The sequence below is a fragment of the Malaclemys terrapin genome, chromosome 4, assembly GCF_027887155.1.
Source record: "Malaclemys terrapin pileata isolate rMalTer1 chromosome 4, rMalTer1.hap1, whole genome shotgun sequence".
Taxonomy (NCBI): domain Eukaryota; kingdom Metazoa; phylum Chordata; order Testudines; family Emydidae; genus Malaclemys; species Malaclemys terrapin.
This window is the reverse complement of record NC_071508.1, coordinates 142265305-142553662: the sequence shown is the minus strand read 5'-3', so window position 1 is coordinate 142553662 and position 288358 is coordinate 142265305. Positions and strand designations below refer to the sequence as shown.

The window sequence follows — 288358 nt, the reverse complement described above, 5'->3', positions numbered from 1 at the left end:
CTGGATAAAACAGCTCTTACTGTAATGCCTTATGTTTCTCAGGGCCTGAGCTGCGATATACAAAACTTGCCTTGAGCTGAAACTTGGCATACTAGGTCTTAGTGTTGATGAGGTGTTTTTTCTTTTAAAGAAATGGAAAGAAATCAACTTGATTTGCCTGTTTAAATTATGAAATGCAAAGCAAAACAACTTGTAGGGTGTGCTATATCTCAAAAGTGTCCTCTTCTTCCCCCTTCCCCCTGTTTTTTAAACTGATCTTTTTAAAGCTATTTGTCTAAATTGTAGACAAGTTCTTCTGGGTACATTAAGAAAAAAATTATTCTTGCTAAGTTTACTTTAGAAACTTCTTTCAGTGCTTGATGCACTTTGGGCCCAAACAGTCTGCACACACAGTCTGAATAAAGTGTTGTAGTCAAGGGAATAAAATCTTTCCCCCCATGTCATGGAGCTAATCTGAAACAACTGCTAATTTCTCAGTTGCTGCACCTCTCCCTCAATGGGGGCTCGTGGCAAGTGGATTTGTACACACAATAATAACCCACCACTCATGAGCAGGACCATTAAAAGGACTAAAGGAAAATAGGAGTACTTGTGGCACCTTAGAGACTAACAAATTTATTAGAGCATAAGCTTTCGTGGGCTACAACCCACTTCTTCGGATGCATATTTTTTCCTGAAGGAAAACTTTGGTCCTCATCCTGCAACAGGAGCCATTGGATGGATCCTTGTACTTATACACAGCCTCATTGAGGAGTTCTGTGGCTCCAAGAGTAAGGTTGAGACCTAAAAATGCATTTATATATATATATATATATATATATATATATAAAAATAAATGGAAAAAAGGACTTTTTCTGCTTAGACATTATCCTACTATATTTGTGACATCACCCCCATCCTTGCTGCAGGCTGTAATGTCATAAATAAAGGATTGTGATTTCTCCCCCCTGCCTAATTCTTCAATGAACCACATTATTTTTTTGTTCCTTTCTTCTCTGGCCCAATATATTTCATGTAAAATCTGTGTGAATGCAGTTAGCAATTATAATCACTCTGTCTATTTAATATACATTTAAAATTTCATAACATGAAGTATTTCAGAGTGACTAAGTCATCATGACCATGCCTCTCATGACAAGTGTCACTGGGACTAACTGTCAATGAGGAATTCTTAAGTAAATGAGAACTCTGAATTAAAGGTATTTGAAATGCATGAAATTACTGGTAAAAATACTTTTGTCTGAATAGTTACTTTTCATTCCAGTAACAAGGAAGAGAAACACTTGTTAAAGATAAAACATAAGGGGTTTCATAAGAGCCATTATGTTATTGGGGTTAAAAAATTGCTAACAGAAACTTAAAACAAGTATAGTCTTTCATAGCTTTTGTAAGCAAACATGGAAATTGCATGCAAAAATAAATTCAGTTTGTAGTTTATATACTTACTCTTGACAGAATTCAATTGGATTTTTTATAATTTTGATGGATAATATCAATGTTTATTTTTAAACTTTTTTTATTTTTGTTTACTTTAAATTTTCACAGATGCAAAGAATTATGGGGCGGGGAATGTCAGACTATTAAGTTTCAGAGTAGCAGCCGTGTTAGTCTGTATCCGCAAAAAGAACAGGAGTACTTGTGTCACCTTAGAGACTAACAAATTTATTAGAGCATAAGCTTTCGTGGACTACGTGGGCTGTAGTCCACGAAAGCTTATGCTCTAATAAATTTGTTAGTCTCGAAGGTGACACAAGTACTCCTGTTCTTTTTGCAGACTATTAAGTGACAGACTCTGAGGCTGTTAAAATATAGATTGTCAACTTAACGTGTCAAAATATACAAAGGAAATATCCATAAATCAGAGTTCTGAAGCAGTGTTTTTTGATTATTATTTTTTTTGCTTTGCCTATCTGTACATTTAGATTGTCATTGAGGGAAATATTTTTGTCGGCTTCCATGTGTACAGCGAAATTGTTGATAAAAATCTAATCCTTCTAAGCCTATTTATACTCTTACCTTTACTCAGGCTGCCATGACTTTATTTTTAAATGTGAGTAAATAAGGATAGATCGAAGGACCTATTTCTAGAGTCTTGTCTTGTATACGAATTCCGCTCCCATTGGAGTTCTGTGTGGAATGACTGTAAACTCTGGTTCTTATGTCACTTTGAGAAATACTATAAAGAGTGGTGTTGATAAAGTTTCCCATCTGTACTTTAGATATATGTTTGAACTGTATAGACAATTTTATAGTGCAAGCTATTATTTGTTACTTTTGTGCACGTAAGATTGTAATTTAAAAGGCAAACAAATTCACTTTTTTGTTGTTGGCATTCATTGTATTTCACATACTTAGAATGTACATAGATATTTGTTTGTCTTTAAGGCCATGGTAGGTGAGGAGTGTGTAGGTGCCATCGTCTGCAAGTTGGATATGCACAAAAAGATGTTCCGCAGAGGTTATATAGCCATGTTAGCAGTGGATTCCAAATACAGAAGAAAAGGCATTGGTAAGAATAGCCTCTCCATGTTCTTATTCAAACTCTAATAACCCTGTTGGGATGGTTGTAACTTTTGGAATAGAAGATTGCCACAAAAATAACAGGCTTCTGCAGAGGTAAAAGATTGTTTTCCTAGAAAGCTTTTTTTCTTTAATTCAGAATAACTTGAAGTCGTTTGGAGATTGTCTACACTTACTATTGTGTCTCATATTGTATTTTACAACTTTGGTGTTGCAATAACTAATTCTAGTTCTTTTCCAATGAAAAATGAAGAACAATTTTATTTCATTTTTTACTTGAAACCCCCCCCCCCCCTTTTTTTTTTTTTTTTTTTTACACTAGGAGGCTGTTTACCCAAGAAAAGTCCTATTTTCTGGTAGTAGCAGTCTCCCCAAAACCAAGTCTGGACAAGCAACACTTACTTGCTACCTTCCTGGAGAGTTCTTGATGTGCACTTAAATTCCTGGGTGTATTGAATAATTAGTAAATTTGGCATAAGTCTGAAATGAAAGATACCCTGCCACCTCAGTTTCTCTTGTAAAATATCCGTGCCAAATAGCAAAAGAAATGGATAACTTGTGTACCCACGTTTGCACATAAACCCATTCCCAACTTCCTACTCACTATCCTGGTGAGCTGCTTTAGTAAATTCTTCCTCTGGGTCCTCTTGATCAAATGTGCCACACACTGCCCTTTGGGGAGCCATACATATAGCTAATCACAGCATATATACTTAAAAAAATCTCTTCTTATGAGGCAACCAAATTTGAGATAGTTTGTTGGACAGTTTCCTTAACGTTCATGCCAGGAATTTCTTCCTTGGTATCTTCACTTACCAAATCAACGTTGAACTGCTTTTTTAAATAGGGCATCCTGAAACATTGTCCTCTATTTTGCAGTACTTTTGAAACTCAAAATGTATATGTCAGCATTTCAGGCCAAGGATATGCTTTGCTACTAATTTGTTATGGAGCAAACTCTTGCTTCCTATATGTTTGAAGCCTGTTTTGGTTATGGAGGACAGAGAGCATGACTTGGAACAGAGAAATATAGGACAGTATTGTAAAATATTTCTTTTGTGCTTCTCCCCTTTCTCTTCCTGCAGCTCCTCCAAATATGACACAGCATCAAAACAAGTTTCACCCCGAGGGCACAAACAATCTTGAATGTAGTCTTAGTTTTTTATAAAAGCAAAATTTTGGCAATGTCTAACCTACATAGACTTTCAAGTTTGGGGCCAATAATGACGGCCCTAATATAGTCACAGTAGTATGTAGGGGAAAGGATACAGGGAGATCACGCTCCCTCCTTTCCCTCAAGCACTGTCGTGCAGGAGGCACCCATAATTTAGCTGCAGACGCTTGGGAGCACAAGGGGATGCCAACTAGTGCTACATTTATGTCCACAATGCGTGCAGTCTCTGCATGATTTCTCCCTTTCTCTGCCCCTCCTGTATCCTGTTCATGCAACATCAAGGTAGCACTGGCTTCACTTCTTTTTAAAGTGAAGCAAATCCAAAGTACCTTCCCTCAGTACCTCTCAAGATGTTTTTTTTCCCCACAAAGAGTACCACCACTCAGGAGATTTACCTTTGCCTGTCCCTAGCATATATCAAACTTTGTAAGAGGTTTCATCCTCTATATCTATTTAGTTGGTATTTTAAATGTAAAATCTATAGATCGTTTCGGGGGGGGAGGGGGTTGTTGTTGTTTTTTAAAGAGCAATCCTTTTGCAAGAGAAATGTTCCTCAGATATGCTCAAAGTGGGATTCCAATCATAAGTGCAACAAAAGGGAATCAAACAAGTCTTGACATTCATCTTTATTATGTAAAATATGAGGATATTTTTAAACCTGAGAAGCCTGTTTATAACACCATCCTGACAAAGAAAAGACCTTCAGATTCCAAGGAGAAGCCTGTATATGTTATATAATACCTGTAGACCTATTATATTGTTATGGGCGCCATGTAGAAGTCTTTGCCAATACAGAATAGTTAGTATATGTTTAAAGGCAATTTTAATGCCAAAACCTTGAAAGCAAACAGTGAATCTGCAGTCTAGTTTCAGGTATTTTGAATGCCTATTATATGCCAGTGTGCTGTGTATTGAAATGGAATATGTGGATGTAATTAATATATATATATTATAAAATTAGTCATCTGTAAACGGTGATTCTCTGAATTTAGATCTCTTTTAAAAATCTATACCTGTATTTTACTTTAATGCTATTAAAATCTATTTTCCAGGTACAAATTTGGTTAAGAAAGCTATTTATGCCATGGTTGAAGGAGATTGTGATGAGGTAAGTTTTTATAGGTGCTCAAAAATTTTGAGGGAGTACTCTATGCAGTGTTTGTGTTCTTCTCCATATCCATGCATTTATTTTATAGGCATTCTTGGTTTTCTTGTAAGCAACTCTTCCATTTATTGTAGGAGATGGGATACCTTCAAAAAGGCAAACTGAGGAGTATTTTTGAAACTTAAGTTTAGTTAACTATAACATAATGTACAAATAATAAGAGTTAATACTTTTGATATTTATTACACTAAACAGTTAGATACATCTACTGAAATTTGATTCATGTGCTCCGGGCTCCCAAACATTCTAAGAATAAAGGCCGCTGTTGAACAGAGAGAGCTTGTTTTGGAATTTGAGTTGTTGTTATCCTGAATCCTGAAGAGTTAGTACATGTGAAGTTAAACACTGAAACCGTATCAACTGTAATACTGTAAAACATGGTCTTATCAGAGTATCATCAAATTATCCAAAAGAAATCCATACAGAGTACTTCCCAATAACATAGAATTATCACAAAATCATAGAAGTGATTTAGTGTGTATTCTCTTCAAAGAATTTAGTAAAACTATTGCAGTATCATAAAATCAAACTTTACTTTCTGTATCCCAAATTTTGTTAATATCCCTTTTTATCTTTTTTGCAAAATTTTTCCAACTAGATGAAAACTTATGAGTTCTATTATAAGAAGTAACTAATGTAGTCTTAATATTACTGGGTGAAGAGGAAAAATAAGAGAGGGAGAGAATAAGGTTCTTCACAGGCTGCTCTGTTTACCCCAGCTATCTATTCCTTAACACACTTTCCTCCACCCTGTAGTATAGAACCATGAACCTGTTGTCCTTAATGTAAGTGATTTAAAACAGTAAATCATCTTCATAGTTCCTCAGGGAGGTTAGCCAGTCCTTTGATCTTTCTTGGATATCCTGATTAGCTGTGCACCCTGCTATTGCAGTATTTAGGTATATTGTGAAAATTTGAACTAAAAATTGCAGGTTTTCTTTAAAAAACAAAACAAAAAAATCCCTTCTAGAATGTACTATATTTTGTATCTCTCTCCAAATCAAGGCTACTGATAAAACTCTGCCACTTTTTCTATAATCTCTTCGGAATCTTGTTCCTTGTTATCCTCCTTATTGCCAATATCTTAGACTATGCCATGGTTAACGCTCATCTCAATTACTGCATCCTCTTCCTCTGGCCCTCTCATTTCTGGGATTGGGGCTCTCACTTATAACTTATGTGCTTCTGCTAAAATAGTTGTCCTCCCCCACAGCTCTTACCTCTACCTTCTCCTTGAGTTGTCTTCAGATTTTGTTCGATAGCTCATTCAAACCCTCCTTCTCCCCAGGGCCCTTCAGAGCTCTGCTCTAACTGCATGTCCTTTTCTACCACTTGTCTGCTTATGACTTATGCTTTGGCAACTTAATGAAGCTTGATAACTCTCCATTTCCTTTTCCCATAAGCAGCTCCATGTCTTGACCCATGTCGTCCTCTATTCTTGAAATATACTTCCTGATCCTGTCACTATACATCCCTTTCCTTGTTCAAATACCTCTTCAGTACTTCCTCATTTTTATCAGTCTTCCGTTGCTGATCTCCAGTATGGCCTTGAATTTGATCGCTATTTACAGATAGATAGCAATATTTCCCCCATTACCATAGTATCTAAGCATCTCTCAATCTTTAATGTATTTGTCACAACAGCTTTGTGATATAGGGAAGTGTAATTATCACCATTTTCTAGATGGGGAACTGAGACCCAGATAGGTGAAGCAGCTTGCCCAAGGTCACACAGGAAATTTGTAGCACAGCAGGGAGTTGTAACATGATCTCCTGAGTCAGAGGCTAGTGCCCTAGTCATCCTTCTTCACTAATAAATGGTTATTTTTTTAAAAATGAGAGGAACTAACAAGACACACACATAATATTAAGTACATCTCATGAGTTTTTCCTATTGTAATCTTTGTGTTCCTTGTCCCATACCCCTTATTGTTTGTATTTCTCACTGTGTAAAATTTAATGTCGACTACAAGATCCTCAACACATGGACCCTGCCATTCCATTTTTGTTAAATGCTATGCCCCTCTGCTGTATAAATAATTTTCCATGTTAGGTCGATTATATAATTTTCAAACTGTCCCATTAAATGTGCTACATTCTAGGTTTCATTGTGATTCATTATTATGAGATATTAATATATATAAATGATCTACAGTAATATAGCAAATATGTCTTGATATTTTTTCTCTTCCTTGGCACTAAGTCTGGGCGTAGGAGACTTCCTCCAGATGCTTGTGATGCAACAGTAACAACTTTGGCTACTTGAACCTCCTAATATATTTCAGAAAAGTTTTCGCTCATGACCAGGATTGGAAAAATCCACAGACCTACTCATCACTGGAGAGTGGGAAGCTTCCCCTGATGAGCGAGGAAGCCCATATCACCCATTTCTGCAAAATTTAAGTTTTTTTTAATTCTTATTTAAGTTTCTAGTCCTTATGATTGGTACATAGCCAGGCAACTATGAAATGATGCAGCATTACAGCTTGTCTTCCTGAGCCTATAGATTGCTGCAGTACCTCTACTGCTGTTAGGTTTTTTTCCCAATCAGTGGCAGAGAGAATGGAACAAGATATTGTTCAGTTTCACTGCTGCAACTCAGAATACAATGAACAGTAAAGGAGGAAAAATGTAAAAAATCTTATTTTTGTTCAAAAGTGTGCTTGAAAAATGAGCATGTTGTCCCATGTGCAAACATCAGTTTTTCCCAAGTGCCTGTTTGTTCACCCACTTAAATATGTTTAGATGCATCTTTGAAACTTTATCCGTAAATCTTACCTTGGAACAAAGGTGAGAAAAGTACCATGTTCCCAGTAATACTTGGGCAAGTAATCTGACAAGTTTGTACAATACTTTTCAAAGTATTGAAGAGCAAGGGGTAGATCTTAGGAAACAGTAGGTGAACTGTGATGTACATTTAGTACCTAAAGTATATGGTGCTGCCCATTTGTGGTGCTTGAAAGTTTGCCGCAACAGCATAATGGTAGCTGTCAAAAGTTTCATCTCTGTTTTGTTTGCTGGTGGTAACAAACTAGGCAAACATACAAAGTCCCAAGGTAGAATAGGATATCTGATGCCTTGTCTACACTACCGCGGTAAGTCGACCTAAGTTATGCTACTCCAGCTACGTGAATAACGTAACTGGAGTCGACGTAGCTTAGGTCGACTTATCACGGTGTCTACACTGTGCTGCGTCAACGGGAGACACGCTCCCGTGGACTTACCTTACTCATCTCATTCCGATAGAGTAGACTGGAGAGCGCGCTGCCGTTGATTTAGTGGGTCTTCATCAGACCTGCTAAATTGACTCCCACTGCATTGATCACAGCTGCGTCGATTTCCGGTATGTGTAGACGTAGCCATTTTGAGCTAGAGGTAAAATTTAAGTCTGAAGAATGTACCGTTAGCAAAAGATTACTTTAAATTAGTGTTGAGGTGTGTAAATTTAACATTCTGGCAAGTCCCTACATTTCACTAACGTAATCTTTGACATTATGGTTTCCTGAGATACTTAATGATAGTGAATTTTGATGATGATAATTCAAGATTGTGGACTAAAGTTTTTGGGGAACTAAATGAGCCAAGTTTATAGTAGATTATGGTAATAAGCATAATTGACTGGCATGATCTGAGAGCAATATGTAGAAAATGTGGTCTACCTGAAACAATTTTAAAAGCTATGCCTCTGAAATACATAATTACATGAATTCCTGTGACTGTATTTGCATAGCCCCAAACTGTGCTAAAAGTGAAAACTCAGTGGTTTGATAAAAAGCCAAATATGTCTGTCTCTTTGATTTCATGACTACTCAATTGCTTAGGTGCTATAAGCATTTCATTAGTAAAAATATCTTAGGAGGATATTTTCAATGACGTTCAATTGGAGTTGGCCACTTAACCACTCTGGGTTTGAAAATTCCCCTTAATGCAGATCTGGCTGAAAAATTGTAGCATTTAGGGCCATCCTGTAGATTTGCTTTCCCTTCTTGAGGGAATTTGATTCTTTAAAGGAAAAAAATGGATTGTTCGTTAATATCTAATCTTTCATAGTAATCTAAGTATAACGTTTAGTACTTGCACAGTGTCTCACATCTTCATAGCACTGTATAACTGCTGACTAATCAAAATAAACTGGCAGTACATGCTAAAAATACTTAACATTCTCACAATTTTTCTGAAAGTTAGGAAAGAAAATGGCTTATACAAAATGTGAAAAGGAATTGCAGCTTTTCACAAGCAGCCTCACTGAAATAGATAACATGCCACAGCTGAAAGTCACCATGAATGCTATTACCAGCTAGGTTGGTCTTTAGCGTCATAAATACACCTACTAAACAATAAAGTGTGACACTTTACTTCTCACTGGAATCACAACTTTAAGTCAGCAAAACTTGAGAGTCCAGGAATCTAGTTGCATGAAATGTTGCATCATAATGTGGCTTTTTTTTATTGTATATGTTGTAAAGGATGATGTATGATGTCATGAAATATTTCAGATTATTCATAGGAAATATGATCTTTCTTCAGAAAATTTATGCGTCTATAGAAAATACTATTCTGTTGATTGAGATGGTCAAGACTCATGCAGTTGGACAGAGGAATGATGATTCTAGGTTATTAAAAGAATTAACAGGCATACTTGTACATCGAAAGCATATTGGTTGTAGGAGATGCTCTAGGACAGAAGTGAGCGGGAACACTGATCACACAGTCTTGCATTTGAAACTGAATACAGATGCCCCCGACTTACGCAATCGTTCCGTTCCGGAAAGCCTTGCGTAACTCAATTTTTGCATAAGTCGAAAACTTATACCCATACATTACGCAAAAATTTCCGCAACTCAAAAATCCAATTTCTGGATTATGGAACTTTTTCCATAAGTGCGAACTTGCGTAAGTCGGGGAATGCCTGTACAGGAATGGGACAAGTCTTTGCACAGCCACACGCCTCCAAACCAAATGAAACATGAACAAAAACAACCAAGAGAATGTAATTGGGCTTCTTGACTATGTACAGAGATACATTTCAGTATCACTTGCTTATTGTTTATTCAAGCAGGGTGACTTAGATCCTCTTTGTCTGCAAGGTACATATATCTTGTCTGTTCAGTGTTTAATATTAAACTTTTTTCAGCAGTATATTTGATCAATTTTATACTTAATTGAAGGTTAAAATTACACTAGATTACACTAGCCTTCTAAACTGGAAGTATCAATAGTAATGAGATGGCATGGTCCAGTGGCCAAGGCACTGGCTAGGAGTAACGAGGCCAGGGTTCTATTCTTGGATGAACCAGTAATTTGCTGTACTCTAATTATTTAATCTATCTCCTTCAGTTTTCCCATCTGTAAAATGGGGACAAAAATACTTAAACCCTCAGGTTCCATGGTAATGGGTGTTATAAAAGAACCTAGATAGAGCTGCTGTTGCTTTGTAGAGCATCAGAAGTCAGCCTTTTTGTTTTTCTTCTCCACCCTAAAATGCTGGCATTCTTAAAATCAGAGCTCACTGCCTTATTTAATTTTTCAGTAATTTTTCACTTTGTCTGACGCTATCTATCCCTTCTTATGGTCTGATGTAAACAAGTGTACTTCAATATTGTCTGTTTCATTGTGTCTTGGAGAATGGAGAACTGAAGTATTGGGATTCCAGCAAACCTGAATTTCAACATTTAACCACTCTTAAATAAGTGCCTTGCAGGTGTGGTTGGCAGCCCTTTGGCGTTGCTTGCAAGTCATCATGAATATGCAAAGTTGAAACTGGACACAGTGATGTTATATTACTCCACCAAGCTGCTAAACTTCAGTGAGAACAAATGCTGTTTGTAGACAAAGTGCAAATGACAAGGAACTTCCTACTCTGTTACTTCTGTGGGTCATATTTCCTGACCTCTACAATGCTTTGTTTTAATCCTGAGCTCAGAAGCAATTTAAAGCTTTTAATTGTAATTAAATAGAAAATAAGCATTGATTCTTTAGTTCTAAGTTACTACTATTTCAATAAGTGATTGAGTCAATGTTTATTTAATCAATTCAGATTAATATGGTAGTACTAATGAGCCCAGTCAGAAGTCCCGATAATATGATTCCAGTGAAGTAACAAGGTGTATTAAAAACCAGAAACTCAATGTCTAATTCTTCCCAGGAGGCTTAGAATTGAATTAACATGTCTCACAAATACAGATACAGCAAACTGACCACCATGTTTTAATCACCCTGGATATTATTTTTTTTATTTTACGTCACTTTGTCTTTGCTTATTTAAAAAAATGAATTATTTTAGCCTTCTCTTCCTTTTAATTTTCCTGCTGTGCCTATCCCAGGACGTGGTTTATTTGTGGGGGGATTAAGGTGGGGATGAATGGCTGGAATATGTGGTCAGAGATGTTTTAGATTTGGCCATTAGTCAAACTTGTAAATTTAATGGATAAGTATTACGTTTTAGTATATGCATTCAGAGTTCATGGTGAGCACATTTTAAGTAAATGAAAGTGGCTGCTCTTACATTTGGGCCCTGTCTTTTCCATTGTCTTGTATTTTGTGTAGCCATTTCTACCTGTGCAAAGTGGATGTGAAATGCTACAGTTTGACAGCACTAGAAGCTCTTTCTTGAGCTTCAACAAGAGAGGTGATTCATAGTTTATTGCAAATATTATGCAAAATGTTGCTTTAATTCCGTGGTCTCTATACCATGCGCATCATTATAGTATTAAATGCTTTTTATATTTAATATGTAAATTCACTTGATCATGGATTAATCTGTAGTCTGAAGAGCTTATCATTTTCATTTTGGTGAGCAAGTATTGTGTGTTCTTGTGCATACACAGGCCATTTTTAGTGTTAAATAAGATCCACTTGAGTTTTGGTTGAATATTGTGAAATGTGTGTGTATTTTACAAATTTAGATGAGAGGGCTAGATTCTTTGCTGTGCCAGCGCTCTGCTGAGTGCAGCAGAAAAAAGGGGAAGAAGAGTGGAACCAACGCTGATTTTATGACACCTTTGTACTCCTCCATGCCTGGGACCAATTTGGCTCTCAGTGTAACTTGGGCCAGGCTCAGGTTTGCTGTAAATTATACATGGCTGCCATACTTTCCAGGGGACATTTCCACATCCAGCAATCGCCAGAGCACAAGGGAATAGAAAAAAACAGCTTTCCATGCTCAACCTATGCCAGGACTAACTGGGAGTGGTGTAGGGCAAACTGTGTGACACTCAGGAATTTCCCTATATAGAATCACAGGACTGGAAGGGACCTTGAGAGGTCATCTAATCCAGTCCCCTGCACTCATGGAGGACTAAGTATTATCTAGGCCATCCCTGACGGGTGTTCGTCTAACCTGCTCTTAAAAATCTCCAATGATGGAGATTCCACAACCTCTCTCAGCAATTTATTCCAGTGCTTAACCCCCCTGACAGTTAGGAAGTTTTTCCTAATGTCCAATCTAAACCTCTCTTGCTTCAATTTAAGCCCATTGCTTCTTATCCTATCTTCAGAGGTTAAGAACAATAAATTTTTCCCTCCTCCTTGTAACAACCTTTTATGTACTTGAAAATTGTTATCATGACTCCTCTCAGTCTTCTCTTTTCCAGACTGAACAAACCTAACTTTTTCAATCTTCCCTCATAGGTCATGTTTTTTAGCCCTTTAATCATTTTTGTTGCTCTTCTCTGGACTTTCTCCAATTTCTCAACATCTTTCCTGAAATGTGGTGCCCCAAACTGGCCATAATACTCCAGCTGAGGCCTAATGTTTGCATTATGCATCAATTAGTGTAGACAGGCAACCTGTGAGCCTGACTCTGCAAGGTGCCAAAGGCATCCCGTGCTTACAATACTCCTGGTAATACATCCCAGAATGGTGTTCACTTTTTTTTGCAACAGTGTTATACTGTTGACTCTCATTATGCTTGTGGTCCACTATGACCCCCAGATCCCTTTCTGCAGTACTCCTTCCTAGACAGTCATTTCCTATTTTGTACGTGTGCAACTGATTGTTCCTTCCTAAGTGGAGTACTTTGCATTTGTAAGTAGGATGAAATTCAATAAGGACTTCAGACCATTTCTCCAGTTTGTCCAGATCATTTTGAATTATAATCCTATCCTCCAAAGCACTTGCAACTCCTCCCAGCTTGATATCGTTTGCAAACTTTATAAGTGTACTCTCTATGCCGTTCTCTAAATCATTGATGAAGATATTGAACAGAACCGGACCTAAAACTGATCCCAGCGGGACCCCACTTGTTATGCCCTTCCAGCATGACTGTGAACCACTGATAACTGGTTTTCCAACCAGTTATGCACCCACCTTAGGATAGCTCCATCTAGGTTGCATTTCCCTAGTTTGTTTATGAGAAGGTCATGTGAGACAGTATCCAAAGCTGTAGTAAAGTCAAGATATACCACATCTACCACTTCCCCCATCCACAAGGCTTGTTACCCTGTCAAAGAAAGCTACCAGGTCAGTTTGACACTATTTGTTCTTGACAAATCCATGCTGACTGTTATTTATCACCTTATTATCTTCTAGGTGTTTGCTAATTGCTTAATTATTTGCCCCATTATTTTTCCGTGTACAGAAATTAAGTTGACTGGTCTGTAATTCCCCAAGTTGCCCTTATTTCCCTTTTTATAGATGGGCACTATAATTGCCCTTTTCCAGTCTTCTGGAATCTCTTCCGTCTTCCATGACTTTTCAAAGATAATCGCTAATGGCTCAGATATCTCCTCAGTCAGCTCCTTGAGTTTTCGAGGATGCATTTCATCAGGCCCTGGTGACTTGAAGACATCTAACTTGTCTAAGTAATTTTTAACTTGTTCTTTCCCTATTTTAGCCTCTGTTCCTACCTCATTTTCACTGGCATTCACTATGTTAGACATCCAATCGTCCCCAACCTTCTTGATGAAAACCGAAACAAAGAAGTCATTAAGCACAGCACCTCCGCCATTTCCACATTTTCTGTTATTGTCCATCTCTCCCCTTCTCCCTCCCTCCCCCCCCTCCGCCCCCCGGTCATTGACCTGTCCTTGGTCTTCCTCTTGCTTCTAATGTATTTGTAGAATGTTTTCTTGTTTGTAGAATGTTGCCTTGGCCTTTGTAATTTTGTCCCAACATACTTGTGTTATTTGTTTATATTCATCCTTTGTAATTTGACCTAGTTTCCACTTTTTGTGGGACTCTCTTTTGATTTTTAAATCACTAAAGATTTCTCCTGGTTAAGCCGGGATGGTCTCTTGCCATACCTCCTATCTTTCCTACGCAGTGGGATAGTTTGCTCTTGTGCCCATAATAATGTTCTTTGAAGAACTGCCAACTATCTTCAATTGTTTTTCCCGTTAGACTTGCTTCCCATGGGATCTTACCTACCAAGTCCTTGAGTTTGCTAAAGTGCATTCTTGAAATCCATTTTCTTTATTTTGCTGTTCTCCCTCCTACCATTCCTTAGAATCATGAACTCTACCATTTCACGATCACTTTCACCCAGGCTGCCTTCCACTTTCAAATTCTCAATAGAGCAGAAAGCAGCCATTTTAGGGGTCCTGGATCTGCCTAGAATTTTGTTTTGATTTGAGTTTGTACTTCTTTTTCTGTACATAAAAAATGTTCATGTAAATACTTGTTTTAACAAATGTTCATGAAAAGCTAAACTTGGATCTGTTGCCAAATCTGTTTAATCATGTTTTGGGCAAAGTGTAATTAGTTTACAAAGGTTAGAGCATTCATTGAAAGAACTGGTACCATGTGACTTAGGTCCCTAGCCATTCAATTTGAATAATAAATTCCAAATATCAAATACTTGATTGAAACAATACAGCAAACAGATGAAATTTGATTACACAAAACTTTAATTGATGTTGAATAACTGCAACATTTTTTAAAATTGGGTTCTATTTGGACAATTAATGAACAGAAAAATTAAGTTCTATCAACAAATTGTTTATGGGTAAATTGCCCTCCCCCCCCCCCCCATTAGTCGATTAATCTAGAAGAGTTTTAAAACCGAACAGATAGCTGTGTAAATAATTTTTCTGAAACAATGCAACTCTTCTCAGAATTGACTTATTTTTTTCATTGTCTTTAAAGGTTGTCTTGGAAACAGAGATCACAAACAAGTCTGCTTTGAAACTTTATGAAAATCTTGGTTTTGTGCGAGATAAGAGGCTGTTCAGATACTATTTAAATGGAGTTGATGCACTGCGTCTTAAACTGTGGCTGCGTTAAAAGAAACCATCACATCAATCAACTGACTTCCCAACAACACAGAGTTGTCCTTTGCATGCAATGCAATTTGTACAGAATTGCTTTGCAGGTGGACTTAGTAATTTCCATGCAGCTCTTATTTGTCAGTGTCTCATTGAGTGTCGCACATATTTGTTGCACTTTGGCATGGCGCATTTGTTCTGAATTAAAACAGATTGTTTCAAACTTCGAGTTCTTTTGGTACCAGCAAGATGTGCCAGTTGATAGCCAAGATATGTTCATTCATTTGCAAGTCTACTGACTGTATTACATACATAGTGAACACTTGATCAAAGAAACTGTATGTGGAACGCAACGCTTGGTTCCAGAAAAAAGCCAATGTAGATTGTAAAATTCTATAAGTATACTAACATTTCATACAAAACTTGCCATAGTTTTCTGGAAAAAGGCTTCAATTTTAGGTTTTATTTTCAATATTGAATTTTCCATTCTTAAATATTGGTACCTCAGTGATTAGTGAATGAAAAAATGTATTGTAGGGTGGGGTGTGTGTTACAATGAGTAACAGTAACAATTAAATTGCGTCTGCCAGTGCCTGTATAGATAAGTATATTTGTCTTCACCTCTAATTTTTGAGTGCATGCTTTTTTTCTTTTACTTTTTTCAATTGTCTTTGCAAGCAAACTTCTGCTTTTATTTAAATTCTGAATTTGGTAATAAATTATTTCAGATTTTTATAATTTGGATACTTCTCCCAGAAAAGGGTTTGGAAAGCCCATCTTTTCTTATAGCAAGAAGTGTTAAGCTATTTTGAAAAACCTTGAGTAGCTGCTAAAAAGAGAACCTGATGTCACCAGTAAATCTCTGCTGGTTTTGGATGCACTTTTTCTTTAAAAGAGGGATTTTAAAAAATATATAGAAAATTAATGTAAATTGGTATGATTTTATTTAATCAAAATTATCGCTAGAAGCTCTGAAGAACAGCTATTTTAAAATAGAACAATTTTTTCACTTTGATTTGGTTTCAGACTGCTTTGCTTCAGTGTTCTAAAATGCTTCAATCTTCGGTTCTAGATCTTTGAAATAAATGTCAAGGTGTATTGTATCCATTTTTAGCTGCTCTCACCTTCTCAAAACTTATTTGAGCTAAGTTATTGTGGGGGGGTTCTTTTTTTTTTTTTTTTTTTTTTCCCCCGCCCTGCCCCTTTAAAATAAATGTAGCAGGGAAGGGACTTCCCTTTTTTAAATGGGATACATAGGTCTTCCTAAAAGCTGTCAACTTGTTCAGCAGTAATGCTGTGTGTATGTTCTCCGGATTGACCAATGTGATATATGACCAATTTTATAAATGGATTGTATTTCATCCTGAAAAAAGATGACATTGGTTTATTTATATAAGTGGAAGAACCTAGGCAGCCCATGAAAAAAGGATGAACTCTCAATGAGTCTGCTCTTCTGTACTGAGTGTAATCTTCAGATTTGCCTTATTACACTGTGTTTTTAGGGTTTGGTTAGAGTCATGTTTTTTAATTGTTATAATTACTGTACATTTAAAAACCCTACCTCCTGTAATGTTTGGAAAACATCCCCTTGCAGGAAAACTGGATTTAAAGGAAAGCCAGCCTTATTTTGCACAGACAAACGTTCACATGGTGACAGGCATTTCTCACCATGTACAAATTGTGAATTGTATTTGAAAATAAAGATTTTTTTAAAATTAAAATTGGCACGTGGAAGTTCTCTGCTTGTGGACACCATTTGTGCTTTTCACTTTTTCCATTTCTAAAATGAAATGAATCCTCTAAAATGGTGCCAGAATCAATGTAAACTGAAGACTCTTATTTACAGAACAGGTATGTTATGGTCAGTGGCAGTGCATGTTTCCACCATACTGCCCTGTAATGTAATTCATGCTTGTTCTGATTCAAAAACTTCTAGGGATAAGAATATTGTTGACTCTGCTTAATCAATCATTGCTTGGCCTCTTGTGAATATACTGTCAATAGGTGCCAATTGTAGTTAAGATTTCAGTAATATGGACTTCAGTCCACTAGAAACTGAACCTTCACCACAAACTTAATTTCCCATAGGTGTTTTAGTGTCCTATCAAATGGTAACTGCTTTGGTTCATTTGGCACTAATGATCCAGAGAGGAGATGCTTCATGTCCTGTTACCAACTGTTGGAGACTATGGTAGGGGGTCCAGTGTTGGAAATTGCAAACCAGTCTGTCTTGTTTCATTGTTTAAAAAACGGCAGAAGAGAAGTCCTTTGCTGGTCAAATCTGAAAACACCTACTGTTTAAATATTAAAAGCATATTAAAACCTAGCTTACAATAGCTCATACAGGCTGTTGCACAAATAACACTTTTGAGCAAAATTCAAATACAATTCCGTCTAGCTGTGGCAAGAAGTGGTTCTCACCATGCAAACTTTCAGAATGCTGAGCAAAATGGGGGTAACTTTCTTTTAAGAGTGCTGTCTACAATAGTCTAATATTGCTACTGTATATCACAGAGTTCACTACAGAAGATACTGAAGCTGTACACATTGGTATTCAAAAAACTGGTATAGTCTCACTTTGTTGCCTGGGGGGGATGTCATGAATTTGCAACAAGATGAGAATGTCATTAACATGAAAACAGTTCAAATAGTACTTCAAATAGAGTCTAGCAAAAAAAGGCATAATCAGGGTTTCTTGGGGTTCTTTGTCTTTGTTGCCAAGACATGCTCCCTGCCCCTTTTTTGCATTGACAAATCTAAACTAAGGAGTTGGTATTAAGTCACTTTTATGTTTAACTTTATATTGCCTGAAATACTGCTATTGGCTGACATGTCAGAGATGTGTGCATTACAATGCTTAAAAAAGAAAAAAAGTTACGACTATCAGGTTCACCACTAATCTAATTGGCATTGCATAGCGCATCACAGTTTCAGTGCACCACAAGACATCGCTAAAACTGAGTGCTAAGTTACCAGGTTTTCAGGTTTTGTAGAAATGCGACCATAAATTATATTGGAGTTCAGGGCTCAGGTGGGTAGCTAAAAAATATCAAGTGTATCTCAAAATATTGGACTGCTGTTTTGAGTGGATTATGTTCTTCTGTCCTTTATCCTTTGGCGAGAACAAGAACCAGTGGGGTTATGGAATGTGCAAGCTGTCTAAATAAGATGCAGTCAAATAAAATATGGTTAAGTTGTTTATGCATTTCCTTTTAAATGCACGTTTTAATGTTCTAGTTGGATTATTTTTTATTGCCAGTAAAAACATACATAATTGTGTGTGTGTTTTTACTATCTCACAGAGGATGAATGGAGAAATATCAGTAAGTGAAAATTGTACTCTTGACCCTTTCATACAGCTATATGTTTTTGATTTCCAAATCTAGTTCAGAAGCATGTTGAATATTATTTATATGAGCTTCATTTCTATGGCTGGACTAAAATATGTGATTGTTTGCATTATGCATCAGTTAGAGTAGACAGGCAACCTGTGAGCTTGACCCTGCAAGGTGTCAAAGGCATCCCGTGAGGTAATATGGGCAGTTGGCTCCTATTGAAATAAACAGGAGTTCAGGGCCATCAATAGCCTGATGTTCAAGGGCACTAAGGGCTGGATTGTTAAAGGTATTTAAGTGCCTAAACTCAAAGATTAGCACCTTGTGGTATTTTCAGAAGTGCCAAGGCACCAAACTCCCACTAGGTGCCTTTTCAAAAGGGCCTAACTCCCATTGACTTCAGTGGAAATTAGGCATTTAAGCACTTTTGAAAATAGCACTAGGCATCAAAGTATGTAAATACCTTTTTAAAATCTGGCCATATAAGTAACGTGCAGGATTTGGCCTTACGGTTGTAAGAGGGGTACAACACAACTGAGATTAACTTGTTTATATCTTGACTTACCGATCAGCTGACATCGGCTCTCATTACTCCAAGCTGTCTTCCAGCTAGATTCAGCCCTGGTGTGTTGTGAGGACATCAGTCACCAAAACAAAATGGAGCAGGACAAAGCAGTTTTGAAGAACATTGCACACACAATGTTTTTGTGGTCCTAATGGTGGTAATCTTTCTCTAGGAGTATTCTGCTCCTAGAAAATATTGTGTGTAAATGGAAAACTTTTTCCAGCACAAGGAACACCAGTGTGCACTGAATTTTTCAGCTCTTTTGGTATATCACGTGGTAAAGCAGTGTGGCAGAAACTGGCCTAGAGCATTGCTACTGCCTGTGTTCCTCAGCAACCTCTTCAGTTCTGGGCAAGATGTGGGTTTAAATGTTTTCTTGTTTTGTGCTGCAATGTATTCCTGCTGTGAATACATCAGTTAATATATGTAGGCTAAACTAGGTTTGGAGAGCTCCAATAGCATTGGATTTTCAACCTATGACATTGGGAAACGAATCTTTCAGGGCTGTAGCTGAAGACCGCGTTCAGTACTCTGGCAAATATTTTTATGAATGGAATGCTTTTAAGAAATATACACCTCTACCCTGATATAACGTTGTCCTCGGAACCAAATAATCTCACCGCGTTATAGGTCAAACCATGTTCCATCGAACTTGCTTTGACTGACCGGAGTGTGTGTGTGTGTACCCCCGGAGCACTGCTTTACCGCGTTCTAGCCGAATTCGTGTTCTATCGGGTCGCGTTTTATCGGGGTAGAGGTGTATTGTGTTAACCTACGTAAATCTAACACAGATGATCTTGATTGGGAGCCTTTAGTTTCCCTAAACTTATAGAGTTGTAGTAGCTGAGCTATAAATAACGAAGGAAATACCTCCCTACCTGTCCAAAGACTCTGGGTGAGGAAGTAGAAATCCTTTCTCCCTATGAGCATGCAGATCTCTGAATTTCTGAAGGGAAGATAAGGAATTGTCAGCTTTGTGGCACAGTTTTTTCCCTTGCCTGCTCTGTGTGGTTGGGCTCAGGGTAGGTGTAACTGGGTGAAAGTATCTGGCCTGTGTTTAAACAGGAACCCAGATTAGACCAAATCTGAGTATGTGGGTATCTTAGGCAGTGGCCCTACCTGGATGGAGCTCTGGCGGGCTGGAGAATCAGATAATGGAGTAAGAGGAGATAGTGGTCTCTGGGGTAGCACCATTCCATGCTATGCAACAATATTTCCACAATGAAGTGGGCAAGGAAGAAGAGCAGAGGTCTCAGATTGGAGAGAAACACTTGGAGCCCTAGAAACTGCATGAAGATCCAGCTAATGGCAATGTAGCATGGAGCTATGCCACGGAGAGGGGATTCAATAGAGCTGCAGCTGTTCCTTCAGGATGGCTTTCCTCTCTCTGTAGGGGTTGGGGTGTGATGGGGTTCCTCCGAGACCTGGGAGCTTGGAAAGGAGTTTGCCTCCAAATTCAGTAGTGCCCCCTTCCCCTGTGGTGTGGTTCCAGGAAATTCAGGGATAGTCATGCGATCTTCTTCCCTTTGAGTCCTTCCTGTGGCTCTTTTCTCGAGGGAGCAACTCCATGTCTAATCGATGTCACAGGTAAGATGTGATGGTTGTTTCTACTGTTATTGAACCCTGGTGCAGCCAATCCAAGACATAAGTATTCTGTACTGTTAGGAATTAATAAGTTGTCTCTGATGTGTTCCTTAAACCTGTATCGCTGAATGCTGATCAGCAATCCATCATCCTACCTGGCTAAGATACCATTTGGTATAGTAGAATCGTAGAAATGTGGGGCCAGATCCTTGCACTGATGCAGGACCAACTAAACCTAAACCATCCCTGACTGGTGTTTGTCCAACCTGCTTTTCAAAACCTCCAGCAATAGGGATTCCACATCCTCCCTTGGAAGTCTGTCCCAGAGCATAACTACTATTGGAGTTTAGATTTTCTTTCATGTACAAGTAAAAAATATGTTCATTTAATTCACTGAGTCTGCAGGAATTGTGAAGGCATAACTAATAACAGATTCTGCTTCTTTTTCTTTACAGTTCAACTCAACAGTAAGCTTTAACAAATTTCTGCTGGCTTGATTGTCAGCAGTCTAAGATTTCTCCACCTGCTGGTTCTGCTACAGGTGCCTAAATGTGGTAGAAAAAAGCTATATGTATGATATGCTTAGAAACTCATGGGGGGTTGATAGTAGCCTTTTACCTCACGAGAACTGGGAGGTTATATCGGTGAATAATTTAGAAAGTGGCCTTATCCTAGTTCCCAGAAAACCCTTATCATAGCTTGTGTGGGGTTACTCATCTGAATAAGGGTTAGCAGGATCACACCCCTAGTTTTCATTTGCCCACACCATACAGTTACCTCATAATTGTGCCAAATACAGTATTACCATACTACAGTCTCTTGAGGCGGCCATAAGTTATACAAGTAGTTTTTACTACTTCAAAAATGTCCGAATGGTTTGCCTTTACTCTTCCAGAGGAGAACTTAGTACTCACTCTAGTCTACCAAAAATTGGAATGGCTTCAAAGTTTTGTATTCCTGTGGACGTCCTACGGGGAATGTATGTAAACCGTAAAACCACTCTTACAGATCACCTTGTGAAGTGCATTGCATCCCATTCCCCAGTTGTCTAAGCCAGGGGTAGGCAACCTATGGCATACGTGCCAAAGGCAGCATGTGAGCTGATTTTCAGTGGCACTCACACTGCCCGGGTCCTGATCACCGGTCCAGGGGGCTCTGCATTTTAACTTAATTTTAAATGAAGCTTCTTAAACATTTTAAAAACTTTATTTACTTTACATACAACAATAGTTTAGTTATATATTATAGACTTATAGAAAGAGACCTTCTAAAAACATTAAAATGTATTACTGGCACGCTAAACCTTAAATCAGAGTGAATAAACAAAGACTCGGCGCCCCACTTCTGAAAGGTTGCCGACCCCTGGTCTAAGCTTTTATTGTAGGTGGTTTCTCCGTCACCCCTCTATTCCTCCCTAGATATGGCTATTCGCCATCCTACTGTCACACAATCACAGGAAAAATAATAACTCTTGTTACTCCTACCCTCTTCCCACCATCCCCACTAATGGGGTTTGTCTCACAGATGCTGCTTAGATGATCTCCAATCTCCAGCAGGTGGAGACCGGTCCCTTACTGCTCAACTAGACTGGATTTTACGAGTCTTGTAGTTTATATCGCTGTAGTGTCCAGGGGCCCCACGTTTGAAGTGCTTTACAAGCATCAAAGAAAGACGGCTCTTGCTTCAAAGAGTTTTACAACTAGAGCTGGTTTAAAAAATTGAAATTTTGATAGGACTTTTTGTCAAAAAATTCAAATTTTGGCTGGGAAAAAGGGTCAAAATATTAGTAAAAACTTGATCCCAGCTGTAGACCTGGTGGAAAAAGTTTGACACCTAAAAAGGACAACATTTTGTGACACATTTGGATCCATTTTTTAAACAATTTAAATTTTAAAGAGGGACAAGATGTAACAGGTTGGTACAGCACACAAGCAGAGGAGGGGATGGTGATAGGAATACAAAATTGTATATATTTGCTAAATGTACAACTTGGCATCTTCAAAGTAACTTTTTTCCACTTTTTCCCTACATTGACACAAATGACCAAGAGATAATGAGTCAACTTCATAGCTATTATCATTTGGTAGTCTGCCATGGCCATCCTAGTAGAAGTGAAGCTTGAGAAGGAATTTCAAGAACACAGTAATGGCTTTGCCAAGGTAAGATTATTTTATGCAAAGCTAAGGTGGTGGTTATCAACATTGCCAAAGAAGGTATGATTTGAGTGACCAGTGTTGTATGTTAACTTGATGATAAAATGCTCTCGCTCTTGAAAACACAAGCCACGTGATTTCATTTCAAATATAACTACGCGGAGAGTTGCCAGATCTGCACCCAGGTCCACATTCTGTCCATGTACAAGCAATTTTTTTCACGCTATTTCTAACAGGAAGCTAATCATATGCTCTCTATGGCCAGTTCATGTGGCTCTCCAGGAGGATAGGAACAGAGTAAAGGGCCTTTAGTGAAAATAAGAATCAGGCCCTCAGTGTTCAAAAGACTCCATGAGCTTGGTGTATGTGATGGGAATAGTCTGTATCATTTCAGAATGTGGGTAAATACTACTTGAAGCACATTGGTTTGAATGATAGCAGTTTGAATTGTAAGAGCTAATATTTATATTAAAAGAAAGTTATGCACCCTTAGGACAAATTAAGGACCCCATCCTGCAAGCTGCTCTCTGTGCCCGCACAGATCTCCACTGAAATCAGTGGGGCTCGAGACAGACATAGTACTCCAACCTGCACAGAGTAGCTTCCCAGATCAGGGCCTAAAGCTTCCATTTATTATACAGTGTTGCAGCAAATGTGGTTTTAAATTTAACTGTAGAAGTTAGTGTTTTGTAAATCTTAATATATAGCATATTTTTTGTAGGATGGAATTGGACTCATTTGGAGCCTCTGGGCTGGCTGCTAAGTGTCATAGCCGTGTCAGTAACACCTAGGATATGTGAGAGTCTGAATTTTGATGAATAAATTGCATTTTATAGATGGAAGTAAGACACTTAATTTCTTGGTGGCAGGTCCCCTTGCTAGATAGTTAAATTCACTCTGCAGCCATGTCTTATTGCTTCAGCTTCCATCAGTTAAATGTGTTGTGATAAATTCAGAATTGGATCTGAAATCCCTGGTTGGCCCAGAGTGCATCTTTGCAGCTGTGAAGCTAGCCAGTTAACTGGACTAGCATCACTTGAGACAGCGAGACAAGCTACAAACAGCAGTCAAAGAATTTTTCTGCAAGTGTGCACAGCCCTCTTATTTGGTTATATGAAGCCAGCATTCCCTTGGAGAGGGAAAAGTGCCATGTTATATTAAGTAGTCTGGACAGGGAAGTGCTAAAAAGGGAAGCTCTTCCCCTTATGCCTTCTGCTTGATTGCCAAATCTTCCATTTTCATTTCAATCTCTGGACAATCATGAAGCAGAAAACAATTGGACAGTTTCATATATAAGACAATAAATGGGGTATGTATAATGCATTGCATATAAATATGCCTCTGCATTATACTCCATACTAAGACCAAGCTTAAAGCCCACTGTATATTCTCAGTGAAACAAATCTTCTCTTAAACTGAAATGTTGAAATGTTCTGATGTTTATTGGAATGTAAAACTTCAACATCTGGATTGTTATGATCAAGTAGAGGAGAGCTTTTTTATTTTTTGGTAAGATGCTGCTGTTCTCCATTAAATTCAGATCCCTGCTGTGGGGTATGCAGAAAAATGTTTATTTTTGCAAATGTTTTCCATTTCTCAGACACTAAAGAGCTGGTAAGTTTTCCAAGTCAGACATTTAGAAATAAAGTAAAAAAAATGGGGAACACATTTTTAATATTTTTGTCAATTTCAGTCACTTCCCTTCTCACACCCTGCTCCCCATCTACCCCCCATTTTCCAACCAGCTGTGATATTTGGAGAACAAGTTACTGGATTGTAGGCTTCCTTTGTCTAGATAAAAATATTATTTTCAAAAATGTGGGGATTTCATTCAGCAGCAAATTTCTTAGATTTGAAATCAAAATGCACATCTTAAGGTTCTTCCTTGTCTAGGAAAAGCTCCGTGCCCAAAGCTAACCTCTTTTTCTGTGAGCATGGAATCTAGTTGAATTGCCCTGCAGGAATTATAAAGTGCCAGCTCTGTGATATATTCCCACTTCTCCTTTATCTCTTTGAAAGTCCTTCTGTGATTGCTCTGCAGGGTTTGGGCACGGCAAGGAGTAGATGTGGGGCTGGAAGAGACAGATCCTGTCCATGCCACCTTGAACTTATGGAAAATCCTGACCAGTCAGCATAAACTTGAATTTAACCAAATCAGCATCAACTTGATAAGAGCAAATATTTAAAACTTCCATTCTTCTTCGAGTGATTGCTCATGTATATTCCACAGTAGGTGTGCATGCTTGCCATGTGCACTGGTGCCGGAAGTTTTTCCCCTAGCAGTACCCGTAGGGGAGCACCTCTAGTGACCCCTGGAGTGGTGTCTCTATGGCGTGGCATAAGGGGAGCCGCGCGCTCCCCCCACCCTCAGTTCCTTCTTGCAGCCAGTGAAGGTGCATTGGAACTGCTCTGCTCCAGCTTGTCTGCAACTTTCCTCTAGAACTCTTGTTCGTTTATAGTAGTTTAGATTAGTGTTAGTTTAGTTTAGTGTGCCTGGGTCAGGGCATGCCCCGTGCACTGGGCTTTGTCGTGTGACACTTGCAGGCGGCCGATGCCAGTGAGTGACCCACAGATGGACTGTTTACACTGCCTGGGGGAAACGCATCTCAGCGATCGCTGCAAGATTTGCAGCTCTTTCAAGCCTCCGACCAAGAAAGAAAGAGACATTCGGCTCCAAGCCATTCTGATGGAGTTGGCATTGACCCCGAATCTGGTGTGCCGCTCCAAGTCGGCACCAAGTACCGCGGCATCGGTGCGTGGTGACCCTTCGGTTCCTTCCACCAGTTGGCACTGCTCCCTGTCCGCGGGGCACACCAAGAAGGCTAAGAATAGGTCTTTGCCGCCGACACACCAGAGCAAGACCGGGGGAGACTAGACCCATGTTGGGCAGTTCTCAGTCCCCATCGGCCTCCAGGCTTCTGACTCAAGTTGAGCAGAGTAGCCCGGCCCAGTGGGCGTAGGCTTCCCCGGATGTCCGGGAGCCCTCTGCACCAGAGGCTCTGCAAGCGGCCCGGGATGTTATGTCCCTGCCGGTACCAGGGGCACCGCCACCATTGGCTCCCCGGTCCAGAGGCAAGCCACCACTTGGATCACCGCAGTCGCCTCCTGGTCGGTACCGTTCGAGATCGAGGGAAAGTTCCCGACGCTGTTCGCTGCTCAGCGACGGTCCTGTGCATAGTCCATGCCGGTCACCATTGACCCCCACCAGGCTGTCTTGCTGGGTTCCAACTGACAAGGGTTCCAGGCACCACTCTGCCTCGATTGACTATAGACCTCACGAAGGGAGCGAGCCCCATCGAGACCGAGACAGACTGCACTGGAGCTCCTCGTCTCTGAGAGGCCACCGTAGCCCATCATGATACGGGCGTCGACGCCATTCCCGTTCGTCGTCTCGCTCCAGCACCTTGCCGCGGCACCGCTCCCGCAGTCCTGGGCGTCCATCGTTAGCGCCTTGCTGTCATGGATCTGCCCGCCGGAGCTGATCACAGAGTAGCTGCTACCAGCGGTACCGTTCTTCCATGCCGGGATCATGGTCTCATGGTCAGCACCATTCCCGACGCCACCGTTCCTCCCGGTCCAGAGACAGCGGTAGCTCCTACACCAGCCCGGCCTGCTTTCGTAGTCGTCAGTCGCTGGGACAGGCTAGTCAGGCTGAACAGCGTGCTCTGCCAATGCCACAGCAGGTGCAGTGGCCCCGGGCTCCTTGGCCGGCACCGTGGTGCCAGTGGGGACTCTACCCATAAGTGCCTGTTCTGTGCACAAATGTACCAGCATCAATGCTTATGGGTGTTCCATTAGAAGATTATGGACTGATCTTGCTTACTCTGACGGCACATAACACTCTCAGAGCTCATATGAAAACGTCAGGATTGGGCCCCATATAGGATGGGGACCTAATCAGTGAAGTATTTCCCTTAGTGTCTATGCAGTACATTCAAAAAGCCACAGCGTTTGGACAGCCTTGAGATCTGAACACTTTGAAGACCGGTATCCTGAGCTGCCATGAACAGACTCCAATGGAGCTCGGCCAGTTTACACCTGCTGAAGATCTGGCCCCTTGAAATAATCTTTCTCACTCCATCTTCGGATAGACATACCCAGCACATGCCCTGTAGCTATGGGCTCTATATGCAGAATCCAGTCCCTAGACTGCAGCAATCTCCATTTGCAGGGCACCATACTCAGATTCATAAATGGTTTTGTGTTTTTCATGCAGAAGAGATGCAATTGAATTAAATTAATAGAGATATCCTATCTCCTGGAAGGGACCTTGAAAGGTCATCGAGTCCAGCCCCCTTCCTTCACTAGCAGGACCAAGTACTGATTTTGCCCCAGATCCCTAAGTGGCCCCCTCAAGGATTGAGCTCACAACCCTGGGTTTAGCAGGCCAATGCTCAAACCACTGAGCTATCCCTCCCCTCCTAAAATTACACCCTGCTGGCTATTCGAGCCCCATCCCAAAATCACTCACTGTCTCTAGTTCTCCAGGTTCTATTGGCCTGATTTGCAAAGGCCCTGAGTATCCACAACTCCTATTGAACGCGATGGGATATGTGAGTGGTCACCACCTCTAAAAGTTAGCTCGTGCGCGGATGAGGAGAGGAGAATGGACATGAGGCATATTAGGCATGACTTGGCTCAACAACCACAAGTGAGCCTAACTCATTTTTGAGCATAACTAATAAAATGAGAGTTTTTAGGCTAACCAGGGGCAGTACTAGCTTGCACTTTGCCCTCTTGCCATACCTGTTCCCCAACAAGCCCCCAAATCTTCCATCCTCTCATCACTCATATAAGCAAACAGAATTGATGTAAGAATAAACAGTCTTAGTATGTTTTAAAAAAAAAAAAGGCTTCTACTGTGGATATTTCATTCATAGATTCTGAGGCCAGAAGGGACTCCTGTGATCATCTACTCTGATCTCCTGTATAACACAGGCCAGAGAACTTTCCCAAAATAATTCCTCTTTGAACTATCTCTTCAAAGAACACCCAGTCTTGATTTTAAAACTGAGAGTGGTGGAGAAACCAGCGTAACTCTTGGTAAATTGTTCCAATGAGTAACCGCTCTCACTGTTAAAAATTCAGCGCTAATTTCCAGCCAGGGGATCATGTTATACTTTTGTCTGCTAGACTTGAAGAGCCCATTTTTAAATATTTGTTTCCCAGGTAGGTACTTAATAATAATAATAATAATTAATGGAGATATCCCATCTCCTAGAACTGGAAGGGACCCTGAAAGGTCATCGAGTCCAGCCCCCTGCCTTCACTAGCAGGACCAAGTACTGATTTTGCCCCAGTTTCCCAAGTGGCCCCCTCAAGGATTGAACTCACAACCCTGGGTTTAGCAGGCCAATGCTCAAACCACTGAGCTATCCCTCCCTTAAAGATGTGATTAAGTCACCCCTAAACCTTCTCTGTGTTTAACTACCTTGAGCTCCCTGGATGTGATTCATGAAGATATTTAGATGCCTAGGTCCTCTTTTGAGGTACCACCGTAGTCCACAAAATGCCCATTCAGCTGCCACCTGAACCTGTCAGCATCCAACCTCTCTCAGTACCTATGTTTTTGCCCCTGGGCATGTGCACTGCAGCCTTGCTGTAAGTACCTGGGCACCTATCTCCTGCCTGAGCCCCAGAACAATTCACAAACTGGGGGAAATAGGCATTGGGGTGCCTAAACTGCATGCAGGAGCCCAATGCGGTAGGTGTGCTCACAGGTCACCTACCCCACCGCCCCTTTAGGTGAGTTCACACACAACACATGGGGGAGGAGGATCTCGCTTACAACCTGTAACCCAATGGGTGGGAGACTCTCTGTTGTCCCTCCTCCTGAGGGGGAAAAGGGATTTGAACCAAGATCTGTCATCTCTCAGGTGAGGATCCTAACCTATTGATGAGTCTTCCTCAGTTTCGGCTACTGAAGTTGTTCCCCTTTAATGAAATATTAATTGGGTCAATGAAAAAGTTAGACTCTATAGAGTAATCACGGCAGCCACCAGGTGGCAGATCCCTGTTCAAATCTCTTCTCCCCTTCAAGAGGAGGGGGACTTGACAAATAGGTCTCCCACCTCCTGGATGAGTACCCTATGCACTAGGCTAAAGTTTATAAAGGCGGTGGTCGCCCTTCTCCCTGTGGTTGTTTTGCTTCAGGCCTCACATGTGACCTAGGTGACCAAATGCCTTATCTGCCACTGGTTCATGGATCTCAAGCAGAGATAGGTGCCTCCCTGCAGCCTGGACTTCAGCGCCAAACTCTGACAGAGCAGGGCTTAGCCCACATCCCTCTTATCGGTATCTCCCATGGACTAACCTCGGCAACTCCCTGCCTAGCATGCTGGCTTTTGTGCATTGCAGTCTAAGGCACCTATCTCTCCCCATTTATTCTACTGAGAGCCTAGACACCTAACTCAGTCTCAGTGGATCGCAGTAGTGATTCTGTGACTTTGAGGCACCCTTCGAGCACCCCATCCCTTGAATCTCTTACTGTAAGACATGTTTTCCAATTCATATGCTTACTACGCTTCTGAAGATTGAGGAAAATTATCCAGGTAAATGAGCAGTGGCAAAATCAAAGGTGCAGAATGTTAATTCAAATGCATTGTCTCAAAGAATTATTCAGCCTCTTAAATGAAGCAAATCATCATGTAGCTAAATACTTTCTGATTAAAGAGCAATGGAAGTAAGCACACCAACTAAATTCTTGTTGGTAAATATGAATACATTTTACCAAGGAAACCTTAAATTCTTCTTCGAGATAGGTGCTCCACTTCCGGTGTTGGTGTGTCCTTGCACCTTTGATCGGATAATTTCAGGAGCAGTGCCCATCCGGGTCGCACATGTGCCGTCCCCATCTTGTGGCATCGTTGGTGCCTCATCTAGAGCAGGTGACCCGATCCCCTCAGTTCCTTCTCAAGCGTCCGTGCCCTGAGATGGAGCTCCCAGCAGTGTCATGAAGATAGCTCGTTTAGCGTTAGAATAGTTTACTTAACATAGTTTTAGCTTAGCGATTTGGTTACTTACCCTTTTCCCTGTTTTTCTTCATTAAAAAAAAAAATTCCTTTTTCATAGACTGGTTAAGTTCACCTCTGGATTGAACCACCATTTTTCCGTTATGCCCGGTTCTCCAGGCTTTAAGCACTGCCTGTCATGGTGAGACGCCATGCTGGTGTCGGATGGATATGGCATAGGCTGAGTAACCTCTTATGTGCCCTACTTTTTCATTTGAAAACCCATCGGTTTCATTTGAATATTAATCTGTTCTTTTTCAAACCTCTTCCCTTTGTGTGGGCATGGGTGTACAGGTGTGGACATTTATACATAGGAAAAGTATTGACTGAATGAATTGGGAAAAGGCCACCAAATTCACTTGTCAAATGTGCACAAAGCCGCTTTCTCATGGAAGTATGGCAATACCTTTTAAAAACAATGGCCTACGTTTCCAAAATCCAATCCAATACGTTTCCAAAAGTGACTAGTGACATTTGTAAAAAGCAACAGAGTCCCGTGGCACCTTATAGACTAACAGACGTATTGAAGCATAAGCTTTCGTGGGTGAATACCCACTTCGTCTGACCCACATGCGTCAGACCCATCCACAAAACCTTATGCTCCAATACGTCTGTTAGTCTATAAGGTGCCACAGGACTCTGTTGCTTTTACAGATCCAGACTAACACGGTTGCCCCTCTGATAGTGACATTTGGGTGCCCAACCTGAAACACCTGAAAGGGGCCAGATTTTCAGACGGTGGGTGCTCAGCCCTTTCTGAAAATCAGAGGTCATTAAAGTGTCTAAAGTTGGGTTCCCTAACAGTGATGCACTGTAATTCATTAATCCTATCAGAAAATTGAAGCCAATGCGTGTACATTTAACTTTATACCACCATGAAATACATAGATTTAGTGCTTGTGAAAACATATTGGGTATCAAGAACAGAGTAGCTATGCTTGTAAAATCCTCACGATACTTATCACTGCAATAATAATAATAATAAAAAGGCAGGTGACTTTGTAAGTGAGGATACCATAGGCTAATGTCAATTACAGGATGACAACCTGTAGAAGATTGTAAAGTGACTGCACAAGGTCACCCTTTCAAAGCATTCAGGCAAAATTAGCGATCTCTGCTGTGATGGTCATCCAAAACATTTAGCTCAAGATCTCTTATCGGAAGAAAAAAGGCCAGGTTTCTTGCTCAAGAGCTCTAATTGTCTTGGTAATGTATTTGCTCTACCAGGTGTTGGGTTACCGATGTTCCTTTGAAGGTGAAGACATTGTTCCTCAAGGTTAGAAGCCTGATATTTATTTATTCGTTCACTGAAACAAAATATTTCCTTTTTTTAAAAAAAAATTCAGTATTCTGGGGTGTTCTCTTCATCAGAAAAGGGAGATGTCATTGTTTTTTTTCAATTTCTGTTTCTTTTATAAAGCATAAAATTCTGTTTTCATAGGTCAGGTCTTAGTTCTTCAAAATGTATTAAATGGATGATTAAGCACAGGAAGTATCCAGCATTCAAATCTGATTTTATGTTAGTCAATGAAACTAGCATCACTGAATCATGTTACTCTTTAGCATCGGTGCAGACCATTAGGAAACAGCTAGAAAATCTAATTATAGCAATAGTGCTAGAGAACTGAATATGCTTAGTGGCGACAATAGCACAGGAATTAAAGTTCTGATCACATACATTGTTAAGCTTGTAACATATAAAACTGAATCATGTCATTGTCTAATAGAAGAATCTGCATATGTTTCATATAATCTGCCATTTAAAGGGAACTTACTTTAGGAAAAATATTGACCTAAAAGTATTTCATTGTTTTTTCTGTTATAGCAGCTTTTTTGAATAGGAGCAATTTTGTTACTAGTTCAAATTTTTTTAAATCCAATCAATTTCTTAAAGCTTCATTACAAAAGCTCTATAATTCAATATGTCTGGTTGTAAAACACCGCTTAAGGACCAACCTTCACATTAATTCCAAAGCCAAGCTACTTCATTTATAAAGCCAGTTACAATTGGTATGTGACAACAGTGTACTTACCTAGCACATCATTTACAAAAAGCAAGGAGATGAATAGTTAAGACCACCATAAAATGTTAATACTTTCCACACAGTAAACAAACACATTTTTATTAAACATAAATGAATGCCCCTTTCACCACAATGTGATAACCTTAACTCTGACCCAAAATAAATACTTAATAATCTTACTGGGTTTTTATTCCAAAGGGTGTTTTGTTTGGTTGGGTTTGAAATTTGACTGTTTTATGCTTTGTTTTTGTTTTTCTTTTATGAAGGCAAATGAAGATACAGCTCTTAAAATACAAACACATGGGGGCAGAGAGGTCACTAGTTTATTAAATTAAAGGAAGGAATGTGGCTGACTAAGCTCATAGTATCTGGAAATCAATATCCAGTTTGCCCTAGTAACTTGAGACTGTTGTCGAAAGAGAAGACGCACTGTTTCCAAACACCCCATATGTTCCTGATCCTGCAAGCACTTAGGTATGTCAATGGGGCTATTCACATGAGTAAAATATTCACAGCGTGGTAGCCTGTGTTTACAAGGGTTCCTGGGTGACCAGAACCTTCACAGAATATCTTCTGTAGAAGTTTTTGCTTGTCTTTGCCAGCATCACTGATGGGAAGTCATGTCTAATTCCTTTTTTGGAGGGGGGGGATAAGTGGGCAAAAAGAACTATTAAGATGCTTTGCGGAATCATTTTTAAAAGGCACCATTTTAAGTTTCAGACTCAAAATTTAGATTCCTTCAGCATATCTAGAGTACATTCAAATTGTCAGTGGGACATGACCAGAAAAGAAAGTATCTTTTCTAGGGCAGAGGGAATGAAAAAGTGGATCACCATCAGCCTTTTTGTGGAGATATCAACGTTCCTTAATAAACCACACCCCTCCTGAGAGGAGACTAAATACCTGATCCTACAGCTGCAAAACCCTAGGCCCTTCCACTTGAGAGCTCCGTCAGCCTTGACCTCTACAAGGATCCATTTGTTCTTTCGGAGCTGCAGTCAGTCAGCAGAGGGTGACACGTTCACACAAATGTATAGTTCCAGTTGCTGCTTCCACTGGAGTCGGTGACAAAAACCTCCCATAGATATTAAAAAACGGACACACACAAGTCCAAGGAGATTTTGCTTTTTGGAAAGTTTGAAGGTGCAGAAGGGGGGGGTCGGAGAGGCGGGGCAAGCCACCTTTGAGCTACAGAAAGATGAAGAAACATTAAATAAAAGTCAGAATTTCAAAATCAGGTTTGAACAACATGTAACTCAAAATGCCTTTGAGCAATTTTCTTTATACATTACCGAAACATTCTCCTTTGCCTTCAGCCTAACCTTTGCAATTTTCAGGCCAAACCAATTTTACCAGACCCAGTTAATTAGGGCTTTGTAATGGAAGCTTGTTCCTGGACTAGGGGAAGGTTGCATTGTTTAATATTTGTATTACAGAAGCACCTAGAGCCCTCAACTCTAGACAGCCTGACCCTGGGCTAGATGCTACACAGATATGCGGTAAGAGACAGTCCCTGCCCTGAGGAATTTACAATATAAATCTAAGGCCGGATGGAGCAAGTGGGTGTAACAAACAGCAGGGAAGGGAGGAGCCTCTCAGTAACAATTAGGAATAATACAAAGCTTTCTTCCTACAAGTCGCTTCTCAGACATGAAGTGAGCTGCCCATCATCCTGTGGAGACGACAAATTAATTATCTACACTTCAAAGATGAAAAACAAACAGAGGATAGCATTTGCTCAAATCAACAGTGTCAGAATTGGGACTATAAATCAGCAGTTCCTGTCTCCTAGTCCTGTTTTCAGACCATTGGCTTTCAGAAATAAAAATAATCCCTCTGAACATAATGTTTGGGTCCTGAAAAGCAGTTTAGGCTTTAGTCGAATACTAATGTTGTTTTCATAGACTATCAGAGTTGGAAGGGACCTCAGGAGGTCATCTAGTCCAACCCCCTGCTCAAAGCAGGACCAATATTCAGGGTTTGAAATGGACCCTTATGCCCTTTTTTCATTACATTTACCACAATACTTGGGGTTTTTTGGGGTGTTGGTTTTTGTTTTTTGTTTTTTGGCAGACGGTTTGTAACTTAACTAAATCATTATTGAAATTTTTCATTTCCTGAAACCAGTTCAATAAATAAAATATTTCAGAATAGTTGCCAAAAGCAAATGAAAATGTTTATCTATTTAGATAATCATTTTAATTTTTTTTAACTGAAAAATTTCAGGAACAATGTAAACTTTTGATAATTTTTTGTAAAATTTCATTTTTAATGAAAAAAATATGTTGCTCAGCAATTTTCTAGCTCCTAAATGAATAAGGTATCAGGTTTGCAAATACACGTTAGAACTCGTCAGCACCACATACTGATTCCACTTTTTAAGCAATGCAGCACAGGTGTGCTTGCAATGGCAGAGTGAGGTTCTATTATTTCAGGTCATCTTGTGCAATATAACTAAAGCTACCGCGAGATATTTGTCTAAGTTACAAGTTCCAACTGGCTGGCATGAAAAATATGAGCGATATTTACTTGGCTCATAATGCCTATTGAAGGGGGTAGTAGGTGAAATGATTTGTTCAGCAGGTGTCTCTCTTATGGTTCTACTGGGATCCTCGTCTAACAAAACACAGTACATTGCAGCGGTGTGTAAAATGCACTGCCCTCCCAGACTGTTCCTTAGACATAGTTTGTGAGTGGATCACGGTAGCTATGTGTGAAAAGCAGACATTTATCACCCATGTTTTATAGACAGAAGCAGTTAGCAAGGATTGACTTTGTATGAGTAACAAAGGTGATCAAAAAAAGGATGGGTTTGAAACACACAGACTATAAAATGTTAGTGGCCTAAAGTCAGTTTGGAGGTAATAGTCATGTGGTGTGTAAAACCCAATTTGATAAAATAGGCATTTCAAACCTGTCTGGGCTACCAGCTAAATATCAGGCTGTGTTTATGCACTGTGGCAGAAAGGGACCTCCTATAAATATGGAATTTCTGAGTTGGACAATCAGACTTTCTGTGTATCTAGGTTCTTGTACTTCACCTATCTGAATGCCAGCAAACCACTCAGCTCCTACAGGCATTATGTGCGATGTATGCATGTAACGGTATGCCCTCTCCACAACTGAAAGTGAAAGATTCTATGCAGAAGCAAGGTTTCCCAGGTTTATTAAGAGCTACTGTATCTACATATTTATCCATAACACACTCTTCATATTAAGGATGCTTATGGTACCAGAACATGTCATAGATGTGTTGTATCTGGATTAATAATAACTATTAGGTGGCCAGGGATGATTTTGCTTATTGAGAGTAGTAAGAGCTTAATTCAACTGAGTTTAACTGAAAGTGCATGAGCAGTCATAATAATTCTAGCTCTTTCTGGTTCTACTTCAACTACATCCCATTCAAAGTCTCTGGCAGGATCTTGAACCATACTCTCATTGGCTGATTGCAGAGGGGTGAATTTCACCCCAAACAGAGTTACTACAAGGGCTATTCACTACTCAAGCTAGTTAAGTAGCACACCGGGCCTTGTGCAGGCCCTATGCAAGGGATAGGCCTTAGGACAACCAATGAAGATCATCTGTAAGAGCAACATTACCTTTGTGAGATGCATCCTTCAGCTCCCTTGAACTTCTCCAGGTCCTGGTGGTTAATCAGTCAATACGTTTTCCAAACTGTTTTTATGCAATGTGGTGGGAGGTTTTAATAAAGAACTTAAGTTTGAATAAAGTTTTAGTTTGTTCACTAGAGATGGTTAGAAGCCTGTACAGTCTTTAGACTGTCGAGACAGGCATCTTGTGACATAGCTGCCTGCAGGTTAGATCTGCAATGGTTGCGCAGCAAAAACTGTTGCAGAGACTTGCAAAAGGAAGCTCTATGTAAAACAGAGCATGCAGGTTCTCTAGACTCCACAGAACTAATTCTGCTAAATGTTCACAGAAGGTTTGGGGGGGAAAGGAGCCACCAGAACCCTATACAAAGCAAATGAAAATACTGATCTTCCTTGAAGCAAAATATAATGGTCACACACATGTTTGTGCTGTTAACATTTCAAAACACATTGGCACCAGAGCTGGGCCTGACCTAATACATTCAGATCTTGACGGGGATTTTGAAGATGCTCAAAACTTGCAAGGAAGATTGGGGCTTTGGTCTGGCCTGTCCTAGGGGTACCAGCCAGCTGCAAAATTCTGATCAAGAGTTCAGTTGTAATCTTTCTGAAACCCAGAAATTTTAGGCGTTTTGGATCTGGGGTTTGGCTGTGCGGTGCGTTCCTCTCTCAGGGGCACTGCTTTTAGTAAACACCCTGATATCCTACACTAAGCACTGGCTGAAATAGCATCTGAAAGGTGAAGTAATAGTCAGCAGCTAGCTTTGCTCAAAGGAAAATGAGAACAGCAGGGAGAAAGAGAGGAGAATGTTCTAGACAGGACACAGGCAAATGAGGAAAGGGCAGAGGAGCTGGGGTCTTCTTCCTTTGCCCATGCCTTTCAAAAAGCTCTCCAATGAGTAGGCTTATGCCTCTGGGCTTGGAAAGTTGTGAAAAGCTCCTGTGGACACCTTGTCCTGCCTGCCTCCCTCCACCCTACCTGCCTGTCCCACAGCCATGGCTGTTACCCCACTACTGGGACAAGACAGCAGAAGGCAATTGGAAGAAGCAGCCACCACCACGTCCCAGTCTTTGTGCCCTGTTGCCTCCGGGTGAAGCATTCAGCTGAACCATATTGCACGGGGCCCCTGGCACCACACGCTGCTGGAATAAGACACCGCTCTTTCGTGAAAGGCTCCTGGCAATTACTAGGTCAGGGAGACACGTCAGAAGGAACTAGGGGAAAGAAGGGTGATTCAGGGAAAGGGGAGAAGGGTCAAAAAACAGGGGAGAGTAAGGGAAAAGGAGAAGCAAAATTTGCCACAATACTGACAAAATAAATGTCTGCCCCACCTCCCAAATCTTATCTTCAGCAGCAGCTTGGGGGAAGCATAGGGTAGGCAGCAGGTGTTAGAGATGGAAAGATGGAGGACCCAGAGTCAGATTGAGTAAACAGACTTCTTTATTGTAGTACCTGTTCCCCTCCACCCAGTTGTCGAGTAAGTCCCAAGTTAATCACCTCACCCTCTTTTATCTAAGTCAATATGTAAATACCCATGTTTACTACAACGCCCCAAAACCCTTATTTGATCATATGAACGCCCATTTAATGAATATTAATAGCTATATACTGAATATAATTATATCCACCTCAGTTTACTGTTTACAGCATTAAGCATATTATACAGACATTTTACCTTGAAGATACACTTATTTGCAGTAATTGTAGCCACAAGTTCCCTTAATCAGCAGTTCACAGGGGTGGGAGGAAGGGGCCATGACCCCAAACTCGTTTATGTAGCTGGGAGAGGAAGGGAGGGGGGAGATAACATTTTTTCACACAAAGGGGATCCTTCAGACAACCATATTCCTTGTGCAGCTACAACGCTTATCTATCCTTAACAAGCAGAAGGGAAGGGAAGGGAAGGGAAGGGAAGGGAAGGGAAAAGGATGGCAACTTTATCTATCAAGCAAAGAAATAGTGCTTGTCTATGCCTCACTCCCTATTACCATGCTAGCGGTTACCCAGGTCTTTACTTAATCCTTACATACCCCAACGCTCCCCTACTCTCTTCAAAGAAGGGCCCATGCACCCCTCCTTCCCGCAAACTGAATGGCGGGACACTCGAGCTAGAGGCCCTGGCTTCGGTTAGCCACCAGTCCACCAGTCATGCTACAAGGAGAGAGAGATAGCGGGTCATAAAAGGGGTAAGCTGCTGAATTTACAAGTATGGCTTTCGGGGAGAAGCTAAGGCAGCACATAACCTTAAGCCCCCCATGAATATAGTCAATAGTACAGTTAATATGAATAACAACCCTATAACATGAGTAATACGACCAAGAAGCAAATGAGTGTCTGTTAGGCCTGTCTGAAGGGCACAGGCTACATCAGTCCAAGTACAACCAGCAGACAGTTCAGTCGCTAGTTGGAAGGCATTCATCCCTCGAAGGGCCTGGGCTTCCAAGACTGGCGTTTGGCGTTGTGTTGTATCAAGCAGGCAAGGTATTAACAAGCTTCAACAGGACTTTATTTTTACAGTGGAAACCCCTTTACCAAGCTGCTGCTGCACCCTCTGTAACTCTCATTCTGCCTCCTCAACTCGTCCCCCCTCCTTCCTGTTTCCTGTCCTTTCAGACTCCCAACAGCCAGTGCTCCCAGTTCTAATAATCACAAGCAACATCTAAACACCACACGTTGCTTGGCCTGGAGCTGCCTGAGCAACTGTGTCAAAAGACCCCAGTTCATCCAGGTGGGTTCCGGTACTATCATAGTCCAATCAATGGGTATTGTTGGGCGTCCGATTACATTAAGCTGTCGCATGGCTGGTATACGAATTTGATAAGTAGAGTTTCTCAGCTGCAAGGAGAAGTTTCCTGGTCCAAATCCCACCCGCTCCACACACCTTCCACCCTCCTGAACCTGGCCATCAAGCATGTCTGATACCTCCAAGCAAATTTTATTTCCCTGTTCCACCCAGTGCTGAGGGGGTACGGTTTCTATGCACTGCAGGGGCAGTGGTTCCTGCGGCCACCCCTCCCATGTATTTCTCTGTTTTACCCACTCTAAGGTCTGGTCTACACTGGAGGGGGGGGATCGATTTAAGTTACACAACTTCAGCTATGTGAAGAACGTAGCTGAAGTCGATGTACTTAGATCTACTTACCGCGGTGTCTTCACTGTGGTGAGTCGACTGCTGACATTCCCCCATCGACTCCGCTTGCGCCTCTCACTCCGATGGAGTACCGGAATCGACGGGAGAGCGCTCAGCAGTCGATTTATCGCATCTAGCCTAGATGCGATAAATCGACCCCCACTGGATCGATCGCTGTCCGTTGATCCAGCGGGTAATGTAGACAAGCCCTAAGCCTATGCTTGGCTAGGACACCTCAGATCCCATTAGAAACCGTGTGTCATTATTTTCTATTCGCACTTGCCACATGGGTTCTTGGGACCATCTCCATTTGCACCCACCCCCAAACCCTGGCTGTAAAAGGGAGGCCGAGGTCCATTTTCCTCCAGCCACTCGCCCGACAGTAAGGGTACATCGGCCCAGTGTGCGTCCCCCAAGGTTGTCTGCCAGGTGGCTTTAAAGGGCCAATGCACCTTTAATTGATTTGCTACATTGGTTCCCTCCAATCCAGACGGCCATAAACCCCGGCAGGCATCCTGCAAGAGGTTTACAAGATGATTGATGAGGGTTTGTTGAACCTGGCCACATGATTGTCCCTACAAAATAGTTTTTACACTGATTACTCATTCACTCATAAGGGATTCTGTGATATTTTCGAGGATTAGAATGACATTTCCCAACAATTGGTCAGTTGAGCTAAGTACAGACCCCTGCAGTAGTCCCCCGCCCTCCTATCCAGTAGCCCCAGGGATGTTCCAGGCATTGAATTCGAGCCGCTGAGTCAGCGGTGAGTTCCAACCTTCTCACAGGTAGTTGGTGAGAGCTCGCTGTTTTCGGGTGTTCCTTTCTACCGAGTTCGTAATTGCCCATAGCAGCATTCTTTCACCTACTTTGGTAAACCGAGAACAGTTAGCAAATGTATTTCTGAGGTACCAGTCAGTGGGGAACAGCGTGAGAGATATTTGTAAACCTGATGCATTAAGAACCACAGGTCTTTGGATGGGGGTAGACCACCATGGGGATAGGTGTGTTGCAGACAATTTGGAGGGAGGTGGAGGGGTAGGGAAGGGTAATTTCACTTTGTGCTTCAAAAATGTTATGTTCATCCTTTCATTTTCACCAACAGATAAACTTTGTGTCTCATGCATATTTTGCCTTTAAATGTGCCTTTATCACCTGAGGATGTTTCCCTGTTACCAGACTGGCGTTCCTTGACCTCCACCCTTCTGCAACATTGGTTTCTGTAAATACAGTTTAAATGATTCTTCATTCTTTTCTGCCTAATGCAGTATTTTTTGGAACACAATACACAACAGTGCTAGCAACAAGACAAACAACACAAGACAAAACACAAAACAATTTTTGTTGCGACAGTAGATTCATGGTATTTTGGGTTTCTCTTCAGCTGGTAGCAGCTTTTCCTGATTTTCTGAAAGACCAAAAGAACATGTTTCTACCCCTTTTCGGGTGACAGATTGTTGCTTAAAATATCCCTTTCTTTTACAAATACCCTTGCTGATTGCAGGCAAAACAGAGGCATTACCCCCATACTTTCCTGTGCTTTTGTTCTCTAGGCAGGCTAGGTTTCAATGGCTTCTACCTTTTAACGGTTGAGGTTGAATTATCCCACTGTTAAGTTATTAAATTCATGAGGTGGTGTACCTCAGTTTCCCTTTTTATACAGCAGACCAGGTTTGTAACGTTTTTTCTGCTGTGCTAAGTTTTAAGTTTATTTACAGGTAACAGCTGAGAAGCATCACCATCTGACCTTAAAGGATTTTTAAAAAAATTATACACACTGTACATTGTTACAGGGGTACTTGTTAACATTAAGTTTACCCAATGTTTAATATTAACATTAAATTTATTAAAAGTATTTTGTTATACCAGGCCTTTTATTCAGACAATTTGTTTTTGGGGCCAGTGTGTTCAATGTCGTTTTGAAATTTTTGCATAAGCTTTTTAATTTAATTATATTCTTGGGTTTTTGGTGATTTAAAAGATAGGGGTGCCATGCATATAAACAGATCCCTTTTGTACATGTCTTCAGATTTCAGCACTGCATACACACACAAAAGTATATTTTTTTCTACTTAGGGTTAACTTGTTCCTCTCTTATTCTTAGGTTTGACTCCTTTTTCCACCTTCCTCTGGAGGGTCATAATTTGAGCCTTTTGGTTTCAGGTAGTTTGTTTGCTGACCAGGTCTGTCCTTTATCTGCAGCTCCTTTGTGCTGGCATTTATGGGCAGTTCTCTCCTTCCTCTATCAATTAGGTAATTTGCATTAACACGGATGCTTTCTGGCTTGCTTTTGAATCCAAAGGCATCAGCAGCTCAGAGACTCTGTCTTAAAAGAGACACAATTAACTTCCACCAAAGTTCTGATTTCTTTCCACTTTCAACTCCTGCTTCCAAAAGACCCAGTGATCTGAAAAAGAAAACACAACCTATTGTAAAAAGCAACAGAGGGTCCTGTGGCACCTTTAAGACTAACAGAAGTATTGGGAGCATAAACTTGCATCTGAAGAAGTGAGGTTCTTACCCACGAAAGCTTATGCTCCAATACTTCTGTTAGTCTTAAAGGTGCCACAGGACCCTCTTTCAGAGTAGCAGCCGTGTTAGTCTGTATCCTCAAAAAGAACAGGAGTACTTGTGGGACCTTAGAGACTAACAAATTTATTAGAGCATAAGCTTTCGTGGGCTACAACCCACGAAGAAGTGGGTTGTAGCCCACGAAAGCTTATGCTCTAATAAATTTGTTAGTCTCTAAGGTCCCACAAGTACTCCTGTTCTTTTTACAGGACCCTCTGCTGCTTTTTACAGATTCAGACTAACACGGCTACCCCTCTGATACTTGACAACCTATTGTGGCTCCCTTTGGAGCCCTAATAGGATTTTAATTAAGTAGCATGTATTGTTTTCGCATTTCTTGTACCCCCTTCTACAATATACACTTCACATGTCCTGGGGAAAATGCACATTCCTTCTATAGTTTAACTTCTATAACATTAGCCATATCCATTTTTACGTAAGGTGTAACTGTTTATTTTGTGCTCACAGAGTTTTCATGTACCCTTATCAAAGTGACGGTCTGATTACTCAGAGCCACCTTAAGGCTCAGTGTTTCTAACATTGCTTTTGTTTGTGCACCTCAACCCTGCTGTTGCTCCAGAGGGTCACTGTCTTTTTTTTTTTTTTTTACTACAGCTCTTAACTGCTATTTTGTTACCAAAAAATAAAAATAAAAATAAGGATCCAGAATCTCTCCCCATTTTCCTGGGTTTGACGGCCCTGCTGCAGCCACGACTTTGGTCTTTAAAAAGATACTGAACTGTATAAAGCATCGAGGTACCGTACAGGTTAAAGGCTAAATACAAAAGCCAAACAACACCAGTTACCTGTGTCTGGCAAAAAGTGTCGGTCAGTTTTGCAACTTTGAAAGATTCAAATGGATTTTTAGTGGTATTATTTAAAAACAAAACAAAAACCAATTTATTTGACACCTACAAAACAGAGTTTTACAAACCAGGAGTGTTGGTTTAGGTCCTAAACACTCACATATTTCCATATATTTATACACACACACAGATACATAGATACTCTTTTGCTTAACATCCCTCACACTGCTTTAATTTTTTACACAGCTGTATGTAGATTACATTTGTATACATTTGGGGGCAGTTAAGTTCCAATAGAACCCCCTTCTGTTCTTTTAGCGAATTTGACTAAATTGTTCATAGTCAAATGATTTATGGCTTATTTACAGACATTCCTTTGGAAAAGGGCCCATTTTCCCTTCAGAATGGCTGCAAAGAAACCAAGAATTCTTTTCCTATAACACTTTTCCTTTTTAACATTTTCACAACCGCTTAATTCCCTCCAGCCTCTGCAGCGTTCACTTCTCACTCTCTTTCCTTAAATCACTTGCTTATTTCCCAAAATGACACCTTCCTCAGCTCAGATCTATCACCATTCCCAGTATTGTCCCAGGGATCTGAATTCCCCCTGCCAGTACTTACTCCTTTCCTTATTCCTGTCACTCTGTCCCTGAGGGCTCCCAACCTGTTTTCCAATCTCTTTATCTGTTGCCTGCCTGCTTGTCTGGGCCTGATCCTGCTTTCCCCGCTGAACCGCCCCTTCCCATGGGCCCAGGCTTTGTCCCACTAACCATTTAGCAAGGAGGGTGGGCTCCTCAACTAGCCCCCACCCGTCCTGGTCCCCTTTCTTCGTTCCCTTTCTTTCTTGTTGCTCTGTGGGGGTCATTCTGCCAGATCGGTAGCATCCCTTTCTGACAGAAGGCCCAGGTACTTTGCTATTGTTTACTGTGTTAGCACAAAATTCTCTTTTAAGGCATCTACTTGACCCTTCAGGGTCAGGTTCTCTGACTGAAGATGATTAAAATCGTCCATACAATTTCCAGCTGTTCTGACTGCCAGCACAATGTGATGATTTACCCTGCGCTGTTCCTCAGCAAAGACTGGTAACCTCCTCCCATAAACCCGACAGACCCTCACCCAGAGCCTGCAACGAAACAGCCTTTTTCTTATCCTGGGAGCACTTGGATGCCAGGGAAGCTTCCACCCACCCCTGGATGGCCTGCCCGTCCTGACGATCCGCGGGGGCGGGGGGGGACATAAAGACCCCCTCCCATTTCCCCAACAGTTTATTAATAAACTCCTTAACCGGGGTTGCAGTAAAGGGCCCGTTCAACTTACTCCACACAGCCATGGCAAGATGTGGTGATCAGGCGCGACTCTCCCCTGGGATCCTGCTCGTGACGCCAGATGTTAGAGATGGAAAGAAGGAGCTGGAGGACCCAGAGGCGGATTGAGTAAACGGGCTTCTTTATTGCGGTACCTGTTCCCCTCCACCCAATTGTCGCATAAGCCCCGAGTTAATCACCTCACCCTCTTTTATCTAAGTTCATATGCAAATACCCACGTTTACTACAACGCCCCCCAAATCCTTATTTGATCATATGAACGCCCATCTAATGAATATTAATAGCTATATACTGAATATAATTATACCCACCCCTGCTTACTGTTTACAGCATTAAGCATATTATATAGACATTTTTACCTTGAAGGTACATTTCTTTGCAGTAATTGTAGCCACGAGTTCCCTTAATCAGCAGTTCACAGGGGTGGGAGAAAGGGGCCATGACTCCGAGGCTCGTTTATGTAGCTGGGAGAGGAAGGGAGGAGGAGATAACACTTTTTCACACAAAGTGGATCCTTCAGACAACCACGTTCCTTATGCAGCTGCAACGCTTATCTATCCTTAACAAGCAGAAGGGAAGGGGAAACGATGGCAACTTTAGCTATCAAGCGAATTACCTATTACCATGATAGCAGTTACCCAGGTCTTTACTTAACCCTTACATACCCCAACAGCATGATGAACTGAGATCCATTGCCCTTTATGAGAAAGGTTAGGTCTGGACACTTTCTCCCCTTTAGGCCTGGCTTTCCGAGTAAAACTCACCTGAATTATTTTGTTTCAACTTGTGTATTTTGAAACTGAATTTGCTGTTTCCCCCCTCATCCCTGCCCCTTCCCCCCACCCACACATACCAACCACCGGCCTCCATCCTTGGCTCGTCTCTCTCACCCACAGAAGTTGGTCCAATAGACGATTTTCCCGCACCCACCTTGTCAGAATAGCGCAAGCAGCTCAGCGGGACGTGTGCCAACGATTTCTTGGGAGCAGAGTGGAGGGCGGGGATGTGACACTAAGGCCTGGTCTACACTACAGATTTAGGCCAACGCAGGGCAGCTTATGTATATGTCGACCTAACTCTGTAAGCGTCTAGACTGAAATGTCACTCCCATTGATGTAGTGCTCCACCTCCGCGAGAGGCGTAGTGCTTAGGTCGACATAGTTAGGTTGACCCAGTGTCAGTGCAGACACTGCGTTGCTGACATTGACTGTCGCTGGCTTTCAGAAGCCGTCCCACAATGCCCCACACTGACCGTGAAATCGGTGTCAGCGCTCCTGGTGAGGGTGTGCACTACTGACACAAAGAGCATAGTGTGGACATGCAAAAGCGATGTAATTAATGCGGTGGCATTATGTCGGCATAACTTGGGTCAGCTTAATGTTGTAGTGTAGGCTTGCCCTGAGAGGAAGGAAAGAGACTCCCTGTGTCACAAACAGAACAGTTCCCAACTCTGGAGCTGCTGCTGTTCCTCAGAACTAGGTGCTGAGGGTGAAATGAAAAGACCGAGTTCCCTGTAGAATAAGGATTATTTCCAAGAACCATTGCCAAGCTGCCATGCAGTGATTACAGAGCCTGGTGATTATAGAGCCAGATTCGCTGTTGGTGTCAAAGAAGCGACACCAATTTACACCAGCTGAGGCTCTGTCTGGCTCTGTACCAGGGGTGAGCAAACTTTTTGGCCCAAGGGCCATATCTGGGTATGGACATTGTATGGCAGGCCATGAATGCTCATGAAATTGGGGGTGTGGGAGGGGGTGAGGGCTCTGGCTGGGGGTGTGGGCTCTGGGGTGGGGCCAGAAATGAGTTCAGGGTGTGTGAGGGAGCTCTGGGCTGGGGCAGGGGGCTGGGGGGTTTGGGGGGGATGAGGGCTCGGCTGGATACTGGCTCTGCAGGGGATGGGGATGGGGATGAGGGGTTGGGGGTGCTGGAGGGTGCTCCGGGCTGGGACCAAGGAGTTTGGAGGATGGGAGTGGGATCAGGGCTGGGGCAGGGGCTTGGGGCACAAGAGGGGTCAGGGGTGCAGGCTCTGGGTGGCACTTACCTCAAGAAGCTCCTGGAAGCAGTGGCACGTCCCCCCTCTGGCTCCTACATGGAGGCGCAGCCAGGTGGCTCTGCACGCTGCCCTGTCTGCAGGCACCACCCCCGCAGCTCCCATTGGCCGCGATTCCCAGCCAATAGGAGCTGTGGGGGTGGTGCTTGGGGTGGGGGAAGTGTGCAAAGCCCCCTGGCTGCCCCTACGTGTAGGAGCCGGAGTGGGGACATGCTGTTGCTTCTGGGAGCCACGGCACTCGTGGAGCGGGGCAAGCCCCCAACCCCGCTCCCCAGCGGGAGCTCGAGGGCCGGATTAAAATGCCTGAAGAGCCAGATGCGGCCCCTGGGGCTGTAGTTTGCCCACCTGTGCTCTGTAGACTTACACACTAGCTAACCCTGCGGCATAGCCAGTGGCATTCTAGAGGGGTGGGGAGTTCACTGAGTTCACGAGCAATTTGTCCATTGACACCCTTGCTGTGTGGGACAGGTGTGTGTGGAGGGAGTTGTTTGAAAGGGCCACTGAACAGGCCATGGTTTGTGCTGTCAAAACGGACCAACTGCAGCCTCTCTGCAGGAACTTGCATGAGGTGACATTCCAACAACACGTCAGTAGGTGGCAAAATCCTACAACCATTGTGCTAAGCGAGAAGTAAATGTTTTCAGCTCTGGAAAGGAGATGTGTCTGCAGGTACGTCCCAAATGTCCGTGGGGCTAAAATACAAGGCTCTCTTTCTGCACACCCTCAGACTATAATACTCCCAAGCGGGAAGAAGGGGTCCTTCTTTGGCTAAGGGGATTCACTACAGTTGTGGGGCCCCTTTGGATGGGCAGAGGAGGAGTCCCCTCAACATTGCCCTGAAGGATGCTGGGAGATACTGCCCCTCCAATGGACAGCTGAAGAATTTTTTTGAGGTGCTGATAGTGAGAACTGCCCCGCCCTCCCTTGCCCTCTTTTTTTGCTAGCACCACTTAATAATAATTCGTATCGAGCCCTCGTAGAGCGATTTTCACCAGTAAATCTCAAAGTGCTTAAGAAGGTTACTACAGTGGCGTATATTGTAACTCCAGGGCCCAGTATGACTCCAGCAGAGGGGAGAGAGCGGCACCCCAAGCAGGGAGTGTTGCGTTTGCTTGATCTCCCTGCCTCCCCGAATAGCTCTGCTGCTCCTGCCCATGCATCGGCCTTCTCTGGTGGGTTTCTATATTCCTAGTACACTGACCTGATCTTCCTTGGGATAGCTCAGCCTACTGAAACAGGTTTGGGGGATGGCTTGCCCCAAAAGGAACATAGGGCTGGAAGGGCTACCTCCTGGGTCATTAAGTCCAGACCCCAGCATCACAGGCAACCCTGCCTCATGGCAGGGTCCTAAGTAGCTAATACAAGGGATTTGTGGTTTGGTTTGTTTTTAACCGGCTAACTACAGATTTTGGCGGTTTGGTGCAGAAAAGCATTAGGAGTCTCAGATACTCATCCATTTCTTTAGAGTCTGGAAAACTGGGCTGGGAATTCCGGAGAACAGGCTCTGTCTGGAGATTTCTGGTATTTCCTGCTTCCTGCCAGGATGGAAATACCCAAGGTAGACTATCTGAGGTATCTGTAGACTTTCTCAGAGCATCTTAACCATCTGCTTCTAGGCCCAGCTGGAACTAGGAAATCCAGAAAAGCAGAAAGTCTCAATTAGAATCAAAACTGAGATGGGACAAAACTATTTATCTAAATCCCCTGAACTTTGGAACTCAGACTTTAGCCATCCCTCATTTGGTTTTTGGTTTTGCAAAATCAAACTCCAGCCTATGAGGTTTGGCCAAACCAAACCCACCCCAGTGATGGCCATCTCTAGGAAAAAATATAGCTTCCCATACCTTCACTCTGAGTTATGAGCGAAGATCGGGGTCATCTGCTACTTTATATAAACAGGTTCCTTCTTGCCTAATATAAAGAGGTAACTATATTAAACAAAGGAGAAGTTGAGAAATTAGAAAATGAATGCAGTCTCTCCCCTAGCAAACATCAGCATAGACTCCTTTTTTTAAGGACCAGCCTGAAACACATGCTTTAAAGCGGGGGATGGGGTGGGGGTTTCATCTAGCAGCATCATAAAACTGGCCATGTTTTATTGTGAAAGAAATCAGGGTGATATTTTGAAAGCGAAGGGGAACTTCCTGAATACTTTGGCTATCCTGGTTCTAAGGAATGTTTAGCAGCTTCCTTTGACTTCCTTGATAGCGTGCTGTTGATTTCCCCAAAGCCCGCTCCCTCATTCATCATGGGAAAGCAAACACAATTAGCTCCAAGCACTGGGGTTATTTTAAGGAAGTTGAAAACCCAGAGGGCTGAGTCAGTGTCTGTCCAATGCCAGATGCTGACATATATAGGTCTGTGGTATCAGTGAACAATCTGAGATTACATAGTTAGGCAAATGTAAACTTGCCAAGGCCAATATCTTTCAAAGGGATGATACTACTTTAATCTCCATTTGCAGCCTGAGACACAGCAGCTCCAGTCAGCATTCTTGAATTCTTTTCTTTCACATCTTTGATATAAGCAGATTGTAGCAAGCTCAATTGCTTTCCCATCCCACACCTTCCAATGGCCCAACTGAGATAAAACGCTTACTAAAGCTTGTGAATATTTTATAGTTGCATTGCAAGTTCTGTGATGACGGTGGTTACACCCATTTTCTAATATGGGCTCTGATCCTGCATGGTGCTGAACCCTTGCAGCTCCCACGGAGGGCGGGGCAGTCAGCACTTTGCAGGATAGATCCCATGAAGTTTAAGGAAGTATGTCAGTCCAAACTATTTGGTGAGATCCAAAGACAACATGGTTTTGGATTCATTAAACATTGTTTATTTAAATCTTCCCCTAAGCCAGCATGTTTAAACCATTTTTCATGTCATGTGAACAATAACAGTACTATACACACACTATGCCTATATTTAAGGTTGATGGACATTTCCCATTATAAAGCCCTGTTTTTAATTGCTTATAACTTTACCAGACTTTAACCATTTAGGCTGAAATTTCATAGGCCAAGTATCTGCCTCAGGCTGAATTAAAAAAAAATTAGCTAGAATGGTTCTGCTATTTCTGAGAATGAGGTCAGGAAAAAAATACCTCTTTTTGCCCATACTAAAAAATTCTTACAACTGTTTCATTGAGCAGCTTTAGCGACTCTGTGCTTTGGAGCAGGGACTTGAAATTTGGCAAAGGCATCACCCTAGTTTCAGTGATGTGCCTTTTGCCATCCCTGGAAAACTCCACCCAAACTTGGCCAAGCTATAAGCCTCTGAAAATTGTAGTTCTCACCTGCTCCATAGAGGTTGGTTAGAAGCTGGCAATTTTAGTCTACAAAGATGCTGTACTGAGCATGCTCCTTCCCCCCACACCTCCTATGCAGAATTACATTTTAACCAGTTAAACACTTATTTTACACGATGTGAAATCTTCCTCACAGTACTTCCTGGCTTGCTAGCTACATTCTACCCAGCAGGCATAGTTCTGTGACATCAAATAACACAAGTGTCATTGCAACCCATGGTATCTATGGTTACCATTTAGAAAATCAACATATGCCAACATTTACCACACAATATAAGTGAACATACCATTGCCATTTCCCATATGCTTAGAACTGGAAATAACTCTAGTATTTTAGATTTTACATGTCGACTAAAGGTACACATTGACTTTAGAATGGTGACCACTGTAGCTAGTAAATCAGGTGTTGCCGGAAGGATGTCGCAGAGCCTAAATATACTAATGAGATACATTTATTACTTATTTCTATGCTAAATGATGTCCTCATGCACACTGGTTAGCAAGGACATTTGGAATATTATAGTGGTAAGGGAGCAACGCTGTAGTTAAAGTTGCATCGTGATATCTATTTAAGGTCAGCCTTTCTAAGTCCTCTAAAATCGACGTGTTTCGTTGTGTTTATCTGAGATTTGGTGTTCTTCTGGAGGGTGCAGGGTAGGGTTAATAACCTAAATTTGTAGTCATTAGAGCCAGGGGTTCTGGAGATATAAGCCCTGAAAAAATAGCTATTTTTAACGACGTTTCTAGGGGGGGTTGTATGGTTTTGGTTTTGGGGGGATTTTTTGCCCAGAATTGATCAAACCGTTGATGAGCTTTGGGTCAAAATGGTCTCAGTCTATTGAATATTACCCAAGGTAGTGCATGGCACTCCCTAAATCTTTGGAGGACCCAGCTTGAGAACGATATTTAAGACAATGTATATTTTTGCACTGTGCACATGCCAATGCAGAAAAACAGCTCGAGGGGTTCCATCTCTGCCATTTTCTAAGCTTTAAAGCTCGACTGCGGTAAATGCTCTAAAATCCAAAAGGTTAGTTGGATTCCTTTGAAATGTGGTGTGCCTTGTGGGGATGTGGGACAGCTTTAGTGACTCAAATTTGGGGTCACTTGACCAAGGGGTTCCCAAGATTTTGTCCCTCCAAGCACAGTTTATTTCTGATGCCTTGTACTGTTAAACTGAAAGGTTCTAATGACTGGATGACTCTCAGACTTCTTGATAGCTGATGTGAGCTCACCCTTCAATCAACATATCGAAGGGTAAGTTAATCACAAGCCCCCACCGAAGACAAAAAGAGTTTTGGACAGAGTGCTTGGAAGTTGCTGCAATTGTGAGTCAAGGGTGACAATTTTATTTTGGGGAGAATATAATTGAAGTCTTTGGAGGGAAAAAATTAGACAAGTGAATTTATCCTGCGAAGGAATGTGTATTAGGTGGCAGTGGAGTAGGTGTGTAGAAAGGGGAAAGGATTATGGGGAGGAGTAGATGGAGATAGATGATAGGGGAGGTGAAAGAGGTTGTGGGCTCTGGTGAGGGAGACACAGCACCCCCCAATTCTGCCAGTGGAGCCCAACCCCTTGCATCCCTAGTTCTACCAGTGCACCCCAACCTTCCAGGACCCTAGAACTTTTCCACTGTCACATAGTTGTCCTTCACTCCAGGCTCTGGATGTGAGTCAGGTTATAATAGGAGAGAAGTAACAGCAATAGAAACATTGATATGTGTGGTTAGATGTTGATAGATGTTTGGCTGCGTGTGTGTGTTCCCTCTGTGTGCTACCCCAGCCCTGTGCAGACAGCTGGCACGGCAGACCTTGAGCAAACCGCCCAATGACCACAAGATTCAGTAAGGGACAAAGGCTCCCAGCCAAGTTTATTGTTGACAAAGCATGGTACTAGCATCCTGCAGACTCTACCAGTCCACTAATACATGTATGCCCATAACAATGGACCAGCTCAGTGAACAGCGGGACTTTCCATTCCTCCCTAGGCTAGACAAAGATACTCCCTCTGAGATACACCTTTATACCCCAATACAAACAAGTTAGTACTGCCCCTCTGACATAGTTAGTTACTGCCCTCTAACATAGCTAGTTATCACCCATCACCTTGTACCTGTTGATTTGATTAAAACATTTTTATTATGTACTGTCATCCTGACCTTATCTTTAAGGAGGGGTTAGTGTGTTCCTGTTATCCTTGGGAAATGTTTTTGTACCATCCTTGAGATCAGGATGTTCTGTTATCACTTGATATCGGGATGTGTTTGCGTGAGTACTTTGTGACTAGCACTTCTTAGGAATGTGTATTTCTGCAATATTCACCCTGTTCTTGGCAGATTCTGTGAGCAGGTCCTGCCTCATACCAGGCCTCTGATACAAGGGCTTATGTCTCAGGCTCTGTTCCTACTACAGTATGCCAGGGAGTCAAGGCTTTAGGGAGATACATTCCTTGCTTGTGTTGAGGAGACCTGGGTACAGTAGTGGGGAGGGTGCCAGGTTTTAGGGGGGAACATTTTAAATGGGTCGGGGGCATGGCTTGGGAGGTATTCTGGAGCAGGCCTGGTGGGGCACAGTGAGTGTGTGCACATGGGGGCTGGAGAGGTGACTGGCTCAGTGCACTAATTGTGAGACATGATATGTACAACTGCCTAAATGACTAACTCCTACCAACAACATATCCGTTCATCTTCAAAAAAAAACCTAGGAAATTCAATGGCAAAAACTCCATTAACATAGCGTTAAGGTTGCTTGGTGATATGTCATTCTCTTGCAGAATGCTGAGTTGAGCAAAACTAAAGATCCAGGAAATGCAGAGTTAAGGTTGCCCATACTGTGAAATGGTTCTTAGATTGTACACATGTGGTATTCTTTCTAGGGAGTTGACTGAGTGTGTGAGTGTGCACCAGAATCTGGAACCTCCTGAAGCTTATAGTACCAAGGACCAACGTGAGTACATGCTACATGTATATTGAGGCATTGTTCAAAGAGGATAAAGGGAAGGTGGCATAGACAATTTTTTTTAAATGTTTCCTTTTTGTCCTTTAATAGCGTTATATGGGATTTTGTGTGTAAAAGTGAATGGGGCTGGCAGTGTAAAGATAGGTGTGGTCACAGGGCGTATTGGGGCATGGCTGAACAAGGGCAGAATTCAGGTTGCATGGGCAACCTTAATTCTCCATTTCCTGGTTTTCAGAAGTTTGAGTTTTGCTCAACTCAGTGTTGTGCAAAGGGACGACATACCACCAAGCAATCTTAATTCTACATTAACGCCGCTTTTTACCATTGAATAAACCTGTGCTTACATCAGATTTTCATGTTAGGATTGCACTTGACCTTTAACATTCTTAAGAACTGGTTGAAAATGTCCTACAGAATCGAAATCTAGTTCCACTTTTAAAAATACCCTGGTATTGCACTGTGAGATTGATAAACACATAAGTGACAGAGCACTGAGCAACAGATGAGCTCATACTAGTCACTAAACTACAGACAGCTCCCAAAGTTCTGCATGCTCCTGATGACACTTGTTCCGTTATGTTAAGGCTTGAGCCGAGTTATGTCTCCAAAAGCAGATATGAGGGTTTCTGTTGCATTAGAATTATAATGAATCAGGGTTTGCCAAATAGAAGGCAAAATTGGCCAGCGTTATGTACTGGTATTGTGTGTGGATGTTCTTACTAGGAGAAATTTACCCCTCTCTATGGGGTGAATTTCACCCAGTATAAATAAAAAGAACAGGAGTACTTGTGGCACCTTAGAGACTAACAAATTTATTAGAGCATAAGCTTTCGTGGACTACAGCCCACTTCTTCGGCTGTAGTCCACGAAAGCTTATGCTCTAATAAATGTGTTAGTCTCTAAGGTGCCACAAGTACTCCTGTTCTTTTTGCGGATACAGACTAACACGGCTGCTACTCTGAAACCAGTATAAATAGCCAATCATAATGAGATATCTTTAAAATTATAGGAAGGTAGCAATCATCTGAAATCTGTGGCTCTCCACAAAAGAATTTTGATTGTAGTGGTTATCTTTGGAGATACAGCTGGTGTGTGTGTGTGTGGGGGGGGGGGAGACTCTAAATTCCAGGCTTAACAGAAAGGAAAGCATTTTAATTTCCAGTGTTAGAAAGTATCAGAGTAAAAATGAGTTGCAGTCTGCCTCTGTAAAGGTTACCATTATTTAGAATAAATCAATACATTTGAAAATTGTCATGATTGGCATCAAAGAACTCTGACCTGCAAGAAAAACAGCAAACATTTTTTCCATAGCTAAGTGTATGTTATACGTAATAATTTTGATTCATTAACGTTACATATCTTTTCCTCCCAAAAAACACGTGAAAAGGGCTGATTATTCCACATATTCTTATCCGTGTGCAGTGTTTCCATACACTTGCAACCCAACTATCGCTAAACTAATCAGCACTTGTCTAGGATAAATTCCATTTCCACCAATTATAGCTTAATTGTTGACAGATGGGAACACAAGAGGGAAATATGTGGAATCATTTAGAGGACAGATGTATAGTCTAGTGCCAGGTGAATTGTTCCATCCCATTAAACCGCTGACTTTTTTCTCTACCCAATAAAGCTTTCACAATACTTTCCTATCCATGGTTGTTAAGTGAGATCTGGAAAGCGTTCACAGAGATATTTTTTTTTAAAACATAGAATCCAAGTAAAACAGTCATTAGTCATTAGCTACCTTTACTGTTTACATTGTCGTCTTCTCAAAATTAATCTCTTTTTTGTTTTATTTTAACAAAATAAAATTTTGTTTTATTCCGTTTGCTTTGTAGGGGTTTTGTCATGCAATCACTGTACCTAGTCTGAACTTTTGGGACCATGTCAGTTATTTTCTCATGGTTGAAGCAGGCAGAGATGCAAAAATTCATAGATTATAAGGCCAGAAGGGACCATTGTGACAATCTAGTCCGACTCATTACATGGCAGGTACATGCATGGATAGAGGGGATAAGGAAGTACAAGCCTGCAGTTGAGACTCTGAACTGGATATCTGGATTCAAATCTAGTCTCCGCTACAGACTTTCTGATCCTGGGCAAGCCACTTAGGCTGGGAGTTTGAAAAGGGCCTAAGGGAGTTAAAGACCCAAATGCCAATGAAATACAGTTGGCGGTGGGTATCTAACTCCCCTAGGCTCCTATGAAAATCCCAACCACAATATTTCTATATCTGAGTCCGCATCTGTAAAATGGGAATTGTAATACTGAGCTCCTAACATTGTAATACTGAGCTAAATTAATTGTTTGTGAGTTCTCAGCATTACAATGATGGGGCCGTCTAAGTATATAGACAATAAATGTCCTAATTTGAAGGATAAAAGAGGTCAAAAATTGAGGGAAGGGAATGTGGGTTTAAAATCGATTATCTTTATTTACTATTTGTTGCTAGGTTCTTTATAGACAGATGGTGGCAACCGGCCCAACTGTGCTCTGATATCTTTATAAATCAGGAGTAGTTCTAGTGAAGTCAACTAAGTTATGCTGAAGTCAACTAAGTGCAGTCAGAATCCAGCCAAAGGTCACTTGCAGATCTTGAGCTAATTAGATGACATACCGACAAGAGGACGGGGAGGTCAAAGTGTGACTGAATGGCAAGGTAAGGCATGTGTTTTGTTAGTTCCATAATTCCTCTTGTGAGTGTGCTTAGGTACTCGTAAATGTCAATAGGACAAAAGGGTGAGGATGTGCCAGGCTAGGCCCTATGAGCTACCTTGAAGGTGTTTCTCCCCCAAAGAGGGTCTTAAAAGAGAAGAGGGCAGAGCAAAGGTAATAAGGTGAGCAGGGGGCTGAGACAAGAGGAGGGAGTAATTCTCCTGAGAGTCGGGTCATCTGATCCTACAATCCAAACTCACACAAAACTCCTGCCAAAATCAATGGGCATTTTGCGTGTCTCAGAGCTGTAGGACGAGTCTTACCCTTTATTTCTTGTTCAGTGGCATCCCCCTATGTGCCCCATCTTAGCTGCATTAAAACAGCTGCATTATAAATAATGTCAGTTCCAATATATTGTTGTATATACCCCTGAATTTCTCATTATATTTTTCCGCAAAGCAGATGCACCTTCACAATAGTGGCCCTTCAAGACCTGCAAAGATAAATGGGTTTGGTTATATCCGTATCTGCAGTGTTCCTTTGTATTTCTTCATACTTGCACAAACTCTATTTACTTCACAAGAGAAGTAATTCTTAACAGCGTCAGTCTATCCATCCAGTGGGTTTAAAGCATAATCCGAGAACTGAGTTTTTTCAGTGCATGACTCCAGTCCCACCCGGATCGTTTGCCGTTAGAATTCCTTATCAAAGAACTCATCAAACAGAGGGATTCTCTCCGTCTTGGTTCGCACTAGTGCAGGTCTGCGACCCAGCTTTCTCTCTTCTCTTTTCCAGTCATCCGAGTCAGTGCTAGAGCTGTCCCAAAATAGATCTTGTGGCTCCTGATGCTTTACGAACCACATTTCCACTTTACTGCTCTGGCTGGGATAGGATTCAGCCATCTCATGTCGCTCCAAGAATTCTCCATCCCATGTATTTCCTAAAAACAAGAAAACCATCTTCTTAATTATTCTGGGTTGCACACCCAATTGCAGAGGATTTATCAAGGGTTTACTGTGGAATCGCATCAGAGGAACCCAGGGCCCAAGTCCAAAATTTGTGCTAAGCAAACTATTGTTTTTCTTTTCTCTCCTTATGTAAAAAAAATTCTCAGACTGTAAGTGTTAGATGCTGTAGCATATAGGAAAAGGATAATGTCCCTTTCATAGATTCACAGATTCTAGGACTGGAAGGGACCTCGAGAGGTCATCGAGTCCAGTCCCCTGCCCTCATGGCAGGACCAAATACTGTCTAGACCATCCCTGATAGACATTTATCTAACCTACTCTTAAATATCTCCAGAGATGGAGATTCCACAACCTCCCTAGGCAATTTGTTCCAGTGTTTAACCACCCTGACAGTTAGGAACTTTTTCCTAATGTCCAACCTAGACCTCCCTTGCTGCAGTTTAAACCCATTGCTTCTGGTTCTATCCTTAGAGGCTAAGGTGAACAAGTTTTCTCCCTCCTCCTTATGACACCCTTTTAGATACCTGAAAACTGCTATCATGTCCCCTCTCAGTCTTCTCTTTTCCAAACTAAACAAACCCAATTCTTTCAGCCTTCCTTCATAGGTCATGTTCTCAAGACCTTTAATCATTCTTGTTGCTCTTCTCTGGACCCTTTCCAATTTCTCCACATCTTTTTTAAAATGCGGTGCCCAGAACTGGACACAACACTCCAGCTGAGGCCTAACCAGAGCAGAGTAGAGCGGAAGAATGACTTCTCGTGTCTTGCTCACAACACACCTGTTAATACATCCCAGAATCATGTTTGCTTTTTTTGCAACAGCATCACACTGTTGACTCACATTTAGCTTGTGGTCCACTATAACCCCTAGATCCCTTTCTGCCGTACTCCTTCCTAGACAGTCTCTTCCCATTCTGTATGTGTGAAATTGATTTTTCCTTCCTAAGTGGAGCACTTTGCATTTGTCTTTGTTAAACTTCATCCTGTTTAACTCAGACCATTTCTCCAATTTGTCTTTAAATAGTTTCTGAGCCTTCTAATGGTGCTCACCATGTTTATGTTCAAGAAGCCATCAGAAACCAGCTAATGTAGCCATCTGTATGTAATTAGGTTCTGAATGTTCATAAATATTTAGTAAAAATGATTATTTGAATCCAAATGTGCCCATTGTGCTTTCTTTATATTGTTGTTGTGTAAAGCAGTGGTTCTCAAACTAGGGCCGCCACTTGTTCAGGGAAAGCCCCTGGTGGCCCGGGCCGGTTTGTTTACCTGCCACGTCCGCAGGTTCGGCCAATCCCTCGGCCCGCATCACTTCCCACAGCCCCCATTGCTCTGGAGCAGCGAACCGCAGCCAGTGGGATTGGCTGAACCTCAGACACGGCAGGTAAACAAACTGGCCCGGCCCACCAGGGGCTTTCCCTGAACAAGCGGCGGCCCTAGTTTGAGAACCACTGGTGTAAAGAGCACGAGGCACAACAGATACATTCTGGAATAACTCCAGTACTAGAATGCCATGTTTATTATTAGACCTGGTTGAATAATAGATTTTTTTGGTTCATTGGCAATTTTGAAAAAATTTAACAAAATGTTTCAGGTCAGACTGAAAACAAAATTAAAAAAAAAAAATGTTGGTGAATGAAAACGTTGCATTTTTTTTTATTCCAGACACATGAAACCTTTTGTCTCAACAAAATCAAAACATTTCATTTTGATTTCAACCATTTTAAATTGTTTTTTGGATTTTTAAAAAAATCAAATTAAAGGAAAATTTGAAATGAACAGTCCTTTTGAACCGAAAACTCAAAAAGTTGAAAATGACCAAATGAAATGGTCTGATGTTTTCAGAATATTTTAAATGAACGATTCAGCAAATCGACATGAATTTACAAAATGTTTCAATGTGGCCGAATCTGCATTTTTCTTGGAAAAGTTTTGACCAAAAAATGTCACCCACCTCTATTTATTCTGCTGTTTCCAAATTTTAAACCAAATATTGTTTTTATGTTTAGTCATAAAGGGGGGAGATTTTATACTTTTATGTACAACGTTTGTTCATTCCCCAACCCCCTTTTTTATAAGTGGTGTGAATAGGTCCCAAAAGCTGTGGAGCACGCGACCCTGATCCAGCAAAAGAGATACGTACGTGCTTAACTTCATGCACATGACTGGCTGCAATGAAGTCAAGCCCAAGTTCTTATGTACTTTGCAGGGTCAGGCCAGAGTGCTGAACACCAGGCAGGGTTGAGCTCTATATTTGTAGGTGCATAATGATTAAATCTATGGTGTGATAAGAGGCAGCATAGTTTAGTAGTTGGAGCATAAGGCTGGGAGTCAGGACTCCTGGGTTCTACTGCCAGCAATCATGTCTGCCTATCAAAGGTATTTATATGCCCCCCCTCATTATGATAGTGTCTGAGCACCTCACAATCTTTAATGTGTTTATCCTCACAACGCCCTTGTGAGGTTGTGAAGTGTTTCCCCCCATTTTACAGATGGGGAACTGAGGCACAGAGACTAAGTGGCATACCCAAGGGCACACAGGAAGTCTGTCACAGAGCAGGGAATTGACACTAGGTGTCCCAAGTGCTAGACAAATGTCCTAACTGCAGGCCCGTCTGCCCGTTCTTGTAAGGTATCTCAGATGGAAATCACTGTCTAAGTGGTAAAAGAAGTAATAACATCCCTGGAATGTCTCTCTGTGTCTCCCTCTGAAGTCTACAATATCTATTGAGTCAGTGTGAAGCGATGGACACAGCCGTAGGCATGGCTGAGAGCTCTTTTTGTTCAGGGGATCACCAAGTTCAATCATTATTGGGATTCGCCGTCCGTTACCATCCAATATTTAAGTTTTCAACCATTTGGACTTTATGAATTACACCCGTACTGTGTACAGCTACAGCAAGGCATGTACCTACACTACGTCAAGCATCCTAGACCATTGTGATATCAGAGGTAATGCAACCAATCATCACCCTGACTCTACAGCTAATTTGCATGGAACAATTTCATTGGTTGTATGAGGGAGCCTGCACAGAGGAGAGAGTATTTGGCCCAGCTGCGCACCTGTGGACCCAACTGCCACCTGCGTTAAAGAACACAAATTTCCCAGCACAACCTCCCAAACATAAATCAGCACAACCACCCACACGACAACACAACTAGGACACACAATAACCCGAAGCACACACAGCCCTTCCCTGCAGCACATCCCCCTCACTCTCCACCTGTAGAAATAAACACAAATCTCCCAGCACAACTTGCTCAACACAACAGCCCACCCAACAGCCCACCCAGCATACCCAATAACCCCAAACATCAATCTGAAGCCTAGAATGTCTGTTGAGTCAGTGTGAAGCGAGAAAAACAGCTACAGGCATGGCTGAGAGCTCTTTTGGTTCAGAATATCAGCAGGTTCAATTGTCACTGGCAGATGCAGTCTGTAACTGCCCATTTTTTAATATCTGAGACATTTTCAGCTTTTTTGCAGCCTTGACTTTACAGCTGTGAGACGGCACGGGCCTGCAGCCGCTACTTATTATTATACAGCATAAGCAAAAGATACTTGATGTGATTATGACAATAGTGCTTTTGCAATGATCTATACTGTGCTGGGTCTTCATAAATCAAGAAAAGGAAACCCCAAAGTGTAAAGTGGAAGGGAAATTGTGCTAGGAAAGACGAAGGTGCAGACAAAGCAACCAGATTCTGATGCCAGCTACATCACTGGAAAGCTCCATTTGTTTTAATGGCATTATTACTGCAGAGATCAGAATCTTGCCCAAATTCAAACCACTCAGAGCCCGGGGAACCCACACACCTCCTGGGTGTGGTGCTCTGTCCCCTCTAGTGGCACCGAGACCATTTATAGAGATTAATGAGTCTGCTACAGATTTAGCTAAGGGCCCTGGGGCTTTTAGCTCATGCAGTAGAGGCTCACGCATTTAGCTCCCGAGATCCCAGGTTCGCTCCTGTCCGCTGCCGACCACAGTCTCTCGGCGTAACACTTGATTCACATCTCACACTTGTATATCTACCTTAACTTCATTGAAGTGACTCTGGATTTATGCCATTGACAGTGAGATCTGAATCAGGCCCTTGAGTAGTGTGAAAAAAAATGTGAACAGAGTTAAAGGGTTCAGAGAAGCAGTTCCGAATGAGTTCTTCATCAAATGAATTAGAGGGGACAGGAGCCCGCTCCACCGTGAATTTGTATTAATTGCTAGGGCTGTACCATATGTGTAGTGTAATCAACGGCTGACTACAGTGCATCCCGACAGGTAGGCTATGGCGGAGTCACTGCTCTATTGAGTACTACGCACATGGACTGAGCAGAGCCGTCCGTATAAACTCTTCATCAAAAGGAGTCAGACGCTCCTCAGTCTCAAAGGCCTCTCTGTGGAACAGCATCACTTCAGGGTTAGCCGGATTTTGTTTTGCTGTCCTTGGCTGACTCCAGACCCTTCAGTCGCAAGGGCCCAGTTCAAGGTATTCCATCAGGAGGCAGGTTGCACTCTCCTAGCTATCCGAATGGCAGCTTGTGTTATTTTCAGCATACTCCCTGAGCAATGTGGTCCTGGCATGACCTGTGAATGCAGTGATCTCTGTTCCCCATAAATATGCCTATGCAGTAAAATGTGCCTTGCGTGGCCATCCAACCAATCAGTAAAAACTGGGCATCTAGTAAAGATAACCTGTAATTAAAGGTTTAACCAAAGTGTACCAGAAACCACGGGGTGCACTTTAAAGGGTTTCTTTAGGACAATAGGTTGCCTTTTGAAGGTGGCTTTAGTGCAGCTATCTAATTAAAATATCTTTTGCCAGCTGTATTCAGCTATGATTCCCCTTCCTCTCTGGTCCAGCAACACTCCTGAGTCTTTGGGGTTCTTCACCATCTTCCCCTAGAGCTAGTGGGCCTGAATCTGATCTCAGATTCACACTCACTTTCATCCAGGGCATGAGGCTAAAGGTGAAATTCAGCCCTCTGCCCCTGAATTCAGCCTTCAGGCCAGCAGAAGCCTGTGTTGAGGGCTCACGTAGGATGAAAGTGGAGCCTGGGCCTTGGCACCCCAATGCTACAGACAGATAAATTTCATCCACAGAGACCCTCACGCACCTACACACCAAAAGCTATACCCATCTGTGATGGGGTGCCTACCCCACACAGGCATAGCAGGGGTTTCTCATGCCCTGTCCCAGAAGAAGCAATGGAGGTGAGTCCTCCAAGGGATCCAGAGAGGCTGTGTGAAACACAGCCAATTCGGGGGGGGGGGGGGGGGGAGGAATTTCAGGGAGCAACCAATCCAGGCCCGGCAGGCTCAGATAAAAAGGAGCTGCAGAGCAAAGTAGGATCAGTTGCTGCTAGGAGCCCAGGGAGTAAGGCCTGCGTCCCTGGAGGACTGAGAGAACTAGAAGCATCTTGGACAGAGCAGTGACTGCCTCCTAGGACTGAGCTGCTGAGTGCCCTGAGGTGAGGGCAAAGAAGGTGCTGGGGCCATGGGGAAGTGGCCCGGGGAAACAGAGCCGCATTGACAGAGGTTACAGAGGAGCCGCAGGAGGTTGCTATTTACAAAGTCCCTGGGTTGGGGCCCAGAGTAGTAGGTGGGCAAGCCCAGGTTTTCGACACACCCCCCCAGCTCTCACCACTGAGAAAGTGGCTGGGCAATAGGACAGTGATATGCACATTGCCCCCTCCCTTTCTCCCCCCAAGAAGGCAGAAACAGAGATGATGACCTAACTGGAGGGCTGAGTTGCAAAGAGGTTGCTACGGTTCTGGGAGCTGAGAGAGGAGCCGTAGGCGGGAGCAGAGACAGAGTGCCGATGTGAGTGTTGGCCTTGAGCTAATCCCCAGCATGACCAGGAGGAGGCGCCAGTCTAGCGATGAGGACTGCGCCCCGTGACACCATCCCATTGCTAAGGAGACGTGAGTGCAAACTGGACAGACTTTTTTGAAATTTGGACAACTATGGCATTGAAAATCTAAGCAGAATTTCTGGAAGACCCATTTTTTTGTTATGCCCATAATGTTTTCCTAGAAGTCTAACTTATCACTGCTTTTGCTCCGTTCTCTTCCCCAGCGAGGCTAAGGAAGCAAAAGCATTACATGTTACACATACCATTCTGGCCATGAGCTTTCTGTTCCCTGCTTCAATCTGTGTGTATCTTGGATTCTCTCTTCACATGGGCCCAGCCTGCTGGTCTTTACAAAGACCAGAGTTATGCTGCGGTGTGCCATCCAGAGCCCCAGCCACGTGGTTCAGCCACGTTCACCAATGGAGCCAGGGAAAGAAGGCAGCTGCTGAAGAAACTACTCTGGGAGAGGTGAGATGAGTCAGCGAGAAGGGGTTGTAGCTGGCAAGGGTGGCCAACTATCCATGTACCTGGGCCAGAGGCAACCAATCACTGGTAATCCACTGGGTGCTGGCAGCTTTCCAAACACCTCTTGCGCAAATTGAAGTCTTTGCCAAGAGAGCTGTGTGGCTCAGGCTCAGACTGGGAGCAAGAGAAGGCCAGTGTTGATGTACAAGGTAATGTCACCGGCTGGCTGGCCCCTTAAGGAGACTCCGACTCACCCTTGTCTGCGATGGTCAATGATTGGCTACCGTTCCGGCTAATCCTAACTGGCTGGCGATCAGGTAGCCTTGGCTAATGATTGGACACCCGGTGAGAGGGTTTGCACAAATGACTGGGGGAGCTCAACTGGAGAGAAGAGCTTCAGGAGAGAGTTCACGCCTTGGAACTAGCCTTGAGGGGATTGAGCAGCAGAGGGGAAGGAGACTCCTGAGGTGGGGCTGAGCAAAAGCCAACCCACAGGTAGATGGCTTTTGCCTGCTGTCTACAGGGTCCCTGGACTGGAACCCAGAGGAGAGGGCAGGCCTGGGTTCCTCTACCAGCTACTGGAAAAGGTGGTGTGTAGACCCCTAGGCCAAGGGTGGAAGGACTGTTGAGTCGGGACTTGGACCCAAAGACTCAGCTTGAGGCCACAGGACTATTGTTTGTTGGCCTTTCTGTTACCCCAGAATGGGTGGAGTGACCCGGCCAAAGGGCTGAGTCAAAAAGAGGCAGGCCGCGAAGGGCTGTTAGCAAAGGGCGCTAGATGAGGGGAGCCTGCTACCAGACTGTGTGTGGGCTCGTGTGTCACTCTTCTACAGCAAAAACAGGAAAAATCCCCATCAGGGAGTCAATGGTCCCTGCCCAAAAGGACATCTGCATAGCAGGCAGCCAGCTGGGTTCTCTACACCTCACAAGTGGCTATGTGCTGGGTGGCAGGAGGCAACGAGAACACGGATAAGCTCCCAGGCAGGAACACAGCCCAAACTGGTCATGGGGGACTTCAGAAGAGTCTGAAGGAAAGGAGCATAAGATGCCCAGAGGCCAGCTCTCTTGCAGCCGTTCTCTCCGCTAACCCTTCACAGTTGTATTGTTAGACGGACAAGCGTTGGGTGTTCTGATTGCTTCACTGCACCATCGAGAGGATCCAGAGACCTAGTGTAACCCACACACGTCCTGGGTGTGGTGTTCTGTCCCACCTGAGGCCACTTAAAGAGAGATAAAATGAGTCTGCTCTAGAGCCTTAGCTAACAGCCCGTTGGCTTTTAGCTCATGCAGTAGAGGCTCATGCACTAAGCACCAGAGGTCCCCAGTTCAATCCTGCCCGCCGCCGACCGGGGTCTGTCAGTGTTACACTTGCAAAGAGCAACTGTTTGGTACTCGTCTTATCGCAGAGCCTAGGAGCCCTAGGCATGGACCCGGACCGCATTGTGCTAGGTGCTGCACAAAAACAACAAAGAGACAGCCACTGCCCCAAAGAGATTACCATATAGACAGCCAGAGGCTGGGGGAAGGAGTAGGACACATGAGTAGAGTGAACAATGTGATGGCAGAAAATGTCAAGTCAGTTCCATGGGGGGTTCTCTCATTTTGTTTGCTTTATGTGCATATATTTAGGAGAGGATCAGCTAAATGGACAGAAAAGGGAAGGGAGAGGAGACAGTGAGGGAAGTGGGTGAGGGGGGCAGGGGAGAGGAGGGTAAGAGGGGCAGACGTGGGGTGATACAGAGGAGGAGGGGGAAGGTTGAAGCAAACAGCCAGTCAGCCTGGGGCAGAGAAAGTCCAGAGAGCTGGAAAAGCCTGCCCCAAACAGGTACAGGATCACGCCCCATGTCTGTCTCGTTGCGTTTAATTTCTCAAAGGGCCCTGGGCTGGAGCTCAGGGAAGAGGGAGAACATAAGAACGGCCATACTGGGTCAGACCACAGGTCTATCTAGCCCAGTATCCTGTCTTCTGACAGTGGCCAATGCCAGATGCCCCAGAAGGAATGAACAGAACAGGTAATCATCAAGTGATCCATCCCCTGTCGCTCATTCCCAGCTTCCGGCAAATATATCCTCCATGAATTTATCTAGTTCTTTTTTGAACCCAAAAAAGTTGCTGGAGGACCTGGGCGCCCCACCAGCCACTGGAGAAGGGGATGCAAAGACCCCAGGGACCAGAGGTGAAACAAATACTGTTTCAGAACTCAGGCTGAAGAGATGGCTTGAGATTGTTTGTTGGACTTTTTGTTACCCCAAAGGGGCTACGGGGGGAGCTATAAGCGACCTGGCCGGAGAGAACCAGCAGAGCTGGAGCAGCTATCGATAGGGGGGAAAGTTAAGGAGAGCCTGCTATACCAAGTCCCACCACAAGAGAGTGAACCAGCCTTGAGTCCCCTCTTCTACAGTATGCTAATTATTGCAACCATATAGGAGTTTGACATTGTGCAGGTCCATGTACTGGCACCAGGGATGAACTCGGCCCAGTGCCATGCAGGGAAATCAGTCCTTTTCTATTATGGTGGGCAGGTATTTTGCTTTGTTTTTCCTGATATAAATGTCTGTGTGTTACAATGAAGAAACGGCCATAGTAACTCAATTTGGTGGCCAAATTAACTGGGCATGTCTTAATTAGTAATTGGTAACGCTCAGAAAATAAACACTCGAATACTTCCTTAGAGTCATGCCCTCTACAGGAATAGCCAACAATCCCACAGTGTCAGTGCAGAGAGATTGGGGACTGTCCTGCTTTGAGCAGGGGGTTGGACTAGATGACCTCCTGAGGTCCCTTCCATCCCTGATATTCTATGTAGGGCCCAGACCCTGGTTCTGGCCAAGCTGGAGTCAGTGGGGGACCCAAGAGGAGGGGGCAGAGCTGGCTGCATGCCATTTTTGCACTTTCTGAGCCCCTGGAGGTGCTGCTGACTGGGATTCCTCCTCCTGCTCGCAAGTTAGAGTAGTTCTAAGGCTCCTCTAAGACGTAGCAGCTTGTTACAGTTCCCAAGGGGCATTGCTGGTGACCACTGGAACACAGCTGGACTCCTGTGATTCCCCAGCGTACCAATATGGCAGAGGTTTGGGGTGCGGGGAACAGAATCTCAGCTGCCCAGTTAGAGTCACTTTGTGGCCCCTTCATATCACCAGAGTGGCAGAAAGAGGCAATGGAGTTGAAGATTTGCTCCAGAGTATTTTGGATCCTTACTATGGAACGTTTTTTTGCAAAGGGAGATGGATAGCGTGGGGTCACATTCAGGCTGCTTTTCCCCACGTATGTGAAAAGAGGAGGCCAGGCACAGAGAGCTAAACAGGTCCTAAATGTGGGCCATAGTTGTGGTTGCTTTAACATACTCAGAAGCCATTAACTAAGAAGGTACAGAGATTCCTCCCTATGAGGCTCCCCGACTTATTGCAATGCTGCCATATTTAATTCTGCTTCCTGGAAGCCATTCTGAACTCCATCTTTACAACATGTAGGATGCATTCCAGGAGACTGAACAGCTGCAGGGGTTTAGGGCAGGGGTGGGCAAACTACGGCCCATCGGGCTATTTAATCCGGCCCTCAGCTCCCGCCAGAGAGCGGGGTCAGGGGTTTGCCCTACTCCGGCACTCCAGACAAGGAGCGGGGTCGGGGGCTTGCCCCACTCTGTGCGGCTCCCAGGAAGCAGCCGGCATGACCCCCGTCCGGCTCCTATGTAGTACGCGGAGGCATGGCCAGGTGGCTCTGTGCGTTGCCCCGTCCGCAGGCGCCGCCCCCGCAGCTCCCATTGGCCACAGTTCCCAGGCAATGGGAGCTGCAGGGGTGGCGCCTGCGGATGGGGCAGTGCACAGAGCCGCCTGGCCGCCCCTCGGAGCCGGAGGGGGGACATGCTTCCGGGAGCTGCTTGTGGAAAGCGCTACCTGGAGCCTGCACCCCTGAGCCCACCCCATGCCCCAATCCCCTGCCACAGCCCTGATCCCCCTCTTACCCTCTGAACCCCTCGGTCCCAGCCCAGAGCCCCCTCTTGTACCCCAAGCCCCTCATCCCCAGCCCCACCCCCAGCCAGAGCCCTCACCCCCTCCATGCCCCAACAGCCTGCCCCATCCCTGATCCCCCTCTCGCCCTCCAAACCCATTGGTCCCAGCCCGGAGCACCCTCCTGCACCCTAAACCCCTCATCCCCAGCCCCACCCCAGGGCCCTCACCCCCCCACACACACTCCAACCTGGAGCCCCCCCACACACACTGAACTTCTCATTTCTGGCCCCACCCCAGAGCCCACACCCCCAGCCGGAGCTCTCACCCCCCTCCTGCACCCCTACCCCCAATTTTGTTAGCATTCATGGCCCGCCATACAATTTCCATACCGCGATGTGGCCCTCAGGCCAAAAAGTTTGCCCACCCCTGGTTTAGGGCCACCAGTCACTGGCTTGCTTAAAGTGAGAAACTTCCAAGCATCAAATAAGTTTTCATCTCATGGGAAAATGACTCTACGTACCCTGGTCTCCATTAAAAGTTTGATCATGCTCAATGGGGACAAGGTCTTCCCCTTCAGAGCAATTGTTTCTCTGAAGATTTTCGAGGACTTTCTTAGCCTTGAGCTCCCTTGTTTTTTGTTTGTTGATTTTTTCCTCCCTGTGGAGACTTCTCTTCAGTTCCTCCTGGCTTTGTAAATGATTCATCTGTATGAGCAACAGAGGAGTAAATAGGTAACTGTTTTCCAAGGGTTTAACATCTAAACTCAGCATAGCTTTAGGCTAACGATCTAATTCTGCAAACAAATAGGCACTTGAATAACTTTACGAGCTCAAATACAAGTTTGCAGAATTGGGCCCCCTCAGATCACAAATTTGCCTGAGTTCTCAGTGTGATGGGTTCCCCCCGGGGTACCACCTGGAACCGGGGTATCACTGAGCCCGCTGCCCCACCAGCTGGGCTCAGTGATACCCCAGTTCCAGGTGGCACCCCAGGGGGGGAACCCGTCATACTCAGGTCATCCACAGACAGTGGTCAAGCAAGGGCTAATATTTCAAATCAGGAATAATTGCTCAGTTTTTCCAGGAAATAACATATTAGATTCAACTGTTATCTGAGTCCAGTGACCATCTGAATAAAAATACTAAGATCTGTGCTTCTCCCCAACCCAATATTGATATTCTTGGCCTCATTCCCACCATGTAATTTAAGAAAAATACAGAATACCAAGCTCTTGTCTAGCACCTTTCTTCTGAAGGTCTTGAAATGCTTTACAAAGTCTCATTATCCCCATTTTACAGATGGGAAACTGAGAGCATGTGCCCAAGGTCATCCAGCAGAGCTAGGAATAAAACCCAGGTCTCCTCACTCTGTCCAGTGCTCTACCCACTGGGAAACACTGGCTCTCATAAGGCCTGACTCTGCCTTGAGGAGAGGGTGGAAAAGGGCATATAAAACAACATCCACCAGGCAGGACTGAACGTGAGATCTCCACCACTTCATATGCCGCTATCACTTGAGCCATTGGATAACTCTAGCAGCTGCTACCACAGCGGGCCCTTAACATTAAGGGGACAACTAGTGGGGGACACAATACACTTAAGCCAGCAGGCTCCCTACTGGCAGAGAGACACAGTTTAAGTTCTGAGATGAACACAAGGCTTTTGTTCTCTAAAGCATCAGCAGACACCACATACCAAAGGTCAAATAATTAGTTACATCAATCCAATCCCACTGGAGTCAATAACAGAGGAGAACGTGGCCCAGAGAACTGCTCTTCAGGCACCATGGATGGTTTCTGAGGCAAGGTGCCAGCTCCCATTGTCTCTGTGATTCAGTACATGGAGTGGATGTCATCAGAAAATCATTCATTTCCCTTTTCCAGTTGAGTACTGGGTGGCACAATGGCAACCACTGACGAGTGAGGAAATTCAAATACAAAGATGAGGACAAAGGGTAAGCCACAAGAGAGACAATGAAGACAAAGGCTGGTAATATAGACTCCAGCCAGGTGGAGAAATGAGTCTGAGCATCTCCCTTCCTGATCTGAATCCAGATGCAACAGCAGCTGAACCACAAGACCTACTGGCTGACTTCAGCCTCGCTGAACCCACGCATGGATTTTATCATTCCAGTTCCCTCTTTCAAACCGCTTCAAAACCCACCAAGATTGCAGCTTTACCTCTTCTCGCTTGCGGTTCATTTCTAACATCTGCAGCTTGTGTAAGTGCTGTCGTCTTCCAGACGTATATTTTGCAGTTTGCACTCGCTTCTCCAGCTCCTTGCACGGTATTAAAAAAAAAAAAATGCAATGTTTGAAACAAACTCACTAGCTCACAGCTTTAAAATCCAACCCCATTCCCTTCAATGCATGAAGAGGCCACTTACCAGATACAGAGGTCTGTTGCCAACTCTCTCAATTTTATTGCACGTCTCTCAATATTTGGTGTTTTTCTTAAAGCTCCAACTCTTGGGATCAGGTTATTACTTAAAAATCTCAGTTTAAATTAAAAAAAAAAATCCAACCCAAACAGTTTCTGGCCCTCCAAGTTGCAGAGAAGTTTAAAAATGTGACTCCCAAATTGGCCAACAGCTGGTGAAAAATTAGAAGAGCTCCCACATTACTGACTTTTAAATAATGAGATTTTTAAAATCTCATGGTTTTGGGGGGAGAGGGGGATGGCTCATCATTTTTGAGTGACTGGGGTTGACAATACTGCATTCTCACTGTCCTCCTCTTGCTCTGATAGATAAATACCACTATAGTTTGTGCTATAGCTCTGAGTTTTACGGAGCAGTATATTAAGTCACAAGCGGAAAGCTGCAATTCCTATGAGGCACATTTTTGGATGCTCACCTGGAGACAGCTGATATTTTTTCAAAGGTACTGAGCATCGGCTGCACTCATCAAAGTCAATGAGCAAAAAGCGGGTTCAGCGGTTAAAACCAAAGGAACGCTAACAGCTGTAAAATCCAGTGCAATGTCACCAACGCACCGTGAGGACAATTGCCGCGTACAGAGAATGTGGTTTGCCTGCTGCTGGAAGCCAATTGCTGGCAGCACCTCTGAAAATCAGGCCCCAACACCCAGACCACCTAAATACTTTTGGTGTCTAACTCCTGATGAAATCAATGAGAGAGAGCGGCACCTAGCTACCTCTGAGGATCTGAGCCGTAAATGTCTCACATTGAATATTCACAAACAGAGGGACTCAATATTAGTGAATGTTGTTTTGACCCCTTAGCTTACTGAGGCTAGACTGCAGTTGCTTTAGCTAGATCTAGGGTGACCAGATGTCCCGATTTTATAGGGATAGTCCCGATTTCTGGGTCTTGTTCTTATATAGGCTCCTATTACTCCCCCACCCCCTGTCCCGATTTTTCACATTTGCTGTCTGGTCACCCTAGATCCCATCTGCCAGGCTGCTCAAAATTAAAGATGAGGGAAGCCGCAATCTCTTATTTTGCACCTGTAAGAGGCCTAAAACTGCTCCCCCCAGTGTCCAAAGGAAGTTTACTTTTGACTTCGATTTAACCAGGATCCAGCCCTAAATGGAACACTCCAGCCCCAGGCAACTTCCCAAAAGAGCTGGTCAAACTTTTTTCCCCTCCCCTCCTCTATACACATTGTTGTAGCCAGCCTGCTCACCAGTGCAGCGCTCAGCTGGCCGAAGCTGAGAACGCCTGGGATAAACAACCACACGGTCTGTTCTCATTTGCACGGGTGCAACCACGTTGGCTTTGATGGGTCATGTGAGCGTAATAGAGAAGACTATTTGGTCTTAAAATAAGACCTCTCATCAGTGACTATGGAGAGAGACGGGCACAGCACACCTGGTGGGAAGTGGCTGACTATGGACTTGATCTAAAGCCCATTGAAGTCAGTGGAAGACTCGCACTGACTTCAGTGGGCGTTAGAGCAAGCTCTGTAAATGATCAAAGCACATGTCTGGAAAGCTGTGGGCTACTTGAATTTCCCAGCGTGCGGTGCAAGGTAAAGGTGCGACTGTGCCAGTTCTACCTGTATTGCGGGGACACCCACCTTTGCTTTTCGGGCTGCTGCCCCTTCCTGCTGGCTGAAGAGCTTTTCAGAAGTGATTACTTGCGGAAGGTCAGCGGGTTCCAGCTTCTGCAAGTCCAATATTTCTAACAGTCAGCGTTCCTCATGCCATGCGATCATAAAACACAAAAGCCAGACATTAAACGGTCTCGACATTTTTCCACAGCTCATAGGCCCAGAATAGGCACGAAAGAGCCGTATCCTTAATAAATACTCCAAGATCTCTTTGGATCTCAGCATCTGTTGGCATTTATTCACGGAGGGCCATAGTATGAGTTGCCAGAACTGAGGAGAAACACCTGAGTTAGCGTTTAACACAATCTAAACTTTAAAGATGCGTGCTTCTTTTCAGATTGATTGTTCTTATTACCATGTATTTGTATCACTGTAGCGCCTAGAGGCACCAGCCGACATTGGTGCCTTAATATGCTAGATGTTGTATGTACACATAGCAAGAGACAATCCCTGCCTCAAAGAGCTTACAGTTGAAATAGATGTAGGGCGTCAAGGGAAACTGAGGCATAGAGAGGTGACGTGACTTGCCCAAGGTGATGCAGCAGATCAGTGGCAGAGCCAAGAGTAGATGCCTACTCTCCTGAGTCCTAGTCTATGGCCCTATCTGCTAGATCATGCTGTCACAGTTCAGGGCTCCTCCACCTATATTCCCCTCCATGTTCCACTCTAGGCTCCCAGCTGTAACCTCTCTTGGGCACAGACCCACCCCCTCTCCCTGCTGAGCAGGGTTTTACCAGGCTCCAGGGTTCTCTGCCTACACTGTGATATCCCCAGCAAGCCAGATGGCTTAGACACTCTGTGTTGTGCTTTTCTTTTTCTTCAGAGGCGATGAACAGCGTAATTGCCCCCAGCTAGGAGTTTCCACACAGCTCTTTCTTGGCAAGCACATTTATTCTTAAGGGGTAAACACTACAGAGAAAACATTAAAAACAGAATTCCTATACAAATGCTAACATCTTACCTGAGGTCACCCATCAGTCTCATGGGGCTTCAGGAGGCTAAGGTCCTTCCAACCCCTCCTAGGAAGGATTGAGGCCCCTGCTGGACAGACATTCCTGTCCATTGAAACATGGCCATGAGTTCCTTTCAACTCAGGCTATTTATCCCAAAGTCCTTTCTTTGTCTGTTGGTCTCTGGAGAATCCAGATTGAACCAGTTTACATGAGCCTCTCCAGGTGGTAGCTCTCTGGAGGTGTCACACACTGAGTGAATTTGCCTAATTACCCCCAACATATTCTTAGCTCTAGGTGGGTTGTGGCAACGCTCCCCCATGGAATTAGACAATCCCTGGCCCACAATGACACACGGACTTAATACAGGAAGATCGCCCAATGATATGGTGGGAAATTACCATATCTGTCACACACGCTGCTTCTCTTCTAATGTTATGCCCAGTAGTACCTTATTCAGTGGGACTTCTCATGGTGTAAGGTATTATTCGAGGGGAGGGAAGGAGGGAAAATCAGGCCCTTCGTCAGGATCGTTTTATTCACATGAAAGCACACTTTTTATTTCTTAATAGCATTGACCAGAAAATTTCTCCAGGACGTCTTTTTCCCATCAAAATTTCTATTGATGGAAAGTTTCCAAGCAACTGTAGTCTCAGATCTTTTATTAAAGCTAAATGCCATACAGTTGTGTTTGAAATGATATCTGCCATCGAGGTTAAAAACTGCAGATCCCTTTACCGACAGCTGAGTATGGAGTTTCTTTTGAAGGAATTAAGAGACCTGCTTAAAATGGGCAAAACTGCAGAGGGGTAATAGAGGTCTTTATTGCTCTGGTACCTGTTTGTGGCATTGGGGTCCCAATCCTGCTCCCATAAAAGCCAGTAGGCATCTTGTCAATGACTTCAATGGGACAAAGACTCATGCCTAATGCTGGACATTAACTTCCAGGTGTATGAACATGCCCTAAATTGTGACTGTACTTTAGCCAGATACAATGAATCAGTGCAAGGACTTCTTGATTTGCAAAGAAATAAAGACAGTAACTTAATCATAAAAAGCAAACCAGAAAATTCAGAGTTGAGTCCATGATGCTTTTTCACTGGCATTGTAGCGGGTTGGGGCTTTTTGGCTCCGTCCAACCTAACAAAGACACTCAGGACCCAATTCCAAGCCCACAGCAGTCAATGGGAAAATCTCCATTGTTTTCAATGGGCTTCGGCTCAGCCCTGTAGACGTGATTGTAATGGTCATTTCTGCTTTCAAATAATATTCTTCCTACACTTGGTAGTTCATCCTAAAACCAGTGGCAGTGCCGCTATAAACCTCTGAGCCTCCTATGGTATATGGCAGAGGTCCCTTTCTGTGACTCTCATGCTGCTCCTGACATGCGTCAATGGGAACCTTTAAGGCTCTAGGCCAGAGAGATTAAGGCCACTATGTGTATTCAGGACAGTAATTATGCACGTGCTTAAATATTATCCAACACGAGGATGACCTGAAGCATGTGCTTAAGTGCATTTCTGAATTGGGGCCTAAGCCCAAGCTGTGAGTTAGGTACCTTGGAGGATCTGGGCCTACGATGACTTACCAATGATCACAAAAAGTCAGGAACCGAGCCCAGGTCTCCTAAATCTCAAGCCAGTGCCTCAACCAGAGGGCAATCCTGCCTCTCACAAACTTGTCCTAATAAAAAAGTTTCTTGTGTTTTGTTTCGTTTTTCTTCCCTACCCTTCGTGTCTCCATTGACGCTATTTTCTTTAGTGCCTGAAAAACTAATCTGAAGTTGTACTAATCTAAGAGATGACACTAGATGGCAGCAACTAACCCCACAAATTACAGTATACAGTGTAACTGCAGCTGTGTCGGTCCCCAGATATTACCTTGCACCCCTTGCCGCTCTAATATCTTTTATTGGACCAACTTCTGTTGGCGAGAGAGACACGCTTTTGAGCCACACAAAGAGCTTTTCTTCAGGTCAGACCTGAAGCTGAGCTCTATGTGGCTCGAAAGCCTGTCTCTCTCACCAACAGAAGTTGGTTCAATATAAGATATTACCTCGCCCACCTTGTATTACTACCAATTATAGTCCAGGCTGTAAAGCTTTCACTAGTGCCACCAAAACAGTGAATATAATGTTGCTAGCGGCAGGCAGATAAACTCACTAATCTATTAGCGGATCCTACTATGTCCCAGAGGAAGGAGAAGGTTCAGGCTTTAAAGTTCACTTTTGCTGAGTGGAAGGAAATCTGATCTCTTCTTGCACCTTTGTAAATTTCACAGATTGCTCCTCAGGACCCAGCCCATAGTTGGAATCTTCTAATACCTCTTGAAAAGGGAGAATCTTATTTGTTATGTATTACTGAAAATGTTTGACCCGGAAAGGACACTGCTGTTCTATTTTGATGGCAGTATCTAGTGGCATTAGAACAAGCATAGGAATAGAGGGGGGGAATAGTAAAATCTCTAAGTAATAAACACTATTGACAAAAGTCATATGCTAATCAACGGTCATATCGTTTTTACACTTACTGCATCAGACTCATGCTCCCAATATGGCCGCTACTTCTGAGGAAGGTGTTAAGAACCCTGCAGCAGGCAGAGGTAGCATAATCAGTGGTGCCGGAACGAGGGGGCCAGGGGGCCAGGGCCATCCCAATTTTGAAAGTGGATGGGCTTGACCCATCCACTTTTCTCCACAGCAGACCCCCACCCCCTTCTTCTTCTCTTCCCCCTAAGGACCCACCTCCCAGCCAGGCCAGCAGGCAGCTGGTGGAGTCTGGCCAGGGAGCCCGGGAAGTTGTGGGAGCCACGCGGACCCTCCACCGTTCCCGCCCCATCCCAACCCCCAGGCTCCCCGCCCAGCCCAGGGCTGGTGGAGGTGGAAGGTCCATGACTCCACACCGGCTCCCTACAGCTGCCTGTGCGGCTCTGTCCCTGACCCAGCTCCTGCCGGGGGCGGCTCACAGCCACATCCTGGCCATGGTAAGAGCAAAGCTGGCAGCTCTGGGGAGCTTGAGTCCCTCCACCTTGGGGGTGGGGACATGGGAGGGGGCTGCTTTCAGTGCCACCCCACCCCAGCTTGGCCAGGAGCAGGGCCTCCAGGGTAAGAGAGGGGCCTCTGGGGGTAGGGGACAGCCCCCCCCCCATTTTTGGGAAGGCTCTGATGCTCTTAAGCATAATCTATCCCTTACTTAAGTATCATTCTGATCTAATGGGGCAGGCTGTGCCACATCTGCCTTCTGTGGAGTTCTTGCACCTTCCACTGAAGCACCTGGTGCTGACCACTGTCAGAAACAGGGCACTGGACAAGATGGACCGGGGGTCTTATCCAGTCTGGCAGTGCCTATGTTCCTAATTGTTCAACTCTGTAAAACTCTCTGTTACCATTAGATGGTTGTTTAATAAGAGGCAGGATCTTGCACTCAGACTGGGTATTTTCCCTTCTCTATCTCCACTCTCCCTCCAGCTCACAGTCATGGCTCTAGACAGAGGACTGAAAGTCATCATCAGAGATATTGGCAGGGCTGGGTTTTTATGGCTAAACTTAGCTGCCACTAGGTACTCATTGAAGCCTATCATCATAGAATGTCAGGGTTGGAAGGGACCTCAGGAGGTCATCTAGTCCAACCCGCTGCTCAGAGCAGGACCAATCCCCAGACAGATTTTTGCCCCAGATCCCTAAGTGACCCCCTCAAGGATTGAACTCACAACCCTAGGTTTAGCAAACCAATGCTCAAAACCACTGAGCTATCCCAGCCTGGCCTACTAGATACTCCTCAAGTGAAGATTGGATTTTGTTAGGAAAATATTATACTTCTTTAAGTCAGGGCTGGCCTTATGCGTGGGTGACCATCCAAGGTGCTGTGGTCAGGGGGGTGCTGTGGTCAAGAGGCAAGAAGCAGGACAGGCCTGGGGTGTGAGGCTTCAGAAGGGAGCTTGGGGCAATGGGGGGAAGGCAGTGGGGCCTAGGAGCAATGGGGGGGATAGGTGAGGGGCCCAGGGAGACAGTTGGGGTCTGGGGGAATGGGTGGGGAGCCTAGGGGCCAGGGGTGCCAAAATACAAACTTTTGTATTTTGGGGGGAGGGATAGCTTAGTGGTTTGAGCATTGGTCTGCTAAACCCAGGATTGTGAGTTCAATCTTTGAGGGGGCCACTTAGGGATCTGGGGAAACATCAGTACATGGTCCTGCTAGTGAAGGCAGGGGGCTGGACTCAATAACCTTTCAAGGTCCCTTCCAGCTCTAGGAGATGGGATATCTCCATTAATTTTAAATTAGCCCAGGGCGCCATTTTCCCTAAGACTGATCCTATTCAAAGTCTGTCTTTCACAGGGCGAGGAGGGGAAGCTAAGGAGGGAAATTTATCAGGCACTTAAAGACTGAATGAATCAAATGCTCTTGGGCCATCCACAAAGCTATCTGTTTGTGGGTAGCCTGGCTCCAGAGTGTAGTAAGAGGAGGCCCTGAGATATAAACCTTGGTATCAGAGGCCTGGTATGAGCCCTAAGGCCTGAACTAAAGTAATGGTCAAGACTTTCCTAACATAAAGCAAAGTTAAGCTGTGAGCCAGAGGCAGGCCCTGCTCACAGAAGCTGGCAAGGAAAGGGCTGATGCCGCAAAAAGAGACATACCTAAAAGGTACTGGACACCAGATATCAGAACATTCGCACACTTGTACATTCCACACACAACAAGGAACAGGTTGACCCATCCCAATGACAGGGCCAAAAGGGGAATATGATGGATAGTGTTGTTTTGTTTGTACCAACATGTACAAGGTGAGAGGTGGCACCTTACTACGTAGGGGGGTTGTACCTTGCTGCGTAGAGGGGTTGCACCTCAATACGTCAGGAGTGATGTGTAACTTGTTTGTAGCTGTGTATAAGAATGCATCCCTGAGTGGATATCTTTGTCCGGCCGAGGGGGCAGTGGAAAGTCCCGCCACTGATTGAGCTGGGTCCATTGCCAAGAGGCACTTTCTCGTAGTATGCCCAGTAGACTAAGTAATCTACGGGGAACTGCAACTGTGTCCGAGGTCGCAATAAACCTGGTCGACGTGACTTTGCATCTTACTAGACTCTGTGGTCATTGGGGGTTCTCTTCGGGTCTGCTGGGTCAGCTATCTGTGCAGAGCTGGGGCAGCACACAGAGGGAACACACGCACGCAGCCGAGTGATATTAACATAGGAGAGAGCAGAGCACCACACTGGTAGCATCTGACAACACAGAGCATGACTGTTGTCACTTTAAGGGAAAGGTCCTTCACAGTTTACAAACATGCCAACCTTTGGCAGTGATGTTGCCCATAGCGTACGGGGTGGAGTCTGCATACAGAAGCTGACGTATACTCAGTGCAGGACTCGAGTGGGGCCTACTCCCTAACCTTGGGGGTGCCAGGGGCCAGTTGCCTGGTGCAACTTAGAGCCACCTCAGAGCTGCTCTAAATTGCACCCCACTGTCTATGAACCCAAGAGACCATTCTGGTACCTAGGGATTACCAGAGCACAGAGACACTGCAGCTACACCCACCTACTCCACTCTATCTACGGGAGGGGGTGATGTGGAGCAGTTACCCCAGTTCTCTGCCAGCTTGGGAGTCCCCCTAGCCAGCTCACAAAGGTGATATTGTGTCATAGCTGGCTCATAAACTCTGCTCTCTCCTGGGGATACAAAGTCAGTGGATCTCTAAAGAGCCGGATGAGCAGTGCTGCAGGTCGAATAGTTCTAGGTAAATGCTAATTGCATGGCCTGTTTCTAGATGCCTTTCTGGAAGATATGCTTTAGCCAAACCCAAATTATGGGCTCAATGCCGGGGTAGCTGGGTGAGATGTACAGGCCTGTGATACACAGGAGGTCAGACCAGATGATCTAATGGTCCCTTCTGGCCTTCAAATCTATGAATACCTTGACTTACACATGCTGTCCCATTGACTTGATAATATCACTGTAATGGGATGACTCACCTCAGTAAAGCTGCATGGTGGTTTGAGATTGAGGCCCATGTAATAAAAATAAATGTCTTGAGTATCTCACTGTTTATCATCAACTACCGAAACCAGCGTGCGCTTCAAAAGGCAAAATATTTTCCAATTTGATATAAAGATTTAATCAAGCTAGCAACCGAACAACACACGGAGTCGGTGCTCAGCTAGTCGATGGCAGAAATGCAGAATTTAACAGCTCTTCTTAGCTGTCTACATTGGAAGTTGCACTTGGCCTGGTATAAAACTGAATTTAACAGCAGCGCTGCACTTTCCTTACCCCCATCGAAAAGAACTTTTCGCCATTAAGAGCAGTTCTAGCATTTGCACGAATCTCTAGTTAGGCAACATGTGGAAAGCAGGAAGGCTGGACCTGTGGCTAAGGCACTAGTGTGGATCTGGGGAGAGCTGGTTACAATGCCCAGCTCTGGCACAGATTTCCTGTCTGGACATAGGCAAGCTGCCCAGTCTTTGGTGGCTCAGTTCCACAACTGTCAAATAGGGCTGCCTCACAGGGTGTTGTGAAGATAAAGTCCATTAATGACCGGACGGTGCCCAGATACTACAATGATGGAGGCCATTTCAGAAAAGAGCTAGAAAAAGGCACATAGTGGGTAGCATTGGGCTTCTATTCACTCTGGCTCCTCTACTAGGAGGAGACTTGATCTCTCACACTCTAGCAGCTCTGACGGCCCGTCCAATAGAGGGCCGCAGTGCGCAGACTTGCGGAAGGACAGGTAAACAGATAGACAGACAAAGGAAGCATCTTTTTATATAGTCAGGCTGTTTGGCATTCCCTTTGACTGCTTCCCTTTTACACGGTGTGAATCAGGATTAAGGCCACTGATGTAAATGGAGTGACACTAGTGTAAATCCAACCTACTCTCTTCACAAAATACCTTAATTTAAATAATTTTGAGTTAGAAATAATGACCAGCAGCGCTATAATTTCTTACCAATATAGTTCATTCTGATGGCTTTACTATAGCTGAGTACATACCCGGGCATGTTTACAATTAAAATGGGATGTTCCCATTAAATCCAAGTAACTCCTTAGGTAGCCTTTTAAATTCATCTTACTTGGAGTCTTCGAGGTGGATGCTGTTTAATAATACTTGTTTCTCCCGTTTCCATCATGATGTCAAAAGAAATGGGTCTGGGCACTTAAAGGAACAGAGAAGGAGAAGAAGCCAATAACAGTTTTAATACAATCGCAAATTGATCATTAACTATTAAGCTTTATTACGCAAAAGCTTCATGACCTTCTAGTTATACTGTAACATGACCTACTGTAGCCCATGCTCCCAAAATACAACAGCACATGGGGAAAAAATGCATCCACTGGACACCAGAGCTGAGTGACTATCAGCAAAAACTCTTCCCTGAATACTTGCTCAAAACTGTCAATGAATTCCCTTTATTCATGCTCACGTCCTTTGCTTTCCACAGACATTCCTGCTATCAGCTACACCTCTATCTCGATCTAACGCTGTCCTCGGGAGCCAAAAAATCTTACCGCGTTATAGGTGAAACCGTGTTATATCGAACTTGCTTTGATCTGCCAGAGTGCAGCCCTCCCCCCTCCCCCCCCGGAGCACTGTTTTACCACGTTAGATCCAAATTCGTGTTATATTGGGTCGTGTTATATCAAGGTAGAGGTGTATTACTGGCACGGATGAATATGGAAAATGCCAGAGAGGACTTTTGGTAAATGAACTTGCTAAATACCAAATGGTTAGCTCTTTGCTGAACGGAGTAATTATTTAAGTGCTGTTGCTGTCATAAAACACTCCAAATGTCATGCTGTATTCATTCCTAGACCCGTTCAGCTCCTGAAATGTGCCTGCTATCAGGGTAGTGGTACATTGCCTCTCATGCTCTTAGCGTAACTACCTGCATGTAACATGGAAGGGGGAAAATATCCAACCCCGCTAAGCCACATTACACCAGTGTCTTCCTGTTAGAAACACTAGGGCCTAATCCTGCATCCATTTACTCATCTGAATAATCCCACTGACGCCAAAGGAGACGTATCTATTTTAAAACGGTAGCGTGGTTCCCTTGGAGTTGTATTACTTGGTTATTCAAAGCAATGTTTCCAGTTCCACTCCGGTGTTGCGTTCTCTGGTCTCGGTCCTCAGCTGGTCTAAATCAGCTGAGCTCCATAATGATTCTCAGCTTCTTTGGTAACGTGCAGTGAGATCTACTGATGAAAAATGCTAGATAAGAGCTAGATATTATTATTGTTACTGCTCTGATTTACATCAGCTCAGCATCTTGTCCAAACTGTGAATAATTCTTTGGGTTTAACCCAGGGCGGTGTGTGGATCACATAACTATGTATACATAGTAGAGATGTATAGTAACATATTAAGGGGTTGCTCCAGAAGTACGCCTCAGGACCTGTCCTGTAACTCTTCCACATCTAGTCCCATTGAAGTCAAGATCAATGGGACTACTTTCATGTGTAAGGATAGGAGCCCTTGTGGCACCTTAGAGACTAACAAATTTATTTGAGCCTAAGCATGATGCATCCGATGAAGTGGGCTGTAGCCCACAGAAGCTTATGCTCAAATAAATTTGTTAGTCTCTAAGGTGCCACAAGTACTCCTGGTTTTTTTGCGGATACAGACTAACACGGCTGCTACTCTGAAACCTGTGTAAAGATGACTCTCACAATCAAGGATTGCATGATCTGGGCTGTTTGAGATTTAAATAAACAATTGAGACAGTTTTCTAAAACAAGCTGAAAAAAATGATTTTTCCCCCCAATGCTGTAATATGCAGGAAGTGTCAGAAACAGACACATGCCTAGAATAACACACACACACACACACACACACACACACACACACCTGCATTTGATAAACCTTCAGTTTTCTACCATTTGTCTTAGTTAAAATGCAATGATTTTCTGCTGAGCCATATATCTATTTGGCAACAGAGAACATGAAGAACAAATAATCAGCCAATCCAAGCACCCTAGAAAGGGCAGTCGCTTATCCATGGCCAGGTTACCTGTGGAGCATCTGCCATACAGAGTTTCTCTTAGGGGTGGAAGCTGCCTTTGAAACACTGGATTTCTCTCCTCCATGGCTGCAAAGGAGCATAAACGTCTCTCTTCCAGGGTACTGTGAAATCCACACACCGCAGCAGTGCAAGGAGAAGTAGGCACCTCCTCTTTGGTTTGCAGTGGTGCCACTTTTGTCACCTTATGATGAGCCCTGGAGTAGCTCAGACCCATTTTACCGAGTTACAACATTCAAAGAACAAAAAGTCTATGTGTAGTAGTTCCTGGACTTGACCATAGCACTGATCTGTGTCTTGGGCTCCCTTTGAAGGCAACGCCTGTTTGTAAAACTCCCAGGTTCCCTCCAGGGCAACTTTCACGGTCTGCCTGACCATACACACACACACAGCTGATTGGGTATCTGGGAAGCCAGTTTCCATGGCTATTCCTCCCCAAGCCTTTCCTTCCTAAATCCAGATTTGGTGAGCCCAGTTAAACATTGACCCGGGCTGGCCACTTCCTGGAGCAGATGAGAGGCTGGCTGCTATTGAATATTAAACTAATCCAGAGAAGTCTGAGGTAAATACCAAATATCATCTAATGGCCTCAGTGAGTCTTTCTCTCTCCCATAAATATTTGCATCTGTTGTGGAAAATCGACCACACGGTAGATTTTGGATCAGCCAGCCTGAGGCTCCTTTATTGATTAACCAAACGTGCATGCATGGGGGAGTCAGCGAAGGCAGCCGAACACCCGCCCGACAGATAAAATCCAGCAGCTTATATAGGACAAAACCACAATTATTAATACACACTTTCTTATCAGCATTATACGGTGGGGGCGAGGGACCTGTCTGGTTTTAAGATTAAATTAGATAAGTTTATGGAGGGAATGGTTTAATGGTAAAACACATTAGCTGAGGAATACCGAGCAATAGCAGGTAAATAGTATAATGGCTAACAAGGGTCAGGCTGGAGACTCTTTCCTACATGCTCGGGGTCTTACTGATCGCCATATTTGGGGTCGGGAAGGAATTTTCCTCCAGGGTAGATTGGCTGAGGCCCTGGAGGTTTTTCGCCTTCCTCCGCAGCATGGGGCAGGGATCGCTAGCAGGAGGGTTCTCTGCCAATTGAAGTCACCAAGACACAGGATTTGAGGACTTCAACAGCAGAGTCAAGGGAAGGGTGGGGACGGTTTTGTGGCCTGCGGCATGCAGGGGGTCAGACCAGATGATCATAATGGTCCCTTCTGACCTTAAAGTCTATGAGTCTATGAGCCATAAATGGAATACAATATCCTTAAAAGAGAATATGGCATAGCAAGCTTTCCTGTTTTTCTCAATTTGCCCATTGCGGTTACATGCTTCCCTACAGACTAACAGTGGGCAGTTATGAATCACCAGCCTTGTGACTACAGGTAGTTCCTCTTTTGTACTTTTCCTTTACCCTGTCTCCGAAAGTCCCTGTTTCTCCAAAAAACCCTTTCTTCAGTTCAACTTGACAAATGTTCAGGCCCAGGCCCAAAAGATAGGCCTACCTGGTTCAGTTAAGTTTAGGCCCAGAATTTTTCTACAACACATCTTAAAAACACTCTTACTAAAAGTTGCTCGTTTAATCAGTGCTTGACCTTGAGAAGTTTCCCTTTGCTTCTCTGACCAGCTGGTTTGTAAAAACGTTGATTTTACTCCGGAAATTTTGTCCCGGAAGTGCTAGCAGGCAGAGGAAAAGGACTCAGGCATTGCAGCCTGCAGCTGAAGAGGAAAAAGAAGGCCGGTGAAGGGCCACATTTGAAGAACCGCTTATTCTTTACTAGGGTGACCATCCGTCCGGGTTTCCCCGGACATGTCCGGCTTTTTCAGCTGTAAATAGCCGTCCGGGGGGGATTTCTAATAACGTAGAAATGTCCAGGATTTCCCACTTCCCCTCATGCAGAGTGCGGCGCGGCTGATTGGACGGCTGGGCCTGATTGAAAGCCGCTCGCAGCCACTGGGGCCTCTAGCAGCCAGAGTCCCTCCCCCTCCCCAGCTCCCTTCTCCCCCGCAGAGCAGCGCCCCAGTGTTTGGCTGCACGTGGAGCCCGCAGCTCTCCCTCGGCCTGGTGGGGGGGCGGGCAGGCAAGGGACAGGGAATGGGGGGGGTTAGATTGGTCGGGGGTTCTGGGGGGGGGGCTGTCGGGAGAAGGGGGTGTAGAGAGTGGTTGGGGCAGGCAAGGGACAGGGAACGGGGGGGTTAGATTGGTCAGAGGTTCTGGGGGGGCTGTCGGGAGAAGGGGGTGTAGAGAGCGGTTGGGGCAGGCAAGGGACAGGGAATGGGGGGGTTAGATTGGTCGGGGGTTCTGGGGGGGCTGTCAGGAGAAGGGGGTGTAGAGAGTGGTTGGGGCAGTCAGGGGACAGGGAGCAGGGAGACTTAGATAGGGGGTGGGGGTCTCAGGAGAGGGCAGTCAGGGGGTAGGGGGATTCTGAGGGGGACGGGAAGTGGGAGGGGGCAGGGCTGGGGCGGGGCTAGGGTGGCACCCCGTGTCCTCTTTTTTGATTGTTGAACTATGGTAACCCTATCTTTACTCTAGAGTTATACTGGTGTATCTGAGAGTGTATCTGGCCCAGTAACTTCCATCAACTTGCATGAGTGTAACCAAAAGTAGGATTTGGCTCAAAGGGGAGAAAAATAGAAGAGAATAATCCATCCTTTTGTGTCTGTGCTAAACAGCAGCCTACTTGGAACTTTCCACACCTTACAGTGCGAACCCACCTGGTGCCTAGAATAATAATCCATCATCCATATTAACTCTCAGTTTCAGAGAGCACAACTTATTTGGACAGCTGGGGATCAATTACATTATAAAGACAGAGCGTTGGATACCCAAGGAGGATTGTTTGTAGGGCTAGGGTAGTAGTATCAGCATTTTTGCATATGCCAGCATGGTGGGCTTAGTAAAACAGCAGCTATTGATTAAGCAGGAAAACACCTGGACAGCAGCCAACAATATATGTGTAAGGTTCCGAACTCCGTTTAATACTATACAGTGACTTACATTCATTTAGAAGAACAAAGTGTACCTGTCAATGCAGCAGGGCATATATGCTGATTTGAGACTAACGAAGCTCTTTCCTGACTCTTCTCTTGGGAGAGGAACATTAAAGGGACCAAGGGCAAGATGTGTTAAGGCATTTAGCTGCCTAAAGATGCAGCTAGGTGCCTAGTGGGATTTCCAAAGCACTTAGATATCTGACTCCCACTGAAGTCAATGGGAGTTAGGCACATCTGAAAATCCCACTAGGTGACCATCTGCATCCTTAGGCACCTGAATACGCTGACAAATCTGGCCCGAAGTGTGCAAGCGCTTTGCTGGATCAAGGTTTTATGCTGTTGCTTGGGAATGTCATACACACCATCCCAGAGAAGTGAAGCAAACTTCACCTGCTTGGGCTCTTAGTCAAAAGACCACAGACCAAGGAGGCCTCTCTTGTAAGGTGTAACACTTGCAGAGCTATAGTAAGCAGACCCAGGGCCGGCTCCAGTCACCAGCTTGGCAAGCAGGTGCTTGGGGCGGCCACTCCGGAGAGGGGTGGCAGGTCCAGCTATTTGGCGGCAATTCGGTGGATGGTCCCTCACTCCCGCTCGGAGCAAAGGACCTTCCGCCGAATTGCCGCCGAAGATCGCGATCGCAGGTTTGGTTTTTTTTGGCTGCTTGGGGCGGCCAAAACCCTGGAGCCGGCCCTGAGCAAACCTACAGAAAATGCCTAATGTCCCTGAATGCTGAGTGCTTAGTTTAAGGGCCTTAGAGTAACAACTCAGTAGCTGGACTACTCCTGGATCATGCACACTCCAGGGGCATGAATAGCAGGGAATCAAATTCAGCTTGAGATTGGAGTCAATATTTGTGAAAATGTTTTTTAAGAACAATGATGACAGCACCTAAAGACTCCAACCAAGATCATGGCCCCCTGGGTGCCAGGAACTGTACAAACACAGGGTAACAGAGAATCCCAGCCCAGAAGAATTGCCAGTGTAACTAAAGAATATTATCACCCCCAATTTACAGATGGGGAACTGAGGCGCAGAGAGATCCAGTGACCTACCCAAGGTCACACAGGAAGTCTGTGGCAGAGCCAAGCATCAGATTCAGCTCTGTTGAGTCCTGGCTGAAGTCCCCCATTCTATGGGGGGAAGTACACTGAAATCAATGAGAATTTTGCCAGGTATTTCAATAGTGGGTGAGGATTTTACCATGTATCACTGTTTTGAGTTCCTTGCCCAACTCTAGCTGTCATTCTGGCCTTTCCTCCTATCCCATTTTCATCATAAAGGATTGGCAGGTTTTTTTGGGGGGGCGGGGGACAGTTAATGAGCAGCCGACGTTGTGCAGTGGACCTGTGTAATGCGATCAGATAGGAATGACATTCCTTGGCAGAATTTACTCATCCACAAAACACTTTTACTGCTCCATCAAGTTAATGTTTATACTGCGAAGCATTTTTCACTGCTTATGACTTTCCTTCACAATCGAATGGAAATTGTTGATACAAAACGTGAGGTCTCTGGTGACATGCTGCCAGATGACAGGAGGAAACAGAAAACATAGAGCTTGATTTTTTTTTTTGACAGAGCTACACCACAATATGTGTTGTTTGGGTATGTGGATTTAGTGGGCTGTATGGAATTTGCAGCTGCAACACTCAAAAATGGGATTGGTATTTACAGCACCAAATATTTTTCACAGTTTGCTATATATTTATTAGGCTTGGTCAAAAATGCCAATTTTGCTCTGGATATTCAAAACAAAACTCTAAACTTCTTGAGCAAAAAACAAAAAATCCCACAAAAATGAAAGCAAAATATAAAATCCGATCAGTTATGGAAAATGGTTTCTAGTAAATTTGTTTTTACTGAGTTTGGTCATTTTTGTTTTTCATTTTGTTGGTGGAAAAACTGGAAAATGTTGACCAAAAATGAATTGTGTCAGACAGAGTGAGAGTGAGAGAGAGAATTAGTGTGCGTATAATATATAATTTTTAAATAGGTATTTCCTGGTGACACCTATAGTGAGTAAGCTTAATTCTGCAATTGAACCCCTTAATTATTTATTTCCCATATATTACCAACCACACTTATTGTGGTAGCCTATGTTATGTGCCATAACAATGGATGGGAAGCTTGTTTTAAGCTTCAACCCTGCAAAGACTTACACACTGTGAGTTGTCTCATTGACTTTAAGGGATCTACTCACAGTGTGTAAAGTTAAGCACATGTGCAAGTCTCTGCAGGATCAGGGCCCTTCTCTGCATAGATAGAACACGACACATAGTGAAGAAAAGTTTATAGAAAAATGCTAATCATTGTTAAAAACACAGACAATAGTTGATATAGCCCAGCAAGAGTCATGGATTCTGAGGCCAGAAGGGACCATCTACTCTGACCTCCTGCATGACACAGGCCATAGAACTTCCCCAGAATAATTCCTAGAGCAGATCTTTTAGAAAAACATCCAGTCTTGATTTGAAAATGGGCAGTGATGGCGAATCCACCACATCCCTTGGTAAATTGTTCCAATGGTTAATTACTCCCACTGTTAAAAATTTACACCTTACTTCCTGTCTGAATTTGTCTCACTGCAACTTCCAGCCATTGGATCGTGTTATACCTTTCTCTGCTAGATTGACGAGCCCATTTTAAAATATTTGTTCCCCATGTAGCACCCTGCAGGGAACTTAGAGGGAGGAGCACACGTTGCAGGAGGGAAGACTTTGGAGGAGGCACCAGGAGGGGAAATTTGCATTACAATTTGTATTAAGTATTGGCAGTCAGGGCTAAGCGGATGTTCAGTTTTACTTTTGTTTTCTAACATGTGTCGGGGCCCCCTAGAGCTCTGGAGTGGGCTCATTTTCTTAGGTAGAAATCTAAATGTTAGTTACAAGTACTGGTTAGTTACAAATTTATATTAAGGTTCCATTTTCAAAGGGTTAATACATGATTAATTGATGGTATAAGCGTGAGTAGGATATGTCAGAAGAAGAGGTTATAAATCATATTTAGCAGCTACCTATTGACCCATTGGATTCGATAACAGTTTGTAACAATTGATGAACCATTTAATAAAACCTCAATTAACCATTGATTAACCCTTTATGACTTATTTATACATAGAACCTTAATATAAATTGTGACCAGGTCATCACTGGTGTAAGTCCATTGACGCTATCACATAGGGCATCATGATGACTAGTCAATGGACTTTATACCCTCACTAACCTGGGGCTAGTTATTACACATTTAGGCATACCATTGTGTGAGTGGTGAAACATGATAACTAAATAAAATGGGGCACAAAAGCAATTCATGGCAGCACATTTGTTGCGTAGTTGTAATAATCTGCTTGCTTCCTCCCTGGCTCTGTCTCCAGCTTTCCCTTTCAAATTCACATTATTGTCAATGGAACAAAAACCCATGTGGTGGCCAAAGGCAATGGGGGGAGGGGGGGAGGGGAGGCGGGATGTCTCTCACTTTTTAAAGGGCACAGGTTCACTCCAGCAGAAGTGTACAAATTAACAAGTCAAAAACTGATGCCCTGACAGCCAAATGTTTTCATCATGCTTCATCACCGACGGCCATCATTGCTCAAAAGTGAGACATAAATAGGCATACAATAGCTGCATGCTTAATATGTTTCTGCAATCATATTGCTTTACTGTTACATATGGTACACTGGTCATTATGTGTACAAAATGGGTATATACTGGCATGTGCATTTTCGTAGGTGCATTTACAAACACTGTTGAAAATGTGTCCCTAAACCTATGTATTGTACTTGGACACCCTCAGCTTAGCTCATACTGTGTAGTGTTGACAAAATGATGAATTGCTCCTTAAGTTATTCAAGGATCAGATAGCAAGATGGCAATTAAATATGAGAATGATGGATGTCTCAGAAATATCCAAGATAAAAGAAGTAATGGAAAGAAATCATGCATACAGGGAATTCATGGAAGGCCAATCAAGCAGCATCTTAGAGGCCCATTTACCCTTTGACTTAAAGTGCATAACACTTATACTGTCCTAAATTCAGCCATAAATGCAAAACCGGAATGTTACAAAAATCAAACTGCCCCTGTGAAGTAAGATTAAATGAATTTAGAATTCAAGAGGGACATTTGACCTTCTCTAGATCTATGGAGTAGGTCTTTAAGATGGGCAATTGCTTGAATCTCATTTACAGCACCACAGCTAAATATAGTCTATTCACTAGGTGAGACTTAACGAAGAGAAATAATCACATCCAAAGCCCCTGTCTGAGAGCACAAGTATATGGTGCACATCTCCAGTTTCTATCCTGCAGGCATATTACCTCATTAGGGAATGTAATGAGGAAGGACAAAGTGTATTATACTAAATGAAGTTTTTGATAAGTATGATTCTGGTTTATGAGAGGAAGGATGGTCTGGTGGCTGGGGCACTGATCCAAGACATGGGAGACCTTGGCTCCAAGTCCTTGCTCTGCCACAGATGTCCTGTGTGATCTTGGGCAAGTCACTTAGCTTCTCTGTACCTCAATTCCACATCTGTAAAATAAGTCTAGGCTTGAGATGGCTGGCCATCTAGGGTACCAAAGCCAAGAAACTGACAGATGACCACCCTACTTAACCTTGGCATTGGAAACAGGAGAGGATGATGATATTTCTGCTTCATAGCGAATACTTTCCATTCCCTTGGTCGTACATATTACTTGTCTGAATATTAACACAGCAGAGACTGGTTGCGACAGTCCACTGTACTGCAAAAATGCTTGCATTTTTCCTTGAATCTTATGAATGGCTGTACATGAAATTCAGACAGACATACAGCTACACACACAAGGCTAGGCATATGTAATGAAATGGGACAGTGATGTAGTTAATGTTACAGACTTCACTGCCAAAATAACAGCTGGATAACAGCTAGACTTCAAACAAATCCCTAATAAAAAAGACGTACTGAGAATTATGCAAATTGGCTGATTGTTGCGGTTGTTAGTTTTGTTTACGGTGTGTATCTCCATGAAACTGATCAAGGAGTGAAGAAAAATATTCCAGTGTAATTTCATTGATTGGAATGTACAGTATAGTACCAGGGTTAAGAGATTTCATTATTACACATCTGGAATCTCAAGCTGTAGCAACATGAGGGTTACGCACACATTGGTTGTTGTTTCATATGTTTGCAAGGGAACTAGTTTTTATACCAGTAAAGGTTGCGTCTTCTCACTGTGCTGGGATAATATTGTTATTGTCACTTTCCTGAGCCCTCTCAAGTGCGATATTTTATGGCGTAGCACTCAAGATGATTTATTCAAAGCACGTTTTGTTTTCCTGCCAGGGAGCTTTGATGCAGCCCTCACATGAGGCCAAAACTTGATAATGCAGCAGCCAGTTCAGTACTTCCTTTCCATGGGGTACAAACCAAGTCATGTGACCACAATAAAATTATCACATTGCTTCACTCGAAGGCTGTAAACTTTATTGGAGTGATTGTAAAGGAGGCTAACAGTCACAGAAGGCACTAAAAATGATACAACCAGTTCATTTAAAACAAATCCATGTAAAGTAATAATCAAATGTTCTTAATTTACCTTTGATTTTATGGGCATTCCCTGGTTGAGCCACTAAGCTGTATTTTAGGAATGCTATTGCCTTCCTCTTAAAAAGGTCTAAGCTAAAAATCAGGACAATGGGCAATGTAGGGTCCTAAACAGCTGTGTGCAATGTAACCTACATTCAATGTATGTCCTCTTCTGCATCTGAGTCACAGAAGACTCAGGGGGGGAGGGATAGCTCAGTGGTTTGAGCATTGGTCTGCTAAACCCAGGGTTGTAAATTCAATCCTTAAGGGGGCTATTAAAGGATCTGGGGCAAAAATCTGTCTGGGGATTGGTCCTGCTTTGAGCAGGGGGTTGGACTAGATGACCTCCTGAGGTCCCTTCCAACCCTGACATTCTATGATTCTAAGACGTGTCTGCTACAGCTGCCAATTTATGGTCTGATCCAAAGCCCATGGAAAAACTCCGTTAGCTCAAGCTGCAGCTCAGGTGATGTCCTGGTGATGGCCAAGGTAATCATAGGACTGGAAGGGACCTTGAGAGGTCATCTAGTCCAGTCCCCTGCACTCATGGCAGGACTAAGTATTATCTAGACCATCCCTGACAGGTGTTTGTCTAACCTGCTCTTAAAAATCTCCAATGATGGAGATTCCACAACCTCCCTCAGCAATTTATTCCAGTGCTTAACCACCCTGACAGTTAGGAAGTTTTTCCTAATGTCCAACCTAAACCTCCCTTGCTGCAATTTAAGCTCATGGCTTCTTGTCCTATCTTCAGAGGTTAAGAAAAACAATTTTTCTCCCTCCTCCTTGTAACAACCTTTTATGTACTTGAAAACTGTTATCATGTCCTCTCTCACTCTTCTCTTTTCCAGACTAAACAAACCCAATTTTTTCAATCTTCCCTCATAGGTCATGTTTTCTAGACCTTCAATCATTTTTGTTGCTCTTCTCTGGACTTTCTCCAATTTGCCCACATCTTTCCTGAAATGTGGCGCCCAGAACTGGACACAATACTCCAGTTGAAGCCTAATCAGTGTGGAGTAGAGCGGAAGAATTACTTCTCGTGTCGTGCTTACAATACTCCTGCTAATACATTCCAGAATGAGGTTACCTTTTTTTGCAACAGTGTTATACTGTTGACTCATATTTAGCTTGTGGTCCACTATGACCCCCAGATCTCAATGGTTGTTCTCAACCACATACAATAGGTGTGGGGATCCAGGTGTGACAATGCACGATTCCTGCAGCTGCATTGCAGGGACAGGTTGGTCACATGACTGCATCTAGGGGAGTGAGGCAAGGTGGTGAAAATTTAGCTCCATAGTAACGTCTAATTTTTAAGACTGAAAATGGAATGGTGACCTTTCCTTACAGTTCACTGATAGTCTGTTTCGTGTGGCTTGATTTGAAACTGCTCTCACATGCTCAGAAGGCACCAGGGTGCTATTAAAGAGACTATTGCAGCTTCTGCTCCAATAGCCCTAGGCCTCAGCCATGATTTGAACGTTAAAGCCTACCATCACTGAAGGCTTGGACTTGCTCCATGTGGATTGATACTGTCCCTGACTCTCTCAAGCACCAAGGAAAAAAATGGACAGGATCAACAAGAGATCAGATGGCACAGAGGTCAGAGGCATCACGGGCCATCAGTTTCAGGGCAGGGGAGGTAAACTAATTGTTTCAAAAGGTGTGAAGATACTAAGTGCTCCTCAATGAATGCAAGAACCATTTCAAAGGAGGCCTGAAGTCTCCAAAGGCAGAGGAACGGCCACAGTTCTGTAGCACAGAGCTGGGCTAGGCTGGGGCATGGAGCATGGTTGCCCATACTATTACAGCAGATCCAGAGCATATAAAACTAGAGATGGATCCAAGCCAAAAATCCCAGGTCTGGATAGCCCCAAACGTTGAGAGAGTTTGGGTCATCATCATCATAAAACCTAGCTCTTATATAGCATTGGGGCTCTAAACCTCGTGTGAAAAACGTGTGTGATGGGCTTAGGGAAAATTTAATCTTGCGTTTTATTCGTGGTAGAAAGAACTCCCATGGATTGCAATGGGCTTTGACTCAGGCCCTGTAAGTCTGACTAGACACTATGCCTAACATGCAATACAATTTTTTTCAATGCAAAGATTCTTGCTTTTGCTAAGTAGCACGGGATTTGGACATGTTCACTGCTATGCACTGGGGCTTGGATATTTTACACCTAACTTAACCAAGTTCAAGCCCATTCTTCCAAACTTGACTGATCAGGACCCTCAGGCACTGTGCCTTCTGGCCGCACAACCATCTCATGAAATTGGAACACCAGAATAGGAAATTGTTTTTCCTAGTTTATTAAAGATGAAATTCCTCAAAGACCTGATTCTGTACCTGCCGAGGCTCCAGTGAGAAGTGGAGCTGTTCACACCGAGTGGCTGTGCTTTAGCATATTAACAAGAGGGTTTTTTTTTTCATTTTGGTATTTGCTTTTTCACTAAAAATATCCGTTGCATTAATGCAGAGCAGTAAATTGTCAGAAATCAAGTCAGGGTGGTCCAGGAGAATCCAGCTAACAGAAAGTTAGGTGATTTGCAATATTTGAGAACATGAGGATTTTGAGAGAACTAGACTTTTGGGTTAAATTTTCCATATGTAGAGAACCAGGAAATAGGACTCCAGGTGTAAACAGAAAGTGTGATCTTCAATAAAACTCCACCCATTGAAGTTAATGGCCCCAGTCCTACAACTGGCAATATTGCCAACCCTGGCGCTTTTATCACAAGTCTCATGATGTTCAGAGCTTTTCTTAAAGCCCCATATCCTAGAGTCATGAGATTATGAGTGAAACTGAGCTTTCATTGAAAAAAAAAAAAAAAAAGAGGCCAGTTTCAGGTCCTTGTTGTTCAGGAGGAAAGCTTAAAAATGTGACATCTTTCCCCCCCCCTTTCCCCCCCCGCAAAGGCTCAAATACCAGAAGAAGACTGAAAAGATGCAGCTTTTATTATTTTTTTAAATCTCATGATTTTTAAGCTAATCTCATGATACTGGGGGCCTGACACAATTTCTTAACACTAGGGTTTGTAGTTCATTTACTACACCATGACCATGGGTTTTATACAAACCGTGGGTCACAATAATCAATGCTTCCCAAATACACTATAAGCGACAAACTGATTGCAGTCCATGCTATAGGAATGCTATGTGACGGATAGGAAGTCAGTATACCCATTTTTCTTTCGATATGCACTACAGTAGCAGGCTGTGCATGGGTTTTTTTAAAGCCTTGGTATGTTTTAAACAGCCAACCTATTCAAAAGTGATTAATGATGTTGAGCCTTCTTAAAGTGATTTGGTTTTTCAGCTAGCTTCAGGCGCCTTGAAGGTGGCTCCGGCTGTGCGCCCCAGAAACCACCAGTGCCTTTTGAAAATCTTGGCCAACCGCTCTAGTAACTGTAGCTTTAACCCACATTAATATTTGTCTCACTCGCCACAATGAAAAATCCTTTAAAAGTCAAACACAGCTAATTCCTTTAAAATAGCAATCTATAATTTAAAATGTCATTGTTTGACTGTAATAACAGTCATAAAAATCAATCAGTCAAAGATGACTGTTATTTGGAAGCAATTTGGCTACAGATGGATTTTTTTTTTTTAACCAAGGTACCAAATGCCCTGCAGTATCACTCAAAATGCTATATTACTTTTATGAACATAGAGTGGAATTGTGATTACTATTTAGCGTTATTTATATTAGAAAGGAATTCAATCCATGGATTACTGAGAACAAGCACCCATAAAAAGGAAGTGTTTACATAAGCTAATCATGTCTGTATAATCACTGCATGACTAGAATTACAGAAAATGCATCACTAACAATGGTACGCTCTTGATATCTGGAAATCACAATGGTCCTTATTCTGGACTCACTTGCACCTGTTTTTGGGGGGGCAAAAATCCATTAATTTCAATACAATTACTTTTGATTTGCACCTATGTAAATGAGCTCAGAATGAGGCCCCAATATCTCATAGGTTTAAAAAAACCAAACCAAAAACATTTTAAATGATTGAGCCATCAAGTTCTGCATGTTGCTAACCTACATAAATGCATGGCGTATGTATCAAGAAGCTACCACAGACTGTGCATTAGTAGGCATTGGCGTGTCCCTGAGGTGTGCTGTGACGGATGCCTTTAGTAACCTATGAAGGGTACCAACAACTTCCTAGTGAACACTTCTGAAGAGGCTCAGTGACCACATCTTTCAACTCCCACCAAATTATGAATGGCTCCATCTCTTTCTATTTCACAAGGCCCTCCTCCCATTCCCCCCGCACGTCACAACCTAGGAATTGGTGCCATCGGGTCTGCTCATGAACTGGACCCAACCATAACCCTCGCCCACGAAATGGCCCATCCCTAGTCAAGACCTGGGCTCATAAACAGTCCCCAAATCTAACTTGGGCCCTAGGCCAAGACCTGTTCACAACTCTAAATACATGTAGAGCCCATGAGCTAACCCTAACCCCAGCCCTGGCCTATTAACCCTAACCCTATCCCAGGGCTAACAGCTGGCCAAAATCCTAATGGTCGCCTGCTCGATGTTAGTGAACTGAGTAGAGTTGGAGCAGCGTTCTGGTCCTTTGTGGGTATCAAAATCTGGCCCTTAATTTATACCAGATATAGGCCAGTTGTAAAACATAATGTATGGAGATACGCTCACACCATCACATTTAATTGTGAGCTAAGAAATGACACTAGTATTTCCAGGTTTTGCTCAGATAGCTTCCTCTGCGTATTTAGCAGCACTGCAATAAAATTCCATAGGTTAATTTATATCCTTGAGAATATATTTGTATGTTCTAATAAAAATTCCAAACTTTAATGGGAGACCTCAGTTCCCTTCATATTTTAGGGTTCCAAGATTCTTGATTGGGTGTTTTAAAATGAGTCCACTGCCTTTTTGATACCGCCTTGTAAAAATGTCAAATCATTACATTTGGAAAGAACACGAATGTTTAACTTTGAATATAGATGCCTGCTGGAACTAAACAAATATACAAATCAGGCCTTTGAAGACTTCGCCCCTCCCCTTTTTTGCGAACAGAAGCACAGCTGTCAAGTTGCACAGTGGATTTGATTTTTTTTTAAAAGGCAAGTAAACAGAATGCAGATTAACGTTTCATTACAAAAAAAATTTATTGTGGTTATTTACACCTGTTCCTTTGTAAGTGTATAAATGTAAACATTTATTATTGATGTGTTTATCATTTATTTTATAATTCATCCCCAGTTCAGAGTAATACTGTCATTTTAGCATACAAGTAGTGAGAAAATTAAATTATATTCACAGAATATACATTCACGTGCAGTTAAATGTTCGCCAGCTTTAAGCCAGTGGTATAGACACTGTCCCGTTGGCTCTGCTTCTGCTCCTTGTATGCACACTGGAGTCTGTGATATCTTCTACGTGGTCTTCACTTTTCTTTTCCTTTAAGCTGTTGATGAATCGCAGGGTAATTTCATCCCATTCTTCTGGCAGCAGCATTAGCAAAAATCCAGTGCAGATGATGATTGTGGCACCCAACCTTACTACACTGAAGATCACCTCGTGTTTTAGGAGATCCACAGCTACAATGGGGGAAAAGACAATGAAATCAAATACTATCATTCTGCGTGGTATGGCTTCGTCGAAACGAGCCTTATATGGTTCCTATAACTAACGGTGAGTTCTATTGGAAAGCCTTGCTTTTCCTCCGTGTTTTAACAGTAATGTGTACGGTAAGTCATTCAATATTAAGGCTAGATTGTAGAAGTCACACAAGCCTTGAGTAAAACTCAGAGTTACAATTTGGTCCTTGGTTACTTTCCCCATGGAGCAAAGAGGAAGTCATCTTTGCTAGTCCTATACTTGGCACAGATTACTCCTCCATTGGCACTGGCTCAGCTGTGCTGGGGAGGCAGAGTCAAAGCTCCACCCACCCCTACCTTGCCCCAGACCACGGCAACAGATAGCCCACACAGGTGCACAACCTAGCCCATAGGTTGTTAGGGGAGTTACATGTACTGGAAAATCATATATTGACTTTTAATTTCCCAGTGAAAAATTGCAATTGCAAAATTTAAACCTCTTGCACACCTCTAGTGTTGGCAGCTTCATGTTTATTTAAAATGTGAGTTAAGTTAGTGTAAGCAGGGTCTGAATGAATGCTTCCCTGACAGCTAGCTGGGAGGGGGAGAGATTTGGGTGTGTTTATGTAAATACAATTAGCTCCTATTTTGCTTACATATTTAGCAGATACAGCGGTGTCAAAGTGGTCAACTTTGGCTGGGATTGGGTACAAATCCCCTTAGTACGAAATGCAGGGGTAGTGAAATATGGTTACCAATGTTGTAATTATTGTGGGAATACAGAAAAGCAGGACTGTGCTTAACCTGTCCCAAAGGAGGGTGTCACCATCGGTTGAAAGAACCTTGGTAAGCCAAGGGCTCGAATGTCAGAGCCTTGTGAAAGTAAAGGGGTAGGTAGACTGTCTACCTGCCTGGGAGGCTGTACACCCTCAGCAAAGGTTCTCTTTAAGACTGGCTCAACCTGTTCCTTCCAACAGTTCAAAGAATAGAGCTAAATAGGCTTTATTAGGAGCCTCTTTTGTTGTTTTAAATTGCTCAATGAGAGCTGCAACCACTTGTGGCAGGACTTTGCACAGAGCTAAAATCACTAAGAAATTGATGTGCTGAGGTCACAGCAAGGGGCAGCAGAAGGTGACTGATAGTGAGCTGGTGAACAACTTAGCTGGAGAGGTGCAACAAACAGCCAGTAGGGTGGCAGTGGAGAAGCATGACAAGCGGCTAGCAGGGCGGCTGGTGGAGAGGCATGACGGGTGGCTAGCAGGGCGGCTGGTGGAGAGGCATGACAAGCGGCTAGCAGGGCAGCTGGTGGAGAGGCATGACGGGTGGCTAGCAGGGCGGCTGGTGTAGAGGCATGACGGGTGGCTAGCAGGGCGGCTGGTGTAGAGGCATGACGGGTGGCTAGCAGGGCAGCTGGTGGAGAGGCATGACGGGTGGCTAGCAGGGCGGCTGGTGGAGAGGCATGACGAGCGGCTAGCAGGGCGGCCGGTGTAGAGGCATGACGGGCGGCTAGCAGGGCGGCCGGTGTAGAGGCATGACGGGTGGCTAGCAGGGCGGCCGGTGGAGAGGCATGACGGGCGGCTAGCAGGGCGGCTGGTGGAGAGGCATGACGGGCGGCTAGCAGGGCGGCTGGTGGAGAGGCATGATGAGCGGCTAGCAGGGCGGCTGGTGGAGAGGCATGACGAGCGGCTAGCAGGGCGGCCGGTGGAGAGGCATGACGGGCGGCTAGCAGGGCGGCTGGTGGAGAGGCATGATGAGCGGCTAGCAGGGCGGCTGGTGGAGAGGCATGACGAGCGGCTAGCAGGGCGGCTGGTGGAGAGGCATGACGGGCGGCTAGCAGGGCGGCTGGTGGAGAGGCATGACAAGCGGCTAGCAGGGCAGCTGGTGGAGAGGCATGACGGGCGGCTAGCAGGGCAGCTGGTGGAGAGGCATGACGAGCGGCTAGCAGGGCGGCTGGTGAAGAGGCATGACGAGCGGCTAGCAGGGCAGCTGGTGGAGAGGCATGACGAGCGGCTAGCAGGGCGACTGGTGGAGAAGCATGACGAGCGGCTAGCAGGGCAGCTGGTGGAGAGGCGTGGTGTGAGCAGGTGACTGGCCTGGTGGCAGCAGAGAGGCACAGCCAGAGCAGGGATCAGGTGGCCAGCAGGAGCAGCCGGTGAGTGCCCGAGTAGTGGAATGAGTAAGGTGCCTCTTTACCCCCTCGCCCTCCAACCAGGGAGGGAGGTGAACTCTACAGATGCACCTCTGAACTCTGGGTCTGCACTGGCCAAGGACAGCAATTGTGAGTGGTGTGCAGAGACGGGTCCAGCATATGAAGGGGGCTTTTGGGTTGCTGGACTTAAGAACTTGAAGGGACAAGGACACTGCCCAACCTACTTGGGGGTGGGTCTCTTACTCATGGTTTAGGTTTATGAACCCTGTTTGCAGTGTTTTCCCAAATGAATGCCGAGTCACTTCCCTCCTTCTATTAAATGTTTATTTTCTACACTCAGACTCTGTGCTTGCGAGTGGAGAAGTACTGCCTCTCAGAGGCGCCCAGGGATGATGTGTCAATTTCCCAGGTTACTGGGTGGGGGCTCGAGCTGGTTCTGTGTTGTATCGATGGAAAGGAACCCCTAGATATTGAACCCGGCCCTGGTTGCTGCTGGCTCCACCTGGCAGACGGGTTACATTAGGAAACCTTTCTGAAGAAATATGGCAACATCACGTGCCCTTAAAAATTACTTCAAATGTTAGTACATTTGTCTATGAGTTTTATTCATTAATTGCATTATTTGTACCTGCATTTCCAGGAACACTGAGCACTGTCCCGATAGAAATTAGGATGGGGTAGGTCAGCACAACTCCAACATTTACCAATATGTTAAAAGCTGTAAAGACAGAGAATGATACATGAGACGCTGGAAGTAATAAAATAATAACAAACGGATTTTCTAAGCTTTTAAATTACATCAGGCATTCTAATAAGTTCTTGCCCGTCAGGGATCTGATCCTGCATGTGTCATGAGCAGAATGTGAATGTAAGTTTAGCATGGGGAAGGAGAGAAGGGTTGGCTGTAAGTTCATGTTAAAAAAAACCTGCTCATTCAAAATGGGCCACTTTCCTGTTTTGAAGCTTGAACCGAAGCTTTACACCCTTATCCACAAAAGAAACCAGGATTGTTCTCAGACTAGTCCCTCTTGGGTTAGGGTGGACTTCTGCTGTCTCAACAGGCCAGGAATGGAGTGGGGGGGTTACATTTCACCAGTTAAGGAGGTGCTGTCTCTGGCTACACAATACCTGAAAGGAACATGGCAGCAAGAAGCACATGCGCCTACCAGGACAGCCCTGTCCTTTTTGTTCAGCCACTGAAAAAAGAAGGGAGTCAACTACTCTGTATCAGAGGGGTAGCCGTGTTAGTCTGGATCTGTAAAAGCAGCAAAGAGTCCTGTGGCACCTTATAGACTAACAGATGTATTGGAGCATGAGCTTTCGTGGGTGAATACCCACTTCGTTGGATGCATGATGCATGCATGCATGTATCCGACGAAGTGGGTATTCACCCACGAAAGCTCATGCTCCAATACATCTGTTAGTCTATAAGATGCCACAAGACTCTTTGCTGCAACGACTCTGTAGTTCACGGGGAAGTGGCCAGTGGATGAGATGAGAGTGGCAGGTAACTGGAGAGGATTCTGAATTCCCTTTCACGGGCTTTAAAAAGTGCAGGTACCAGAGGGGAGGTGTTCTTTTTGGATGCACAATCCCTTACACGTAGGGCCATAGCTACTAAATGGATGTTGCAGCATGAGGAGGCCTAGCCAAGTGAAAGATTATAAGCTATTAGAGCGTCACTGAAATCCCCCATCTTTTTAAAGGGATTTTAAAGTGCAGGCAGTTGAAGGACAGGCTATACTGCACTATATTGTATGATACAGCACCCGTGGGGGTACTGGGTTGATTCAGACTCATCAGTTATTCGGTTTTCCCTTTCCTGCTTCCCCTGTTTTGCAACTTCTTGAGCCTCAATCCCCTTGGACTAGCATTATTTCTATTACGCATTGTTGTTACCACCACCACTCAGATATACATCACCTCTGAATGCAGCTAAGTTATATCCCCCTGAGCTCAGCTAGGCTTCTGGGGCTGAGCCCTCAGGTGCAGCCAAACTATGCCCCCACCCCCCAGTTCCGGAGCTGGGTAGTAGAGAGTTTGGCTGCAGTACAACTTAGAGCAGCCTCAGGGCTGCTGCTGCAAATTTTTTGCACTGGCTGGAAACAGCTCCCAAGGGCCGTTCTATCAGTGTGGGAATGTTGTTGTGCAGTAGCACCTTGCAACCCAGCCAGGCCCCTCTTCTCCATGGCCACACCTCCTGCTCCTATCCTGGTGTTATCAGGAAGAGGCATGGCACAGAGCTAGCAACACTGAGGATTTTATGCTGGCTTTCTGCCTGCTTTGTGCAGCAGCTGCTCTATCCTACTTTAAAGTCCGTATTCAACCAGCTCCCTGGATGATAAATTACACCTACCTTGATGCTCTTAGAGTGGATGTAATTAGGTCTAGGGCAGCAAGTGGAAGAGAGTCAAATCTCTCAACACCTCTGCCATCCCTTCTGATTCAGACTCTGAGAGGCTGGGAAGCCCATCTAGGCATGAACAATAGTTTTCCCCAAAGTGTTTCCATTTAGTGTATGACTGAGATAAAAAAAATCTGTTCGGTTCCAAACAGATGGACACTTTCATTATTAGCGAAGGAAACAGAGTGTAAAGCAGACCTGGGTCAATGTCAATGGTTCTCTTCGCAGACTCAGTAGCACTAGCAACAGTTCTTTGAAAGAGGAAACGTTGTAAATGGAGCAGGGGAGTTAAAGGAGTTAAAGGCCATGCAGCTTTTCATTTGCACCAAAGTGGAACACAAGCTATTGCACCATTTAGCATAAAGGAGCTCTGGTTGAGTCGGCCTCTAGTTGCTAGCACAAAAACAACAAAATGATTAACGGACAGTGCTCCAAGAACTAACATTTGGATGACTAACTAAATACAAGCAGCTACATCAAGTTTATTTTAAAATAAGCCAGTTGTATGTAAGACAGTGGGACAGCTGAAGCACCACTATAAAAATGTGAGTGTAAAAACTGACAGAATTACATGCGTCTGACGAAGTGGGCATTCACCCACGAAAGCTTATGCTCCAATACATCTGTTAGTCTGTAAGGTGCCACAGGACTCTTGGTTGCTTTTTACAGATCCAGACTAACACGGTTACCCCTCTGATAATAGAATTACTAGAGCGGCTCAGCATATTTTTTTAAATTTGGACTTTCCCCCGCCCCCAAGTTTTCCACGAGCTATGTTAACCATTTTCCAAGCAGGCCTAGTGGTGTCTCTTGGGATATGAGATGGCGATTTTAGCTACAAATGAATTCTGCCATTGAAACATTTAGAGAAAGGAGAATTTTCATGTGGGCAGCTGTTTCAAGGTGATCCTGCAGTAAACAAAATGAGGCATTAGAAAAATGAAAAAAATGTTCTGCAAATACCTAACCAGAGGCCGGCTACTCCGCACAGATAACCCCATGGCACGGCAGAGAAGGGAGACCAGTATTCCACTTTCGTAAAATACAGTATGATCGGGGTAAACGAGATGAAGATTAAATTGAAGAAACCCAGAGTGGAAACAAAATGAGCAGCTTCCCCAAAGTTTGCACTTCCAAGAAACATCTTGAACAAAACCTGTGGTGGAAAGGGAAGATTTTAAAACAGTTACATCCTGCTGCAAGTGAAGTTCTCCCATGTCTATAAAGCTCTGCAGGACCAACCTTTCCCCTTGATAATGGAAGAGCTCTGTAAGAGGGTCTTTGAGATCCCACCCTCCCGACCCTCTCCAGTGGGTATTACCACAGAAGAGACTGATCTGACCCTGTATTATTAAATCATTATAGGCCTTGCTCTCCTGGTGAGTACTTATAGAATCATAGGACTGGAAGGGACCTCGAGAGTCATCTAAGTCCAGTCCCCATAACTTGTGGCAGGACCAAGTATTATCCAGACCATTCCTGACAGGTGTTTGTCTAACCTGTTCTTAAAAATCTCCAATGATGGAGATTCCACAACCTCCCTTGGCAATTCATTCCAGTGCTTAACCACCCTGACAGTTAGGAACTTTTTCCTAATGTCCAACTTAAACTTCCTTTGCTGCAATTTAAGCCCATTGCTTCTTGTCCTATCCTCAGAGATTGAGAAAAACTATTTTTCTTCCTCCTCCTTGTAACAACTGTTATCATGTCCTCCCTCAGTCTTCTCTTTTCCAGACTAAACAAACCCAATTTATTCAATCTTCCCTCATAGGTCATGTTTTCTAGTCCTTTAATCATTTATGCATGTGAGGAGATCCTTTGGCTTGAATGGGACTGGTTGTGTGAGTACTCATGCACATGAGGAAGGGTTAAACAATCCACCCCTTGCTGTCAGGACACGACCCTTCTGGCTGGCTCCTTCATGTATATGATGTAACTTCTGTCCCACTACTCTCCATGGCTCTGTCTGGTCTGTCTCCCCAAGGCAGGCACTTCCTTTGTGCGTATCCAGCACCTAGCAATGTTTTTTTTCCAGAGGTGCAGAGCAGCTCCAACCACAGCTGAAGTTAGCCGATGCTGCAGGTGGGCACCCAAAATTGGAAGCCTTCATGAACATTTGGGCTCCCGGCCCCAATTCATTAGAGTACTTAAGCACATGCCTCATTTTAGACACCAGTAGTCCCACTGACTTCAATGGCGCCACTCATGTGCTTAAAGTTAGGCACAAGCTTAAGTACCTTGATGAATCAAGGCTTAAATCAGTGGTTCATGGCCTCAAAGAAAGAGTTTGAGAGAGAGAGAGAGAGCTGGGATTAAAACTCAGGTGATCCCCATTCTCAGTTTTGTGTCCACACAACTCAACCACGTCCTTCTCACAGTACAAATGGGGCCAGCTTTGAGCCAGCAACGGTAATGTTACCATATTAAAATATTTTGCAAGGAACAAATGTAAATAAAATACAACCCTGGAGCCAAGACAGGTTAAATATTTAGAGTGACAGGGCTCGACTCTCACCTCGCACGGATGTAAATGACGAATGACTCCTTCAAAAACCAAATCAGGCCCATAGGTTCTCTGATGTCGGGGGGTGGGGGGGATCACAAGCGGTGTAAATCACTGCAGAGTTCATCCCCATAGACCCAAATTCATACATTTTGAGTGACTAGTGACTATTCACGGTGAACCTGACACGTACAATTAAGGATGAAGCCGGAAGCTAACTTTAGATCCCTTCCACATCACCTATCCACCTTCTGCTTCACACTCCACCTCATTAATGTCAGGAAACCTGCGTGCATGTAGTGTCATTCTCACTAAGTGTCAATCAAGGTAAAAGGAGAGCACTCCTTCGAATAAAGTAGAAGTAGAACCTCTGGGGTAGAACTGTGCAATCTCATGCCCTGCGCGCCTCTAACCAAATGCTGTATGTACTACTTCCATTGTCCTGGATGGGAGTTCCCAACCTAGAACGAGCGCGGAATATGAAATAGAGATCTGCAGTGCAGAAGAGATGAGGATTTTGCCATCATCAAAGAAATAGGGTGTTTAACAGCATTCAATATTTTCTCATTGTTGCTCATAGCAAGCCCATTATAAATAGTGTCAATAAATTGCCATGGCAAAAAAACGATGAAATCATAGATGATAATCTTCCGGCAGTATAATAATAGAGATTTCATTAAAGGCTCATGAAGCAAAGCCCCTCTGAATACTTGGCAGTCACAAAATAATTATCTCTGTAGTAACTTTTCTGACACTTCCTGCTCAGAATATAAATTATGTAGCAAAGGTGAGCCTTATATATTTTTTAACCTGGCTTGCTTTCAACTTGTGCATTTTTTAACGCATGATGCAGGGAATAAGACTATTTCCCTGCTATTAACAAAACATTATGACCCACCTTATAGAGTGCAGAGGTGGATGCAGATCCAACAGCATATGCTACCCCGATAATTGAATCGCCATGGAAACCATCTGCATATGCCATCATAACAATTCCTGTGATTGCCATTATTGCTGCAACAATCTGTACAAGCAAAACAAAGAAATTTAAAGCTCAGAGGAACTTTATTGCTTGGAAAGAGATTAGATTATCTCTGAGTGGTTTTATGATAGTTACCAGCTACTTCTCTAACTTTAGTTCTTCTAGTTTCCTCTTAAATAGGTGATTATGTAACTATTGAGAAAGACGTCAGATAGTAATGTAGGTATATGCATCATGAACTATATGGGTCTATAACATCACACGGTCTCATGGCACCTATTGATAGAACTTTTATCGTACATTATTTTTAGATTAACATCCACTTTGGTGCAATGATTCCCAAGATTAAGACTGTTCTGGCACATTATCGTCTATACAACTTAATTTGCTGCTAGACAAAACAAGTCTTTAGTAAGGCTACAGATAGTGTCTTGGATTTTCAAAGGAACATAAGGGAGTTCGGTGCCCAACTTCCAATGGGATTTGTGATTAGAATTTCCAAAAGCACCTAGGTGATTTTGGCTCTTAAATCTCAGTGGGATTTAGGACCTGCAGGCCTTGTCTACAGAGGAGAAATGACCAGTATAGGACTGCAGAATAAGTTTTCCTGCCAAATCTCCCTGTGTGCACATTCTGTTCCGGAATAGAAGTCATTTTTATTGTGGAATGGTATCAAACCTGGAGTTATAGCTTGTGCAGAATAGTTTATCCCACAAAAGCTATGTCAGTCAATTACCCCATGTAGACAAGGCCTTAGGGTCATAGATCCAGTTGTGATTTTCCCAGGTAGTCAAGGCCTAAATCACTTAGGTGCTTTTGAAAATTTTACCCTGTGTGCCTAACTCCCATTGGCACCAAATCCCAGCTAGCGTTTCTCACTAAACTTAGAACGAGAGTACTGGAGAATATTGAATGTGGATTTTATCTCAACAAGTACAGCTAGATTGTGCACCTCTCCTCACGTGCGGGAGCACTTTATCCAGGGGGACTGCTTGTGTGGGCAACTGTTCACTAATGTGAACCAGGGCTTCACAAACTGACCCTTTGCTGTGTTCGGAAAGCCATCTTTTTTAATGATCTATTACATTTAAGGAGCCAAATTTTCAAACATAGTTGCTTGAAGTTAGGTACCTAAAGCTGGGGAGATTTTCAAAGACGCAGATGGCAGTTAAGTTTCCCTAGGAGTTGGACACCTCTCTGCCCTTGGTGCCTTTGAAAATCGTCCCCTCTGGATTTAGTCATCTTGACCAAAATTAGATAGGTAAACAAGTGGTCTGAATTTCAAAGGGGCTGAGTGTCCGCAGCTCCCATTGACTTCCGAGGGAGCTGTGGTAGCTCAGACCTTCTGAAGATCAGGCTACGGTGTTTGAAAATCGGGCTCCATATGTGTAATTTCATTACACTGTTAAACAACATGACACCAAAATATTCAGAATATAGTTGAAAAAGCCACATTTCACCAAAGATTTGATGGGTCAGTTTTAAAACCCGCATTTTGCTCCCATGACTCTAATCCTGACATAATCAACTACTTTTTATTTGTGCTCACAAAGTTGCAGGTTCAAAATAATCAGAGGATGGACTGAGGCTCCATTTCAAAATCACTTTGGATCTATTTGTCATAACATGAGGGGAGTCCCTTAACCCCAGTTCTGAGTTTTTCAACAGTGTATTACAAACAGCCTGGAAACTTTTCCGTATGTTTGAAACTGTTAATAATTAGCAAGAGAACATTGCTTTTTGAATAAGGCATGGAGGGAGAGTGAGGACTGTGGGGGTGGGGGCAGGAATGGTGTGGGGGAAAGGGTTAGGTGGAATGGACGTCTGGCATTCTTTGAGCCAGTTCAACATTTTTTATTCAAACATATCTAGAAATGGGGCCCACATTTCTTCAAATTCCTACAATTGCTCTCTATGGCACAAAGCTAGTCTTTCTTTGGCTGCCCAGCGAGACAGGTCCCAATAGCATTGCTCTAGTCTGGGCATAAGCCTACTCTTCCATTTTTGTAAAATCATATGCTTGGTGATCATGGAAGCCCTTAAGAACCAAAGTCTTTGTGGCAGAGGTAAACCCCCAGTCTAGTAGATAAATAACCGAGGATATGATTTTCGACTAGGGTTTGGCTGCGTAAGCCGAGACCCATTTCAACTCTGGCAACCATCTCTTTTCACAGCTACCTGACTGTTGGACAGTCCCACAGCATATACAGCAGAGTCCCCCTTTCTTTGTTACAGGGCCAACCCAGGCAAGCTGTAAGTCATTTACATTTTTGTACTTTTCATTGTCTGTTTCTTTATGAGAAAAAAAACACACACACACACACACACAAACAAGCAAAAAATCCTCCACTTTTTGTAACAATGATGTTTTTCCCATGAAAAAACTGTCTGATATTTTGATAGGTTTTTAATTTCCAGAAATTAAACAAAAACATATTTCAAAAAGGCCAATACTGTATACTCTCTTCTTGTCCTAACATCAATTATTATTTCAATTTAAATGCTACATTAGCATCCCAGCCCTCCTTATGGGAGTAAAAAACTAACTTCACCAGGTGCTTTTGTTTTCCTTTCAGGCATAACTTCACAACAGACTGGCAGAGAGCCAGGGTAAATATGGCCAAACAGATTCTATGTTTATGTCACAAAAAATGTGTGCAGAATTTGTTGTATAAAGCAGATGCACAAAACTGTATACAACTTGAACGAGAAACAACATGCTTACTTGGCAATGGACTTTTCATGGAGAATCATATATAATAGTGGCAAGTGGCAATTAATCTTTAAAGGACAGGTTGTTCAAAGCAAGCCAGTTTGTGCCAAGTAGAATTTACATTCTCTTTCAGTTCCATTTACCCTTATTATTAATAGTAATGCCTATTTCTTATATAGCACTTCATCAGGAGATCTCAAAGCACTTCACACCCTTGTATTTCTTCCTCACAACTCCCCTGTGAAGCAGGGAAGCATATTATCTGCATTTTACAAAGGGAAACTAAGGCAAAGAGAGGCTAAGTGACTTGCCCAAGGTTACAGAGGAAATCAATGGCAGAGCAGTGAATTAAACCTGGGTGAACTGTCTTAGGCCAGTGGATCATCCTTCCCTCTTACCTTCAATGGGAGGTGTCAATGGGAATTAGGCACCTAAATACCTTTGAGGATCTGGACCTAAGTCACTTTTGAAAAGAGGATTTGGGAGGGCCAGCTTTTCAAAGATATGAAGTGCCTAAAGCCACAAACAGATGCCTAATAAGATTTTCAAACGTGCTTAAATATGTTAGGTGCTTAACCTGCTTAGATCAATGGAAGTTAGGTCCCTAACCTGCTTGGGTCCTTTTGAAAATGTTACCTTATACCTCTTTTTACTAGACTATGCCTCTTCTTCAAATACTAGTAGTGTCCGCTACCAACCGTACAAATGTGCAACCACAGTCTATGGCATCACTTCATTTGATCCACGAGTTTATGGTCTGTTCTGGGACCTTTCGTGTAAAACAGCCACTACTACGGAAAAGTAAAGCCCAGAAAAATGCACCCTTGTATGAGCTCTCTGTGTTTGGATGGGGGTAGTGAGGCCAATCTGGATGGTCAGAATAGTACCTTTGGACCTTGGAACCTGTGAATCTATACATCCCACTGTTCATTCTATTCCTCCATAGGGGAACAGGCTTACTTGCATTGACCTCAACATGCTCATAACTCTTGTAGCAATTCATTAAGACAATGTCTATAATCCAGTCTTATGCTTCAGGGCTTCAGCCGTCTCCCTGAAGGGATCAGGAAGGAATTTTCCACAATGCACAAGAGAAGATGTATCCTGGGTTTTCTTTTTTCTTTCCCCACCTTCCTCTGAAGCATCAGAGACTGCCCACAGCAGGAGATGGGACACTGGGTGGGGCCGAGCAGTGCTCTGAGGTGGCATAGAGAATCTGCTTTCTAGATGTTTGGCTGCTGTGTCTTGCTCACATGTTCTGGGTCAAACTGATCGCTACATTTGGAGTTGGGAAGGATTTCCCCCCCAGATTGCCAGGGACCTTGGGTTTTTCTCGCCTTCCTGGGGCCTGGATCACCTGGGCATACCTCACCTAATCAATTCACTGATACTGCAGGGGCCTTGGGCATTGGTGGCATCTAGATCTTTCCTGTTCTCTGCGACATACAGTCTAGGTACGTCTTACACTTAAAACGCCACAGCGGTGCAGCTGCTGGGGTTCTCCCATCGCTGTAGTAAATCCACCTCCCTGCGAGGCAGTATCTAGGTCGACGGAAGAATTCTTCCATTGCTCTACATGGAGACTCAAGTCAGGGTAACAACGTTGCTCTGGGATGTGGATTTTTCACACCCCGAGCAATGTAGCTGGGTCACTCTCATTTTCTAGTGTAGACTAGCCCTCAGTCTCCTGAGGATTGGAATGCTTTGGTTTAACGGAAGTCATCGAGCTCAGTATAGAAGTATTTGGGTGAAATTTCATGGCCTGTGATAAACAGGAGTTCAGACCAATGGACTCTACTAGCCTTCGACTCTATAAAACTCGATCTTTTACCTTCATGTGGGATAAAGATGATTCTTATAACTTCATTTGACACAGTATGTCATACTGCTAGAATTGACAGTAATATTTCATAGCTAGATCTACATGTACATGGTATGTCGTCAGTAAGCAGGATGCAGAACTCAACTATAATCTTGAAACGCTAAATGGAATCCTTGCTTATCAGCCATCACCAACGCAGAAATTCTACGCATTAGCTTCCGTTTAGCTGAACAGTCCATTAGTTACTATGCATAGATACGTAATATTTCTGTTTTTCTTTTCAACTTCCCCCAGGATATGAATTAACAAGATAAAAAAAATCAGCTTTATAGCAATTCAGAATTATAACCAAACCCCCTCAGAGATCAGAACTACAACTCAGATTCAGAGGCTTAAAAAACTAAACAAACAGCTACACTGGTGTGTCTTTTTAAATCTTGGGTTGCATTGTAGATTGGTCATATTCTGTCACTGGTCACATGTAATATTGCAAACCTGCTTCCCAAAAGACATAACAAAAGGCCCTGAAGTAATCATCACCTACTGAAAATGTTAAAGACCTCCATGTTCATTTTTATGTTAAGATTCCAGGAGAATTATTTGTGAAAAGAAATCAGTAGAAACTGGTGACTTAGGTCTGGAAATATAAATGTGATAAATAAGGTAGCTCTGTTGTACTGGATTGATAATCAAACACCTCATAAAAACTATGGGTTGCATGAAAGTATAGAGAGAGGGCTGTTTTTTTTTTTGTTGTTTTTTTTTTTTACATATTTCTAATAGAGTTACCCCAGATTTGTAAGTGGGAGCAGAACTTGGCAGAATGTACCTGTTTCCTCAAAATCACATCAGTGCCACTCGTCTGATGCCAGTGTACTTTACAAAAGGTGGCACATAAGAAGGTATACGGTTTCCTGCTTCCTCCATACAGCTCTCATCTCATCAATGGAAAGCACTGTTGTTTCTAGTCTTAATGACTGGAGCAACAGGCGTCACAGAAAATGTTCTCGAGCCTCATTATTCAGATGTCTTTACTTCCCCTTTGTTGAACTTCTTCAGTCTTTGCTCAGGAAAAATTCTCACTGGGCGTCCAACCATTGTGCAAAACACCATTCCCAGCAGACTCCATGACCATTCCCACAGAACCTTCTCCCCACCTACCAGGCATAATTTAATATCCTTTCATTTGTGGTCCCTGTCGGAAAACCAACCCTGTTTTCCAGGTCCAGTCTTTTTTCTTACCTCCCTGTTATCTGAGGAGAGGTGCCTCTGTAGTTTTCTTTCCCCCTTCTGCTGTTTTCAGGGATGGTCACCTAGTTTACTTCTCTTTCCTACATCTTTGGAGAGCTGGCCTGGTAGACTTCCCTTAAATCCCAATGGAGCCATCTTCTGGGGACTGACAGTCAGCCTGTCACCCTCCACCATCCTACAGGAGGAGCCTCTCCTCTGCCAAAGCTATTACAGCTACTACTGACTGGGCGGGGGAAAGGGGAGATTCAGGTTCATGGAACTTCCAGTCTCACTACAAAAATAACTTATGTAGAGGATTGTTTGACCGCCAGTCTTTCAGTCAAGATGGTGATGGCACACATGGCTGTTGGCTATCATTTTAAACGTCTACATACTCCACCTGGATTGATAGGTCAGGAATTGTTTCCTAAAACTAATTTTGCACTAGGAAGACTTACCCACGGCATGTGACACCACTTCAGCGCTGCCCTGTCAGTTTAATATTACACCCTTGGCACGAAGAGTCATATGTATTTCTATGGGTGTGGATCGCCTGCCTGTTTTGTTGGCTAGATATGTGCCAGAAGCAATACCCTGGATCTGAGTTCTTACTCACGTGATGTTCTGACAACCCACAGGTTAACCGAATGCAGCTAACACATTTTTGCAACAGTAATACCTTTTCTGTGATCTTGGGGTCAAATGCCACTCCCTCTGAAGTCATCGGTAAAACTCTCACTGACTTCAATGGGATCGGGATTTGATTGTTAGTGAACAGCATCTCACTAAGAACCGTATTGTGGCCCTCTTCCTCACATTACTGAGCAGTTCCTCACATGAGTAAATCCACTGACTTCAATAGCACAACTCAGGTGAGTAACTGCTCACCAGTGGGGTGGGAGCAAGGGGCTCTCAGTCCAACCCTACAGTAATTTTAGGGCCAGTTTTACAGTTTGCCGGGATTTTAGAAAGCCAAGCCTTTCCCTCAGCAGCCGTTAGAAGACAATGAGCACAAAACGAGCATCATCTCCTCAGCCACAGGATGAATACGACCTGACAATGGAAAAAACGGTAAGAACATTATTTTAAATTTCATATTAGGAGTTACTTCTGCAGAGGATACATTAAAGCATTGGAGCGAATGACTGGTGAGCAGTAATTGTCTTATGCTTGCTTGAGAAGCCCAAGTGCGTATCCTTCAGGCTTGCTGTGCTGGCAAGTAGCAGCAGGGGTCGAAGGGAAGCTAAGTGGCCTGTTGTAGCGGACTGCTCTTTAAACAAGTCTTTCAATTAATGGAACAAGCTGGAAACCTTCTTAGGCCACCTAACAGACAATGACTAACACCAGTTTGCATTGTCTTTCTTGGAAGAAAGTTTAGCCAGGCAGCATTTCACCAAGGAACAGCTTTGTCCATGGGCGCGTACTACAGCCTTAGTCAGTGTAATATTAGGAAACCTGTCTCCTATCTACAACCAGCCTTCCTGAAAAGAAACTCAGACTCAGAGGTGGCAAGAGGTCCCCAAAGGATTTTCTTTTCAAATATGAACATTTAAATAGAGCTCATGGAGGAACATAACCAGGGCTCTGAACCTGCAGACACGTACGCACATCCTTCACTGTAAGCATCTGAAGTCAAGAGGCCACCTTACAGCTTAAAGTGTTTGCAGCATTTGGACCAGCTCCAACTGTAGTCAACTCCACTACAGGGAGGAGTAGAGCAATGTGGATACATGGGACGCCCAACTATGCCATGAGGAATTCAGAAGCTTCCAGGGAGACAAGGTAGGCCTACCGGTTATGGAATACTTCCCCATGGGGCACAGCGAGTGCCCTCTGCTTATCTCCCCATCCCACACTATTGCCCTCAGACCAAGTCACCTAAGGCCTGTCCTACGCTGGAAACTGTTAGGATATAAATATTCAGGCCTGTCCGCAAAGGCCTATACTTTAAGACTTTAGGTGTATTCTTATCACTTAGCTAGTTATAGAGGTATAAAAGAAAGAATCAAAATCACTGTCTGCCAATGTAAGGGCCTTCTCATACTGTGACAGTCTGAGGCCCTGTTCTTAGGCTAAGGCCTTCAGCTAAGCAGCAGAGGCCAGCCATAAACTGGGAAGTGAACGGTCACATCCTCACATTCCAAACTAGTCACATGGAAATAAAGCAATCTGGGGCTGTTAGAAAGGTGATCCGATCTACCACCTCCAGAGAAAGGGAAGAGCCTAAAAGATTTAAAGAAAACTTAGTTTGACAGCATCCTGTTTGGCAAGAAATCACTTATCAATAGCTGAGATCTCATTTCTGTATTGTTCTATCACTGTAGTCTCCACTTCCCTATTGTTTGTCTGTATAATCTCTGTCTGGTTCTGTGATTGTTTCTGTCTGCTGTATAATTAATTTTGTTGGGTGTAAACCAATTAAGGTGATGAGATATAATTGGTTAAATAACCATGTTACAGTATGTTAGGATTGGTTAGTTAAAGTTCAGTAAAATGATGGGTTAAGGTATAGCTAAGCAGAACTCAAGTTTTACTATATAGTCTGCAGTCAATCAGGAAGTAAGGGGGGGAATGGGAACAGGGGTGGGGGAATTGGAATCATGTTTCACTAAGCGGGGGGAATGGGAACAGGGACACAGGCAAGGCTCTGAGGCATAAGAGCTGGGAAGGGGGACACTGAGGAAGGAAACTGGAATCATGCTTGCTGGAAGTTCACGCCAATAAACATCGAATTGTTTGCACCTTCAGACTTCGGGTATTGTTGCTCTCTGTTCATGCGAGAAGGACCAGGGAAGTGAGAGGGTGAAGGAATAAGCCCTCTAACAGAAACGTTTACCAGTTGTACTGCTATAGTTGCACTGTTATGGTTCCACCAGTATATGCACCTCATGTGGACACTCTTATTTCAACATAAAAGTGTCTTTTTTTGGGTTAGCTTAAACCCATTCCCAAGCAAGGCCTAAGGCCTGACGTCATAATCTTTATCAGCTAGGTGGGTATCGGGTATTGCAAGCATAGCATGTCATCATCTTGTTTGCAAAACCTGTTAAACTTCCACACATCTCTTCCCCCAGATAATCATTATTCACTAAAGGTATCCTCAGAGCAAGACTTACTGTTAACCTTTACCAGAAAAATAGCACGTGGGTAAAAAGTCAACATTATACAAGAGAAGAAAAGAGTGACCTGAACTCTGGAGAGCTGGGTTTCATCCCAGGCTCTGCCACTCGCCAGCTGGGAGACCTTGGGCAAGTCCCTTTCCCTCCCCATGCCTCAGTTTTCCACTGTAAAATGGGGATAATAATACTGACTTCAAAGCACTTTACAAAGGAGATCTACTGACGAAACATTCTATTGCAGAGCTATGTATTATACCAGTGGTTGCCAAACTCTTCTGTACCGTGACCGCATGGTACAACAGAAAAAAGTTTCTAGCCCCCTCCGACATAAAGAACGGGAAAGTGACTGTGAACCCCTGGGCTTACTAGGATCTTGAGAACCCCATGATCTGTTAACTGATCCATGAAATGTTAAATTTGCTAGGCATTTACTGATCATTATAGTTTCATAATATATGTCTACAGGTTTTGCATCTGTTGTTCTGGCAGGGTATGGTGCCATACTGAGTGGATATGTCCTGGTCTATGAGGAGCTTGCTTCTGATGATGAGCATGGAGAGGCTGTGGGGTTGTTTGAAGGACAGAAGTGGGAGGTTCAGGAAATATTTCTTTCAGGATGTGATCCCCATTGAGTATGGGCTATAATTGTATGATGATACCCCGTGTGGGTTCACCAATCAAAGTGCCACACGGCCCTCTAGAACAACTGATAAAAACCTGTAAACATATCTCCACTGCTACAATGATCAGCACCCCCCCACAACACACCTTTCTAGATCCATGGGTCCTCCACATGCCTATCACACGTGGTATACCTCATCCAGTGCACTAAATGCCCCAGCAACAACTACTATGTGGGTGAAACCAATCACTATGCTCTCAAATGAACTCACACAGAAAAATGCTAAAAGGCAAAAACGTCTATCACCTGTGGGTGAACACATTTCACAAAGCGATCACTCTATATCTGACCTCTCAGTCTTCATCCTCAAAGGAAAACTGCACAATACCTTCAAAAGACAAGCCTGGGAGCTTTACTTCGCAACTTTGCTAGATACTAAAAATCATGGATTGAACAGACACACTGGATTTATGGTTTATGACAACAATCTATAACCCACTAAACCCCACCCTTCCAGCTTCCCTCCCTGCCATGAATGGGCCACTTTACCTTGGTCCCTTGAAATATCTGTTAACTACTTCTTCTCTAAACAATCTGTTCCACCTTGTCTTTAGCTGTGACACTCTGAGTACCTTTTCCAGACCTGAAGAAGAGCTCTGTGTAAGCTCAAAAACTTGTCTCTCTCACCAACAGAAGTTGGTCCAATAAAAAATATTACCTCATCCACTTTGTCTCTCTAATGTGATCCAGTAGCAGGCTTTCTTTCAAACCAAATGAAGCCAAATTTGAAAATTCAAGTGTAGCCCTAATGGCCCCTGTTGACAAAAGCACTTAAGCGGGTGTTTAATTTTAAACTCTGAAGTCAATGGAACTTAAACATGGGGCTTAAAGTTAAGTGTGCACTTAACTGCCATCTGGAATAGGAATGGTCTTTGGCACATGCTTAAGTGCTTTGCTGAATCCGGGCCCAAACTGCAAAGAATTACACACCTGCTGAACTTCATGCACTGTGAGTAGTTCCCTTGACTCCAATGGAATTACACAGGATGTGCTAAGTTAAGCACATGAGCACAGTTTTGAAGGATTGAGACCTGTGTGTGCAGTATTTAGAGGGAGTGTCCTTTATGATTAGTTATACAGATAAAGCTCACGCAGAGTAACTACACTATGAGGCCAGATTCTCCAGACAGCTCTTTCCTCAGCAGCACCCATTTAGGCCCTTGAGTAAGCCCAATAAGAGCGGAGTCCTTTTGAAAACCTGGCCCTGATTGTGGGTGCTGAGTACTTTGTAAAAAACAGCTCAGAGAATATTATTAGCCCTGTATTCTTCTGTTCCCTTATTTCTCAGATAACATAATTATTACACCTGTTTTCAGTGCATCTCAGGAGTGAAAGCAGCACAGATCTTGCCAAAATACACAAGGCTGGATGTTGATTGGAACTTCTCACACTCCTTTGTCACATTCCATTTCCCAAGCACTCGCCTGCCTGATTATTATACATACTGCTGGAAAATGTACACATATGCACACATACAAAATGGGAAATGACTGCCTAGGAAGGAGAACTGCGGAAAGGGATCTGGGGGTCATAGTGGACCACAAGCTAAATATGAGTCAACAGTGTAACGCTGTTGCAAAAAAAATGAACATTCTGGGAGGATGATTAGCAGGAGTGTTGTAAGCAAGACACGAGAAGTAATTCTTCCGCTCTACTCCGCGCTGATTAGGCCTCATCTGGAGTATTGTGTCCAGTTCTGGGTGCCACATTTCAGGAACGATGTGGACAAATTGGAGAGAGTCCAGAGAAGAACAACAAAAATGATTAAAGGTCTAGAAAACATGAGCTATGAGGGAAGATTGAAAAAATTGGGCTTGTTTAGTCTGGAAAAGAGAAGACTGAGAGGCAACATGATAACAGTTTTCAAGTACATAAAAGGTTGTAAAAATTGTTTTTCTTAGCCTCTTAGGCTAGGACAAGAAGCAATGGGCTTAAATTGCAGCAAGGGAGGTTTAGGTTGGACATTAGGAAAAACTTCCTAACTGTCAGGGTGGTTAAGCACTGGAATAAATTGCTGAGGGAGGTTGTGGAATCTCTATCATTGGAGATTTTTAAGAGCAGGTTAGACAAACACCTGTCAGGGATGGTCTGGATAATACTTAGTCCTGCCATGGGTGCAGGGGACTGGATTAGATGACCTCTCGAGGTCCCTTCCAGTCGTATGATTCTATGCCTAATATATTACACGTACAGCATTAATAATTACATGTACTTATAGCAAAAGCTGACACTTTTTCTCACTCAATACTGTGCTTTTTATGGTGCAAGTTAAAAAAAGTTGAAAACAACTTTAGTGCACTTTCACAGCTAGTTCCTTTATGACATCTTTTTAGCACAATTCATCAGTTGTGTTTGCCCTTTATGGAAATTTGTTACTTTGAAATGGAGATTACTAAAAAAGGTATATGATGTCTTACTTTTGACGGGCTAGATCATGTCATGGCCACAAGCCTGGAGTAAGTGGCAGCATGAGGCTTCAGTGTCCCAAGAGCAAACCAGTGACCTGGTGACTCAACTTATTTGTATCACTCAATGAGTGTTTCTTGAAGCTGCTACTCAATTATTCACAGTTCAGTCCTATTTCCTCTCACTCAAGAGGAAAAGTTAGATGTGCCAACTTTTACTTGATTCAGCTGACTTATCCCTCCATGGCAGCTCAGTTGCTGGCTGATGCAGTGGGGAGGGGTTGGAAGCCAAGGCTCTGCCTACCCCCCTGCCCACTCTCCTCCCAGCTTCCACACCCATTCTGCTTCCCCTGTAGCCAGTGCAGGTGTGAAAGGAGGCTCACAACTAAGCCTTATGTTAGAATCATAGAATATCAGGGATGGAAGGGACCTCAGGAGGTCATCTAGTCCAACCCCCTGCTCAAAGCAGGACCAATCCCCAACTATTTTTTGCCCCAGATCCCTAAATGGTCCCCTCAAGGATTGCATTAACAGGTGTGTTGTGAGCAAGACACGAGAAGTCATTCTTCCGCTCTACTCTGCTCTGGTTAGGCCTCAGCTGGAGTATTGTGTCCAGTTCTGGGCGCCGCATTTTAAAAAAGATGAGGAGAAATTGGAAAGGGTCCAAAGAAGAGCAACAAGAATGATTAAAGGTCTTGAGAACATGACCTATGAAGGAAGGCTGAAAGAACTGGGTTTGTTTAGTTTGGAAAAGAGAAGACTGAGAGGGGACATGATAGCAGTTTTCAGGTATCTAAAAGGGTGTCATAAGGAGGAGGGAGAGAACTTGTTCACCTTAGCCTCTAAGGATAGAACCAGAAACAATGGGTTTAAACTGCAGCAAGGGAGGTCTAGGTTGGACATTAGGAAAAAGTTCCTAACTGTCAGGGTGGTTAAACACTGGAACAAATTGCCTAGGGAGGTTGTGGAATCTCCGTCTCTGGAGATATTTAAGAGTAGGTTAGATAAATGTCTATCAGGGATGGTCTAGACAGTATTTGGTCCTGCCATGCAGGCAGGGGACTGGACTCGATGACCTCTCGAGGTCCCTTCCAGTCCTATAATCTATGAATCTATGAATCTATGAACTCACAACCCAGGGTTTAGCAGGCCAATGCTCAAACCACTGAGCTATCCCTCCCTCCTATCATTTTAGAACTCTTGAAACATGCCACAGTAACACCTCTGGAAAGCAAAGTCTTCTATCACTGCAATTGCTGCCCACTGTGCATGGAATACATTCCTTGATTTAGTCAGTTAGATGGGTTCATGTATTTGAAAGAATCCTTTTTTTATCTGCAATGCTGATACCCCTGGCTGGGGTGCTGGGAGTAGAAATTGAACCTGAGTCTTTTAGTGCTTCCTACAGGAGCTTCTACTGCCTGAGCTGAAAGAGCCCCTCTCTGATTTGCAAGGACACTATAGTCTCCTCTTTCAAATCCTTCCTCAAGGCATACTTCCTTCCATGATGCCTACAAGGAATTAGCCAAGGAACTACAGACAGCTCGAGGGGCAGCTGGTTACAGCTCATGTTTGTTGATTTAATATTTTTAAATGGGGTGTATAATAGATATGTGCATCATATATATTTCGGCCCTAACCCTGCCAACACTTACTATTCCCATCCTTCCCTTAATGGGACTGCTCACATACTTGAAGTTGAGCACCTGCAAGTCTTTGCTAAGCTTTCTGGGGACGGGACAATGGCTAGCACATTGTTAGCACTACCATTATGTACAATAATAACTGGCCATGAAAAGAGACAGTACAGACATTAGTTATAATACCACCTAGCTCTTATGGAGCTTTAGTAGATCTCAAAGGTCTTTACAACAGAGGTCAGTATTATTATCCCCATTTTACAGATGGAGAAATTGAGGCATAGTAGCAATACAGGCTTCCCCACAGTGCCCTGGTTCTAATGTGCCCCATCTCTATTCTCAAAGGGTAACCTCTGGAGGTTAGCGATTGATTACCTCTCAATGCAAACTTAATCCTAGGCATTTGCGCTTGGACTGCCAAAAATGATGCTGATTAGTGGTAACAGGGTTCTGACATATGGGTACCAGTCTGCTGGAAACTGGGCAGAGTCTGCCAAACTCATTTCATGAGTGCAACAGGACACCCACCAAAGAGCAAAAGGTTAAATTCATTACTGATCTAGTCTGAATTGGGACTGGTCGCCTGGACCTGAAGCTTCTCTATGGCCCTAATTTGGCAAAACATGTAAGCATGTGCTTTGCTGAATAGAGATGGCATTACTCATGCTTACAAACAAACACATGCTTAATGCTATACTGATCTGGAGTTTATATCCTCAGTACTAGTTTGGCAAGCCATCTAGCCCTCTCTAGGAAAAGGAAGTTTTCCCTCAGTCCCCAGAACCTAAGGGCAGATTTTTCACTCAGTGTACCTGCCCCCAATTCCAAAAGCCAGGTCAGATGTCTCAGTCCAGGGTTCTCCTGCTCCTTCATTCCAGGATCATTTTCCAACTTCAGCATCCTAAAAACAGTTGCGTCTATCATTTTATAAAATGGCTGGCAGGAGTCCCTCAGCGAATGCACAGCCTGCCATCACCCTCCCCCAGGAACTCAAATCCAACAGCTCTGGTGGCCCATTCCAGTTCTAGATGCCTGAGCTGGGCCCTGCCTTTGACATTAATGGCTAAACTCACCCTGACTGCAGTGGGACCAGATCAGATTGTTAGGGCCTGACCCAACTCCCATTAAAGTCAATGGGAATATTTTCATTGACTACAATGGTGCAGAATCTGGACATTTTTTAGCACAAATTCAGAGGCGGCTCCTAATCCGTTCTGCATACTCAGATGTGCATGTTATATACAAGAAATATGCTCAGTTTTCCCCAAGTCCACTTGGGGTAGACCTTTCTCTTGGTGGGGGGCTGGGGACAGAGGGATACAAAAAATATACATCCCACTTCTATTCCTATCCATACTGTTCTATCAGACTTATATACTCAATGTGAAACTTACCCCTGCATAACGGCCTGTGCCCATGTAATCCCTGTTTAGTGTGTGTGTGTCTCTATGTTGTCCTTAGAAAGACATAGTATATTGAAAAAGCATAGAACAATCTTTAAAATGATTAATTCAGTATCAGCCCAGAACGACAAACGAAATTGCTCTAGTAAGGGCCTAAGAGTTTATCACAAAGTTAAAAATAAACTTGTATAAAAGTGTTTTCCGCTTCACTAACGATATTTCAGAACTTTAAACCCAAGGTCATCAAAGGCCTTCTTAGTTCAATCAGCTAATTCACCATCTGAAATTCGGTGTCACAGTTCTGCTGGACTTCGCACTCGCACCCTATTCTCTTAAGAGACTGAGATCCCTAACTGGACTTCAGATTTAGATTTGCACCACAAAGTTAATGAGAAATGTTTCAAAATATACATCCATTATACTAAAAACAATGTATCTTTAAATCATGGATTTAAGATTGATAATGAAAGTCAAGATGGTTGAAAATCATATAAGTCATTACCCTTACGCCCATGAACCTGTCTTTCAGCACAATCCAAGAAAGCAAGAAGACAAATGCTTTGTTACAACAGAACAGGGCAGAGACGTCTGTGGCTGTCAGCTTCTTTAAAGCCAGTAAATACAGGTAATTAGTCAAAGTCCACAGAATAGAAAAGGGAGCAGTCCTTTTAAGAAAGAGTTTCAACGTCAGACCATCTTCACCAAAAATCCGACTGCATTCCCTAAGAAAAGAAAACAGTTTAATACTCAACTAGTAATTTGTTTAATGTTCACTTGAGCATGGAAAACACGTTCTAGACTTTTATTATGTTCTAGACATAGTCAAGCGGGCTTCCTGAATACTCGGTACACTCACAAGAAAGGGATATATTCAGTACTGATCATAACATAGCCTACTTTTCTCAGCCACTTAAAGCAGTGCAATATTGCAAATAGAATAGGAGCCACTTACCTGGAAGAACCAGCCTCTATGCAGGAACAATCAGTCATGGGTAATGTGTTCTCACATGCATAACTCAGGGGGGTCGACAGTACTCAGCGTTTTGAGCCCCTGCCTAATAAATCCATGGATTCGAGGCCTATAAATGCCTATAAATGCCATTCTTCTTAGTGGCTTGAAAATAGCCCCACTCCCGACGTGGAGGTTTCTCTTTTCTCTTTTAGAAGAGTATGGTCTAAAGAGGGACTGGGTAAGATACTAATAACCTTCAGTACTCGGAAATAGCCAGCTATCCCCTCTAACTCGAGTACTCTGGAGTCTTGAAACAGTTAACTTCTGAATGTAATACTTCCAGACAGCTCCTGTTAGGTATGTGGAAAAATTCCCACCATCAGCAAAATTGACCAAAAAAGACTGTTTTCCCACCAAAAAAACCCCCCAAAAAACCAACCCACATTTTTCCGCTCCACGTTACTACATTTTTGTCATACACACAGCGAAATGTGTTCGCTAGAAGAAATTGAGACATTTGTTTGCGGATAAAAATTGAGAACAAAATCTGAAGATTCACAAATACTCTCTTGTTGCTTCCCACAGCTCTGAATGAAGTTGTTTGGGCAGCCAGTATTGGGTGACGCAGGAATGTCAGTGTTAGATTGTCTCTAAAACGAGAATTTTTAAGTGACGCTATTCAAAATGGTGTCTCAGGTTAGAGGATAGATTGGGTAGTTTAGTGTCCAATCTGCTTAAAGGCAAATGACTGCACTCCTTTTGAAATTTCACTGTCTTTCTCAAACCAGGTCGGCCCGTCTTTAGTAACCTCTCTCTCTTCTTCATCAAAAGATTACATGAGACACTCAAAGTATGACTGAAGTCTTGACTCAGCAGGTAGCTTAACATTACCAATTCTTAGCACACATTACCTCACCAATGAATGCATCATAAAATTCAGACCCAAGTGGACTGAACCTAGAACCCATGAAACTGGATCATCATCAATACTTGGTATTATTAAGAAACCAGTCTAAATTCCTTGTAACCTTAAACCCAAGAGTGTTCCAAATGCCATGTGACAATGTTTAGAAGACTCCAAAGTATGTGGGACGACTCAGTATTCCTGAGAACGTGTTGTAGTTTAATTAAAGCGAGTCAAAAATGCCAATTATTTTTGGTGTGGAATTTTTTAAAAATTCTATTTTTCAAAATTTCTCACAAAACTGTTTGGTTTTTCAAAGGAAATTGCAATCCAAACTTTTTTTGGTTTTTATAAGCTGGTTTCAAGAAAATAAACAAACACATAAACAGTTTTCAGCAAAAAAAATTTAGTTTTCAAAAACCAAAAAACTACAATTTTTTCCTGAAAACTGGAAATGTTTTACTGAAAAATTTCTAGCAAAATGAAATTTTTCCATAAAAATTTCATTTGATTGAAAAGCCATCTTTCATCCATCCCCCCCCACAAAAAAAAAGTTGGAGAAAAAACGTTGACCAGCTGTAGTTGTAGCACAGTTAACCAGAAATATGAGGGATTTCTAATAGTCATCAAGTTCAAGAGATAAGGTATGGAGCTACCACAGCCCTCTGGAAGTAGACATTTGATGGAAAAGCCCTTACTGCCAAAAGAAATGGATACATATGAGAGGTCAACAGGCTCACAGCCTGGATTCTGAAATTGGACAAAGGATTTGTCATCACTGGTCAGACCACTGGTCCATCAAACCCAGTATCCTCCTTTCTTGCAGTGTCCAACGCTTGAATCCATAACATACCCAGCCAATTGTGCAATGCAATACATAGGAAATGATTTTCCTTCCTGACCCCGTTAGGCAGTTAGCTTGTGTCATAAAACACGATGTATCATTCTGCTTAGCTTAGATCACTAAAAATACTACTACTAGTTATCAGCGGTCATAACATTATTTTGATTATTCTCAGTAATTTGATGACTGATGATAACCAAAATAATAGGATAATTTGATTATCCTGCCATTTTATCAATCCAGCCATTTGAATCTACTTTTATTCTAGTATTTGGCTCTACTTCCTGCAACTGAGATCTGCATATTAACTGTCATATATACTGCATTCAGCAATTATTTCTTTATATGTGTTCTAAACATTGGCATTATCTTAATGGAGATGCCCTTTGTTCCTGAACTAAGGCACACAGTAACAAAAACAGACTCACCAGTAGAATTTACTGTGCTCTTTGGAATAACTCAGTCAAGTCCCTTTTAACTCATGTCTTGGATAAGTGCAGTATGGCTAGTTTTTTCAATCTCAAGACAAAATCCCATCATTCATCCAACCACCGGGCTTCTCATCATCTTTTCAATCTCACCTGTGAAAGTTGTTGCTTTCAGGCAGCTAATAAGCCATTATCCTCGTGATTTTTAAAATCTGCCCTTTAAAAGGTCATTGTCACTGTGATAGCACTCAAGGAGATACTATTAATTTTTTTCCAGGGGAGCACCTATATTCACCTCCTTTATTAATTCCCACTTACTACTTAAGAGTCATCTCTTCCTTTGCAGCCACTAAACCAAGGTTTCTATAAAGCAGTAAACTTCGGTAACAATAAATTGCGTCTCCAAACTGCGTCCTGATGTGTCATTCAACAAGTTAATGCTGGTATAGTGAGAGTCACGAATAACCTCAGTTACTCCTGCTGAACTAGCAGTTCTTACAACTTATTATATTTTGCAAAGATCAGGTCAGACATGCTGTCTGTAGAAAGAGAGAGCTTTGCATGTTCCAGAATTGTAAGATGATGTTTTGTGTCTTACATTTTTTTTATCTGTAAACATAATAAAATAATACCGGCCTTGATTCAGTGAAGCATGTAAGTACAAGCTTGACTATGGGGGAGGGATAGCTCAGTGGTTTGAGCATTGGCCTGCTTAAACCCAGGGTTGTGAGTTCAATCCTTGAAGGGGCCATTTAGGGATCTAGCGCAAAAATCTGTCTGGGGATTAGTCCTGCTTTGAGCAGGGGGTTAGACTAGATGACCTCCAGAGGTCCCTTCCAACCCTGATATTCTATGAGCATGTACAGACATCCCCTTGACTTCACTTGGAGTTAAACATGTGCTTAAATGCTTTGTTAAATAAGGATGGACCTGGCATGTGCTTAAAGATGAATACATGACTAAGTATCTTTCATTCCAAGGGATATAGGTCCTGATTCCAGTCTTGCTAATGGCCTGATCTTGATCTTGTACCATTGGAATCAATGGGAGTTATGACTTCAGTGGGAGCAAGACCGGTACGCTATTATAAATCCAAAATATCTCAACTGCAGTCAGTGGAGTTCGTTTGGATTTCTGCTGGTGTAAACCAAATCAGAATCTGTCTGACTGCCCATGAGTCCTTACTATATAAAATATGAAGGCGAGAGGTGGTATCAGCATGACTTAGGGTGGGAGATGACACACAGGACCAAAGCCACCAGTGTGTTATGCGGGTGGTACAAAGTGAGTGCTGGTGAAAGCTTCGCACCACATCACACCCTTGTGCATTCCATATAGCCACATCCGTTATGGGGAAATCTGGTTTAGAAATGTGCTGTGGGAGAGGTTCTCTCTGACATCCCCCATGGTCAGCGAGGCAGAGAGCTGGTCACTGGCAGACAATGGGAGCCAGCACTGGGAGCTGGAGAGAGATTGGATCACTCAAGGTGGTGATCTGCCATCAACGGTACTCTAGAAGGGGGCTCTGCAATCTGGCTGCCTCATCCTGTGGGCCCAAAGGCTATTCCTGCCTACGAGGTGGGGGGAGCGGGCAAGGAGAAGGCCCTGGAACCTGCCCCCTCCTCAAAAGCCGTGGATGGGGGAAGGAGAGAGGGCCCTGCAGGCTGCCCCTTCTCCAAATGCCCCAGCGGCTTCCCCTAACAGACAGGCTTAGAGGAAAACTGGAATCCAAAGTGCAGTAAAGCAAACAGCTCGTCTCCAAAGACAAGAGCGGTCTATTTAAAAACCTGCCCTCTGGCAAACTTCACTTTTTCTATTGTGCACACAGGCCTCGGCCTCAGCTTTGCGCCGCGTACCACATTCTCTAGAGCTATTGCACCTCCGGCAATTTTCTAGACCTTGCCCTTGGAGCGCGTAAAACAGAATGCACCTATCTGACTCCATCCTCGCCATATACCTGCAGAGAAGCCACTTCACCCACCACTGACATGTGCCAACCTCTGGAGTGTCATACAGCGGCTGTTTTTAACGGCACACAGCAGCACTCCACCACAGAAGCGAATACCAAATCCAGTGGAAACTGCCAGGGGGTAATGTAGATAGGTAGAATCTAAACAGAATCATGCGGATTAAAATTTGGCCAGGGCATCACTTATGTTACTCTTGCAAAAAAGTACCACGAGATATTTAATGGCCACGGGTTGCCACTACCTTGCTTTTATGTCTTAGCAGGGAGATGGCACTCCAGCAGCACAATGCCCTTGAACACCATTCTAGGCAGAGGTGGATTAGGGGTTTGTGGGGCCCTGGCTCAGAGCAAGTGGGGGCCCCTTTCCCCCTCAGTGCTCCTGCTGGGGAAATAGGGTTGGCAGGAGCACTGGGCGGGCGCAGCAGGTCAGGGCATTGGGGCCCCCAATTGGCTGGGGCCCCTAGGCACGGGTCCCACTGGCCAATCCACCACTGATTCTAGGGCACTGACACTGAGGGAAGAGTGACTCCTCCTGAATCACAAAAATCACTGACTGCAGGCTACATTTGTTTGCCCAAGAATTGGAGCACAGAGAAAGGGGAAAGGTCATTTGCTGCACAGCCTTCAGGCCGGATACACCCCAGCGGGTTCCACATAGGGAGGGCAGCTCCATAATAGCCTCTCCAGCAGAAGTTGCCCAGGAGAAGCACTGAATTAGTACCGCTCTTGGCTGGCTTGGTTCTGCCTTCTCTTGGGCCAGCCCCTGCCACTCTGGGGGCTGACTCTGGTCCCTTATCTTCAATGTCCTCTGAAGTAAGGATTTGTATTTAGCAGTGTAATTCCCAAGCAGGGCTGGCTCCAGGCACCAGCCTGGCAAGCAGGTGCTTGGGGCGGCCGCTCCGGAGAGGGGCGGCACGTCCAGGTATTCAGCGGCAATTCGGCGGACGATCCCTCACTCCCGCTCGGAGCGAAGGACCTCCCGCCGAATTGCCGTCGCAGATCGCGATCGCGGCTTTTTTTTTTTTTTTTGGCTGCTTGGGGCGGCCAAAACCCTGGAGCCGGCCCTGTTCCCAAGGGCACTGGGGAAATCTGGCTGAGCTGCTGTGGGGAGTGCAAGGGCAAGAGCGTGAGTGTGACAAACCACATGTACTTGGAGCTTTGCTTCTGCTTGGACTGATGCCTGTACAGTAACTCCTCACTTAACGTCCTCCCGCTTAGCGTTGTTTCCAAGTTACCTTGCTGCTCCATTAGGGAACATGCTCGTTTAAAGTTGTGCAATGCTCCCTTATAACGTCGTTTCGCTGACTTTACAAGGGAGCACTGCACAAGTTCCTCTTCTCCGCCTCCTCCCTCTCCCTTCCTCCCTCCCTCCCAGTGCTTCCCCCACCACCAAACAGCTGTTTGGTGGCGCTTAGGACTTTCTGGGAGGGAGGGAGGGAGCGGGGAAGCTGCCCCCCCCCAGGCACCCGGAATGCAGGGAGTTAGGGTGTGGGAGGGCACTCAGGGTGGGGGTGTGGGGTCTGGGAGGGAGTTAGGGTGCAGAAGGGCGCTCAGGGTGTGGGTGTGGGAGGAGGCTCAGGGCTGGGGCAGGCAGGAGGTGCAGGCTGCAAGGCCCTGCAGGGCCCTGGGCTAAGGGGGCCCCGGGGCCCTGGCCTGCAGCTCTAAAGCCCCTTTCAGAATGCAGCCCTGCGAGCACGCGCCAGAGGACTCAGGAGGAGCAGGGGCAGCCGCGCAGGCTTTGAAGGGGAAAGCGGCGCTTCTGGCTGGCCCTGCCTGCCGGTGGGGGGGGGGGGGGCAGGTCCCAGAATTGCGGCTCCCAGAATCGCGGCCATGGGGGCGGTGCCGTGCTGCGCAGAGCCACCTGCACACCCCCTGCACCAAACAGGAGCTGCCCCAGGTAAGTGCTCTGCACCTCCTGCCTGCCCTAGCCCTGAGCCTCCTCCCACACCCCACCCTGAGCGCCCTCCCTCACCCTAACTCCCTCCCAGACCCTGCACCCCCACTCTGAGCGCCCTTCCGCACCCTAACTCCCTCCCAGACCCCGCACCCCCACCCTGAGCGCCCTCCCGCACCCTAACTCCCTCCCAGACCCCGCACCCCCACCCTGAGCACCCTCCCACACCCTAACTCCCTCCCAGACCCCACACCCCACCCTGAGCGCCCTCCCGCACCCTAACTCCCTCCCAGACCCCGCACCCCCACCCTGAGCGCCCTCCCGCACCCTAACTCCCTCCCAGACCCCACACCCCACCCTGAGCGCCCTCCCTCACCCTAACTCCCTCCCAGACCCTGCACCCCCAGCCCTGAGCCCCAAGAGGAGAATGGAGAAAAAAAGAATGAAAACCGGGGGGGGGAGGGGGAATAAGAGAGAATGATCCCCCCACGAGGGGGCCCCAAAAATGAAGCTGAGCACAGGGCCCCACTAACTCTAAATCCGTCACTGGTGGGAAGGGGAGGAGTGGGGAAGCGCCGCGTCTCCGCTCCTCTCTCTCCCTCCCAGAAAGTCCTAAGTGCTGCCAAACAGCTGTTTGGTGGCAGGGAAGCGCTGGGAGGAAGGGGGAGGAGCGGGGACGCGGCATGCTCCAGGGAGGAGGTGGAGTGGGGGTGGAAAGAGGCTGGCCTGGAGTGGAGTGGGGACGGGAAGAGCAGGCCTGGAGCATCCCCTGGCAAAGTCAGCACCTGTTTTTCTGGGGGGGAAGCTGCTGCTGCACAAGGTGCTTCCTAGCGTCCTTGCCTGCCTCATTGTCTGAAGCGTGCTGTGCCTGTGTGGGGTAAGCCAGGGGCACCTCCCCATCACAGTACAGTACTGTACAGTATATAATGCCTTTTGTCTGCCCCCAAAAAATTTCCTTGGAACCTAACCCCCCACATTTACATTAAATCTTATGGGAAAATTGGATTCGTTTAACATCATTTCACTTAAAGTTGCATTTTTCAGGAACGTAACTACAACGTTAAGTGAGGAGTTACTGTATCTCATTATCCTGCGTTGTCCTTGTCACTAGAAATTTGATACTTCCCAGCGAAGTCATCTCTTGCTGGCACCCGCAGCCATAAACAATGTCTGTAATCAGGGCCTCAATGCTACTCAGCACCTGCTCGCTTTCCCTGGACTCCTAGGTGCAGTAGATATTCCGGATTGAGTGCTTGAAGGAATGCGCTCTAGAGCCTACAGTGCCCACCATTAGGGAACCAACATTTGGTACCAGCCCTTACTCAGTGGTATGTGAGATGCCATCCAGCTATTTCCAGGGAACAACTGCAGATATCACTGTGAGTAGACTAATGGCAAAGGCTGACTTTTAAATGGGGACCACTTTCCCTGTGAGCTCCACAACATTTCATTACTCGCCCTTCATAAAGAGTTCGGGCTTCATGCTTCCCTCACATTTCAGGCTCTCTGGCAGGTGCTTACGTTTAATCTACAACCAGTCGGAAAATGGCAGGAGCTGTTTTAAAATTAATATTCTACCTTGAGAAGGCTAAAATGGCAAATTGAAATTCAGGGGACAGGTTGCAACAGTGAGTCACTTTTAAGACTAAAAAACGGAATCTCAAGGGTAAGCGGTGAGAGTTTCAAAACAATTTCAAAGCCTTTAACCTTCATAATCCAGCAAACCCAAAGCTGAAAACCAAGACTTCTGTCCTGACTAACAGGACTTTTTTTTTAAATGCAAAGGCTTTGATAGGCTGGGGTGATATTTCAAAAGTAGATGACATTATTACTGCCATAGAGAAGATGTTATAGGCATAATTTGTTATGGTCTGTTGCGGAACCTATTGGACAAAATTTCATGCCTCTTTAAGCCACCAGTGAATCACTCTGTCCTACAGAAATAAAAAACACCACCACACACACACGACTAGCCTAAGGATAAGCATGGGCCAGATTTGATTGAAACAAATTATCTATTTCACAAAAATAAAGCCAGCAAAGGAAATAATAAATGGTAGAAAACGCAAGTGAGAACTCGTTAACGGGAATAACGCTTAGAGCACAAAAGTAATAACTATAAATACATTTTAAAAACAATAAATGATGTTTTAGGATGGTAATAATCAGAAAAACAAAAATCCTCAAGAGACCAGGAGAAGTCTGGATAGTATTATGGGATGATTTTTCACACCTGGACTTTCCCAATTACATAGATAGATTTGGGTTCACCTAATTTATGAACCCAAATAATAATACTACCTAATTGCCCAATGTACCTGTGCAAATCAGAAACACTGGCCACTATTACAAAGCCATCATTTGCCAACAGTTACCCCCTCCCCACAACCTCTCCTCCACACACAGGAGCCTGAAATACCACAATTTCACCATATACCTAGAATTGGAAATACTCTGGGAGCTGTAGAATATCTGGTGCGGGCGGGCGGGGCGTGGAGCTGCCCGTGCTCAGCCCCCACCAATTTTTCCTATCCTCCGGTGGCTCTTGGGGCTTTTTTGTTGTTGTTGCTCTGCCAGCACCCCTCCCATCCCCCCACGTCCCGATATTTCACGTCTCTCATCTGGTCACCCTAACCTTACTTCACATACACTGATGAAACCAGTGGGGTTGCTTGCAGAGCAAGGTGTTACCAAACAAGAGTAAGAGTATCCGAATCTGGTCCTTGTTTAAAATTGCCCTATGATTGCTTTGGCAGGATGTTTTACCTCTTGTGAGTCGAATTCAGTTGCAGTCCCTGGAGCAATTGCAAGTTGGCTACTGGAGAGGAACAGGGATGTGTATCGGGTTTTACCTTTCTAATGTCTGGACTCCCGAGGCCTCATCCCCTGCTCCGCCTCTTCCTTCAAGACCCTGCCCCTGCTCTGCCTCTTCCACCCAGGCCAGACCCCTGCTCCGCCTCTTCTCTCAAGACCCCGCTCCTTTTCCACCTCTTCCCCCAAAGCCCCGCCTCTTCCCCTGAAACTCCACTCCCTTCTCCACCTCTTCTCCTAAGGCCTCATCCCCTTCTCCACCTCCCAGATTAAAAAAAAAAAGGGATATCAGGGCTTGTCAAATGGCACCCGGGCAGACAAGCCGAAACCCAAACTATCTGGGTAAAAACCAAACAGGTGGCAACCCTAGATGTGTATGTTACTGCCCATATAACCTAAAATTATAACTGCAATTATGCTCCCAGCATTTCTTCACTTCAGGCTAGATTGAGTTTGCTCTCAGCCCATAGCAAGGGGCAGCGTGTAGCTGCTTTGTCCAAAGCGCAGACTAGGGAGGGAACTGTGACTCTATAGTTCACAATTCCTTCCCTGGCTCTCCCAGCACGGGGGGAAGCAGGCTTTATGGAAAGGGGATGAAAACCATCTCCCTACTCCCCTCAAGGCAGACTGTGGCCTGATATGTGGATAGCTTACACAGGGGCGTGGGGAAATGGTTTTCATACCATTATTCCCCTACAGGGGTCCTGAAGACAAGCCGCAATCTTCCATTTCCCCAGCTTTAAGTTTCATCTTGGCCAGCTCTGATTTATTCTGATCAGACTTTACATTAAGGTTGTATGTTACAGATGCAAATAGTATCTGTTATAGATGGCTATAAGCGCATTAATACAAAGTATAATCCATGTTTATAAGCCCTGGTTATAAGCAACCAATTGACCTGTTGAACTCAATAACAATCTATAAAAATTAACCATTTATTCAAGCATATGTAAATAATCTATTAACTTCTAATAAACGACATATGACTGGGAACCTTAAAATAAAGTGTGATCTTTATTCTGCTCCACCACACCAAAAAGCAAACTATATAGCTAGTGTCTATATCTAAGAAAACAGCTGTCATTTGAGTCAACAGTTATGGAGATACTTAAAGTGACAGTGTCACAATAAAACCTACCTGAATTTTTTGATTGGAGACTGCTTTTCCTGTGCAGTTGCAAGGTGCCCAGAATAATAAACAGGGAAAAACATAATGTTCCAGTTTGTTGAAAACCAAGTCATGAAAAATGGATAGTCAAAGTTCTTATATGTGATTTTCACAATCTGTGTGGTTCCAACCCAAGAGGATGAGACTGATAAGATTATTAGAAATCCCCAGACAACCTTAAGAAATGTAGATGTGCAAGACTGACACCGGGTCTGTGCTTGGTTTTCTTGACTGTTGTTCTCGGTATGGGTTTGCGTCCCTTCTTCTCCTGAAAAAAAAAAAAAAGAGGAGAGTTACAGGCAAAATGGGTCCATTTCAAGGAATTCATAATTTCTGCTATAGTATCGGTTTCTTTAGCACCTCATCCCCCTGGACCAAACACAATGCCCCCTAGCCAAGGACTTGGAATGCTGTAAAGAAGTACTTCAGTAATAAAACAACCGCAATTTCAAGGTGATGGGAACAAAGTACGACCAAATTACAGTGGCACAAGGTACCAGCTGTTGCCACTGTTTCGGGTCCTTCTTTTGTCAGTCAAGCCTGTAGCATGCAGCCGTATCCCTCTCTTACGGCCAACTATGTTACAAAGCCAAAAACTGTGTATGTTTGCTATGTGAGCCCATAGATCTGAAACTAGAAACAAACCTTTACGATTCAGAGGTCTTGACTCAGAAAGCACATTTTTATTTACGAGCTTAGGGAAAAAATAGTTTGGTCATTTCCTTTTAAAGTTCATCACATAGAATGAGACAGATTTGCAGCCGTACAGTTAAAAATGGAAATGGAATAAAACTAGATCTTGGTAATAAAATCACTAGATAGAAACAAAGAAGAAATAGATAGTTCTCATTCCATACTCTAGTTACTGTGGAAATAGTGAAACGGTTGATTCATTTTGCTCCTTGGTCTGATGTGCCAGTAGAGTAGTGCGCTTATGCTATCTTACTACATGCGAATGTACCATGGTGGTTTGGTTTCAGGAATAAAAGGGTTAATGTTAAAAATCACTACAAGTAGCTACTCCACATGAACAACAGCTACCTTAACTACACAATTTTACTGTCTATAGATTTGACCAGCGTATGACATGATATATTGTGGGGATCGATTTGTTTATTAATGTGAATAGGAACTATACACCAGCTGTGAAGATAGGATACATCATCATGAGTTCTGTTATGGAGCAGTTCAACATAACAATATGTGAGAAAGGCAAGATTTCAGACCAAAGCTTGACTTCCCTTTGATGCAGTTGCCTTTGATATAGGATTAACATTATGTAAACGTAGTGGACCAAGTTAGTAGAGGTACATCGGGGTGAATTTGATCTTGGAAGTGTTTCTTTTAATTATATCAGAGAATGCATTATAACCAAGAACTTTATAATGAGGAAACAGTGCATTTTGCAACTGTGCAGTGGCCTCTTTCTAGACTATAGATGGTAAGGAGGTACACCAGCAGGAGTTTTAACTCCTCATTGGGCCACCCAAGCCAGAGAGGTCAAAGGATAGGGACCAGGCCCCCCAAACTCCCAAGTCCCACTGGACCTCCAGGTTGGGGGCTGAGCAATAGGCCAACAATCTAACCTTATAAAAGAATTAAGTTATAGAAACACAACACTGCAGCCATTCCAGCAAACAGAACGATAGACAGGGACGGCAGAGCCTTATCCATGCCCGAAGTGACAGCTATTTAGCTGTTCTGTTGTTTAATAGTGAAAAAAAGAGCTCAAATAAAATTCAAGGTCTATTAATAACATGCAGAGAATAATTAGAGAGTGCTTTGAAAAGATAGTTTTTACAAAATGCAGTCAGTTTAACATTCTCTTTAATTGATGGGGGGCAGAAGCCAGAGCAGGATATTTTAGTCATACTAATAATGACTGACCGCTACTACTGAAAGGTAAATTATAGTTTGTTTGCAAACCAGAGATGCTTGCACAGAACATGTTATGTAATATCCACAGGTGGGGTTACCTGCAAGAGAGAACTATCAAACAATTAACTCTCACTGATCTAATAGTTACAGTAATCACACAATAACAGAAGGCTAAAACACCTTTGCACGGGCCCCACATTTTCCAATTACCAAACAACTAACTGTGCACGAAGCTATCATTAGCATTTGGTTTGGATTTTGCAGTCCCAGATGTGGATGTTAATGAAAATAACAGAAACAGACACTCCTTGTGAGTTCTTGCTTGGCCTCCGGTCTGATTAATCTTATATGGTGGATTAGCCTAAGTAGCATAAGTTCCTTCAAAAGTCCATGGGATTTCTGCTCCTGAATCACTTAAGCACTTCAAAAGTCTCATCCACCAGCAAAGATTAAAAAAACAATAACAATTCTGAATAACAAGCCTGGGGCCTGGATTCCAAGAGGGTGGCCTACAGGCATAAATAAATCCGTACTAAATGGGTAGGATATTTCCAAAGATTCCATTTCTACTGGTCATCAGGGTGGACCCAGGCCAGGACAGGGAAGCAGAACCAATGCGTAGATGCTGAAGGGTGAGCTACCACAAAATAAACAAACACATCAGTCAAAGCAACCAGTAAATAACTTGTCACAACCACCAAGATGGCAGAGCTCCTCTGTGTCTGCAATTAATCCAATCAGCAACACAGCAATAAACATCACCAGTCATGGGCACAGAAACAAATTTGGGGAGCCAAGAAGCACAGAGGGAAAGGGACAGAACTGATAAGACATTGTGGCCAGAGGAACACGGTATTGGAAAGCAGCTAGTGACCAGAAAACCCCATACATTCTATGTTTAACTTTTCACTATTGCTAACATAGTCTTTGCTTACGATGCCTGAATGGCAGTATGGTGTAAAAAAAAAAAAAGGGGGTCTTGCAAAGGAGTGGTACGTGAAACAGCATAACGCACAGGCTGCTCTTCTAAATGCATCAGTGTCTGCCATCCATCTTGTAGAGAGAGGGCAGCTTTACCCGAAATTTAGGTCACTATGCTTTCTTTGTGACTTCTCATGTGGATCTATACTGTCCCTGTCTAGCTACAGTACTTTCCCAAGACAACCTTGCTCAGATCTTATTCCTTAGAAAGGGAGGCCCAGAACTGAAAGGGGATGCAGTTGAAAGTGATAGGGTGCCAAGTTCAAGGAGAATCAGGTCAGGGCGCTACCGCTTCTCAGAGGGACCAAGGTCCTTCCTTAGAGAACTCAGGATTGATTCTGATTTTGGTTTTACATAGGTGTTGGCTTGAATGAAGTCAGTCCCGATCACCAATATAAGTGAGATCAGAATCAGGTCTCTAGTGTCTTGGGTATGATTCTTCTTGCATGCTATTTACTGTTGTCTCAGGGTATCTCAGATATTTTTCCAGGATACCCAGCAGTTCTCTCTGCAACTCTCTACTGAATTCCCTTTTTGCCATCATATATGTTCTTTCTACAGGACTACTAGCTCCCTCAATTTACCCTGCTGATTGGGACACTAGAAATGGCTTCCTCTTCTCAGAGTTTGGGCAATGGAGAGACAGAAGAGGAGACTCGTCGCCCACATTCTCAATGTGTTTGGGAGATCAGCCTCCGCCCCCTCCTCCTCCTCTTGCCACTTTGACTCCAGAGTTTTCCCAAGGAGCTTGGGCAATGATGCTATTTCAGTGCCAACTGCTCTCCTCCTGCTAGAAGAATTCAGCAGACTTGAAAACTCTGCCACAGGCCAATACGTCATGGTTGTATCCATCCCACCCACACGGATGAAGGAGCCACCAGTGCCCAAGTTGATCTGCTGATGAAGAAACCAGAGGCAGCACCATACCTACAGGTTCACTTGGGCTACACTGCTGCAGTAAAGGGGGAGGCTACATCCTGCGGTAAGCCCTGATGTCTTCCTCAGCAGCTGACTGGTGATCTGAGCTGGGGTTGATGGTCTTGCCTAGATATCATTCCACCTCTTGCTCTTTCTCTTCCTCCTCTTCAGAACATCCATGATCTGAGGTGAGAGGGCCAGTGGCTTTGAGAAGGAATAGAGCTGGCTTTTAAGGGTCCCTGGGCTCTGGCCTGGCTGAAGCTAAGGAAACACAACCATTTTGTAAAATTGTGTGTTATTATTTATCATCCTTTAAAGGTCTTCCGTGACTATTGGGCTTATACAGCCAACTTCTCAGATACTAAAGCATATATTCCTACTAGGGACCATGCCTCTTTCCCCCCTCCACTCTTCAATCCCTCCAAACCCCAATTTGCAACCGACAAAGGAATGGCTTTCGTGTGGCTGTGTTGCTCACGGCAGAGGAAACTATGTCAATGCTTTCTGACACTGCACCAACCACGGCATCCTTCCACGACAGACGAAAGCGGCCTTTCGCAGGCCTCTCGCCGTGCCAGAGAGGCGGCTATTGTTCCTACCTGATCTGATCTGCCTCTCGACTCTGCTGTGCCGGCAAATTCCAGAGGGGCTTCGACTCTGCAGCTCAAGAATGGGAGCAGCAGAATCTTCAGCAACAGATAAAGGGGAGAGCTGCCTACTGATGCCACTGCGTGTGATGGGGCAGTTGGCTCCTGGCTTGCATCGGGTGACAGATGATCGGGAGGCACCTGAGAAGAAAGAGTTTGCATAAGTTTGACTGTAAGCTCCCTTGAGGAAAAGGTATTGTGGGATTTCAAACATCTTGACAGTGAAATGCATACAAATGACTCATGGGGGAGGGGGACACACTGCAATAATCAAAGCCCCCGCTGGCCCAAAATGAATTTTTAACTTCCCTTCCCCCCACCCCCCATACATAGAAGCTCCCTACAATGATTAACTGTTTTTCCTGAAGGAATTAGAGTCCTAAACTGGAATACATTTTTAGCTACCATGGGACATCCATTTGGTTTGAACAGTCAAAGAGGCATTTGTACTCACACAGGCCCTTTCTGACCACTGACACTGAAACAAGCAAGAGTGGAGGACACCATTTCCTCATGGCATGGGAAGGGATTTTTTTGGAATGATCCTCCCCTGGTGTCACCAAGGACAGCCTTACAAGAGGAAAGTTTCCTCTTTGTTACATCCTGCAGAGTTCCCCACCATTGGTACTTGAGGTCCTTGATGGTTGTACAGAATGAAACAGAAGCCAGTGATAACCGTCTTAAACTAGGACAACTGTTCTATCGCTGGAACGAGTCTACTTTTATGACTTCAGACCCAGTTAGGGCACTGAAATGCTTTCTGGCAAGCCACATCGGAGCCTTGGGTCTTCAGAGAAGTTGTCTTTTCTCCTTCTGCTGGATGGAAACAACACCAAGGTGGAATAGGTGTCTATCCCTAGGAGGCTGGAGAAGAGGTGGAAGGTGGCAGGTAAGACCCAGAACCCAGAAATACGTGGCTGGAATCAACCAGATGTTAGGTTAATATAAATTTTGCTGCTGAGGAAGACATCGTGTTCTATGAGTGAGAACTTTCAGGAGTGAATGAAGAACCAGCAGATGACAGAAGAGAATGGACACAGCAGCACGATGGTCTGAACCTGGCCAACTAAGCCTGGCTCTTCTCTTCCAGGTGTTGAATGTCTTCTTACACAGATTTATTTTAGGCTGGGGGCTTATTTAACCTGTCAGCACACAAGCAGCACATCAGTCACTAAGGGCTGGTCTTCACTACCCGCCCGGATCGGCGGTAGAAAATCGATCTCTCAGGGATCGATTGATCGCGTCTCGTCAGGACGCAATAATCGATCCCCGAATCGACACGCGTACTCCACCAGCCCAGGTAGGAGTAAGTGCCGTCGACGGGGGAGCCGCGGCGGTCGATTTGCCGCCGTCCTCACAGCGGGGTAAGTCGGAACAGATACGTCGAATTCAGCTACGCTATTCACGTAGCTGAATTTGTGTATCTGAAATCGATCCCCCCCACCGTAGTGTAGACGTAGCCTAAGTCAAGAACACATGGAATAGGGAAATAAATGTAAGACATGGATTTGGAAGTTAAATGTGGCTGTCTATCCCTTCCCCTAGCAGCTGGATTTTCAATAGGTAACTTTATCACCCAAACCTGTGGTGTTATTTACACCTACACTGACAACTGATGGCTTTGCCATGACTCTAGTGGCCTTGGCATGCCAATCAAATCCGCTTTCCAATGTAACTGAATACAAAATCTGCTTGTAAGATGCCAACTGTGCAACGATATAGCAGACTAATAGACTAGAATAGACTTCTTTACATAACCAGCAAGCATCACTCAGGCTTTTTGTGTGCGCAGGTAATTCCATGCCAAACAATGGCACCAGGGCATATAGACACAGAGGAACGTATCTGACAGAGCCCATGAAACAAGTTACATCCTTCTCTGGGAAGGTGGGATGGGTGTTGTATGTTCTTTCCCATTTGCAAATCTGAAGTCACGTTTGCTCTGCCAGCACCATGTACAACACAGTAGAAGATAGAAGCAGGGCTAATAATTATGTTTTGGAGGTCTGGTCTTGTCATTATACAGAAGAACATTCACTCCAACAGATGCAACTTTCATAATCCAGATCCTGTCAATTAAGTTACTCTACATTAGATAGACAATAGTCAGAGCCATCAGCTAAACCTTTGAGGATGATCTGCCTCAAAGTTGTTATCCGCCAGCCTTCTCTTTCTCCAAGTTTGGATATCAGTGTTCTCTCTGGGAGAAATTCACCCCAGTGCAGAAGTTCAACACGAGGGCTACACCTGAGACTCCAGCCAGGTGGGTAGGGATGCAACCCCAAGCTCTGAGTGTCCCTAGCTTCTGTTTGCCAGAAGCTGGGAGTGGACAGGATCACTCGATGACTGCCTGTTCTGTTCATTCCTGCTGAAGCATCCGGCACTAGCCACTGTCAGAAGACAGGATACTGGGCTAGATGGACCATTGGTCTGATCCAATATGGCCATTCTTATGTTCTTATGAGTTTTGTAACTGGTAAAATCATCCTATAAATACTCCTAGCTGAAATGCACAACTATGGGCGCACACCTTCTGTGTAAGGTGAATGTAACAACACCACATGAGACAGCTTCCCACAGACTCATGTGGTATTGAACCTTTATCCTGTACTGTATTACTATTGGCTTACAGCAGTAAACCAGATTGATATTGGTTATTTGGTCTCCTGAACATATTTCATAACGAACCAAAGTGTGGTCAAGCAATTGACTCTACAATTTATCAACATTGTAATCTTGATTTTACAGTCAGTCTCTCTGCCGTCTTGGCCAACTCACGTCATCTCTCCAAGCCTCCTATTTCCCTGCCTCGTAAAGGGGGATAATATTATCTACCCCATAAGGGTTATGAAAAGTTTTAAAGCTCTTCGATGACGAAAAGCACAACATACGTGCTAAGTATTGTGACTGATCTGGAACATTTCCCTCATACAACACAGCACGATGCCTTACTCTACAATAGTCGAACGGAACTTGCAACATCCACAGTCTGAAACCCAAGGGGCTAAAGTGATCAATACCTTTACTCCTAAATTTTCAAAAAGTCACTAGTTATTTTGGGGGTCCCGCATTGAGGCACCTTAAAAAAACCCAGGCTGGGCACCCACCCTCTGAAAATCAGCCTTTAAGATGGCTCCCCCCAAATCACCAGTCACTTTTGTAAATGTAGCCCTTGGCCTTTACTTATCCGTGATAAAATGAGGATAATATAGAAATATGTATCCCAAAGAGATTGCAAACAATTAAGAGAGACAGGTCGCATCCCAATCCATAAATCCAGATCTAGAGCTTAGTGGAGTATTTGCAACTAAAAGTGCAGAAAGCGTTTTTTCTTATACCCACACAAACAGCTCCTGGTTATTTATATGCTGTATAACAGTGTGGCATCAATGTTTTTGCATGTGTTGAGAACCTTGAGCAGCTGAGACTGAAATTGCCAATTAAGAGACCATATTTAATTTGAAGACACTACTTGTTTTAGTGCAATATTCTTCCCTGCTCTTCGAGCGCGATCAAGTAGCGCAACAATTAATCAATAGTTGGTTAGAGCTGGAAAGCTTTGGACTGTGCCATTTTAGGCTACTGAATCTAAATATATTTCAAGGATATATTTTGACAGTGAAGGTGAGCAGATATATTCCAGCTAATTTATCTAAACCTACTATTTTATTAGCAGCAAGGACAACAAATCACAGATTGCTGTACCATGTAAAGAAACCCCACGTATTTTTTTTGCAGGTCACTGATGCCTTCATGCACTTTGTGAGCTCTGACTTACATTAGAAGAACCAAAAGCAGAGCTTGCAAAGCCTCTAGTCTTTATTTTCTTAACAGAGCAGTTGTACGTGGTCAGCAGGGTAAAGAAATCCATGGAGTCCCTCTGGATTTGCACCAGAATAATAAGAGCCGTGTTTGCCACTGAGATATATATCCTTCTCTCTTTCTAGGAATTGTCACGTGGCTATTGAAGGATAGCCGATGGGTCTGGCCACAAGGCTGCCCAGAGGAGTAAGAACCCATCTCTGCCTAGCAGCTCCTGGATGCGGCAAGAGCAGGGCCGGCCTTTCCAATGCAACCCTAGACAAGCAAGTGGGTGAGGAGAGAGCAGAACCGGGTGAAGTTATGGCTCTGCCCTCCCATGCACAGGCTGTCAGAGGTGGCCAGGTGAGCGTGGGATGTAAGCCGTGTTCCAAAGAAGGGTGAAGCAACTTACCCTCTCCTCAGAGCAAAAGGAGAGCATGACCCTCAGAGCCCCTAAAAGCCAACTGGCAAAGGGTTCACTGTCATGGAACAGCAATTTCCTAGCAAGCCTGATAAACTCACTACACTTAACACATTGCTGTCATAGTATTTATTTATTAAAAGTGTCATGTGAGGTATCAAATGAAAGCTTATATCATATTGGTCATCATGAGCATTGTATAATGTGCATATGACTGCCAGTCAAGAAGTTGAATGTACATACTAAAAATAGGTTTAAACTTTGTAACCAGGCAGAGTTGATACGTTTTTCCCAGACACAAAGGAATGTTGATTTACTCCTCTGCCTAGATCTCTGATGTACATTGATCAGGATAAGCCAAATACGATGGAAGTTCATTTGCATCTGAGGTAAACAGGAAAAACAAGTTAACAGGAGGATGAGAACAACCGGAACACAAAGCAGCAGGAAACAAGGAGCTTATCTAGGGGTTCACTTCAAGGGGATTCATTTCAAAGGTTTGCTGCTCTATAAGAAGGGACAAGAACCTTTTGGTACTGAGGGAGCAAAAAGAACAGCACTTTTTGCATCCATGAAAGTTTGATCCTGGCCCTGAGGGCTGTTGGTACTGAGCGGTTGCTTTAGGTTAGAAACTTACCTTAGACAAAGGTTTTAGCCTGTTAAAAGTAATGATCGGTCTCTTAGAGGCATGTTATACTTCTGTTTTATTTGTAACCATCATTGTTTCCATTATTCTTACTCAATACTCACTTGAATCTCTGTTCTTTGTTAATAAGCTTATTCTCCTTTTACTATAAAGTCATCTCAGTGCTGTGATATTAAGTAGCACACGCCTTCCCCATTGAATCAAGCAAGCTGGTGTGTATGCAGTCTCTTTGGAAGCAATTTCTCTTGGAAATTACTGAGAGTGCCCAGTGACAGGGGTTGCACTCTACAAGGGGACACTTCTAGGAAGTTAGGGAACAGGGGTGGACCAAGTATTAACCTGCAAGGCAAAGTAAGGGCTGGGAGAGTCCTGAGAAGTTTGTCTAGGGTAGTTAGCAGTCTGACAGCTGTCACCCAATTTAACACCAGCAAGTCTCTCTCTTGCTGAGGCAGAGGGGTAACACACCCCAAGAAAGCACTACAGGGAGCCTGGGAGGAACTGTGACTTCAAGAGGGGTCCCCTGGGCTGGCGTTGGCACAGGGCTGTTTATGTAACCCCTGTCGTCTGCATGGAGCCCAATCTATCTAGGTACTTCCCAGGCTGCCATCACTGTAGTATCTGAGTGCCTACAATCATTAACAGATTTACTCTCGCAACACTCCTGTGAAGTATTGCTCCCACTTTACAGATGGGGAACTGAGGCACAGAAAGATTAAGTGACTTGCCCAGGGATACACCAGGAGCCTGGGGCTGGTCATCAAACCCACTTCTACTGAATCCCAGCCCAGTGCTTTATCCACTAGGCCACTGGTGGCTCTTTAACCCTAAGCGAATGGATTTTCACTTATTCCTCAGAATGCAGTATCAAACCTTTCCGCGTTTTCTGCAGATTGTTCTGTTCAAGGAACTGAATGACGTTGCTAACTATTATTTGAGATCTGTGTAACACTGGGTCACTGTGCCCCACACTTTATGTCCCCCACAGAAGGCTACATTTTACCCCATCCACCTGACCGGAATACCTCCATCAGCTCCTCTCTTCAGAACCCCCACACCTCCCATCAGAGCTCCTCACATTCCACCATGTCCATTATCACTCCCACTGAGACAGATCCATTTCTAACCCAAGCAACAGGATTCTTGTGCTTAGTTTCAGTGACTTTTCTGAGGCTTTTCCTCCCACACCCACGTGATTTCTCTCCCTAGACATGGCCTCTCTGTTGCAAGTGCTGTTGGTTATGGACAGGAGGTAAGATTCATAGAGACAAGCAGTGAAGCAGAAAGCTGTATTCTGTCATGTTCGGCTCACCCTCCACACCTCTGACTTTTGGTTTCACTCGGTGAAAAGCAGTTTTTCAAAGGAGAACATGGAGTTAGTGTAATTGTCCATACACTCTGCCTAGCAAATCCATTCTTACATGATTACTTTATATAAACTACAGGCAACCATTGCATAATCTGTCATTTACTGTGTACCAAACCCTTACCCGACTTCATCAGAATACAGCAGAGTAACACCAGGGATGAATTTGGCCCATGGCCTTACATTAGATGAACCATCGGTTTAGAATGAGTCTGTATTTTGCACAGAATTTGGCGATTTATTTTAACCATTTATCATAATAGATATTGGGGCCAATCTCGCAAACAGCAGAAATGCTGCAAGACAGCATTTCTTGCAGTACGACATGTCTCCTACCTCAAAAAGCTTATAATATAATTTGATGACAATACATAAACCCACAAGCAGGTTTAACAAATAATACATGGGAGAACAGGAAGTGACATCATGGGACCACATAAAGCTAGCAAGAGCATAATTTAATAATCTGCTTTGATTATTCAAGTAAGCAAATGGTTAGTGTATGATCTTAATTAGCTGATTGATTCCTTTGTGGATTCCTTTCGTATTCTGCCATTCATGAATTTCCAAGAACAGCAGTAAATCCAAAACTTGCTGCTCCGTTCAATTGTGTCCCATACATGAGTATGTAATTAATTGGATTGCTCATGTGAGTGACAATTGCAGAAGAAGTGAGGTTTTTACCCACGAAAGCTTATGCCCAAATAAATCTGTTAGTCTTTAAGGTGCCACCAGACTCCTTGTTGTAATTGCAGGATGGGTCTCTTACACCAGGGGCTTACATCTAAGAGCTTGTAGATTAAATCTCAGAGATTGTACCCTCTACAACAATAAGAGGGAATAAATCCCCCCTCTATGCCCTCGATGCACCCACATAGACTATGCCCCTGGACAGAGGGATTGGGAAAGTAGGAGCTCTGGAGCAAATACAAGTGACGACAGCGTGAGCAGAGTCATGGCTTCACCCACCCCCCACATGCCAGTCAATAATGCTCACTGAGCGCTGAAGAGGGGTATGGTAATTTACCCCCTCCCAATGCAAGTGGGAAACCCAGAGAGGAATCACACTCAAAGTTAGTAGAGAGAGTCTGTATTACTGTGCAAATGGGTATTGATCTGTTTGGCACTGTAGCGCTCCCCTTCTAGCTTCAAAACCCATTGAAGCACTAAATATAAAAATGTCTTTGTGACACATCTGCAGGTCTGTTCGGTACAGTATGTTCCAGTGTCTACTATAACAAAGGGGGTTCTTGCCAACCTCCCCCAGTTTAGGCAGACAAGGAATAACAGAAGTGTTATGTAAAAAATGGAGCAGCATTTCCATACCAGTGAGCTACAAAAACAATCCTGGAAGGCGAGGTAGGTCAGTGGGATGGGTTGACTCCATTCCCCTAGCATCCTCGAGAGTATCTGCCACTGGAAACATATTGGGTCAGCCTAGAATCACCTATTATTTGCTTAGAATTTGAAGATACCGGTGTCATGGTTACAGAGCTAGCTACATCTTTGCCTCCTTCTCTGGTCTCTCAGAGTGCACCGGCCTTAGCCCTCAGGCCTCGTGCACCTCCTGGGATGGAATTCTGAGATTCCCCCACCGGATCCCAGGTTATAGTACGCTGAGGATCAATTGTGCTTACCTAACGAGTCCGACTGGGTTCATCACTGGCTGCAAGCCTTTCCCTTGGGAGCTCTGACCAGTGGCGTATACAGTGACCAGGCACTTTTCCTTTTCTTAACAGTACGAACAAAGGATAGCAAAAGAGCGAAAGGTTTTTAAAACAAGAAAAGGTCTATGCACGTGCCTACCTTACCTCAAGTCTTGTGGTATCTCTTCATTGTCTCTCCCAACAACTGCCCACGAGTGTCACTTTTATCCCCCCAGACGTCCTTTGTCTCAGGCATTTGGTTCTCCTGTGTTTACAACCTGGGATCCTTTCCCTTGGCAAGCTAGGCTGGTGAGCTCTGCAGGTGATCAGAGGTAGAACCTCAAAGCTAATGGACCCTGAAGGGTGTTTGAAGTGTTGACCAATGGGTGGCTATCTGAAGCCAGTATACTCTTTCTTGCCTTGAATCAACCCCATGTTTTCATACAGTTACCCTCCTCAAAACAGACGCATATAGAGCATATAGTATTCATAAACGTTGCAGAGCAGTCTCATGTCCTTCACAACTAAAATACTGCAATAATCCAGAAAGTAAATAAATACACAGGGCCTATTTTACACAATTGGTTCTGAACAAATAATTTAGTGTGTGCTCTGTGGCAAGCTGGACCAAACGGTGCGAAAAGGACCCAGGATTGGGCTGCACACAGATGGAACAGACTGAAAAGAAACTATGGCAGCGTCATTACGTTTAAAAATTAAGGTTTTCCATTAATTTAATATAAAAATTAATAATGCATCCATACAGTAGCCCCATTTTACTTATTCTGTATTGAAATCCATTTAGTTTACACTGTTCCCAGATCTTCAGTTTTCAATATGCTGCAGACTTTTGCATCACCAAAGCATTGTCTTTGTATTGACAAAGTCTATTTGCATCAGAGAAGTTGTCACAAAAACAACTGGCGGGTTTTGACACATGGGGCGGTATAGAAGGCAGTTTTGGATTGAGGGGGATAAGTACATTATTTGGATGTTTCTGCTAAAGTGATTAGCAATGAAATGCCATTTCAATTTTAATCTTTTGCTGTCAGAGTTCACAGCACCTGTTGAGACACAAGAGTAGCTCATACATCACAGAATTCTTGTTTCAGGCTGTCTGCAGACTCAGGAAGACATCACTGCATTGGTGAGACTCCGGTTTACAGTTACAGAGTTATTTGCACAACCAGGAAGGCTAGACACATTTTTTAAAATGAAAGTTAAGATTCTGGTGCATAATTCTGCAGCAATAGAGAGAGAAAGAAGTGAATTCTGTGGCCAGGGAACCATGGACTATACATGGCCCGGGCAAAGAAACCCAAAAAAGCTCTGAGTTGTAATGCTCCAGGGGAAAGTGAGGATAGTGTATTCTGTCCATTTTAAAGCAACAAAATATCATTAGCTGTTGTGGCTTTAAGATTTTATTTTCATAAAGGATTTGGCTTGTTAGCCAAATTCCTGTTAGCACAATTGGGGGACACAAAAATTGACACGAAAAAGCCCCACTCCATTCTCTTCTCCTCTCACTTGCCTCTATCACTCAGCATTTCTATTATACATACCTTACCTATCCTTGACAAATAGCATAGCCAGTAAAAACAAGGGCATTTCTAGGAATTAACGAGTCGTCTGAGCTACAAGGTTTGGATCTGAACCCAAACTTCAAAAAGACTGAGAGAGCTCAGATATGGGGTTTCATTATGGGTATAGGAGCCATCTGCATTGGTCAGAGAGGGGACTGAATGTCAGTGCTGTGAGTGGTTCAGATCTGGGGTTTATCCTGTTATAGCGATAGGGGCCAGAAACAGGGCTAAATCCTCCCATCAGTGAATCCGGAGTAACTCAGCCAAATAATTCTGTACTTACATTGGTGTATCTGAACGCAAAATTTGCCCATGAAGTTCAGATCTAGGGTCAAACCTTCCCCAAGTTTGGGTGTGTTCAGATCCAGCATTTTGATTCAGTTCCATGTGTGTGTTATAGTGACAAAAAGTCAAAGGGGAGCAATTTCAAAGAGGAACATCGGTAACTTTTGCAGACTGCATGATGTCACACTGATTTGAGGTCTACATTTGTTCTTCTATTCATTAAAGAAAAGACTGCTCATGGCTCAGTCTTGGTATATTTAAATATGCCACAGTTTGGTAGTATATCTGAATAGGCCACTTCTGAGACACCAGGATCACTTACGGGAAAAAATGTGTTACAGTTACAGATATATTTCCCTTCAGAGTGATGCACTTTTTATTAGTGGTTTGCTTGGTTTCAGGGGTTTCACTTTTGAAGAGGAAGGAAAGGTTACATCATTTATTTTTCCTAAGGAAAAAAAAAAAATTTGCAGATTTTAATGAAAAACAAATTGCGCAAAGATGGAGTGTGGCATGTCTCTGCTAGGCCATGTTTCACTATTATCAAGAGCGAGTAAAAATAGTAACATCCATCCACAATTCCAGCCAATTATCTCATCATCGGCCACAAACAGCCATTCATTTGGAAATCAAAAGACTGCAACTTTATACATAATTAACAATGAACCCCCTACAATTGATACATGTCTTCCTGTTTCGGTTATGAAATGAACAGGGCGGCAGCATAGTCTAATTTCAAAGGAAAGGACTGTGGGCGAGGTATCCTACATTCTATCGCTGACTCTACAACTAGCTCGCTGTGTGATCTTGGACAAGTCACTTTACCTCTCTGCACCTAAATTACCATTTCTGTAAAACAGGGATAATAATACACACCTACTTGTATCAAGTGCTTTGAGGTCCTCTGATTCTGGGTGTTAAATAAGTGCAAATTATTGTCAGAATTTTCAAAAGAACTCGGCAGAATTGGTCATTGGATAGCCCCCATGCAATGAAATATCTTTTTTGAGATGGGGCATCCAGAACTTCATGCAGTATTCAAGGCGTGGGCAAATCATGGATTTATATAGTGGCATTAAGATATTTTCTGTCTTATTATCTATCCCTTCCCTAATGATTCCCAACATTTTGTTCGTTTTTTTGACTGCTGCTGCACAGTGAGGAGATGTTTTCAGAGAACTATCCACAATGACGCCAAGATCTCTTTCTTGAGTGGTAACAGCTAACGTAGACCCCATCATTTTGTATGTATAGTTGGGATTATGTTTTCCAATGTGCAGTACTTTGCATTTAGCAACATTGAATTTCATCTGCCATTTTGTTGCCCAGTAAATAAAATATATGGAGACACACCTATCTCATAGAACTGGAAGGGACCCTGAAAGGTTATTGAGTCCAACCCCCTGCCTTCACTAGCAGGACCAAGTACTGATTTTGCCCCAGACCTCTAAGTGGCCCCCTCAAAGATTGAGCTCACAACCCTGGGTTTAGCAGGCCAATGCTCAAACCACTGAGCTATCCCTCTTGCCTCTCAGCCACTTCTGTGAGACTCCTTTGTAACTCTTTGCTGTCAGCTTTGGACTTAACTATTTTGAGTACTCTTGTATCATCTGTAAACTTTGCCACATCACTATTAGCCACTTTTTCCAGATCTTTTATGAATATATTGAACAGCTCTTGTCCCACTACAGATCCTTGGGGAACCCAGCTATTTACCTCTATCCACTGTGAAAACTGACCATTTATTCCTACCCTTTGTTTCCTATCTTTTATCTAGTTACTGATCCATAAGAGGACCTTCCCTCTTATCCCATGACAGCTTACTTTGCTTAACAGCCTTTGGTGAGAGACCCTTTCAAAGGCTTTCTGAAAGTCCAAGTACACTATATTCACCAGATCACCCTTGTCCACATGCTTGTTGACCCCCCCAAAGAATGCTAGTAGATTAGTGAGCCATGATTCTTCCCCAACATATCATGTTCATCTATGTGTCTGATAAAATTCTGTTCTTTAGTATAGTTTCAAACAATTTGCCTGGTCCTGAAGTTAGGCTTATGAGTCTGTAATTGCCAGGATCACCTCTGGAGTCTTTAAAAAAAAATCAGCGTTACATAAGCTATCTTCCAGTCTTATGGTACAGAGGCTGATTTAAGCGATATGTTACATACCACAGTTAGTAGTTCTGCAATTTCATGTAAGAGTTCCTTCAGAACTCTTAAATGAATAATATCTGGCCCTAGTGACTTACTACTGTTTAATTTATCAATTTGTCCCAAAACCTCCTCTATTGACACCTCAATCCGGGACAGTTTCTCAGACCTGTCATCTAAAAAGAATAGCTCAGGTATGACAATCTCCCTCACATGCTCTGCTGTAAAGACTGAAGCAAAGAATTAATTTAGCTTCTCCACAATGGCCTTGTCTTCTTTCAATGCTCCTTTAGCACCTCGATTGTCCAGTGGTCACATTTATTGGCAGAGTTCCTGCTGCTGACGTACTTAAAATTAATTTTGTGTCTTTTGCCAGTAGCTTTTCAAATTCTTTTTTGGCCTACATTTCACAGTCACCATAACCATGCTGCTCAGGTGGTCAGTAGTCTATTTCTATATTCTTATTATTCAAACATGGAATTTCTATCCATAGAGATTCTCTGGTACAGTTTGATTCATTAACATTTTTACTATATATGACTCTATCCTTTTGTTCACATATAGTGCCACTCCTCCAACAGCGCAACCTACTCTGTCATTCCTATATATTTTGTATCCCGGTATTACTGTGTCCCGTTGATATAATTGTTCTACCAAGTTTCTGTGATGCCTATTACATCAATTATCCCCATTTTACAGATGGAGAGCTGAGGCACAGAGAGGTTAAGTGACTTGCCCAAGGTCACATGGAAGATCTATGGCAGATCAGGAAATTGAACCCAGATTCTTCCAAATCCCAGGCTAGGGTCCTCATCACTGCACCATCCTCTGCATCCTCTATTGAAGTAAACTTTTAAAAACTCCCTTGCAGCCTTTAAAACCCCAGCAATATAAGGTGTAACATTTTTACATGCAGGGCCAAATTGGGAAAGAAAGGAGCTAGACGTCTGTGCACAAAGCATGAATATATGCACCAAGTTATTAATAATATTTAGCATTTAATGCACATACTTAATACATTTAAATCACTTTTAAAAACCTTATTTAATCCTCACAGCCCCCATAGGAAATAGGTAAATAGGTGGCTATTATTATTCACACATTACAGATAGGGAAACTAAGAAACAGATGTTAAGTGATTTGCCCAAGGCCACACGATGTGTCAGTGGTAAACTCTTGACTAGAATCCTGGTATCCCAACCCCCAATCCCTCACTGTAGCCACTGGATGAAGCTACGGCTCATTTGGATGTGTAGTTTCTACACTACTGACTGCATGTTCAGTTTCCCAACCTCTGAGTGCCACTGCAGTAACTCTGCCTACAAACGTCTACATACATGTGCAATGGGATGACTTATAAAAACCTGGTCCTCAGGGCACGTTGGTCTTAAGTGCATGTGCCTTTTGCAAACATGGAAATCTGAAGGGCACGTGTCAGACATTACCCCTTGTGTGAGTGTGGAGCTCTTCATCTTGTGCCCGATCCAAACCACAACGGGACTCTTTGCACTGACTTCTGCAGGCTTTAGATCAGGCCCTTCACCGGAAATGTCGCAAGAGGAGGCAGAACTTGCAAAAAAAACAAATCACTATTCAAGTCCATGCTCCATTACTCTTAGCTCACATGGTATTTAGTTCATACTTGTACTTTTATCTTGTTATTTAAAGCCCTATTAGAAGCTTGAAAATATATTATCTTTCTCTTGTTAATTTTGTCCTTCTCCACCAGCCAAACAGATTCTTCCTCACTCCCAATTGAACCGTACTCCAATGAATAGCACTGTTTCCCTTTAAACAGCAATAACTTCAATTTGTATGACACCAAAAATAAAAAGCTATATGCGCCAGCATCAATGAAAATATCAGCAGAGCCCCAGGAATAATGTTTATGAGATAATTCCTGCTGTGGGGTTGGCAGATGGAGAATGAAATGCTGCATTTTGAAATAATTGGCTATTTTTTTTTTTTTTTAATTCTCTCAGTGATGGAGAATGATACATTTTAGAGTACTTAGACTTTGGTCTTGACCCAGCTCAGTGGAAAGGCTTGTATTGACTTAAATGGGAGTTGAATTGGGCCATACTATTATTGTAGTATTGAGCTAATCTTGGATTTAGAAGCATTAGACTTAATCATGTGATCCATACTCAGGACTAGAGCTGTTTGGAAAACCTGTGAACCTTGTTTTTGTCTCAAAACAGGACACACACACACACACATCAAAAATTTTCATGGAACAAAATGTTCTGAAAAAATTTGATTTGGAAAAATTGAAACAAACAAACGACACATCCAATCAAAACATTTTGTTTAAATATGTCAACATTCCAAAATGTCAGTTCAAAACGGAACATTACATTTTGAATTTTCCCCATAAATTTTTTTTTTCAAAAGCTACATTTTTCCTATGAAAAAAACTGATTTTGACAAAACTCCATATTTAGTTGTGATAGTGCTTCAGTTAAAACAGTTCTAGTCAGGACCCTAATGTTTCCACCTTTGCCCCAAGCACTCCCCATGCAAAGGAGAAGCTGTGTGTACAGATCTCCTCTTGGGAGAGGGCTCTCCAGGGGGTCAGGAATCCGTGGCTGGGAAGGAAGCTGGCTGCAGGGTAGGGCTCAAAGAGACACGCAGCCACCCCCTCTGCCCACCCCAGGAAGAATTCACTCAGAAGTTAACACAGCCACAGGCTGCATTATCCTTTGTGTGGCATCTCTTCTGCACCATGATTGATCCTCTTAGAGGACAAATTCCGGTGCAGCCATTGGTAGGGAAAGTCCAAGCAGCATGACTCCAATAATAGGGATGTGGAGGAGGCATATGTAATAGCAGAATCTCTGTGGGAGCAACTGGAGCATGCAGGGGTGACTGAGGCCACAGCTGGGCCTCCCTCTGGGATGACTAGGCCGGCAGAAACCTGACCACTAGGCCAGCTGGTCATCGGATCATCCTGCTACACACACAATCAATCTAGGGTTCCAATTCATGACAGGATTAAGCCTGGGTTTAACTGTAAGCATGTGTTAAAGTCCCAGTAGGGATCTTTGCCTAACTTGTGACATAAACAGACAAATCAAAGGGTGGGATAAATGAACTATTCTTATCCTCATTTTACAGACAGAGAAGGGCCAATGGAAGGGCCAATCCATTATTTCCCAGCACCCTGTAAAATGCGTAAGTGGTATTCTGAGACAACCAGAAAAACATCAAAACTTTGCTAATATTTCCTTCCCATGGACGTCTGAGGAGGCACGACCAGCTGTGCAGACCGAGTGGGTAGTCCTAGAGCTTCTCAGTACATTTTCACTGAAATAGGCTGTTGCGTTGAAGCAGAAATGTGTTGTGGAGATATACAGATTTCAGCGAGAAAGTTTCTGAGGTGACACCAGAACTGAAAACTTGCTGGTTTTGCTCCAGAGATGGACATTTTTACACTGCTTCATGAAAACATCTGAAGTGTTTGCTTTCATGCCACATTGGAACAAAACATTTCAAAACCCTGAAAGCTGTCCCGAAACAGAAAGGTCGTCCTGTAACCAGCTCTAGGTGGCTCCCCAGGAATTCTCAGGTCTCAACCCTGCAGATTCCGCATGAGAGACACGGAGTAGAAGTTCCTCCACACAACCCCAGGCAGCATGACCGGCTCACGTACTCTGCTACCATTTGCTCTCTCACCACGCTGCATGCTCCTAGCCTCACCCTGGCATATTAATGCTGCCAGACCAGCATCAAACTCTATGATAAAGTGCCTGAGATTAAGGCCAGTGTTTTCAAAAGCAGCCCCTAGTTTGGGGTTCCCAACTTGAGGCACCTCGGGCATGTTTCCAGAGCTGCTGAGCACCCACTGCTCAGAAAGATTTGAGGCTGCCTTAGTTTCTTTTCCCAGAGAGCATTCTACGTAGTAGAGCAACTGCTCCTTGAAAAACAACAAAGAGTCTGGTGGCACCTTAAAGACTAACAGATTTATTTGGGCATAAGCTTTCGTGAGTATAAACCTCACTTCTTCGGATGCATAGAGTGAAAGCTACAGATGCAGGCATTATATACAGACACATGGAGAGCAGGGAGTTACTTCACAAGTGGTTAACCAGTGTTGACAAGGCCAATTCAATCAGGGTGGATGTAGTCCACTCCCAATAATAGATGAGGAGGTGTCAATTCCAGGAGAGGAAAAGCTGCTTCTGTAGTGAGCCAGCCACTCCCAATCCCTATTCAAGCCCAGATTAATGGTGTTGAATTTGCAAATGAATTTTAGTTCTGCTGTTTCTCTTTGAAGTCTGTTTCTGAAGTTTTTTTGTTCAATGACAGTGACTTTTAAATCTGTGATAGAATGACCAGGGAGATTGAAGTGTTCACTTACTGGCTTGTGTATGTTACCATTCCTGATGTCCGATTTGTGTCCATTTATTCTTTTGCGGAGGGACTGTCCGGTTTGGCCAATGTACATGGCAGAGGGGCATTGCTGGCACATGATGGCATATATGACATTAGTGGATGTGCAGGTGAATGAGCCCCTGATGGTGTGGCTGATGTGGTTGGGTCCTCTGATGCTGTTGCCAGAGTAGACATGGGGACAGAGTAGGCAACGAGGTTTGCTACAGGGATAGGTTCCTGGGTTGGTGTTTCTGTGGTGTGGTGTGTAGTTGCTGGTGAGTATTTGCTTCAGGTTGGGGGGTTGTCTGTAAGCAAGGACTGGCCTGCCTCCCAAGGTCTGTGAGAGTGAGGGATCATTTTCCAGGATAGGTTGTAGGTCGTGGATAATGCGCTGGAGAGGTTTTAGCTGGGGGCTGTATGTGATGGCCAGTGGTGTTCTGTTATTGTCCTTGTTGGGCCTGTCCTGTAGTAGGTGATTTCTGGGTACCCGTCTTGCTCTGTCAATCTGTTTCCTCACTTCCCCAGGTGGGAAGTACGATCCATTGTCTACAGCCAAGCCCTAAGATACAACCGAATTTGCTCCAACCCCTCAGACAGAGACAAACACCTACAAGATCTTTATCAAGCATTCGTAAAACTACAATACCCACCTGGGGAAGTGAGGAAACAGATTGACAGAGCAAGACGGGTACCCAGAAATCACCTACTACAGGACAGGCCCAACAAGGACAATAACAGAACACCACTGGCCATCACATACAGCCCCCAGCTAAAACCTCTCCAGCGCATTATCCACGACCTACAACCTATCCTGGAAAATGATCCCTCACTCTCACAGACCTTGGGAGGCAGGCCAGTCCTTGCTTACAGACAACCCCCCAACCTGAAGCAAATACTCACCAGCAACTACACACCACATCACAGAAACACCAACCCAGGAACCTATCCCTGTAGCAAACCTCGTTGCCTACTCTGTCCCCATGTCTACTCTGGCAACAGCATCAGAGGACCCAACCACATCAGCCACACCATCAGGGGCTCATTCACCTGCACATCCACTAATGTCATATATGCCATCATGTGCCAGCAATGCCCCTCTGCCATGTACATTGGCCAAACCGGACAGTCCCTCCGCAAAAGAATAAATGGACACAAATCGGACATCAGGAATGGTAACATACACAAGCCAGTAAGTGAACACTTCAATCTCCCTGGTCATTCTATCACAGATTTAAAAGTCACTGTCATTGAACAAAAAAACTTCAGAAACAGACTTCAAAGAGAAACAGCAGAACTAAAATTCATTTGCAAATTCAACACCATTAATCTGGGCTTGAATAGGGATTGGGAGTGGCTGGCTCACTACAGAAGCAGCTTTTCCTCTCCTGGAATTGACACCTCCTCATCTATTATTGGGAGTGGACTACATCCACCCTGATTGAATTGGCCTTGTCAACACTGGTTAACCACTTGTGAAGTAACTCCCTGCTCTCCATGTGTCTGTATATAATGCCTGCATCTGTAGCTTTCACTCTATGCATCCGAAGAAGTGAGGTTTATACTCACGAAAGCTTATGCCCAAATAAATCTGTTAGTCTTTAAGGTGCCACCAGACTCTTTGTTGTTTTTGTAGATACAGACTAACACGGCTACCCCCTGATACTTGACAACTGCTCCTTGGTTCACCCCTTTGGCTGACCATGCCCCAAGCCTAAATCCCCGTAGAGTGTCTTCCACATGTTACTCTTTCAAAGTAACTGGTGGGGGGAAAGACAGACAAGGGAGCTGTCAGACTTGCAATGCCTGTCCTCTCAGACCATATCCAGCACCTTTCTTTCTTTCCATCTTTGTTGCTGCTTTGTTTCCCTCCATGCTGGTCAGTAGAGGGGAACATCATTAAAAGGATTCATGTGGCACTCCCTGCCACCCCAAGGCTTTCACAACCCAAAGGAAGTCCATGTGAAATTTCAGCCTGTCCAATGGTGAGAACGTCCCTTCAAATTTCATTGTGTGCGCGGAGGGTTTGGAAGAGGCTTCTGTCACTGGGGATTCCCAGGCCAAAAGACAGTCTCAGACAACTCTGCTGTTTTTAGAGGGTGATCCCTAATAGAATTTTTCACTATTGGTACCAGACCCTCTTGTCACAGGGGGATTTATACAGATAGGAAAAATCTCTGCCATTTCTTTTGGGAAAGGCCTCACTTTCCTCAGACTTTTGGGAAAGGAGGGACATAATACAAGTTGGTATTTGTGGGTGTGGTTGGGGTATCGTTTAGATTTGATTATGATCTCTGGTTGGTTACTGATCAAGAAAGGTACTGGACGGAAAACTACAGACACTCCAGTCTCTGTTTATCCACAAAAGAGGTATAGCACCATCGGCCACAATGCACGTGTATATCTGCTCCCCCACCCACGTGCCTCACTACCCAAAGATCACCTCCCAAGAACAGCTCAGCCACCCTGCTAATTCAATCCTCGGCCTCTACCGAGGCTCCCAGTAAGCAGGGCCGGCTCTGGCTTTTTGGCCGCCCCACGCAAAAAAAAAACAAAAAAACCCCCAGGGCAGCCAGAACGGCAAAGCAAAAAAAAAAAACCCTGCGGCGCGGCTGGAGCGCGGGTGCAGGGGGACCGCCTGGGGGGCGAGGGGGAGGGAGCGGGCGAGAGAGAGAGAGAAGGGGGCGGCCAGGGCTACAGCAGGGGCGCTGCCACCCGGCCCCTCCCGCTGCGCCACCTCCTGCCACCTGCCACGAGGGCTCCGCTCCGGTCGGCGGCGAGGGAAGGAGGAGGACTGCCCTGCAGGGTGCTCTGGTTCTCCGCGCCGCCGCCCCCTACAGGGCGGCCGGAGCGGAACAAGAACAACAACAACACAAAAAGCGTCCGTGCCGCCCTAGGATTGGGCAGAATGCCGCCTCCAACAATCTGCCGCCCCAAGCACCAGCTTGCTCAGCTGGTGCCTGGAGCCGGCCCCTGCCAGTAAGGTTGCAAAAATGGCTGCCCGTGGCTATTTGCTATGTGAACACCTATCCTTAGGAATTGGACAGAGACAAGCAAATCTCTTGGCAGGTTCCATGTTGTTGCTGAAAATGGTAATTCTGAGTCTTCATACATGGTAAGTCACAACTAAATAATTCTTTATGATGGTGTCATCACTTGTCAAACAAGGTCTGACCAGTCTGAGGCTGGGATTTTCCAGAGGAGCCTAAGGGAGTCAGGCCCCCAAAACTCATGCATTTGAAGTCAGGTGCCCATCTCCTTGAGGAATCTTTGGAAAGGTCAGCTGGAATCTTTGCAGACCTGTGAATCTGGCTGCACGTATTTGCATTTAATATATGAGGTAGCAGGAGCTTTGATTTTTGTTCTGCCTTGCTAGTTTCATCTGTAGGACAAATGCTTCCATCCTTGACCTGTCTGAAATGATAAATTCTGCCATCCGGCCACTTCCCCATAGTCCACAGCCTTTTATTCTTATTTAAACAGCTGGGTTTTCTTCTTCTCTGTGGAAGTGGGCCAGTGCAACCTCAGGTGGATTACAGACATTCCTGTGCCCCGGGGGCTGCAGACCAGTGTCCGGATAAGGTGAAGACTGGCCCCTGGACCTGGTATTCTTCACAGCGTTTTGACTGTGGCAACCTTTCGGGAACCATCTGTGACGCAGTAGGGAGCAGGGTGGATTGACCTGGGAATGTCATTTAGTTTTACTGGGACTGTCTGCATGGGGGATGGGAGAGCAGGGGATGACTTTAGGTGAGAGACGGTACCTGAGCCTGTAACCTGAGCCAGGAAGGGGGGTGGGGCGAGTCGACACCTTTGCCTGAGAAACTGGACAAAGGGAGAGGGGGAGAGAAAGAGGGGGAGAGAGCCGGCTGGAGGGGTTTTTGATTTCAGTTTTGGGCTGGCTGGGAAGAGGCAGGGAACCCCAAGTCTGGGGTCTAAGATCCTTGCCCCCCAGAGGGACCTGGCTGAGGGGTCTTGGTTGTACCTACAAGCCCTGCTTGGGACTGTGTTCCTGTCATCTAATAAACCTTCTGTTTTACTGGCTGGCTGAGAGTCACGGTGAATCGCAGGAAGTGGGGGGGGGGGCGGTGCAGGGCCCTGACTCCTCCACACGCCGTGACACCATCTCTTGTCACATACTTCATTTGTAAGCTCTTTGGGGCAGGGACTTTTTTGTTCTGGGTTTGTACAGCACCTAAACACAATGGGGGCCTGAGCCATGGCCAGTGCTCCTAGGTGCTGCCACATTTCAAATAACAACAAGAACCAACAATAGCAGCTCGCCAGCGGTGATGGTGAGTTAACTGAGCTGAATGATTATAATTTGAATACCATTTCTTTCAAGCAAGACACTTCCCAGCGGTTGAATATAGGAATTAACATTTAGCACTTCTTTAAATCAGGTGCCCCGAGACCACAGAGAGGATCGACATAAGAACTCATCTCTAGCTGCACTTTTGATTTTCTTTAAGTCTTTTATCGGAAAAGAAACAAATGTAACTAGACCAGCTGCAAACATACTGTGTAAATATTAATGTCACATATCACACCTATGCCCAAGCCAAAGTGCAATGGATGATTTCTAAAATAGTTGTGCTCATATAGGAAACTAGTCCCACCTGAAATTTAGCCAGTCGTGTCCTTATAGATTCAGGAACTTGAAGTCACACTGCTATCATGCTTTTGTTGATAGGCACTACACAGTATTTGAAAAAGTGCCATCGTTTTCTTTTCATCGTGAACAAAGTACAGAATTTAACATACAATGCAAAGTAATAACATTTCCATTGCTAGCAGGAGCCACAAAAATCAAACCAGAGACACAATGCCTCTCACAACACTACAGCAAGAGCATCCTTAACAACATGCCATAAATAGTAAGCAACTTTTGAAAGAACTCCTCTGCTCTTTGAGATATTTTAAATTCAAATATAGTAAACTCGAGAGAAAGAAAGTACTTAAAGCTTGGAATTCCTATGGACATATATTCAAATAAAATGAACTTGAGCAATAGCAAAGGCTTTTTCAAACCTTTTTTAAATTTATATCCAGAAATACAGTGTTATATATTTTATGTTCCAAGCTTTTTATCTATATCACCAGCTAATGTACAGCGATCATCGGTAACGCTGAGCAATAAGTGACGTGAAGTTAGCACTCAGCAGGGAATGAAAATGAGCATTCCTGAATCACTTTATGTTAGGTTGTCATCTCAATTCAATAACATAGGAAACATTTCCCCCCCACACACACTCAATTGCTATTCTGTAGCATATGTGTATTATGCAGTTGTTCATATCCGCTACTGTTCTAACAAATAAGGGGAAGGGGACCAGCGTAAAGGAACTATTACTGTCTCTTCTATCTTAAGTCAAGAGACAGCAAGCATAGGAAGTTAGTGCCACACATTACAATGTTTAAAACGTAGGGCTAAATCTCGAGCATGGTATATAAAGACTACGGACAACTGGGGAAGCTAGCACAGAGCTAAATTTTGTACCTTTTCTAACAGTGAAAACAAAAGCAAACCAACTTTTTCAGTTCTGCCTCATTTTAATATTAGTTTCTCCACCTAAAATTGTTCCCATACCAGTTGCATATTGAAAAACTAGACATTTCTGACTGCGCTCATTTTAAAATACAAAATGAAATAAAGTGCTAGAAATATTTAAAGGCTTCAGTTACTTTTTAAAAAATATCAGATATATAAATTGGAAAAGAACAAGAGTAGCATGTAAACTAATTGCATCCCTAAGGGTAGATATGCAGTAAAAGAGCATTTACCGTCCGGTATAGGTGAATTTAATTCAGAAACACTGTAAGATGCTAATGGTGCCACTCTCGCTGAATGTTTCTTCATCCTTTTAAATTGTTCTCCTAAGACGTATACTCACTTCGTCTTTAGCCTCTGCATTGCTTTTGGTCCCCAGTACAATAGTAAACACTCGGCTATGGCTGGAATCTAGTGTTGTTCTGGAGATGCTGCAGCAAGCTATGAGTACTGATTTGCTGTTTCCCTGGGAAACCATTTGCAACACATTCAAACAATGCTTGACCTCTGCTAACACTTTTCTTTCATTCCATTGTTAAGCGCAGCAGTTAAAATATAAATATATTAGCTAATGCTCTCCTTCAACTTTAAAGTGATGCAAGCCCTTTGGATTAAGGCAATGGTTTCACATATAATATCTTCTCTCTGTTCACACAGCAGACAGGAGCTTTCTCAGTGACAACTGCAAGGGAGTTCTGCAAAACAGTACAATTTTCTGGTTCCCTTATTGTGACAATATCCTACAATTTCAATTAGTTGTTTTTTTCAATAACCTTTGAATAATGTGTCTCCTAAAGGACACTAAACTCATAAAAGCCCAGGGAAACAAAATATATACCATCTATCTATCCAGCAGCTAGCTAATCTTTATACTGTAGGCATCTTTCTAGTATTTTAGGGCCCTAAACAATTGTCATAGTCTCAATATATATATAGGCCACGCTTGGTCTAGATTCTTCCAGCTTCCCGTGAGGCAGCTCCTACACCTTCTCCCTTTCTTCGGTGTTGTTTGTATTGTGGCTGTGAGAAAGTTTAGTTGAAGAAGCCAGTTTGTGTGTCCTTCTATGGACATACGGTAGTGGCCCGTCATATCTTGCCAACCGTCTTAGATGACTAAGGGTCTGACTCTGCCATCTTTGCTCATTTAAACAGTACCACAGAACTCCATGGGGCTACTTCAGTCAGTAAAGTACTATTCAACATTTATCTAGGTTCATGCAGTGCCAATCACCATGGCTTAAAGAGTGCCTTGGCAAGGGTGCCAGAATCAGGCTCTATACAAGTATTTGCAAGTGGATATCATCAGTATTTTTTTAACAGATTCATAGATTCTAAGGTCAGAAGGGACCATTGTGATCTGACCTCCTGCATAATACAGGCCTGAGAACTGCCCCCAAATAATTCCTGTTTGAACTAGACCAGATCTTTCCAAAAACATAAGTTAAAGTAGTCCATATACTTCCTATAGTAACCATGGCAGAGTGCAAGGGAATGCTGCAGGCAGGGAGGTATCTGTGTTGATTTTTCTTGGGTAAAGCTGGCAATATTCTAAGGGCCACCACTAATTATACTTCATGTCCACCACGCACGTGTGGCTTTGGTAACAACCTAGAACAGGAGTTCTGAGCCTGCGGTTTGCAATATACAGTGGGTCACAACCACTCTACCTTTCCCAGCTATGTGGGAGGAGGGCCCAGGATTGTCATGGTATGAAAGAGTTCAGAACCGTTGACCTAGAAGGCCGCATTTTAAGCTTCCTAGGGAAGGCAGCTTGTAGGAATCACAAAGTTGTTTTAGATACTTAATAAGCTACTTTGTCCAGTTGTACAATGATTAGCCCGGTTCTGCCCCCATTTACTCATGCACTGCTCCCCCACTTCAATGGGTGCTGCGGAGTAGCAGTGGGTGCACGGTACCCGACAACCCCAAGCGGTTCTTGAACAACTCCAGGAGAGGTAGGTGCATCAAGGCGAGTTCCAACCTGGACTCTGATGCTTGGTGGAAGAGGGCCTGGGATCCTTCTCCCCAGCCCGCTCTTGAGTTCCCCTTGTAAAGAGCGGTGTGCTTGGGGGCAGGGGACCAGAATTGTTCCCTCCATGCACCATTACTCAGGAGGAGCTGGGATGAGCAGGGGGAAGACATAGTGTCATGACCCCACAGTCAGCCCTGCACCTGGCACAGAGTAGACTGGGCACCCCAGGAGAAGCAAGCTGCCCCATCCTAATGGATGCTGGTTTCTTGTTCCTGCTTGGAAGGGGGCTGGTGTGAAATACTATTTTAAAGAGGCACTCCTGGAAGACACTAAGGGCTGGATGGCACCTGGCCCAGTCCCTGCCTCTCCCTTTCTATTCTCCACAACTGAATGCCCTGCACTTTCCCAAGCGTGCCGGGGCTGGCCCAACTCCCAGAACTGGTACTACTCGAGCACTTGCTAGGGGTCAGGTCTCAACACTTTCTGTCTCTGATAGGCATGAGCTGGCCTCCACTGTGATCATGTCTTTTCCACCGCGTATTACACTGCAGCACACAATGCAACGCTACCCAATTTTTTAACATTTATACGTACATAATAGATTTCCAGTGCTGTGTGGCAACCAGCGTTCTGAAGTTAAAATTTACAATAGATTTTTCCCCCCCTCCAAAGTACAAAAAGACAACAGCCTTTATGATGGGCTCATCCCATTTCAAAGAAATTTTCCGTTATGCAAACATTTAACCATCCACTAATAAACTTCTAGTCATTCTGCATTTGCATAAAATAAACACGGCATAGAGATTGTTTTAGGAAAACAACTTCGTCAAACAGGAGTTTATAATGGAGTCATTGACAAGCCTTAGCTATAGCAACATTGCCATGGGATTGTGTGTAAAGCATAGTGCAGTTTCAAGCATTTCATGCCATCTCTTTCAGACAAGAGCAATACATTAACACCAGAAAGGGGCCAATGGTACAAGCCTTTGCAAATAAAATTTTGAAAAATCAGCTGTAATTGCATTTACAAAACAACTCAGGAGCCATATTTCAAAACATAAGGAACCCTTCTAGACTTACATCACAGCAGAATTTGCTTTTGGATAACAAAAGAGACTAGAAACAACGGAACAAAACTGGTACAAAAATGTCTGCATTTACTAGTTATAACTCTAGTTGCAGATTTCAATTTGAAAAGGATCAGCATCCCTGGCTGAGAAGACATCTGGTTCTGCTCCTGTTATGAATAGGCGATTGGTTTTATGTATAGGAGGTAATGTTTAGATAGGTGCTTTGATCCTGCTTGTGTGCTTTAGATTTTTATATCTGCATTGTCACTGCTGTGGGAAGGACCTAAGATCACTTGGAACAAAAGGGAGACCAGCTTTGTCTCCCTTGCCCGAAGTACATTAGTTCATGACCTCATGTTTATACAAGCAGCAGAGTGGGGAAATATGCCTCACTCTCCCTAAATCCAACATAATTTTACCTCAACAGCTGGTGAGTTTAAGGCCAAAGTGTTTCAAAGTGACCAGTGATTTTGGTTGCCTCACTTGTGGGCACCCAACTCGTGACACCTGAAAATGGCCTGATTTTAGAGGGCGGGTGCCTGGCCCCGTCTGAAAATCAGGCCCCTCTGAGGCATCCAAAGACTGAGGTGGCCCAAATCATTAGCCACTTCTGAAAACACTGGCCAAATGATCGACAAGAACAAAAGCTTTCCTTCCGGTGCTTTATGTAACTGGAGTATTTCTAATCTCTTCACTCAGGCTTTTCCCTGCTTGTTATAAACACTGGAAACTGTAACCCGGATAAAGTCAAAGTGCATGTTGATATACATGTATTGATATTTCAGATTTAAGGCAAAGAGATTCAAATATTAACTACAGCTCTCAAGCCACATCTAGTATCCATTTCCTTGCACTGATTTTATTGTATATGGATAATCATCAAAAAGGATTCACCTATCAGCCATATTACACAGTCCCCGTGAGCTCCAGCGGTTATCTATCTCAAATTCTTATATGGCCCCATCACCAGAGCATCTGAGCACCCCACAGCCATTAATGTACTGAGACTGAGGAGCAAGGGAAGACTATTACCTCCATTTCGTAGATGGAACTGAGGCAGAGAGAAACTAAATGACTTGCCCAAGGTTACCCAGGAAGCCTGTAGCAGAGCAGAGATTCAAACATGAATCTCCTGAGTTGCAGGACAGAGCCACAGCCAATGGACCCGCTTCCTCCACTTAAGGCTGGGACTGTTGACGGTGGTGCAGCAGTCAGTCCTTGTACTTGAAGGTGATGATGCATAAATAGCAGTGAATGTCATTTAGCCCCATATCCTGCCCCCTACATGTGTCTCACTGCTTGAGCTGTGCCCTGGGATCTCCTCAAAGGACTGGGGAAAGAACACTTCTCTCCTGAGGGGAGCCATTCTCTGGCTGCTATCCCAGGCTAAGAACAGGAATAACTCCTGCACCCTGTGTGCCTTGTCTCTGTGGGGGCAATAACTGGTTGATCCACACCAACCCCTCAGCTCTGCCCCTGGCCCTTCTCTGGCTTACTTCTAAATTCCTCCTTTGTCACGGTGCTCACAAGCAGAGCTGGAGTGTGGACTGCCGCACAGCCCTGCATGGAGTCCAGACTGCCTGCTTCACCCTGCCCGCAGCACAGCCTGTTCCGTGACTCAGTAAATGTTAGCCCAGATGGGGACACAAAGGCACAGTGATGCTAAATGACGTCCCTGAGACCCCCCAGAGACTTGGTGTCAGTAGCAGGGCTAGAACGCAAGAGTTCCTCGCTCCCAGCCGTAGTCGTAAAACATCTACACCCCAAGCCCACAAGCGAAGTGGATTGTTGCTGCTAGAAAATGCTGCCAGACAGATCATGTCCTGTTAAATCTCTGACATTACCGTGCTAACGTAACCACCTGGTGCATGCGTGTTACAGATCCTCATCAATGCCTGATCTACGCCCTCGAGGAGTCTGTTACGGTCCCAGCTGGAGAACTTTGCCTCTTTAGCTCAAACTGTAGCAGCTCATGTTTTTAACTCTGGCGATCCCCAATGCAATCCTTGATGAGTCAGTCAAGATGGCAGCCGTCACACTAAACAGTTTTAAAACTGCATTTTGATGGCAGTAACATGGCAATCACTTTTAACTGGCCTTGGCCACCAGCCAGAGGCGCTGGAACAATTCGTAAAGTGGGGATGCTGAGAGCCATTGAACCAAATTGTAAACCCTCTATATTAGGGTTACCATATTCTGTGCCTCCAAATGGAGGACACTCCACGGCCCCCGGCCCCGCCCCCAGCCCCGCCCACACCCCCGCCCCAACCCCGCCCCCTCCCCAAAGTCTCCGCCCCCTCCCCTGCTTCCCGCGAACATTTAATTCGCGGGAAGCCTGAAGCAGGTAAGGGGGATGTGGGGGGGAGGAGGCGCGGCCCAGGCTGGCCCCCCGGCGGCTCCAGCCTGGGTCGGCTCGGGCCCTGGGGTGCCGGCCCCGGCCCCCGGCCGACCACCCCCGGCCCGCCCAGCACTGCCGGCCCCCGGCGGCCCGGCGCACCCCCCAGCTCCCCGGCTCCCTGCGGGCCCGGCTCCCCGCGGGCCCGGCTGACCGGGCTCCCCGCCGGCCCGGCTCCCCGCCGGCCCGGCTGACCGGGCTCCCCGCGGGCCCGGCTCCCCACCGGCCCGGCTGACCGGGCTCCCCGCCGGCCCGGCTCCCCGCCGGCCCGGCTGACCGGGCTCCCCGCCGGCCCGGCTCCCCGCCGGCCCGGCTGACCGGGCTCCCCGCGGGCCCGGCTCCCCGCGGGCCCAGCTCCCCGCCGGCCCGGCTGACCGGGCTCCCCGCGGGCCCGGCTCCCCGCCGGCCCGGCTGACCGGGCTCCCCGCCGGCCCGGCTCCCCGCCGGCCCGGCTGACCGGCTCCCCGCCGGCCCGGCTGACCGGCTCCTGGCCCGGCACCGCGCCCCCGGCTCTCCCTCCGGCCCCGTGCCCGGCCCGGCACTGTGACCCTGGTTCCCGGCCCGGCACCATGCCCCCGGCCCCGCACCGCCGGCCCGGCCGAGCACCACCCAGCCCTCCCGATTTTCCCGGACATGCCCGGCTTTTGGGGATTTCCCCCCGGACGGGGATTTGAGCCCCCAAAAGCCGGACATGTCCGGGAAAATCCGGACGTATGGTAACCCTATCTATATAATCACTTCAAAGCAGGGGAGTGCGGCAGCCCCCCTAGTTCCAGCATCTATAGTGCCAGCCATGAAAAAATATGAACACGAGTTTCCGATATGAGGTTAGATGCTACTGGGATGGACAGGTGCACTGCAGCTACCCCGGGTGTACCTTTTGTTGTACCTCTGCCAAACCATAGTCAGAAGGCTCACCCCACGTTCTTCCCCCATTTTCTATGACCTCCAATACACTTCTACAACGGCATAAGGTCACATACACTTTCTCGTGCCCTACACTGAGCTCCCCCTTGGCTGTTTCTGCGGGAAAGAGACTTCAGGGGGGGAAATTCTGTAGCGTCTCCAACAGAGTTTCGTCTGAATCGGGCGCAATTGGGATGGGGAAGGAATATTGCTGCCTTGTGGGACAGCCAGCAGCTCTGCCCCACAACCAGTGGATCTTAGGGAAACTGCAGGCGGGCAGCGTCATCTGCACAGAGACCCTGCCTTTCCATACCAGCTCTCTAACAGTGCTGCTGCAATGGAACTGGCTGCCAGAGCTTTCCCAAAACGCCAATACCTCTGAAGTGGGTATAACCGGGGCGCAAGCAAACCAATTCTTATGGGCTGAATAACTGATGGCAACCTGCCTGCCCGTGCACAGTGCAACGGGACTCTGAGCCTGCAAGGGGAAGCCAATGAACTGCCCTCTGGGGGAGGAATTGCAGCGACCAAACAGCTGGCAATTATCTGTCTTTCAGCTGGCACCTAGCTCACTGTTACTGTATCTGTCCCAGGAGAGGAGCAAAGGCTCCCCCTCAGCCTGATAGAATTTAGCTCTAACTTGGCTACAAATACCCTCCCCGCCTTGGGTCAGGGCTAGTCGACGGTCCAGCGTTGATTCTGTGATTAATATAATTTCCAAAAGCACCTCTGTCATCCTTCATTAATCTGCAGCTCACAGGAGTATGTTGTATATTATACTCACTATCAAATGGTTAGTGGAAATATGGATAACACTATAACTACACATACTAAGAGCCTGCTCCAGAGCTCATTGAAGTCAAATGAAAGATCTCCAATGGGCTTTGGATCAGGCCCCAAGCCTCTCAAGGGAGTCTTTGTTGCCTGAATATCATTAATACGATAGCTACGTGAAATGCACCGTGTATAGATCCGTTGAGAGTGGCTGGTCACTCAGCAGCCAGTTGCTAGACTATCAATATGAGACACTTACGTTTCACTGGCTGTTTTAGGCTGAGCATGAGTTTCAAGATGACAGGCGAAAGGGCCGTTATCAGTTCATTTTATGTTGTTGGAATATAAAAGAGATGAATGGCACAAAAGGGAAAAAACAATGCAAAGAGAGACAAAAACAGCCATAGCAAACAAATGCAAAGAAAGGGGATGCTAGGTTTTGGTATTAGATATAATTGCAGACTAAAGCAGTGTAGTTATGAATCTCACTCCCCGTCTGGGAAAATCATCACAAAGAACTTTCAAGTGCAAAGCGCATTGTGCGTGCAACAGATTTGAAAAGCAAAAGCTGTTCCGAGCAGCAGGCTCTGTTTTCAGTGGAAAGGATCGCAAACCCTGCTAGCTGTTTCAATTCATCCCAACCAGGCTAAGAGCCAAACCCTGAATTCCTTACTCAGTCAGAACTCCCATTGGCTTACAGATCCTTAAGCTCTGGCTTTTTTGCCTCCCCAAGCAAAAAAAAAAAAAAAAAAAAAAAATCAGGGTGGCCAGAACGGCAAAGCAAAAAAAAACCCGAAGCGGCAAAACGGGGGGCGGGGGAGGGGAAACCTGTGGCGCAGCCGGAGCAGCAAAGCAAGGGGGAAAAAAAAAACTGTGGGGCGGCCGGAGCCAAGGTGCAGGGGGACTCCCTGCGCTGCAGACGTGCCCCAGCTAGCGGGGGTAGGGGTAGGGAGCAGCGGGAGAGAGAAAAGGGGGGGCGGCCAGGGCTTCAGCGGGGTGCTCGCCATGCGACCCCAACTGCCGCGCTGCCTGCCGGGAGAGCTCCACACCGCTCCGGTCGGTGGGGAGGGAAGGACGCGGGCTGCCCTGTCGGGCTTGCCACAGACCTGGCACTAGCTGGGGCAGATGGAGTGCGCAGCCCGCTCCCAGCAGGGAGCTCCCCTCCTCCGCGCCGCTGCCCCCTACAGGGCGGCCGGATCGGCGAACAACAACAACAATAAAAGCGGCTGTGCTGCCCTAGGATTGGGCAGAATGCCGCCCCGTAGAATCTGCCGCCCCAAGCACGAGCTTGCTCGGCTGGTGCCTGGAGCCGGCCCTGCTTTCAGCCCCCCCAATACAGCTTTCCAACAGGATGGCATTTTCCTTTAGTGAGCAATGGATGCATATACATCGTACAGATGTCAATAGCCACACCCACCGACTGATGCTGCCAGGCACAATCCACTCTACTCCAGCAAGTGCTCTCAGCACCATAGTCACATGGCAATCACTACTCAAATTAACACAGGCTGCTTCTCCACTCTCCTCGCTGCCTATAGGAATCAGCTGTTCACTGAGTTTTAGTCCTATCTTTAGTCACACTGATTGTCTATAGGCCTGACCCTGCAAACACGTACTCATGTGGTTAACTCCTTACTCATGTGAGTAATCCCATTGCAATCAGCGTAGCAATGGTGTAAGAGCTAGTCTTGTGAGCAGAAGCAGCATTGGGCCCCAGAGTTGTGTTAATGATTTAACACATTTTAATGTAACAATTAAAAAATAACTTGTATGTAAGAAAGTCACTGCACTCACTGTCATTCAGCAGCCAGTTGCTAGAGTATCACATGTATGTAGCTTATTTAAAGGGCCAGGTCCCTCAGGTCAGACTCCAGTTGATTTTGATGAGAGTTACATGTACAGATTGACTGCAGGATCTGGATCTCTTCATATTTTTAACCATATCCCTCAAAGTCAATCTCTGCATAACCGGTTACATACGCAGAAGTGCTCTCCCGTTCACCAGCTGAGCTCTTATGACCTAAGAGCACAATCTGGCCCTGGCCGGTGCTGCTATGCAGATCAGGGATGATGCATCGTGGGTCTTCTGCTCTAAGAATTTTGCAAGCCAGCGCAGGATTCCACAGAGTAGGTGGAGTAAAGTCCCCGCACCGCTAGCACAGCACGCTGATGACTGCAGTTTACTCACTAGGCACTTGATCGAAAGCCCAGTGAAGCTAATGACTTTTATGGTCTTTGGCTTAGGGCCTAGAAGGCTGACAGCTACACACTTCCTCAGAAGATAGGAAGATCACCCTATCTGGAAGACCACAACTTTCAATGAGGTGTGAAGGCTGGCACGCATTAAGCACCAGGGAAATATCGTGCCCTGTTATTTGCACACGGATGGGATAGAGTTAAAAGCTCTTCCGCGCCCTCAAACATATTGGAGCGACAGAGGACAGGGTCGAGCCCCTGCTATGTAGCATCATAAACAGCTAAACAAACGATCACAGAGTGAATATCAGAATGAGATAGAGGAGCTTGGGGGAGCACTGTGGAAATGGAACAACCAAAATCTGATCAAATTTAGCAACTTATTACTCCAGTTCCTGGACAGGGCCTAGCTACAAATCACTGCACCTCTGGATGTTCTCAAATTGCCAGAGAATCAGGATCACGTAGAATTCCTACTGCTGTGAACAAAAGCAGTAAATACAGCCAAGTGAGGCATTCTGTGCCATAAATGTGAATGTTCAAGGGCTCATTCTACTCAAAAGTGGTGTTGCATGCTCTTCGGCCATGTTGCCAGGATGGACAAAAACTTGCCAGCACACCGTGCTCTCAAATTCTGCATTGATGCCAAAGGGATGCATGCCCTGACCCTACCTGGCACCACCCATGGAGTCACCCCACAGATTCATGGATTTGCAAGACTGAGCCAGATCTGGGAACCTGACTACAGGGCTCTAGCATTTTTGCTGCCCCAAGCAGCGCAAAAAAAACAAAAAACAAAAAAATCAAGCAGCAATCACGGTGGCAGCTCTACCGCCGCTTCATTCTACGGCAGCAATTCGGCAGCGGGTCCTTTGCTCCCAAAGGGAGTGACGGCCCCGCCGCCGAATTACTGCCAAAAGAGCTGGATGTGCCGCCCCCCTCTTCATTGGCCACCCCAGGCACCTGCTTGCTAGGCTGGTGCTGACCCTGCTTGACTACATGGTTTGATGCCATCAGCAAGGCTGGCACAACAGTTCTCATAGAGGATACATGGTTTCCTTTTGTTGCACCCAATTCAATAATATATCCAGATATACCTATCTCATAGAACTGGAAGGGACCCTGAAAGGTCATTGAGTCCAGCCCCCTGCCTTCACTAGCAGGACCAAGTACTGATTTTTGCCCCACATCCCTAAGTGGCCCCCTCAAGGATTGAACTCACAACCCTGGGTTTAGCAGGCCAATGCGCAAACCACTGAGCTATCCCTCCCCCCATTATTAAGGGTGATGAAATGCATTAGGTATTTGCAGGAGCGCCGCCAGCTTTTCTGCCACCCTAGGTGGCAGAAAGTCCCGCCCTGAAATGCTGCCCCCCACAGAGGCAGCGGAAGGTCCCGCCGCCGAAATACCGCCGCGGTCGCCGCCCCCCAAATTGTAGCACCCTAGGCGACCACCTAGGTCGGCTAATGGGTTGCGCCAGCCCTGGGTATTTGATTGTAAATTAAAGCAACGTAAACACAGTCGTTGTGTCATAAACCAAAGGGCAGCTATTGGCAGTCTCAGCAGCGAGGCTGGGAAATGACCAGAGGCAGAACGACTGTCTCAGTGCCAGAGGCTGACCCACTAGGTTGGGTTTGGGAGTGGGAGTTATGCGGGGAGGGACGATCGCTGTTCCCAATACCCAGAGCTCTCTACCATTTATTTCCCAGGGCTCTCTACCTCTCACCAGCACTCAGACCCCAGTTCTGCAGGTACTTACTCTAACGATCAGAGGAGGGAGGTTCTGGAACAGGTTTCCAGTCGGATTCGTGGGGGCAAACCACCTAACTAGCATTCCAATGGAGGTTGATAAATTTACCAACGGGGTTATATGATGGGGTTGCAGTGATCCTTTCCATTCTATGGACCTGAAGCACACACCTAACTTCAAGCAAGTCCCTCTGAAGTCAATGGCAGTATTCATGTGCTTAAATAATTTGCAAAAAGAACAGGAGTACTTGTGGCACCTTAGAGACTAACAAATTTATTTGAGCATTGTTAGTCTCTAAGGTGCCACAAGTACTCCTGTTCTTTTTGCGGATACAGACTAACGCGGCTGCTACTCTGAAACCTGTCATTAAATAATTTGCTGAATCAAGGCCAATAAACCCAGCACTGTGTGGCACAGTGCTATTGCAAGGAATTGTGTGCCTCTCCGGATTGTGCTCGAAAAGACAACTATATTTTCGATGCCATCAGGCAAATGCATTGTAACCTATTGATAAGCTTCCCAGTTATGGATTATAGAAAGGAACCTAGTTAATGGCACTGACGAAACATTTCCTGCTCCATGCCATTCACTTCAGTGGCAGCCAATGCTATTGTTCGGGACATATTATAATACCTCCTTGGAGATACAGTGCTGCTGCTGAAGACCTTGCAACCTGACTGTGTCCATTCAGGCTTTCAGAAGTATTAAATGAGCGGCTGCTAAATGGATGACCCTTGTGATTCTCTGGCTTAGACCACGGCAAAATCGTGAGTTTTTCAGATGCACAGTCAACCCGTGTTGCGCACTGGATACTAGGGGTCTGCTCCTGAAGTCATTGAAGGCAAGAGCAAAACTCCCACTGATTTCAATGGTGCAGGATTGTAAGCTACTAAATTCCATGCAGTTCTGTGTATGTTATCCAATAATGACAACCCCAAGATTTTAAAAATCACGCATCAGGTCCCCAAAAAACCCTGAGACTGGCTTAGAAATCATAAGACTTGTAAAATAATCAAATGAGGTTCTTTTTATATGCTTTCTGGGGTTTTAAACTTTAGGATTCACATTTTCAAACCTTAACCTGCAAACGTAAGGGCTAGAAAGTTACTTGAAAACAAAAATAAAGCTGATTCTGATATGATCGCATGACTCCAGGAACTGGGGGGTTAAGAAAAATACCAATTATTGTGAGAATTGCAATAAAATAAAAAGAGTTGGCAGCACTCGTATTGCGGGGGGCACTGAATTTTATTTTCATATGAAAGTATATGATTCTATGACATGGTTTCCTGCGATAGCAGGGGGCTGCACTTGATGACCCAGTCCTGTGTTCCTATGAAATAATTATAAGGTAAGAAATACTAACCTGTGGCGCAGATAAGAATCCAAGGATGTTTCAAAAATATGAATCTGTGTGTGGAAATCCTTTCTTTGATTTTAATAGTTGGTGCTAAATGCTTTCACAGTCAGCCAATGCCAAATGTATTTTTAGTATCTCGGCATCACCTAAGGTTACACTAAGCTTCAGTTTTGACAAAGGTACCACAAAAATCTCAGCTATTAGAGACTCATCAAGATCCACATTTTAAAGGGGTAAGCAAGAAAAAAAAAGGGAGAGAGAGCGAGAGATGCTTAAACAGTAGGAAAATAGACCTGAGCAGAATTTTAGAGCTCTTATTTAAGCCACACTTTGGGTATGTCTACACTGCAATAAAACCCCCATGGCTGGCCCAGGTTAGCTGACTCTGGGACAGGGGGAGAGTCCCAGAGCCCAGCTCCCGCCTGATCCCAAATGTCTACACTGCAATTTTATAGCCCTGCAGCCCCACCCTATGAGCCCGACTCATCTGCCATGGGCCTGCTGCCAGTGTTTTATTGCAGAGCAGACAAACCCTTTGATTCCTGTGCTCAGAGCCTCCCTTAGGCCGACCCGGCTCTGCTGTCCTAATCCTGAATCAGCAGGGCTGACGTCAGCCTCCCGTCTTCACTAATACCCTGTGACGGGGCCAGAGCAAGAAACTCATGGGTGACACGTCCACAAGGTGACCCTAGGCAGTGATGACAGAACTATTCATAGACACCATTTAGCCAGTGAGAACCCACACAAGCAATCAGCCATCTAAGATGTCCCATTGAAATCAACGGGACGACCACTTTTGTAATAATTATTGGCCAAAGTGAGGGTCTGTGGGATCAGGCTCCAAAAGTCCTCCGGCTTCTGGCAAACTGTCATTGGGCGTCTCACCAGGGCACAGTCTGGGAGCCTTTGCTTTAAGTGTGCCTGCAATGCAAAGGTTTATCACATTTAGAGAGATTATTAATATTAGCAAGGCAATTCAGTAGCGCACCGGCAGCAGAATACAGAGTGAGTATATGCTAGAAAGACTGTCCCTTGCATCAATAGGAATAAATCCGTTTTATTAATTTCCAACATACGGTACTGAATCTCTAGACATCATAATAAAATCGGAAGCCCAGCACATAAGTTATTTGTCAGGGAAAACTTCTTAGCTGTAATTGAATGTCAAATAATTATTTGCTTCCCTGAAGTTTTATTAACAAAACCGGCACGAGTGAAATAAGCTGTCTGCATTTCCTAATTCTGTAATTATGAAGTGCCTCTTCTTTATCAGATGAGAACCTCTGTGTTGAAGAAACTTCTGTTCTGTGCTTGTCATGCTGACAGTAGCGCATGTCAGTGCTATGATAAATCTCTTCCCATACTTGCATATATTTTAAAGACTCAACAATTAATTAGACAGCTGAGAGCATTCTTGAGTACCTTAATAAAAAGAGAGTATCAGACGAGAAGAACCCAATGGCTGGCTAGCTCCATGGGACAAGTAATAAGTGCGCTTCACAGCACCTTACTGTAGAAGAGTTTGGGAGAGCGCGGCAAGCTTGCAATGTCTCATGTGCCACTTGCACCGTCCCTAGATGGCACCGCAGAGTCATTTTCATTTTGACCAGTGGAAATGTAAACTTTCTACATTTAAAGTTATCACACTGGTGACGTAACATTTTACAGTGATAGAACATCATCACCGATGTGGCATAGTGGTTACAAATGGTCACAATAACCTTTAAATGCTTTGGCCAGTTTTCAAAAGAATCTAGTGATTTTGGGTGCCCAACCGGAGACACCGTAAGGGAGCCTGATTCACAGAAAGCACTGAGCACTCACCCTCTACAAATCAGCTCCCTTCAACGTGTCTCAAGTTGGGCATCCAAAATCACTTTTGAAGGTGGATTTTTGTTTCTCTCTTTCCCTTCTATTCTCTCTCTAAACAGTTGCATCACCTAAGCACCTAAGCACAACTGAACCAAGGAACGTTTTCTGTTGAACGGGGCAATGAAAGAAATGCATCATGAACAGAGAATGAAAACTGGAAGGAGGAATGTTTAGCAGCGGGGGAGAATCACCATGTGACTATCTATTTATTTTACATCCAGAGGACATGAAGCATCCAGGAAATGTTCTTAGAAATATCCATGGGTTTTATAAAATGGAAGATTCTAGACACCGAAGTAAAGACTAGGTAAAAGACTGGGGAATCAGGTCCTTACAATGTAAAGGGAACTGGAACAGACTGTATTGTGTCTTGATTTGGCTTCAAGGAATTAAGAATTGAGTCCTTGTTAACTATACTATGCGGTAACTTTTAGGAAGGGATCCAAGCCACAACGTTCTGATCCAAACTTCCACAAAGGTTGGAGATGTTTGGATGAAGGTTTTTGGTTTAGGCTGAGTGCTACTCTCTTTATTGCCAGAATTGATGGCCTTGGTTAGTCAAGATAGAATTGTTTTTAAAAATTTATCTGATGTCATGTAGGAACACACAGCTCCCGAATCGCTAGTTCACGGCTGCGGCACACTGCGCCCGTGGCTGCGAGGCCGGAGCGGCCTACACCCCCACGCCTGTGATTGAGAAACTTATTGGCTGACCTAATCATCACCCTCGCTGCTCGCTTTCACGTGCACAAGAAATGGGCTTGTTAGGAGGAGCATACAATACTTATCAACATGACCTATGCGCAAAAATTAAGCCACTCATAAGTGTTGTAAATAAAAAAGTAAAAAAATAAAAACCCCAATAGAAAGTCCCTGAGAAGCTTTTTCGGCTACCACAACCTGGCACTCTGTCTCCTTCCTTTTTCGTCGCCACAATGTCAGGGGAAGCTTACCTATGTAAAAATTCAAGCTATGTTTACCTAGTAATGAAAAAATAAGGGGCCAGATTCTCAGATGGTGGAAATCAACATTGCTCTGTTGGAGTCAATGGAGGGAGTTAGAGGTGAGAGTCAATGGAGCTAAAAAGGATCTGCACTGAAAGACCCTTTTGCCCATGTGAAGCAATGGATTTCTGCATGGCTGTAAGAGCCTGCCCATACTGACCTGACTGCAAGATCCATTTTACTTTCCGTAGGCAGCACCACAGAATCCCGACTTGGACTTACACTCTTGGACATGAGCAAGGCCCTGATCCTGGAAACACGTACATAGGAGCATAACTTTACTTGCACAAGTAGCCCCATTGAAGTCGATGGTGCTTCAGTGTGTGCAGGATTGGGGGTCTCACTGATTCATGGGAGATTAATCCTCATGCCTTTTCCTGCATGTAAACTGCAGAATTTGGCTCGTTTTTTCAAAAAAATAGTTTTTGGAGTTAAAAAAGAAAAATTAGCAGCCATCAGGTGTTACAGAATTTTCCCCTGGAAAACAATCATTCCTCTGCAAATTATTTGAAAATCATAGAATCATAGAATCATAGATTATAGGACTGGAAGGGACCTCGAGAGGTCATCGAGTCCAGTCCCCTGCCCGCATGGCAGGACCAAATACTGTCTAGACCATCCCTGATAGACATTTATCTAACCTACTCTTAAATATCTCCAGAGACGGAGATTCCACAACCTCCCTAGGCAATTTGTTCCAGTGTTTAACCACCCTGACAGTTAGGAACTTTTTCCTAATGTCCAACCTAGACCTCCCTTGCTGCAGTTTAAACCCATTGTTTCTGGTTCTATCCTTAGAGGCTAAGGTGAACAAGTTCTCTCCCTCCTCCTCATGACACCCTTTTAGATACCTGAAAACTGCTATCATGTCCCCTCTCAGTCTTCTCTTCTCCAAACTAAACAAACCCAGTTCTTTCAGCCTTCCTTCATAGGTCATGTTCTCAAGACCTTTAATCATTCTTGTTGCTCTTCTTTGGACCCTTTCCAATTTCTCCACATCTTTTTTAAAATGCGGCGCCCAGAACTGGACACAATACTCCAGCTGAGGCCTAACCAGAGCAGAGTAGAGCGGAAGAATGACTTCTCGTGTCTTGCTCACAACACACCTGTTAATGCATCCCAGAATCATGTTTGCTTTTTTTGCAATCTCAATTTTAAAAAAATCCCTGAAATGTAGAAATTCATAATGTCAGTGTTAAATATTGTCCAATTTTTTCTGCACAAATCTTGTCTAATCTTCATATAACCCTTTCTAATACCTTTCGGTGTAAATTTCTCTTACATTCAACATTTGAATAGCAAGACAACAAAGACAGCATAGCAACGTCTACTAAACAGCATTAGGAGATTAGAAAAGGATTAACTGGTAATCACACAAAGACAGTTTTGGCATTATGCAATCACCACGATTAGTCTGATTTTTAATATTCTCCAGGGTCAGACGTGGGGACCCTTACTCAGATTGAGCAGTACCCCACTCCATGAATAGTCCCACAGAGCAATGGAGTAAAGTGTTACTCAGTGGGAGTAAGGGTGTCAGAACCTGATCCCTAGTCTCATGGCTAAGGGCTGGCCTTCCCACCCAAGATCCTTGGAAGAGGAAGCAGCGCTGGGCACTGGTTCCCTGCGTTGTCTGTGCGATGCTTCCCAGGGACACCTAGCATTGAGTGGCACCTTGCTACCATCTCCCTTTAGCGTGAGGAAGCCTCATCTGTGCCTACCAGGGGTCAGCTCCCTGACTCCACCAGCCACGTGCTACACAAACCCTCCCCTCTCCGCTGCTGTCCCTCTGGAGGTTGGCGATAAGCGCATTTGAGATTCTGAGCATCTCTCTGGAATGTCCAGCTCCTGGTCCACTGGACACTCAGAATTCACAGGTCTGCTATTCAAAGCATTCCCAGTCTCCCCTCGCGGTCACCGCTCCGCTTAACACACCGCACTTGGGTAAGTTTACAGTGAACACAAGAATACGTTTATTTAACAAAGAACAGAGATTCGAGGAGGAACAAGTAGAATGAATGGAAACAAATGGTTACATAGAAAGTAAAATCATAACACCCATTCTAGAGCCTACCCTTGTCTAGCAAGATCTTTTCAGGTCCTGTAGCGTTTCTCTCGCCCCAAACTCTTTCTCCCAGCGTTGTACAGCCTGGTCAGCTGTGATCCTCCGTTCATAAGACATCCACGCTGGCAATTTGTCTCCTAGCTTAATAGTACAGGTACACCCGGGACCCGTAGATATATTCCAACAATTTATTGTCTGTACTTGAGAACAAGACACCCGCCACCCACCCCTGGCTGCAGGTTTTTTCCTGTACACTTCTTTCTTGTAGGTTTCAGAGTAGCAGCCGTGTTAGTCTGTATCCGCAAAAAGAAGAACAGGAGTACTTGTGGCACCTTAGAGACTAACAAATTTATTAGAGCATAAGCTTTCGTGGACTACAGCCCACTTCTTCGGATGCATATAGAATGGAAGTGGGCTGTAGTCCACGAAAGCTTATGCTCTAATAAATCTGTTAGTCTCTAAGGTGCCGCAAGTACTCCTGTTCTCCTTTCTTGTAGATTTTGCAAACTTTGATTATCCGGTGGTTCACATTTTAAGACACACAATACAGAGTGGTCAGCCAGGGGGGTAAGTGTCTCCTACCCTTTGCCTGAACAGAACATGTTCATCACTTTCTGCTGTCCTGTCTTAACTTATCTACTTTAAGAACATAGTTTTCATTATAAATACGTAACTCCTTAAATATCATCTGTACATACATCTCGCAATGATTAGGATGACCAGGGTGGACTGGCTATTGGTAGAGACCTCCTTTGATGCATTATTATGCAGACGTTGGACCCCAGGGATCGCTGTAAATCCCTCTGCATCCCTTATGCCATCTGCCAATTAGCATCAAGGGGACACTGGGACACTGTGAGCCTATCACCTGAATGGGCGTGTGTGGCATGGGCTGATGGCACAAAGCAAGGCAGGTTTTCCCAGATGGGACGGGCTTTACATTCGCTTACAGTGACAATCTCCCCTTTGAGGCACAATTTTATGATTACAGCCAGGAAAACTTGCCTCTCAAAACAAAAGCCCCTTTCATGGTAACGAGATACACTAAACGGCGTCCTTGCTCTTTATCCTTGGGCCACAATCCTGCCTCGTTTGTAGTACTGTGATTCAGATGCTTTCCCGGGGATAAGACAGAGGAATTCTCAGACCCAGAGGCAGTGAATCTGCTTCACAGGAGCTTCTTCTGCATAACAGCTGGAAAGGCCTCTGCAAACCCGTCTGCCCCCACTTCTGTCCCTGAGAGTGGAGGAAGTAAAATAGATCCTGCAGCCCAGCCCCACACCAGCTCTTCACAGGGAGGTCCTGCACAGCTGAGCACCCTGGTGCACACTCCAGGGGCAGACACCTCAGATTCTCACTCCACCCCTCACGGAGAGGAGCCACACTGGTTCCATTTAGAAAGGGATCTGCACAACTGAGGAGTGGCAGCGCCGGGTTAGGAAGCTGCCTCTTTGGGAGCACAAGACTTGATCCAATGCCCACACTGAAATCAGTGGGAGTCTTTCCATTGACTTCACTGGGCATTGGATCAAGCCTATAGTGCGACGTGGCTTGGACCATGACTCTACACGCTGAACAATTAATCAAAGGAAACCTCAGGGCCCTGTGATAAATTTACATTCAAATGCACTTTCAGTCAACCCCCCCTCGCAGGACACACAAAGACAGAGGAGATCATCCTCGTACTCTGGGTGACGTTCTTTGCACCGAAGATCTGTGTAGAGCCGTGCTCTCTGCTTTAAAAATCAGCCTTTAACTTTAAACAAATTATACTCAGCCAAGCATATAAACCCAAGCCAATACATTGCGATGGGGTAGGGTATTGATCTGGTGGCGTTTTCACTTGTCAGCTATAAATCAGATGCAGCCGCGGGATTTTATTAAGTTATCACCAGGGCCCATATTCCAATTAGAAAGCAGGCTGCATTAGTGTCCCAAAACAATGAATTCTGCGCAGGTGTGCTCCCAAGACGTCCCGTGATTTGTGCCTAACAGCGAGCAGTGCCGTGTGCAGGGCTTGAGTCCAAAGACAGTATTTCCTTTTAAAAAATGGTGTGCCAACAAGTTTCACTTTTAAATTGCTTGGCAGGAAGATAGGAATTGCCAGAGCAAATCAGAGCAGGGCTCTCCGCCTAGCCCTGCATGTTATCTCCAGCACTGGCCAGCAGCAGATGCTGGACTAGGCAGTTATAGAATACCCTCCTCAAAGGGAAAGTTTCTTCCTAACCCTGTTACTTAAGCCAGGTCCCCTATCCCCCATGAAACAAGATGGTTTAGATCCTTCTCTCAAACTCGTGGTGTTTGGAATCTGTACTATTGCGACAGGAGTTGCACGGTTTATTTCTTTCCTTCCCACATCATAAAAAGAAGCCGTTTTTCAGATGAAACCTGGCAAGCCATTTCTCCTGTCGGTTGACTTGCAGCCAAACCGTGGCAGCTCATTCCTGAGTTGCACAGAGGGGGCTGCATGCCAGCCTCGCCACATTTGGCAAACGCGCCGTACTCAGCACACAAAAGGAGTATGCCCACTGCACCAACCTATACCAGGGCTCCACTCTATGGCTGGTTAACTGTTGTCAAGAGTGCAGTGGGATTGCCAAGGTGTGTGACCCTTGGATTTACAGCATAAAGTTCCTTAATAATACTACCTAGTTCTTGTACAGTACTTTTTATCCATAGGTCTCAAAGCGCTTTACAAAGGGTAGTATCAGTATCCCCTTTTAGAGAAGGAGAAACTGAGGCACGGAGTGGTGAAGTGACTTACCTAAGTTCACCCAGCAGCTGCTCGGACTAGAACTCAGGCCTTCTGAGTAGCACTCCAGTGCTCTATCCACTTCAAGAAAGATGTGGAGAAATTGGAGAGGGTCCAGAGAAGAGCAACAAGAATGATTAAAGGTCTTGAGAACATGACCTATGAAGGAAGGCTGAAAGAATTGGGTTTGTTTAGTTTGGAAAAGAGAAGACTGAGAGGGGACATGATAGCAGTTTTCAGGTATCTAAAAGGGTGTCATAAGGAGGAGGGAGAAAACTTGTTCACCTTGTTCACCTTAGCCTCTAAGGATAGAACAAGAAGCAATGGACTTAAACTGCAGCAAGGGAGGTCTAGGTTGGACATTAGGAAAAAGTTCCTAATTGTCAGGGTGATTAAACACTGGAATAAATTGCCTAGGGAGATTGTGGAATCTCCATCCCTGGAGATATTTAAGAGTAGGTTAGATAAATGTCTATCAGGGATGGTCTAGACAGTATTTGGTCCTGCCATGCGGGCAGGGGACTGGACTTGATGACCTCTCGAGGTCCCTTCCAGTCCTAGAATCTATTAATCTAGTCCACACTGCCTTCCATATGATCCTTGCACTCTCTGGCCCACTGTCCCCCTATGCAAGGGCTGCCCACCACCTGTCTTTAACATTCAGCTAGAGTTCCCAACCTATTAGAATACCAGGGTGCCGCTGGCTGGCAGCGTGACATGCTGCCCGCACCCTTCCGTGAACAGTTCTGCCAGCTGTTCTCAGAACCCTTGCCTCCGGAAAGACGGCGGCGTGTATCTCTGTGAGCTGCCACCTACAAAACCACATCGGGCCGGCGTGTTTGTGACTAGACTGATAACCCCATGCAGCGGCAATCGCAACACTGCCGAATAGAGACGAGAGCGTTTGGGATACTGGAGGAGGAAGGGCTGATACTGCATGATTTGGAGAGGGGGCACGGAAGTAGCAGAACAGCAGCCCTGGGACATGGCAGGCTCCCTTTGGACAAGGGCGATTAGTCAAGGAGGAACCCACCCAAAAATTACCATAGTGACTCCCCCCATGTGGCTGCAAGTCCCTTCCTGGGGGGGGGGGTTTGCCTCCAGCACTGGGTGGAGGGCATGGTAGAGCAGGTCCAATGGGAGCTGTGCTACCACGAGACAGCAGGAAGTCGCAGAGGTCCTGGGGCCGTGCACAGACTGTTCTGCCTCTGGCTGGGTGTCTCAGGGTCAATGTGGTGCTCGTTTAGGGGTCTGGGAGACACAACTCCGATTTTTTCATTCACCTCAGGGACGGCAAGTGGCCTAGTGTCACAATGGTTCCTTACCAATGCAGCTTCCTGTGAGAGGTCAGCCAAACATGGATCCTTTTATCCTACCCACACCAAGCCTTTTGTGGTTTTGATACAAAGGATACAAACGTAGGTTAGCAGGGCTCACACGAGTGCTCTAGCTGTGCGGCCAGCGCTTTGAAACTGGGTCTCCTTTGTATCAAACTCCCCTCTCCTTATCTCGACCAGCATTTTCAGTTTGCAAAAGCAAAGCCACCCTGGTGAGGTTTGGCAAACCTCTCACACAGCCCCTCTGCTCATCTCTATTTACTGCACATGCCAAGTCTTTCCTTCTCTCTCTAAATAAAGTTATTTCAGAACAGCCTCTATCCAACTATTACCGGCAGAGGTTGCAATTACAGGAAACAAGCTAGCTTGACTTTATTTCCAAAAGCCATTACTGAGAGTTTCACTCCACTTGTTCTTTTATCTCCACTTCTCTTTTATATATTCCTTGCTCACTCTCTCTTTCCATCATGGGACTGTGATCATAGAATATCAGGAGTGGAAGGGCCCTCAGGAAGTCATCTAGTCCAACCCCCTACTCAATCCTCAAATGGCCCCCCCTTCAAGGATTGAACTCACAACCCTAGGTTTAATAGGCCAATGCTCAAACCACTGAGCTATTCCTCCCTACCCCCCCTTCACTTCACAACACAACACAACCCTCTATCTCTGTGCCAAAAGCAACAACACTGGTGCTGAAGAGCAGTCAGTGGTACCCCCATAGCCCCATCTGAAACCAGGCTTTTACCCACGTTAGCAAATCATTCTTTAAACTGATTTAAATAGTTGCAGCTAAAAGAGCTTCTGCTTTGGTTTGACTCGCCAGAGTGTGTTGTTCCACCCCTGGGCTTGGTGCAGGAAGCCAGTGGGAGAGTAAAGGACATTTCAAACCACCTTTGCAGTCCCAATATTTCCAGGGGCCTGCCCAGTCTCTATAGTAAGTTACAGCAGCCTCGAAGGCTCTAGCTTACATCCTGGATGCAACGTTACCCTAAGGGATTGTCTGTCTAGGTGTTACTAGTCAGAATGCAGCCCCCTCCCACTCCATCCTGCCAAGTCCCCCGTGCCAGAGCCTGGGAGGAGGGGTGCTGCAGAGCGGGACTGGCAGCCCTCATGCAATGGGTAATTGCAAGGATCACATCCAGCCCTTTACACAGCTCCACAAAACAGATCCAAGCTCATGTTCTAGTGCCCTGTTGAGTCGGTCTCACAGCATTTTGGAGCGAGCAGAAGCGAGCCTCCCAGCACGGGTCAACGAACTTAGGCAGGCAAGGCTCGCATGTGTGCTCTACAAATAGCTGTGTAGCCAGCGCTTTGAAGTTGTGGCTTTGGGTGGAGCTCAGGCTCAGAAGCTCACCCCCCTCGCTAGCCATCCAAGCCCAGGCTGCAGCCCAAGACCCAGTTTCAAAGCGCTGGCCACACCGCAATTTTTAGAGCGCTCGTATGAGCCCTGCTAACCTAAGTATGTTGGGCCAGGTGGAAGGGCTCGTTCCCGCTCGCTCCAAAACTTAGACATACTCCCAGAGTCTATCAGTCTAGGACCCATTCTTCAAACCAGTTTTACAACAGTTTGGCTGGCCACATTGCTTAAGAAACTCTTGTATTATTAGCACCAGAGTGGTTTATTATTTGCTGAGCAGCGACTGCACGCGGGGAACAGTAGAGAACAAAGAACAGTGTAGGGGTCCTGCTCTCAGGCAAGTTAAAACCTAAGGGACAAATTCTGCCTTGATTGACACCCTAAGTAACCCCCCTGGGTTTAGGATAGCTGGTTTTGATCGGGCTTAAACACGTACCTAATAGGGCAAAAGCCGGTGTTAGGTGGATCCATAGAAACTTGACGCTGACTGGCCTGTTCTGTCCTCAGAAAAGCTTAGAGTAATATAAAATGGTGCCAAGCTCTTCATTTGGCTCAAGAGCATACAAAAGACTTCCTGGAGGAAAACTGGCAGCTCTTGGACCAATACAGGGAATTGCTTTTGCACAAACACTACATAAAAACTCATTTGTTCCCCGTCTGCTACATTTTGTACTTCAGAGCGCAGGGGAACATGTAGCAGCCAGGGCCGGTGCAAGGAAGTTTCATGCCCTAGGTGAAACTTCCACCTTCCGCCCCCACCCCCCGCGACAGCTCCCCCGACTCTGCCCTGAGGCGCCCCCCCAACCCGTGGCAACTCCCCCCCCGGCCCGGGGAGGCGTGTGGCAGCTCCCCACCCCAGCTCACCTCTGCTCCGCCTCCTCCTCAAGCACGCCGCCCCCGCTCTAATTCTCCTTCCCTCCCAGGCTTGTGGCGCCAAACAGCTGATTGGTGCCGCAAGCCTGGGAGGCGGGAGAAGTGGAGCAGCAACGGTGTGCCCAGGGAGGGGGCGTAGCAGAGGTGAGCTGGGGTTTGGAGTCCTGCGGCAACACCCCCCACCCTAAAGTACCCCTCCCCCCCTGCGGCAGCTCCCCACCCCCCCGTCCCTAACTAGCATCAATCACATTGATGCTTCCCAGGATAATCAGAATAGTACTTCAGTGATGCCCATTTGCTTTGGGTTCTGTCGGGTTTGTATATGAGTCGTGGTGTTTGTTTCCTCTTCCCTTTTCACAAAGAGTTTATCAGCCTCTAACACTACAACATGCTTGTGTTTGTTTTCTGACAAGCATCTGCGCCAGTGAGCCTTGCGACTGGAAGGCTACATCCTGTTATATTTCTATAACTGCTAAGGAATACAACCCCCGCAAGCCTCAACTGCAACTGCAGAGCGCCCTGCGCAACTGCATAGAGGGATGTAACGGTGGCTGTAAGCCAGTTGTATGTTCCCCTGATCCTGGACCAGTGTGCTTGAAGCCGCTTGAAGGCTGCTCTAACTTGTGCCATCTGCCACTGACCACAAGAGGCCATCAGAGCAGCTGGAGGTCACAGCACAGAGAAATTCCGGTTCACTAGCAGGCAGGGAAGGGAGGATCTGCAGTATATGATCTGTGCCAAAAAGGGCAGTAGCAAGAGGACCAGTGGGAAGTTGGCTCAGTACGAGTGAGGAAGACAAATAGTTGGTGTCAGGAAAAAGCAAACCAGATCCTCTTGCTGCTGTAGCACGGACCCTACGTTAGCTTCACTGAACAGGCAGAGGACTCCCAGCACTCTAGTTAAAGGACACCTGAGGACAAAAGCAGACTAATCTTCAAGCACGTACCAGACAAAGAGTGATTAACAGCTATGCTGTGCCTATCCATCAGTGGAGAAGAGGACGTCTCCTTTTACCCCACTGCATGCCCGGGAGCAGACAGAAGCCAGGAGAAGGAGAGAAGAACAGAATGCCGAGACATGCTTTGTAACAAAACTTGGATTGAGCTAGGTAGGCCTGGAAGCAGCGGGGGGGAGGGGGAGGTGTCAGACTAGGCCCAGCAGCAATAAACTATCTAGGATGACATTTTGCGGATCAGTAGACCCTAGTTCTGATTCTGACTTGCTGGGTGACTTTGGATAAATCACTTAATGTCTTTGTGCTTCATTTTTTCCATTTGCAAATTGAAACAACAATTTTCGAAACTTGGGTGCCTGAAATCAGGCTCCTAAATCCATATTTGGAGACCTACAAATTAGTGGCCAGATTTTCAGATGTTCTGAGCGTCCATAAATCCCACTGACCCCCCGGGGAGCTACAGTGCTCATCACCTCTGAAAAATCAGGCAACTTGTATAAAGGCACTCGGGTTTGAAAAGTTGGGCCGCTATTTTGCCTTCCACTGAATTGTGTTTCATTTAGGATTTATACTTTGAGTGTTCTGGGCGTCCAGCTACGAACCTGAATGACAGACAAGAAGAACATAAAGAGAAATGCAAGCAGATGTACAACGAGCACTGTAAAGGACACAGAGGAAAGCAGAGCACAGCAGAAGCAGCATGTTTCCTCAAGCAAAAAATCACATGTCCCAGAAGAGAACCAGGCAGGTCAACACATACAGCACCAGCACACAGCGAGGAGGGATCTCCTTGCAGTGAACCGACACAAAGAGGCAGAAGCAGTATGCAAGTGAGCAACGTGTCATCCAGAACTTAAGACTGAGAAAACAGGAACATGGAAATGAGAGAGAACGTGGCTTTTGGTTCCTCACTTAGTGTGATGTATGGACCACTGGTCACCAAATGCACACAGATGCTGTGACAGTGGAACAAACCAGATATTGAAAGCTTTGCAAAATACCACATAACTGGTGCATTATCATTTTCAGTCTAACGAATTACATTGTATTTGATCAAAACCAAAAATTTAAAAAGTGAGGAGGATGAGAGCTGCCAAAGAACACACACAACTGGACAACTACATCACATATGCCACCCTTTCTATATTTAGATTTTGGACTCAGACACACACGGCACCAAAAGTTAATAAAATACTTCGCATTTTTTCATTAAAGCCTTTTGTCTAAGGATTTCAAAGCACTCTGCAAACACTAACTCATTAAGTGTACATACTGGTGTGAGATAGATCGTGGAAACTGAGGCACAGAGGCATCTAGTCAAATTTTCAAAAGTGACCACTAATTTTGGTTGCCTGCGTTTTTGTGGGGCCAACCTCAGGTATAAATGGAGGCACCAAACTCAATGGCCATTCTTGGAAAATGCTGACATGAGAACCCTCAGCTACCAATACGTTTAAAACTGGTGGTGTTTTCTTTTCCAGTGGCGGGTAAAAAACACGGTCATTTATTCCACAAACACAGCAGAAGCCTTTATTCCCTCCACCCAGTCTCGCTTTGGTACTTTGGAACTTTGGAAAACTCCTCCCTTGCATTGCAATAGTCAGCACCAACCTGCCCTCACTGATGGAAAAAGCCCCCCTTCCAACCTATTTTTCAGTTATTTTAGGGGACCAACCTCACTTAAAGTGACCTCAGCCTCTCCAAAATGTTACTACTAATAGATGCCTAGACTGTCTTCCAAGAAACGGTCTTGTTTTGATACTAATTTTTCGGTTCAATAGATATGCTTTTATCCCTTGGTGAACTACCTGCTGTACTTTGCAAATCTCTCCTGAGATTCTATAGCTCCCTCTTGTGACACAAAAGTATTGTTTTCCCTCACGTACACTGAAGTTGTACATTTGTTGACCTTTGTGTTATCTATTCTATATCCTTGCATACACCACCCCTAAGCACAAAATCATCCTTTTGCATCAGAAATATAATACAACCCACTGGGTCTCTTGCTAGTATCCTCATTGTAAAGCCTGCAATCATGCACTTTTCATGCATCCTGCTTGCATGCAATTCTTTTCTTCCTCAGAGTCATAAATTAAGACCCTCCAAGGCAGTGTCCAATGATGCTGGGAGAACTGATGAAGCCATTTTCAAGCAGAATTCTCTGAGGTGGACTCTAGAGCTGAATGAACTAGAAAAAGGCCGCAAAGCCCGACAATCCTGCACTGGGTAAGGAGGCCAGCAGTAGTACTCTGAGTACGTTTGAAGCTAAGTTAGGAAATGGAAATTTTTACATTTTAGAGGACTGAATTATTCATTTTCCAGATTAAAGAACAAATTCCTTACGAGCTAAGAACAAGTCCTGAGAGAGAAGGAGATCAAATATAGGAGATGCCCAAACACTCTCCCTTTCTCAGATGCGGCAGCAACGCAAACATTTTGAAATTCCTGCTTTTCACAGTGCAGAAACTGTCAAGTTGTCCAACTAGATTTACATTAAAACAATACATTTTCCATGACGGTCTCAAGATGATGCTTTTCACATGCTAGCTTGTTCTAATAGCCCCTTGCAAATTCAGAGGAGGTGAAGAGTTATGTAAGGACGAGCGGAATCCAAGTCACGCCGCATATGTACCCAATCTTGCCCACAGAATATTGCTGATCTATTATTAGCTTCGGGTACTGAATGGAAACACCTTGATGCTGGGTGAACGACAGTGACAGAGAAATCTGCACTGTGCAGCTGTACTTCATAGCGAATCTTTGAGGGGTGTTAGCCTGATATTAGTCATCATAAAATGAGCTTAATGTAGTCATGTGCAAATGCAGGTAATGAGCCCTGCTGAGCAACTTGGAACTTCTTTTCAAGGTGACCTCATCCCACTCACCAGCAGAACTCTGGCTCCTGCGCCAGATATATATGTGGAATAAGTCAACAGCTGGAAAATTCAAACATGGATTTTCCAGGTCTATTTTTCTTTTGTCCCTCCCTCTGTGTAGAAGGAGGTGCCAGTTACTGTTCCCTAAGGATGCTGGAGTGTGGCAAGAGGAGACAGGCTCCCCCAATGTCCCCCATACCAGCCTTGCATGGATTTCTTTCCACAGAGCCTTCTCCATAACAGGGAGACTTGGGGACAGTTATGGCCAGGGAACACACTGGTAGTGTGGTCCCAATGGAACCAGTTGGCTCAATAGGGCTCCAGACCCACTGCAGGGGCACAGCACCTCCCTGCAGAGGCGTGAAGAGAAACAGTGTAAAGGGAGGGGGAGCAGGGATTAGAAGGCTAGAAAACCTTCACAAAGGAAGCGGGATTAGAACATTGCAGAAAAACTTTACATTAATTTCGCACGCTTACAAACTGTGACTGGATGCACCCCTGTAGTCACACCCTACACAACATGGTAATCTATGTCTAGAATATGCCTTACGAGGTATCATTTGAAAACTAAGAGCTTGCTGATCAATAATATCATGGTGAAATCTGTGTGGTAATGTTATATGTAAAGATATGAACATAAACTGAAATTATGACTGAAATGTGTTTACCAGACAAACCTGGGGAGGCAGCAAACCCTGTTCCTCAAAGACAAAAAGAAGCTAAGGCCTCTAGTCAGGTGTCATCAAAGGTGACTGGCAATCACTGGTCAAGTGGCCATTCTTCAGCAATAGAGGGGAGCAAGAGCAGATCGACCTGCATTTTAACAAACAACAACATGGAACCTCTTCCATCACAAGATTCCATGTCTCCGTACTCACAGTGGAAGGAACTTTGTCTATGGGCAACTCTCAAGCAAATGTGTTTCAAAAGGTGACTGGACTATAAAAGTGAGGGGCAAAACACCCCAAGTAGTCTCTCTCTCTCTCTCTCTCTCTCTCGTTCTTTCACCTAAGACAATAAAGAAACCAGCCCTTTGGAGGCAAATCCTGACTCAAGAATATGGTCAGGTATGTTGCTGAGAACATGTGGTAAGGATTTTACCTTGAACCAAGTCTAGTTTGTTAAGTCTTAGCTACTAGGAAGTGTTTTATCTTTATTTCTCTTGTAACAATTTCTGACTTTCATACTTTGTACCCACATCTCTCTTTGTAGTTAAATAAATGTGTTTTATTATTTAATCAAAACTAATCCAGTGTTGTCTTTAAACTGAATTGTTTGGTAACTCCAATTAAAGTAGCAAATTGTTATATAATGACCCCTTACATGGGCAACAGACCTCTAATAGCTGAGCTGTCCAAGAGAAGGCTGCAGAGTGCAGACCACACGTTTTTGGGGGGAAATCCAGGACCTCAAGTGTGTTGGGGTCACCCTGCAAGTGGTAACCAAGGCTGGTGGAAGCCAGAGTGTAACTGGAGTGTTGCCGGCAGGCTACAGCTATCCATACACACTTTTTGTGAGGTACTCCAGGTTTCAGGGCAGGTGGTGACACAGCCCCTCACTGGCCTGGATTACACCCCAGAATGTGATACAAACACTTTCACTTTCATTAAGAAGCATTCTTTTCATTGTCATCATAGATCAGGTTTTCTCTCTCGCTGACAAGCACAGTAACCTCCTACAAACACACACACACGTTCAGAGAACCCTAGATACAACATTCTGACTGCTTCTGGGATAGGTGCGATAGGGAAGGAAGGGGGTTCCCTGTATTCTTTCCACACACATCCAATATCTCTGCCAACAGGCAGCCACAGCTTGTTTAAACTCCATTAACCCTTATGAGACCGATGGGCCAAACTCTCTGACGATGTTGCTCATTGACCTCACTAGAGTCACAGCAGCAGTGAATTTGCCCCGAGGTCTTCTCACAAACGAGCCTACAACAACGCACACAAACCTAAAACTTTCAGTAAGAGTCAGTTTCCTTTTGATGACTTTCCATTGCTAATATGACCAAGAAGAGTAAACAAAGGCACCATTTGCCCCTCAATCAAAGTGATTTTGGAAATTTACTTTAGTTTGGGATCCAAAAATTGATTATTATGGGCCAGGAAATGTTCCCATTCTCCAAGCTAGGTTATAATACTACTTTGTTTCAATGACAGCTATCTCTGTACAGAGCAGTGGCCTATCACAAGTGTTGGTCTTTTTGCACCATCCTATAAAGCCTGTGAGAAAGACTCCCCCGATCCGAGAGGGGAGATCTGTTGTCACTAGGAAGCATCTGAACTCTGGGGTTTTCTCAAGTTTGATGGTCTTTGCACCTCTTCCAGAGCAACTATAATGAGACAAATTTCTCATTGCTGTGGGGAAGAAAACCCAGGATTCTTTTACCTCTCGTAAGGTTCAGTAATGGTTACTACTGCCCCTGTATTTCTCGGTCCTCACTTTCCCCTCATGTAATCTGGCGATAATACACTTGCCTTCCTCACCGCCACGTTACAAGGTTAAATTCAGTAGGGCTTGTAAGGCACTCTGTGATTCTCAGATGGAAGTTGCTAGATGCTGCAAACACTCCTACTATATCCACATTTCAGCCTCTCTTAAAGACCCACTTCTGCCATGCTGCTTATAATGAATCAAGCCAACCTTTCTATACATTTGTTTTTTTCCTAATCTCTGTCTTTCTGTTCTGAGACATCCTCAGGACTGTCCTTTCTTGAATACCGTGAAAGCCCATTGTGGGCGCCACTGCAAACAAACACTGTACGATAATGTTTTAATAATACTTTAAGATGTAATTTTATGCAGAAAATTTGGAAAACTCAAAATTGAACTGAATAAGGAAACTACCCTTCCAGACATTCACGGTTTGCTAAGTTTTAAGGCTCAATCGTACCAAGTGCTAGGCACTTTCAACTCTTTCAGACTTTGGAATCCAGCCCTTATAAAGCCTATGTCCATTCTAGGCCGTCTTGCCTCTAACTCAGAGACGACTTTAGGATCCATCACTTGGAACTCTGGAGAAAGATAAAGCATTTCTAACACACGAGAGCAGCCTCTACCTGCAAGCAAGAAGATCACTACAACAGGTTCTTTCTGAGGACTAAGATCTGGCTGAAACTGCAGATGTACGGTCTCAGAAAGATGTTTCAGCAATTGCTTAATGACTTCTTCCTCCAAAACACTTTGCCGTAGAAGGAAGGGTTACAGTTCTCCTGGACATCCTTAAGGAAAGAAGACTATTACCAGCACTTTGTCTTAGTATCCATTCCACTCTGAGAGAGGAGCTGACTATTGTTAAAAGAACCAGGCAAGCTGTGGAGATAGATTATAAAGAAATCTTTATAATTAAAGGCCCCGGTTACTTAGGTGCAGGTATCTGTCTGCAGAGGGTCTAAAACCACTCAGACCATTATACGAGAGAGAGGTGTTGACCCCCCTTCACAGACACAGCAGGGTGGTGCCGAACAGAACATGCCCATCTCGTGTCGGTTTTAAAAACACAGGCCCCGGTTCTGCAGTGAGCTGTATGGGTGGAGCCAGGCGCCTGTGTGAAGCTCATTGCAGGATCTGGGCCTTAGAGGCAAATCCCTGCAACCACAGAGAACTCCAGGTAAGTCAATGAGTCTCTGTGTGGGCCGTGTGGATCCAGTTTAAGGCTCTGGCCCCTACAAGAGATGGATGGGGAGAGACTCTCAAAAGCACCAATGAGTCTATGGAACATGTATTTATCCTAAGGATCCTGACTCTTGAACCAGGAATATATCATAGGAAGGACTTCAACTGATTGCAGAGGTGACCCTACTGCATTTGTATGCAGAGATCTGTAATTCAATTGCTATTGGAAATGGCTTCCTCTTAAATAAGGATAATCCTTCTTTTTAAATTAAGTTACCGTACCGTATTTTGTCCCGTCCACATGAGGCTTTTAGCAATCTTTGCTTATTCTTGCCAGAACTTCATTACTCTGTAGCTGTTTTTATTACCATTCTCGTTGATTCGGCACTTTTATCCTAAAGGCCCTAAATTCATCATTTTATAACTTTCCAAAACATTTACTTTTAAGACTGACATTTATCATGTTTGCTCTCAATCCGGTGGTGAATTTGCCTGGGAAGTTTTGAAGAAAGCCTGTTCAGTCACTTCTTTACAAGACTCTCCTGATAAGATACTTTACTGACAACTTGGCTCTGTTGTCAACAACCCTGGCTCTGGGGATGAGGGGAAAGCAGTGGACGTGTTATTCCTTGACTTTAGCAAAGCTTTTGATACGGTCTCCCACAGTATTCTTGCCAGCAAGTTAAAAAAGTATGGGCTGGATGAATGGACTATAAGGTGGATAGAAATCTGGTTAGATCATTGGGCTCAACGGGTAGTAATCAATGGCTCCATGTCTAGTTGACAGCCGGTATCAAGCCGAGTGCCCCAAGGGTGGGTCCTGGGGCCAGTTTTGTTCGGTATTTTCATTAATGATCTGGAGGATGGCGTGGATTACACCCTCAGCAAATTTGCAGATTACACTAAACTGGGAGGAGTGGTAGATAAACTGGAGGGTAGGGATAGGATACAGAGGGACCTAGACAAATTAGAGGATTGGGCCAAAAGAAATCTGATGAGGTTCAACAAGGACAAGTGCAGAGTCCTGCACTTAGGACAGAAGAATCCCATGCACTGCTACAGACTAGGGACCGAGTGGCTAGGCAGCTGTTCTGCAGAAAAGGACCTAGGGATTACAGTGGATGAGAAGCTGGATATGAGTTAACAGTGTGCCCTTGTTGCCAAGAAGGCTAATGGCATTTTGTGCTGTATAAGTAGGAGCATTGCCAGCAGATCAAGGGACATGATCATTCCCCTCTATTCGGCATTGATGAGGCTTCATGTGTCTAGTTTTGGGCCCCACATTACAAGAAGGATGTGGAAAAATTGGAAAGAGTCCAGTGCAGGGCAACAAAAATCTGGAGCACATGATTTATGAGGAGAGGATGAGGGAACTGGGGTTATTTAGTCTGCAGAAGAGAAGAGTGAGGGGGGATTTGATAGCTGCTTTCACCTACCTTTAGGGGCGGGTTCCAAAGAGGATGCAGCTAGGCTGTTCTCAGTGGTACCAGATGACAGAACAAGGAGCAATGGTTTCACATTGCAGTGGGGAAGGTCTAGGTTGGATTTTAGGAAAAACTTTTCCACTAGGAAGGTGGTGAAGCACTGGAATGGATTACCTCGGGAGGTGGTGGAATCTCCTTCCTTAGAGGTTTTTAAGGTCAGGCTTGACAAAGCCCTGGCTGGGATGATTTAGTTGGTGTTGGTCCTGCTTTGAGCAGGGGTTTGGACTAGATGACCTCCTGAGGTCCCTTCCAACCTTGATATTCTATGATTCTATGAACTTTGCTTTCTCTTTTTTTTCTCTTTAAAAAACAAGAATCCATTAAGATGGAGATTCAGGGCATGAATGTGATCTTCAGTGGGAGCAAGAGCAGGCCCTTTCATTGCATAAAGTCAGGAAACCGAGATGTAAAGTTCCAGCAACAATGTTAATTCTCTCCCCTCATGCACATTTAGGACATGTCTGATCCCAGTGCACTGGGCAAAGGGCTTGTCTTCACATACAGTGCTGCAGCTGCGGAACTGTAGCACGTTAGTGAAGATACTTCTAGTGGGAGAAGCTCTCCCGTCAACATAGCGCTGTCTACGCTGGGGGTTAGGTCGGTATAACTGTACTCGGGGATGTCGGTTTTTCAGACCCCCGAGTGACGTGGTTACACCGATCTAGGTCTGTAGTGTAGGAATGAACTGCATTTATTCCTCTGCTGCCAATCCTCTAGTGAGACTCAATACATAATTTAACTGCACCTGTCCTGTAGCCTTACATGCCCACACATAGGATTTGGTATTACCGCATTTATGCTGCGTAAGAATATAAGTGCACGGGGACACAGCTAAGATTTGCTCTGGGAATCTTAACTGAATTTCCTGACGTTGCTAAAATTAAAATCTCAGCCTTAATCTTCAATTAATGCGGGGGGGGGGGGGGGGCGTTGTTTGTTTGCTTTTATTCATTTTAATGAAAGTTGCTGTTTTTAGTGGAATCCCTAGAGTTCAGGTAATTATTTATCTTCTTTTTCTCTTTTGGAAATTTTAACTTCCCCCCGACACACACACACTCCTCCGGTGCTCAAAGCGTTAGCAGCAAAACTTCTACAAACTCATTAATTACCCACACATCGTGCTAAAATTCACTCGTGAATGTTTATCCGGCACTGAAAATTAAACTATCAATTTAGTTGCTTTTAGATCCAGCACTTTTATATTAGTATTTATTAAATAAAAATGTAGCTGGGAAGATGGCCTTGCACTGAGACTGAATAGTGTTGCACAGGGCTTGTAACTGTGCTTGATGGGTCTTACGAGGGCTGTTCACAGGCACTAATAGTCACCCTGGGTTTGGATGCTTTGGCCAAAGTTTGGATATGAATCATTCAAATATAACTTGCCTAATATGTCTGATCTGCTAATATCATAATGACTAGCAAACATTTTGGAAGGGATATAAAACCTCAGACTTCAGGGCATAAGCCAGTTCTAGCTCGGCGATCAGAAGGAGATCTGCATGACCTCTGAAGTAGCTAGTATTGGCCACTGTCAGAGACAGGATACTGGGCTCGATCCTCAGTCTGGCAATGCCTGTAAACCAGCGATCACCAACCCGTTGATCGCAATCGACGGGTCGATCCTGGAGCCTCTGCCAGTTGATTGCGCTCTCTGGGCCACTAAAAATCTGGTGGCAGAGCAGGGCTCAGGTAGGCTGCTTGCCTCCCCTCACCCCACTGTGCTCCCGGAAGTGGCTGGCTGCTGGCCTGTCTCTGCCGCCCCTGGGGGGCAAGGCAGTTCCGTGCACTACACCTGCCCCCCAGCACCGTCCCCGCAGTTCCCGTTGGCCAGGAACCGGCCAATGGGAGCTGCCAGGGAGGCACTTGCGGGCGTGGGCAGCGCACGGGGACCCGCTACCCCCCTCTCCCTCAGCCAGCCACTTCCGGGAGCAGCGTGGGGCCAGTGAGCCCCGCTGCACCGCCAACTGGGAGCCGCCTGTGGTAAGCGCCTCCCGGCCAGAGCCTACACCTCACACGCCCTCCTGCACCCCAACCCCCTGCCTCAGCCTGGACCCCCTCCTGCACCCCAACCCCTTGCCCCAGGCTCAGCCCGGATCCCTCTCCCGCCCTCCAAACCCCTCAGCCTCAGCCCAGAGTCTGCACCCTCTCCCCCACACCAACCCCCTGCCCCAGCCTGGTGAAAGTAGGTGAGGGTGGGGGAGAGTGAGTGACGGAGGGAGGGGGGATGGAGTGAGCGGGGCAGAGCCTCAGAGAAGGGGCGGGGCCTTGAGGAAGGGGCAGGGTAGATCCTGGGTTAATCTTAAATTCAAAAAGTGATCTTGTGCATAAAATGTTTGGAGACGACTGCTGTAAACCATCCCCCGTTACAGCTTTAGCCACCATTATGCAATGTCTATAGCAGATTTGGTGACACAATTTGGAACCTACCCCCGCCCCCCGCTTCCCCCCGATCCCGAGCAGTTCCTCTAAAGTCACTGATTGTACCACTCTATACATTTAAAAAATCACCATCACCCCCGCAATCTGGGGAAATTCCACGTGACCGCTCACGGGAGACCAGATTACTCATGTGAGTAAGAGTTACAGAGGCAGCATTTGGTTTGGGCTTGTGAAGGAAGCACATCAACGGGGGAGTTCGGCTACCATCTTTTCCAACTTTGCCTCTGGGATACAGACTCTGCATCCCAACCTTGAGACGCGCGGCTGGTAGTGCTGTGCCACTGCATTGCGTTCCCTCCGACGAGAGCTTGGAACTACTTAATGCCCTGCAGAGTATGGACTAACCCCATCATAACTGGGGATTGTCCCTAAAAATAAATGGGGTGCGGAGGGGGAGAGGGGGGGAGAATGCCACTCAGGAACTTTAGGATTTCAAGGAGGATTTTCTGGACCGAAGCAGAATCTGTAAGTGACTCATACTCCGGTTCGGATATCAACCAGGGAAAATCTCAGTGTGTGTAGAGAGAGGGGAGTCTAGCTTTGCTTGGATTCTTACTTGCACCTAGTAAGGAGCATTGCCATAATTACAGTCATGCACTGGCTATAATACAAACTGAACTATATGCCACCAAACAGCTGCTGAGGTCTGCCGAAGGTCAGACACCAATTGATAGTCTGTGTCTAAGGAAAAGAAGAGAGCCTGCCCTTCCAGTGACCCGCTCTCGAGCAGGTTCACTGAGACACGCTTTCATCTGCTTGCCAACACAATTCTCACAACCCCACTGAGATCACCTTATTTGCCTCAACAATAATGCACAAGATTAGCAATCACATCCTGAACGGCGAGCAGAATTCCACCTTGACTAGCACAGGGCAAATATCACCGTCCTTTGTTCTGTTCATTCCTGCTTGGGCATCTCCTACCTCTCACTTTAATCTGTAGCTTTTGAACAGGCTTAGCGATGCTGTTCCACTGAAATTTGTACATGATACAAGTGGTCTATTTCCAGTGAGATCTGTGGGCAAAGTGGGGGAAACTATCAAATACAGCACTGAAGGTCAAGCTGGGGACCAAGTCACAGCAGGTGAGGTTAAGCAACTCACCTGACCACTGACTGCCTAACTTAGGTACTTATTTCATCCCGTCATTGTAATAGCTTCACAATCTTTAATGTATTTATCCTCACTTCATCCCAGTAGGTAGGGCAGTGCTATTATCCCTATTTACAGATAGGAAACTGAGGCACAGAGAGGCTATGTGACTCACCCAAGATGTAGAAAAACATCCAAAAATATTTAATAAATTTCAATTGGCATTCTATTGTTTAACGGTGGGATTAAAACAGCGATTAATCGCGATTCATTTTTTTAAGCACGATTCATTTTTTTGAGTCAATTGCATGAGTTAACTGCGAGGAATCAACAGCCCTACTAGATATATGTGTGGCAATGTTAAGCCATGAGCAGTGGTCTTAGCATCATTCACACCTCATTTGACCTGATCATCCCTTTTCTTTTCTGCTGTTGCCTGCAAATCATAATGGGCTAAAATGCTGAGGGCCAGAACCATCGTCAGACACAGATTAGTAGAGAAAATGGCCAACTTGATTATTTTATTATCCTTATTATTTGTGTTAGGGGCCCCAAACAAAACCATGACCCCTCTGTGCTAGGTACTGTACATATGAATAAGAAGAAACAGTCCCTGGCCTGAAGAGTTTGCAGTCTGAATCGACCAGACATACAAAGGGCAGGAGAAAGGAAGGATTATTATCCTAATTTTATAAATGGGGAATTGAGACCCAGAGAAATTAAAAGCCTTTACTCAAGGTCACACAGGAAGTCTAAGGGAGAGTCAGGAATAGAAGCCGGATGTGAGTCCCAGTTCAATGCCTTAATTATAAGCCCAGCCGTCCTCCAATTTACTGACTTAAAGCTAACACCTGGGGCCAATAGGTCCTGGCAGCAGTTGTAAAGGGAGGGAGGAAGTGACAGGAGTTTTATTTCATCACAGGACATCCACCTTTTGGTACTTATATCTAAATATCAAGTGAGCCAAGTGTCCCAGGCCAGATGGGCCCACCTACCCTAGGCCAGAGCAGTCTGCAATCTGCATAAGAGCATGCTGCCTAGAACTGCAAACACCACATGAAATGAACCAACATGTGCCTTGCATTTATGGCATGGAACATGACCTAGGTCACTGCTTAAAGGTTGAGCCATGTGATGGGGTGTCTGCCCCACACTGATATGTAAGGGTTAATAGGGCCGTAGGAAGGCTGTGCAGGAAGCGGCCAATAGGAGAGAAGCTGTGAGGAGCAGCCAATCTGGATTCAGCAGGCCCATATAAGAAGAGCCGCAGGGCAGAGCAGGGGCAGTTACTCCCTGGAGCTCAAGGAGGGAGAACTGGTGCCTTGCAGGTGGACAGAAGCTAGCACCATGAACAGAGAAGTGCTAGGCAGGAACAGGGGACTGAGAGGGAACGCCTGGCTGGCTGCTAGGACTGGCATGCTGAGGCCTTGAGGGAAGGGCGAAGAAGATGCTGGGGCTGCGGGAAGTGGCCCAGGGAAATGTACTGGGGAGTTGGAGGGGATGCAGCATGTGATTGCCATCTACAGGGTCCCTGGGCCAGGACCCAGAGTAGTGGGCAGGCCTGGGTCTCCCCCCCACCCAACACACACACTCCCACTGGGGAAGTGGCCAGAGAATTGACTGTAGTCACCACCATGGGAAGTGGCTGGACAGTTGACTGCAGGTCCCCCGGAAGCGGGGAGCACAGATCATGACACAAACAGAGTTGCTCCTTGGACCCTGCTTGACCCAGCCACATATTTTTGTATCTTAAAAAAAAAATCCAGCTTGGAGTCGCCACCTAAACAATTTACATATGCAAATAAGGAGTGAATCTCCTTCAGCAGTAGGAGGTTTTGGAAATGTCACAGTTCTTGCAAGGTGAGATTCATAAGCCAAAATTTTCAAGACCAAAAATGAATTTTGGGTGCCCAACCTGAGGCATCTTAAAGGACCTGCTTGTTAGAGAGTGCTGAACACCTGCCCTCTGAAACCAGGCCCCTTGAGGGTGTCATACCCCAAGTCAAAAGTTGCTTCGGCCATACCCAGCCCACCTCGGCCCCTAAAAATATACATACGGAGATGCTGCAATAGACACATTTCACTCCTCTGGCCAAATAGCTACCCTTGCCCTCTGCCCCTTGATGTCTGCCTCCATTTACCAGGGGGGGAGCAGGAGGTAAAGGAGGTAGAGGCAGCTACTTAGCCATCTCTGCAGCACAGGGCACTATGGGACCATGCTGGAGCTGGGCCCGGTGGCAGCCTGTCAGCTTCAAGGAAACAACTCGCTAGACAGATTCTTTGATCCTCAGCATCTGCCCCAGCCAAAGACCACTTTAGCTGGGGGAAATGGGCAGGGGGGTATCTTGTATGCATGGCAGCTGTCCCCATCCCTACTGCTCTACGGTGTCTGTGAGAATCAAAGACAGGGACAGGCAGGAGGCACCCCAGCCCTCACAAAGCTGTTCCCTTTGTTTACATCGTACATGCCAGCCCTCAGGCCACAAGATGCCAGCAGCCAGATTCTAATATACACCTCTACCCCGAGATAACGCTGTCCTCAGGAGCCAAAAAATCTTACCGCATTATAGGTGAAACCGCGTTATATCGAACTTGCTTTGATCCGCCGGAGTGCGCAGCCCCGCCCCCCTGGGGCACTGCTTTACCGCGTTATATCCGAATTCGTGTTATATCGGGTCGCATTATATCGGGGTAGAGGTGTATTTTTAAATGCGCCGCCCAGTGCCTGGACCAATACGTCATAGACTGGTGGTGCATTGGGAGATGGTGGGGGGAATGAATCTATACATTCCGCCCCTTCCATTTGTTTATTGTTATGCTTAACTTGATAACAAGTATTATCCATGCAGCGTATACAACGTTCAACTTCTAAGCCATATGCCCAAGTACTGTAAATATGGTTTGTGTTTATTCTTGTCCATGCTATGGAGCAGGGTTCGGGGACCTTTTTAACCACAGGAGGGTATTTTTATTTCTTTGTTATTCACGTATAATGCAAGTCGACAAGAACAATAGTTGCATGCAGGGTTGTTGTAGCTGTGTTGCTCCCAGACTATTAGACAGACACGGTGGGCAGGTAATAGCTTTTATTGGACCAACTTCTGTTGTGAGAGAGACAAGCTTTCGAGCTTACACAGAGCTCTCCTTCAGGCGTAAGCTTGCAAGCTTGTCTCTCTCACCAACAGAAGCTGGTCCAATAAAAGCTATTACCTCACCCACCTTGTCTGTCTAAGAACAATAGTTGACAGGGAAGAGAATGAGGAATCTGGATTTAAACTGCTTTGGGGAGCAGAGGGAGGACTGATTGGTTCGAAGTCTTTTGGTAACGGCATTGAGCCTGACTGCTGTGCAGGTCAGGGAGAGGTGATTGGCAGAGTGCGTAAGGCTGGAGAACTCCCATGGCAGCCATGTCCAGCCTGAGCTCAGCTCTACTGAGTCAGAGCTGACGGCAGATTCTTTTTTCCTCTCTCGCTGTTTGTCAATGTTTCTTCCTTGTAAGAATTTCAGGTCACAGTTTTCAAGCCTCTATGCCTAAAGTTAGGCACATAAGTCCATAGTTCAGCAGCTGAATCTAAGGGCAGCTCTACACTTAAACGTTGCTGTGACACTGTCGTGCTTCGATGAAGGTGCGACTTAGGCCAACAGGAGGGATTCTCCTTTCAGTGTAGGTTCTCCACCTCCGCGAGAGGCGGTAGCCATGTTGATAGGAGACGCTCTCCCGTGAACATCACTCTGTAGGTCAATATAAGTACGTTGCTCGGGGTTTGTGTAGCTCCCGAATTTGACATTCCTGCCCATACCGCAGAATTGGACTGTACTGCAGCCAGCCATCTTGTGTGTTCAGCCACTGCCAGCTGAAAAGCAAACATCACATAGCTAGGAATAACCTTAGGCCCTGAGAGGCAAGGCCACGCAGCTGCATGTTTGCAGCTCTGCTAATCAGAATGGGAATTTGGGACAGCAAGTATAGGTTCCATGAAAATAGAAGGAATGTTTGGTCAGCCAACCTTGATTTTAGGTGCCCCTGACATGTAAGTTTGACAGCCCTAATCATAACAACAATAAAACGATTTAAAAAATTAATTGTAATTAATTGCAAGATTTAAAAAATTAATCACAATTAATTGCATTTTATTTGCACTGTTAATAATAGAATACCAATTGAAATTTAGTATAAATATTTTTGGATGTTTTTCTACATTTTCAAATATCTTGATTTCAATTACAACACAGAATGAAGCATGAAGGGGCATACAAATGTTTAGCAGATCTGGCACATAAATACCTTGCAATGCTGGCTATAAAAGGGCCGTGCGAATGCCTGTTCTCACTTTCAGGTGACATTGTAAATAAGAAGTGGGGAGCATTATCTCCCATAAATGTAAACAAACTTGTTTGTCTTAGCGATTGGCTGAACAAGAAGTAGGACTGAGTGGACTTGTAGGCTCTAAAGTTTTACATTGTTTTGTTTTTGAGGGCAGCTATGTAACAAAAAAATCTACATTTGTAAGTTGCACTTTCATGATAAAGAGATTGCACCACAGTACTTGTATGAGGTGAACTGAAAAATACTATTTCTTTTATCATTTTTATAGTGCGAATATTTGTATAATATAAAGTGAGCACTGTACACTTTTTATTCTGTGTTGTAATGAAATCAAGATATTTGAAAATGTAGAAAAACATCCAGCAATATTTATAATAAATTTCAACTGGTATTCTAGTATTGTTTAACACTGCTATTAAAACTGATTCATCGTGATTAATTTTTTTAATTGCGATTAATTTTTTGGAGTTAATCACGTGAGTTGATTGTGATTGACAGCCCCAGTTTAAGAGAAGAAATGCTTTGCTGATAAGAATAATGAATTGTTATTGGCTGGTTGCAAAGGTCCTTAAAAAGGAAGACGAGCAGCTTACACTGCTCTACAGCCAAAATGCTTCTGAAATAAATGTAGTCAAACGTTACTAATTCTGGGTCACTGAGAATGAAAATGATGCTTAAAATGGTTGATTGGCTCTAGTTTTCAAGATATGCCATTGGGTCAGTATATACGACCCTTGACTTGGGAATGGCAGAGGATAAGTGAGTTATAAAGGGAAGGGATCTCAATTTAAACCAGAAATGACTAAAATACATCTTTGGATCTATGAATAAATCTATGACTGGGTTTGGACAGTACTTGCTTTTTAGGCAAAACAATGAATGATGCAATCTGAAGCTGGTATTGCGTCATACATGATATGAATTGCATCATGTTATTCCTAGAAGTCATGGGTGATGCAATCATAACGAAGCTTACATCACTCTGCTGAACAAATTGCCCTATATCAGCTCTAGAAATCATACAGTGTCATGCTCTCTTATTTGTCAGTGTTTGATTTTGCAAAGAGACACATTTCTGTTTAGCCAAAGTGAGCAGAGATGCCTCATACTTGTGTGAGCAGTGCAGATAAGTTCTGCTATGTTTGTGGTGAAGTGACTTTTGCATCACAAAAGCGCAGTATAACCACTATGGTTAAGAAAGCCTATCACCTTTATTTTGGCTGCAAAATTGGAGATCAGGACAAGAGGTGGGCCCCACACATATGCTGCAACACTTGTGCAACAAATCTTCGCCAGTGGTTGAACAGGAAAAGGAAATCTATGCCTTTTGCAGTGACAATGATTTGGAGAGAGCCAACAGATCATACCAGCAATTGTTACTTCTGCATGGTGCCTCCAGTTGGGAAAGGTGTGTCAAAGAAGAAAAAGTGGACTGGGCATTATCCAAACATTCCATCAGCTATACGCCCAGTACCCCACAGAGAAGGCCTGCCGGTTCCTGATGCACCAGAATCATTCTCACTTGAATAAGACGAGGAAGAGGATGAAACTTCCGGTCCTGAACCATCAATGTCACAGGACCCACATTTTCTCCCATCCTCCTCCTCTGAACCACACCCCATAACACAAGGTGAACTGAATGACCTTGTCAGGGATTTGGAACTACCCAAGAGTAAGGCAGAGCTGTTGAGCTCCAGACTACAGCAGTGGAATCTCCTGGCAGGTGATGTTAGGGTTTCCATGTTCCGTGACCGTCAAAATAATCTTGTCCCATTCTTCTTCATGGAAGGTGATCTTGTAGCCTGCAACAACATCAATGGTGTGATGGCAGCCCTCAACATCGTTCACGATCCAGATGAATGGAGACTGTTCATTGATTCATAGAAGATGAGTCTTAAAGCTGTTTTACTGCATAATGGCAATGTTTTGCCATCAATTCCAGCTGGTCATGCAGTCCATATGAAGGAAACCCATGACAACATGAAACAACTTTTGAGGTGCATAAACTATGACCAACATCAGTGGCAGCTTTGTGGCGATTTGAAGGTTGTTGCTCTCTTGCTTGGTCTGCAGACTGGATACACAAAGTACTGCTGTTTTCTCTGCGAATGGGATAGTCGTGCAAGAGATTCCCACTACATCGAGAAAGATTGGCCACTCCGACAGTCATTGGAGCCTGGGAGGAAAAGTGTTCAGCATCCACCACTTTTTGAATCAAAGAAGATTTTGTTACCACCCTTACACATCAAGCTGGGTCTGATGAAGAACTTGGTCAAGGCCATTGACAAAACACAAGCAGCTTTCAGGTACCTCCGTGGAAAATTTCCAAGGTTAAGTGAAGCTAAGATAAAGGAAGGTGTCTTTGTTTGTCCTCAGATTCGTGAACTTCTTCGAGATGATGCATTTGACCATGCACTGTGTGCAAGGAAGAGACGGCATGGAAAGCCTTCCAGTTAGTGGCAATAAACTTTCTCGGAAACGACAAGGCAGACAACTACAGGTTGTTGGTGGAAAACCTCCTCAAGGCACACCAAAGCCTTGGTTGCAACATGTCACTAAAGATACATTTTTTGCACTCTCATCTAGATTTTTTTCCACCGAACTGCGGAGCAGTGAGTGACGAGCATGGCGAGCGAGTTCACCAGGACATTGCAACAATGGAGAAATGCTATCAGGGCAAATGGAGCCCATCAATGCTTGCAGACTATTGCTGGACAGTGACAAGAGATGCTCCATTTAATGAATACAAGAGACAAGCCAAGAAGTGCCGAGTAGACACTGAATAGGACTAAACTATGTACATAATATTTTTTTGCCTTTTATTTCATATTAAATTTATCTATATAACCCTTTTGCTGATTTTTAAAGTGTTACATAAACAGGACAGGTGAAATATTCTCATGTAAAGCAACCATAAACACATGAAAAGACATAGGTTTACAATTTATGATTAAAACTCTACTATCTACACAATATACATAGACATAAAATGTAAAAACTTAAATATCTTAGAAACAGTAGCCAATCAGTTGTTTTAACTGTCATATTTGAATTCAGCACATCAAAATACATAATAAATAGCACATTTTATCTCTGAAGCAGACGACGTCTCAAAAATTGTAGACCAGTGTTATGTTTGATGCATCGCAGAAGAAGCTGATGGAGTGATGCAGACAGAGGAATGATGTGATCAAAGCGACAAGCCAGAAAAATGATCTTTGCTGCAGTGTTTGAATGGATATAAGTGGGGCAAGAAGGGATCTGTCAAGACTAACTTCCTTAGCTTTAGCTAAAGTATCTTTCACTTTAGCCACAGAAGATGTGAATGGTCCAGGAAACAGCCACCGCCAGCAGATTTTCTAATTCAGTCACTCTAGCCAGACATTACCCGGCGTGAAGAGCAATAGGATTGACGAACTCTAAACTCCAGACACTCCAGCTGTGACCGAACATAACTGAGCTCTGCGCTGCAATGTGCTGCTTGCATTAGTAGAATGGAAAGTTTATGTTCCACAGTGCTGTCCCTTCCAATCTGTATTTTCTAATTTTCAGTACCTCCTTTTTCTATCAAGCAGTGTAAGGGCAGGTCTACACTTAAAACACTGCAGCGGCAAAGCTGCATCGCTTCAGTGATGACACTACATACTCCAACGGGAGAGCTTCTCCTGCTGGCATAGGTACTCCGCCTCCCCAGGAGACAGTAGCTATGTGGATGGGAAAATTCTCCCATTGACCTAGGGTACATCTATACTTACCCGCTGGTTCGGCGGCCAGCAATCGATCTTCTGGGATCGATTTATCGTGTCTTGTCTAGACGCGATAAATCGATCCTGGAAGTGCTCGCCGTCGACGCCAATAATCCTGCTCTGCGAGAGGAGTAGGCGGAGTCGACGGGCGAGCCTGCCTGCCGCGTGTGAACCCGCGGTAAGCACCTTTAAGTTCGAACTAAGATACTTCAACTTCAGCTACGTTATTCATGTAGCTGAAGTTGCATATCTTAGTTCAAACTGGGGGCTTAGTGTGGACCAGGCCCTAGAGCTGTCTACACTGGGGGGTAGGTTGGTTTAAGTGCATCACTCAAGGGTGTGGCTTTTTTACACCCCCTGACCGATGTAGTTAAGCCAACCCAATATCCTAGTGTAGACCTGGCCTGAGATATGAAAAAGTAATAAAGCAACACTGAGTTATTGCCACAATCTGAGGTCTGGGAAACCTGCCTTATTCTGCGAGACTAAAGAAGCACCTGCCTACTGCAGGGTTTCTTGCACGTTACTCTGAAACGGCTGGTGCTAGCCACGGTCAGAGCCATTCTGGGTTTTTGTTCTGTGTTTGTACAGTGCCTAGCGCAATCCAATACAAATAAATCATAATAATTCCGATGGTCCAAGTTTAGAGCCCTCAGGCCAGATTCCAGCTCCTGCTCTGGCTGTTTCATGCATCTCCAGCGGCACAACGCAGCAAGAAAGCTGGCAGATCAGGCACGTCAAGGGGTTGCTGAGAGCCACCACAGCAACTTCTATGCCACTCCTCTCCCTTTCCTCAGCACAAGGGCTTGCCCAAGAGAAAGGGGTGTGGCTGAGCCTCTCTATGCCCTTAGTGATCCCCAGCTGCCAGAAATGCTCTCAGGGGCTCCTGGCAGCCAGCAGGAAGGAGAGCAGCCCTGAGACAGCTCTATTTTTTGCAAAAAGGACCAAGGCAGCAGCCAGCCAGTCCCAGGACCAGGGGAGGGGTGTGTACAAGTGTGTTAACGCCACCTTTGCTCTCTCACACACCAAGCTGTGCAGAATGCGGCAACGTCAGCTCATGATGTCTGTGTCTGATTTGGTCAAGTAGAGTGAAGGCCAAATTCTGACTTGATTTACAGTGGGCACTCTTGAAAAGTTGCCATTTACTTTTCCGAAGTTAGCTGAAGTATTTATAACAGAGGTGCCCTGTGGAGGGGGGGAACATGCAGGGTCACGTGCCCCCCACCCCTCAGGGTTGCTGCTTGGCTTGTACTTAGGGTTGCCAGGTGTCCGGTTTATGACCAAAACGCTCGGTCGAAAAGGAACCCTGGCAGCTCCATGTGGCACTGCCGACCGGGCCATTAAAAGTCCGGTTGGCAGCACAGCAGGGACTCGGGGGTAAGGCAGGCTCCCTGCCTGCCCTAGCTCCGTGTGGCTCCCAGAAGAGTCTGCCAGATCCCTGCAGCCCCCAGATGTATGGGCAGCCAGGGAAGCTCTGCATGCTGCCCCTGCCCCAAGGGCCAGCTCCCCAGCTCCCATTGGCCGGGAACCACGAGGCACGAGGCAGTGCGTGGAGCCTCCCTGGCCATCCATGCATCTAGGAGCTGCAGGGACCTGGAGGCCACTTCCTGGGAACTGCAGGAAGTGCCACCAGGAACCCTCTCCCGCACCCCATACCTCTGCCCCAGCCCAGAGTCCCCTCTCTCACCCAAACTCCCTCCCGGAGCATGCACCCCCGCAACACCCTGCCTCAGCCCCCTCCTGCACCCCAAATCCCTCATCCCCGGCCCCACCCCAGAGCCTGCACCCCCAGCCGGAGCCCTCACCCCAACCCCCTACCCCAGCCTGGTTAAAGTGAATGAGGGTGGGGGAGAGCAAGAGACAGAGGGAGGGGAAAATGAAGAGAGCAGGGGTAGGGCCTTGGAGAAGGGGCGAGGCAGGGGCAGGGCCTCAGGGAAGGGGCGGGACAAGGGTGTTCGGTTTTGTGAGATTAGAAAGTTGGCAACTCTACTTGTACTGAGCATGCGCACACAGATTGAGCATGCTCGGTAACACTGCTGAAACCGACTGTCCTCATTCCGTGCCCCCCACCACCACCACCACACACACACACACATACTATCATCAGGCATGGGTTGTCTCTGATGTACAGAAACCCCCACTCTAAGTATCAGGCCTCCTGCTAATACCATAAATACCTATGTAACAGGAAAGAGTAAAATGACATTTTAAGGGTTCCCGAGACACTGGTTTAAATCCAGAGCAACCCCACTGAAAGTCAGCTGCAATGAACAGCGTAACTCAGACCAGAACACTATTAAAGGTAAATTATGCCGGTAATCATGAAACTCAAAATAGGCTGGTTTTTCAACTGCAAAGTCAGCCTGTGTAAAGAGCTTGCTACAAATAAAAACACAATATGAGCACTGAGCTGAAGCGTATTTTCTACCATGTAATATCCAGTGCCCATAGTCTTATGAGGAATATGTGCACTACATTATTCACTAACCTAGAAATAGACAACCTTTTCAGACACTTCTGCAGAAAGCTAATTGCCTCAGGTAACTCAGTCCAGCACGCTCCCACGTCATCTACAGTTCTCCACTTTTCCACGCTCCTTCGCTCAGCAAAACACAACCAACAGTCTAGTGACAGGGCAATATGCTTTAAAAGCGTGTGCTGAATTGATGTCTCAGCTGACGAACTTCATTTATTTAAAATACCACTGGACTTAAAATACGTGGAGGGAAACACACAATGTTTCCAAGTCCAAATTTTCAGGGTTTGTCTCTAGATGGATGTTTTATGGGAGCCTGAACTTCCCATTTAAAACCGTATAGGGAGAATGTCACAGAATAGATGTCACTTTGGCATAATAAATCAGAGAAAACACTAGCAAAGAGTCAGGTTGCCAAGGCTCAAAACCAGCAATTGACTTTGAAATATGGCAATCAAAGCTCATGAATAGAAGTTCTTTAGTTTTAGATCAGAAACAACCTCCCTGCACCCCCCCAAAAAAAACCCATGTCTCTTCCTGCTCTAACCTTTATTCACTGGGTGTTTGCAGGAGAAGGGGAATACTGTAACAAACTGAGGAGGAGCAAAGACAGCTTTTGAGGAAAAATGAAGAGTGTTTTGTTAAGATGTGAGACACAATGTGCATAAGAAATTGAGCTCCGGTGCTCAGAACTCAGCCTGCTTACTATTAGTGAAAGAGAAATCACTGGAGTGAGAGGATGGTCCTTTGGGACTGGGGTTCAGATGATGTTGATTCATGTCCCACCTCTGCCACAGACTTCACTTGTGACCTTGGACAAGTCACTTAACCCTTCTGTTCTCCAACCCACTCTCAATAAAAGGGAGAGGATAACATTTTTTCTTTCTCCCACATTTTCTCTATCTTATCCATTTGAACTGTAAAATCTTAAGGGAGGGACTGTCTCTTACATACAACATGCATGTGCAGCACCTAGCGCAGCTGGGTTCTTATTTCAGTTGTGACAACACTATAGTACCTCAGGCTTTGATCTTGTAGATATCACAGTCGAAGACGCATTGAGGTAGGTCAGTAACTGAATTGGAAACACCACGGCTGCTTTATATAGCAACCCGTTTGGCCTCTGGACTGCTAGATGGTTTTTTTCCCCTCTATTGAAAGCCTTTGAGTTGTCAATTTCAATAGAAACTGGAAACAGCCCAGTCATCTGAAATATTAGCAGCAGTGGCGGGCAAAAGCGAGACGCACAGAAGCCAGGGCTGGGATGCTTTCAAACCAAGCCTGTGATCGCAAAGCTGCACTGCGACCTGATCAATGCTTCAACTTTAGCTTCTTAAGTGACAGTAAAATAGAAAGGTGCCCAGCTGCCTCTGAAGCGTTGTACTGCACAGCAGCCGCAGAAGGGAAGAATACAGCTGATGTGTGTGTCTCTATTGAAGCTGGGCCACCCACGGCCAGCAGCACTCTGCACACAAAGGAAAGTTTCCTCAGCACTAGAGCCCTTCCAAGATAGCTGGGGCTGTGTCCCTCCTCCTATTGGGTTCCTGGAAAAAGGAAGTAAAACATCAGAGACCAACCTTCCCTCTGAGCCCAAACCAACTCCAATTGAAGTTATGGTGGGGGGAGGCCCTGACTGGGGCCCCGTTTGAAGACAATGATTGCGCACAGAGCGAGACTAATAGAGTAGGAAAAAAGAAACAAGCCAAGGCTGGAGACTGCTCTGTTGCTGAAAGCTCCAGTACATCTTCCATTGAACTTGGATTACTAGAGTTACAATTAGAGGGCAAAGAAACCTCAGGTTGGAAACATGTCCGTGCACTTGTGGTGCTACAGAAATAAATAACAATATACCTTTGTCCAAAATCATTTTAAAAATTGGGGATGAGGGATTTACCCTCTGTGTTTTTTCTTTTACTCTTTGTTTTGTTTTTTACTGAATTTAAGAGCTGAGATTACTCAACTCGGACAGCTTGTACCTGGTGCCTTATTTGAAATCATGCCAAGAGCTACGTAAGAATGTCAAGATCTTGTCTTTTCAATATTTACAAGTCGACTGTTTTATGGTGAAATCTGGATATGATGCAGCTCCATCTAGACTGTTAACCACATTGGAGGAGCTGACCCAGGTAACAAGCTGTAACAAAAATGTTTCATTTCTAAGATATGTACAATTTTGACTGAAAAAGTTGTTGACAAGAAAACAACTGAGATGAAAAGATGGGAGAGTGATTTGGACAAAGAAATTGATCTGGGTGAGTGGGTCACTATCTGGAAAAGGAGATATACATCTTCAATTTGTGTAGCTGAGAAAGATGATTATGAATTACTGTACAGATGGCATTTGCCTCCAGTTAAGATCCATCATATTTTTGCTACTAGGAAGGTGCTCTGTTGGGGAGGCTGCAGGGGAAGGGGAACGTACTTCCACTCATGGTGGTTGTATCTAGGAATTAGACGGCTTGGGGAGAATTATTAATGAGACTAATTTTATGACAAAATGCTGGCTTCCTAGAGATCCCTCAACCTGCTTCCTTAAAACTCTAGTAAAGGATCTACATTTTAAACAGAATGGCAAATTATTGTTTTTATTGTTAGCTGCTAGATTTAGTATTGGAAAAATGTGACACACACACCCCTCACCTTGGATGGAAGTGGGGTATAGGAAAATGTGGACTGTCCCTGTAATGGAAAAGCCTTCACACCAAATATGTTCACAAGAGAAGCACTGAAACGAGAATAGGGATTCAGAAATTTCTGAATCTTTTCTAGTGTATTCAGTGGAGGAGGGCTCCCCAGCCAGCAAGCCGGACTCGGAAGTCAGGTTCTTTGAATATTAACCTGATCCGGAATAAGTAATGTACAATGTAGTATGGTCACATTTTATTATAACTTTGCCTTAATAAGAAAGTTTTCAAAAATGATGCTGAAATACTATTATTTATTTATTATAGTACGTTACTTTTAAAACATGATTTCAAAACTTATGTACGGTAAAAGCTGTGTTATCCAGCACTTTCTCAACCAGAAAGCTCTATTAACCAGCATTCCTGATATCTCCCAGTACAAATCTTCAGTCTAATAACCGGGACTAGTATACTGCCCGGGAAGTTATGCAATTGCACATTCTGCATTCTGCTTGTATGCAAAAGAGGCAGAAGACAAGTAAGGAAGCGGATATCAGGGATTTATTCAAAAAAGCAGCTTCCAGGGTGGGTCACAGGTTCATTACAGATTCAGCCCAATCCCCTACACCTTCTCAATCTGCAATGATAACGGATGTTCATAATGATGACCCTGAGGCACTGCAAGATCCTGAAGTGCCTTCTGAATCATGTTCTGTATAGTTTTAGTGTTAAATGTATATTTAGTGATCTGGGTGTACGTCATGCTCTACCCATAGTGATATGTAGTGTCATAAGATAACCTACTGTATAGAAAACTTTACCTGTCTACACCTAAGTGCCTCAAGAAACCCACCACTCTGCACTGCAGTACTACTACTGGATTGGTGAGTACTCGTATACTATTTTATACTTTATTCATTTTATTGTATTCTAGTTCTTTGAAAATTGGTATTCCATTGCTAAGTGTAACTCTTAGTTCACTGGAATTTTTGGCTAACCGGCACCCGCCATCCCCCAATATGCCGGATAACAAAGCTTGTACTGTATTTCACTGATTAATAAAGGGGCAAATCCTGAATCTTTATTTAGTTTTTACATCATGACTGAGTAAGGACTTCAGAATTTGACCCAATAATAATGCATTAAGATATTCCAAGCTGTAGGTTAGGGTGCAATAATTCACACCTTCCGGGTTCTTAGGCACAGAGCCTGAGCCCATGCAAGTTGTAAATTACTGTACTGTAACTCTCATATTGCTGTGTCTTATTGCTTAATACTGTGTGTGATATTCCATAAACCAGCCGTACAAAAAGCATTGGAATCATTATCTCTTCTACCTACAGAAACTTTAAAGTTTAAACATATTGAAACATAGTGAAAAAACACTGAAATTAAATATATTTAATACAAACCTCTAAGACACCGAAACACTCCTAGACATTTTTGTCTTAAGAACCCATCTAAAAACATAGGTGCAGATTCTCTCCTGCCCCAAGATCTGCACAGGAAGTGGGAAGGCCATCAGAGAGCTAGTTATAACTCCACAGTTTGCAAGCTGTACCTGATGAATCCCTAGTCCCAACCAGGCATAAATTACAGCAGCCTAGTGGCTGTTCTAATTTATGCCAGCTGGCTCTGGTCGCTAAAGGTTATTCCCGCTGGAATTCTGTGCCACTGCGCAATGCAGAATTTGCACAGAATTAATGTTCCCCACAGAATTTTATTTTTTCATGCAGAATTTGTGATTTCCATCAAAATGCTTCCCACCATATTTAATTTCACTGAAACAGAAGATAACTGTCAAGATACATTAAGTTCCGTATTAATATGCTTAGTGAGGAATCTATGTGTCAAAAAACATTTCCTGAATCTTTTTTGTCGTCTCTATTGTTATAGACATACTTGCTGACAGGTCTTTTGAAATAAATTACCAAAATAATTGAAACTAGTGTGATTATATTGTGTTATCTTGACATATAAAAGATGCAGAATTTTAAAATACTGTGTGCAGAATTTTTTATTTTTTGGCAGAGAATTCCCTCAGGAATACTAAAGGTGAATACTCCAGCTGCACTCCGTCCCAGTCAGGATATGTCCTCTCCTCTTCCTCCTCGTCACATTCCCCATACCTACATGGCAAGGCAGGATTGATATAGAAACCAGCTCTGCCTAGATACTGTTTAGACCAGGTGAGAATTTCTCTCCCACCAGGAACATTCTCAGTTGGGCAGCTCTGGCTAGCTTCTGGGTCCTTTGGAAGCACAAAGGGGCTGCAACAGTGTGAGGGAATCTGGCATGTAGCTTTATGATTCATGTAGTTTTCTACTGTCAGGCTAAAACTATGCAAAATACAAATACTATAGAGAAATTCCATGCAAAGTCCACTCTTTCCACAGGAACACTATATACAGGCTATTCATGGCCACTCCAGAATGGGCACACTATGAGAAAAGAGGGAACCTGTATAATTTGCCTGTGACTATATATTTTGAATTTCAATGAAAAACAGAAGACATTTTGATGGCATTTTAGCAAAGTTTGCTTCTTGTTTTTTCAGCCAACTATATTCATGAGTGCCAAGGAGGGAGCCAAGTGCATTTGCAGCCCCAGAGGTATGTGGGTTGGCTGTACCAGAAGGAGCAGTGGTTGATGAGTTAAACAGCATAGCTCGTCACTGCTCAGGAGGTATCATGTCTTTCAAAAGGCAAGGGGCATCCAATTTTCACCTGTGGCCTAGAAGATCACAGCTCAACCCAGTAGGGGCACTGCAGACATGGGCTAGCTGTTCTCTGGGCCAGTGTTCTGGTGCCAGTTAGAGCAGCCAAAAGACTGCTCTAAATTATACTTATAATTATTTTAAAGAATCCTTATTGCGGTTGCAGGAACAAACCATCCTGATGTGTAGAAAGAATAGTAAATATGGCAGGTGACCAGCTTGGCTAAACAATGAAATCCTTGCTGATCTTAAACGCAAAAAAGAAGCTTACAAGAAGTGGAAGATTGGACAAATGACCAGGGAGGAGTATAAAAATATTGCTCAGGCATGCAGGAGTGAAATCAGGAAGGCCAAATCACACTTGGAGTTGCAGCTAGCAAGAGATGTTAAGAGTAACAAGAAGGGTTTCTTCAGGTATGTTAGCAACAAGAAGAAAGTCAAGGAAAGTGTGGGCCCCTTACTGAATGAGGGAGGCAACTTAGTGACCGAGGATGTGGAAAAAGCTAATGTACTCAATGATTTTTTTGCCTCTGTCTTCACGAACAAGGTCAGCTCCCAGACTGCTGCACTGGGCAGCACAATATGGGGAGAAGGTGACCAGCCCTCTGTGGAGAAAGAAGTGGTTCGGGACTATTTAGAAAAACTGGACATGCACAAGTCCATGGGGCTGGATGCGCTGCATCCGAGGGTGCTAAAGGAGTTGGCGGATGAGATTGCAGAGCCATTACCCATTATTTTTGAAAACTCATGGCGATCGGGGGAGGTCCCGGATGACTGGAAAAAGGCTAATGTAGTGCCCATCTTTAAAAAAAGAGAAGGAGGAGGATCCGGGGAACTACAGGCCAGTCAGCCTCACCTCAGTCCCTGAAAAAATCATGGGGCAGGTCCTCAAGGAATCAATTATGAAACACTTAGAGGAGAGGAAAGTGATCAGGAACAGTCAGCATGGATTCACCAAGGGGAAGTCGTGCCTGACTAACCTAATTGCCTTCTATGATGAGATAACTGGGTCTGTGGATGAGGATAAAAGAAGTGGCTCTGGCCGCCAGGGAGAGCGGAGCCACGGCGGGCTCGCCACCTTCCCCCCGGCACTCTGGCCGCCGGGGACAGCGGAGCCACGGCCGGGGCTCGCTGCCCTCCCCCCGGTGCTCTGGCCGCCGGGGAGAGAGGAGCCCCAACCGGGACTCGCCGCCCTCCCCCCGGCACTCTGGCCACCGGGGAGAGCGGAGCTCCGACCGGGACTCGCCGCCCCCCCCCCCGGCGCTCTGGCCGCCGGGGAGAGCGGAGCCCCGACCGGGACTTGCTGCCCTCCCCCCGGGGCTCCGGCCTCCCTCCCCTGCCGCGCTTGGGGGGGCGGGGGCGGCCGGAGGCTTTTTTGCCTGGGGCGGCAAAAAAGCCAGAACCAGCCCTGATTCTTGCCGCCAAGTTAAAGTAGTATGGGCTGGATGAATGGACTGTAAGGTGGATAGAAAGCTGGCTAGATCGTCGGGCTCAACGGGTAGTGATCAATGGCTCCATGTCTAGTTGGCAGCCGGTTTCAAGCGGAGTGCCCCAAGGGTCGGTCCTGCGGCCGGTTTTGTTTAATATCTTTATTAATGATCTGGAGGATGGTGTGGACTGCACTCTCAGCAAGTTTGCAGATGACACTAAACTAGGAGGCGTGGTAGATACACTAGAGGGTAGGGATCGGATACAGAGGGACCTAGACAAATTAGAGGATTGGGCCAAAAAAAACCTGATGAGGTTCAACAAGGACAAGTGCAGAGTCCTGCACTTAAGACGGAAGAATCCCATGCACTGCTACAGACTAGGGACCGAATGGCTAGGTAGCAATTCTGCAGAAAAGGACCTAGGGGTCACAGTGGACGAGAAGCTGGATATGAGTCAACAGTGTGCTCTTGTTGCCAAGAAGGCTAATGGCATTTTGGGCTGTATAAGTAGGGGCATTGCCAGCAGATCGAGGGATGTGATCGTTCCCCTTTATTCGACATTGGTGAGGCCTCATCTGGAGTACTGTGTCCAGTTTTGGGCCCCACACTACAAGAAGGATGTGGAAAAATTGGAAAGAGTCCAGCGGAGGGCAACAAAAATGATTAGGGGTCTGGAGCACATGACTTATGAGGAGAGGCTGAGGGAACTGGGATTGTTTAGTCTCCAGAAGAGAAGAATGAGGCGGGATTTGATAGCAGCCTTCAACTACCTGAAGGGGGATTCCAAAGAGGATGGAGCTCGGCTGTTCTCAGTGGTGGCAGAAGACAGAACAAGGAGCAATGGTCTCAAGTTGCAGTGGGGGAGGTCTAGGTTGGATATTAGGAAACACTATTTCACTAGGAGGGTGGTGAAGCACTGGAATGCGTTACCTAGGGAGGTGGTGGAGTCTCCTTCCTTGGAGGTTTTTAAGGCCCGGCTTGACAAAGCCCTGGCTGGGATGATTTAGTTGGGAATTGGTCCGGCTTTGAGCAGGGGGTTGGACTAGATGACCTCCTGAGGTCCCTTCCAACCCTGATATTCTATGATTCTATGATTCTATTCTATACCTGCTGCCAATGGGGTCTTCATGACAGGTGGGAATTGCTGGGACTCAGGGCAATTCCTGGCCACAGTCCTGTGAAGGAGATGGCACAGCAGCTGCTATGTCAGCTCTACACCACTGCAGACAATGAGAGTTCAATCCTTGAGGGGGCCACTTAGGGATCTGGTGCAAAATCAGTACTTGGTCCTGCTAGTGAAGGCAGGGGGCTGGACTTGATGACCTTTCAAGGTCCCTTCCAGTTCTAGGAGATAGGATATCTGCTTATATTATAAGAACAGCTCTATATTAATTCAGTTATTAATAAAATTTGGAGTCCATCTTAACTTTAAAAATAGGAAGTAATAAATAAATAGTTCTCATGAAGCACCCTGAAAACATACCCTCTGGCGTCTGATTCTCTTCTCAAGCCAGTGGGTGAATTGCTAAGGTGCAAGGAAACATAGCTATTGTCATCACTTGCACAATGGTAAATGGTGTAACAGGATTTGTGTCACCCTGATGTTTTCCAGTACCTACATGCTGCCTTTTGTACTATAGCCTATAGGGCTAGCTAGCCTGCTTGCTTGCAAGTATATATATATATATATATCTTTTCTTATGAGTTTGATCCATTATAGGTTTGTTATTTGTTATTATAATGGGTTTATCAATTTGTATTATGGTATTTTAGCTGTAACGCAAGGAACCTACAGGCAACATCCTGTATGTTTAGCTAAGGTAAGTTAACATACACATGAGCGAGACCTTTACTCTAGATAGGTGGTGATGAGGCTAAAGCATACGGTATATATGTTTGTGACCTTCCACATAGATAAGGGGGCAAGTTAAAGCAAGTTGGTAGGTAAGGCAAGCCAAGTTCGTGTCCTTTTTCAGACTTAACAGGTACACCACAAAGAACATGGAAACAACCAGTTGGGACAGAAATAACAGAGGTAAGGATGAGTTAATGGTCTCTAATAGTTTCAGATATGTCATTAATACGCACAAACATGCCAGCCTATAGAGTAAGTAAGTGTACCCTAACATTTTTGTGGGCAAGGAAGTTAAGTCTGGACGTGGAAGGAGGAAACTTAGGGCTCAAGCCCTAAAAGAGGAGCAACCCAGGAAGCATATACAATGGAGACTTCTCAGAGAGAGCATGTAGACAGTGGAGACTGCTTGATCCATGTCATAGCAAAGGTCTTTCCAGCAAGCTGGAAAAAGCTATAAAAGAAGTGAAGTGACATCACTTGGCCTCTCTCCCACCACAACTCAACATCTGGAAGCATGTCTGGAGAACAAAAACTGAATGGGGGGTGGGGAGTGGAGGGGAGGGTGTCCTCAGGCTGGAAAGAAGAATCCCAACCTGTGTATTAAGGAGCTATACCATCTACCAGGGTGAGACACAGCTTGATTGAAATCCTGTCTAGTTTATAGAACTCAGATTGCTATTTGACTTTTATTTCTTAGGTAACCAACTTTGATCCGTACACTTTTTATTTATAATCAGTTAAAATCTATCTGTCATTAATAAGTCTGTTTTATATTTTATCTGAAACAAAATAAAATTGGTTGAAGTGCTCGGGAAATCTGCTCAGGTTGCAAGGCTGGTAGAACGTTCTTATGTCCCCTTTCCTTTGTCAAGTGGTGAACTGTGTAATACCCACTTACACTGGTCAGGCTTTTGACCAGGGCAAGACAGTACAGCCCTGAGGTCCTAGGCCTGGAAGCTGGGAGAATTGGCTGGAGCCTGTCTATTGTTGGTTCATGAGTGGCTGGCAAAAGCATTCATGTAACTCAGCTGGGTGTGTCCCTGCCTGTAAGTGCAGGACCTGGAGAGGTTTGTGGCTTAACAATAGTATTACAGTGTAAGAGGGAGCCCTGGTTGGAGGGACAGAGGGCTCAGCGGTACCCCAGTTCCAGGCTGCACCCTAGAGAACCTATCACACTACTCTCAGTTGCACACGGTATCTTAGCTGGCTTCACTGGGAGCCAGATACACTTCCAAGGGCAGAGTGGGACCCAAAGCCGGGGTTCTTATACAGAACACAACTGCAGCCTGGTTCTAGGTTGCACTCAATCAGGCAGGTGCTGAGGAGTAAATGACTGTTTAAAAAAAGGTCTGAAATACAGCAGGGACCAGACTTGTGGGGGATATTCAGCATTTTTAAATGTTCACGTCCGGGTTTAAATAATTTATTACTAAGCTTTCTTAACATAGATTTTAGGAAGGAACGTATATTTCAGCAAAGAAAATGATCCACTTTCAGTAGCACGTGCTTTGCCGAGCGTACTTATACAGTACATTTAAGCCATCCATTTAACTTAAAGTGACGGATTGCCTGCACATGCAAAATTGAAAGCACTTTATTTTTAGGCTCGAGTGGTAAAACTTCAACCTGACAATGAAAACCATCACACTGATTTAATGACCACACAGTTTGGCCAAGCCAGCAGTTTGCTGACATTCTGTCCGTGGACGTAAAGCATCTGCTACTGAGCTTTCTCAGAGTGATTTTGTTTTTAACTCAGGAGTTTTAAACGGACCATCTGGCAGACTTCAAGCCCAGAAATAAGAAAATAACAACTTCAATTACTATTAGTGTATTTATGCAGCTACTGCAAAAGTTAGTATAAAGGGCATACATTATTTGGTGTAAAAGTCAGTTCCTTCTAAGAAAAAAGAAGGGAATATTAGAGAGTTGGGGAGAGGCAGAGATGTAGGAGAAAGAAGCACCAAAGGGAAAGCTGGGGGAAATGATGGGAAAGGCAGCATGAAAGAAGAAGAAAGCAAGAAGAGAGAATGGATTGCCCAGTGTTTAAGGCACTCGCCTAGGTCTTGGAAGATGTGACTTCAATCCCCTGCTCTGTCACAGACCTCCTGTGGAACCTGGGCTTAGCTTCTCCAGGCCTTCATCCCCCCTCTGTAAAATGGGGGTAATACCACTTCCCTGCCTCACAGGGGTGCTGTGAGGATAAATAAATATATTAAAGATTGTGAAGCGCTTTGAGGGCTCTGGATGAAAAAGTGCAATGTAAGAGCTAGGTATTATTATTATTACTGGAGAGTAAGCGACAGAGAAGCTGGGAGACAAAGTGTGAGGAGAGGAGTTAGTGGAGGACTTGCACAGAGGTGCGGCGCTTGCGTGAAAGAATCTGGAGACATTCTGCCTGGGGTGGTAGGGGGCCTCCAGAGCCAATGTGAAAAGTGAGCTCATTTGTCCCACTGACTACAGCTGTAGAACATCGTGTGTCTCTCCTCGGCACAGCCTTTCAGCCATTTCTTTGTTCAGGAAGAGGATGGACCTCACATCATACGTCACCTTGGGAGCATTCAAGAGTGCTCACAGGCCACCTTGCACCTGAGAGTGCAGGTAGCCAAATGATGGCTGTCCCTTCCATGGAAGCAATGGCCTTGAGGAAGGGGTTCCCTGCATCCTGTCTCACTCAGCACACCCAAGCTAGGTGCTGGAAATGGTTTGGCCTGATGTGTTTCAGATACCAGGAAACAGTTTTACTAGGCAGCCCAGCTCTGCCCTCACTCTCCATGTTTCTTGCCACAGGAACAGAACATTACATTTCCGGTGCTACTATGTGCTACTTTCCCATTGCCACTTCATACCGAGTCACCGAGCATCGCACAACATGACTTAACCAGACATAACCCAACATGAAACAACATGCAAAAGAGACATTTTCCTCTCTGTATATACAAAACGCTATTTGGATATGCCTAGATGGTTCAAAGTTCAACCAGATCATTCCCCTCAACTGCAAAATGATTTAACACATTGCACTCTACACTGGCTCCAAGTTAATCGGCTGCAAATGGAACTACATCTGTCAATGCTATCCCCAAATCCCTCCTTTTGTCTGGCAGCCTGAGAGAACCAAATGCACGGCTCCGAAAAGTGAAATTTAATTATGGCTCGCTGAAAAAGCTACTGTCCAGCACTAAAAAATCCTTGGTGCACTGACATAGGGGTTAACAAGCAGCCGTTATTTTGTTAAGTGAAAGTATTACCCACACAACCACCTCAGGAGCTGCACGCCTAGCCCTGGAACCTTTATGAGTAGTAGCTGGCAATGACGGGGCATAGACATCTCTCCGAAGCTTTACAGTCCATAGGCCAAGGCCAAGGCCAAGACTACCAACAGACCAGTGATTTGGGGTGCCCAACTCAAGACCACTTAAAGGGTTTTGTTTTTCAGAAGGCGGGTTTTCAGCCTTTTCTGAATATCCATCCCCTTTAAAATGTCTTGAATTGGGCACCCAAAATCATGGCTTGAGGGCTAAGTACCCTGCCCCTCTAACTTTCCCTCAGTTCCTCTCTGCCTTCTCTAGCCCTATTTGGAACAATAGTCTCTGAAGTCTGTGGCACCAACAGCAGAAAACAAGAGTTGCTGTTGATAAGTAACCTGCTTTGATTTTGGAGGCAACATCATGAAGGAGAAAGAGGGTTACTTATCCGCAGGGAACCTAGACATCCATTTGCCACACAAAAACACTGAATTTGCATTTTTTACAGAGAATCTTTAGTTTATATATTTTGTGAAAAAATAAAAACATATACAGGAGAACCCCATTTATCCGAGCCTCCATTATCCGGCTCTCCATATTAACCGAACCAGGGCTGACAGCGGGCTGATACCCCGAGCCCTGCCACCTTGGGCTGACGGACATAGAAGAATTCGGTATATGTAAGAAATGCAAATTGCAATTCTATTAATTTTATTCTATTATAATGATTGATGGCACTGATAGGCTTCGAACTTGCTTAACATTGTAAATACACCTCGACCTCGATATAACGCTGTCCTTGGGAGCCAAAAATCTTACCGTGTTCTAGGTGAAACTGCGTTATATCGAACTTGCTTTGATCCACCGGAGCGCGCAGCCCCGCCCCCCCCCCGGAGCACTGTTTTACCGCGTTATATCCAAATTCGTGTTATATCGGGTCGCGTTATATCAGGGGAGAGGTGACTATCAATAAAACATTGCGTTCAACTGATGCCTACATATAGTGTGGCTAGAGAAACTAAAATTCAGTGTTTCATTTTAATCGTTGAAAAATGTGGATTTTTATGGTTTTTAAATCGGAGAATGTTGGGAGGTTTTAACCACAGAATCCCCGCTTACCGACAGTAACTCCTGTTCTCCTCTCTTGCCTCCAGAAGACCCCCTCTGAAGATAATTAGCTAGCAGGGATCCCCCCTCTAAGAGGCAGGTTGAGGAGCTCTGCTAAGTGAACAGTAACTGAGATACTGGCTGCCTTAAACCTACGTCTCTTCTTTGTGTGGCATCCAGAGAACAGTGAGCCATGAAGGTCTGAACCAAACTCCATACTGCAAGCAGCCCTACTGGTCTGAGCTCAGGCCACACTGGGGATACCTGACATTGAGCCGTCTGAGTGCCGAGATGTTAAAGCACAGGAACATCAGGTAGTCTATGTCATGATCGGATGCATTTATCCTCCTGCTCACTTGAAGGCCCCTTTGCGCAGCCAGAGCAGTGTCAAGTGGCCCTGGTATAAATGAGAATCACGTTCGTTCTCGTCGAATATCTTTCAGCCGAGATGTTCCGAGTTCCAAATGTTTCTCTATGGGCCACAAACAGTTAATTAAACTTTCAGTGGCAAAATAACTGATGGTTCCTTTGACCACAAGGGGCTCTGCCTATGGAGCTTTGGGCAAAACACAGGCAGTGACATCAACTAATTGAGATGAAAGCCCAATACATCCTTTGTGACAAATTCGGAGTGAGGGCTAAGTACCACCTGGCCTTTGGAATATGATGTAAGGTGGGCTGGCCATCCCATGCACGCCTCTGGTGCAAGTGAATTGCGTCCACCACCAAGCATTTGGTGAATCTCCAGCCAGTTCAAAGTTTGGTATCTTGCGCTAGTAATGAGCTCGACATGTTTCTTTCGCATTTGCGGTATCGAGAGGTGGAAAGAGGCATCTCAAAGGTCAAGGACCATGAACCAGTCTTGAGAGTTGAGCAGGAATTATGCTGCCCAGAAGAATCAACCCGAATTTACATTTTCCTTAGATATTAGTCCAGTTTGCAGTGATTCAAAATAGGATGAAGTCCAGTGTTTCTTTAGGGAGATACAGAAATAGATTATACTAGAGGATCTGGAACCACTTGTATGTCTTCTATGTTCAAGGCAGCCAAGTCTACTTCTTGTAACAGTTTCTCGTTAGAGGGAGCTCTGAAAAGGGAAGGGGAAAGGAGCTGAGGTTTGACATGGCCTTGAAATGGAGGAGGTACCCTTCTTTGATGATCTCTAGGACCCAGCGGTCCGAAGAAATAGTTTGTTATACTTGTCAAAAATGAAACATACAATCCCAAAGTGCGGGGACAGGGAAGAGAAGAGTGAGGATCTGGATCTAATCAGCCTTCCTGCTTGGATGCAGTACCACAGGTCCCTGGGTCTGAGGAGGAAGATCTGTACCTTATCTGATGGGGTCAGAAAGATTTTTCCCAGACTGTCTGGGCATCTGCTGGGAGTTTGTCCCAGAAGATATCTACTGTGACTATCCCTTGTGAAACCTACAAGCAAAATTTTCTGCCGGACACAGACTGTCCGAAATCCAGAGGTTTAGCCATGGTTTGGTGGCCTCTGATTTCTCCAAAACCTGAAGTGTCTCTGGACTAAGAAGCTCTGTTCCTTCAAAGGGCAAATCCGTTAGTTTGGCTTGAGCCTCAGCAGAAAAGGCCAAATTCAAGAGCCATCCATGTGTTCCATGGCTTATTTTCCACTTCAAAAAATGTGAAACCTTTAAAAGCCACTTCTGCTTGACATTTCAAACTTATTGAGCAGTGGCGGTGGAAGGGCCCTGTTTGAAATTTTCCCTGTGTGCTGTGAAGTAGAGAGAAGGTGATGGCGAGAGAGAGTCACGTATTCTACAGCTGATCCCCTTTTCCTCGCCCAGGTTTTCTCCCCTCCTTCTGATGCAGTGGGCGTGCACACACACTAGCCTGTGTCTCACCAACTGTCCAAATCTGTTATGGAGATGGGCTCTCTTTCCTGAGTCAACAAATAAAGTTGGCAATATATCCACTGCCAATATTTTTGCCAACTTTGCATGACACAAAAGGGCTATCATGTCTAAACAATGGAACTTAAGCCAGGCAGGCAAGACAGAGCATCACACAGCAGCAGTAGCACAACTGAAAAACCAGCAGAGTTTAGGCAAGAGAATCTTTTCACAATTCATAGATTCCGAGGCCAGAAGGGATCATGGTGATCATTCTTTCTGACCTTCTGTATAACGCAGGCCATGGACCCTCCTCCAGGGTTTTGAGGATTCCTGCCTCAAAAGCAAAGATTTCTGGTTGAACTAGAGCATCTCTTTTAAAAAGATAATTGGTCTCGATTTAAAGAGTTCACGTGACAGAGGATTACACGTGTGGTAAATCATCTTCCGCAGCAGCTGTAACAGGTGCACCAGCCTATTTCCACTGGCATCCCAAAGTGTTCCCAAAGCGTTACTAAGTTTTAGGAAATATACATTGCCCACAGTGTCACAGGTAGGGTGACCAGACACCAAGTGTGAAAAATCGGGACAGGGAGTGGGGGGTAATAGGAGCCTATATAAGAAAAAGAAAATCAGGACTGTCCCTGTAAAATCGGGACATCTGGTCAACCTAGTCACAGGACACAGTGTGGTGATCAACACAAAGTAAAAGAAGATAAAACTCAGGCAGGAGCTGCAGAATTAGACAGATCTTCCGACCAGGTCCCCAGCCAGGCTTCTTTCCCTTGGTTGTAAATTTGTAGTCAGCGCAAAACTAAAACTGACCTGAACACTCAGCCAGACACATGCTGCACTGCACACACTGTAACAAACCTATCTAAAGGACTTTATACTAAATTGGGACATTGCTCTTTTACATAGAAAGTGCCTGTCCTAGATAGCTTATGGCCATCAGAGGGCATTCAGATCAGCCTGACCTGAGGAGAACAGAACTATTATAACCTGTATCCTTACGGCTTGTGGTTTTTTAACACAAACTAACAAGGTATTTCTATTAAGTGTGCTTAATTGTGTCTCTTGGTGACAATAGCTGAATATTGTAAGCAGTGGTGGATTAGCCACTGGGCCAATGGGGCCCATGCCCAGAGGCTTGGCCAATATGGGGGCCACCGGAAAAATGGGTGCCCCCGCACCCCAAACCCACTCCCCAGCAGGAGTGCCAGGCAGGGGGGCAGGGCAGGGCAAGCCCCCATGCCCTGACCCCATTTCCCTTACTTGCTCTGGCCCAGGGCCCCACAAACCTCTAATCCACCTCTGATTGTAAACCCTACTGGAAATTCTAGTAGAGTCCATATGAATATTTCAGCAGGTCTCAGTTGGTTTCTACTGGTCTCTGCTGCTTTCATTTGGAGAATCAATGTCCAGCTATTGATTAATATTAATAATATTAATATCCTTAGTATGCAGGAGCTCAACGGATCTGTTGTTTTGTTCAAAAACTAAAATTGGCCAACAGGAACCATTTGAACATTTGCAGCTGGACTTTCCACTGGGGAGAACTTTAAGTCCTGTAAACAGCATAAAAGGTCAAACGCTTCCTGACATATTATACTTACTTTACATCTTTATCTAACATATCTGTACAAACCTCAAGACATGACAACACACGGAGTATGCTCAGAGTGGCAGGAACTACATTATACACTTTCCACAGCCCCTTGGGTTAGACAAGCCCACAGTTTTCCTCCTCTCGCTTGTCAATCCCCACGGATTTTTCTTTTCCCCTTCAAATAATTCTTGCCCTGCTTCGAGTGGAATAAAATTTAGAAATGTGCAAATCCCAGCCTCACCCAGGCAAAGCTGCTCATAAAAGCACGCAGTAAACCAGCCTTAGCAATACATAGACAAAGGGGGCACCAAGATCAGCCTCAATATAGCAAAACTATGTACAAATCCAGTGAGAGGGAACCCCTCAAGATTTTGGGCCTGAATCTTCACTGCCTTGCATCTTGTGTAGTCAATTATGCCCAGGCAAGGTAGATCAAAGCTATTATCAGATCAGAACAGTAGCTTCTCACACCCACTTTACTCATGTGTCGCCAGCAGTGGAGGATCAGACCCTTAGAGTCAGATTGGGATGCAGAATGTAAGGGCGGGACTGTAAGCGCTGCCCTAGCCCGTTCCTATTGAATTCAACAGTATAACTCCCAGCACAGAGCGGCTCCCTGTTGCTGGCTGACGGGACATGGGGTTCTTGCGCTCCCTCTGTCTGCAAAGCATCTAAATTCTATATGAACTTAAATCAAACACAGCTACAAGCAGGGCTTAAATTCAGCCAGAGCTGTCCGGAGAGGATCGCCAGTAAATATTTTCAAACCCACCCCCTGGAGTTTTTATAGCATGTTGTGGTCACTTTGGGGGGGCTCCAGGAAATACTCTATAAGAATTTAAGCCCTGGTACAAGCTTTGAACAATCATAACTTTCTGTGCTGGTTCTATCATAGTAATCTCTGAGTTACTTAGCTCAGTGAGGTCTCCGTTTATAGCAAATGTGTTAGGATGCAGCCAAAACAACCACAAGAAATACTAATAGGAAGGGGGAAAAAACCCATTGAAACTGTGGATGCTAACAGATCTACCTTCCACATCCAGCCGGGCTAGTGAGCAGAAAGCGGGGATGGGCACAGCTCCACAGAAGAACATCGCTGACATCTAGGTTTTCAGGTCAACCAACTTTGTTCTCAGAACAATAAACCTCTATGCCTTTGGCACAACTCTTTCATTTAGGTGAGCTGATGAGAAACCCAATAATTCAGACACCCACACAGAGACACACGACATTTTTATTAGGCAAAATTGAATCTAATTTAAAGTAGCTGATGGCACAAAAACTGCAGCCTGTTATCCAACTACCTGAAAATTTGCTGATCTGGATTAAATGGAATCCAAATCCAAATCCAAACCATCTCTGGTTTTGGATTTGCAAAAACCAATATAATTTAAAAAGAGATCCCAGGCTTCCACACCTGGCAGTTTCTAAGACATTGCATAGCCAGACAGGGCTTGTCTGCTGAACCACACTCTGCTCAGGCCTGCCCTGCCTAAAGACAAAGGATAATGATTCATAGATGCAGGTGCATCTATGAGAGAGACGAGAGGCTGGAACGTCTTTCTCTGATGGAGTGAGGGGCAATACAGAAAGCTCCTGCAGGGATAATGCCACAAAGAGTCAAGTATTAGGAGATCACTTAGGCTGTTGTAGTTAGTTGGGACACTAATAAAGCCATCCCATGGGGAGGCGAGTTAGTTATATATTGGGTGGATGCTTTATTAGGAGCAGGATGGGAGCTCCATCCGTTCATAGCCAGTCACAGAGATGGAAGAAATCCCAAAGCTTTTATGTTGCATCTCCCTTCTCAACCTTAGGTCATTCAGATCAAATGGGCCCCAGATCTGAAGCACAGCCAATTTGAGGCTTGCCAAAACATATCCTCCTTGGGCAATCTCTAATTTAAAGCTGGACTGATTCCCCGGCTCACCGGCAGGTTTTCAGCAGGCTACTTGTAACCAGCTGGCTACACTCAAGTTTATTACTATAAAACCCAACAGAGGAGAAAATATGCATGATCCACATTTTTGTTTCTTCCTATGAAGGAGCTCTTATCTTAAAGGGAAACTTCAGTAACCAGTTAAAATAGCTTAGGGACAAATCATGCAGTCATTACTCAGGCAGGGGTGCTAGAACTATTTTTATAGTGGGGGGTGCTGTGAGCCATTGAACCAAACTGTAAATCCTGTTTATAATGGAAACCACTTCAAGTCAGGGGGTGCTGCAGCACCCCCCATACTCCTAGTTCCAGCCCCTGTGTACTCAGGCAAAACTCCCATTGAAATCACAAGACATTGTTATGAGTTACTGCTGAGGATGCAGGAGTGCATTATTGGACAGTAATCTAAACCATGACCTCGGCCTCCCTCAGAAATACCCAAATCCTTGGTGACTCCAAACTCATTGGAAGAAAGTAACTACATCCCAGACGGCAATGAGCAATCTCTTTATTAGACATGTGAAGCTTCTCTGAAGTATCATAAAAGGTTCGCTGAATTCAACTGTTTAAAAGAAAATTGATAAATATTGTGTAGCTGTAAAATATTATCCAGTATTTCAAAGATAATTCTAACCTCCACCACTTCTATTTAGTCTGTCACATACCACCACTAAACGCAGCCTGGAAAGAATTATATATACCCTGAACGTGACATATATTGACAATAATCCCATAGGCAAAGAAAACCGTCTGTTGACTCTGCTCATGGGAAGTAGTAGCATTCCCCTGGGTGTACAAATAAATTACGCAAATAGCTTGTGAAATCTACAAGCCAGCTCCTGGCCTGTGATAAGGCCCCTCTGCACTGCTCCAGCACAACAGAGGCACCAAAGTGCCATAAACACGCAGCTTGGGATCATCTCATCATGGAGGAATCCACAGCTGATGTAGAGCTGGCTTAGCCGACTCCACATTACCCTCTCCAAGCCTCTGCCCCAGGAAGCCAGACAGGGGACAAAGTGGGTGATGACCCCCAGCCAGCATAACAAACCAACGTAATTTAGAGCAGCCCTGAGATGGCTCTAAATTATGCCAGGATCAAAATTTCTCCTGGCTGCCCCAGGGATCAAGGGAGCACAAAACTGGCCTACAGCCCTCCTTCCTTCGGCTGCACTTAGCAGAGCTCTGGGATATAGCACTACATTGCAAATCTGAATCTAAACTCTGACTTGAGCTGTTCCAAAGCAGCACAGAATTGTCCTGCTAATGCTCCCTTATCTTTTCAATGCCACTGCTGCGCTAGATGCCAAAATCTCCCTCAGAGAAACCCGCAGAGTGCTACGCCAAGAGGTAAATAAACAGACGATCCTGAACATTCCCCCAAACAGAGCATTTAATTCAACCAATGTTTGAAAAGGAGTTTAGCTCAAGGGGTTATTTAGCAGCCTGGTGAACCCAATGCCAGGTGTACAAATATAGCAAGTCAGAGGAAAGCCATCTCCCCACAGGTCCTGCTGAGATCCTGTCCACCCCAGTCACTTTATTAAACAGTCAGACTCCCAAGTAGCATTCTGGTTTGGATGGGCAAATACAGAATGTAAAGTTAAACCCAGGAAACCAATCCCTTCCACACTGTGACCCTGAGTAATTTGTGGGCCTCTTGGTATTCCAGAGCTAGGAAAGAAACTGCTCGTTGGTTGGAAAAAAGAAGGAATATATCCCAAGAGACGCAGTTGGATGCGGGTTTGCTAAGCATGGCATCTGTATTATTAAAGTGGATGATATTCTAGCGAAACACCAAGAAGAGAGGCAAATCCTCTCTCTGATTATGTATTCACTGAAGAGTTAACTCAAGTTATCTACACTCAAGTTAGCAGGGCCATAAATAACGCGCTGCACCGAGTGACTGGATTAGCTGCATAAAGTGATTGGATTCAAGTTGATGGGTTGTGCTAACCAGAGCCAACGTGCCAGCTAACTCCAGCTAAAATCACCACAGCACTCGAGTTAAGGAGTTTTGTTTGTGGATGGGACTTGAATTTGGGGCAACACTCAAGTGGTAATTCGAGTTAACTCGGCAGTGAAGACAAGGCCTCGTATGTTCGCTCTTCTAAGTATCAGAGGGGAGCAGATCAGTCAGGCCTCCAAGGCTGCGTCTATGCTACAAACACAACAGCGGCGCAATTGCCTTGTAGACACTTGCTACAGCAATGGAGGGGTTTTTTTTCCCATCACTGTAGTTAATCCACACATCCCAAGAGGTGGTAACTAGGCTGACAGAAGGATTCTTCTGTTGAACTAGTGGCGTCTATACTGAGGCTTAGGTGGGCTTAACCATGTCTCTCATGGGTCTGAATTTTGCACAGTCCTGTGTGACGTAGCTAAGTCGAACTATGTTTTAGACGTAGGCCAGGCCTTAGGGTACATCTTCATGACTGCTATTTTTAGTGCGCGAGCACAAGTAGAGCTGGCGCATGTCTCTACCGGAGCTGGGAAGCACATTTCCCTCTGCAGTATAGGTGGGCCTTTAAGGGTTCACACACAGATGTAATTCTTAGTTCTCCCAAGGACCTGCTCCTGCATCTGCTGAAATCACTGGCAAAACACCTATTGGGTTCAGTAGTACAGGATCAAGAAGATAAAAATGGAGCACAAAAGATCCTAATTGTTCTGCCACACTGAATGAACAGGCGAGAGAGGAGGACAGGCCAGAATTCCTAAAACTGGACATGTGTCTTTTTTTATTTTATTCTCACTTTGTTTATTTCGGTTGCAGTAAGACAGACACACGCACAGAGAAGAAGAAAACAACCAGGTTCATACAGAATGAGACCAATACTTGTTAAAGGGAAATATTGTGGCAGAATGATAAAGCGGGACCGATAATTAGTGGTTGAAACATATGCACCAGCAGCAACCATCATTTATAAAACACAAAGCAAAACAATACACAAAAGGATTTAATGTGGTCCAACAAAGCACCTGCTAATAGCAAAGTAAGTATAGCGCAACTAGCATCCAACACAGCAATCTATAATCCTGACAGGAATGTGTACTGAAGCAATGGCTTCTTCTCAGTTTCCTCATGGTCTAGCCCAGGGGTAGGCAACCTATGGCACACATGCCAAAGGCAGCACGCGAGCTGATTTTCAGTGGCACTCACACTGCCTGGGTCCTGGCCACCAGTCCGGGGGGCTCTGCATTTCAATTTAATTTTAAATGAAGCTTCTTTACTTTACATACAACAATAGTTTAGTTATATATAATAGACTTATAGAAAGAGACCTTCTAAAAACGTTAAGATGTATGACTGGCACGCGAAACCTTACATCAGAGTGAATAAATGAAGACTTGGCACACCACTTCTGAAAGGTTGCCGACCCCTGGGCTAGCCAGAGTGAACCAAAAAGAGGAAGGGAGGGAATGGATGGATTGATCTCCCTCTTTTGGAGTTTTTTATATATATATATAGGATGTTTAGCTCCATGGGTGAGCAGATTATTAGCGAGTTTTGCAAGTCTCTTGAGAAAAGTCCATTTTTCAATTACAAATTCCAAACCTTCTAGAAACAATAGTTTATTTCAGGCTGATGTATACAGACTTGTAGCTTTTCAGGCTGCTAGGGCCAGGACTATTTTTAAAAATTAATTTTGTGGTTAATCAAGGGGGATGATTTTGTTAAAAAAACCATGAATGTTTCCAGGTGAAGCTGCTAGATGCGAGGTATAAAGCTGGCTAGAGAATTTTTAACACACAAAGTTGTTTCTGTATCTCAGAGAATTAATTTTCCTTAGAAAATAATGTTCTTATTAAGCATTTAGTGAAATTTTACTTTTTAATTTGCATGCAAAGATTTTGCTGACTTTTAATTATGTTCATAATACGTTTGTGCAGTTCAGCAAAGCACATGTTCCATTCTCTCAATTAAAAGGAAATCTGAAGAACTGTTGAAGGATGGTAAATTGAGTTTAAATGTCTGGGGAACTATTTTTCTTGTGAAGTCTCTCTAGGTTTTATATCTGAAATTCCAAAACTTTGCCAGCAGCTCTCGGTGCCTTTTTATGAGAAATTACAAAAGAGAGAAATTCCACGATTAGCTGTTTTGAGCATTTCCCACTGGAGATGTGGGTAGATCTATAGACAGTCAACAAATGCAACTGGCGCTCTTTCAGCAAATAAGGAGTGACTTCTCTATCACTTTAAATCTTTATATCAAGACTGGATATCTTTAAAAAAAAATATGCTCTAACTCAACCACAATTTGTGGGCTTGATGCAGGAATCACTGGGTGAAATTCTATGGCCTGCTGTGTTATACAGGTCAGACTAGATGATCATATTGGTCTTTTTTGGCCTTAAAATCTGTAGGGCAGATCCTCAGCTGGTGTTAATTTTCATAGCTTCATCAATTAACAAAGAGAATAAAAATCCTTGGTTGTCATAAAAGTGCTTAGATGCCCAACATCCCTTCAGTCTTTCCTTGTGTTTGTACAGTGCCTAGCACAACTGGGACACAATCCTGATTGCAACCTCTAGACACTACAATAATACATACAATAATCATAATGCCGCCCCTCTGCTGAGCAGTAACAGACATCCAGGGTGTTGTAGGTCAGCTTCCAGTTGGAGGAGAAATCAATGAGGCAGAGTTTGGGTGTACTATATATGTAGCTTGCTTTATTTACAAACAGGCAATAGTCCTGCAACAGAGATGGTCAAACAGCATGCAGGACAATCCCTCCTATCTGGAATGTTTTGCAGTGTTGCTATACCTCATATTTGTAACATCTTAATCATCAAAACAGCCGTACTTTCAGACACATCAAGGGTAAAGCCATGTGTTTTGTTACTGATACGAACAAGCAGCCAATGGATTGGGCGGGGGAGATATTTATTTTCAGCCCTATTTCTGGGCCTGACACCAGCGGCTTCGCCATCACCTCTAAGCAGCCATTGGCAGCAGCACTCACTAGAGAAGCCATTGCAAACCAAGTAGCATATTTCGCACAAATGCACACAGCTGGAAGCCTTCCAGACCAGCTGAAATGTCTGCTTGCCATTTGGATAACTTCACAGAGTCTCACTTTTGGCTTCTTTGTTGCAATATAACAAAAAAACTCTTCAAAAACCCAGGTCACATCTATTATTTCCTGATGGTAGTCACAGTGGCCCAGAATCTGCTTTCAGGGACACTGGTGCAATCCCATGTGGACGCACCAGTATAAAGCCAGAGTCCTGCAAAGCACCCATAGCCTGTTTCAATGCCCTTAAGTCAATGAGAATCTTTCAATGGCCCTTAAATCTGCGCTTATTTTTAACCATGTGAACAGTGAAGTCAATAGGACCACTTATATGCTTAAAATTAAGCATGGGCTGAAGAGCTTCCCTGAATCAAGTCTACAACGTGGGCAGAATTTGAATCCATATAAGGTGTATAATGCAAACTTGGCAGCCATCTACGAAAGCTGGTGAGATGCTTCCGCAAATCCAGTGAGATCCTTCTCCACGTCCACAGCTCATTCGGGATGTACAAACTAACCCTAGTTCTCTTTACTCTAGGGCTGAACACATTCTCGATCAGAGATTAACATCCACTGTACAGTATAATGATGTTGTACACTCTGGGAAAGGACTATTCTGGCTCTATGCTGGAATCACTCTGGAAAGCCTGTACGGTGGTGCTACCCCCATCTCTGATGCTATTTTGAGCAGACTAGCTCAAGCAGAGTTAGTGCATCTGTCTACTCGAGGTGGGGAGCATGCTCCCAGCTGTCATATAGATATACCCTACAGCCCGGCCCACACCTAAAACATAGGTCGACCTAGTTACGTCACTCAGGGCGGAGCAAAATTCACACCCATGAGAGTTTAATGGGTCGGGGGGGGGGGGGAGTTGTTGAAGTTGTGGTGGAACTCTGAGGGAGTTTATGCTGTCTGTCCAGAGGATGAAAATACCATTGATCAACAGAGGGTCCTGTGGTACCTTTGACTTGCATCTGAAGAAGTGAGGTTCTTACCCACGAAAGCTTATGCTCCCAATACTTCTGTTAGTCTCAAAGGTGCCACAGGACCCTCTGTTGCTTTTTACAGATTCAGACTAACACGGCTACCCCTCTGATACTTAATACCATTGATGTATCTCAGGTATATCATTGGTTCTGTGGTGCATCTGCCCATAAATTATTCCTCCAAGTGGCCCATTATGAGACTGGCATATTGTGCAGCCTTCATCAAATGCCCCAAGAACAGCTATATGGATATAACCAGACAATCACTACGCTCTCGAATGAATGTAGGAAAATGATAAAAGACAAAACCACCCTATTACCTGTGGGCGAGCGCTTTTCACAAAACACTCACTCCAGCTCTGACCCCTCAGCCCTCGTCCTCAGAGGTAACCTGCACAACACCTTCAAAAAATGAGACTTTCGGGTCCTTGCACACGACTCAATTTAGCTCCATTGGCCACTGGCACATGCAGTACCCAGTGTGCAAGCACAATTGCGTGAATTGAGCTATTGTGGTTGGAAAATCTTGTGCTGCAGTCACTTGTCCTTTGTCCTTGTGCCTTACAGAGTCCCCTGAAACATGCAGTATTAACCTAGAAATGCTACCCGTGCCTCCTTAATTGTTTTGTTTCGGCCGCAAGCTGCAAGTAAAACAATAAATAAATAAATAAAACCATGCTTGGAAATACAAATTACCTCTTTGTACTTCAACATGATGCACTTCAGACTGAATTGCAATGAAAGGGTGCGTCCTGGCCTTTAATAAGCTGTAATTTTATAGACAGGAGATGGTGGTTTCTATTTCATTGTTCTAAGTGGATCATTGGGGAGAAACCATTCCAATACACTGGATTTATTGTTGTTCTAGTGGTTTTCCCCCCAAGAGTTTTATTTCCATTTTTTTCTGTTACCTTTTTTGCTTTGTGTGCAGGATAAACTGCACCGCATATTCACAGGGATAAATTACTACCAAGCAAGAATGGTTGCTCTGAGGTGCTGATCACTTTTGAAATCCTGGCTATTTCAATTAGCTACCTAAAAGGGAGCTTAGATGTTTTGACAATCCAAGTTCAATTGTGCAGGTTTGGAAAATCTGACCCCAGGTCTCCTTATTCCCCAAGCTGTGTCTACGTCACGACACCATCTTGGTCTTGAAACTAATTGTCTATCCTGATAGCTGAAGAGCAGCAATGCATATTTTCCCCTTGAGCTAGTTCGTTATCAGCTGAATGGACATAGAAATCACCACCAGACTCCTTATCATGTATGATATTACTAACTGGATAGTTATATTCTGCCATTCCAAAAGCCTTCTCTAGTTTCAGCTGAGGAAATTGTCCTTTGCTGCCCATCTTAGAACACCTTATTGTGTAGTGCTGCTGCCATGTTCCACCCCAGAAACAACTGCATTCTAGTGTGGGTGAGTGACCCCAAACTGTAAAGTGCTTTCGGAATCTTCAGACTGAGTGATGCTACCTCAATACAAAATGTTGATGTTACAATATGCTGTATTAGGGTGGCCAGTTTTCAACCAGAAAGTCCGGTCAAAAAGTGGACCTGACAGAGTCCAGTCAGATCCACTGATCGGACACCAAAAGTCTGGTTAATGCGGGTGAGGGAGCTGGGGAGGCATTGGGTCATCACCAGTGCCCGCCTCGGGATAGCTCAGTGGTTTGAGCATTGGCCTACTAAACCCAGGGTTGTGAGTTCAATCCTTGAGGAGGCCACTTAGGGATCTAGGGGCAAAATCAGTACTTGGTCCTGCTAATGAAGGCAGGGGGCTGGACTCGATGACCTTTCAAGGTCCCTTCCAGTTCTAGGAGATGGGATATCTCCATTAATTTATTTATTTATTTACTACCTGCATCGGGAGGCTGAGCGCCCAGCCCCGGCGCCACAGGCTAGTCCCTCCCAACCTAAGCAGAGGGGGAGGGAGAGAGGGGGAAAGCAGTGAGTGACAGGAGAGGGGGGAAGAGGAATGAATGGGGGCCGAGGCCTCAGGGGAAGAGGCGTGGCAGGGGTAGGGCCTCAGGAGGGAAGAGGTGGGACAGGGAAGGTTCTTAAATATTATATAGCTGGCAACCCTATAAAGCTGTATGCAGAGGCCAACTGAATTATGGCCCAAAGTTATATGAGGTGGCACTAAAGTGACAGCTCCTTACTGGTGAATCTGGGGGGGAAAGTCCATTGCTTCTGCTCTGTACATTAAAATCGAGCTGTCACCCTCCTTACCTGTGTCTTTAGTGTCATCCAGGAAATGTTTAAAACAGAAGAGAGGACTAGAAGGCACAGGTAGTTTGTAGACTTTTCCTTTTGCCAGGGCTAGCAGACTTTAGTCAGTGAATAGACATGCAAATGGATTTTTGATCCAAGTTTGGCAAACATCTGTGCCTTCCTTCACTTGGTCTGTTTTTCTGAGTGATGGGCCAGTGGGAGGAGTTTACTTCAGGGTGCGTTTTTCAGCGCTGGCTTATTTGGTAGCAACCAGTTAGGCATTCAAGAGTGATTCCTGCATAGCCAAAATAATCCATCCCCGGAGTTGGGGCCTTTCATTTTCGGTTTTTATTTTATTTAATTTTTCCCAAGAATTTATCGGTGTTTATTATCACAACAACAAAAATAGGTGAAAATCGGTGGAAAAAAACTATAATTTTTCTGGGTAAATATCGGGGTTTATTTTGGTGGATGGAAGGACAGGGGAAAAGTATTCAGAAGATTAATGCTTTGATTAATGGAATTCAATGAGGTTTGCTGCAGAACTAAATCAGAACTCAAAACGAAATGCCACCTCTGAGTTTAAGAAAACAATCCCTAAATAAAACTTTTCATTTGAATAAACAGTTTGCCATTGTAGACCTAGAACTATCAGCCTATAAATATTTACATTTGATAATTGGGACGCACCACTTGCAGCGCATACACTCAACTTCTTTTTCTCCTGTTTTTGTTTTTTTAAACTTTCGAATACTGCCTTGTGTTCTGAAACGTATCCTGATACAGATTTTCATTTTCTTTCCATTTTAGTGTGTCAAATCTTGAAACCGTTATCTGCTAACAGCTTGAAATGTGTAGGTGGTGAGCATGAGATTCATCAGATGCACACGCACTTCAGAGCTTGTGTGCAGGTCTGTTTGTTTATTGTGTGTATCTTCTAGCTAGACTAATACATAGCCTTACTTCAACAGGCTGCTTTGCGTATATACACAGACTAATGCATTATCTTAATACATATATAGAATCATAGGACTGGAAGGAACCTCGAGAGGTCATCTAGTCCAGTCCTTTGCACTCATCTCAGAACTAATTATCTAGACCATTCCTAACAGGTGTTTGTCTAACCTGCTCTTAAAAATCTCCAATGATGGAGATTCTACAACCGCCCTAGACAATTTATTCCAGTGCTTAACCACACTGACAGCTAGGAAGTTTTTCCTAATGTCCAACCTAAACCTCCTTTGCTGCAATTTAGGCCCATTGCTTCTTGTCCTGTCCTCAGAGGTTAAAAAGAACAATTTTTCTTCCTCCTCCTCCTAACAACCTTTTACATACTTGAAAACTGTTATCATGTCCCCTCTCACTCTTCTCTTTTCCAGACTAAACAAACTCATTTTTTTTCAATCTTCCCTCAGAGGTCATGTTTTCTAGACGTTTAATCATTTTTGTCATTCTTCTTTGGACTCTCTTCAATTTGTTCACATCCTTCCTGAAACATGGTGCCCAGAACTGGACACAATACCCCAGCTGAGGCCTAATCAGCACGGAGTAGAGCGGAAGAATTACTTCTTGTGTTTTACTTACAACACTCCTGCTAATACATCCCAAATGATGTTTGCTTTTTTTGCAACAGGGTTACACTGTTGACTGATATTTAACTTGTGGGCCACTATGACCCCCAGATCCCTTTCTGCAGTACTCCTTCATAGGCAGTCATTTCCCATTTTGTACATGTGCATCTGATTGTTCCTGCCCAAATGGAGTACTTTGCATTTGTCCTTATTAAATTTCATCCTACTTACTTCAGACCATTTCTCCAGTTTGTCCAGCTCATTTTGAATTTTAATCCTATCCTCCAAAGCACCTGCAACCCCTCCCAGCTTGGTATCGTCCGCAAACTTTATAAATAAAGACAAGCGTCTGACGAAGTGGGTATTCACCCATGAAAGCTTATGCTCCAATACATCTGTTAGTCTTAAAGGTGCCACAGGACTCTCTGTTGCCTTTTACAGATCCAGACTAACACGGCTACCCCTCTGATACTTGAAACTTTATAAATGTACTCTCTATGCCATTATCTAAATCATTGATGAAGATATTGAACAGAACTGGACCCAGAAGTGATCCCTGCAGGACCCCACTCATTATAGCTCATGCAATTTATTGTATTTTCCTAATAAAACAAGTTATTTTTCATATATTTGAATAATACAAAAGTAGGATGAAAATCAGAAAAAAACTAATAATACTTTTTGTAAAACCCGGGGTTTTTTTCGGTAAAAATCAATTTAAACTGAAAACAAAGGGGCTTATCTAGAGTATACAACATCATTATAAATACCGTGTATTTAGCTGTGACACTTTGATTACCTTTCCCAGAGCTGAAGAGCTCTGTGTAGCTAGAAAGCTTGTCTCTCTCCCCAACAGAAGTTGGTCCGATAAAAGATATTACCTCATCCACCTTGTCATTCTCTAAAAGATGAGACAAACTTTCAGTGACTTGACTGCCATACTGTGCATTTGCTTAGATCCTCTGACTCAACAGATGTCAGAAGTTTCAGGCGCTGTGTACTAACTAGTGGAAGCGACTGAACTTTCCTCCAAGTTATTGCTGAAGGACAGCACTTTGTGCCCAGCAATTGATAGTTCCTAGAGAAAATACCCCTGCCCCTATAATGAAGATAGGCAATGTGGTTTAGGTCCTTGGAAACTAAAATAAAAAGTTCCCTGGTGCAATTAGTCTTGCTGTCTTCATTTGCAGGGCTTTTGACCATGAAATTGATACCATGTTTAAATCTCAAAGGGAATGTTCTCCCAATTTTCTTGTGCAGTATTTGACAGGGAGTGAAGTAGGAAGTGGCTACAAAGGCATATGCTCCATGAAGCTCTTTATTTCCTTTATAATTAAAAACACTAAACTGGTGGAGAAAATGTTTTAGATTTATGGTTTGGTTACATATACACTGGAGGATAATGTGGTAGCATTAACCCAAGTTACTGCAGTCAACCTTGGTTTCAATGGAGTCACTGCACAGTTTCTATGTACAGTAGTTTCCGTGAAATAAAGCAATATTGCTACCTCTGATGATTTTATTGCAAGTCTCTCCATTTCTCTCCAAGCTCCAGCTCCTGGAGTCACGTGATTACATGAGAATCTCAGCTTTCATTTTTTTAAAATAGTAAGTTTCTTGCCCACAAGGTTGTGAAGAAAAGCTCAAAAACATGACCTGAGTGCATCCTTTTGGTTCAGAAACCAGAAGACAAATAACAGAGACCAACATTTTTTTATATCTCCTGATTTTGGGGGGCCTGAGTCATGATTTTTGAACAACTGGGGTTGGCAATACCAACATTATTCATATTAACTTAACATGTGTCACTCATGGCACCTTGGTCTTTTAGCTCCTAGAAATGTTGTTGCACTCCAGTTCAACTGTGAGCACAACTTAAATATAAGACCGAGGGCTAGCATGACAGAGTGCTGGGAATCTACGGCTCAGCCAGCATTCAGATCACACAAACACCAATTAACTCCCCCAGAGTGGACCTGACAGTGCCTAGTTAGTGGATTATAATGGGCTTGGGAGGACTAAAGAACTAATTAGCCCATTAGCGCAAAGAGTAGAAGATGGCACAGGAAGAAAGTGCTTGGGGAGAGGCAGGCTAGTGGAGCCAGAACAAAGGATCTCTGCATGGAGAGATCTTTTCCCTCCCCTCCCCTTGGCAGAGGAGGAACTGATGTCCTAAACACTGTGGTGCATGGATCAGTAAGGTGGTGGGACGAGCAACGTAAATACAGTAGAACCTCAGAGTTACGGACATTCGGGAATGGAGGTTGTTCATAACTCTGACATGTTCGTAACTGAACAAGACGTTCTGGTTGTTCTTTCAAAAGTTTACCACTGAAGCTTGACTTAATACAGCTTTGAAACGAAACTATGCAGAAGAAAAATGCTGCTTTTAACCATCTCAATTTAAATGAAACAAGCACAGAAAGTTTCATTACCTTGTCAATTTTTTTTTAAACTTTCCCTTTATTTATTTTTTAGTAGTTTACGTTTAAAACAGTACTGTACTGTATTTGCTGCTTTTTGGAAAAAAAAATTAATGGAGATATCCTAGCTCTTAGAACTGGAAGGGACCTTGAAAGGCCATCAAGTCCAGCCCCCTGCCTTCACTAGCAGGACCAAGTACTGATTTTGCCCCAGATCCCTAAGTGGCCCCCTCAAGGATTGAACTCTCAACCTTGGGTTTAACAGGCCAATGCGCAAACCACTGAGCTATCCCTTGTTTGTTTGCTTGTTTGGTCTCTGCTACTGCCTGATTGCATACTTCCAGTTCAAATGAGGGGCATGGTTGGCCGGCCAGTTTGTAACACTGAGGCAGGGCTGGCTTTACAAAGTGCGGGGTCCAATTCGAACATTTTTGGCGGGGCCCCGGCAGGGATGACTAACAACAAAAAAAACATTAAAAAAAGCCTTTCATTTCTTCCATGTATTATTTACTTTCCATAACTATATAAATAATAAAATTATATATTATGTACATTGCGTCATATATGTTGTTGATCGGTTATTAATGAGCTCTGTTTCACATGTGTGGATCCCCACCACACCCTGGGGGTGTGCTAGGGTGACCAGATGTCCCGATTTTATAGGGACAGTCCCGATTTTTGGGTCTTTTTCTTATATAGGATCCTATTACTCCCTATCCCCTGTCCCAATTTTTCACACTTGCTGTCTGGTCACCCTAGTGGTGTGCACATGTGTGGGTTCCAGCTGCTCCTTGCCCCCCTCATTGAAGCAGGTGTGCAGGGTTACTGCCCTGAGAACTGCAGGGCATCAGTGGACATGGGGTTGGCTGGAGGCAGGGCAGGGGCTGACTGGAGGTAGGGTCTGGCTGCAGGCAAGGCAAGGGGTGCGGGGCTGGCTGGAGACAAGGGGGTGTGGGGTGGGCTGGCTTCAGGCAGGGGGGTACGGCAGGGGCTGGCTGGAGGCTGGGCAGGGGGTGCGGGGCTGGCTGCAGGCAGGGCAGGGGGTGCAGGGCTGGTGCGGGCAGGGGGGGTGTGGGGCTGGCTGGCTTCAGGCAGAGCTGCACGGGGATGTGGCAGGGGTTGGCTGGAGACAGGGCAGGGGGTGCGGCAGGGGCTGGCTGTGGGCAGGGCTGGTGCGGGCAGGGCAGGGGGTGCAGAGCTGGTGTGGGCAGGGGGTGTGGGGCTGGAGGCAGGGCTGGGGGTGCAGCAGGGGCTGGCTGCGGGCAGGGGGTGCAGGACTGGCTGGAGACAGGGGCTAGCTGCAGGCAGGGCAGGGGGTGTGGTGCCACGGCCGGAGGCTCTGCTCCTCCCCTGACTCTTCGGCTCTGTTTAAGAGCTGAGCTGCCCGAGCGCTACCGGCTTTGGGCAGCCCCCATGCCTCCGGACCCTGCGCCGCCAGAGCCCGGGAGGGGAAGTGCCCGGCTGGTGGCTTTGGTCCGGAGGCAAGGGGGCTGCCTGAAGCCCACAGCGCTCGGGGAGCTCGGCTCTTAACCAGAGCCGAAGAGTCAGGGGAGGAGCAGAGCAGCTGCGGGAGGGGAAGTGCCCGGCCGGCATTTTCCCGGACATGTTCGGCTTTTTGGCAATTCCCCCCGGACGGGGGTTTGATTGCCGAAAAGCCGGACATGTCCGGGAAAAACCGGACGTATGGTAACCCTATTCTAGGCAGAACCTGAGAACAAGAAATTTCTTCTCAAACGTTAATTTTTTGGACAAAAATTCATGAGCAGCGGAAAACAGGTGTTTAGAATGAAAGAGCCAACTCAGCTTTCATGCTAGCTCCAGTCCTGCAGTGATCTCATCCATAGTATAATAGCAATACAAAATGAAGCGTTTACCCACTGAAATTTGTATATATAAGAATGACTTTGAATTACAGCTTCTGCGAGCACTACAATGAACTACTTCACCCTACTATTGTAGTAACTTAATGCAGACTCAAAAAGCATCCATTTGGAATTCTGACTAGAGCCACGCCTAATGCTGATTTGTAGCTCTAGCACTTTTATTATTATTACCCTTTTAGGCTCTGTACTCAGCCGCAAACAACTCAGCAAATCAAAGAATGTAAAATCACAAAGACGAGCCACCCTCATTTCTGTCAGTGCACTGATCTCAAACTGATATTAACAAGCACAGGATCAAATACAGATTATATAAGTTTGGTCTGATTCTCCTCTCGTACAGATATAAACTGTCATAAGCTGACCTCTAGGAAATGAAAGATAGGAAGAAAGTTCCCTGTGGGAAAGTTATTCCATATATGCCTAGTTTAAGGTTTCTTGCACTTTCCTCTGAAGCCTCTGGTGCAGTTCAGCCACTGTCAGAGAGAGGATACTGGACTATCTGCACTGTGGCAATGCCTGTGTAATTGAGGAGCGACATCCCTGAAACCAGTGGAGTTCTACTGGTGTCGAACAGGTATAGGTGAGAAGAGAATGAGGCTCTAGATTGATCCTCACTTCTCTATTAAAGGTGTAGACTAAGGGCTTGTCTACATTACCCACTGGATCGCCGGGCAGAGATCGAGTCAGCGGGGGTCGATTTATCACGTCTAGTCTAGACGCAAATAATCGACCGCCGAGCGCTCTCCTGTCGACTCCAGAATTCCACCAGGGTGAGAGGCACAGGCAGAGTCAATGGGAGAGCGTCAGCCGTCAACTTACCGCAGTGAAGACACCGCAGTAAGTAGATCAAGTATGTAGCTGAAGTTGCGTAACATAGATCAATTCCCCCTCCCAGTAGAGAGCATGCCTAAGTCTAAACCACACGGATGCATCTTTGTAAATCTATGTCATTTTATTACACTTAAATTATGGAGCCATGATAGTGATCTCATAGTGACGGTTGTAACTAACTGCAAAATATATACAAGGGGTATTTAATTCTAACTTCCTCAAAAAGGCTCCTTCTCTTCAAAATTTTCTCCAACATGATCTCTAACCTAAGTAGAATTTTGTTTGCAACGTTCACTCTAAGCCAGAGAAGGCATAGCAGAGAAGAGAGGTTTTTCCCTTTTGGAAAAAGTCTAAGGTTTTTGGATTGTTCTGTCTCAAAAGGGTTTGGTCTGGAAAACCAGATTTCTCTTATTCAGTTGCCTGAAATAAGACATAGTGTCTGAGTATTTTAAAGAAGGTTTGGGGTTGTTAACAGAGCTGAACGAATAATCTGCAACAAGAAAAACCACTAGAGAAATGTTGCCTTGCTTTCTGTTTGGAATAACAAAATCCATTTGTGAAAGCTATTTGTGAATCTCTTCAGCAAGTGATTCTTAGTCTGTAGATCACGCATGAATAGCTGTTGTGATTATTCACAATTTGCATTAATTTAGTAACACACCAAAAACGTGGCCTGGGTCTTAATGGAGCAGACCAGCACCAAGTGGAAAATCAACAACCCCACCAAGACAAGGTCTTTAATCTGGCAATGCTAAATGAGGACTAGTGTCTGAATCGATTTAGCCATCTTCTGTCGAACTAGGCAGGCTGCAAAGGTAACTCAAGACCCTATTAGTCTCAGATAACTCTGTAAGCTACTTTTAGACATTTCCACATGCAAAAGGCCAAGCGGACTCATTGTAGGACAAAAGCCCTGGTATTTGGAGAAAGGCAGTGAAACAGGCTGCGCTGGCTCTTTAAGAACAGATCCAGGTCCAGCATGGATATGATACTGATTTCTACCCAGACTTGAAACCAGAAAGCAAGGAATGGTAGGGAAAAGGTGCTTTCTTAGATCTCTATCCGCTTTCCCCACCTCCTTAAAGGGCCAAAACAGCCTGGGACCGAAATAGGCAAAAAGCCTCTCTCTTGCCCTCACGCCAAGAACCAGCAATTACAATAATGCAATTCAAGTTCCAATTCAGAAAGTCCATGTAAAAATCATTCCTAAACACAGAAGGAAAAAAAATATTGAGCGTGTTAGAAAGAGAAGTAAAGAGGAGATGGGGGGAAGGGAAGAGAGGGAAAGAGAAAGATGCAGGGGAAAGAGAGTGGAGAATAACAACAGAAAGCAAACACCGTAGACAGGGAACCTGCAGAATGCAAACATCAACCGGGAAAAGGAGTCTATCACAGGATAACACATATAGAAGAATCCCATTATAGCTTGAGACGGGGGTTTGATATATCACTGTTTGAGGCATGAAGAGAATGAAATCACTCTAGCGGCCTGTGGAGAAAGCCCACCCAGACCCTCCATGTCTATGAGAATGCAGATAAAACTTCAGAGGCAACTGCTCGTAGAGTGAACAGCATTTCCTACAGGCAGCGCATGAGCAGGTGAACTGAGCCCACGTGCTGTCCAGACATCACCACGGTAAATGGTCAAAAATAAATAAATAAGGAACTTGGCTCTGCGAGCTAAAGCAGAACATCTTGTTCTCACATGCCGTCCTGTCTGCTTTTCCACAACCTCTCTAGCTGACAAGCTGCCACGTGGCACTGGCATTCTTGATACCTGATGGGCCCAATTCCATTTTCACTCATGCCAGGAGTAGCACTGGTGAAGTGGAGTTATGCTTCTCAGGGAGTCAGGCCGTGCTGAAGGCAGGAATGGTGGCGGCAGGGAGAGGCAAAGGTAGCTTCATGCATTCCTCATATTCTGAAGGTTTGGGAGCTAGTGTGCCCCTGGGAATCACTCAGAGCAGCCTTTAGGCTGCTCTAAACCATGGGAAGCAGAGACTAGCCACTGTCCTACCTCTCCCTCCCTTAGACTTCAATAAGGAGAATAAAGAATCACAGAAATGTAGGGCTGGAAGTGACCTCAAGAGATCATCAAGTCCAGCTGCCTGTACCAAGGCAGGACCAAGTAAATCTAGACCATCCCTGACAGGTGTTTATCCAACCTGCTCTGAAAAACCTCTAATGATGGGTGTGACATTGGTAAACCAAATGCCAGCTCTGGCCTACACTGTATTCTTCATCCATAGCAAAGCGGCTGAATCCCTGCTTTAAGTGCAAACTCCAACTCCACCTTAACTATGGAACTGCAGGTGGCACTTCCATAATAGAGGGTGGAATTTTTCAAAAGTGCCTAAGTGGTTCAGGAGCATAAATCCCACTGAAATTCATGGTTGCTCCTAAGTCACTTTGGGCCAGACTTATAAAGGTATTTAGGCACCTAAAAGGTGCAGTTAGGTGCCTGGGAGGATTTTCAAACACTCTTAAACAGATTAGGTGCCTAACTCTTATAGATTTCGATGGGAATTAGGTGCCTAATCTGTTTAGAAGCTTTTGAAAATCCCACTGATAGTCTGACAGGTGATGAGTCAAAGAGGAGCGTGGCAGCCCAGCAGATGGCTCACATGGTGTCCCCTGACAGGAGGGGCAGGGCTAGGGGATGGAGGCAAAACCACATGGGATCCCATCTGATGATGTGGCTAAGGCCCTGGGTTTCCATAAACTGACCCTGAGGCAAGCTCTGTTGGGAAGGATGCTCTGGAGATCTGGAATTTAAAACTGCCCTCCTCAGGAATAAACCCCCTGCACCAGGGGGTGCAAACTGCACCATGCTGCTAGGGTGGGGGTGAAGCTGACCCAGGGAACAAGTCCAGTGTGTGCGTTTGGTATTTTATCCTCTCGGTCTCAAATGGTTTGGATCTGACTATAACTGGGCCAGCATTTTAAAATATCAGTTGCCACTTGCATTATTGCACTGGATTAACAGAAAGGGAGACAGCCCCCACCCCAAATATCTTACAATCTAAGCAGATAAGTATTAATTATTTGTATGGAAGCCACAGTGCACTGGGGGCTTAAAACCGATGGTCCTTGCCCCCCAAATCTTACCATTCAGGCTTAACAGCAGACCAGGAAGGGGACCGAAGAACAAGGGTTCGGCTCCTGGGTTTGCTTGGTTCTCTCTGTGAGCATCTTGTTGGTTCCAGTGTGGATTTTGATGACTTAGTAGTATGGGGCTTTGGTTTGCAAAGTACGTCTCTTGGGAAGTGATATCCACACGGCTAGCTTGTGACATTTATACACGCCGCCCAGACTAAGGAGTGATGGGGAGCTACACCACCCCGCGGTGAATGCCAGGAGGCATCTACCTCTGGGCAGCAGAATGACTCCCACTCCAACGATCACCCGCAGCTGTGCCGCTTTGAGGGATGCAGCCCATCGATGCGCTATCAGCCAGTTCTGTGGGTCAGTGCATCCAAGTGTTAGACCGTGGCCCATCCCCCTCCCCTTGGGGGTGCTGCACACCACAGAGGGAGCAAATATGGAGCAGCCTCTCCACTCTGCAGAGTACAGAGGGGCTGAAATTCTGCTTGGTCTTATGTAGGCTGCTCAGGGAGGATGCAGGGAGAAGTCCCTTTAACCCCTCTCTCTTCATTGCACATCACGTGAAGGCCAGGAGGAACACAGTCGATAGCACTGGATCAGATCTTCAGCGGTGTAAATTGGGGTCGCTCCAATGCATTTCCCTGGAGCTGCACTGATTTGCACCAGCCGACTAAGCGTGTTTGATCCACAGCAGTGTTGCGAATCAGGCTTTGAAAGTTAGTTTTTAGAAAGAAGAAGCTAAGTATAGCAATAGTATTCTGCAGCCACTTATGTTAGCCACAGGTGTGTATTACTGCAGGTTTAGCCCAAGGGATGTAACCCAGCCACCGTTTCTTATTAGAATAGAGTCGTTTCAATTCAGACTGAGGATGGTAACCTATATTATATGTCAACAAGCTGCTCCAAGCATCCCATGTTTCTTCGTTATATAGGCACTTTATAAAGAGTGGGCCTGATTCTTGGATCTGCTTGGTGCCAGCGTCCCAGCACAAATCAACCTGGCAGATTCAACCTATGGGGGTAATGCTCCATGCCATAGCAGCACCTATGCCGTTCCAGGGTAAAATGGGGCACGGCTGGGATCTCTCTCTACTCCGGTCAGCCCCAGCTTCTGGAACAGGGCAATAGGTCACCAGTGTGGCAAGCTACAGCAGGGACTGGGCTGGCCCAGAGCCATCCCAGGATTGAGGGGATGGTGCAAATGATGCCTGTGTGACCTCCCTTCTGTCCCAGCTATTCCCAGTGCATATTGGGTGTAGATGAGAACCACCCTAAGAGATGGTGTAACATAGACCCACACACACACGGCTCTGACTGAAGACAATGGCAAACGACCCAATGATTTCAATGGGAGCAAGATTGTCCCCTTCATATTACAATCACAGTTCTAACATACAGACCAAGTGGGATCTGCTCTAGCTTTACTACCTATCACAGATGAGGTCCGTGGGTTCCTATTCCAGTAATACGACACCACTGAATACATCAACAAAGGAAGATTTCTGCTGACCCTGTATTACCAGTCTGCAGTTCAGCAAAACACTAATTTGAATTAGCTAAGAATCAAGATTACTTTGTGCTCCATCACAGCCTCTGATTGATTAGTGCCCCGTTGTGCTGTTCTGTTTAAATGAAGTGTGGATGGAAAGTACCGGAGAAGCTACGTGTCATCGGAGAAAGCCTCCTGTGTTCACCTCCTTAGCAGCTACACCTCAGAGCAATCAAATTAGATGTAATTTCACTGTTCGTTAAAATGAAACAGTTCAGTTAAAAATAACGGTCACTGCTCTACACCAGCATGACTAATCCAGTGATGCAAGCCCGGTGCAATCTATTTCATTACTGTTTTAATAAAAAAATGATTTCATGGTTTCTTTCTCCCCCCCTCCTCACAGATGCCAACATATTGGCAATTACTTAGAGTTATGCCAGCGCTCATTCCATTAAGCAGCCCAACCCACAAGGCAGCTGTGATTTAAATATGCAATTCCTCTAGGGGCCTGATCCTGCCAAACACTTCCTGGGAAAGGATGATGCCCTTCAACGCCCATGGACTCAAAAGCTTACATGCATTATTTCATGGCACCATTGCAATGCTGACACCTGTCACTGCCCCTATTTACAAACGAGGAAGGTGACACTCAAAGAGCGAGACGTTTCCTTGGGCAGCAGACTTTTGATTTCTTTGCGCTTTGCACCATGAGGCTCTCCATCACGTGACCCAGGATGATTCCTGAATAACTGTTATTGGGTTTTAGCTTATTTATCTCGTAATAAAGCAAAGAAAGAAGGAGGGTGGTAATGACTCGCTGCCTGCATCCGTCTGTATGTTTCCTGCCTGCCGCAGATGCCAGCAATCCGTGTGCTGGCTGATGATTAAGCAGCTAGGCAGGAGCTGAGTATTAGGCCTTAGAAGTTAGTCTTTGGGAGTTAATTGAATTTTATTTGATACTTATTAGAGGCTCTAATGAGGTTCTTCCTTAGCTCCTCTGAAAAGGTTACTTTGTCTTCTGTCACTGGCATTCATTTCAATGTTTATTGACCAGAAGCTGGGACTGGGTGACAAGGGATGGATCACTCGATAAATTGCCCAGTTCTGCTCCCTCCCTCTCCAGCAGCTGTCGGAACACAGGATACTGGGCTAGATGGACCGTGGGGCTGAACCAATACGGGGCATTCTTAGGCAAAAATATATTTGCAACGCTGTTCCCTGGCTTTCCCTTGGGACCCCATTCTTTGGAGATGCATTCTGCATTCCTAGTCTTCAAAGGACAAACAGTAAAATGTAATAATAAGTAATATGGTCTCCAAGGGACACAAAGTAATATGGAGTAATAGGAGTAGGAACATCTGCTCATGCACAAAGTGCTACTTATTAGTTTAGCTCTTAATTCTATTGCTTGTTCCATCCTGCTAATATAGAATTCCTCCCATTTTACAAATTAGATTGTTCTCTTGCTGCCCGGTGTCATGCTGATTCAAGGGTTTCGCTATAAAAGTTGATTTTCTGATTAACCCTATAGCTATGGGAGTTGGATTCTGCCTCTAACTTTGTCATGCTAACCCCGTCAGTCTTGACTTGTCCACCAACGCTACCAGTCTCTTGGGAAAGCTTACGTGCCATGCCCCAGCCGGAGGAAAGAGTTATCTACTGGAAACGATGGGCAAGGACCATTGGGCCATATGAGCCAAGAAAAAGTTTCCTGTCTGTTGCTTTTGAAGAGTGGGGAGAGCCCAAACTCTGCCTCCCAACACACAGACATGCACTCACAGTGGTGTCTCAGGCTGAGAAACTGAGGCAATATGACATGTCAATCACAGGTAGGCCACTCTCCCCCATGGAGTCTAGGAAGGGAAGCCACATAATGAAGGTCAAATAAGTTGTAGGATATCACCAATAGTATCATGGAGGCATTGAGCTACTCTCCTAGACCTTCTGTTGCTCAATAGTGTCCTCTATCATGAGTGGCAATGAGGGACCTCAGCAAAATAACCCACTACATTGCAGGACCTATCCAGGGACAGGAGGATACCACAGGTTCTACACTGTTCCATGTCCTTCAGCTCACCACATGCACACTGCACTCTGGGGGCAAAACACTGAGGGCAAGTTACGGTGGGATAGGTGAAGGCTTCATACTGGAAGGGGCCAGTCACAGGAAGATTCCAAAACATCCCCTAAAATAAACGGCATGATTCAGACCAGAGATTAGAATGATCCCTACAGCTGCCTTTCAACGACCACGGCTGAGAAAAATATGTTATAGGAGGTCAGGCTAAATAATCTGATTCTCTCTTCTGGCCTTAAACTCTGTGAACCAAAGTTCAAACTAGGCACCATGGTCTAGTGGACAGTACATGGAACTGGGAGGGAGGAGACCTGGATTCTATTCTAGGCTCTGCCACTGACGGGCTGACTGAGCTTGGGCAAGTCACTTAATGTCTCTGGGCCTCTGGTTCCCCTCCCACCCTTTCTGTCATGCATATTTAGAGTATAGGATCTTTGGGGCAGACACTGTCCATCATCATGCTTATACACAGCCCCTAGCACAATAGGGCCCTGAACACAGTTGGGGCCCTCTCAGCACAATCATAATACAAATCAATAATAATAATAATAGTCTTCAAGACTCCATGAAATGCACTGGATATTATTTTGCCTTTTGTAAATTATTTGTGAAGTGTACTTGAAAAGCATAAAGTGCAAACTTCATATTTTTTTAACAAACACTCCTTGAGCTTCAGAGCATGAAATAAGTACACGCAGTAGGGAACAGTATTTTTAGCTCCTCCGATCACATGACATGGCAATGGTTTCTGTCAGGATCATCAGTCTTGCAAATTTAAATTGATTGAAGTAATAAGAGCGCTTGGCAAATGTACACAGTTGAAATGTGGAAAGGCCCAGGACTTCTAGTCAAACAGCAGGAAGGCAATGCAGACCCCTTCATAACATCCCTGCATAATTCATATTATCAATGCCTACAAAGGAAATGTATTACGTTGCAAACCTAAAAACATTATTTCTTACCCTGGACTTATTCTTTGTAGTCTCATTTACTATATCAGCTATTAACCTTCATATCGACATCCTGTCCTTCCTTTCCAAATGTTTATATAAATTAGTCTGGTTTTCATTAAAATCTCATTAATTCAGCATCACACCAGAATTTCTGCTGCAAACAAATCCCAGCGTGTTAGGAGCTATTCTTCCATTGCAGTTATCATGGATAGGTGTGTTGTGCTGTGCAATACCTTAAGGATTCAGACCAAAATATGTTAAAAGTCTGGATTTAAACTGATCAAAGGCAGGAGAATCAGAGAGAAGGTCGAGATAGCCTCAGTCCTTCTCACTGTAGCTAGGTATTGAAATAAAACTCCCAACAGACGGTGATTTTGCATACGAGAGGCCAGATGTTCAACGGGTGCAAATCAGCATCACTCCTCTGACTTCAGGGGGACCAGTTTACACTAGCTGAGGATCTGGCTGGCACATATATTACAATAACAGCTGAAAGCAGTCGGGCAGATTCAGAATACAGGAGATGGGCAAAAGAAGGGAGAAGCAAAAATAACTGAAGATGAAAGTGCAAGTCTATATTCATGGCCCAAGGTCAGTGACATGCAACTGGCCAACCATCCACATAGATGGCTTAACATGAATTAGCCATTTAAAAATCTTTCTGTTTCAGTGAAGTCATGTGTTTGTTGTAACCCAGTCACTGTAAGGACATTTTTTTTTAAAAATACTTGGTCCTGATTTTCCTATTTATTACACCAGTGTAAAGCTGGAGTAACTCCAGTTAAAGGAATTATTGGTTTAAAAGTGGTGGAAGTAACTCCATTGGTTTCAGTGGGGTTATTCCTGATTTACAGCGGCGGAAACAGAAGAATCAGTCCCAGGATCTTTAATCAGAATTTTTGTAAGACTTTACCAGACATACTCTGTGTCCAGTGTAGGACACCGTGTGCCAACTGGATCCTATGATTATGGCCAAATTTAGTTCTGTAAAGAGGGGCTCGAAAGAGGCACCGTGACATACAATTAACTACTGTAGTACTACATGAAGGACCAAAGGCACCTCCACAGATTTCAGCTGGAGATATATCAGGGGAGAGCCTGGCCTGAGGTCTCTACACTACAAACACCTTTCTGTAATTCAGCAAATTGCCTGAACTATTATTTTCCCAAATTTTATTTGAAGGTGAAGAAGTGACTTGATCATGGTCTATAGATACCTGTTACAACCTTGAACAGGCTCCCCCTGGTGGATGCTCACCAAGTTGCTGTTCAGCCATATCCTAACCCAGGGGTGGCCAACCTGAGCCTGAGAAAGAGCCAGAATTTACCGATGGACATTGCCAAAGAGCCACAGTAATACATCTGCAGTCCCCCATCATCTCCCCTCTCCCCCAGCTCCCAGCGCCTCCCACCCATGGGCAGCCCCTGCCAATCAGCGCCTCTCCCTCCCTCCCTGCATCTCCTGATCAGCTGTTTCATGGCATGCAGGAGGCTCTGGGGGATAGGGAGGAGGAGTGAGGGCACGGCAGGCTCAGGGGAGGGGGTGGGAAGGGGTGGAGTGGGGGCAGGGCCTGTGGCAGAGCCAGGGGTTGAGCAGCGACCGCCCCCCGGCACATTGGAAAGTTGGCACCTGTATAGTTCCAGCCCTGGAGTTGGTGCCTATACAAGGAGCCGCATATTAACTTCTGAAGAGTCACATGTGGCTCCGGAGCCACAGGTTGACCACCCTGTGCTAACCCATCACAGTACCTATAGGGGGAAGAGATTCCTGATAGGAGTAGGATGACCAGATATCCTGTGTTTAAAGGGACAGTCCTGTATTTAAACCTTCCTGCAGGTGTCCCAACTTTTTCTTTAAAATGGGCAAGTTGTCCCATATTTTCTATCTCCCCCTCATCAGTACTGGTGGGTCCTGCTGCTGGCAGGATCCCTGCTCGCCAGCCACTAGCAGTGAGTGGGGGGGGTGTCCAGTGGCCGATGATGGGGGTGGGTGTGCAAGGCTGGTGGTGGAGCAAAGATGCAGCGCATGGGGCTGGCTGCTCCCCGTTGGTCCATCAGCGCAGTCCCTGCTGCGTGCCGGCTCTCGGCAAGCAGGGCTCCGTTCCTCGTCCCGTTTCTGGCCAGTGCTGGCAGCGCGTTGCAAGCCGCGGTGGCTGGCGAGTGCGGGCAGGCGCCAGGCGGCGACCAGTTACGTGTCACCTCTGCTGCCCACCCATCGGCCCTTTACGTGCTCCCCCTCTCACTGTCCGCTCCCTGCTTTTCCCCTTCGCCCCCCCAACCCCGCTGCTCCTCCATACTCCCCCCCCCCCCCCCGCCCCAGCAGGGCACGTCCTCTCCCAGCGCTGTGCGGAGAATCAGCCCCAGGTCAGAGCGCTCAGCTCACTAACAGCCTGGCCGGCAGGCTCCTTCCTTCCCCCACTGCCTCTGGCTGGGCCAGTGCCCCGGGTAAAGCCCAAGACCCTCTGTCCTGGGGTGCTGGCCAGGAGCCAAGCCCTGCGTGTGCCAAAGCCCCGCACAGCACTGGCACGGGGAAGCCTCTCCGCCCCTCAACTGAGCTCTGTAGCGGGGGGGAAGCAATTTCCACCCTATTCCTGCCCCGAACCTCCAGGCTCCATAGCAGCCCTCAGGGCAGGGGCTTAGCACCCTCTTCACCCACCCTCGCCCCCCGGGTCCTGCCCCCAGGGAGTGCGAGGCTGCTCCGTCCCCTAGACACCCTCCTCTGCTGAGCCCCCTCTCTGGCCGGGTTCGCTGAAGCCCCTGAAGTCGGGTTCCCTAGACCCTGGTGCACAATATGTCCTTAGGACTTAACCCCTTCCTGCCCGCGCTGGACCTGGGGGGGGCAGGAGGCGGCTGGGTTATGTCGGTGGCCAGCAGCAGCCTGGAGGTGTTAGCTGCCTTTCGACACTGTGCGGGCAGGAAGGGACAAGCTGCTTCCAGCTGCGGGGCGGGGAGGAGAAGAATAAGAGATGAGCTCTGCAAAGACATGGCCAGGTCATCCCCACTTCTCCTCCCCAGTGGCTGGAAGCAGCTCCTGTCCCTTCCCTCCCACATAGGCCCAAAAGGCTGCTGCTTGCCACATTGTGGTGTGAACCATGGCAGAAATCTGGAGGGGGGAGGGCATGTGACCCTGTGTGCCCCCCACACACGTCGCTTTGGCAAGATGCAGCACCAGGTACCAGGAGAGGCGGGTCCATCCTGGGGGCCCAGCCAGGCATGGAGGGCAGAGAGCATTGGGCAGGGAGGGTCGAGTCAATCGGTCACCCCCCTGCGTGAGAGAGGTGTACGGGAGTGTGTGTGTCACCTCTCCCCGGGGGAGGGGAGTGTCACCCCTCCCCGTGTGAACCCTAAAGCCTTAAAGATAAGAAGGTAAATAAAAAGAACCCAGCTATTCAGTATTTCTTTTTAACAGGGGCACAGTCAGCTTGATGTTAATTTGAACATTTGTACTGCATAGTTCTGATTGATTGCCATTGAACTTGCTTGAATACGAGTAATGTTACCAGGTGTCCCATATTCAGCACAGGGAAATATGGTCACACTAGACAGGAAACAACTTTTGAATCTAGCCAAAAAAGGCATGATGAGAACCAGTGGTTAGCAGCTCCAGCTACTGAAGCCAACATGCTGTCAAGATGGTGGAGCCTGGATACTGGTCTAGGCACACTCTCAGGGTGTAAATCCCCTCTCTAGCCCGCTTTCTGAGAGATCAGGACTCCACAGTCCAACTGCTCATACCCGGGAGCTAGTGCTGGCTCTTCCAAGCCTCCCCAGTAGCTCTTGCACACTCCCGGATTCCCATCAAAGTTATGGGCCTCCTGGATTGTTTCCCCCTTCAGAGATTCTGTGACCATAACAGCAAGGGGGACCGAGACTTTGCAAAGGAATTTCTAAACCAGTCATACTTTACTCACAAACAAAGCACAAGAGGTGGACAGATCTATGGAAAAAACAACAACCAACTGCATACACAAGCCCTGCCTCCATCAGCCTCGCCACACCAAGAGCCCTCTGGGTTTTGGTCAGTCCTTTCAGGGTCTCAGAACCCTCCTCTCCATCTGCATAGCCTGGCCTTTTTATTCTGGTCTCTTCTCCCCCGAAAATGGCCAGTAAGAAAGCATTCATTTTATATGGTTCCAGTCTCCCCACACTCTCCTATCAGGTGACTCTCCTCAGGCCACTCATCAGATGTTCTATTGTTTGGTTACAAACCCTCCTAGGAGAACTGGTTCCTCTGGGCAGCAGCTCGCTCATTGCCCTAGGGGAATTCCATTTTAACTCCAGCTTAACAACACTTGATTGCCCTGCACTATTAACTCATGGCCAATACTGCTTGGAATTCCAGTCCAAGAGGGAGGTAAAAGGACAACCATGACGGCAGAGCAGTTCACTCCAGTTAGCATTCACAAAACAAAATGGAGTTTGCAGGTGGATATAGACATGTACCACCATAGACTGATCTGTCACAATACGTAGGGAAGAGATTACCCATGGGAGACAGCACTTTAGTCTAGCAGAAAAAGGCATAATGAGTGCCAATGGTTAGACGTTGAAGCTAAAAAAATCAGAAATAAGATGCACCTTTTTAAAAATGAGCATAGAGCAAACTAGGTGTTCTTCTGGCCTAAAAAGAAAAATCTATAAATCACGAGGGCCTGAATTAGCCCCCTGCAGATGGAATGAAAACCAGGCAGGAGGAAGCAAGCCATTTGTGTGAAGTCATACACCTCCACTTGGACCATGTAACAGCCCCTTCACAGAGTGCGAGATCCACTCTCTGGAAGGGGAAGGCCAGGGCTGAGGGGTTGCAGCAGGGCCCGCTCTCTCCTGCCTCTGCTCAACTCCACAAACAGCTCAGAGATCTTTTTGCTGGTAAAATATCCCATGCAGGTTATTGACAACATTACTTTCCACCACCCTTATACCCTAGACAGCCTTACACCCGCAGTCCTAGGGAACCTGCAGCTCCTGAGGCAAGCAGGGAAGAGCATTGTCTCTCTTCCTGCTTCCCCCTTTCCCACTTCCTTCCTGTGCCTTTTGTGCCATCTGCCTAATGGCCCAATTAGCCTCTTACCTCTCCTCAGCCCATCAGTTAGGCCCAGCTCTTCTGAATGAGGTCCACACTCCAGAGTAATTTATTGCAGCTGCAGTGACCAGGGTGCTGGCTCAGCTGCTGTTGTCCCGCACAAGGGGACAAACACTCCGGGCATGAACCCTCAGCCTCCCCACACAACCAGTGATTCCCCACCTCAGCAAAATTAATTCTGACTCCAGCACTTTTCTACCAGAGGTATTTGTAAGTTACTTTGCACTGTGGTATCTAATCTCTATACAAGAGCCAACACGGCTCCTGTCTATCTGGCTGGCAAAACTCAGTCAAGGGTGATAGGTTAGGCAGCATCACTGGTTCTGTTTGGCCTTAGCAAGTCCCTTTCCAGTTCTGTTGGATTTTACTGGTGATGGAAGAAAGCCCTTCGCCTCATGGGGCCTTGGGTCTGAGGATCAGTGGGTTAACTCAAGATCAAGTAGCCACTGTGCTGTATGGAACAGTTCCATGGTCTGGCGCTCTCAGCTGACGAAAGTTTTTGTCTCCCATTTTTACTGTGGTGGATGTCTGCAGGTAGCGGGAGCCTTGAGCTGTTGTTGAATTGAGGCCGAGTGGGACTTACACCAAAGTCATTTTTAAACGTCTGCTTTCACGTTAATCTTCTACACTGCGCAGCCCACACTGGAGGGGGAGTTTCCGGGACAGAAGCTGGTACTGGAGACCTTAGCAGCCACAGAACAAAATGGGGCCAAGAGAACTCCATGAGGGAGCATTGAGTCAGAGGGCTCCCATAAGGACGGCTCTAACCTAGAGTGGCTCCCTGGGAGTAAGGCCGCTCCAGGCACCAGCGAAGGAAGCAGGTGCCTGGGGCGGCCAATAGAAAGGGGCGGCACGTCCGGGTCGGCGGCGGCAGCACTTCGGCGGCAGCTCAATCGGTCCGCTTCAGTCTTCGGCGGCAATTCGGCAGCAGCTCAATTGGGTCTTTTTTTTTTTTTTTTCCCTGCTGCTTGGGGTGGCAAAAAAGCTGGAGCCGGCCCTGCGTGGGAGATCCATACACGTCTCAGGGGATCAATGAGCTTTTGGAGGGAACCACTTGTTTGTTCCTTATCCTCCTTCCAAGTGGAAATAATGGTGGAAGCTCTGTAATGGGAACCTCACTGGGCCCCTGTCCCTTACACACGATTTCCCATAGAAGTGTCTCTCTAGGCCTGTCACCGTAATTACAATTAATCATCAGGGACCTATAAATACAAGTAACATTATTGCTCTCAGGAGCGGTTTGTTCTGAGTGTCGACAGTTTCTGCTACACACAGAACATCAATGCCTGTTGCACCCAAGAAGTGATATTTTTAGGAATTAGAGACCCGACGAAGGTCGTATTTCATTAGAGCAGGGGTTCTCAGACTTTTGAACTGGTGACCCCTTTCACTTAGCAAGTCTCTGAGTGCGACCCCCCCCCCATACATTAAAAACACTTTTTTATATATTTAACACCATTATAAATGCTGGAGGCAAAGCGGGGTTTGGGGTGGAGGCTGAGAGCTCGCGACCCCCCTGTAATAACCTTGTGACCCCCTGAGGGGTCCCGACCCCCAGTTTGAGAACCCCCGCATTAGAGGATGGCCTATACTACAGAAGCTCAAAATAAAGTAGCACACACTTGCAAATACTTTTTGTCTCTGTATTTGCCCTAAGGGAAATAGGGAGTTTCTTCTACACTTGTTTTCCTTAATACAGTATGTGCAGTAATCACATTAATTAGAGGATGAAAGTCATCCTTAGACATAAAAATCTACCCACAGAGCAGAAAATATGCAAGGTACTTTTAAGTTCCTGTCATTAGTTCCCAATGTCCTCATTTGTGACCTATAAAGAAATGGAAGAGTTATACTTGAGCCAAAACTGTCATTCAGAACCCAGTATGGAAAACCATAATGCTGGTGTAGTGGGGTTTTGTAATGTGCACTGATCGCCACTTAAGGAGAGGAATAGAACAATCTTTACCCGGGATGCCTTGTACCATAATTAACATAGCTAATTTTGCAAATAAAAATGCAGCTTCTGTATGGCAGGTTTCTCCCCAGTTCAGATGCAGATTACAAGGACCGCTGCATGTCTGCTGGGCTGCTGAACGGCAATTTTCAACTCCCATTGACGTATTCAGTTACTGCATGTCACTGTAACTAAACAAATGGAGCTACTGCAGTATTTACGTACCCAGTAAAAAATTAAGTGTTCAAGCAAAATCCGTGTAAACCCGGAGTAACTCCTTAATGTTGCAGAGGAGTAAGGATTTATCTGTAAAGAGTAACTATGGATTTACACTGATGTTCCTGAGATCACAATCTGGCCCACGAAAATCTTAAGACAAGATAAATTCAATTAGAAAAATTTAAAGAATTTGCTCCAACGGGAAAATATGTTCTTTGTGTCTACGTTTAAAAATGTCCCGCATTGTCCGCAGAACTCCACGTCAGATGCTCAAGTACTGCTCTATAAATAGATTCTAGCCATCCCCTGAAATGCATCAGACATGGATAGGGCAAACAAAAAATCAAGGGATCTGATTTTGATCTCATTCACGCCAGTTTTATACTGGTGTAGCTCCACTTATTTCAATGGAGGTATGCCTAATTTACCCTGGTATAAGTGAGAATAGAAATAAACGCTACGGTTTGATTCTATTTTTAATCCTTGTGATTAATTATTAACACCACATGGCATGTTTAAAATAAGGACATATTGCTGCTCTAGAGAAGACTAATACAGGAAGGCTTTATTACTTTTCCAGATAAAAGAAAACAACAGAGACACAATTGTCTCTAATTTCACAAACTATTCCTGCATTTGTGTGGTGTCTAAATTAATGGCAGTGTTATTCCTTTAAGAAACCATTTTTATTTTTCAAATACAAAGACAACAACAAAGGAAACAAAACCTAAATGTGGCATAAATGCTCTGGCTTCCCCCTTTGTTTCTCTCCATTTTGCAAACTGGGATGTGCAGAAGTAATTACTGAACGATGCAAAAAAAAAATCAATTAGAGACAGAATACTGATAGGCAGGTATCTGCAAATAAGCACCAAGATCAAAATTAACTCACTTTATGCACCAATAAGTACAGTCTATTTGCAAGCAGACTCAAGTCAAACAAAATGCAGCAAAGTGAAAAACACCTCGGGCTCCATCCTGCGGACCTGAGTCAGGCAAAACTCCAACTGAAATCAATTGGAGTTTTGCCTGAGTCAGGAGTGCAGATTGGAACCTTAATTAGAGCTGAACAAAGTATCCACAAACAATTCATTCTGCAAATTTAGTACTTTTTCCTGTTCACAAACTGATTGGAATTTTTACTAACTGTTTCACCATCCGAAATGATTTGATGAACTTTTTCTGCAAGGAATCCTAAAGCCAGTGGATGGCTCACAAATTGTCTGTTGCAAGCATCTGAAATTTAAATTATATGCCTGGTCACCAGGGCTGGATTAAGGCACAGAAAATGTAGGACCTTGTCCATGGTACCAGCTCCCGGAGTCATGTGATTACATCAGAACCTTAATTTTCTTTCTTTTTTAAAGTAAATTTCTAGCCCTCAAAGTTGTAAAGAAAAGCTTGAAAATGTGACTCAAGTGCAACCGATGCAGCATCTGCCACAGTCTGCAAAGAGCCTGAAACAAGAGCACTGAGAGGCATGAGCTGCCCCATGGATCTCAATGGGATTTCAACGCCAAGACCCACTGCTCTGGGGGCCCTGCCAACAAGACCCCAACAAGGGACTCTGTGCATGGCAGGAGGCAAAGCGTTCAGTGAGCCCAGCCCACCCACTCAGATACATCCCAGCTTCTGGAATAAGGGCCTTCCTCCCTCTGCTGCTAGATTTGCTTCCCCAGTGGGAGCATTGCCCCTGCTGTCACTCCTGTGGCAGGCCCCATGCTGCTGCCCTCCCTCTCTGGAAGGGAGACCCCTCTGCAAAGCCATGGAGGTGGCCGCCATGGGGCAGAGGGGCCTAAATTGTGGTGCATCTAAAGCCCCAGATTGCCTAAATCTGGCCCTGCCACTCATTTAATCATGTGGTCCCATTTCTGCTCCTTAATGGGATGAAATCGTTTATGAAACATGCCCAATTCTGCATAAAATTACATTAGTTTGGTCATTAAACAAATTTACTCTGGGATTCAGTGAGTCCCAGATACAGGCCCGTAATTCACTTTATGGGGGAATTTCGCCCCTGTGAAGAAGGTCAGCGCAATGCCTAGGTACTGCTTAAATCCCACCCTCAGGCATAAATGGGATTCAAGTGGTGGGTAGTCTTTGTACTCCGAGCTTGAATTACATACAAAGAAGCCTTCACAAAGCCTTCACATACAAAGAAGCGCACAAATTCTGACAACAAGCTTAAAATAATGAAAATAGTTGAAATAAATTTATATTTAGAAGTCACTGAAAAGTTCACAAGTTCTCTCACTCTCTTTCCAGCATTGACTGATCTATAGACAAATATAAAGAGATTATAATAGGAATGCATCTTAACATACAAGTTTTATTTAAAGTTTTCAGTGGAGCAGTGGAAAACTGTATTGTACATGGGCTTTAGTAGTCAATTTGCCCCATGGTGCAGTATATTTCTGAAGAATAACTAGATAGCCTTGGACCCAATCCGCTTTCAGTTATACCCATAACTTCTTGACCTCTATTAAGTTTGCACAGGGTCCATCTTAGAACAAAATTTGGCCCTGTGCACCTTTTAAAACAAGTTAAATGCCCCAAAACTAAGGATGTTAGTCATATCCTGTTATTAATCCACACACACAACTCATAGGGTTGCCAACTTTCTGATTGCAGAAAACCGAACACCCTTGCCCTGCCCCCTGCCCTACCCCTTCTCCGAGACCCCACCCCTGCTCACTCCATCCCCCCTCCCTCCATCGCTCACTCTCCCCCATCCTCGCTCACTTGCACCGGGCGGGGGCAGGGGGTTGGAGTGCGGGAGGGGATGAGGGCTCTAGCAGGGGATGCAGGTTCTGGGGTGGGGCCAGGGATTAGGGGTTTGGGTTGAGGGGCCAAAGATGAGGGGTTTGGGTTGCAGGAGGGTGCTCCAGGCTGGTTCAAAGGGTTGAGGTCTGGGGGGGCTGAGGGCTCCGGCTGGGGATGCGGGCTCTGGGGTGGGGCCGGGGATGAGGGGTTTGGAGTGTGGGAGGGGGCTTAGGGCTGGGGCAGGGGGTTGGGGTGCAGGGTTCAGAGTGTAGGAGGGGGCTCCAGGCTGGGGCAAGGGGTTGGGGTGTTGGGAGGTGAAGGCTCTCGGGCTCTGATGTACAGGAGGGGGCTCCGGACTGGGGCCAAGGGGTTTGGAGTGCAGGAGTGGTCACGGGGTGTTGGCTCTGGGAGGGAGTTTGGGTGCAGGAGGGGATTCGGGGTGTGGGGTCCAGGTGGTGCTTACCTCTGGAGGCTACCAGAAGTGGCCGGCATGTCCCTGCGGCCCCTAAGTGCAGTGGTGGCCAGTGGGCTCCGTGCACTGTCCTCACCCTCAGGCGCTGCCCCCGCAGTTCCCATTAGCCGCGGTTCCCGGCCAATGGGAGCGGCGGAGCTGGCGCTCGGGGCAGGAGCAGTGTGCAGAGCCTCCCTAGACGCCCCTACACCTAGAAGCTGAAGGGACATGCCAGCCACTTCTGTGAGCCGCGCAGAGCCAGGGCAGGCAGGGAGCCTGCCTTAGCCCCACTGTACCACCAGCTGGACTTTTAACAGCCCAGTCAGTGGTGTTAACTGGAGCTGCCAGGGTCCCTTCTCAACTGGGCGTCCAGTCAAAACTGGACTCCTGGCAACCCTAACTCCTCATCACTGAAAGCAAAAGTCAGTAGGACAAATTTCAAGGCCCTTATGCAGGACTCTGGGATTTGGACAAATGGCAGAATATGGTCTAAATAGTTTGTTAGCAATAATTGCATACTCACATCACGTGGCACTGTACTTGAGGAGTTAGCTACTACTCAGCATGAGAAAGAACAGCAGACACTGACCCCTAACCTTGATGCATGTTCATATTTTCATTAAGAATTAGGACTGTTTGTTCTTTTGCACCTATGCACTTTTCCTACAATTACCAGAAACTGTTCTGCAGCAATCCAGTAATCATATGCAATTATGCAGGGTTAGAGAAAGAGCAGACATAATATATTCTGTTCTATCTCTCTAGTAGTTGGCGGGGGGGCGGGGGGGGACTTACGAATTTGGCTGTAAGACATATGAGCCCATTTTCCCTTTAGCAGTGCCAAAGGCTAACCAGACACTGCACTACAGGAATATACAGATTTCAAATCCTTTCCAAAAAAAACTATGGTTGAGACTTTCAAAACAGTCTAAAGGATTTAGATGCATCTTCCATTAAAATTAATGTATGGAATGTGTCTAAATCCTCTAGACTGATTTGAAAGTCATATTCAACATTATTTTGGAAAGCAGCGCTCATTTCAGCTGTCCCTGATGTACACAGAGTAGGGACCACAAGGGACCATTAGATCATATAGTCTGAACTTCTCTGTGTAACAGACCATTACATTTCACCCAGTTACTGCTGTATTGAGCCCAATAACTTGGGTTATTGTGTAACATGAAGCATGGGAGTCTACGGTGGGGCAGTCATGGGTGGTTTTGGTTCCCCATCATTGTGGTGGAAGGTTCTCCAGAAGAGCAGAGAGTTGAGCATTGTGAATTGGGTCACATTTTACACTTAAGGTACATTTGTAAAAAGTTCATAAAGGGTGAACAGATCTTCTAGGAAATGGTTAGTCAACTGTTCTAGACTGTTAGCACTGATGTCAGGACCCCAGTAATGGTCCCTAGACAGTGTCCCTCACCTCCATGCCACAGCAATGTGCTGACCTACTCCCCCTAACCAATAGCCTTTGTGCTAAAGGCTTACAGACCCCCCAGCACCCACGCCCAGGCCCAACTGGCTGGACAGACAGCATTCTCGTGGGGTACCTGGACTATGTAACGACCACCACAGGAAGAGAAAGCTGTCTGAGCAACAGGCCACTGTCTGCAGGTTGCTGCCTACAGCACCTTGCCACGCCACCTCGCCTAACTGTCCTGCCAACCTGTCCCCTTGAATTGGATCTCCAGGCTACTGATACCCTGTGAGAACTCCAACCCTGGCCCTGGACTGCCCCTAGCCCACTTCAGCCACTGGGCATTAAAGGCAAGTAGATTGACAGATCATCTATAACCCTCTGTAACGCCTTCCGCTGATGTGCTTATAATCATCTGTAATACTTACAACTCAACTCACGTCTGGAACATGGTTATAACATCTTTCAGTCATCTCTTTATAAACGTAACCTTCATATAAAGCGTGTGCTGAAACAGCACCCTAGAGGCTAAATTAAATACAGTTATTTTAGCGCAGTCCCTTGTCCGGACTCCCAAGTTTCAGGTTCCTGCTAGGTACTTTACAACACAGACACGCTCTCTTTATAAAAGAAACACCTCTGTTGTGCAAGCACTGCAAACAGCTTCCTTTGTGCACCTCTACATCAGTTCTCAACCTACCTCTTGGTAAACAATTCATATACACCTCTACCCCGATATAATGCGGTCCTCTAGAGCCAAAACACTCTTACTGCGCTATAGGTGAGACCGCGTTATATCGAACTTTCTTTGGCCCCCCTGCTCCCTGTCCCCTGACTGCCCCGAACCCTATCCACACACCATCGTCCCCTGAAAGGCACTCACCGGCAGCGGCGGGAAGCGGAGCAGCCTGGCCCCAGCCCGCTCCACTCCGCCAGCTCTGAGCCACGGCGCTCCACTTCCCGCCGCCGGTGAGTGCGGGGAGGTTGGGGAAAGGACGCCCCCCATACTCACCTGCGGCAGGAAGCGGAGCGCCGCAGCCCCAGCCCGCTCCACTTTCCTTGGTCTGCCCCAGTCGTGTCGCTGGAGGGGCGGGGATGGGGGGGTTTGCGGAAAGGTCCCGCACTCACCGGCAGTGGCGGAAGCGGAGCAGCCCGGCCCCGCCCGCTCCGCTCCGTCAGCTCCCAGCCGCGGCGCTCCGCTTCCCGCCGCAAGTGAGTATAGGGGGGGGCATCCTTTTCTCAACCTCCCCGCACTCACCGGCGGCAGGAAGTGGAGCACCACGGCTGGGTGCTGACGCACTGATCCGCCGGAGCACTGCTTTACCGCGTTGTATGCGAACCCATGTTATATCGGGTCATGTTATATCGGGGTAGAGGTGTATAAGCATGTGGCTACTGTGAGAAGGGCTATTCTCTGACCATATCCACTGCAGAAACCAGTACGCTCATTTATATACTAGACAGCAAATGCATGGGGGTGCTGAGGACCTAACCGGCTCCCTGTTCTCTTGGGATAGCTGAGATTAAGACTAAACTACTGCCCCCTAGAGCTGGTCCTTCCTGAGCAGAGTCGAAGCAGATCGTTGGGCATGGCCCGTGCTGTATCGGTTCTGTGACTAAAAAGAGGACTCCATTCTCTAAGGCTGTCACCAGGCAACTTTCACATACACTGAGGACCTGATTGTCCAGGGCTTATTCCTGCACTTGATACAAAATGCAGTATATGGCTTAGAGCCACCTTTGAACTACTTCTACTCTCAGGCTGCCTGGGGCCTTACCTAGCCTCTAATATAAATTAGAGCCACCTCGGGTCTGCTCTAGTTTACGTTCTAGCTGAAGTGGCCCCTTATGGACAGTCCATCAGCCTAAAATTCCTGGAGAACTCTAGCAATGCTCTCTACCTCCCCAACATGCCCCCGTACACCAAAGACTATGACAGCGGTAGTACACGGCTACTGCAGCAGTTCTATATTACTCAAGAAATCCCTGTACACGTAGGTATTCCCTAAGGGCTGTCATGGCCCTCTTTATGCAATCAGAGCAGCATAAAAGGTCTAGTATCAGGGGGTGGCCATGTTAGTCTGTATCCACAAAAACAACAAGGAGTCCGGTGGCACCTTAAAGACAAACAGATTTATTTGGGCATAAGCTTTCATGGGTAAAAAACCTCACTTCTTCTCCATGCATCTGAAGAAGTGGGTTTTTTACCCACGAAAGCTTATGCCCAAATAACTCTGTTAGTCTTTAAGGTGCCACTGGACTCCTTGTTGTTTTTATAAAAGGTCTAGGGTCCCTAAATTTACTTGTACAGTAACTTTAATATTTCTTTTTATACATGTGCTCTCTTAGTTTCTAAGTTTGCCTTCAAGGTTGCACAGAGCTTAACTAAATCCACCGTAAACCCACACTCAATGTATTTGTGAATTATATTTCACTATATTTTTACAGGCTAAATCTTTGCACCCTTTCTAAGCCATAGTGCCAGATTTGAACAACTGCACACAATTACGTACACTCCTTTCACAGTGATATGGACAACCCAACAGATTTTGTGGGCCAAGGCTTCTAACTGCGATTTCTCCAAAGACTATTGTGATTTGAGTCTAGGGAAAGCAATGACTTGCATTCACAAACTCTACCCCAACTAAGTTCGGGTAAGAGGGGCCCAGGACAAAGTTACTTTTGGGAGGAGGGGACAAATAAGGAAAGAGCAATTGATCTGTTGAAATCTGATCTGAAAACATTTCAGAAAATTCAGGGCAGCTGAAGACAAACTAAAGGGGAAAAATTCTAGCACAGAACAACCCTCAAATAAAAATAGCAGCACTGGATAAAAACAACCCTTCAAAGGGATGTCAGACTTTACATTAGTTTGTGCAAAAACAGCAACTAAAAAGTCTGCATGCTGTCGCTACATGGCAGTATTAAAATCATCAGGTTCAGAGAAGGGCAACTAGAATGATTAGAGGTTTGGAGCGGGTCCCATATGAGGAGAGATTAAAGAGGCTAGGACTTTTCAGCTTGGAAAAGAGGAGACTAAGGAGGGATATGATAGAGCAGGGGTTGGCAAGTGTTTGGCACGCGGCTCGCCAGAGTAAGCACCCTGGCGGGCCGGGCCAGTTTATTTACCTGCTGACGCGGCCCCCACTGGCCGCGGTTCGCCGTCCCGGGCCAATGGGGATGGCGGGAAGCCGCGGCCAGCACATCCCTCACCCACGCTGCTTCCCGCCGCCCCCATTGGCCCGGGACGGCGAACCGCAGCCAGTGGGGGCTACGATCGGCCGAACCTGCCGTGTCAGCAGGTAAATAAACTGGCCCGGCCCGCCGGGGTGCTTACCCTGTCAAGCCGCATGCCAAACGTTGCCAACCCCTGTGATAGAGGTATATAAAATCATGAGCGATATGGAGAAAGTAGATAAGGAAAAGTTATTTACTTATTCCCATAATACAAGAACTAGGGGTCACCAAATTAAATTAATAGGCAGCAGGTTTAAAACAAATAAAAGGAAGTTCTTCTTCACACAGCGCACAGTCAACTTGTGGAACTCCTTGCCTGAGGAGGTTGTGAAGGCTAGGACTATAACAGCATTTAAAAGAGAACTGGATAAATTCATGGAGGTTAAGTCCATTAATGACTATTAGCCAGGATGGGTAATGAATGGTGTCCCTGTCAGAGGGTGGAGATGGCAGGAGAGAGATCACTTGATCATTACCTGTTAGGTTCACTCCCTCTGGGGCACCTGGCATTGGCCACTGTCGGTAGACAGGGTACTGGGCTAGATGGACCTTTGGTCTGACCCAGTACGGCTGTTCTTATGTTCTTATCAGTCGCTTTTGGGAAAGTGGGGGACGTCACACAGCAAAATAATCAAGTGCAACCAAAGAAAAACTTGTTCTGAACCCTGGAGTGTTTTCCTTATTTAGCTTGGTCGCAGCAATATCACATGCTAACCTTCTACTCAGGTCAGAAATGTAATGACTGGCAACCCTCTGCAGTGTGAGCAGAGCGAAATCATTGCTAGGAATATAATTCTTTAAATAAACAGGCATGGGATCGTTTCCTTATTCTTATTTTTTAACTAAAGACGCAGAGCTACTCAAAGTGTTACATCCACCCCTGGATTATGGCAGCATTGCATGCTTCAATGAGCTCTTCCGTACACGGTTTTCCTGAACATTTCCTTTAGCAGCCAAAGAGATGTCTGCAATGATTGTACTTTCCTCTATTTCAATCTGCAAGGTTAAAAAAAAAAAATCTTCCCTTTTATTCCCAAGAGGCCCTGGCATATTTGTGAGCCTAATAACATCCCTTCAAAGTAGATAAAACATGAACTATCATCTTTACATTACCCAGGCAGAGAAATAGAGAGCTAATAAGCAAAGGCAGTTATTTTGCAAATATGAAATTAAGATTGGATTTTATTATTTCAAATAAGTATAGATGATAGTCATGAATATTTGATAAGAATTCCTGCATTCACTCCATTTTTATTAACTATAAATCTGAACTGGCTTCCTGCCACAGCATATAATAGTTTGGAGTCTTTTACTAATACTTGCAGGCCTGTAAATTAACCTCTTACTGATCCAATTTCAGGCCAAAACTTGAAACTTTTATGTGGGACCATTATTGTTATTTATATTCCAATAGCACTCGAAGTCCCAACCTAGTGCAGACACATCGTAAGAGACAGTTAGTGCCCTGAAGAGACAAAGGGCGGGAGGGAAAACAGAGACACAGAAATGAAGTGACTTTTCCCAGGTAGCAGACCAGGGAACAGTACCAATGTGGCTTTATCCCCGACCCAGTACTCCACCCACTGGACCATACTGAATTTTGTGAGGAGTAAGAAAGATGTTCTCTTTGTTCCAGGATAATCCCTATTTCACACCAGACTGATCAATCCTCTATATTTCTCCCTCCCTCCCTTCATTATTACCCCTATGCCTTTGAATAAAAATACATGGTCCGATTCTGTACGTTAACAGACGTTACTCTCATGCAGCAACTGCAGAATCACCATCCATGGGGCTGGCAGTAAAAGGAAAAAAGAATCAGAAGGAATTCTGTACTATATGGGAACAGAGAACCCCCTCCAAGCCACCCGAGAGACAGGTACACATGACAGGGAGCAAAAACACGGTGGTGATGAAAGCGGAGAGCCTGCAGTTCTTAGAAGAGCAAACTGCTTTAAGCTGAACAAACTGCTCCAGAAACCTACACGTTACAGACCTACTACAACACGCTCTGCCATTCTTTTCCTTTAGAATCATCCCTGCCACTTGCTTCCAGTCCCTAACAGCCTGCTACAAAATGTCATAAATTATAGAGTACAAATGATGTCAAACCCTGTCCTCAAAGGGAGGCTGGAAACAGCCATCATGTGTTCGCCAGCTTTGGATACACAGAAACAATTTTTGCTCCTAGTCTGCCAAAAAAAGGCCCCACTACAACAAAGGCACCCAATATATTTCCTAACAGATCTCCACCCCAACCTGCCCAATACACCGTTGCTGACGGGGGGCGGGGGAGAGGGAAAGATGTTGGCCAAGGTCAATGGCCTAATCCACTCAACATACAGGAAATGTAAGTGCAGCAGGGGACCTGACATTGCAGATTTTCAGTTCACAGTCAGAGCCAGCCTTCATCTGGCCTCTAGGGAAGCCGGCCTCTGAATACATCAAAGGAGATAAAGTCTGGGGCTGCAACTGTCATCTGAGGATCTTTGCACGCTCCACATCCCAGCCCCACACAAGGCCATTGGAAATGACAGCCTGCAGGCTGCTCTGAGTTACACCAGCTGTCAACGGTCCCAGAGGGTCACCATGTCAGCTGGGAAATGCCACGGCATGGGGAACACCAGAGCGCAGGTACGCACAGACCACATCTTTTCCCCTGGCCATACCCTCTCTGCCAGCCACATGGAGGGTGTGCAGCATAGGTGCTATTTCGGCAGCTAAACCCCACAAGAGTTTTCCCTGCGCTGGGGTGACCCTGCTGTACTGGTGTTAGCACTACTTTGTACCATTGAGCAGGGTGAGGCAGATGGAGCAGAGCAGAGGCTGGGGCCCTGATATCCAGCTTGAAAGTAGTGTTCATTGCGGGAAGATGGAAAAAGAACTGGGTAGGGCTTTACTTTTGTCTAGAACGGGGCCTAGAACCATCCCTCACTTCTGAACATCCCTGAAGTAGGAGAAGCTGTGGAATCCATACCTGGACCCATGCAAATGGCCTCTCTCTTTATACGGGGACTGTCTTAAATACTCCTATTGCAGTATCCTATTGTGTCCCCAACTGTGATTGGGGCCCCGCTGTGCTAGGTGCAGTACAAACAGAGAGACAGACCCTGCCCCAAAAAACTTAACATCTAAATAGGTTATTGGCTCCTCATCGTTACACTGAGCCAAACCCAAACCCTGGATCTCGCCTTCATGTTGTACATGTGCAGGGACTCCTCAGAAGTGCTGTTGGGTTTCTTTTCCACTTCCACCAGGACAAGTTTGCCGGGCTTGTCTTATTAAGACTGTAAACTCTTCAAGGCTGTCTTATCTATGTTTGTAAAGTGCCATGTAAATTTATGCACTGTATAAATGTTTTATTATAATAATCAGCAAGGAGCAAGTTTTCAAAGGCACTCTAAGTGATGCCTGTAATGTTTCTATGGGCACTGCAAATCCTATATAATCCCTCACACACATTGGTTAGTAGTGCATCGGAGTACCCCTCTGCACGTCCATATACACAGATGTAGTAGGTTCAGGTACCTGCCTTGGAAATGCTGGCTCTGTGAGGTGGCACTTCGTGTAACTGGGTCGAATTTATCCACTCGTGTCTAACTGAACTTTCTGGACACCACTGATATAGTTATGCAGTTTTGGGCTGCAATGTTGTATACCCCCCACCCGCCAAAATTAAGGAAATTCAGAGCTAAAAATGTTACTAACTCTTCAACAATAGCAGTGCACTCTCTTTATCAATATATTATGATGGGCTTAGCATAGTCTATGTAGAGTGACCATACATCCCGTTTTGGCCGGGACAATCCCTTTTTTAAGGCCTGTTCCAACTGTTCCGACTCTTTCGGCAAAACTGGGCATTTGTCCAGTTTGCTCTTGCCAACCGATCATCAGTTGGCAAGAGCAAACGGGACGAATGCAGTTTTGCCAAAAAAGTGGGGTGTGACCCCTAGCGAGGCATGGAGGAACGTGTGTGGGGAAGGGGGACGAGTGGCAACGCCAGCCCCGCGTGGGTGGGCAGCAGAGGTGGGCCTTGGCCGGCCCCATGGGGGCAGGAGGAAGCGGGGGCTCGGGGCCCCGTAGGGGTTGGGGGCCTTGGGCTAGCCCCCTGCAGTGCCCATTTTCCCTTTGGGAAAATATGGTCACCCTAAGTCTATGGTCTTACTTTTGTAAGCAAAGTTAATAAATAGTAACAACTAGCCTCTTATATGCATCCGAAGAAGAGGGTATTCACCCACAAAAGCTCATGCTCCTATACGTCTGTTAGTCTATAAGGTGCCACAGGACTCTTTGCTGCTTTTACAGATCCAGACTAACACGATTACCTCTTTGATACTAGCCTCTGATACTAGCCTTTTTCATCAGCAGATCTCGAAGCACTTTACAAAGGAGGTCAGTATCATTCAGTTAAAGAATTGTCTGGTTACACAAGTCGTGCAATAGGTGAAAGTAACACGTTGCCCACTGCCAGTAACAGTTGTGACAGCTGTGTTCTATGGCATAGTACATCATCAGCCTCCAATGGTGCAGTGGATACGATGTCACATGAGGGATCTTGGCACTAAGATGCAACTTCTTATCTCTGAATTTCCTTGCTTCTTTTAGTCCTGATAGTTGAAAATTTGGGTGCAGGATTTTCATCAAAGTTAACATGGATAAATCAGTGGACCCAGATTTGGAAATATGGGGGGGGGGGGGGGGGCTGGGGGAGGAAACTTCTTTAAACAGATGTTTGTATCTTATTGGCTTTGTTTCTTTAGTGGCAGTTTTATTTTAAAAATCTGCAATATTAACTCTTTCTCTTGTAGCCTGTCTCTTGTTTTTAATATGGAGTCAGGGATAAACATTTATGTCTGTCTTTTGTTGTTGTTTTTTTAACAAAATCTACTCCAAAACCCAATTAACAGCATGACACTTCAATGCAGAGCAGTAATCTTAACTTTCAAAATTTCAGAGTATATTTTTGCTTGCCAAGAATACTTAATACTACAAACAATACATATTGCAGACTAAGAATCTCATACAAAATCCCAGTGAGTGTAAATTCATAGTCAATGTCATTCGAGTTTCTGAAATTTTTGCTGACATTTACAGAAAACGTGGAAATGGCAGATGTGCTAAATGACTTTTTTCACCAAAAGGGTTAGTAGCGATTTGACGTCTAACATAGTGAATGCCAGTGAAAATGAGGTAGGATCAGAGGCTAAAACAGTGAAAGAGCAAGTTAAAAATTATTTAGACAAGTTAAACATCTTCAAGTCTCCGGGGTCTGATGAAATATATCCTAGAATACTCAAGGAGCTGACTGAGGAGATATCTGAGCCATTAGCAATTATCTTTGAAAAGCCTTGGAGGACAGGAGAGATTCCAGAGGACTGGAAAAAGGCAAATATAGTGCCAATTTATAAAAAGGGGAATAAGGATAACCTGGGGAATTACAGACCAGTCAGCGTAACTTCAGTACCCGGAAAGACAATAGAGCAAATAATTAAGCAATTTGCAAACATCTAGAAGATAATAAGGTGATAAGTAACAGTCAACATGGATTGGTCAAAAACAAATTGTGTCAAACCAACCTAATAGCTTTCTTTGACAGGGTAACAAGCCTTGTGGATAGGGGGAAGCAGTAGATGTGGTATATCTTGACTTTAGTAAGGCTTTTGACACAGTCTCACGTGACCTTCTCATAAACAAACTAGGGAAATACAACCTAGATGGAGCTACTATGAAGTGGGTGCATAATTGGTGGGAAAACTGTTCCAAGAGAATACTTATCAGTGGTTCACAGTCAAGCTAGAAGGGCATATCAAGTGGGGTCCTGCAGGGATCAGTTCTTGGTCTAGTTCTGCTTAATAGCTTCATCAATGATTTATAGAATGGCGTAGAGAGTACACTTATAAGTTTGTGGACGATACCAAGCTGGGGGTGGGTGGGTGGCAAGTGCTTTGGAGGATAGGATGAACATTCAAAATGATCTGGACAAACAGGAGAATGGTCTGAAGTAAACAGGATGAAACTGAAGAAGGAAAAATGCAAAGTGTTCCACTTAGGATGGAACAATCAGTTGCACACATACAAAATGGGAAATGACTGCCTAGGAAGGAGTACTGTGGAAATGGATCTGGGGGTCATAGTGGATCACAAGTTAAATATGAGGCAACAGTGTAACGCTGTTGCAAGAAAAGAAAACATCATTCTGGGATGTATTAGCAGGAGTGTTGTAAGCAAGACAGAAGAAGTAATACTTCCCCTCTACACCACGCTGATTAGGCCTCAGCGGGAGTATTGTGTCCAGTTCTGGGCGCCACATTTCAGGAAAGATGTGAACAAATTGGAGAAAATTCAGAGGAGAGCAACAAAAATGATTAAAGGTCTAGAAAACATGACCTATGAGGGAAGATTGAAAGAACTGGGGGTTGTTTAGTCTGGAGAAGAGAACACTGAGAGGGGACACAATAACAGTTTTCAAGTACATAAAAGGTTGTTACGAGGAGGAGGGAGGTAAATTGTTCTCCTTAACCTCTGAGAATAGGACAAGAAGCAATGGGCCTAAATTGCAATAAGGAATGTTTAGGTTGGACATTAGGAAAAACTTCCTAACTGTCAGGGTGGTTAAGCACTGGAATAAATTGCCTAGGGAGGTTGTGGAATCTCCATCACTGGAGATTTTTAAGAGCAGGTTGGACAAACACCTGTCAGGAATGGTCTAGATAGTACTTAGTCCTGCCATGAGAGCAGGGGACTGGACTAGATGACCTCTCAAGGTTCCTCCCAGCCATACGATTCTATGATTCTATAGTTAAGATCATCATAGATATTACCACAAGATTCCCATTAATATCAAATCAGCGCCTTTTGACCTTGACCAAACAAGACGTCAATACAAATCATTTTGCCCTCAACTACAGGGGTTCAGCTACTAGGGTTTTAAGTTTTATGACGCTCCAATGGGAGTTAATGCCATGCAGTTAAGAGCAGAATTGTGCACTTGTAAACAGGGAGCTCAGTTCCATTTAGGCACCTAAATGCAATGTACAGAAGATATGGCCACTGTATTCAAGTGCATAAATGGGAGCTGAACAGTTCCAAAAATGTCTTAAAATGAAAACATCCAGAGAAGTCACTGGGACTTTGTCCGGTTTTCATACTACACAATACAGAGAAAGAAAAATAAGGCACAGGAAGCTAACATTTTTCAAAGACAACTAGACATTTTTCAAACGTAAGTAATTTAGATGTCTTTAAAAACAAACAAAGCATTTTATAAATAAGTGATTGGTCCATTTTACCCTCAGGCTTTTGTGGAAGCTTACAGAGCAAACATGTTCATTTGGCCGCAAAATGGGAAAGTGGTTACAAATATTTTGTTCAATATTTAGCAACTTTGCTCTTGAACTTCATGGAAACAAGCATGGACTTCCGAAATCCTGAGAATTTTACCACTTTTATGTATGTCTAAAACAAGATTTAACCCAATTTAAATCAAATATTGTAATAAAATAACTTTACAACTCTCAGTGAATTGGTAAAGGGATCTAGAAAGAATTCAGCCAGGCTAGAGTACAGCTGCATGAATACAGTGTTTGCTTTGTATGTTGCTTCTGGTTGTTACTTAAGCACCTAGAGCCAGATTTTTAAAGGTCTTTAGGTGCCTAAAGATGCAAAAATCCATGAGGCACTTTTCAAAATCCCACAAGGTGCCCATCTGCCTCTTTAGGTGCCTAGATCTTTTAAAAATCGAGCACTCAGTCACTGCAGGGATGGGTGCTATAGATAAGCTAGTGTCTCAGACCTTCTGGTCTTCAATGAGAATCTAGCCCAGCTAGACATCGACTGAAAGTTGTGACTATGAGTATGTCTACACGGCATTTTGGAGCAAGGCTCCCAGCCCAGGTTGACAGTCTCAGGCTTCTGGGCCCAAGCTGCAACCTGAAAGCACTGTCTATGCAGCGATTTGTAGAGCACTGGTGTGAGCCCCGCTAGCCCACGTCAGTCGACCCGAACTAGGAGACTCGCTCCAAAATGCTGTGTAGACATACCCCATATGGCACTCTGTTCTCCAGGGACAAGTGCTACCGCATTGGCTTGAACTGATAAGCTTTGCTGGCAGAACTAGTCAAAGTTTTTCATTTGAAAAAAAGGTTTTGACAAAAAGGCCTTTTCCCCCAAAACAAACGTTGCGGGGGTTATGAAATTTTCCAGGTTTTTGGCCAAAAAAAAACCCCAGAAATTTTTCAGTTTTCAGAAACAATTTTTTTTTTTGCCTACTTTTTCCAGTGGAAGAATGGAAACAGGATGAAGGGGAGGGAAAAAAAGTTAAACAAAAAAATGGTGGTAAGGGGACGGGGGGGTAAACTGGAAACTTTACAGTGAAAAATTTGAAAAAATCATTTTTTTTCTTAAACTTTCCATGAGACATACTTCCCCTTTCAGGCCAGCTATATTTGCTGGTAGTCTCCTGAGGGAGGCCAAGGATTGAGAATGAACTAACTGCTTTCTCATACCCAGAAGCAGAGCCGATGTGAGGGGTAGGGTGTCACATGCCCACCTCCCAGCCTTTTGCCAGGGTTTATATTTTTATTTCTTTTTTTTTTTTTACAAGGAGTGGGTTCAGAATTGTGCCCCCTTCCCACAATCAACAGTTATGTGTCGCCTCTGCCCAGAAGTGATCCACCCAGGGACAGACCCACTGGTGAGGGCTGTGTGGGGAAGTCTCCACTTTACTGCGCATGCTGTATGTCTCCAAGGTGTTCATTCTGCAGAGCGGTAGAAAGCATTGTGCATCATATATAAGTAGTCATAGGTTCAAATCCCCTCTACTGCGTCGCACTGGAGACTGATATTACTGCCGCTGTCCTGTGGCACTAAAACGCGCAATCAAGTTTCACAATTGCAGGGCTCAAAACATGCCTGCTGAGTTCTGTCTTATAGAGAACTAAAAGTGACTGAGCTTTAACCAATCAAAATGAAAGTTCCTAAAGAAAATGCACTAGAAGATGACATTTTAAATCAAGGTGATAAATTTAAACACGCGTCACATTAGCTAGTGCAGCCTGCTGTCCCAGAAAGCCCTGACAGATGACATACGGACAGTCCCAGGTTCTCAGATAGCTCTCCTACACATCGGGATGAATTCTGTGTGCTAAATCTCACGGAAAAGGCTCGCCAAAAGACCCAGTCTCCACACAGAAGAGAGATGGCTACACAGCATCTTTCCTCAGCAGCTAAGCACATTTGCACCATTGGCTTCAGTTCCAGAAAGTCGCTTCCCAGGCAGCAATTCAGTGATATAACCTGGGCAGAGCGCAGTACGTAAGACAGGAAGGAACAAAAATTGGAAAGGGAGGTGATTTATGCCTGGTGCTCTGTCCAGGGCCCGCTCCAGGCACCAGCTTAACAAGCAGGTGCTTGGGGTGGCCAAGGGAGAGGGGCGGCACCTGCGGCAATTAGGGGACGGCAGGTCCCTCACTTCCTCTAGGAGCGAAGGACCTGCCGCTGAACTGCCGCTGCTGATCGCGGCTTTTTTTTTTTTTTGCTTGGGGCGGCAGAAATGCTGGAGCCGGCTCTGTCTCTGTCTCTCCCCTTGTTCTGTATATGGAGGCCTAGTCACTGTTTTACCTGAGGTGAATTTAGTGGAGTCATCCCCGGGACAGAGCTGCCGCTGTTGCCCATCAGCAGGACTGCCAGTGTTTGGCCAAGAAAGAGTCGTAATTAGATTGGAATAAGCGCGGGAGCTCTCACTGTCCCACACAAGGAGCAAGGGGAGCTTTGAAGGAACGCAGGTCCCCGAAGCCAGGGAGCAGAAGGAGAGCTCCTCTTGGCTGTAAGTAGAGGAAGGGGGAGCCGAGCTCTACCCCCTTCACTCCCGCTCCCAATGAAACTGGAATAGAAGCAAACTAGCGTCTCTCTCTCCCTCTCTGAAGAGAGCAGGAGGCTAAACCTGTGTCAGACCCAGTCCGGCTCATCCAGTCTTATTTTACAGTAGCTCACATACAACTCACTAACAAAAAGTAGTGAACTTACACTTCCACAAGGGAAAAGTCTAGCGCAAGGTTTTACCAAATGGTTCAGAGACAGCTTTATCACTACATTCCTGTGAAAGGAGAGAGACCAGCCCAAGAGCAGGGACGTAGGTGTGACAGCCACCCTCTTGGCTGACGCACCAGGGACCTCTAGAGCTAATAGCTTGAGCTGCTACAGCTTGAGTGGAAGAGCCCAGGCTCCACAGCTGGGGGCCGTAGCAATTCACATCCTCGGCAAACAGGCACAGGGGGGCTCTGTAATGCACACTTTTCAGTAGGTTACACAGACACCCTTGTACCTAGGCTAGAGCAATGGGAGAACCGGATACAAGAACGGTACGAACTGTTGTATTAATCCCCATCAAGACATCTTCTCAATTCAACAGACCAGATCCACAAACAAGGAACCCAACTAGTGACAGCAGGGTGCTAAAGTCTCTACTCTTTCATCATTTTGGCCAAGAATAAGAGAACCACCTCAAAGAAAAAATACATGGCTTTTCAGCCTGGCTGAGGGTATGTGGTAACATGCAACAGCCTTGTTTTATGGATCCTAGTTGCCTTACAGCTTGGGATTCTCCACTGTCTATCTGGGTATTTATACGGTCACCCATCACTATGGACCCCTATGGTATCTAAGCACTAAACACAGGTTCTTCAAAGTCAAATCCACACACAGCTGGAACAGACTTTGAAACCAGAAGACAAAGAAAGATCATGAGCCAGCATGAGGCCACAGAATTATACAAGGAAACCAAGCCAAACAGGACATTTTTTCCATCAGACAGAGTGCCGATAATAGGCAGATGGCACATCCCCACCTATCCTTCACCCCGCACAACCACACCACTACCACCAAGACAGATGAGATCAGCTCATGGATGAAGAAGAGCTGGCGGAAGCTGAACCCAAACAATGAAGAGGTGATGCTGGTGGGCAGAGGAAAGTCTTTTCAAGAACTTGCATCCAGGGTGCAGGCTCCATTGGTTGCAGGTTCAAAACTGCAATTGGTCACTTCAGTCCGTAGTCTAGAAGTACTCTTGGATTCCTCACTGATGCTGAGCTCTCACAAAGCAACAGCCACGAGTAACATTTTCTACCACAGAGGTTCTCAAACTGGGGGTCAGGACCCCTCGGGGGGGGTCACGAGGTTATTACACGGGGGGTCATGAGCTCTCAACCTCCACCCCAACCCCACTTTGCCTCCAGCATTTATAATGGTGTTAAATATATAAAAAAGTGTTTTTAATTTAGAAGGGGGGGTCGTACTCAGAGGCTTGCTATGTGAAAGGGGTCACCAGTAAAAAAGTTTGAGAACCACTGTTCTACCATCTCTGGTTGGCTAGGAGACTCCACTCCATCTTTGCATACAAAGACCAGACCTCAGTTATTCACACCTTCATCACCTCTCACTACAGCAATGTGATATACCATGACATCTTCAGCACTTAGGAAACTCCAACTCGTATGAAACGCTGCTGTGCACCTCCTCAGCAACACAGGCTACCATGAACACATCACACCTGTCCATTACTCTCTATGCTGGCTTCCCACAGAATTTCTAAGCCAGGTCAATGTCTCGGTGCTTATCTTCAAAGCACTCCATGGCCTGGGCTCATGGTACCTAAAGATCATCTGAAGGTCTAGGACAAAGACCACACTTGACAACTTCACTCCTGGCACAATGGAACTCTCAAAAATAAGGGTAAAGTTTGTCTGTATGGGAAACTGAACTTCCTTGGGGGGCTGGTCCCAGACTGTTGAATGAACTCCCCCAGGAACTAAAGACCATCACATACCTCACCATTTTCCATCCCAAGTGCAAGGTACATTTATTTGACCTTGCCTTCTCTAATATAAATGCATAGCCACAGGTATATTTATAAAAAAAAAAATTTTTTTAATCCATCTCCCAAAACAAAACACTGCACTGCATATGCTTCTCCCTCTGGGCAGAGGTTGAGAGAACAAATACCACATGACAGATGTGAAGTCACACAGCTTAAAGCACTACTGGATCGTGCGCCGATACTTTAGTGATGAGCACAGTATAAAAACCCTATACAGAATAGAACAGACAGTCCTGGAAATATTTTCTATATTTTCAAAATCAGCCACTTGGGATTGCATGGTGGAAGGGAGTAAAAGCGGGAGGATGGTTCAGTGGCTAGGCGGCTAGTTTAGGACTCAGGAGACTCAAATTCAGTTCCTTGCACCTCCACAGATTTCCTGCATGGCCTTGGACTGAGTCACTTAGCTTCTGTGTGCCTCAATTTGCCATCTGTAAAATGGGGATAGCACTTCCCTACCTCACAGGGATGTTGAGAGGATTGTGAAACACCCAGGTACTACACTGATGGAGACCATATAAGTGCCTTAGATAGCTATCTGGCCCAACTGTCACTTGGTTCTGATGCTTGCAGTTCAGCACGATGTTCAAGGTTTTCTGGACAAGTTATCGCCACAGGGCAAGGCCAAAATGTTATTCTAGACCATTCTACCAACTACTGTGGAGATGGTGAGACCCCATCCACAGAACTGTGAGGTTTGATAGGGATGAAGATGCCATTTTCTTGGCTTCACTCACCATGGCTGCACTTATTGCACGTGCCAGTTGGATTGAGAGTGGAGTTGAGTCATTTATTGCAAACTCTTCACGATTTTGCTTCTCTCCCAGGGAGTATTTATTCTTTATTCCGAGATCCAGTAGAATGAACAATAGGACCAGTCAGCAGGAGCATTCTGTCCTCAGAGGATGCTATGCAATCCACCTCTACATACCAGCCCAACTGGGTGTGGCAAAGCTTCAGGATAGCAGGCCCTTGACTACACATACACCCCACATGACACTTTCCTTAAAGACTGTGAGATATTCAGATACGATAGTAACAGGGGTCATAGAAGTATGTAAGATAGACAGTGACCAGGCAAAATACTCGAAGAGCCTTAAAATACCCTAAAAGAGAAACTGAGATTCCCCTCCCATTCTTTCAAACAACGTCATATGTCAGCTTGGATTCTTCAGGGATGGGTCGGTGGCAACCAGTGATTTACCTCGTTCAACCTAAACACAGAAGTGTGTCTCCTGGACTCTATCGCCTCTACAGCGTTCCACTCAAAGCCATCTTTCACAGCTAACATTGAGATTAACCCACGCGTCAGACTGGTAACGTGGGCAACAAAAGGAAGTGTAAAAACTTGATGCCAGGGACGGAAGAGCCTGTTTTACCAGCACTGTTTGTTCATTCCAGCTGTAGACCGGGAAGCAGCTGCATTTTTTTAAAGCAGCAATAAAGAGGCTTTATTTGCCTGGGTGAGAAGCTGAACACCTGTGGCCTTCACTCTTGAACGTCAATCATCATCTAAAAAACTCTAGCAGACTCTTATTTAGTTTCCTACAACTCTATCATTCTTGTGTTAGAAAAACCTGTATATGAAGCAGACATGACTCTAGCCTTGCCTCCCTTAAGTGTGAAATACACCCCCGTGCAGAAAGCCAGGATAAAGCCTACATTGAGGGCATTCTGCATAGGAGTGAATTCCACCCTTATTGAGTAGAGTGGGTCCAGCGAATTCAGCCCTTTTTCTATTTGCAGATTATCCACAAAGAGACACTGATTTTTACAGAGGTTTTCATTACCCAACACCAGGTGTATGTGAACAAATTCCAGCCACTGGGGTTCAACCAGCAGCAAGTGGGTGAGCCAGAAAACCAGCCATTCGCCAAACGCTTGCACAAAGACATGTTTGCATGAACAAATCGCTAATAAAAAGGGAACACATACAGATGCAGCAAACAGCTGCTCAGAATTCAATCCAGTGCTCCTAACCATGTTTCACAGTATTTGCCTGGGACTGCACCATCAGCAGAAGAGAAATGGAAAGGAGGCTTATGGGCAATATATCCAGGGGAATGGTGGGAGGAGAAGAGAATGAGCTGAAAAGAGAAAGAGATGAACTGAAGAGTGAATGTAGGGAAGGTGATTGATTTTACACAGAAAGCTTTTATCATATTAAAGACAGCTAGAGACACACAGCTAGAAGCAATTTCTGTAGGCACCACATGGGTGATGCGACTGAAAATGGGAGAGGAGGTTGGTTCATGACAGTCCCTCCATCAAGATGTGGTGTGTGCTGTACTCTGCTTTGAGAGATCCCCCTGCCTCAGTCCTGTACAACACAGTTAACTCTCAAACCACTGAGCTATCGTGATGCAATGTAACGCCCATGAATATCCAGTGAAGAATGCAAATGAACATTTCACTGACCAAAATGAAAGGCAGCATTGTCTTTGAAAATGAGCAACACTTAAGTACCTTTAAAAATCTGGGTCGAGGTGACTTGCTCAGGGTCACAAAGTATTGAAGCCAAGTACTGAAGCCTGATCACTGGGCTCCTAGCTATAAGGCTGAACCACAAGACCATCCTTCCTTTGAAGGGCTTTGAGTTCCTCAAATGAAAGACACTACCGAAGCATTATTATTAATACCAGAGTATCATTCACAAGCACATTCTTGAATACCACACACAAGACTTTAGCAGAGGTGCAGCAATATTACTAAATGCAGCAATTACACAAAATATGGATTTATTACATTAAAAATGATGCGCGCTGAACAGCCAGAATATGGTCAGTAAAGAATATCTATTTCATTCCTTTCATTTGTGAGAAACGCTTTCATAATGTACTTCCACTTGGGGCTCTTGAGAGCTATATACATTTTTCACATCTTGAAAGACAGATAATAATCACCTTCCTGGAGGAACTATCCCATCCCTTTTCTAGTCTGCTTTGGCACCTTCTTTAGACTACACTTTGAATCAAAGATCACTTTTTCCTTTCGTGCACAGAAATCTCAGATCTTAAAAAAAGCCAGATACACATGTATTTGTTAATGTTGTGCTTGTAAACAGGCTGTAAGGTAATAGCTACACAGTCACATGTTCTGTACCCGGATCTCTGCTTCATTCACTCAGAACTGATGGGATTTGTGAATTATGGGTTAGATCTTTGACCCCCGTAGCACCAACAAAAGCTAGAAAGTTGCCCTGACAGAGCAGCCCGGGATTCCCATGCATCAGGGAATTCCTGGCTGGTGTCAAGAGGAAGGAACTATGGTGTTAAGGCTTTGATTTCACTGGAAATGCTACAGCTGCGCCACGGTAGTGCTTCAGTGTAGACACTGACTACAGTGATGGAGGCATTCTCCTGTCCCTGTACTTCATCCAACTTCCCAGGAGGCAGTCGCTACGTCGACGGAAGAGTTCTTCCACTGCCCTAGCACTGTCTACACCAGGGGTTAGGTTGGCTTAACAACATCAGTCGGGGTGTGGATATTTCATACTCCTGAGCGATGTAGCTGGGTTGACCTAACCTTTCAGGATAGACCTGGCCTTAGTCACCTTTGCCCCATCTTAGGTCCTGCCCCAAACATAGCTCATCCCGACTTCTGTCATCTTCCAACAAGTTCAAAGGATCTTTCTTTACAAATTAAATTACACCACCCAATCACACGTTCTGTATGCACTGAGTATCTTAAAATCATGCTTTGGCGGTAGAGGAGAGGTCTACAGAAAGCACAACAGCAGTGTCAGGCTATTTCCAGAAAACAGATCAGGACTTCATTTTCCTCACTGAAAGTGGCGACCTGCCTGCAGGGCATGTCACTTGGTAAATGTTGAGACGTTCTAGTTCTGTCGTGTGCTTCTTACTATGGCAGAGCTATTGACACAGCTACTGTAACAGCCAGAAGACAATTCACTGCATTGTTTTGGAGTTTGTTTCTGCTTCGTGACTTCTTATTTTTAAAGGGTAAAAGCTGTGGGCTGGAGCTGGGGAAGCTATGGCCTTGATTCAGCAAATCACTCAAGCAAGTGTGTAATCCCAACCTGATCCAACAAAGCACATGCTTAACGTTAAACGCAGGATTAAATCCAATTGGCTTAAAGTTAAGCATGTGCTTAAGTGCTTTGCTGAATCAGGACTCAAATTGTCAAAATAAATCACTAAAAACTGGAAGCTTCTATATCAAGCTAACAAAATAAATGTCTTATTTTCTACATCTGCACGTACACACGGCCACATTCACTCCTTCATCCCAGAGTGCTAATTAAGGTCACGGTGCCGTGATAAAGCTACACAGTGAAGTGGTAGTAAGCCATACTCTGCATTCACTGTAAGAATCCAGGTAAAGTATTCAGCTGTGTATCCCGTAAAGAGGACAGGACTGCTGTTGATGGCACTGGACAGCTCCCTCTGCACATGGTCCTGATGCTGCCAATCACCAGACATCTTGGCCCCGCTGGCAGCTTGCCAAAAAATGTCTGCACACAGCAAAGCCCTATGGCATAATAATATGCAGCATCTGGGCTGATGTAAGTTGATATCAGGGGGCATGTTCTGCAGCAGCATCTAGATTCTTTCCCGATCCCTGTCAGCCAGCCCAGGTGGTTCAGACTCACCTACGCACTGTTCATGCTGCAGGGTGTTCATTCCGCTCAGAGTGCGTCTGCTGACCAGGATCCTAGCAGGGACCCAGAGAACACCTGTCTGCACTCCCCCTGTGGAGTCTGTCTCAGGTGAGGCTTGTGCTAAGAAGATCTCTGCAATAGACTCTTACTATCCTTAAGTGCTTAGATACTACAGTGATGAGCGCTATAGAAAGACCTAAGATAAACAGAATCATAGAATATCAGGGTTGGAAGGGACCTCAGGAGATCATTTAGTCCAGTCAAAGCAGGACCAATCTGCAGACAGATTTTTGCCCCAGATGGCCTCCTCAAGGATTGAACTCACAACCCTAGGTTTAGCAGGCCAATACTCAAACCAGTGAGCTATCCCTCGCCCGTACTGAGAGGTAACACATTGGTGAACACGAGGGTGGCCAACAGTCCAGTCGAAAAAGGGACCCAACAGTGTCCGGTCGGATCTACTGCGGGGGGGGAGCGCTGAGTCATCACCCGCGCCAGGCCCTACTCAGCCAGGGCCACCTCCCAGCTGCACTGCGCGGCTGCAGCTCCCAGTCCTGGCTCTGCAGGCAAGTCCCTCCCAACCCACACAGGAGGGGAAGAGCAGCAAGTGACGGGGGGAGGGGGAAAGAGCAGTGAATGAGGGTGGGGCCTCAGGAGGAAGGGGCTGGGCAGAGGCGGGGCTTTGGGGGAAGGGGCACAGTAGGGGTGGGACCTCAGCGGGAAGGGGCAGGGCAGGGAAGGTTCCATTTTTTATATATTACAAAGTTTCTGGGTTTTATATACTATAAAATTGGCAATTCTAGTGAACACGCTTGTCCACACAGAAGGGATGGTTATTGTGTCTCCAGTTCTCCCTTTCCTCTCCCACCCTGCCTGCTGGTGTGCATTGCCTATCACTCAAGGTCAGAACCTGGAATCTCTTTTCTGGGCCAGTGCAGCCATGATGCACAATGGACACTCTTACTCTTGCAAATCCTATAGGGACCTAACAGAAAAGAAGGGCAACCTCTTCCTTAGCTTACGAGCCAGGGAGCTTTTACACACTTCTATACATTTTACATTGGGGAATGATGGCATCAAGTTATACACAAATCACCTTATACGCAGGAAGATATGGTATTAGTTTTTGGAAAGGGCCCATCCGTATTGGGAGTAGGCAGGACAGAGAACTATCTTCTCTTATTCCTAAAGAGGGGCCCAAGCTCTAGATGAGATCAACTACATACAGGCAGATGGGAAAACTCACCCCTGTAAATTAGCATATTCAGAAGTGTCTCAATTTCTAATGCTACATTTCATGCGATGTAAACTTTTTGTAAAATGCGTATTTTAGCAAGGATCAAAATATTAGTTAATGATAGAGTACAGCGCCGCTAGAATAAATAAAACCTTTTACTTCTTTAGCTACTTTTTTTAGAATGAATAGACAAAAGAAAAGTATCTATTACTCTGCAGACTGATAGGACTGTCATACGCACACGCACGTTTTCCATAGCTTCACGCTCACATACTGTACCAGTTGGAGTAAAGACATTCCCTAGAAAATACTGTGTTTCTGCCTTTTTGTAAGATCAGCTATTATGTCACTCATTGATCTTCATCACTATATTTCACAGACATCATATCTTTATTTCATCTTCCCATTACTTCACACTGGAAACACACTTTGTTCTCTAATGAGTGAAATTCATCCCTGTCGTGCGGGCCAGCAAGAGGCCTATGCAATACGCTTTACTTGGAGGACTTAGAGTGAAATCCTGGCTCCACTGAAGTCAATTTAGAATATCAATCTATTCAGTATCTATATACTTAATATGTATAATGTCTGGATTCTCAGAATTACAACTGTATAAAACAGTGCAAAGTAAGAGATACTAATTTTTAAAAATCACTAAAATAATTTTCAGAATATATTTTAACCTAAATAAAGTAACACAGTAAAATCTCCCACCCAAGATTTTCAAAAGTGACTAGTGATTATGGGTGTGCCCAGATTTGAAGTCCCCATCTTGAGACACCCGAAGGACGGCTGATTTTTCAGAGCACCCACCCTTTAAGATGTCTTACGTTTGCACCCAAAAACTGAGTCAGCTAAAATCACTAGTCTTTCTGTATTGCCAGTTGCAAGCCCTCAAAAATCACAATTCAGGTTCCAAATATCATGACACTGGCTTAAAGATCACAAGATTTTTTTTAAAATAGTGTTGTTTTTATTTCCTTTCTAGTTTTTGACTATTTAGGTGAACTCGGGTCACATTTTCAAGCTTTTCTCTGCAACCATGAGGACCAGAAGCTTATTTTGGTTTGTTTTTTTCAAATAAAAGCCACATTTCACACCTAATCACCTGCTTCTAGTCCCTGGGACTCTAAGAAAAACACCATATATCAAGAGGCTTGCAATATAATCATGAATGTTGGCCTCCAAGCGTGTTTTCTGAAATCTGTAACGTGTTCAATTTGTAGGATATTTAAGCCCCTGCTCCTGCACTGAGCGCAATGCAGGAAACCCTCCTGCACCCAGGCAAAGCCCCACCGACTTCAGCAACCTACCTATGCAGAATTGCAATATCAGGGCCTCACTCAACCATGCATTTTGATACAGAGTGTACATAGAAGAAGGCTGTATTGCAGCAGATATAAAAACCCCGTTTTGCTGCCAAAGCAAACCTGAGGCAACGTACTTAAGTCTTTACCCCCTATCCATATTTAGCAAATCTCTCGACTGTTCTCCACTGGAGTTTTTTTTTTTTTTTTTTGCCAGACTTCAGGAATAGGCCCACCTTGATCAGGTTTCACTGGTCAGTGGATTGAACCACCACATTACTTCCACATGTTTTTATTCCTGTTTGGTGTGTCTTCCTAGCTACTCTTCAAAAAGTCCTGGCTTGACTGTGTTGCTAGAGACACATCAAATGACCTACCTACTCTATTGCCCAATGTACCTAGCACACTGCTGGTACCCTACAAATAATCTCATGCGGTGGATTTACTCAGTTTGTTTGTTTCCCAGCTGCACGCGACCGAAGAATTTTGTATTGTGTTTCATTGTCTGGCTAGTCTCTCGCATATCAAGTATAAAGCCTGTGAGCATGTGTCTAGTATTGGCACTTTGTTGGTCGATCCTCGGTTTATTCTTGCCATTAAGGCTAGCTGGTTGTGTTGTACCTTTTAGAAGTGGTTATCTCCTTTGATTCCACAGAGAGTTTAAACAGCCATAGAAAACAGATTGTTCTTTATTTTTTTTCCACTTAATTTTTTTCCGTTCACACATGCACTGGCCACTGTTTCAACTTCGGGTTTTAGTCACTGCATTTTAAGTATCATGTGTGGCCATTTGAGCTTTTGCAAAATGCAAAATAATTATTAAACGATAAAATCCTAATGTGTAACTTTTGCAAGTGAAAAAAAGTGAATCACTTTTCATTAGATTAACTTCCATTGTTTAAAAAAATAAATGGCTCTAGAGAACACCGGGACATTTATAGTTTCACAGAAACATTCTAAAGCTTTCCCAGCTGCCAAAACCCCACTGTTCTTAATTAAAAACGTGAAAAGCAAAAATATTTAATTTCTACAAGGAGCACTTGCTTTCATTTTTGCTTCTCCAGCTTAAAAAAAAAAAAAAAAAGCCTTCACCAGAGAAGTTTTATATTAAAGTAGCATGAAGAAAAATCACTCTGTAATTCATTGCTTTTTTTCTGGAAAAATCTAACCCTATACAATTAAGTTTTGTACGGAAAATGAATATTCTACCTGTCTTATGTTAAAACAGCTACTAGAGAGGAGTGATATATATTTAAACCTTCCCAAAACAAAGTGAAATGCCAAAATTATTTTTTCAGAGCTTCACTCTCTGGACTGAGATTAGCGAGTCAAGCAAAATTCCTGCAGACTTCAATGGGAGTTTTGCCCAAGTAATGACTGCAGGACTGAAGCATATAACACAGGGCACACGGACTGTACAATCAACATTCCTTGTCTTCTTCTGAGCTCTGTCATTTTATCTGTTCTACTGGGATCGCCTAATTAGTTGGCCTCAACCATGAATTCGTTGTAGCAAATCAGGGTCTAAATCCACGATCTCTCAATCCCTCGTTTCAAAAAGCAAAACCAAACCCGTTTAGTTTAACTTGCCAATAAGTATTCAGAGAAGAGAACAAATCATCTCTGTGCGCTACAGGCAGGTAAATTCTAAAATAATGACGTGTCTCTTCCATAATATCTGACTGTAGAGGAAAGAGTGGCTCCAGACACAGCTGGAAAACTAATGACTGCGAGAAACCTACTACACCCCATGGTCTGTAAATATGAGCGATGGTTCTGCAGCAGCTCCAGGCATCGCAAATCTCCTACGGCTTCAGCAACCCCATGCTCTAACTTACCGGAAAAGACAACGCTACCTGTACATCAGTTTTATTTTGAGTGGGGGGGAAATTTAAAATCCCATCTGACTTTTAAGGGAGTGTGTGTGGAGGGGGGGGGGGATCTTTTAGGCGAGCAGCGCCACTTGCCATCTAGCAAGGAGAGGCGGCTGTTGAGAGCCCCCCGAGTAACTAAATGGGAGTGAAACAGTTTGTGGGTGAGGAGCCGCACTGCACACCGAGCAGCAGCCGGGCGCTGGGCGCCCTCCACGCCTGCTGGCTCCGTTACCCTGCAATTGCCAGAGCTTGGCTAACACGCGAGATCAAAGCAAAGCCCCACGGCGCAGTCACAACCACGGGGAGGAAGCCAGCCCGCCAGCCCCGCAAGCAAACCCCAGCGCCCCCCTCGCACCCCCAAAATCACGCTCCGGGGCAGCTTTTGCAACCCCCCCCCCATTTGCAAGTGCCGGCCAAAAACTAGCCCCCTGGTTTCCTTTGCAACCACCCCAGGCTGGGGGAGAGGCGCTTGCCGAAGCCGGCCCCTCGCGCCCACGGCCGCTCCTGCTTCTTTGCAATGCCGCCCCCCCCCCCGAGGGAAATCCGCCCCCCAGCCAGGGGCGAGCGGGGAGGGGGCGAGGCGCGGGGCTTACTTTTCTGGCTGGAGTAGCCGGGGTAATAGCCGTAGTAGCCCGTGATCCGTAAGATCCTGTCCTCGATGGTGGCCACCCCGTTGGGCGCTGCCTTGACATCCATGGGGAGCGGCTGGGGGGCAGGTGCGGAGGCGGCGGCGGCGGCGGCTGCTGCTGCCGGAGCTCGTGGTGCAGCCGCTGCTCTGCTCCGGCGCCGGGGCTCTGGCTCCGCCGCCTGGCGCAGGACGGGCTCCCCCCCGCACCGCGGCAGCCGCCGCCGAGCCAGCCTCCCCCGCCGCTGCCAAGCGTCCTGCGGCTCCGCTCGGGCCACGGCTGGCCGGGGAGCCGGGCCACCCCCGCCCGCGGCTGGGCCACGGCTCGTCCCGCGGCTGGGGGGCTGGAGCACCGGGGTGGGGAGGAGTGCGGTGGGATGGGGCAGCAGGGAGGCTGGGGGCAGGAACCCGTTGGGGGTCAAAGGCTGGGGGGGTCAGAGGCTGGGGGCAGGGAGGTGGGGGCCAGGAACACGTTGGGGGTCAGAGGCTGGGGGGGCAGGGGAGCTGGATCACCGGGGGGGCAGGGAATGGGGGGAGGAGTGCGTTGGCATGGGACAGAAGGGAGGTTGGGGGCAGGAACACAGGGGTCAGAGGCTGGAGGGGCAGGGAGGTGGGGAACAGGAACACGTTGGGGGTCAGAGGCTGGGAGATGGGGGGCAGGGAGTGTGCGGAGGAGTGCAGTGGGGGGCAGTAGGGAGGCTGGGGGCAGGAACATGTTGGTGGTCAGAGGCTGGGGGGGCAGGGAATGGGGGGAGGAGTGCATTGGCATGGGACAGAAGGGAGGTTGGGGGTAGGAACACAGGGGTCAGAGGCTGGAGGGGCAGGGAGGTGGGGAACAGGAACACATTGGGGGTCAGAGGCTGGGGGGGCAGGGAATGGGGGAGGAGTGCGTTGGCATGGGACAGAAGGGAGGTTGGGGGCAGGAACACAGGGGTCAGAGGCTGGAGGGGCAGGGAGGTGGGGAACAGGAACACATTGGGGGTCAGAGGCTGGGGGGCAGGGAGGTGGGGAACAGGAACACATTGGGGGTCAGAGGTTGGGAGATGGGGGGCAGGGAGTGTGGGGAGGAGTGCAGTGGGGGGCAGCAGGGAGGTGAGGGGCAGGAACACATTGGGGGTCAGAGGCTGGGGGCAGGGAGGTGGGGAACAGGAACACATTGGGGGTCAGAGGCTGGGGGCAGGGAGGTGAGGGGCAGGAACACATTGGGGGTCAGAAGCTGGGGGCAGGGAGGTGAGGGGCAGGAACACATTGGGGGTCAGAGGCTGGGGTTTGGAACACTTTGGAGGGGAGGGGGCTTGGACAACAGGGAGACTGGTGATTAGGAGCTTTTTGAGGCCATCGTCCACCCATGGCTGCTCTTTCCCTGTGTGCCCTCCACTCTGGGCAGGAAGGGAGCAGGGTCCTACCATGCATGGACAATGTAAGGGAATCCTTTGTGCCTTTCCTCCACCCAACCCTTGAACTGAAAGGGTCAGGAGCCTAGTCCTTTGCTACTCTTCCCAGCTCGGTGCATGATCACAGCTGCTATAGAGAGGGTGGGACATCACAGGGAAATTCATGAGTGTAAAGGCAGAGGCATGACATTTGCTTGGTCTACTGCCCAGCCTAGGTATACTATCAACTGCCCTTCCAAATTGCATGCAAGCCCCTCTCCTGCTTCCTGGATCTGCCTCCAGTGTAGGCTGTGAGGAGGGGGCAGAGGCCTTCAGTCCTCACCACTAAAGCAGAAGTGCTCTTCCCCTTCCCTGGATTTGGGGCACATTGTGGGAGACTTCGGGCTCCTCTACCTTACCCAGCTCAGGTTTGTTTGGTTCTTGTCTCCACTGGCATCCTCCTTTGTGCAGTCAGATCTGCCCCCTAGCACCTCTTTTGGTAGGATCAGCTTCTTACCCTTGGGGAATCTTGCCTCTTCTGAACCACTCTTCATGTGTCCTATTGGTATCAGGGGTGAATCCTGTAGCTTCATTCACTCTTTAGCCAATGGAGTCAATGTTGGGGGTGGATGGGGAGGGAGTTATAGGATCTGACCCTAAACCCACTAACCAGATGAGCAGAGTGTGACGTATTGCAAACTGTTAAAATTGTAATCTGACACTTTACATTCTTTGAGGTTTTCCTTGTCTTGCTTGCAGGGTAGGGGGTTCTGGAGGGAAGCAAGGTGGAGTGAGTTGTACTTTGCTGCCTTAGGGAGCAGCCTGCTTTATCTCTCTCTGGTTTTGGTTCTTGTGCATTAGTGTTCTGGATTCTAAGAAGTCAAGCAGTGCTATGTTGCAACCTCCCAGAAAGAGTATTTTATGTTTTTATCTAATGTCTCTGTTTGTATGCCATGAACATAACATGGGGAGTATATAAAAAGATAGGGCTGGATTAACCAGAACAGTTTGGCACCTTCTTTCATTTGATCCTTTTCCTCCCTTTAGTCTAGATGGTGTCCTTGGGCACAGCCTTGAGTAAGGGTTAGTACGTAGACTACACCATCCCAGGAGCAACCCCAGGCGGCACTGTGCCCTAGGCCTTGTCTATTCTCAAAAGTTTTGCCAGAATCGCTATATCAGTTAGGAGTTTGAAAAAAGTCACCACCCTAGCTGACAGACCTATGCCAGCCTAAACCCTAGTGTAGATGCAGTTAGAGTGGCAAAAAAGTCCTCCTGGGGTATTGCTTATTCCATGTGGGGAACCGATATAAGCTATACTGCAAGCTGCAGCTCCCTTGGGAGAATTTGCTGCTATAGCTATACTGGTATATTAATATATCTCCGAGGTGCCGATTTCCCCAGTTCCCGGGGGAAGCTTGGCCCCCGGTCCGCCCCAGACCCTGTCCCCACTCCACCTCTTCTCCCAAGTCCCCTCCCCCGCTCCTCCCTCTCAGCACCTCCTGAATGCCGCGGAACGACTGATCGCAGCAGGTGGGAGGTGCTGGGAGGGAGGGGAAGGAGCTGATCGATGGGGCCCACTAGCGGGTGGGAGGCCTGGCGGGAGAGGGGGAGGAACTGATCTGTGGGGCTGCCACTGGGTGCTCAGCACCCACTGTTTTTTTTCCGTGGGTGTTCCAGCCCCAGAGCACTGCACAGAGTCGGCGCCCCTGGTATATCTATACTGGCATACCCTGTCTAATGAACATAGGGCTTTTGAGACATAGTGGCTCCCTTCTTGTTTGGGGCCAGGGAGCAGCATTACAGCCCCAGGTGCCACCAGACTTCTAGCCCTTTACAGAGTGCAGCATAGCTTAAAACGCTGTGAGACCAGAAGGGACGGTTAGATCATCGAGGTCTCTCTCTCGTGCACGTATGCAGACGTTAAGAGATGGAGGTCCTGGTGCTATAAGTGGAGGATAGCCTCAGTAGCAAGGGAGGCTCGGCCCTGTGAACTGCCCTCCCGCTGTCAGGTTGGGCACTTTTCCACCGCATGAGCTGTCGTCTGCAGCACCGCCCCACTGTCACATGTGGGGAGGAAACCAGGCCAGGCTGGTGCATAGTTGCCGCAACTCTGTGCGAACCGGAGAGTAGCCTGTTGAGCCTGGTCCAGGGTGTGTGATCAAGTGGCAAGGAGACAGGCGCAGCAATGGACTCCGGAATTTACGCAGCATCTGTCTACACTTCAAACGCTACAGTGGCATAGCTTCAAAGGCTGCAGAGCTTCAGCATAGACACTCACGACGGCGATGGGACGGGTTCTCCCACCACGTACTTAATCCACCTCCCCCACAGGCGGTAGCTGGGTCAAGGGAAGAATTCTTCCATCAACCTGCAGAGATAAGTCTCAGCTGTGGATTTTTTCACACCGAGGAACATAGCTATGCCGATGTAAGTTATCAGTGTAGACCAGGGCAAAGCGTGTTAGATTTCCCCCTCCCCCGCCCCCCGCTTCCCCTTTTTGAAGGTGTCGTTTTCAGCTCCCTGGCCCCGCTGATCATCTGTGCATGGTAAAGGGCTAGTAGCACCCTTGTCCAAGCATGCCTGAGCTGCCCTAGCACAGGGGTGTCGAGAGATCAGCTGTAGTGTCACAGCCAGGTCTGCAGGAGTGGGGAGCAAGTCTCCTGCCTTCACATGGTGCCCCCCCACCCGCCACATCACTAACTAAAAGTAAAACTAAAAGTACACAAAATGTGAAATTGGAGCTCAAGTTCTCATCGTAAAAAGTGAAAGAAAAATACAGTCCCCAGGAGTCCTCCAGTGGGGTTCCTTTCAGGGCCAGCGTTCCAAACCCTAGGAGTGGGGCTGGCTCGCAAGGGATGGTACCTCAATATTGAGGGAATCTCAGCAGCCAAGAGGGATGTCCTCCAGCTGGCCATAGACCATGAAGCACGTCACCTTGCTTCAGGAAACACACTATTACTGACACTCCACTCTCAAGTCCTGGCTTTGCTGTCACGTGCGTCACATAGTCAGACCTCCTGTGGATCACAGGTCTTTACATTCAGCCTGTGTTGAGCCAAGCATCCCGTCTTCATCTGACACCAAGAGATGGAGAATTCACCACATCCCTTGGCAGTGTGGTGCAATGGTTACTCTCCCCCCACCCTCCCCAACGGATAAAAATGTGTTTTAGGTCTCATTTCTGGCTTCACCTTCCAGCCATGGGTTCTTGTTCTGTTTTTCTTTGTGAGATTAAAGAGGCCTTTAGTTACCCCATATTTTCTCCCCATGAAATAATCAAGTCACTGCTCAATCTTCTTTTTGATAAACTAAACAGATTGAGCTCTTCAAGGCTCACTGTCAGGGGTTTCTCCTGCCCTCCAATCATTTTCCTCTCTTTTCTGCACCCTCCCTGCACTATCCCCACCTCACATCCCTCCAGGAGCTGGTGCACGGGGAGGGAGGTGGAGTCACTTCCCATTCACAGCACCAGGCTTCCAGCCCCTGCTCTTCACACCAGGATGCCCATCTTATGTAGCCATGCAGGGAAGTGGGCTCTGGGCCTTAATTCCCCACCCCCTCCGCATGGCCACATAAAATGAGGCCACAATACAGGCCTTTTATAAGCCCAAACAAAGAGATGTGTAAAAGTAGCCACTGCACTCACTTAACACACAGGTTTGTAGGTATTCATTCGATGGTTAATGTTAGTACAGGGCTTTGAAGATTGGATTTTTTTGTGTCTGAACATGTGGATATAATAGATGCTTTTAAGAGACTAAATACTCTTTTGATCTTGGTTACTTGTCACCCCTTGCTCTGCAAGAGACTTTTACTGGTAACTAGTGTACTAGGTGTTAAATCAGCCATACATCGGTGAGACTACACTCAGTCAGGAATGGGAGAATAAATTTAATTTCCCAGTTTTTCATTGCCTATGGTGGTCTAATACCACACAACTAACCTGTGTTCATCTACTAATTAACCTTGAGAGGTGCTGAGTCAATAGGAGTTGCGAGCGCTCTCAGGATCCAGGCACTCTAATACCAAAATTCTCTATAACTCAGAAAGCATAAGTCACTTGCATTGTGTGTTGTTTGGAGTCACTGAATAAATGACAAGGCATCCCCAACCCTGTTCCAGCGGGAGCCGCTGCTATGAAACAGTATCGGCATTGATCTCAGCTTCAAAGTCAACTTTCAAGCCTTAAAAGTGCTACTTTAGAGAGAAAAGAATTGATCTGGTTCATTTGAAGGTTAAACTAATAAGACCAGAAACAACTGTAAAGTTCAAATTGTTTCTAAACATCATAGATTTGGTTTAATATTTCGTCTCTTCTTCCTTTTACCCTTTGTCTTTCAAGGACATGCTGTGCATGTCCAAACATCCCTAGATAATAATGTAAAGCAAAGTAATTCTTGAAATTGCTCCTGGCTAGGTTTCCCATCCAGCATCTGACTATATGCAATAGACAGTACTTCTGTGTCTTTGAAAGCTTAATGAATTTCAGCTTGGTCTTATTTCTGAATTCTTGCTATGCTGACGACTTTTAAAAAAAAATTAAGCATGTTACTTTTTATATGGAAAAGCTTTTTGAAATGTTATACACAGAAAATACAGTGGGACATTCAATAGGATAAACTGTATCAAGCATCATTTATTACAAAAACAGATATTTACACAATTTAATGCACTTGGGGACTTATTTGTTCCAACTTTTCAAGTTAACAGTTTCAATCTAAATGTCTAGCTGCATAAATATGTTAAAGTGATTCTAGAAAGATTTATACTTCCACCGCTCTGACTAAGACTAAGGCTCCTGTTCAGTAAAGCACTTAAGTAGTAGCTTAACTTGAAGTCTATAAGTCGTCCCATTGACTTCACTCAACTCTGACAAATAGGAAGCTTTCACCAGTAAGTGAGGGGATTTATATCACCAATATCCATGGACATTTTAAAATTTCATTTTAAATCAAGAGGCTAGCCCTTCTATTTACAAAGATAACCTTCTAAATATGAGAATGATGTAAACACCACACTACTGTCTTCTTGAGTCTGCAGCCAGACAGCTCCAGTGCCTCTGTGGCTGCTCATAGGTTTGCCAAGCAGCACTGATGGACATCAACAAGGTTCTGGTCAATTTGGAAGTTCTCTTTCAGAACCCTGTGGGAGCACTGTAATTGTAAAGAATCATGTTAGTTTCATGCTGCTGCAGCAGAATGTTATGAGCAGAAGCTGAAACAGGCAATGGAGTTGTTCAAAGAGGTGAGAATTTAAAAAAAAAAAAAAAAACAGATGGTGGGAGAGGGATAGAGTGGAAGAGACCTGTCCCCTTCCCCTCTTTGCAGCCACTAAGAGGCAGCAGGGGTAGAAGTACTCAGACACTATGGTGATGGGTCTGGTATAAAAATACAGAGTAATGGGGGCACTGACGGCAGCCAGAAGGCTATAGAAGAGAAAGAAGAAACAGAGCCCCCCACTGTTCTAGCAAAGAGAAGGATGGATACTACAGATTGATAAAAAGGTGAAGAACAGCATTTCAGAAGATCACGCTGGTAGAAAGACCAGCCACTGTGAGTGGTGGAGGCAGGCTTTCTACCAGGGCATTGCCCCTGAAACTCACTGGTGGGCTTATGCCCCGTTATTTCTAACCAACTCTGGTTAGTAAATTTAGCCCTCCAGATACTGTGTGTCCAATACATCTTCCAAGGCCTATGTATTACATCTGCACAGAAGGCAGCATGGGGAGTTTGTGTAAGTAGCTAGTAGAGGAGAACACATAAGAAAGTGATGGGCAGATCCATAATACCCAGTGCTGTATTTTAGAGGCTGGGCATCCTATATCACTAAAGACAGCTTTTCTTCCCAACTTTTAGTTCCACCCTGTGGGACCCTTCCCACGAGTGAAGATTATGGAACCAGACTTCATTTCTGTAAGCCTTTTCCCCCCACGGACACCTTCAGTTCTAGGGCAGCGTAGGCTCAGGTTCTCCCAGGTCCAGAAGATAAGAAGCATCAGTTTTGCCTTTCCCTTTTCTTATTTATATTACAATATCATCTAGAGGCACCAGCATGCCCTAGCAGCGTACAACCAAATGAGTGACAGTACCTGCCCTGACAAGCTTACTGTCCAGACAAGGGGTGGCAGAAGAAACAAGGGACAGAGACAGGAAGTGTCTTGGCTGAAGTCACACAGCAGCTCAGTGACAGAACCGCTGGATAAGAAACCAGTTTTCCTGACTCCCAGTCTAGTGCCTTAGCCACTAGACAATGCCAGTTCCCCACCCCACTTCTCTCCTCCCTTATTCATCCAGATAGCTACGTTGGCCAGACTTGTGTTATGGACCTGGATGTAGGCGGTCTGGCCTAGAGGTCAGAGCAGGAGTTGGCTCTAGTGGGTGGAGCGGGCATTTAGGATGGAGAACAAAGCAAAGGGTCAGCACCAGAGTCAACTGCTAGTTACCAGAGCCAGGGTCCAAGCCAGAGTCAGGGTCAGAAGCAGGAGGCCGAGGATGGAGCCAGGACTGGAAACTGATGATTGGAGGCAAGGCATAAGAGCAGGAACGGGAGGAGAGGCAAGGATCGAGCCTGGCACAGGAACATGGTGGGAACAAGAGCGAAAGCAGGGGTGAGGCAGGCGCAGAGCTGGAATCAGGAACAAGGATAGGTGCAGGAACCAGTCACAAGCAGGAACCAGTGCATCCACAATAGGAAACCTAGTTGCTCAGGCAAACATCCTCTTCCTCCTTCTGGCTTAAGTAATGTGGCTGGACCAATCAGTGGGGCAGGGCGATCCTCCAATCAGGGCTCCCATGCGTGGTGCCTTGGCTGAGGCTACAGTCCTGCCAGCTCTCAGCCCACCAGGTTTCAGCAGACAGTGGGTGGAGACCAGGATGCAGTGGCTGTCTAGGAATTCCTAGGACTGGGTTCAAGACCTGGGAGGTTACAACTTGGCACTAGAAAGAGGCGGCTAGTTGCTCAGATTTCATATAGTTATGTGTGTGCACACATACTGTGATGAGGGGGTAGCAGCACAAAACATTAAGATAGTTGTCTATACTAATGAGTCATCTCTGATGTGACTGTCCAGTCAGGATTGTTTTCCTTTGTTCTTGTCTGCATTGTTTCTTAAATGTACCATGAAGAAAACACAGGAAGCTTTTATTTAACAGGTACCCCATTCTCTGCATACAGCTAAACTATAAACCCCAGGAGTGTTAGTAACTGAGATGAAATCAAATCACATTCAATGAGGCAATGTTCAAAGCAAAATTAAAATTTTTAGTGAAAAATAAATTACAATTCTTATCATCCTAAATTAAAACCCCTGTACACAATTTTCTATGAAAATATTGAACAATTTGCTTTAAATAGCTATTGCAATTTGACAGGGGTGTCCAAAATTAAATAAATCAGCATCGCAACTATTTTTGGATCTTAAAAGGCTTTTTTCCTTTACTGTTTTTATTACCCCAGTTCTCCTCTCACACCAGTGTAAGTCAATGGAGTTAGTCCAGTTTAGAAACTGGTGTGAATGTGAAGAAATTAGGCCCCTAGATAGAAGAAAGGGTGTCGTGTATAAGGTGTGAAATGACTGAGTGTCCACTCACCACTGTCAGTGTAAAACTCACCAGAGTAGATAGGTCTCCATCTTTTTGTGCCATACCTGTTTCCTTTTGCATTCTGCCTCAGATGCACTACGTATGAAGAATGACATGGTATCTCCTTCAATGAATCTGAAAGTTACCTATTGCAGAGATCAGAATATATAGTACAGACATATCCAAAACAGAACTCTTGGATCCAGAACCCGTCCCCTCCCCCTGGAAACTCAGGAAATTCCAATTTGGGTCCAAAACTGCACTCAAACCTCAAAATCCTCCCATGACAATGGACCAAAGGGGGCCCCAAATAAGCTGAACACTGTTGAACTTTGGGAGGTTACGATTCAGACCTGAGCTAAGGGGCTGGGGCCCATCTCTCTGTACTAATCCGTTTCATTGACCAGTGGAACAGTAAGAAGCACTCAATCCTGCATGATCCAAAGCACAAGGGTGACATTGTGGGTGGTGGAGAAGAACCCAAGACAAAAAAAGGAAGGAAAGTCAAAGAAAAGAGAAAGCAATAGTGGACGAGGAAAGGCCGGCGAGAGATTCATGCACACAGAGAGGCAACGGAACTAACGTGACATGTCGTGGACTTAACATGACATTTGTAAACTATCCCTCTGTTCATCCTGCTTTGCCCTGCATCAGTGCCTATTCAAAAAAAAATTGTTAGCTATGGCTAAATAATAATTATGAAGGCAACTTTGTAACTCTTTCAGTTCTTGGCAGTCAAGGCACAGCACAGGCTGGGGGGAAAAGGCAGAAGCGGTTCAAAGCTCACCTGTGCATTCTCCCAGTCATGAAGTATGCGACGCATTCCCCACATATAAATGAGAGCAGTCTAATTTATGCCAGTTGCTAAGAGCACCAAGGGGCTGGGGATCAGTGCAGCCTAGAGGTGTCCAGATACCACCCTGTTTTTCTTCCAGTCACATCACCTACACCTGGGATGGGAGTCTTAGCAGGGCTGTACATGCCTGCTCTGTGACAAGGATCTGCAGAACAGCCACACCACATTGAAAGAAACTGGCTGTCAGGGTTCCCTCCCCACTCTGAACTCTGGGGTACAGATGTGGGGACCCAAATTATAGACCCCCTAAGCTTATATTCCACCAGCTTAGGTTAAAAACCTTCCCCAAGGCACAAATTCCTTTCCTTGTCCTTGGATGGTATTGCTGCCACCACCAAGTGATTTAAACAAACATTCAGGGAAGGGCCACTTGGAGCCCTCTCCCCCCCAAAAATATTCCCCCAAGCCGCTT

The 288358-nt window shown here is 45.1% G+C and overlaps 3 protein-coding genes across 5 annotated transcripts in view; 1 reads left to right on the top strand and 2 right to left on the bottom strand.

Moving 5' to 3' along the window:
• NAA30 (N-alpha-acetyltransferase 30, NatC catalytic subunit) overlaps nucleotides 1-18266 on the top strand; it is a 26309-nt gene extending 8043 nt beyond the window's left edge. For both annotated transcript variants that reach the window (XM_054026390.1, XM_054026389.1), the window contains 3 exons: nucleotides 2386-2509; nucleotides 4747-4802; nucleotides 14943-18266. In XM_054026390.1, the coding sequence (XP_053882365.1) occupies nucleotides 2386-2509; nucleotides 4747-4802; nucleotides 14943-15080 (318 nt within the window). In that variant the 3' untranslated portion in view covers nucleotides 15081-18266. The remainder of the gene's footprint in view (nucleotides 1-2385; nucleotides 2510-4746; nucleotides 4803-14942) is intronic.
• Nucleotides 18267-52620: 34354 nt separating this feature from the next.
• CCDC198 (coiled-coil domain containing 198) lies at nucleotides 52621-79793 on the bottom strand. Its single transcript, XM_054024643.1, has 6 exons — nucleotides 79398-79793; nucleotides 77460-77542; nucleotides 69417-69503; nucleotides 67557-67655; nucleotides 65898-66081; nucleotides 52621-55087 (listed from the first exon to the last, which is right to left on the bottom strand). The coding sequence occupies exons 1-6, from the start codon at nucleotides 79621-79623 to the stop codon at nucleotides 54840-54842; spliced, it is 927 nt and encodes a 308-aa protein (XP_053880618.1). The 5' UTR covers nucleotides 79624-79793; the 3' UTR covers nucleotides 52621-54839.
• A 13327-nt stretch (nucleotides 79794-93120) lies between these two features.
• On the bottom strand, nucleotides 93121-278252 carry SLC35F4 (solute carrier family 35 member F4). Of its 2 annotated transcripts, XM_054027041.1 has the most exons (8): nucleotides 278103-278252; nucleotides 131965-132153; nucleotides 127559-127856; nucleotides 117121-117340; nucleotides 101521-101646; nucleotides 99083-99275; nucleotides 96344-96433; nucleotides 93121-93566 (listed from the first exon to the last, which is right to left on the bottom strand). In XM_054027041.1, exons 1-8 carry the CDS (start codon nucleotides 278203-278205, stop codon nucleotides 93325-93327), a joined length of 1461 nt encoding a protein of 486 aa, XP_053883016.1. In that variant the 5' UTR covers nucleotides 278206-278252; the 3' UTR covers nucleotides 93121-93324. The 2 variants fall into 2 exon arrangements, with proteins under 2 accessions (XP_053883016.1, XP_053883017.1); XM_054027042.1 differs by lacking the exon at nucleotides 131965-132153.
• Between the last annotated feature and the right edge of the window lie 10106 nt (nucleotides 278253-288358).

What these genes read in the sequence shown, in the direction of transcription:
- CCDC198 (XM_054024643.1), bottom strand. Translation starts at nt 79,623, where the DNA reads ATGGGTCTGAGCTACTCCAGGGCTCATCATAAGGTGACAAAAGTGGCA. An exon ending in ATCCACCTCGAAGACTCCAA is followed by an intron (nt 69,504 to 77,459) that starts GTAAGATGAATT and finishes TTGGACTTGCAG; the next exon opens with AAGCTGGAACCCGCTGACCT. An exon ending in TGAACCGCAAGCGAGAAGAG is followed by an intron (nt 66,082 to 67,556) that starts GTAAAGCTGCAA and finishes TTGCTCATACAG; the next exon opens with ATGAATCATTTACAAAGCCA.
- SLC35F4 (XM_054027041.1), bottom strand. Translation starts at nt 278,205, where the DNA reads ATGGATGTCAAGGCAGCGCCCAACGGGGTGGCCACCATCGAGGACAGG. An exon ending in CCACCTCTGCACTCTATAAG is followed by an intron (nt 99,276 to 101,520) that starts GTGGGTCATAAT and finishes TTTCCACCACAG; the next exon opens with GTTTTGTTCAAGATGTTTCT. An exon ending in CAGTGTTCCTGGAAATGCAG is followed by an intron (nt 93,567 to 96,343) that starts GTACAAATAATG and finishes CCCCCATTGTAG; the next exon opens with CTGTGGATCTCCTAAAACAC.